The 245,119-nt window shown below is 42.9% G+C and overlaps 6 protein-coding genes, 1 long non-coding RNA gene and 2 pseudogenes across 14 annotated transcripts; 6 read left to right on the top strand and 3 right to left on the bottom strand.

Moving 5' to 3' along the window:
* The first annotated feature begins 10,256 nt into the window (after positions 1 to 10,256).
* LOC121496172 lies at positions 10,257 to 10,594 on the top strand (annotated as a pseudogene).
* A 52,389-nt stretch (positions 10,595 to 62,983) lies between these two features.
* PROP1 (PROP paired-like homeobox 1) lies at positions 62,984 to 65,603 on the bottom strand. The gene is made up of 3 exons (XM_041760606.1): positions 65,495 to 65,603; positions 64,073 to 64,305; positions 62,984 to 63,322 (listed from the first exon to the last, which is right to left on the bottom strand). Exons 1-3 carry the CDS (start codon positions 65,601 to 65,603, stop codon positions 62,984 to 62,986), a joined length of 681 nt encoding a protein of 226 aa, XP_041616540.1.
* Positions 65,604 to 77,632: 12,029 nt separating this feature from the next.
* On the top strand, positions 77,633 to 78,977 carry LOC121494324 (annotated as a pseudogene).
* Positions 78,978 to 96,556: 17,579 nt separating this feature from the next.
* Positions 96,557 to 97,600, top strand: LOC121495260 (olfactory receptor 1361-like). The gene has a single exon (XM_041762495.1). The coding sequence runs from the start codon at positions 96,662 to 96,664 to the stop codon at positions 97,598 to 97,600; it is 939 nt and encodes a 312-aa protein (XP_041618429.1). The 5' UTR covers positions 96,557 to 96,661.
* Positions 97,601 to 108,366: 10,766 nt separating this feature from the next.
* On the top strand, positions 108,367 to 126,697 carry LOC121494947 (zinc finger protein 354B). 4 transcript variants are annotated; one of them, XM_041762104.1, is made up of 5 exons: positions 108,367 to 109,639; positions 111,190 to 111,364; positions 114,104 to 114,230; positions 114,965 to 115,060; positions 124,527 to 126,697. In XM_041762104.1, the coding sequence occupies exons 3-5, from the start codon at positions 114,104 to 114,106 to the stop codon at positions 126,104 to 126,106; spliced, it is 1,803 nt and encodes a 600-aa protein (XP_041618038.1). In that variant the 5' UTR covers positions 108,367 to 109,639; positions 111,190 to 111,364; the 3' UTR covers positions 126,107 to 126,697. The 4 variants fall into 4 exon arrangements, with proteins under 4 accessions (XP_041618038.1, XP_041618039.1, XP_041618037.1 ...); XM_041762105.1 differs by having other exon boundaries at positions 111,193 to 111,364; XM_041762103.1 differs by lacking the exon at positions 111,190 to 111,364 and having other exon boundaries at positions 108,367 to 108,550; positions 109,554 to 109,639.
* LOC121494950 lies at positions 114,097 to 174,224 on the bottom strand. 2 transcript variants are annotated; one of them, XR_005988935.1, is made up of 4 exons: positions 174,058 to 174,224; positions 135,049 to 135,158; positions 134,390 to 134,684; positions 114,097 to 114,245 (listed from the first exon to the last, which is right to left on the bottom strand). It is a non-coding gene; the product is annotated as an uncharacterized LOC121494950 (long non-coding RNA). The 2 variants fall into 2 exon arrangements; XR_005988936.1 differs by lacking the exon at positions 174,058 to 174,224 and adding an exon at positions 148,983 to 149,048.
* Positions 145,749 to 199,651, top strand: ZNF454 (zinc finger protein 454). Of its 2 annotated transcripts, XM_041762109.1 has the most exons (6): positions 145,749 to 145,768; positions 147,904 to 148,000; positions 175,573 to 175,670; positions 177,953 to 178,079; positions 178,488 to 178,577; positions 195,068 to 199,651. In XM_041762109.1, the coding sequence occupies exons 3-6, from the start codon at positions 175,638 to 175,640 to the stop codon at positions 196,345 to 196,347; spliced, it is 1,530 nt and encodes a 509-aa protein (XP_041618043.1). In that variant the 5' UTR covers positions 145,749 to 145,768; positions 147,904 to 148,000; positions 175,573 to 175,637; the 3' UTR covers positions 196,348 to 199,651. The 2 variants fall into 2 exon arrangements, with proteins under 2 accessions (XP_041618043.1, XP_041618042.1); XM_041762108.1 differs by lacking the exons at positions 145,749 to 145,768; positions 147,904 to 148,000 and adding an exon at positions 174,365 to 174,598.
* Positions 145,904 to 170,108, top strand: ZFP2 (ZFP2 zinc finger protein). 3 transcript variants are annotated; one of them, XM_041762110.1, is made up of 4 exons: positions 145,904 to 145,945; positions 147,904 to 148,000; positions 155,999 to 156,128; positions 168,541 to 170,108. In XM_041762110.1, exon 4 carries the CDS (start codon positions 168,618 to 168,620, stop codon positions 170,007 to 170,009), a length of 1,392 nt encoding a protein of 463 aa, XP_041618044.1. In that variant the 5' UTR covers positions 145,904 to 145,945; positions 147,904 to 148,000; positions 155,999 to 156,128; positions 168,541 to 168,617; the 3' UTR covers positions 170,010 to 170,108. The 3 variants fall into 3 exon arrangements, with proteins under 3 accessions (XP_041618044.1, XP_041618046.1, XP_041618045.1); XM_041762112.1 differs by lacking the exon at positions 155,999 to 156,128 and having other exon boundaries at positions 145,908 to 145,945; XM_041762111.1 differs by lacking the exons at positions 145,904 to 145,945; positions 147,904 to 148,000; positions 155,999 to 156,128 and adding an exon at positions 156,441 to 156,506.
* Positions 199,652 to 205,655: 6,004 nt separating the features above from the next.
* On the bottom strand, positions 205,656 to 224,724 carry GRM6 (glutamate metabotropic receptor 6). The gene is made up of 10 exons (XM_041763105.1): positions 224,218 to 224,724; positions 221,809 to 222,025; positions 221,387 to 221,522; positions 220,538 to 220,692; positions 212,699 to 212,839; positions 212,396 to 212,596; positions 210,415 to 210,560; positions 209,690 to 210,313; positions 206,770 to 207,081; positions 205,656 to 205,853 (listed from the first exon to the last, which is right to left on the bottom strand). Exons 1-10 carry the CDS (start codon positions 224,722 to 224,724, stop codon positions 205,656 to 205,658), a joined length of 2,637 nt encoding a protein of 878 aa, XP_041619039.1.
* Positions 224,725 to 245,119: the final 20,395 nt, after the last annotated feature.

Below are 245,119 nucleotides of genomic sequence, written 5' to 3' on the forward strand. Positions count from 1 at the left end.
AATGCTTTAGAATACTGGGAGTGGGTGTGCTGTAGACTAAAAAGAAGATGGGGGAGTCCAGATTCACATGTTCAAATAACTCAGTGAAACCATTCACGATCATATTGGATAAAACAAGCACACATCTTGAAAGTGTTCTCAAAGCTTTTTTATAACCTCTTTGGCCAAATGAGTATCTTTTTTTTTTTTTTCTAATATGGATAGAAAACTCACCCATGATAGGTCACTGGAATCACTCATGCTAGACCAATCTGTGATTGTTTATAGGGACTGATCCTGTGGGCTTTGTGACCTTCTTGGGCATTGCCTGTTCTAGAAGGTTCTCCAGTAGGTGCCACCTGATTGGGGAAGTAGGGTATCACTCTGCCCATAGGGTCTGTCAGAACCCAGCTGGAATCAACTCAGTCCCAGTCAGGGCTCTGCCCTGGGATATCTCCCACACCCTGGCTGGCTTCTAGAGGAAGGTGGGGTGAGAGGGTAGTATGGACTCTAGGTCATTAAGGAACCCAGCACCATGGTGAGCCTGGGGTACTGTGGGCAGGTTCCATGCTATTACACAGTAAGAATTATCTCTGGGGTCCAGGGTCAGGTGGGGAAAAGTGCTTCAGTGACTGTCTGGATCATAAACCCCACCTCAGCATGCCCCAGGTGAACCTTGGGGATGCAGTGCCTGGATCCTCTAGTGGTGCCTGGGGCTGCTGCTTCTCTGTACAGCTTCTGCAGGAGAGTTTCGGACAGATGCCCATGTTTGGATACCTGGAGTCTATGGGCATCTGCTTTAACCCCTAATGCCCCCAAGCAGCCTGAAACCTGGTTCCCCAGGAAGCAGCCATTGAGTCTAGGCCTGGTCTCTCCACTCAGAGGAAGAAATGCTGAGCATGCTTTTTTGTCTGTAGCTAATCAGCAGGTCACCTTATCTATATGGTCTCCTATGGTATAATTTATCTTTCAAGGAACAGAAATGATGGGGAGAGGAATGGGACGAGTATGATAGACCCCAAGTTAGCTAAGCCTTAGTTCCAAGCTGTAACTTGACCTTTGTCTTTTCTGGGACCCCTTCAACTCCAGAGTCTAAGTAGAAAGAGGCAGGTTTATTTTATTCAAGTTCAAATTTTGTTTTCCCTATGCTGGGTTTGGGGATGGGGAGGAGTGGTGAGTATATAACTGTGATACTCTTTTTCTCTCTCAAGCTGAATCAAAGTCCAGTTTCAATGGTAAATTCTTGATCAAGTTCAGGCAGTAAAGGTTGTTAACGATTGTAAAGGAGACTCCATGCAGGAAGAATGATTATGACAAGGTGACAGGTACCAAGTTCCCTAGGAAACTGAGGTCCTTCTGTGTCTCTTGCCTTTCCTATTTTTAGGATTCCATCTCTGTCCCTGCTACAATCCAGAACTAGAAGATCTAGTTACATTTCACTTTTTGTCACTTTACTAGTTTTGAGGAAGAAAGCATTCATGGAAATCTTCTCAAATGGAACTGGGATCCGGGTTCTAATTTTAAGTCCAGGATCTGGATGATGGACAGAGCAGGTAAACCATACTGCTGGGGCTTGAGGGCTGCTGGGAGAAAAACAGGAAACAGACGTGGCGAGAACCATGCAGTGCTCCAGAATTGGGCACTTCCTGAGGGACCTGAGGACTCTGCACACAGAACACTTTGGAGCTCACCATGCTCTCCAAATGGAAGGTTGTTGGCCTTGTCCTAAAGCTGGTAAGTTGTGAGCTGTTGGTGGCATCTGCATGGGAGGACCAGAGGATAGAAAGGCATGTGAAAAGCTCATGAAGACACCACATGTTCTTGCTGAATTTTTGCCTAAAACCTAAGGGTGTGTCCACGCTAAACAAGTCCAGGGGGAAAGTCCTTCATGCCTAACGCTTTAATGGCTGCTTAACCTATTTTAATAAACTAAAATCTTATAAAACAAAATACTTATGCACATTTACAAAACTCTAGCAACCTTCTAGGAATTGCAGAGAAAGTGGGAACATCTCCTCATGTAGACTATTTTTGGAATTGGAACTCAAAATGAGCTTTTTGGGCTCTTCAATTCCATCAGTTTCCTTTGTCTTGATTGGATTGCTTTATTAGTCTTCCATAGGTGATCATACATGGTCTCTTTGAAGTGCCTGATTCTTAGCCCTCTAGGCATCTGGATGGCATACTGGCATGAGCCTTGGGCAAGTCCCCCCTGGCTGTTCATATAGGGGCTATATTCCCTCTAGGTATTCAATTCAGCCTCTGGGTGCTTCCTATCATCTGGTCCACTCCACTCTAATCCTTCTTGTCACTGTCCACCATGTTATCCATGGCGTCTGGTATCATGCTGCACAATCTTGCACAGGCCAAATCTCCCTTTTGGCTTCCTCAGAGAATTAGTGCCTTCTGTTGGTCCCAACCTACTTAGAACTTTTGGGTATAATCTGAAGCAGTTCTATACAGAAGGCTGGGAGAGATCAAAAAAAGGCAGACCACTCGAGAGTAAGTGACAGGTTTAACAAGACAAGCCTCATATATAGGTTCCCTTGTTTAAGTGGCCACAAGACAAATCTCCACACCTACCTAACAAATCTTGAAAATGTATAGAGAAGTCTTAACTTGGCTGAGAACTCATGCCATTTAAGCATTCCCAACACCTTTATACTCTCAAAATTATGTCCTTAGAACAGCCTCCATGGTGGGGACACTAGAGTATACATTCCAAGGACTGAGGCGGGGAGAGGTTAGGAGGCTTTGACTGCCTGAGTGCTGGTGCAGGGTCCTTCTGCTTATTGCCTCTAACCCCTTCCCAGTGAGGAGGCCCAGTGAACTTTTTTTGGGTGGATTTGTTCAACTGCCTTACAAACCATGGATCCTTGTCTATGAGCAACTTGTCCATGAAATCCCTGTCCATTTTGCTTCTTGAAGGAGCTGTACCACCTATTTCCTCTTTTCTCTCTTGGTCCAGCCCTGGTCTAGGTCTAGCTCCCTTTCCTCATCAATGTCCCATCCATTCCCAAGGCCTATTGGTTATGGAGAGCCCATCATCTTTAAGGATTTTGAAAAATCTGTCCGCCTCTGGAGGTTTCTTCTCTTTCAAATCCCCTTTACCTTTCATCTTGATTTCCACCCCCGCCTCCCACCTTCATGCTAGGATCCTGTCTCAGATAGTAAGGGATCTCTGTGAGCTTGCTGATGAGTGTCACCCATGTTCAGTGTGGGCTGGGCCTCTGAGGTGGGTCAGTCTGCTTTGCTGTGGGGGAGGTGGAGGGGATGTCTGTGTGAGCACTGCCCTCTAGGTCCATCATGTGGCCCAGTGCGACCAGCTCATTCCAGTCTTGAGTGTGGCTCCTAAAGAGTATATGGCAAACCCTGGAAATCCTTAAACTTCCACCTTCTACTCAGGATCTTCTCTCTCTCTCTCTCTCTCTCTCTCTCTCTCTCTCTCTATGCGTGTGTGTGTGTGTGTGTGTGTGTTTCCTCCTGTGGATTTTCCATCAGTTCTTCCAGTTTTTTCACTGGAAATTATAGCTCAGGCCATCTGAAGCAAAGCAAAATACAGTGTTCTTTAAAAATTGAAATCCGTCTCATTTATAGTACTTCACCACAGAACAAAACCAATATTAAAGAGCACTGAGTAATCCAAGTCCCAACAAGAAAATACCTGATGCTGACTTGTATCTAAAATCGGCAGGCATGAAACCCACTATGAGCAGACAAGGGAAATGACCGAGGGTGAAGTCAGTAGAGAAGGACTTGAGAGCATCTCTGCTAAACAGTGCTGTGGTCAAGCATGTAGGGTGAGCATGAGCACAGGAGGTAATACAAGAACAAAGCCAGGACTTAAATGGAATGCTGGATATGCCCACAGATCGGAGCCGACAGTCTCCTTAACATCAGGAACATTGCAGGACCAGCCCAGGAAGCCCTTCCAGGAGCAGCACGTAACAGCCTTTAAAAGGGTTTAGGTGGTCAGGTTTTTCTGGTTTTCTTTTTGTTTTTGTTTTTCCTTGAGCAATTGAAGAGAGCTTTATGGGAATCTTAACTCGGGGGTGAGGACTAGGGCCTGACCTAGAAACTCGAGATTGAGAATGAAATGCCTTACCAGGGCTCAGACAGGTGCCTGAGCTCAAGTCCCAGCAGATGTGCCTGCACCCATGCCAGTCACTGACCAACCTGTGGGTGAACTGCCCCCTTCATCAGTTCCTAGCAGAGTCGTTCTGCCTGGCCTTAGATACACTAAGCAGAGGGTCCTGTCCCCAAGGATGTTCTTTTGAAATGCTGCCATTCATGCTACTCTCTAGCAACTCTTTCACAGCTTAAATTCTTCATGGAAAAGTATTTTTCAAAAGGTTGTAATTCTAATTATTTTGGCTTTTTTTTTATTGGTAATAGAAGTACAATGGATCGTGTATCAATTTTTCAAGAGAAAGACTGAGATTTATGAGGGAGAAAAAGACATTCATTCTGATATGCTTCAAACAAGATAGCAGGGAGGGAAGAATGGTGGACCTCTAGGCACCAGAAATCTGAGTTCCCTCTATGTCCCTTGGCCTCTATCATTTTTGCTTGATATAATTCTGGGTCCCATCCAAGTCACTGTCACCAGGATGAAGGGGATGAGGGCCATCTTATTTAATGTCACATTTTTTCCATGACATTAGGTCATTGGGAAGGGAAAGAACCATGTGTATATGGAACTGTGATTAATGCCCTCCCCCCCCCCCCGCCACCCCCACTGTCTCAAGTGTAGAGAGGAACCACACTTAAATGGTCTCTAAATTCAAGACCTGATTCAGAGTCAGCAGAGGTCCACATCTTCTGCTGGGGCCTGAGGTTTGCCAGCAGAAGTACAAGAAATAAGTGCAGAGATGACCAGGCAGGCCTCAAAGTTCATGAAACCCTTCTTAGGACTTCAATGTCTTCAACATAGTTCACTTGTGGGGAGACCAGAATGTGGCCCTTGGGAAGGCGGATAGGCCAGACTTGGAGCTGAAGCTGGGAAGTGGGAGGTACCTGTATGCACAGGAAATTGCTAAGAGAAACAAACCTCTTTAGGCCTGGTATAAGTGGCCCAAAACCTCTCCCTGGATCACTCTAGACTTGCCTTCCATGGGTATCATGGCCACTCTGAATAGGCTGGTAGCAAAGCCCTTCAGCACCATTGCTTTGGACCTCAGTTGTTGAGGGGCAAGCTCAGCATGTTAAGTCCTGTCCAGCTTCCTGAAGACGGGACCAACAGAGGCTGGTCTCATAATTCTCTACCCTACTTAAGGCACAGTGTGGTGGTTGGGCCAACCTATGTGGGTCACTTAAGGTTGAATATAGAAGAGACCTACCTGAGGCCTGGAGTCTCCTGCAGGGCTTCTCCATAGGCATGGGCTAGGGTTTACTAGCCCTAGTAAAGGCCAACAAGTTACCTTTACAGTCCAAGGTAAAGTTTGTAAACTCATCAGCATCTGGGGACAGATGTCTTTATGGCCCCGGGCTTGGGCACAAAGCCATTGTCCTTGTCAGGACAGGATTCTTCTTCCTTGACTCAAGATGAAACTCCTTCCAAGGATTCCCCATTCTTCTAGGAAACTTTGGATTTCCTGATCCTCGCCAAGGACTGGCCTGGAAATGACAGAAATGTGGATGCATCTTGCCATGACTCCCTCTGTATATGAGTGGTTTTCAGAGACTCTCCTACACTGATAAGGCCCACACCTGCCTTTATGTCTGCTGGTGGGAGGTGAGAAATCCTTAAATGGGAAGGTCAGGAACCAGAATCACTGGGAGAAGTATTGTCCAATGACTCTACTCACAGGCATGTGGGGAAGTATCTCTGTGCTCAATAATCAGAAAACCTTCAAAACAGTTTGAAGGACTTGAAGTTATTATTGGTCTGGAAGGGCTTTTCTGGTTTAGGGAATATTATCCTCATGAGGGGCCTTGTTCACCTTTGGGTCACCAGGACTTTCTGGGCAAAGTCAGAGCTCCAAATACACACGGTCACAGACCTGTCATCCACGGAGCTGCCCTATGGGTTGGGAGGGGAACTTGGGGCTGGTGAAAACTCTGAGGCTGGGGCTGGAAACAGAAAAAGAAAAGTAGCTGTTAGTTTGTTGTAACCAGAAGGATAACCTTGTTTCTTCCCTTCTGTGTTAGGTGACTCTTGACAGAAATATAAAAATTTAAACATATTTATTACACAATCTATAATGCCTTGCCTATGGATCTGTTAAAATATAGTATTGAAAATAATAACCTTATTAATGCTAAGAACTGAGAAATGTCATTTAAAAATAAAAATGAATCAAGAATTTACTTCAAAATTCTTGCAGAGCTTCCCCTTCTGCCTATGATGGAGTAGCAAGATCCGGACTCCCTCCAACATCAAACAGGTAAAAGCCAGATGAATGACCTCATCTGGATGTCTGACACTGGACAAAAGGATGAAGGACAGTATCTAGAGGCAGGGAGCCGGTTGGGGTCCCCACACCTGCCCCAGCTCAGAGCTTGCAGAGCTTCCAGAGCTTCCAGGATGCAGTAAGGAAGGGATCCAGGCAGAGAGCGGAGATCCCCTCTGAAGTAAGGAAACAGGGATGATAACACAAGGAGGGGAAGGCAGCTGGGCATCCTAAAGCAGACTTCCAGAGAAGAGGAAAGGGTGAGAATTTCAGGGAGAAGGGGTAAAATTGAAGATGAGCTGGCAGATGGGTTATTGAATCATCTTCAGGTATAAAGGTTAGTGCAAATTGAAGAAATTTTCTGGTAAAGGGAAATAGACACTACCCTTTTTCTTTCAGAGCATTTTTGCATCTTATGCTTTCTCTGTCCTTTAGCTTTTAAAAAGATTATATATTAAAAAACCTTCTTGCCAGTTTCTCATAGTCTTTAATGCCTGGGAGCCATCTTTATGAAACTGCATTTCACACAGTGTCTAATTTTGATTATTCCATTGAGAAATTTTACAAATTAGTCACAAAATCTTTTGGATTATAATCCAGGAAGGTGAAATGCCTAGGAGGGCAGTACTCCTAGGAGAGCAGAACTCCAGTAGATACTTGGCTCTAAGATACAAACCTACCTCTTAAAATATTAGATCATTTTTTTGAAGAGAGGAAGATAATGGAGTAGGAGGATACTAGGCTTGTCTCATCCCATGAACACAACCAGATAACTATCCAATCATCCTACATACCCCAGAAATTGGCCTGAAAACTGACAGAATTCTACAACCAAATGGGGAGAAGAAACAATGTTGAAGGAGGTAGAGACTTAGACAAAATGCCAAGATGGAGGAATTTATCCCAAATGAGAGTGTAAGATAAGGCCATGGCCAGACACCTAAGCAAACCAGACAGAAGTATCATGCCTGAGGGAGAATTTATTTTTTAAAAAAGATTTTATTTATTCACAAGAGACAGAGGCAGAGGCACAGGCAGAGGAAGAAACAGGCTCCACACAGGAAGCCTGATGTGGGACTCAATCCTGGGTCTCCAGGATCATGCCTTGGGCTGAAGGTGGTGCTAAACCGGTGGCGCTAAACCACTGAGCCACCTGGGCTGCCCCTGATGGAGAATTTAAAGCAACAATCATAAGGATACTCGCTGGACTTGAGAAAAGATGTCAGTGAGACCCTTATAGAGGTAAATTCTTTAACTCCTCGATTGTATTCTCCACTTCTGATAAGAGATTGGAAACAGGCTTGATACAATGACAGGATGGAAGAGGCAGAGGAAAAAATTAGTGATATAAAACAAAATAATGGAAAACAAAGCTGAACAAGAGAAGAACTATTGAACATAAGAATAGACCTAGGGAACTCAGGGACTCCATCAAATGTAGTAACATTCATGTTATAGGAGTCCCAGAAGAGTGAGAAAATTTAGGGAAGTTTTCAGCTATTTCTTAAACTAATCTGGGGAAGGAAACCGATATCCAGATCCAGGAACCACAGAGAACTTTCAACAAAATCGGCAAAAGCAGAATAACACCAAGACCTGTTATAATTAAATTTGAAAAATATAGTGATAAAAAAAATCTTAAAGATTTTATTTGTTCATGAGAGACAGAGACAGAAAACATAGGCAGAGGGAGAAGCAGACTCCTTATGGGGAGCCCAATGTGGGACTCGATCCCAGGAACCTGGGATCATGAACTGAGCCAAAGGCAGACACTCAACCACTGAGCCACCCAGGCTCCCCTAAAGAGAAAAATCTTAAAAGCACACAAAACTCCTCAACTTAAAAGGGTAAACCCACAAGGCTAGCTTCAGATCTCACCACAGAAGCTTGGTGAGCCAGAAGGATGTGGCATGATGGATCCAATATACTGAATGGGAAAAATCTGAAGCTATCTAGCAGGGCTATGCTTCAGGATAGAAGGGGAGATAGAGTGTCTTGAACAAATTCATGACTACTAAACCAGTCCAGCAAGAAATAAAGGGGACCTCTCTCCTTTGCAAAGTGACAGACAACACTTTTTCTGGAGAGAAAATCTCCAGAAGCAACCACAAAACACACATTTATTACTAGTTTATTGCTTATCTATCAATTACTTTGAACATAAACGTACTAAATGTTCTAATGAAAAGATATAGGGTGTCAGAATGGATTTTAAAAAAAAGAAGCAAAAGACTCCCTTACATGCTGCTCATGAGAGTTTTCATCGCCTGGCTCCAGGAGCAAGAGATTCCTTCTGTCTTTGCAACCTTGTTGTGGATTGTCTGATGGGTATCACAATCTGGTTTAAAACCTACTTAATAAAAAACTTTCTACCTTCGGGGAGAGATTGGTGGTGGCAGGAGATCTTGTTTTTAACTATTTCTTCCCACAGGAAGTGGATATCCTTGTGCTAGAGGGAACCCAAGACCTTAGTAGCAGAAATCTTCCCCCTCCTTGTACAACAGCCAGGGTCCTGTGCCCAGGAAAGGAAGACCCCACCCCACCCCACCCCACCGCCCTGCTCCTGCAGTGGAGGCTCTGCTGGAGCAGGGACCATTGAACTGCAGCCTGGAGGGGCCCCATCCCCCTTCTCCCTTCATAGCTGTTCACTTCTTCCTGTGGCTCCATGGCATGGCTCTGGGATTATTAGTGTGATCTCCTTGATTCTTGTAACAAGATCCCCCTGTTTCTGCTGCCTAGAACAATAAAAACCCCACAACTCTCCATTAATGTTTATGAAGGATATAGAGAAACCAAATGAAGGAAAATGTGTATTTGTGTGTGTGTGTGTGTGTGTGAAGTCTCCTGCATATGTGTGAAGTCTCCTGCATATCTTATAATGCATATCAAAATATGAAGTTCATTTTGACCAACTAACTTACTGAAAGTATCTTAAGATTCTTTATGGAACTCAAATGCTGACAGAATGTCCTATGCTATGAATGTTTGCTAAGTTTTTGTGTGAAAATAGGTCAGTTTGACTTAATGGATGTTGGTTTCCTCTTTGTGTGTTTACTTGTGACCTTCTCCAGATCCTTCATCAAGGATTAAGACCTATGATTATGGTCCTGTCTTGCCTGTGCCGTTGAATGGGGAATGTATCAATTTATTGGTTACACCTCCTGGAGGCTCTAAGCTGCTATCACCCGTAGGAACTTGCAGAGCTTAAATAGTGCCCCAATCTGGACAGATAAAGGCAATGTGTTCCTTCCCATAACAGCTGCTGATTTGGCCCGCCTTTGGCAGCTGTAACTGGGGATGGGTTGGATTCCCCCAGGAAGCCACCTAGGGAGTTCTCCAAGGTCTGACCATCACCGTATTAGGCATCATAGATATGGAACTTAAGACAAATGTTGGGCAAAATATCAGTCTCTGTTGGTGTCTTCCACAACAAATTCTAGAACCAGAGCCCTGCCGGTAACATTTGTAAAGCTACCTGCAGGAAAAGGAGGGAGTCACCAATTTACTCCGGACTTTCATGGAACTGTTGCTTTTGTTTCAGTCTTTAATACTTTTCAGAGCAGTTTTAGGTTTACAGCAAAATTGAGTGGAAAGTATAGTGTTCCCATATGTTCTCTGACCTCACACACGCAGAGCCTCCCCCATTCCAACATCCCATACCAAAGTGGAACATTTGTTATAATAAATAAACCAACATTGACCATAACCCAAAGTCCAGTGTTTATGTTAGGTGGTCACTCTTGGTGTGACCAAGAGGACCACTCTTGGTGTGACCCACTCTTGCTGGGTTTTGATAAATATATAATGACCTGTATCCATCATTATAGTATTATAGTTCCACGGCCTTAAAAATCCTCTATGATGTCTCTCAGTCCCGCACCCAAGATGACCAAGAAAAGAAGGAATAATGGTCGTGCCTAAAAGGCCGCTGCCATGAGCAGCCTATTCACTGCACCAGCTGCACCCATTGTGTGCCCAAGGCTATTAAGTTCATTATTCGGAACATAGTGGAGGCCACCACTGTCGGGGACATTTCTGAAGTGAGTGTCTTCAATGCCTATGTGCCTCTCAGGCTGTATGTGAAACTACATTATTGCATGAATTGTGCCATTCACAGCAAGGTAGTCAGGAATCTCTCCCGTGAAGCACAGAAGGACCAAACACTCCCACCCCAATTTAGACCCGCGGGTGCTGGCCCACAACCTCCACTGAAGCCCATGTAAGGAGTTCAGTCCTTAAGGTCTGAAGAAAGTGTTCTCCAAGGGAAAAAAAATGGCGATTATACCAAAAAAAATCCACAAAAAAACAAAAAACCTCTATGCACCGCCGATTCATCTCCCCCTACTCCCAAACACTGATCTATTTACTGTCTCCATAGTTTTGCCTTTTTGAGAATGTTCTGTCATTAGAAAAATAGTTTGAGGCCTTTTCAGATTAACTTCTTTCACTTAGTAATATGCATGTAAGCTTCCTGTCTCTATTCATGGCTTGATAGCTCCTTTCTTAGCACTGAAGAATATTTCATTGTCTGGATATACCATTTATCCATTCACTTGCTGAGGGACAACTTTTATGTTTCCAAGTTTCGGCAATTATAGAGCTGCTATAAAGGCCCATGTGCAAGTGTTGATGTGGACATAAGTTTTAAATTCCTTTGGGTAAATACCAAGGTGCCCAATTGCTGGATCACACGGTAGTTATGTTTAGTCTTATAAGAAACTGTCAAACTGTCTTCCAAGGTGGCTGTACCATTTTGCATTCCCACCACCAGTGAATAAAAGTTCCTGTTACAAAATTCTGGCAAAGATGTGGAGTGTCAGTGGTCTGGATTTTGGCCATGCCAAGAGATATGTAGTGGTATCTCCTTGCTATTTTAACTTGCAATTCCCTAAAGAAATGTGGAGCATCTTTTCTTATGCCCATTTGTCATCTATCTTATTTGATAAGGTGTCTGTTCAGATCTTCTGGCAATTTTTGAATTGGGTTATTTTATTTCTGGGGCTTTATTGAGCTTTATATCCTTCATATATTCTGGATAACTGTCCTTTATCAGGTATATCTTTTGAAAATATTTTGACTTTGTGGCTGTCTTATGCTTGCAAAGTACATTGTCAAGATTAAGTTTTTAATGCAGCCCAGTGTATCAGTTATTCCCTTAATGGATTGTGCTTTGGTGTTATATCCTAAAGTTAAGACCAAACCCAAGGTCCTCTAGATTTTCTCTTATAATCTAGGAGTGTTACAGTTTTGCATTTTACAATTGGTCTATGGTCCATTTGAGTTAATCTTCATGAAGGATTTGAAGTCTGTATTTAGATTTTTTTTGCATGTTAATGTGCAGTTCTAGCATAATTTTTGGACATATCATCTTTCTTTGTATTCCATTTTAAAATATTAACTATATCAGTGTGGGCCTATTTCTGGGCTATTCTGTTACATTGATCTATTTGTCTATTCTTTGCTAATACGACCATGTCATGATAACTTTATACTAAATCTTGGAATCTCTGGTAGTGTCAGTCCTTCAACTTTTCCTTTTTTTAAAATTTATTTTTATTGAAGTTCGATTTGCCAACCTATAAACACCCAATGCTCATCCATCAAATGCCCTCCTCAGGGCCCATCACCCAGTTACCCCGACCCCCACCCCCCACCTCCCCTTCTGCAGTCCCTTGTTCGTTTCCCAGAGTTAGGAGTCTCTTAATGGTTTTTCTCCCTCTCATTTTTCCCCATTCAGTTCCCCTTCTTTCCCTTATAATCCTTTTTACCATTTTTTATATTCCCCATAGGAGTGAAACTATATGATTGTCCTCTGATTTCTTTCACTCTGCAGAATACCCTCTGGTTCCATCCACATCAAAGCAGATGGTGTGTATTTGTCCCTTCTGATGGTTGAGTAATATTCCATTTTGTGTGTGTGTGTGTGTGTGTGTGTGTGTGTGTGTGTAGAGAGAGAGAGCTACCACATCTTTATCCATTCATTTGTCAAAGGACATCATGGCTCCTTCCACAGTTTGGCTATTGTGGACATTGCTGCTCTGAACACTGGGGTGCAGGTTTCCCAACATTTCACTGCATCTGTATCTTTGAGGTAAATACCCAGGAGTACAATTGCTGGGTCATAGGGTAGCTCTATTTTTAACTTTCTGAGGAACTTCCACACAGCTTTCCCATCAGTTTGCTGTACCAGTTTGCATTCCCACCAACAGCGCAAGAGGGCTCCCCTTTCTTCACATCGTCTCCAACATTTGTTGTTTCCTGTCTTGTTAATCTTCACCATTCTCACTGGTATGAGTTTGTATCTCCTTGTAGTTTTGATTTGTAATTCCCTGATGGCAAGTGATGCGGAGCATTTTCTTCTGTGCTTGTTGGCCATGTGTATGTCGAATTTGGTGAAATTTCTGTTCATGTCTTCTGCCCACTGGGTATTGAGTTTAAGAAGTTCTTTATAGATATTGGATACTAGCCCTTTATCTGATACGTCATTTGCAAATATCTTCTCCCATTCTGTAGGTTGTCTTAGTTCTGTTGACTGTTTCTTTTGCTGTGCAGAAGCTTTTTATCTTGATGAAGTCCCAATAGTTCATTTTTGCTTTTGTTTCCCTTGCCTTCATAGATGTATCTTGCAAGAAGTTGCTGTGGCCAAGTTCAAACAGGGTGTTTCCTGTGATCTCCTCTAGGATTTTGATGGATTCTTGTCTCACATTTAGATCTTTCATCCGTTTTGAGTGTATCTTTGTGTCTGGTGTAAAAGAATGGTCCAGTTTCATTCTTCAGCACGTGGCTGTCCAATTTTCCCAACACAACTTATTTAATAGACTGTCCTTTTTCCAGTGAATATTTTTTTCTTTCTTTGTCAAATATTAGATGACTATAGTGTTGGGTGCCCATTTCTGGGTTCTCTATTCTGTTCCATTGACCTATGTCTGTTTTTGTGCCAGTACCACACGGTCTTAATGATCACAGCTTTGTAATACAGCTGGAAATCTGACATTGTGATGCCCCCAACTTTTTCTCTTAATATTGTGTTGGCTATTCTGGGTTTGTTGTCTCTCTGTGTAAACCCTTCAGAATAAGTCTGTTGACACAATTGTTTGCTAGAAATTTTATTGGAATTGTACTTAATCTATAGCCCAGGTTGGGAAGAACTGACATCTTGACACTGAGTCTTCCTTCAAGGGTTATCTTCATTTAATTCATGGATTTCTTTTGTCAGTTTTATAGTTTTCCTCATGTAGATATTAATATTTTGTTTTATACCTAAGTATTTCATTTTGGGAGGTGCTAATGCAAATGGTGTTCCTAATTTCAGAATCTACTTGTTCATTGCTGGTACATAAAAAGTAATTGATTTTTATATATTAACCTTATATCCTGTAACCTTGCCATAATTTAGTTTGGGGGGTGAATTTTCTTCATACAGTCATTTGTGAACAAAGACAGTTTTATTTCCCTTTTTTTTTTTTAGGTCTTTTTTTTTCTTTAAATAAATTTATTTTTTATTGGTGTTCAATTTACCAACATACAGAAGAACACCCAGTGCTCATCCTGTCAAGTGCCCCCCTCAGTGCCCGTCACCCATTCCCCTCCTCCCCCTCCACCACCCCTAGTTCATTTCCCAGAGTTAGGAGTCTTTATGTTCTGTCTCCCTTCCTGATATTTCCCACACATTTCTTCTCCCTTCCCTTATATTCCCTTTCACTATTGTTTATATTCCCTAAATGAATGAGAACATACACTGTTTGTCCTTCTCCGATTGACTTACTTCACTCACATAATACCCTCCAGTTCCATCCACGTTGAAGCAAATGGTGGGTATTTGTCGTTTCTAATGGCTGAGGAATATTCCATTGTATACCTAGACCACATCTTCTTTATCCATCATCTTTCGATGGACACTGAGGCTCCTTCCACAGTTTGGCCATTGTGGACATTGCTGCTAGAAACATCGGGGTGCAGGTGTCCCGGCGTTTCATTGCATCTGAATCTTTGGGGTAAATCCCCAGCAGTGCAATTGCTGGGTCGTAGGGCAGGTTTATTTTTAACTCTTTGAGGAACCTTCACACAGTTTTCCAGAGTGGCTACACCAGTTCACATTCCCACCAACAGTGTAAGAGGGTTCCCTTTTCTCCACATCCTCTCCAACATTTGTGGTTTCCTGCCTTGTTAATTTTCCCCATTCTCACTGGTGTGAGGTGGTATCTCATTGTGGTTTTGATTTGTATTTCCCTGATGGCAAGTGATGCAGAGCATTTTCTCATGTGCGTGTTGGCCATGTCTATGTCTTCCTTTGTGAGATTTCTGTTCATGTCTTTTGCCATTTCATGATTGGATTGTTTGATTCTTTGGTGTTGAGTTTAAGAAGTTCTTTATAGATTTTGGAAACTAGCCCTTTATCTGATATGTCATTTGCAAATATCTTCTCCCATTCTGTAGGTTGTTTTTGAGTTTTGTTGACTGTATCCTTTGCTGTGCAAAAACTTCTTATCTTGATGAAGTCCCAATAGTTCATTTTTGCTTTTGTTTCTTTTGCCTTCATGGATGTGTCTTGCAAGAAGTTACTGTGGCCAAGTTGAAAAAGGGTGTTGCCTGTGTTCTCCTCTAGGATTTTGATGGAATCTTTTCTCACATTTAGATCTTTCATCCATTTTGAATTTACCTTTGTGTATGGTGCAAGAGAGTGGTCTAGTTTCATTCTTCTGCATGTGGATGTCCAATTTTCCCAGCACCATCTATTGAAGAGACTGTCTTTCTTCCAGTGGATAGTCTTTCCTCCTTTATCGAATATTAGTTGACCATAAAGTTCAGGGTCCACTTCTGGGTTCTCTATTCTGTTCCATTGATCTATGTGTCTGTTTTTGTGCCAGTACCACACTGTCTTGATGACCACAGCTTTGTAGTACAACCTGAAATCCTGGCATTGTGATGCCCCCAGATAATGTGGAGTGATGAGATCTATCCTGTCTTGTTCCTGACCTTAACAGTGATAAACTAGAAGTTTTCTTAAGTATGATGTGAGATGTAGGTTTTCTTTACCCAGTTGAAGTTCCCCTCTATTCCTAGTTTGCAAAATTTACCATGAATGAATTTCAAGACCTTTTTTTTTTTTTTTTTTTTCTTTTTAAGGGCCAATCTTAGGGACAATAGCTTAGATGATTCATTTGAGTGTATAGTTATCAATCCTTCAGGACCTAGATAGGGTACTTTCTTATTTCCTTCATCCTTGAGATGTATTGGATATATCCATTTCAATTAATGTATAATTCATAAGTTTTTTTTAATCAATAGGGATTTTTAGTGATATAAATCAACTAAATAAATATATCATCATGGAATCAGAGATTCTGTGAGATGACCACATAGGGTATTACAGGAGAAGGCAAACAGCAGAGTATAATAAGAGTATAGAGTTCAGAGGATGGCATCTGAAAATAGCACCCATGGTCTTTACCTTAGATTCCATCTCTATCAAGTGCTCGATATGTGAATCCTAGCAAGTTACCTAACCTGAGTCTGTTTTCCCATTTGAAAAAAAGATGAAAATACGTATTTTTATGGGGATGTGAGAATTAATATTTGTAATGTGTTCCTAGTAATATGTAATAACACTATCATTAAACCTGATGCTGGAGAAAAGACCACATCATACTACTCGAAACACAGGTACACTAAAGTCTATCTGGTCCTCAAGACTGTCTTCTATGTATTCTTATCCATTCTCTAATTATCCTTATTGGCTTTTCTAAACACTCATCACTCTCCTCACACTCCTGTATCCTTTTCTCCTCTCACTCTCCCATGTCAACTAACCCAATTTCAGTGAACAAGTATGAGCCACTGGACAACTACTCCTTCCTTTCTTAGCCAACATCTGTGTTTCTGTATGTGCATCCTTCCTTTTCTAAGGAATGGAAGAGCCATTCCATCTACTCAGGTGCAAAGTAGCCCTTCTAGTAGGTCTTGGATGCCATTTCAAAAGTTTCTAGCTTCAGGAAACTGGCTCCATTGATTTATAATTTTCTCTGCAATAACTTCTTCCCGCTATTTCCCTTCATTATTATCAACATTATCCTCTTAGGCACTCAAATTTCTTGAAAGAATGGTTTCCCTTACCTGTCACTCTCTCCATTCTTCTCAGCTAATTAACATGAGTATTATCCCCTGAGGCCCCCTGGAGACGATATTCCTTTTTTTTCTTTCTTTCTTTTTTTTTTTTTTTTAGATTTTGAGAAAGAGCACGTAAGCTCACACAAGCAGCTGGGAGGGGCAATGTGGGGCTTGATTCTAGGTCCCTGAGATCATGACCCAAGCTGAAGGCAGATGCTTAACTGAGCCACAAAGGTGCCCTTAACTTCTATTAAATTTTTAAAATTTAAGTGGACTTACTATCCAATTCTTCAACCTGGACTTTATTAATAAATTACATCCACATATGTGCTCTTCCATTACTTGTACCTCTGTTCCTACCTTCATACTTCTGTAAAAGTAACCACTATCAGTTTTGCATGGACTTTTCTTTTTTCCCTACCTTTTGTTGTCTTAAAGTATACAAATGCATTCTTAGACAAAATATTTCTCACCTGTATTAAAAGGATATACTCATGTTATATGAATAGGGTTTTCCTCATTTAAAAAAATTTTTGAGGGATGCCTGAGTGGCTCAGAGGTTGAGTGTCTGCCTTCAGCTCAGGGTGTGATCCTGGGGTCCTGGGATTGAGTCTCATATCAGGCTCCTTGCAGGGAGCCTGCTTCTCCCTCTGCCTGTGTCTCTGCCTCTCTCTGTGTCTCTCTCATGAATAAATAAATAAAATCTTTAAAATTTTTTTTGAGATCTATTGACCTATAACAGTTTCAGGTGTACAGCATAATTTAATGTTATAGCAACCATTTCATAATATATACAAATAAGTCTGGTTAGTAGTTATCACCATACATAATTACAAATAGGTTTTTTGGGTATGTTTTGACCCCCTTCATCCATTTCACCCACCTGTAAACATCTGGCAATCACTAATCTGTCCTCTGTATCAGAATTGTTTTTCTCTTTTAAAATTCCACATATAAGTGAGATCATACAGTGTTTATCACTTTGGAAGTCTAAAACTGGATCACATTCTTATACCATACACAAGTTAACTCAGAATGGATTGAAGAATTGAATGTAATACCTGAAACCATAAACTCCTAGAGGAAAATAGGCAGTAAATTCCTTGACATTAGTCTTGGGGACTTGTTTTGTTTTTGTTTTTTGATCTGATACCAAAGCAAAGGCAATAAAAACAAAAATAAGCAAGTGGAACTACATCAAACTAAAAGACTTATGCCTAGTAAAGGAAGCCATCAGCAAAATGAAAAGGCAATCTATGGAATAGGAGAATATATTTGCAAATTATTTATTCATACCCTCCATGGGAGCTTTCTGGGTGAAATCCAAAATGGATCCCCATATGCAGAGGGTGGAGAGACTGAAGGAAGAGGCAGGACACTCTACTCCAATTTTATAGGTGGCAGCTTTCATAAGCAAAGGGACTTACAAATGAGGCTTGTCTTGGGTGACCATAAGACAAGTAGATTTCCATAGTGGCCATTAAATCTCCAAAGTTTGGTGTACCTGGGTGGCTTAGTTGGTTGAGGCTCCAATTCTTGGTTTTGGCTCAGGTCATGATCTCAGGGACCTGGGATGGAGCCTCACATTGGGCTCTGTGCTGGGCGTAAAGTCTGCCTGAAGATTCTCTATTTCCATCTCCCTCTGCCCCTACCCCAACTCATGTACCCTTTCTCTAAAATAAATCTTTAAAAAAAGAGTTTATAGAAAGAGTGGGTAGCGCAGTAGGTTAAGCATCTCTTGGCTTTGGCTCGGGCCAGGGTTTCTAAGTCATGCGATCATCTCCACATTGGGTTCCATGCTCAGTCTGGAGTCTGTTTGGGACTCTCTCTCCCTCTGCCCACCTCCCTACCCCAAAGTTTACATAGAAGACTTCACTGAATTCAGTCACTGAGACCATCCAAATAGTCTCAACACCATATCACACTCCCAAGGCTATGCCATTGGGGCAGATTCTAGGAGCAGGGAGGGTAAGCAGGATACACATTCCAAGGACAGAAAATGCAATGAGCCCCCAGTTGCCCAGTTCCAGCTTATAGACCAAAAAGTGGTCACATCATTTTGATTACCTCCTCCAATACTCCAACACTTGTGATTGGTTCTTATAATCTCACAAACATGTCTCTTTGGCAGTGTACCCTGAGTGGTCAGCAATGTGCCCTGTTCCCAATATAGGAATGCCCAGCCCAGGTGTTCAAATGTCTGTAACCTGGGGTAACTTAGGAAACCCATTCCAAATCTGGTATAACTACCATGGCTCTGATGGTAGTATTTCTAGGACCATTCTGGTCAGCAGTCTGATGGGATGCCTCTATAGTTTGACAGAAAGGATACCAATGTCTAGTGTTATTGATAGTTATGCCATAAGCCAAGTTTCTGGATCAGAATTAGTAATAGCAGATGAATTAAGAATGAAAGAGCTGGGACTAGTAATTTTAATGTACTGCTTTAGGGCCTCCAATTCCCTACCTAGAGTGGTGATACCCATCATAGCAATCTTGGGTGAGCTAGAGAAGGGCAGTTGCCTTCATAACAATCATTTGGGCTGATTTGTCAGGAGTGAGTGGGCCCACTGTAGAAAGAGATTTCTATCAGGTGCCTATCCTGTAACAGGATACAATAGGAGTAATAGAAGTCTACAGTTGCAAAGACTAGTACAATTGACTACGGAACAACACAGGTTTGAAATGCACAAGCCTGGGCCACCTGGCTTAACTTAACTTGGTTAAGTGTCTGCCTTTGGCTCACGTCATGATCCCAGAATCCTGGACTGAGCCTCATGTTGGGTTCCTTGCTCAGTGGGGAGTCTGATTCTCCACTGCCCCTCCCCCTGCTCATGCTCATTCTCACTTGCTCTCTGAAATAAAGAATCTTAAAGTACACAAGCCCACTGATATGCAGATACTTTTTTCAATAAATTGGAAAACTTTTTGGAGATTTATTACAACTTGAAAAAACTCACAGATGAACCACAGAGCCTAGAAAAACTGAAAAAACTTAGGTATACCATGAATAAGAGAAAATAGACTGTTAACATCTATCACTTACTACTATAAAATAGATTTTAACTTCTTATACATTTTTATATAACAGCACATGGTGCTATGTGCAATTGAAAGCATTAACAAAGATGCAGTGTTAAGTAAACTTCATAAAATTTACAGCAGTACAATATGTACTAAAGTTATTTTGTAGCACTTCCTATTGCTATTGCACTTGAGTGAGCTCATGTGTTGTATCTGCTTAAAACCTTGTGGTACAGGGTGAGCAATTTAACTCTCAAATAAATTATGTACAACAATAAAAAGTGATCTCTTGTGGTCCTGGCAAATTTTTCATTGTGTTTAGTGCAATCCACAAACCTTAACACCATGGGACCCACATGAAGCATTACTAGTAATGCTGAAAGTGATCCCCAGAAGTGGAGAAAAGTCATGACATCACAAGAAAAAGTTGAAATGCTTGATAAGTATCACAGATTGAGGTCTGCAACTGTGGTTGCCCACTATTTCAAAGTAAATTAATCCAGTATAAGGACCACTGTAATAAAAGGAAATTCATGACGATGCCATTGCAGCTACACCAGCAGGAACAAAACCCCTGTATTTTTTAAATAAAATATCTCTAGTCTCCTATTGAGGCTGCATAGTTTTTTATGTGGATGAGAACTGCTATAAGAAAGGCGTATGCCTAATCTATAGACTCTGATTACAGAAAAAGAAGTTATAACAACTTAAAGCAAAAGGAAGGTGAAGGATCTAAGCTGTAGAATTCAATGCTAACCAAGTGGCCACAGACAAGTTTCCAGATGCCATGAAGAAAATCATTGAGTAGGGGTACATGGCTGGTGCAGTTGGTGGAGCATGTGGTTCTTGATTTCAGGGTTGTAAGTCCAAACCCCATGTTGGGTATAGAGATTACTTAAGAAAAAAATAAGAAAAATCATTAAGATTTTATCTTATTTTATTCTGAGTAGAAAGGTTATCTTATCTGAACAGGTTCTTGAAAGAAAAGTTTTATTCATGAGACACAGAGAGGCAGAGACCTCAGTAGAAGGAGAAGCAGGCTCCTCTGGGGCAGCCTGATGTGGGACTTGATCCCAGGACTTCAGGATCATTCCTGAGCTAAAGGCAGATGCTCAACCACTGAGCCACCCAAGTGTCCCTGAACAGGTTCTTAATGCAGATTAAGGTGCCCGATGCTGGAAAATAAAAAGCCCCAGTAGATGTTAGTAAGGAAGAGAAGCAAGCACCAGGACTTAAGGCAGGAAAGGAAAGGCTAACTCTATTATTTGGTGCAAATACAATTGGATTTATGATCAGGACTAACTTGTATCTAACTCTATTATTTGGTGCAAATACAATTGGATTTATGATCAGGACTAACTTGTATCTATAAAGCTGCTGACCCCCAAGCCTTGAAAGGAAAAGATAAACACCAGCCTTTTGGTTATACACCAAAAAGGCTTAGATAATGAGAATCCTTTTCCTGGATTGATTCTATTGTGGTTTTATCCTTGGAATCAAGAAGCACCTTGACAGTAAGGGATGGCCTTTTAAAGTTCCTTTAATTATTAGACAGTGCCCCTGGCCACCCAGAACCCCATAAGTTCAACATCATAGATGTTGGAGTTGTCTCCTTGCCCCCAAATCTGCATCCCCAGTTGGGCCTCTAGATCGGGGTTGAAGGGAAGGGGGTCATAGGGACCTTTAAGGCTCTTTACCAGTAGCCTATGGAAAGGATTGTCAATGCTATGGAATAAAATCCCAATAGAGAGAACATCATGAAAGTCTGGAAGGAGTACACCATTGAAGATGCCCTCATTGTTACAGAAAAGGCTGTGAACTTTCCATCAAACTAGAAACAATAAATTCCTGCTGGAGAAAACTGTCCAGATGTTGTGCATGACTTCACAAGAGTTACCACAGAGCTGATGTAGGAAATGGTTAAAGAGATGGTTAATATAGCAAATATGAGGAGTGAAGGGTTTCAAGATATGGATGAAATTCAAGAGCTAATAGGCACATTTACTGTGCCTGTCTGCCCTCTTTCTAACTCTTCTGCCCCTACAATCCAAGGTGGCAAGACAAAGCTCTCCTCTTGCTCTTCCTCTTTAGCTTCCTCTATGTGGAAACAATGGTGACCTTCATGATGATTGATCCATTTCCATGAAAGGACTAGTAAATAATCCTCATTCTACATAGTTAACAAAGTTAGCTCTTGTATAGGTGTGTAAATATCTTTATGTGAAAATCCAACAATTGTTTAGCAAGAATTGTCTTTTTCCTTCATGAATCTGGCTAATACTTATAAACTCTTTAAAAGATTTTTATTTGAGCAGGGGTGGCAGGCGGGCGCTGGGGGGAAAGCATGAATGAACGAGTGCACAGAGGGGAAGGGGGAGAAGCAGATTCCATGTTGAGCAGGGAGCCGGATGTGGGGCTCAATCCCAAACCCTTGAGATCATGATCCAAGCCAAAGACAGATGCTTAACTGACTGAGCCACCGAGGTCCCCCAAGATTTATCAGTTTTATCTTTTCAGCTCTTACTTTCATTGATCTTCCTGAGGTGGGTTTTTGTTTTTTGTGTTTTTAAAAATTCTATTCCCTTCTTTCTAACCTTGGGCTTTGTTCTTTTCTACTTCCTTTAGATTTAAGGTGACACTGTATATTGGAGATTTTGTTTCTTGTACTGCTATAAACTTCTTTCATAGAACTACCTTTTTTGTGTCCCAAAGATTTTGGAACAGTGTTTCCATTTACATTTGTCTCAAGGTTTTTTGGTTTTCTTTACTTTCTCTTTGGTTTCTTCATTGACCCCCTTTGTTTAGTAGCGTGCTTTTTAACCTCCTGTTCGTGTCTTTCCAGGTTTTTATTCCTTTCAATTTCTAGTTTCTTAGGATTGTGGTGGGAAAAGATGCTTATAGGATTTCTATCCTCCTAAATTTAAGACTTGTTTCGTGGCCTAATGTGTTCTACAACAAAAGACTCATGGCAGTCACACTTTGTTTTGAAGGGGGAAAAACAACACTTTATGGATGTTATAAAAATCTAATAGAAACAAAGAAGAAAAGGGAAATCTGTGTATAGGTGAGGGCAACAGTAAGCAGTAAAGAATAAGACAGAATTAAATCAAATCAGGTGCTTAAAACATCCAACCTCATCAGCTGGGGAAACCCCGTGGAGACAGCCAAGCTGGAATCCCAGTGAGAGGTCTGGGTGGAGCATCCTTCCCTCAGGTGAGACTTCCAACTGACTATCCCTATAAGGGCTGTATTTATAGGGAGAATCATGGGATCTGAAGGTAAATATTTGCTTGCTTATGTGTAGTACAGAGCTAGCTGCATTCCTGTGTTATCATGTCTTTACATATTCAAGGACCCTGGACTAGATATGCTGGTCTCCTCTCCTGGATTCCATTCTGGGGGTTGGAGCAGGAGGGGATGTGAGGCAAGATTGACATCTCTTGGCGTCCAGACCAGAAGGGCCAGTTCTGACCTGGAGGCCAGATAATGTCAACTAACTAGGCTCCCAAGGTCACTTATACAGCATAAGTCTCACAAACCACATGCTTTAGTTCACATGTGTATGTGCAAGTTGGGGTGGCTGGTTATAACAGGACAATTCACAGAAACCTCATTCCATACAATATGACCTCTCTCCTGGAGAATGTCTCACACGCACTTGAAAAGAATGTGTATTCTGGTTTTAGATGGAATGTTCTTTATAGATCCGTTAGGACCATCTAGTCTAATGTGTCATTCAAAGCCATGGTTTCTTGACTTTCCCCCTCAACCTGGATGATCTATCCACTGATATGTGGGGTGTTAAAGTCCCTTATTGTTTTTGTTTTTTCTTCTCCCCCAGTTTGCAGGATGGGTGTAAGGAAAACCCACTGTCTCTGTGCCTGGGAGAACTGTGCCTATTTTCAGTCTTTTAGAAAAAATTTCAACTCCCGATTTACTGGTATGTTTACAGACATCACTTAAACATCAGCGGTGAGACCAAATGATGAAACGTTGCTTTATATGTTAGTGCTTTCCAGTTCACTGTTACCTCTACTTGTGGTGGATGATAGCTTTCCTCTCTCGTCTCTCCTAGCAAAGAGTCAAATTAAGAGCCATCTGCAGAATAGATGAGAGGACTGAAAAATGTTGTGGGGCACCTGACTATCTCGTACTGTGACTGGAATAAAGCTGCCAAGGGCTATATTTAATTTGGGGCCTTTGAAAAGTTAGTTCCAGAGAGGAGAGAGGGCTATCACATAATCCCTGTGGCCCCAAGACTCTGTGAGATGGCAAAGTAGAGGCAAGAAGGTACTTACACTGCTCTCAGTTGGGAAATAATCAGACCTCCACACTAATCTGGATATGAAGCACTATTAGTTTTAATGGCAAAATGAAACTAATTAGTTTAAATGTAAAGTTTAAAATGGTATTAAGTTTCCTATAGCCCGATTAGACATAATATCTATCATTGTAACTTACTCTGTTTCTGAGAGCTTTACTTCCCTTTCTTTATGCAATCATTTTAAAGATTGTGGCTACATTCAATTGAGGGTTGCTGTGATAATTGATGTAAGGATGGCTACCCCTGCTTTCTTCTGAGGACCATTTGAATGGTAAATGGTTCTCCAACCTTTTATTTCAGGCTGTAGGTGTCCTTCTGTCTAAAATGAGTCTCTTGTAGACAGCAAATAGATGGGTCCTGCTTTTTTATCCAGTCTGAAACCCTGCGCCTTTTGATGGGGTCATTAAGCCCGTTCACGTTCAGAGTTACTATTGACAGATATGAGTTTAGTGTCATCATGATATCTATTCAGTCCTTGTTTTTGTGGATTGTTCCACTGAACTTCTTCTTAAAGGGGAATTTTAAGAGTCCCCCTTAAAATTTCTTGCAGAGCTGGTTTGGAGGTCACATATGCTTTCAGTTCCTGCCTGTCTTGGAAGCTCTTTATCTCTCCTTCCATTCTGAATGAGAGCCTTGCTGCATAAAGTATTCTTGGTTGCATGTTCTTTTCATTTAGGACCCTGAATATATCCTGCCAGCCCTTTCTGGCCTGTCAGGTCTCTGTGGAGAGGTCTGCTGTTACCCTAATACTCCTCCCCATAAAAGTCAGGGATTTCTTGTCTCTTGCTGCTTTAAGGATCTTCTCTTTATCTTTGGAATTTGCAAGCTTCATTATTAAATGTCGAGGTGTTGAACGGTTTTTATTGATTTTAGGGGTGGGGGATCTCTCTATTTCCTGGATCTGAATGCCTGTTTCCCTTCCCAGATTAGGAAAGTTTTCAGCTATGATTTGTTCAAATACATATTCTGGCCCTCTGGCCCTTTCGGCGCCCTCGGGAACCCCAATTAAACGTACGTTTTTCTTCCTCAGGCTGTTGTTTATTTCCCTTAATCTATCTTCATGGTCTTTTAATTGTTTGTCTCAACTTGTCTTCTATGTCACTCACTCGTTCTTCTACCTCGTTAACCCTCGTCGTTAGGACTTCTAGTTTGGATTGCATCTCATTCAATTGATTTTTTAATTTCTGCCTGATTGGATCTAAATTCTGCAGTCATGAAGTCTCTTGAGTCCTTTATGCTTTTTTTCTAGAGCCACCAGTAGCTGTATAATAGTGCTTCTGAATTGACTTTCTGACATTGAATTGTAATCCAGATTTTGTAACTCTGGGGGAGAGAGGACTGTTTCTGATTCTTTCTTTTGAGGTGAGATTTTCCTTCTAGTCATTTTGCTCAGTGCAGAGTGGTCAAAATCAAATTGTATTGGGAAAAGGAGAAAGAGAGGAGAAAGAAGGAAAGAAAAGAGAAAAAAAGAAAAAAGGAAGAAAAAAAAAAGAAGAAAAAGAAAAAGGGTGGGGAAAGCAAACAAATAAAAAAAAAACACCACGGGGGTAGTATCTTCTGATTCTGTATACTTTAAGTCCCTTGACTTCCCCTGGAACTTGTCCGTCCAGCTGGTCTTCTGGGGGAGGGGCCTGTCGTGCTGATTTTCAGGTGTTAGCACTTGGGGGAGCTGCTCTGCCCCCTGCCTGGTGCAGGGCTCAGTGGGGGTTGTTCACCCCGTGAGGCCCCAGGAGGAACAACCCCAGTGGCGGGGCCAGCTCTGCAGCCCTGGAGTCAGCTCCCGCAGTAGCTCCCGAGCTCTCTGTCTGCAGGGCCTGGAGGCTCCGGGGCAGGGCCGCTGATCTGCTCAGCTCGGGGCAGGAGCGTCCTTGCTGTCCTGGGCCCTCCCGGCCTCTGCCTGTCCCGGGGGGAGGCTGGATCCTGGCTGTGTCCCCGCGCCCTGTGCTCCGGGGCCTGCGCTGTTGGATTCGCGCTCCCGCCCCGCAGCCCCCTCCGCGGAGCCGCCGCCCAAGCCCCTCCGGGTCCCGCCGAGCGCTGCAGCCCTTAGGGAGCTCGGCGCACTCTCCCGGGGCGCAGGTGCCTGTTAATGTCCCAGGGAGCCCGAGGGCATCCCCGCCCTCCTGGGTCCTGCTTTAACTCCCTGCGGGCGCCTTTCCACCCGGGAAGGTTGGTGCAGCTCCTGCTTCTCCAGGATGGGGCTCTCCTGTCCTGGGGACACTCGCCCCGGCCTCAGCCCGGCTCCTTGCGGCCCCCCGCCTTTGGAGGCCTTTTGTTTCTTTATTTCTTTTTCCCCGTCTTCCTACCTTGATGGAAGCGCGAACTCTTCTCACTGTAGCGTTCCAGCTGGTCTCTCTTTAAATCTCAGGCCGAATTCGTAGATTTTCAGGATGATTTGAAGCTTATCTAGGGAATTTAGTGGGGACAGGTGACTCGGGGACCCCACTTTTCTGCCATCTTGCCCCAGTTTCTCTGATAATTGAATCTAAATTCAAGAGGCAACAGCAATGTTAATTCCAAAGGAGTATTTTTATATTTGAAGGTGGAGGTTTGAGGGTGTTTGAATATAATGCCCCTGTTATCAAAGAGTTTATTTGTATGCCACATTGAATAGCAACAGTTCTCAAAGCTGACAACTGGAAAAGTGTTCAAACCTATTTTTCTTCAGTTAAATTGGGTGATTATCATCAATCTAGGATTGCTAAGAAGTGTTTTTGGTTTGTGTAGAATTTGAGCTCTCTTAAGAATTTGTTTTAAAGGTACATATACTTTGCATAACGATTTTCTGGGCATGTTTAACCTGGGTGAGAAAACCATGGTGCTATTTAATGTAAATAGATGGATATAAGATTGGACCAATACTTGATGTGTACAATTTTAGTATGTAGGTTTTTTGTGCTTTTTTTTAAAGTTCAATTTAAAAATAAATAAAATAAATAAATTCCAGTTAACATACACTGTAATATTAGTTTCAGGTATGTTGTCTTGTTTTGTTTACCCATTCAGCTACCCTATGTCTTTTGGACCATTTAGACCATTTACATTTAAAGTAATTATTGATAGGTACTTATTGCCAATTTGTTTTCTGGTATTTTTATTCTAGATTTTATTGGGGGGGGGGGCGGGGGTGGAGGAAGCACGTGATCCTGAATTGGCAGGGAGAGGCAGAGGGAGGAAGAAGCAGACTCCTGAGAGCCTGACATGGGGCTTGATCCCAGGCATCATGACTGGAGCCAAAGGCAGATGCTTAACTTGAACCACCTAAGCACCCCTCTGGTTGTCTTTTTTTTTTTTTAATTTTTATTTATTTATGATAGAGAGAGAGGAGAGAGAGGCAGGATCCTTGGGTGGCATAGCAGTTTAGTGCCTGCCTTTGGCCCAGGGCGCGATCCTGGAGACCTGGGATCGAATCCCACGTCGGGCTCCCCGTGCATGGAGCCTGCTCCCTCTGCCTATGTCTCTGCCTCTCTCTCTCTCTCTCTCTCTCTCTCTCTCTCTCTCTGTGTGTGTGTGTGTGTGTGTGTGTGACTATCATAAATAAATAAACAAAAAATTTAGAGGAGAGAGAGGCAGAGACATAGGCAGAGGGAGCAGGCTCCATGCACCGGGAGCCCGACGTGGGATTCGATCCCAGGTCTCCAGGATCGCGCCCTGGGCCAAAGGCAGGCACTAAACTGCTATGCCACGCAGGGATCCTCTCTGGTTGTCTTATTTAAACCAAGGCAGTTGTTTTATTTTTAGCTTTTTTTTTTTGACGTATATAATTAAAGTGTCTTTGAAATTAAGTGCTCACAAGTAGGCATAAAATGCCACAACTCCCACAACTGTGATAACTAATGCCTCTGTTGCTTTGCAGTTCATAAAACTGCTTTCCAGTTGTCTTCAAAACACACCTGATAGAGCTGGGGGTTATTCACATCTTACAGATAAGAGAACCAAAAATCTACTAGTAAGGGGCAGCACAGGACACTACCCTGTTCTTCTCACTTTTTCTATATTGTTTCCATTACACTAAATCACCTCCTAACATTTCTCTTAAGTGCACTCCTTAATCCCCAGCACTTGTTTCACCTATCCTCCCTACCCACCTCTCTGATTACCATCAGTTCTCTGTAGCTAGCTAAGAGTCTGTTTCTTATTTGTCTCTCTTCTCTTTGCTCATTTTTGTTTCTTAAATTCCACATATGAATGAAACCATATAGTCTTTCTGGTGGGGAACCAGCTGCACAGCCCACCTGAGAACTGAATCTCGTAGCACTGGGGATACGGGAGGTCTTGAGTCTGCACACTGACTCTTGACCACATTGTTCGGATACAGCTCCTCAGCTCTAGCCTCCTGGAGTCATAGCCTATTCTTTTACCTTTTGAAGTAAATATGTTTTTCTCTGCTTCGCAAATTAATCATTCCTATAGCCAATCTGTAACTCTCTCAATAAACACTGGAGGAGACAGAGCCTTGGGGGCCAGGTCTCAGTCTCCGTCCCCAAGATTAAAATTCAGTGACCCTGCGAGTCTCTGTTCATATCCTTGCATCCAGCTATCCTGGCTCTGTGGCACTTTCTCTTACTGACTTATGTCACTTAGCATAATATTTTCTTGTTGTGCCCAAAATTGCGAATCCAAGAAACCACCAAGATGCTGACACCGGTGCAAGCACACAAGGGTTTATTAGCAAGCTCGAGCTTGGGTCCAAGTATACCTGTCACAGCGGAGCAGGAACTTGGACTCTGAGGTAAGTTACAGCTGGATTTTTATGGGCTGATCTAGGGGACTTCCAGAAAGGGTGGGGTAGTTTCTTAAGGGCGTGTTCTGTGGTTTTTCCTGTAACTGAGGTAGGGTAAAGTTCAGCCCCTGGTCACAGGGACCTGAGATGGCTGCCAAAGCTAAGATGGCTGTACTTGTGCTAATGCTAAACTTGAGGTGGGATGGCCTTAACTTTCTCAGCCTCCACATTTCCCCCTCTCAGAGGAACCTAAGGAAGGACCCAATCATGGGTCCAGGCTGGTCTCAGCAACAAGGTCCAGTGGTTGGTATTGCTGTCTGAGTACCATGAGCTGAACTGTACTCACTCTGTCTTTGACAAAAGTAACTAATCTATTGATAATGCAGGGCCCAAAGGTAAGGATGAGAAGGAGGATAATGAGGGGCCTGGCTAGGGTGGACAGCAAGGTGGTTAACCATGGGGAATGATTGAACCATGATTCAAACCAACCTTGCTGCTGTTCTTGTTCCCATTTGCGTCTAGCCAAACCTTCTGACTTTTGCCATGGATTCTTGGACTATTCCTGAGTGGTCAGGTCAGTGAAGAAGCAACATTCCTTGTTTAAGGCAGCACATAACACCCCTTGTTGTAAGAAGACCTAGTCTAATCCCCTTCTGTTTTGAAGGACAACCTCAGACAAAGATGTTAGGGAGTCTTGGAGGTGGGAAATAGAGGTTTCTCTCCATTCTATGTCTAGATCGATTGCTGCTCTGAGACTGTTATAGTGGGAGTTCTGTACAGCTAGTGAAGCAATACCTGTCCCTGCACCTGCTAACCCAATTCCCAACAGCATGGCAATGGTGATAGCTGAGATGGGCTCTCTTCTATCCCATTTGTGGGTACCCGCATATCTATCACCTGCTAGGTTAGGTTAAGTGGTTGCTGGGGATTGGTTCTGGCATGAAGAGGACATAGCATAGGCAACATTAGTGGGGTAAGTGAGAACAGTGCAGTCTTAGCTTTAGGGGATTGTCCTTGTCTGGTTGGCTCTTCCATTCTGGAAAAAAGTCCTTGAGAACGGTGTGTGGGTCAGCTGGCTGGACGTGAGTGTAGTGGACCAGGGAGTAATCCCGTTGACCTTGAGAGTGGTGGGAGTGGTCAGGATCATGATGTAGGGTCCCTTCCAGCAAGGTTGAAGTGTCTGGTGTTGGTATCTCCAGACATACATCCAGTCACCTGGCTGATATCAATGGGGGTCCAGGGGTGGCCCAGTCTTGTAGAGGGCTCTCAGCTTAGGCCACACCTGTTCATGGGTTCGTTGTAACATTTGGAGGGAGAAAAGGAGTTGGTGATCATCAAACTCAGCAAGCACCTCAGGTTTTAAATTGGGGATAATAGGTGGAGGAAGACCAAACATGATCTCGTAGGGGATAAGTCCCATCTTATATGGGGAGTTTTGTACCCTATATAGGGTGAAGGGGAGAAGAGTCACCCAATCCCTGCCAGTCTCTAGGGCGAATTTAGTTAAGGTCTCCTTTAATGTTCTGTTCATCCTCTCTACCCGTCCTGAGCTTTGTGGCCTATATGCACAATGTAATTTCCAATGTGCCCCAAGTACTAGTGCCACTCCCTGTGTTACCTTAGAGATGAATCCAGGTCCGTTGTCTGATCCAATCTTAACAGGAAAACCATACCCCAGTAAGATGTCTTCCAGCAGTTTCTTGGTCATGGTCTGTGCTGTTTCATATTTGGTGGGGAAATGCCTCTGTCCATCCTGAAAAAGTATCTATGAACACTAGTAAATACCTGTATCCATATTTTCCAGGTTTTACCTCCATGAAGTCCACTTCCCAGTAGGCTCCTGGGTGGTCCCCCTGGAGCTGGGTGCCCGGGTTGGATTCATGGGTGGTGGCATTAGTTAATTGGCATGCATGGCAGCTTGCCACAATCTGCTCAATCTTTGCTCAAGAGTCTTTAATAGTGATCTTTGCATGTCGTATGAAGTCTTGCATCTTCCTTGTTCCCATATGAGTACTCCGATGCATTTTGGATAGGACTTGTCATCCTAGTTTCTCTGGCAGGATGATGCTGGAGTCTGGCCCTCCACCAGCCACACAAGCCTTGGGTCATAGGCAAGTGTTTGATCCAGTGTAAGTCTGCATCAGTATAGTTGGGGGGTGTGCGGCAGGATTGGAGCCCCCGGATCGGGTAGCGTGGTTGCTAAGACCTGGGTCACCAAAAGGGCCACCTCCTTTGCTTTTGAATTGGCTAGACGGTTTCCCCTAGCTACTTGTGTACCTGCCTTTTGGTGTCCTGGACAACGGATGATAGCTAGTGCCTTGGGCAGCCAGAGGGCCCTCAGGAGTTTAAGGATCTCTGTTTTGTTTTTAATAGTCTTTCCTTCCGCTGTCAGAAGCCCTCTCTCTCTGTAAAGAGCTCCATGGATATGAGGGCTGGCAAAGGCATACCTGCTGTAAATGTTTGTTTACCTTCTCCCATGGTTAGCGTCTTGGCCAGTGTGATCACTTCTGCCCATTGAGCCGATGTTCTGGCTGCCAATGGCTCTGCCCAGATGGTCTCTGTTTCCGTGGTTATGGCTGCCTCCACATATCTGATTCCTTCTCAGACAAAACTGCTGCCATCCGTGTACCAGGTGGTGTCTGTGTTTGGCAGTGGCTGGTCCTGGAGATCAGCTTTGATTCCATGCACCTGTGCCAAAATTTCTTGACAGTCATGTGCAGGGGCAGTGAGGGAGTAGCGTTGCTGGATTCAGGGTTGTTGGTGGCTTGAATAAAACTCTGGTGTGGTTTAGCAGTAGGCTCTGATAATGAGTGGGGTGGGCATTGATGATCCAGCGGTCTGGGGGCTGTTTGAGTACCCCTTCAATAGCATGTGGTGTGGTACCATGCAGTTCTTGCCCCATGGCCAGCTTGTCTGCGTCCTTGACCATGGTGGCCACCGCAGCAATAATTTTTAAGCATGGGGGCCACCCAGCGGCCACTGTGTCCAGCTTTTTGGATAGATAGGCTATGGGTCTCTTCCAGGGACCTATGTACTGGACAAGGACCCCTTTTGCCACCCTGTCTTTCTTGTCCACATACAGGTAGAAGGGCTTGGTTGGTCGGGCAACCCGAGAGCCAGGGCAGACAGCAAAGCCTGTTTAAGGTCATTAAAGGGTTTGTTCATGGCCTCTGTCCATTCAAAATTTTGTTGGTGCCTGGTGGCCTCATAGAGGGGTCTGGTCATCTCGGCAAAACCCGGAATTCATAATCGACAGAACCCTGCTGACCCCAGGAATTCATGTACCTGGCAGATGGTTTGTGGCTGTGGGATCCTTAGGACAGTTTCCTTCTGTGCATCCGTCAACCATCTTTTTCCATCCTTTAATTTGTACCCAAGGTAGCTCACCTCTGCATATCTGGGCTTTTTTAGCTGAGGCCCGGTATCCTAGAGCTGCTATTGTCTGGAGCAAGTCCCCGGTGCCTCGCAGGCATGTGTCCTGGTCCTCCACCACCAATAGGATATCCTCTACATATTGCAATAAGGTCATATGAGGGGGCCCAGAGTGGAACTCACCCAAGTCTTCATGTAAGGCCTCATCAAAGATTGTCAGTGAACTTTTGAATCCTTGCGATAGTCGAGTCCAGGTGAGCTGGCCACTGATGCCTTTCTCAGGGTCCGTCCATTCAAAGGCAAAGAGGTCTTGGCTCTTGGGTGCTAAAGGCAGGCTGAAAAAGGCGTCTTTTAAATCTAATACCGTATACCAAGTTTTGTCGGGAAGCAGGGTGGAGAGGAGGGTGTATGGGTTTGGGACCGTAGGGTGCATAAGTCCTGGACTGGCCTGTAATCGTTAGTGTGGTTTCCACACCAGCAGCAAGGGAGTGTTCCATGCTGATTGGCAAGGCCTCAATATGCCCAAGTCCAGTAGTCGCCGTATGTGGGATGTGATTCCTGTATGTGCTACGAGAGGCATGGGGTATTGGCGGACCCTGATAGGGTCTGCTCCTGGCTTTAGTTCTATGTATATGGCCGGTCGGTGCCGGGCCAGCCCAATTCCCCCAGTTTCTGCCCATGCTTGGGGAAATTCCTGCAGCCAACAGCCAATGTCAGTCATTGGGGCTGAGGGTGTTTGGTGGAGATGATATTTGTCCTCTAAACTCAGGACAAGCACCTGAATCAAGTGCCCCTCCTTGTTTAGGATTTTTGTCCCTTCGGGGTGGAAGCGAATTTGTGCCCCCATCTTGGTGAGCAAGTCCCACCCTAACAATGGGTAGGGACACTCAGGGATGACCATGAAGGAGTGGGATACCTGGCCCATGCCAAGATCCACAGTTCTTCGGGTAGTCCATGAGTACTGTTTGGTGCCTGTGGCCCCTTGCACCCATGAAGTCTTGCTTGCCAATTTCCCTTGGGGTTGTAATAAAACTGAGTGTTGTGCCCCAGTGTCCACTAGGAATTCAACGGGTTGCCCCTCCACTCTGGGGAAGCTTGAGGAGGGATGCCGAACCCCAAGTCCTAGTCGTCCAGGTCCTCCATCTCCAATATCTTTGCAGGGGCCTTCGATCTTTTGTTAGGGCAGTCTTTCACCCAGTGGCCCTCTTCTTTGCAATAAGCACAGTGGTTTTTGTTCAGTTTAGGGCGCCCCTGACGGGGACCAGGGCTATCCTCCTTACCTGTCCCTGAAGCCAGCTTCTTGAGGTGCCTCCGTTTTTCCTGTGGATCCTCCATTGTCGTGGCCAGCAGGATCTTGGCCAGGTTTCGGGTCTGCCGGTCACTTAGAGAAAGTCCAGAAGAGCAACAAACTAAACTATTATAAATTTTCTGCTGCTATCATGAAGTCCTGCAAGCTCTTCTCTCCTAGTCTCTCTACTCTTTGCAATTTTCTTTTGATGTCTGGAGCGGTCTGGTTAACAAAAGCCGTGATAATTGCGGCCTTTGTTTCTGGGGCTTCTGGGCTCATAGGGGTGTACTGCTTAAAAGCCTCTATGATTCTAAGAAGGCTGCTAGACTCTCATCCTTACCTTGTCTTACATCATACACCTTGGCCAGATTGGAAGGCTTGCTCACGGGAGCCTGGAGACCTGCCATTAGAGTCTGGCGGTAGACCTGGAGTCTCTCCTTCCCTTCAGCCGAGTTGTAGTCCCAGGTAGGGCTGGATAAGGGGAAGGCAGCGTTTATGAGGTCTGGGTTTTGAGTCGGCTGTCTGTCTTCTCCCGGGACAGACTTCTGGGCTTCCACCTGAATCCGTTCTCTCTTAGGTGGTGAAGAGAACCTGCAAGAGCTGTTGGCAGTCCTCCCAAGTAGGCTGGTGGGTAAAGAGAACAGTATCTAAAAGTCTAATTAGATCCCTCGGATTATCAGAATTTTGCATTCTGGGTTTTCCAATTATATAAATCACTGTTGGAGAAAGGCCAATTAACATTGGCTGCCCGCCAGTCTTGTGGGGGGGGATCCCATGGCGCAGTGGGGAAGGGCGGTGGAGTCTGGCCGGCCCGCATTAGGGGGTGGGGCTGCCCAGTGGGTCCGTCTGCGTGTCCCTGCTGCTGGCCTGTGTACAGGGACTCCCTCATCAGGGAGGGGTGGCGCCCCTTCTGCAGCCCCCCACTCCATGCCTCTGATTGGGGGGGCAGAAGGGCTAAGGGGTGGTAGGTAGAGCAGTGGGAGAATCGGGGCCTCCGTTTTGGTCTTAGAGTCAGTCTCCTTCTCAGCCTTTCGCAGGGCTAGAAGTTTGGTAGGTCCTGCTTTGGGGGGTAAAAATAGTTTTAGTCAAGGAGGGGGATTCTCAACCATGTCCTGCCAGGCCAGGATGTAGGGCACCTGGTCAGGGTGGCCGTCTGATTTATCCCTGAAGATCATGGCCTTAACCTGTAAGATGATAGGTTTGAAATTTCCCTCTCCGTATGTCTCTGCTCAGATTATGAGCTCTTTCCCTAACGTCCCAGAAGTGGGAGAGCATAAGAGACGGGGTGGTTTGTGTCTGCCCCATTATGTCTCCAGTCCACACCAAGGCACAGACAGTTATGACAGTTAACAAAGACACAGTAACACAAACGTTCCAGTGTGGCCCTGGAGACAAAAGAGAAAGTCAACTGAAGGGCTGGCTGTTCGTAAAGGCAGTCGGCCTGTGGGAGGCCCAGAAAATTAAGACCATTCCACCTTAAGTTCAGGTTAGCACAAGTACAGCCATCCCAGGCCCCTGTGAATTAGAGCTGACATTTACATTACTTCAGTTACAGGAAAAAAACAGTTACAGCTTAATGCCTTAGAAAGCCCCATATTAGAATGAGAACAGAGCCCAAGCCAGTGGCTGGAAGCCCCTATTAGAATGAGAACAGAGCTCAATGCCCTTGAAAGCCCCATATCAGAATGTAAATAGAACTTGAGGAATTGCTCCACCCCTTCTGGAGGTCCCCTAGACCAGCCCATAAAACTAAGCTGGAACCCACCTCCGGGTCCAAGTCCCTGCTCTGCTGTGTCAGGTACACTTGGACCCAAGTAAACCCTCGTGTGTTTGCATCAGTGTCGGCTCCTTGGTGGTTTCTCGGATACATAATCTTGGGCACAACACGGCCCTCCTCACAGATGAGGACTTCATCCTCCCAGTGGCGGCAAAGGACGTCTCCCAAGACCCCCAGTCAACAGCCCGCCAGCGCATCCGCCTAAGCCAATGTCGACCCAATACAGATTGGAATTCCTACAGGTAAAAATACAGTATTGAGTCCTCAGAGAATATGCGCGCAAAAAGTGGAAAAAGTTGAGTACACTCACCACACATGGTACCCTCCAGATGGGGTCCTGGGGGTCTCTCGGATCCTGGACGAACCCCCGAATATTGTGCCCAAGATTGTGAATCCGAGAAACCACCAAGGAGCCGACACCAATGCAAGCACATGAGGGTTTATTAGCAAGCTCGAGCTTGGGTCCAAGTGTACCTGACACAGCAGAGCAGGGACTTGGACCCCGAGGTGGGTTTCAGCTGGATTTTTATGGGCTGGTCTAGGGGATTTCCCAGAAGGGGTGGGGGAGTTTAAGAGTATGTTCTGCAGTTTTTCCTGTAACTGAGGTAGGGTAAAGTTCAGCCCCTGGTTACAGGGGCCTGAGATGGCTGCCGAAGCTAAGATGACTGTACTTGTGCTAACGCTATGCTTGAGGTGGGACAGCCTTAATTTTCTTGGCCTCCACACTCTAGCTTCATATATGTCCTTGCAAATGGCAAGATTTCATTCTATTTTATGGCTGAATAACATTCCATTGTAATACATACATACTACATCTTCATCAATTGGTGGACACTTGGGCTGCTTTTATAATTTGGCTATTATAAAGCTGCTATAAATATAGGTATGTGTGTATCCCTTTGAATTAGTGTTTTGGGGGTACATATCCAGTAGTACAATTGACAGATTGTGGAGTAGTTCTATTTTCAATTTTTTTGAGGAACCTCTGTACTGTTCTCCAGAGTGGCTGCACCAGTTGGCATTGGTGCGTGACTATTCCTTTCTCTACACATCCTCACCTAACACCATTTGGGTTGTTGTTTTTAGCCATTCTGACAGGTGTGAGGTGATAGCTCATTATAGTTTTATTTGCATTTCTGTGATGGTAATGATGAACCTCTGTTCATGTGTCGGCCATCCATGTTTTTTAAGAAAAATGTTTGTCTTCATGTCTTCTGCTTTTTTAAAAAAATATTTTATCTACATATTTAAAGTGAAAGCTGGGAGAGGGGCAGAGGGAGTTAGGGGAAAAAGCATCTCAAGAAAACTGCTGAGCTTGCATTAAATGTGTAAATTGCCCTGGGTAACATTGACATTTTCACAATATTAATTCTTCCAATCCATGAGCATGGAATATTTTTCCACCTCTTGTATCTTCCTCAATTTCTTTCAGAAGTGTTCTGTAGTTTTGAGGGTATAGATCCTTAACCTCTTTGGTTAGGTTTATTCCTAGGTATCTTATGCTTTTGGGTACAATTGTAAATGGGATTGACTCCTTAATTTCTCTTTCTTCAGTCTCATTGTTAGTGTATAGAAATGCCACTGACTTCTGGTCATTGATTTTGTATCCTGCCACACTGCCGAATTGCTGGATGAGTTCTAGCAATCTTGGGGTGGAGTCATTTGGGTTTTCTATGTACAGTATCATGTCATCTGCAAAGAGGGGGAGTTTGACTACTTCTTTGCCAATTTGAATGCCTTTTATTTCTTTTTGTTGCCTGATTGCTGAGGCGAGGACTTCCAGTACTATGTTGAACAGCAGTGGTGAGAGTGGACATCCCTGTCTTGTTCCTGATCTTAGGGGAAAGCCTCCCAGTGTTTCCCCATCGAGAATGATATTTGCTGTGGGCTTTCCGTAGATGGCTTTTAAGATGCTGAGGAAGGTTCCCTCTATCCCTACACTCTGAAGAGTTTTGATCAGGAATGGATGCTATATTTTGTCAAATGCTTTCTCTGCATCTATTGAGAGGATCATATGATTCTTGTTTTTTCTCTTGCTGATATGATGAATCACACTGATTGTTTTATGAGTGTTGAACCAGCCTTGTGTCCCAGGAATAAATCCTACTTGGTCATGATGAATAATTTTCTTAATGTACTCTTGGATCCTATTGGCTTGTATCTTGTTGAGAATTTTAGCATCCATGTTCATCAGGGATATTGGTCTATAATTCTCCTTTTTGGTGGGGTCTTTGTCTGGTTTTGGAATTAAGGGGATGCTGGCCTCATAGAACGAGTTTGGAAGTACTCCGTCTCTTTCTATCTTGCTGAAGAACTTTAGTAGAATAGGTATGGTTTCTTCTTTAAACGTTTGATAGAATTCCCCTGGGAAGCCATCTGGCCCTGGACTTTTGTGTCTTGGGAGGTTTTTGATGACTGCTTCAATTTCCTCCCTGGTTATTGGCCTGTTCAGGTTTTCTATTTCTTCCTGTTCCAGTTTTGGTAGTTTATAGTTTTCCAGAAATGCATCCATTTCTTCTAGATCGCCTTATTTATTGGCGTAAAGCTGCTCATAAGAAGTTTTTAAGATCATTTATATTTCCTTGGTATTGGTGGTGGTCTCTCCTTTCTCATTCATGATTTTACTAATTTGAGTATTTTCTCTCTTCTTTTTAATAAGGTGGGTTAATGGTTTATACCATGGACTTTCTTCAGAGAGTTGGAACAAATCATCTTAAGATTTGTGTAGAATCAGAAAAGACCCCGAATAGCCAGGGGAATTTTTAAAAAGAAAACATATCTGGGGGCATCACAATGCCAGATTTCAGGTTGTGCTACAAAGCTGTGGTCATCAAGACAGTGTGGTACTGGCACAAAAACAGACACATAGATCAATGGAACAGAATAGAGAATCCACAAGTGGGCCCACAACTTTATGGTCAACTAATATTCGATAAAGGAGAAAAGACTATCCACTGGAAGAAAGACAGTCTCTTCAATAAATGGTGCTGGGAAAATTGGACATCCACATGCAGAAGAATGAAACTAGACCACTCTCTTGCACCATACACAGATAAACTCAAAATGGATGAAAGATCTAAATGTGGGACAAGATTCCATCAAAATCCTAGAGGAGAACACAGGCAACACCCTTTTTGAACTTGGCCACAGTAACTTCTTGCAAGATACATCCACGAAAGCAAAAGAAACAAAAGCAAAAATGAACTATTGGGACTTCATCAAGATAAGAAGCTTTTGCACAGCAAAGGATACAGTCAACAAAACTCAAAGACAACCTACAGAATGGGAGAAGATATTTGCAAATGATGTATCAGATAATAAGCTGCTGTTTCTATGCTGCCTCTCCTCACAGACTGCTGACTCTTCAAGGACCCAGCTGTCACTCACCCTCTCAGCTCACCCAGTGCTGAGCCAGCTGACTTTTAAAGCTCCAGATTCCAAGTCCCACTTGTTACATGAACTCAGGGATTTCAGTCCCTCTGGTTTTCAAAGCCAAACATCGTGCAGATTGGTCTTTCCTGTGTGAGCTCCCTGGTGTTAGGGTCCATTTCCCTACTCTCTCTGTGGGTATAGCTCCCTCCTTCCACTCTTCTGATCTTCTTAACCATTCAGCTTCAGTTTCTTTATTTAGTTGTGGAGACTGTTCTGCTTTCTTGTCTACTGACTTGGTTGTGGATAATAACTAGTTACGAGAAGCGATAGGGTGAGCTCAGGGTCCTCCTACTCTGCAATCTTCCCAAGCTCCTATCTAATTGTAACTTTTTAAAAGAGCTTGCATGTGTATGTGTGGGCTGGGCAGGGAGAGAGAGAGAATCCCAGGGAGGCTCCTCACTCAGTACAGAACCCAATGCAGGGCTCCATCTCATGACCCGAAGATCACAACCTGAGCCAAAATCAAGTCAGATGTTTAAGAGCCACCCAAGCACCCCCAACAGTAATATGTTTAAAGGTAAATATTTTGACAATGTTAGGAATAACTTTTTTATTGTAAGAAAAACATTTGATTTATAAAACAAAATGAATAGAATCTTAATGGTAGAACTGACCTTAAAATCACAATATGAACTCCTGATTCTTTTTTTTATTTTAAAAAAGACATAACCTACTTCTTCTCTGAAAAGGCATGTAGACAATGATAATCCAGTACTAATGAGGATGCCTAGCACCTTGATTATGTCCTCTAAATATTATTCTCTACTAAAGAGAGCCAAGCGTCTTTGGAGAAAAACAATCTAACTATGGGGCAGAACACGTACAAGAAAAGGTCATACTCAAGTTCTTGGGGGATAAACTGGCATAATATCAGCAAATTTATTTTAAAATATAACAGCAATGGGGCACCTGGGTGGCTCAGTTAAGCATTCAACTCTTGATTTTGGCTTAGGTCATGATCTCAGGGTTGTGAGATAGAACCCCTCACTTGGTTCCTCACTCAGTTGGGAGTTTGCCTCTCTCCTTCTCCCCATCTCCCTGCTCTTTCTCAAATTAAAAAAAAAAATACATCAGCAAAAAGAAGAGCTAGGCAGAGATAATAGTGGCAAAATGTTAATTGCTAAACTGTGATAGGCCAATGAATTAAGACAGACATATGGAAGACATAAAATTATTTTTGCTTGATAACTTTTTAGTTTCAAAGGTAGAATTTAGTGACATCAGCTGCATATAACACCCAGTGCTCATTACATCAAGTGCCCTCCTTAATGTTCATCACCCAGTTACCCCATTCCGTACCCACCTCCCCTCCAACAACCATCAGTTTGTTTCCTAGAGTTAAGAGGCTCTAACTCTCACTTTTGTTTCCCTCTCACTTTTCATCTCATTTTTCCTTCCCTTCACCTACAGTCATCTGTTTTATTTCTTAAATTCCACATATCCATGAAATCATGTATTTGTCTTTTTTTAAAAAAAGGATTTTTATTTATTCATGAGAGACACACGGGGTGGAGGGTAGAGACACAGGCAGAGGGAGAAGCAGGCTCCACGCAGGGAGCCTGATGCAGGACTCGATCCCAGGTCCCCAGGACCAGGCCCAGGCTGAAGGCAGGCGTCAAACTGCTGAGCCACCCAGGCTGCCCTGTATTTGTCTTTCTGATTTATTTCACTTAGCATGATACCCTCTAGTTCCATCCACATTATTGCAATAGCAAGATTTCATTCTTTTTGATGACTAATATTCCTGTGTGTGTGTGTGTGTGTGTGTGTGTGTGTGTACTACATCATCTATCCATTCATCCGTTGATGGATATCTGGGCTTCTTTCATACTTTGGCTATCGTCAACATTGCTGCCATAAACATTGGTGTACAGGTGCCCCTTCAAATCATTTTATTCTTTGGGTAAATACCTAGTAGTGCAATTGCTGGGTCATAGGGTAGCTCTATATTTTTAACTTTTTTAGGCATTTCCATACTGTCTTTGAAACTTCTGTAATAAAATTTAAATTGAAAGAAATTTCTCTAAAGACTAGGAGTATCTGCAAAATCCTACTACAAACATCAAATGGTGAAATTTTGGCTCCTTTTGAAGTTCAAAATGAGACTTGGCTATTTACTATGACAATTTCTGTTAAAAATTGGGAGTAGGGATTCCACTTCATCAAGCAAGGCACAAACTTTTGGCTTTGTTGATCCTCTATTGTGTTTTTTTTTAATCTTTATTTCCTTATTTCTATTTTATTTTGAATTATTGAGTTCTTACTTTGGACATCTTACTAATACTCAACTTTTCAATTATTTAAATATCTTCAAAGTCATTTATTTCTTTTTTTTTTAATTTTTATTTATTTATGAGAGAGAGAGAGAGAGAGAGAGAGAGAGAGAGAGGCAGAGACACAGGCAGAGGGAGAAGCAGGCTCCATGCACTGGGAGCCCGATGTGGGACTCGATCCCGGGGCCCCAGGATCGCGCCCGGGACCAAAGGCAGGCGCCAAACTGCTGCGCCACCCAGGGATCCCCCAAAGTCATTTATTTCTTTTTTTTTTTTTTTTAATTTTTATTTATTTATTTATGATAGTCACACAGAGAGAGAGAGAGAGAGGCAGAGACACAGGCAGAGGGAGAAGCAGGCTCCATGCACCGGGAGCCCGATGTGGGATTTGATCCCGGGTCTCCAGGACCGCGCCCTGGGCCAAAGGCAGGCGCCAAACTGCTGCGCCACCCAGGGATCCCCAAGTCATTTATTTCTAAATGCTTTTTGTTTCCATTGATATCTTATACCCATGTGTTTATATATACATATATATATTATATATATATCGTTTTATTTTACACACATATATTTGCTTACTTTGTTTTCAGGAACTGCAGGACTGTTTATCAAAGCAGCTGTACCATTTCACACTCCTGCCAGAAATACCTGAGGGTTCCAGTTTCTTCACATCTTCACCAACAGTCTGTATGTATGTATGTATGTATTTATTTATTTATTCATTCATTCATTCATTCATTCAAAGCGATTTTTATTAGAACATGTACCAGCTGGGGGAAGGGCCGAGGGAAAAGGAGAAGCAGACTACCCGCCCGCTAAGCAGGGAGCATCATGTGGGGCTCCATCCCAAAATTCTGGGCAGATGCTTAACTGACTGAGCCACCCAGGTGTCCCTATTATCAGTCTTTTAAACTACATCCATCCTAATGGATGTGAAGGGCCTATCATCATGCTTTTTTAATCCTTTAAAACTGCTTATGGTTTATGTCTTTGACTGAGATATTGGTGCTCTGTCTTTTCTCTTGCTTCCAGTCTTTCCATAACTTCCCTCTCTGTCTTGGGTGACTCTAAGATAGGGAAATAATTGAGTCTCATTTTTAACTTTAGCTTTTTTCTTTTAATATTCATAGCCTGCCAGTTCCAAAGCTCATTTTATTGGAAGGGCCAGGTACTCTGCAAGTATATTACAGCTAATGTAATGCACTGTTCAGGCCATTTACATCAGTGAATCATACACAAGCATTGCTTCACTAAGTCACATAATATTCCTATGGATAAAATACCCTGCTTTCATTTTTCTGGATGGATAAGCTGAGACCCAGGGAAGATAATTTGCATGCCCAAAGTCTCCAAGCTCAAAATTTTTATAATTGTTTTATTTCTATTCTAAGCATCGTATAGTCAGAGAACACGGCCTGTATGGCTTTGAAATTTGTTGAATTGCTTTTTTTTTTTTTTAGCTAACTTCTACACATGTCTGAAATGGCTTTCTAAAGACTGTATTCTCTAATTGTAGAATTCTGTATGTGTTCATTTGCTCAAATGTATTAACTGTGCTGTTTAAATGTCCCGTATCTTTGGCCAAACACGCAATTATCAGCAATCAGTACCTGAGAGCAAATGTTCGAAGATGAAATATGCTAGATGATTTATCATTTTCTTGCCTAAGTTCAACTTTTGCTTTGTAAAGTCCATGAACAGGATGGTTAAAATAATTGAGGCTTTCATATCCTAATATGTAGCCACAAAAATTGAACAAGGCAACCTGTCTGAATATCAAAACTTAATACTGAACAAAAGCAGTCAGATTTATTAAATCATACCAAATGCAGTTTATAAAGATTGAAGAAATGTTACTAGATGCAAATAGGTATAGAATTTTTATTTCATAGGTTGTACACTTTTATTATACTGTAAGACCCTTAAGTATTTAAGCCTTAAAAGTCTATTTCATCTGACATCAGTATAGGTATACCAGAATTTTTGGTTGGCATCTGCCTGATGCCCTCGACCAAGTGCTCCTTTCAGACATCCAGTGCAGGTGCCAGCTCAGCCTCACCCCAAGTGTCTCCAGTGCCTCCTGTGCCCTCTCCCTGTGCTACAGCCTTGGAGCACCCATGACGCCTCAAAGAATGCTAAGTCTTGCTTCTGGTTGCCTGAAGCCTGCATTCAGAAGGAGAGATTTCACTTCTTCTGGTAGGAGGAAACTCTACTCTTCAATGCACATGTATTGAGTGTGTTTGAAGAAAAAGGATATATCTCTCAACAAGTAGAAACAAACAATCCAATCATGAAATGGACAAAAGACATGAATAGAAATCTCAGAGGAAGACATAGACATGGCCAATAATCACATGAGAAAATGCTCTGCATCACTTGCCATCAGGGAAATACAAATCCAAACCACAATGAGATACCACCTCACACCAGTGAGAATGGGGAAAATTAACAAGGCAGGAAACCACAAATGTTGGAGAGGATGTGGAGAAAAGGGAACACTCTTACACTGTTGGTGGGAATGTGAACTGGTGCAGCCACTCTGGAAAACTGTGTGGAGGTTCCTCAAAGAGTTAAAAATAGACCTGCCCTATGACCCAGCAATTGCACTGCTGGGGATTTACCCCAAAGATACAGATGCAATGAAACACCGGGACACCTGCACCCCGATGTTTCTAGCAGCAATGTCCACAAGAACCAAACTGAAAGGAGCCTCGGTGTCCATCGAAAGATGAATGGATAGGGATCCCTGGGTGGCGCAGTGGTTTAGCACCTGCCTTAGGCCCAGGGCGCGATCCTGGAGACCCAGGATTGAATCCCACGTCAGACTCCCGGTGCATGGAGCCTGCTTCTCCCTCTGCCTGTGTCTCTGCCTCTCTCTCTCTCTCTCTCTTTCTGTGTGTGACTATCATAAATAAATAAAAATTAAAAAAAAATCTTTATCCATTCATCTTTCTTTTTTTTTTTAAAGAAGATGTGGTCTATGTATACAATGGAATATTACTCAGCCATTAGAAACGACAAATACCCACCATTTGCTTCGACGTGGATGGAACTGGAGGGTATTATGCTGAGTGAAATGAGTCAATCGGAGAAGGACAAAAATGATATGTTCTCATTCATTTGGGGAATATAAATAATCGTGAAAGGGAATATAAGGGAAGGGAGAAGAAATGTGTGGGAAATATCAGAAAGGGAAACAGAACATAAAGACTCCTAACTCTGGGAAATGAACTAGGGGTGGTGGAAGGGGAGGAGGGCAGGGGGTGGGGGTGAATGGGTGACAGGCACTGAGGAGGACACTTGACGGGATGAGCACTGGGTGTTATTCTGTATGTTGGCAAATTGAACACCAATAAAAAATAAATTTATTATTAAAAAAAAAAAAGGGGTTTACCTCTCAAGAAGCAGAAATCACTGTAGCTGCATTGGTCAAGATGGTGAAGGCCAGAGAGGGTCACCAAGATGTAGCAGATCATGAGTCTTCAGCAAGTAGTTTCTCAGGTTGCTGATGTGAAATGGGATGGGATTGTTCTGTAGAAAAGTGAATTTTTGGCCTTGTAAATCAATTGTATTCACAGAAGCTGCTGGAAATGAGGACAGAAAAGCAGAGTTGCCTGCCCGGCAAGATCAGGCCCTTACCCAGAGAGACAAAAAGACAGGCGCTGAGGTTGCCCACCTCTAAACTATGTTCCAGTCTCATAAGCCTTATAATATTAATTAGCACGTCTGTATTTCAGATGCCTAACAGTAGTTACAGGGTTTTATCCCTATGGATACAATAAATATTCAAAGAGTGGAGAAAAAAGTTATTAAAAATCAGATATGGAAAAAATCACAAAAAATTCATTCCATCCTTGGAATCACAAATCCCAAGTGATTTTTCTTACAGCTCCTCTTGTCACTCCTGAGTCTCCTACACAGGGCCACGTGCTCCAGTTGTGCCATAAATGTAAGATTTAATAAAGCTCTATTCTAAGCCTTCTGTTCTTTACATTTAGCAAACAAATGTCCATATAATCTCTTGTGTTCTCAAAAAATGTCCATGACTTTAAATATGGGTTTTTTAATTAAAATTCAGAAGTTCATTGCCAACCTCACTATCTTGAATTCAAGGTCTAAAATTCTATTTGCAACTAGCTATTGGACATATGCATTATGCTATGTTGCTAATACAACAGATTTCCAAATAAAATACTAATTTTAAACCTTTAGAGAAGTCCTAGGGAAGATGAACTGATCTTCCCAGATTGCTTCCCCCACCACCTTCCATTTCTACAATACCTACCACCTCTCTGATAACCACTCAAATTCAGTGCCCAGGCTCTAGACCTCATGTGAACTCATCTAAACCACCCAGAACCCAACTGACAAGTGGCTTTGTACCCTGACCTCTCTCTCTGGTTGCATGGTTATTAGCATCTCAGATGTGATTCTCTGAAAGTATAGTCAAACTGTGTTGTCCTATAGCTTTTGAACAAAAGGCAACAGTCCCCGATTAGCATCTTCATGTGAATAGTGGGAAATCAATATTATTTTTATATCCTTAAAAACCCTGATGAAAATGCCACATTCCAGCCATCTCCCTTTCATTTTTAAAATAATTTATTCATGAAAGACACACAGAGGCAGAGACATAGGCAGAGAAGCAGGCTCCATGCAGGGAACCTGATGTGGGACTCGATCCCAGGACTTCAGGATCACGCCCTGCACTGAAGGATGGTGCTTAACCACTGAGCCACCCAGGTGTCCCTCCCTTTCATGTTCTTAACCACAGGATGATTTTTTTAACTACAAGACTGAAAGTCCCTGACTCTTCCACCCTAGAGAATTCAGGACCAAGGACAGCGACCAGATATAGGGCATTTTGTGAAAGGGCTCTTCTTCCTACAAGTGGGCTCTGATTCCAGGGCCATCATCCCTGACCCTCCATGGAGAGGATCACTCAGGTCCTGCTTCTGCGCTCAGATCAGGACTGACTTTCAGTGCCCTGAAGTGCGGAGCTCATTGACTCACAGTATCCCTCCCCCAGTCTCTCTGAGAAGGACCAGGAGGAGCTGGGATGGTTTGTGCCTTCAGCTTTGCATTCCAAGGTACTGCAAAGAGAGTTTAAAGATGGCTGTCACAGAGCACAGAGAAAATAGTGTCCTCCTGGATGCTCCTACAAGCCCTGGAAAAAGCCATTCCATCCAATAAAAACATGAGACACACACACACACTTATACAAAGTACACACAAAGTGTCTGAACAATCTCCAATCAGTGAAGCTGCTCACCTCAATAAAAGGGGGGAAAATCCCACAATCATCAGGTTTCCATCCCTGGAGAATCCAGGGCTGAATTGCTGGAAGCAGGGGAGCTTCTCCATTGCACATTCTGTGAGAGGAACCTACAGGGATCGGAGGAGCAGACAGAGCATCAGGGCAGTTCCTTCCCTTCCCAGACTCTGGGCTCTGCAGCTAGAAAAGCAGGAGAGACTGAGAGTAGCTCCAGCTGCTTCCAAGGGAAGACACTTCAAAGGTGATGGTCTCACTGGGCTGGTTCCGCAGCTCTGCAATGTTGAACACAACCAAGGAAACAGGGACTTACATCAGGCCCATGGGACTAGGGCAGTGGTCAAGGGACAGAGGGTGATTATGAGGCTTTGCTTGTGCTTAGAGAACACTTCCAGGGCACTTGCTCACAGTATTTGCTTTTGAGCCCAGCTCCCTCTCCCACCCACCATTTTAGTGTTTCTGCCTGATATAGGCAGAGTCACTCTTGGCCCTGTGATCAATCCTGCTAGGGCACTGCACCTGCATCCCCAATACATGCAGTTTCTGGGAATCTCCTTTCTCTAGCCTTTCTGCCCTCATTGGTGACCCTGGACACTGGTAGGATGCTCTATGTTCCCTCTGCTCCCCACCCCACCCAAAGGTGGAATTCCCTGACACTTGTTGTCTTCAGCTTCAATGACGTGAGAGGTTACAAGAAATACCTGTGTGGGGTGACAAAGTAAAAAAGATTTTAGGATGGCCTAGTCTGTCCCAATGAGCCCCCAGAACATGATGGACCAAAGTCCTGCCCTTGGAGGCTAAACCTATACAAGGACCCTTCCTCTTCCAAGACTAGGCACCACACAGAAACACAAATCTAGGCAGCCTCCAACCTGATGTGACCATCGTGACAGAGTCCTTTCTGAAGATTTTTCTCCTAAGAGACCCAGCTGTGTTAGCAAAAGAAAATGCAAGTTGTTTTTCCCAGCTCCATGTGTCTCTCAGATTAGCATTCTCTTTTCTTCCATCATCTGTACAGTTCCCCTAGGTGATCCTGAAGTCCCATCATTAGCCTCAGCCCTTCTGGACCACTGTGAGAAGTCTGTCATCCATTTCTGCCTAACCACAGCTCTGCAACTTGGGAGAAATTCAAGAGGACACGCCAAAAACAATGAGCCTGTTCTTATAGCAATCTGAGGTACACAAAACATCCAAAATGTTTGTCTCATTCTACCAATGGCCTTTGAAAACAGAAAATGTGCAGTCATGTTAAGCATTTTAATATTTATCAGACAAGAGTTCAGTGGAAGGTATGAGAAAAGAGTTCATGAAATGTTTTCCTGATATCAAGCACTATACTTTAGGTTTTGTGACTGCCTGGGTCTCCCCACCCCCATATGCAGCCATGCAGGAATCTCAGTCCTTTGTTTAGCATGTAGGCTCATTTTTTGGGAATTTGGGGCCAGTCTTCCAGATGTTTCACAGCAGCCATATCCTAGGGAACTCTGTGAGGATGAGCTCCCTCCCACTTGTCTTCCACTACTTGCTTTTTCCAATCTTTTTAAAAATAATAATACATTTGGGTTTTATAAATTTATTCATTAAATAATTCTAATATTCTTTAGAAATGATAAAGTAGAATATAGCTAAATGGTAGAATTAACATCAATGCTAATACAAAACACAGATACCAATTTATAAGAAAAATCTGAAATGTTAACATCATACTTAGGAGGCAAGCATTGAGTCTTCCACCATTAAGAACAGGAACAACAACAAAAAGGATATACCCTCACTGCTTCTCATTAACGTTCTACTTAAGTTTCTGGCCAGCAAAAGAAGAAGGGGGGCAAAGAGAAGGAGGGATAGCATGAGGAGAGAGAGAAAGAAAGAGAAAACAAAAAACACAAGGCATTCAAGTTAGAATGAAGAAAAACCATCTCTGTTTGCAGACAGCATAATCTTGTATATAGTAAATCAAAGGAATTTACTAAAAGACCATGGGAACAGATGGTTTCAGCAAGATTGGAAAAATACAAGAGTGTGACAGATCACTGAAACAGTATTGAGAGTCTCCAAATAGACTCTTACAGTTATGGTCAGTTAATTTTGGTGCCATAATTCAACAGGGAAAAGAATAGTCTTTTCAACAAATGGTTCTAAAATAATCAGATAGCCACATGCAAAAGAACACAGCTGAACCCCTACCTCATACCACTGGTGAAAATGAACTCAAAATAGGTCGTAGACTAGGGCCACCTGGCTAGTTCAGTTGGAAGAGTATGGAACTCTGGATCTTGGGGTTGTGAGTTCAAGCCCCACATTGGGAGTAGATATTACTTAAATAAATAAACTTAAAAAAACAGGTCACTGACTTAAATGTGAAAGCTAAAGCTCTAAACTTCTTACAAGGAAACCTAGGAGTGAATCTTTGTATCTCTGGGTTAATGGTTAATGATTTCTTAGGCGTGGCACCAATCAAGTAAAAAGAGAAATGGGGGAGGCAGAGAATGGATAAACAAAGTCTGATATATCCATATAATAGAATATTATTTAGTAATAAAAAGTGAATATATTCCATAACACAGGAAATCTTTGAAAATGTTACACTAAGTAAAAGACCATGTGTTAGAATTTGGGAGATGGTGAAATAGGAGGACCCTAAGTGTACCTCATCCCATAGATACAAGTAGGTAACATTATATTAGTGTAAATAACCCAGAAAATGACCCCAAAACTGGAAGAACAAATTCCACTACTAAAGGCAGGAAAGAGGCCACATTGAAAAAGGTAGGAAGAGCAAAGATGCAGTCTGGGAGCTAAATGGACGGTGGCTATTTCAGGTGCAGAGGGAGCCAGTGGCCCAGAGAAAGGCAGCAAACAGACTTACAGGGGAATGCACAAACAAGGAAGACGAATCTCCACAGTATTTGCTTGGAAAGTGAGTTCTTAAAACCAGCAGGACTTAAATGCTGGAATTTTAGAAACCAGCAGGCTCAGCTCTGGGATAGCCCTGACCTTTAAGGAGACAGTACAACACACAGCCCCTGGAAATATAGCTTAAAAATAGCAGTTTGAAAAATGCTAGGGCAGACAGGAGGGAGAGTGATTTGCTCAATTCAGAGTGCAGCCTGGAGAGACAGGGATGCATGGGAAGACCTCTCTAGGAACAAAACAGCTGGCAGGCACCATTTCTCTCCCCCGTTCCCCTTCCCCTCCAGCCACCCACAGAAACCAGGCAGGTGCCAGACACTTGCTACCTAACTGGTTTGCACCAAGCCCTGCACCCCTGATTCAGTGGATCCGCCCTTTTCAGTCACAACTACCTCAGTCCTGGCACTGCAAGCCCCTCCTCCAGAACTGGGCACAAGCCCTGCCAACAACACCTCCTGACCTGATTGTTTTTGCAGGACCTCAGTTCTGGCAGGGGCAGAGGCAGGTCTCATTTTATAAGCAGACCACCTCAAACCTTGCTGCACAAATAGGCAAAGAGAGCCTCTGCATACAACTGGACTGAACAAAAAAGAGGCCAGAACTCAAAAGGAGACCACATAAAACCTAAATAGGAGACATATAGGAGATATTCTCTAAAGCACCAGGCCCTGGGGAACAGCACACTACACTGCAGGGCACTATAGGACCTTTTCACAAAGCTATTATCATTAAGAACAAGAGAAGTAGCTGACTTTCCTAACAGAGAAACAGACACAAAGTCAGACAAAATGAAGGGACAGAGAAACACCTCCCAATTGAAACAACAGGACCAAACCCCAGCAAGAGACCAAAGTGAAACATATGTAAGTAATATGCCTGATAGAGAATTTAAAGTAATGATCATAAACATACTCACTGGACTTGAAAAAAGAGTGGATGACATCAGTGAGACCCTTAGAAAGAGACTGAAAAACCAATCTGAGATAACACAATAAATGAAATTTTAAAATACACTGGATGGAATAAATAGCAGGCTAGAAGAAGCAGAGAAATGAATTAGTGATTGGAAGGCAGAGTAATGGAAAGTAATCAAGCTGAGCAAATAAGAAAAATAATTATGCAAATTGAGAATAGTCTTACAGAACTTACTCCATTAAACATAATAACATTCACATTAGAGGAATCCCTGAAACAAGAAAAGGGGGCAGAAAATTTGAAGCAACAGTAGCTAAAGGCTTTCCAAATCTGGGGAAGGAAAGAGATAACTGGATCCAGGAGGCAAAGAGATCCACTGTCCCCCACTCCAGTAACTCAACCCAAGGAAGCCTACACCAAGACACACAGTAATTAAAATGGCAAAAGGTAGTGATAAAGAATTTTAAAAGCAGAAAAAGACAGTTACATACAAGATAAACCACCATAAGGCTATCACTGGATTTTTCAGCAGAACTGTGGAAAGCCAGTAGGGAGTGGCATGATATTTTCAGAGTGCTGAAAGGAAAAAATCTGCAGCCAAGAGAGCTCTGATAGCTTTGCTGGATATTCAGAATAGGAGGAGAGCTACAGAATTTCTCAAATAAAAGTTAAAGGAATTCATGATCACTAAATCAGCCCTACAAGAAACATTAAAGGGGACAATTGAGTGGAAAGGAAAGACCATAAATGAGAGTATGAAAAGTAAGTACATAAATAAAACCCCAAACCAAACAAACAAACCCCACAAAAGCAGAATAAATATTCCTACAAAAATCGGTCAAGGGATTCATAAAATAAAGTTGTAAAATATGACACCATATATCTAGAATGTAAGGGAGAGAGAATGGATTTAAAGTTAAATGACCATCAACTTAATATAGACTGCTATAAGAAGATGTTACATACAAACTTAATGGTAACCATAAATCAAAAACCAGTAACATATTCTTGGATCCTTTTCTCTTTATTCTTTGCATATCACTAAAGAAAGCCAATAAACTCTGAAGGAGAGCAAGAGAAGAAAGAATCAGAGAAAACCTATAGAAGCAACCACAAAACAAGTAACAAATGGTAATAAATACATAGCTCTCATACATATTTATTGAATGTAAATGCCCTCAACACTCAAAAGACATAGCCTTAAAAACAAGACCCATCTATATGTTGCCTACAAGAGATTCATGTCAGACCTAAAGACACCTGCAGGTTGAAAGTGAGGAGATGGAGAAATATTTATCATGCAAATGGATGTCAAAAGAAACCCAGGGAGGGGGCACCTGGGTTGCTCAGTGGTTGAGCATTTATCTGCCTTTGGCTCAGGGTGTGATCCCAGGGTCCTGGAGTTCTGCATCAGGCTCACACAGGGAGCCTGTTTCTCCCTCTACCTATGTCTCTGACTCTTCCTCTGTGTCTTTCATGAATAAATAAATAAAATATCTTTTTAAAAAAATGCAGGTAAGCAATACCAATGCCAGATAAAATACTTTTTTTAAAAAAGACTAGCAAGAGACAAAGAAGTTTATATAATAGTAAAGGGAACAATCCAACAAGAAGATATAACATTTGTAAATACATATGCACCCAACATGGGAGCACCCAAATACATAATAACAAATACAAAGAAACCTAATCGATAGTAACACAATAATAAATAGTAGGAGACTTAACACTTTATTTACATCAATGAACAGATCATCTAAACACAAAATCAACAGAAACAGTGGCTTTGAATGACACACTGGAACAGATGGATTTAACAGAAATAAAGCAGTCAGAGAAAGACAAATATATAATCTCACGCATATGTGAAATTCAAGAAACAAAGCAAATGAGCAAATGAGAGAGAGCGAGAGAGACAAACCAACAGACTCCTAACTCTAGAGAACAAACCAATGGTTACCAGAGGGGAGGTGGGTGGGGGACGAGTGAAATAAGGGATGGGGATTAAAGAATACACTTAGCATGATGAATAAAATAAAATGATAGAAATTAAACAAAACAAAAAAACCCACCAAGAATTCTGAGGACACACTGAGTGTTTGGGCTGGGGAAGGCTACTCTTGGCAGACCTAAATAGCTCTCCAGAGATCTTGAGACACTTGCTCCTGTGCTGGCCAGGCCCTTCCCAGCGAGCAGAAGTGTTAAACTACACAGCAGTCTCAGGAGGAGAAGGGTACCTGTTCCTACAGTGGTAAGGCTCTTCCTCATGGGCAGTGGTGCAAGCCACGTAAGGGTTCCTGGAGCACTAACCTTCAGAGCAGCCCACCTCACCTGTCAATGCTCATGCCATCATCTGCTAGCTGTGTTACCCAGCATCAAGGGACCCAAGCTGGCAGCTGATACCCAGCTTTGACTTGGAAGGACTGACTTCACAGAACCAACTTTTAGAAAGGTATACCTCAACTAAATTTGGACTTTATTCCTTTAATCTACCCTTTGCCTGGACAACAGTATACTAGATTATTTCTTTAATTATTAGGCTGATTAAGAGACATTCTCCTATGTCCTATTGGCTTATGAGATGTTACTATTATAAATTATAATTCCGCCAATTAACCTGTGTTAAATTATTGGCAAAGACAAAAAGACCATGTATTACATAATTTCATTTATATGAAATGCCAGTAGACAAATGTATAGAAGCAGGAAATAGACTAGTGACTACCTAGGGCTGGTGGGTGGTGGTGGTGAGTAGGATGAGAGTTTCTGTTAATTGGTATAGGGTTTCTTTCAGGGGTGTTGAAAATATTTTTAAAGTGGATTGTGGTCATAGTCAACTCTGAATATATGAAATGCCACTGAATTTTGCACTTTAGTTTATTATATGGTATATGAATTATATTTTAAAGTTTTCGAGAGTGAGAAAGTGAACAAGTGGCAGGAAAAGGCATTGATTATAGTAAGTGTTTAATAATTTTCTTTTTTCTAGGTTTACTGAGGTATAATTGACAAATTTTTAAAAAGCTGTATATTTGGGGTGTTGAACATGATGATTTAATATATGTACACACTATGGAAGGATTACTACAATCAAGTTAAATAACACACCCATTACTCACATAATTACCGTGTGTGTGTGTGTGTGTGTGTGTGTGTGTGTGTGTGTGGTGAGAGCCCTTAGGATCTACTTTCTTAAAAAGTTCCAAGTATACAATACAGTATTAAGTTCATCCTGCTAAATATTAGATACCCAGAACTTCATCTCATGTACCATGTTTACATAAACGTACATGAATTCAAATCCAACTATAATTAATTAACCATTCTCTTGAAACTTTCCATTTTTAGTGAATTACATTAAGTCTTCATGGGGCCTTTGGGAGGTGATGAAGTCACAAGGGGGAAGTTCTCATGAATGGGAGTAGTGCTTTATAAAAGAGCACCCAGAGAGGTCATGTGAAGACAGTGAGAAAACAGTCATCTGTGAGGAGGTAGGCCTTCACAGATCAAAATACTCTGGTTCCATGATCTAGGACTTCCCAGCCTTCAAAACTGTGAGAAATAAATGTTTGTAAGCAAACAAGAAAAAAAAAAGTCTTCAATGAACACACAAATTGATTTTTTTTTTTTTTTTGGTGGTTGTTATTTGACTTGCATTCTGCCTTTTATGATAGATTCAAAGGAAGTATAATTATTCCATGAAAGAATATGAATATTTGACTATTGGTACATATTGACAAGTGACATTAAAAAAAGATTATATTAATTAACATCACCAATACAGGCAGGAATAGTTTCGCAGCACCACTGTGTATGTTGCATATTGTCATTAAAGTCTATTTTGCAAAAAATTAAAATATACTACAAAAAATGACAATAGTATCTCATGGATTCCCTTGAAACTCTTTTGATTATTAGTGAACTTCAACACTTCCCTGCATGTTTTTTATCATGAATTATTTTTCATTGTGTAGGGCAATCCCATGCATGAAAAGACATTTAGTATTTCTGGCTACTAGGCAAGAGAAAACAATACCATCTCTGTGTTGGTCAATGTGACAACCAAACATCCTCTACATATTTTCACACATACTTTTATGAGATACCAACCACTGCTTGCTGATCCAGTTTAAGACCTAGGCCTATTTTTGGTCCAAGTATCTATCCCAAGCCTTCTTTTTCTTGTCTTTTACTGTGGCTCTGGTATGGCCTTCACGTGAAAGAGGAGGCCTCTTGCCAACAAAGAATTAATAACACACTTCCATGAAAAGGTGTTGTCCTTGTAACCTCCCTGACAGGTTTCTCCTCTGATACTCAGATTTTATCCTTGGTCTAGGAGCAGGGCAAGATGGCAGAGGAGTAGACGTCCTCAATTCACCTGGCCCCACCAACTTACCTAGATAACTTTCAAACCATCCTGAAAACCTATGAATTCAACCTGAGATTTTATCCTTGGTCTTTACCTGTGTTAGAACTCCTCCTGTCACAAAAATAAGCACACATATCAACAGAACAGAATAGAAAACCCAGAAATAAACCCACAATTATATGATCAATTCATCTTTGACAAAGGAGGAAAGAATATTCAATGGGAAAAAGACATTCTCTCCAATAAATGGTATTGGGAAAACTGGACAGCTACATGCAAAAGGATGAAACTGGACCACTTTCTTACACCATACACAAAAATAAACTCAACATGGATTAAAGCTCTAACTGTGAGATCTGAAACCATAAAAATCCTTGAAGAGAGCACGGGCAGTAATTTCTCTGATGTTGGTGGTAGCAACACTTTTCTAGATAGGCCTCCAGAGGCAAGGGAAACAAAACCAAAAATAAACTATTAGGACTCCATCAAAATAAAAAGCTTCTGCACAGTGAAGGAAACAGCAAAACTAAAAGGCAATCTATGGAATGGGAGAAGATATTTATAAGTGATGTATCAGATAAAGTGTTCACTATCTAAAATACATAAAGAACTTACACAATGCAATACCAAAAAAATAATTCAAAAGTGGGCAAAAGAATAGACATTTCTCCAAAGAAGACATATAGATGGCCAACAGGCACATGAACTCATCATCACTTCCCATCAGGGAAATGCAAGTCAAAACTAAAATGAGGTATTACCTTACACCTATAAGAATGGCTAAAATCAGTGACACAAGAAACTAAATATTGCCTAGGATGTTCAGAAAAAGCAACCCTTTTCCATTGATGATGGGAATGCAAATTTGTGCAAGCATTATGGAAACAGTATAGAGTTCCTCAAAAACTTAAAAGTAGAATTACCCTGTAATCCAGTAATTGTACTACTACTATATGCCCCAAAACTACAGAAACACTAATTCAAAGGGCTATATGCACTATGTTTATTGCAGCCTAATTTACAATAGCCAAATAATAAAAGCAGCCCAAGTATCCATTGATAGATGAATGGATAAGGAAGATGTGGTGTGTATATATATAGTAGAATATTATTCAATATTCTACATAATATTCTATATAACATAGAATGCAATTCTATTTAATATTAAAATGAAATCTTGCCATTTGTCACAACATGGATGAAGCTATAGAGTATAATGCTAAGCAAAATAACTAGTCAGAAAAAGACAAATATTGTAAGATCTCACTCTTATATGGAATTTAGGACACAAAACAAATGAGCAAAGAAAAATAAAAAGAGGGAGAGACAAAGAGAAAAACCAAGGAAACAGACTCTTAACTCTAGAGAACTGAAGGTTACTGAAGGGGAGGGGATTAGAGGGATGGATGAAATAGGTGATGGGAATTAAGAGTACACTTAGCACTTAGTAATGTACAGAATTCTTAAAGGAAATTTTTTTTTAATTTTTATTTATTTATGATAGTCACAGAGAGAGAGAGAGAGAGAGAGGCAGAGACATAGGCAGAGGGAGAAGCAGGCTCCATGCACCGGGAGCCTGATGTGGGATTCGATCCCGGGTCTCCAGGATCGCGCCCTGGGCCAAAGGCAAGCGCCAAACCACTGCGCCACCCAGGGATCCCAATGTACAGAATTCTTGAATCACTATCTTGTACACCTGTATGTTAAACTAACATTGTATGTTAACTCTACTGAAATTAAAGTTGAAAACAATAAAAAATGAAAAGTTTCAAAAAAGGAACTTTTTTACTTAGAGGAAGCTTTGAGCCCCCCAGCGATGACCAGGATCACCCAGAACCTGTTTCTCACTGCTGGCCAGAACATGGTATCAGAAAAAGGGATTCTAGGGGAGAAGTCAGGGAAGAATAGGCTGTGAGACAGGTGACAACCCACACTTCTGCCATTAGGCAAAGAATTGCTTACACCACTCTGATCTCCAATATGAATGTAATTCTGCTACTTCCAAACCCCATTAGAGTCTTAATTACAGTCTTTCAACATTGTACAAACCACTGTGATAATAGGCAGTAAAATTCCTTTGTTGGCTTATGCTAACATTACCCGCTGAGTAGGGAGCTCAATGCAGGGCTTGATCCCAGGACCTTGGGATCATGACCTGTGCTGAAGGCAGATGCTTAACAGGCTGAGCCACCCAGGTGCCCCTCTTGGGGACCTCAGCTACACCCTTCTCCCCCCAACCCTATCGCTGCTTACCTACACTAGCTGTATTTAGGACTCTTACATTCTTTGGGAATAGGAAAGACAGACGTGAGATTTATGTGCAGATGGATGGTTGGTTGGCTGACAGGCCCGATTACGAATGAAATAAAACATCCACAGCTCCACCAAGAATGTAGAAATAAGAAAACAAACCTACTTCCTATTCAGTAAGATTAAGATCATGTCCTCTCTTTGGAGACACTACCTCCTATAAAATTTTGTCATAATAGTGAAAAAGGTTGATAATGACCATATATATTAAATCAACAAAAACAGATTCATGAAAAGACCCAGAATGTGCGATAAAACAGAATTGATTAGGGACAGCTTGCATTTCCGAGCTAACTGTATTTTACAGTGGCCAACAAAAAACAAGACTTGACAACATAAGATATGAACATCTATAGTTCTAACCTTTACAGTTACATGCAACTTTACTAACCTCCATTATGTCACAAATCAGACTGGAGTCAATCAGGTTGCCAATTACAAGGCAATTTAGAGAATTTATTTTTAAATGAGATGGTTGAAAACCTTATTGCCCCCACTATCTCTCTTGGGGCTCCCCTGACAGCTCTGTTCTACAAGGAGGGGGCTTTAGCCCTGGTGGATACCTTAATAGCTGAAGGGAAGATACAATCTGGAGCCCCATATGGGGGGCCCTCAGCTGACTGCCTTAGAGCAGGAGGAGCCTCTACAGCACCCATCCCCCTCAGCACCTGGAGCCTGAGGTCACTAAGCCTGGTCTACCAGGGTTGGAGCAGAGGGTAAGCCTATCCTGCCCAGTCTGCAGGAGGTAGAGATCTAGGACTGAGAGAGAAAGGTGTGGTACCAGGGCTCCACCAGGAGTGGATAGCTGTGGGGAATCCGGCAACCTAGCTACTCCCTGCCTGTTTGGATCTTTATCACACTGTCTCAAGGTCCATAGAATTCTGGGGAGAGGGATGAGGTAAGGCTACAACCTGTATGCTGATCCTTACCATGCCCCACTGGGTACTAGACAGCAAAGAACAGCCAGTGGTGTTCAGTGCACCCTCAGGAGAGGTGGCCTGTTGGTGGTGATGAACACTGAGGATGCCAAGCAGTATCCTCCAAGAAGGACAGCCTGTTACAGGTGAGGAGGAAAGGCAATCAAAACTGAGGAAGGTGCCTGAGTCCCTTTCATGTGCCCTGCTCCACCTAGGCAAGTGATAGAGTAGACATACCTTAGGTGGCCTTCAGTTCCTCCCTCCCATCTGCTCCTGCACCTCAGGTCCAGAAGCAAGGAAGGGTTCCTGAGATCTGAGCACAGGAAGTAGACCCCCTACCCAAAGCCAGCTGCCTCTCTAAATAGGAGGCCACGTCCCCCATCTGGAGACTAGGAGGGCCAGTCCCAGAACAGGACAGACAGGGTGTGAGGGCACTGCCTTCCTCCCGCTGCTGCACCAGACACCCCAGGCCCAATCTTTTCCTAAGGATTCTTTTTCGTTCAAGGCATCACTCTCTACTTCCCACTGTAGCCCCAAACATCCTGCACTCAAGGACACATAGCCAACAAGGAAGCAGCAGCCAGGGAGAGGCCAACACAGACCCCCTGCTTGGGATGGGTGAGTTCAGGTTTTGCAGAGGCAGCGGAGATTGCGGGTGCCTGGGGCACCACCCAGGAGGGCAGGCAGAGGAGGTGCTGCTGTGTGGAGCTTCCCTGGAGAGTCTGCTGCTGACAGCCCCTGTCCCCTTCCCTGGGCTGCAACAAGTGGGGGAGCACCTAGCTCAGCCAGGTAGTTGTCCTGGGAAGCAGGGGCCATTAGACCCTCAGGGTCCCTGCTGCAGGAGAAGAGCCAATATACCCAAATGTTTTGGGTCCAGAGGGGCTGGGTTCCAAGGGCTTCTGTGGGTGCCTGTCTTGAACTGTTGCTGCCATGACCCCCACATTCCTTCCTCTCCTTCCCCCTTCCACACACACTGGTGGCAGTGCCTGCAGGTGCACTCAGAGTGGGAAGAGGGTCCCAGGAGTATGGGGGGGGGAGTCCCCTTTCAGTGCCTTCTTTTTTTTCTCTGTCAGAAGGTGGGCTCACATGGTCCTTCCTATCTTGGTATGTCCCAGTGTCTGGGAGGTTTTCTTGGATTCAAGAGGAATCTCCCACATCTGACACTCATCTTGGCAGTAAGGTAGGTGTCCAACAAATATTTGCACAGAATTTGTTCTAGCTGCCATATTTGAGAAGTTTAACAAAAAAGTAGAAGTGTTTATAACTGTGGAGGGGGAGGTGGTAGTGGGAGTAATGGCGACTGAGCAGATGGCTCTTCCTCATTGCTGCTACAGTGGTGGCCTGATCAGGGGTCAGTTCTGTCTTTGGGAGATGGACAAGAGAACCTCACTTGACCTTGGGTTTCTATCCCTGTGACTGAAGAACCTATACTGTATAACCTATACAGAGAGGCAGCTGTCTACACCCATGTGCCCCCTCTCCTTCACCTTCTTTACCTGGCCAAGATTAGGTCCTAGGCCTGAGTTCTTGAGGGGTCCCTGTCCCTGCTCTCCTTACCATGGGGGCACATGGGCCCATCTCACCCTAGAAAATGCCAGAATCTCCCAGATGTGTTCTGGCTACTAGTTGGGATATTCTACACCAGCTTGCCAGGTGCCATTTGCAGGTACAAAGACACCAGGGCGCAGATAAACTCAGGAATCCTGCAAATAAGTTGGTAAGGGCATGATTTGAGTACCCTAACCCCAGAGCCTTCAGTCACATGGCTTCCTGGGGCTATTCAGACAATGTAGCCCCAAACACACACACACACACACACACACACACACACACACACTCACACAGTCAATGAGTCACCCTGTGGGGCTGACCCCTGCCCTAATTCCACTTTGGGTTTCTTAGTTGGGTGCCAGAAGAGCAGTAAAGGACCCCACAGGTTAAGGGGGTAAATCTCAGGGGCAGGTGGCAGGGGATGGAGAAGAGACCTCAGGGGAGCAGGGGCAAATTCTTGGAGCCTCTCTTGTCACTGGCACTTCGGGTTCACATTTTGTACCTAGCTCAGAGAAGAGAGAGTGAGGATTTTCATTCCAGGGGTGTGGGGAAAACCTGGAAAGGAGTGAGAACTCGGATAAGCCCCTGTGGGGGAAACCCATCCAGCACAGTCTTAGAGCACTTGCAGGGCCCTCTCTGGTCATCCTCCACCTGCTGAGAAGTTCTTAGGGCCCCAGCCCCAGCCCCTTTCCCCAATTAGGTCTCATCCCCAGGTCCCTGGTACTGTGATTCCCTGCCTGGATGGCACTAATCCCCATTTATAGGGTTTGCAAGGATCTATCCCCCCCCCGCCCCCCAGTTCTATCTTTCCAAAGGCAGGCTGGGCCTGGGTCCTCAGGGAGCCAAAATGGGGGCACTGGGTGTGTGGGTGGGTGGTACAGTCTGGGTACACCCTCAAAATGGGAGAGGTCTTTCCTGATACAGAAGTGGGTAGGGGCTGGGTAGAGATGCCAGGCAAGCAGTGGGCCACAGTCTTCACTTGTCCTCTCGCCAATCTCGGGAGCCAGGCATCCCCTTCTGAAGGAAAAACTGAAAATGGGCATGGAAATCTTCTCAAGAGTTGATGTCATGGGTGATGGGGTGGCCATGTTTGGGGACTGTGACCTCTGAGCCTGGAAAGCTGCATCCTGCAGGGCAGCCAGGTATGGTTTGCACTGGCTAGACAGCCCACCGGCCAGAGATGAGCCAGAGACTCTGATTGAGAAGTGGCAAAGCATGTAGAAATGCACTGCCCTGGAACTCCTGATAAGGTGAGACTGGTGGAGTGGGAAGGGGCCCTGACCCAGAATCCTGCGGGTTCCAACCATGCCTCAATGGAATGCTCCTGGCAATCGAGGTTTCTCATGGATGCTGAATGTTTTAAAACCTCTGCTATCTTAGACCTGGTTGTTAAATTGCAATCACCACTGCCTAGGTTGCACAGAAATGCACCTGCTGCCTACAGAGCCCTCCTTGGATCACAGGCATGCACTCTCAGACTGCATCCCACAAGGGTCTCCAGGAAGTGTATCTCCCAGTCCTCTCCCAGCACCCAGTGACTGGGAGGTCCAGCCCTAATGCTGTACTTATTGTATATAACTTCTGCACAGTTAAAACTTGACATAGGGGATCCCTGGGTGGCTCAGCGGTTTAGTGCCTGCTTTTGGCCCAGGGCATGATCCTGGAGTCCCGAGATCAAGTCCCACATTGGGCTTCTTGCATGGAAGCTCCTTGCTTCTCCCTCTGCCTGTGTCTCTGCCTCTCTCTCTCTCTCTCATGAGTAAATAAATAAAATCTTAAAAAAAAACTTGCTATAAATGGTATGATATAGTGAAGGTACTTTTCTGGGGAAAAAAAGGTTTTTTTGCTTAACATAAGGTTTTTGTGAATAATCTAGGTTAATATACATAAATATACTGGCATATATGTTACATATGTAATATTTTGAAAAGACTTGTTACAAAGAGTATATATTACTTTTGTAATTTATAAAACTCCTATTAAGATTTGTTTTAGATATATGCATATATATATGCATATAGAAGTTTGTATATATATATATATAAAGAAGTATATATATATATATAAAGAAGTTTCCTGAGGGACATGAGAGAAGTCTGGAAAAAATGACAGGACACATCAGTGTTTAGATAAGATTATTTCACGTCTTAAAGATATCGATAATTCTTATATTTTGCATAATTAAAGCCCTATTGTGGTGGTGCCAGAATAGACAAGTTAATTGAGGGAGAAGAGCCACATGTCTATGACTGGCCTGTGTGTAAAGGAGAACTCAGTGTATAAAAAAGTAGGACTTTACAAATCAATATTAGATGATTAGATAAATTATACTGATAAGAATGGGCTGGCTGGTTGAGAGGAAATTACATGACTATTTTGCATGACTGCACATCCTAAAAGAAATTTCAGATGATTCAAGGCATAATATTTTGATCCAAATAGTGGAGAAAATTGGGGTGGGGGAGCCAGTCTCACCTGGGATTCTTCATCCAAACCACACAACACAGAATGAACTGGGTGAATACTCTCTCAGTTCTACTAACTCTACATAACTGGTAGCATTCCAGGTGCTGAAAAACAGAAGTTACATACAATAGATACCTACAGCATTAGGGCTTAATTCTCTCAGGAAAACCTTGTTCAGAAAGGTTAGGACACAACAAATAGTGAAAAACAGCTGTAACATCTCTGAACAGATATTTATATCCCTATTGCACAAAAGCTCTCAATCACTAATAAAAGATGACTCTACCAATACACAAATACACAAACACACCTCAAAGAAGCAATGCAAGAAAACATATAAATTGCCAATGAACATGAAACTATTTTATATCTCATTAGAAAGTGAGCAAATGAAAATTTACAAATAAGCAACAAGGAGACATCACTCTCAGTGAACAGAAATGTCAGAATGGTAAAGGTCAACAAGGATGTGCTGAGACCAACACTCGGGTACTTTTGGAGGCTGGTATAATGTTTTCGGAAGGCAGTCTGGCCCAAAGAGGTAATTATATGGGACTGCAAAGGTAACAGTACAGAGGTTGTCTATAAATAACATGAATATCCATCCCTAGGGGCTCATTTACTCATAACTTTTTCTATGGGCCTACCAATAAGTAAGGTAGGCCTATATATAAGTATGCATGTTATAAGTAAAATAAGTACATTATAAGCCACATGATGTATAAATGGTGCCATTAACTAGGACTCAGAGCAAGGTTCTTTCCTGGGGCTGACCTCTTATGAGCCTTAAGACTTAAGACTGGCATTTGGAAAAGTCACCTCTAAATCAAATAATTTCTTCTCTATCAGAAACCATGTATGTTATGACATGCGTTGATTTAAAAGTCAGGTTAAAGGTAATGTTGAAGACTCAGATGTTATTTATCTGTTTTGTATAAGACCTTGGAGAGCCATCCTGTGATAATCAGATTTGGAAGGTCCTGTTGGCAATGGGAAAGGCTGGAGCTAGGAGAACCATTGAGGAGGATGGGTTAGAAGATATGGGGCCAGAAAAGGCCAAGTGTCTGCTGGAATGGAAAAAAGAGGAAGAAATTACAGAGATATTTCTAGAGTATTAATGAACAAAAGTTAATGACTGATTTGCGTGACAGAGTGGGTGATGGGGAAAGGATGAACAGGTAGACTTTGAATCAAAAGCCTTATTGAAATCCACTAGAAACCACTGGGTAAGGATCTTCAATTGTGATCTTCGTCAATGAAGCCTGGAAAGTTTTATCATGTTCAATCATTTCCATTCTCCAGCGGCAACAACTGCTTTCATCAATACCACCCTTACACCAGTCACTACCATTGAGGCTTTTTATCTCTATTTTCTAGTAGGTTCACCTCCCTACATTCCCTCAACTAATCACCTCAGGGGGCCTTCTTCAGCATGATTTTCCATTTTTAAATTCCTAATCTCTGAGCTGCTCCTCCACAAATTTCTACTTGACCCTTAGAAAGAAGAGATGCCACCCAGCTTTCTCTGCATTTCACCAGGGCCACAGGCTCGGAGATTATCTCAGCAGCTCCTGTCCAGACCTTAGTTCCAGGACTTTGGTGGCTCAAGGCTGAGGGGAAGCATGGTTGGGGGTGGGGGACAGGGCAGATGACCAGTGGGGGTTGGGTGCAAGGTGGGGTACCAGTCTTCAGACTGGTGGGGTCGAGCAAAGGAACCACCGGTGGAGGGCTGAGAAGGAAGGGCATGGTTGTAGGGGTGAGGGAAGCAGGTCATGGGTGGAGGTGGTGTTGGGTAGGAGTAGGGGCATGCAGGGGACTCAGGCAAGAAACCAGGGAAGGTGGCAGGAGACAGATGGGCCAGTGGCTGGAGCAGCGACCGTTCTTGCTTCCTCTGCTTAGCTCTGCGGTTCTGGAACCAGACCTGAGGAAGGGGGATAAGAGCCACATCAGAGCCTCTCTCTCCAACAGGTGACCGTGTCACATCAGAGCCCCCTCCCCTCTGATGACAGAAGGTTCAGATGCTGAGCATAAGTCTCTCTTGCACTGCAGAGGAAGGAAAGCTCTTCCCAAAAGTATAGCTGAGCTGGCCTCCTACCCTCACCATCACCCCCAACTTGTGTCGAAATTTACCCTACTACAAATCTCGGGAGTAAGAAATGTCAAATTCCGGTAAGAAAGAGATAATTGTGACAAAATGGCATTTTCCCTCCACAGAGGATATGAAATGTCTAATAAATGTCCCCTTATTAGAGATTAAGACTGTAGGGGATTTTAATGGGTATAGACGGAGCTGGATTTAGGGTAGGGTTTGTACCTCAGATTAACTACCTCTATGGGTCCTGATGGAAGGAGCATCAGGCTGGCTGGGTTTCAAGGCCGTGGTTAGGGACAAGATTACACATGCATGCAAACAATTAAGATTGCATTTCTGTCAGAATTCACATCACCGTTAAGGTTGAGGGCAGGATGCTGAAATTCAAGTTAGATCAGGTTAGAGCTCAGGTTAAATTCAAGTGACATTCCCGATGTTGTGTTGACCGTTGGTGGAGGCTGTGTGCTGGGGAATGTTCAGGTTAGGGTTACAATGCCTATGAGAATTTACACCCCAGTAGTTCCCATGCAGCAAATGGGTATTTCTTCCCAGAAGAAGAGGGGGATCCTGGGGCATCACCTGGATTCTGGCCTCACTGAGGCCTGTGTCCCGGGCAAGGCCCTCTCGGGCCCAAATGTCGGGGTACTGATTCCTCCCAAAGGCTGTCTCCAGCTGTTCCAACTGCCCTGGGCTGAAGGTGGTGCGGTGGCGGCGCCGGGAGTGCAGGCGACCCCTCTGTCCTCCTTGGGGGGAAAGCCTTGGTCTCCGCACGCCTACACCAGAGAGGTTCCTGCTGGGCTGAGGGCTCACATCTGAGGATGGAGGGGAGGGCAGACATTGCACAGAGTGGATCCAGTTGTCCCTCCTGGACTATGTATGCTGGGACCCCCAACATTCTCCTCGGTACCCGCCCCCGACCCTGCTGCTCATACCCTCTGCCCCGACCAGAAACCCTTCTTCACCTCGAAGCATCCTAACCTGGGCTCTGCTCACACATACATTGTACAGACTCACTTCACACCCTGGGCACTTCTGCTGTCTGCCTCGCTTCACTGTATGCCCACACCCATGGAACATTCCTGTGCAGTGGGCACCCATTGTGTGCCTTACACCTCTCAGAACCTATGTACTACCCACCTGGGCCTCACCCCTTGGGGCTTCTTTTGCTTTGACCCACTAACAGACCGACCAGGTCTCTGAAGATCACCCCCTGTCCCCTTACTTCTTCCTGGCTCTTGAGGCTCCCATTCAACTTATACCTTCTCTCTACGGCTGCAATCCTCCCCTGCCCTCCACCTGGGAAGATGAAACATTCCTCCCTCTTCCGCTCAGACATACCCACCCCTCACATACATTTCATCTTCTCCCCTCTCCCAGCGCTGGCCCGGCCACCAGGCTGCAGGAACCTGAGCTCGTGGGAAAGCCTCGCCTCTGCTCCCCACAGGCTCACTAAGCCCCCACACTAATTAGTCTGAGAGCCAGCAGGGCAGGAGAGAATACGGGCCGAATGGAAACACCTGGAAGGCACTGACTGAGAAAAGGAGATGTCTGGAGTTGAGCACCCATCCCCATGGGGACTAAGGGTGTGGCTCCCACCTAGCGCCCACAGTCTGCCTTGGGGGCACCCCTGCTCTCCTGGGATCCAAAGCCCCGGCCTCTCCAGCTGCCCACCTCAGAGGAGGTGGTGCACAGGGCCAAACATGAGCTCCGGAATGAGAAGCCAGATTTCAGCTTTACCTCCACCACACCACGGCCCCCTCGGATGCTGTTGGGCAGCCCGTCCATGCCAAGGCTCGGGTCCTGGCTGCAAAGCAAGGGAGCTGTCCCTCCCCATGCTTTGCTTTCTAAGATGCCCAAGTTTCAGAATTCTCGAATTCTGTTGTTTATTTCCCCTCCTCTCTTTCTTCCTGGGGAACCACTGCCCCACAGGACCTACATGTGCAACTCCAGCCCCCCTCAATACCTGCTGCCTCCTCAGGACCACCCCGGAGATTCACTCACCTACTGTGGAGGTCAGGGTCCCAGCAGCAGGGTAGCTGTGAGGCCAGAGGCTGCTGCAAAGTCGCCCCTTCTTTTGCTTACCCCGCTCACTCCTCCCTTCTGCTTCCATGGCTAACAAACGCCACAGACCAGCCACTCTCTCGTGTCCAAGTCTGGGTCACTATTTCTCTGGTCCTGCAGTTCCCCTTTACACCTGTGGATCTCACTCCTCCCTCTGATTATACCTCTGGCTCTCTGTGTGGATGTAGATATAGATATATATCTTGGTTTTTCTCACTTTGTCTCCTGGTTTCTAATTTTTTTCTAGTCTCTCCTTCCTTCGCTTGAGTATCATTGCATTCTCTCTGCCTCACCTGGACCGTGTTTCCCTCTTTGGGCCTCAAACTTCCCACTGACTGCCCTGTCTCCTGTACCCTGTCTCAGAGATGTGGTCCTCTCCCTTTGCTCTCAGCTGCCTACTTTCCCAGCTTGCAATCCCACACCACTTCCTTCTCCCCCAGCCTTGGAGGAGTGACCTGCTCCTCGCCCCTGGGGGCCCATCCAATCATTGCTTCGTCACCAGAGCCCCCTTTGCCAGGGGAGGATCACAAGCCGGATGAGGGAAGGTGCTCAGTTGGAGGGTCCAGGGACTGGGGCCAAGAGCTCGTATTCCCGAGGACCAAGTTCTTTTGTCCTGTTAAATCCCCTCCTGGGAGCAGGCAGGGTAAGAAGCAAATGCATTCCTCCCAAGACCCTTCCTCAGGACCCCACCCTGGGGAGGGGGGTGCAAATGCAGGCCAGGAGCAGGGCCTGGCCTGGCATCTCAGCATGTAGGTGATATCCAAGGACCTGTTTCCAGGAAACTAAAAAACAAAAAGACACCAGTGCATTCTGGCCCCTCCTAGATACAGCTGATTCTCAGAATATACTAGATGCACCCCTGTAGGACAACCTGAACCACAGAATGAGTCTCCAGGACACCACACTTCTCAAGTACTGTCTGATTTCCTCCCCTAAATGTCACATTTTCATTGACTCAGAACCCCTGGGACTCCATGACCTCCAAAGTCACCCAGACATTCAGAAAAACCCTGATCCTCATGGGCTTCCAGGTGCATCCTGACCCCTTGGTCTTGCAGACTCTGCAGGAGACTGGGAGCCCCATGACATCCTGACATTCTGATTCTTCAAGGAAACCCCAAGGCATCCAGATCCCTGGGCAGTCAGGACACCCCGACACCCATAGTATTCTGCTTCTTGACATTACTTAGACCCAGGAAGTCCATTGTAACACCGGTAGGACATCCTGACACATTTTTACAATTTATTTATTTATTTTTTCATCCTGACACTTTAAAGACAATCTGAAACCCCAGGACTCTACACTGAAACCCAGAACATTCTCCCTCTAGTAGAAGACCACTCTGATCCTACCATGAGGTCCTAACCTCTCAGGACACACTAACCCAATAAAGACACTCTGCCCCTCTTGGGAGGGACAGTCTGGATCCCCAAGGTCATGCTAGTCTTATGCACACATCCTTTAAAAGCACCCTGATAATTTAAGACAAAAAAATCCTCTAGGATATTGAAGTTTAAATATGGCCCACAATCAGCAGCATGAGCAGCACATAAGAGCTTGTTAGAAATGTAGACTCTTGGGCCCCACCTTAGCCCTACTGAACCAGAATCTGCATTGTAACAAGATACCTCAGAGAAATGAATGTACATTTCTCTTCATCAGCTCAGGTTTCCATAACAAAGTACCCAAAGATGGGTGGCTTAAAGAGTACATGTTTATTTCTCACAGTTCTGGAAGCTGGAAAGTCCAAGGTCCAGGCGCCAGCTGACTCAGTTCCTGGTGAAAGTAGACAGCTGCCTGTGCATCTTCACATGGCAGAGAGGAACCACCTTTGGTCTTTTTTCTTCTCCTACAGATACTAATCCCATCATTGGGGCTCTCTGCTCATGATCTCATCTAACCTTAAGCACCTCTCAGAGGCCCCACCCCCAAATGTCATCACACTGGGTTAGGACTTCAACAGAGGAATGGAGGTGGGGGAGATGTGAACATTCAGTCCACAACACTATCAGCTTTGAGAAATCACTGATCCAAGACACCAAAGTTTCTCCCTCTACCCCAGCATATTCTGTGACCTCCTGGAGCCTAGGACATCCAGACTGCCCAAGACCCAGTAACATGCAGTCAACTTGGACCTATTAGCAAACACTGAATTCCAATACACTCTGTAGCCTCAAGATATCCTAAGCCTATGAAGATATTCTGACCGGCCATCCAGGACAGCCCGATTACCCCTAGGAGGCTCTGATATTACAAAGAAACCCTGACCCACTCCCCCTGCTCCTCAAGAATGCTGAGACACTGCAAGTTTGACTTGCCATTCCAAAACACAATAACCCCTCAGAGGGAAAGGCATTTGGTCTTCCAGGGCATCCTGATTCCAGTCCCCAACCCCGACCTTCAAGGAAACCTGACACCCAAGATCCTCTCATCCTCCAAGAAGGAGAATGGTATGGAGGGGGAGGAGTGTAAGTTCTGAAGCCAACTGCCCTGGGTTCAAATCCCAGCTATACCACTTGCTAAACCATATAATCCTGGGCTCATCACAAAATCTCTGTGCCTCAGCTTTGTCATCTGGGGCATATTAATATAGTTGATTCTCCTTCTTTTGAGGTAGTTGTGTTCCATAAAGTTACTATAAACACTGAGTTAGTGAATATTGAACTGCTGCTCCAAAAAATAGGTTCCTGTGAGCTCCTGGCCACAACATATTCTTTTTTCTTTTTAAAAATTGATTTATTTGAGAGAGAGTGTGAGCGAGAGAGAGAGCATGCATGCACACAGGATGGAGGGGCAGAGGGAAAAGGAGAGAGAGGTATTCAAGCAGACTCCCCACTGAGGGTGGAACCTGACACAGGGCTCTATCTCACAACCCTGAGATCAGACCTGAGCCAAAACCAAGAGTTAGATGCTTAACCTACTGAGCCACCAGGCACCCCTGGCCACAACATTTTCATCAACTGATCAATATGTAACCTTGTTGCATGTGTTTCTGCTTAAAGATATCTTAATATATATTGATAACTTATCAACATTGAGCTTGGGGCCAATGGCACTGTGGCTCCTGTCTGAACAAGAGTTATCCAACAGATGTATTTTTCTTCTCCCTAAAGCACACCACAGCCTTCCTGCACCTAGGACCACCAGATAACCCCTCAACACTACACTTGGAAACTGCTTTCAACGGTAAAATTGCCCCCCAAAGCAGAAAAATGTGAGAAACGGTGGCACTTAGGAGAACGTAAAAAGACATTTGTTCACAGTTTCTAAGTGAAAACAAGAAGGCAGAGCAGCTGCTTTGTTTGACCTCGGCCAGGAATGTGGCAACTCAAAGTTTTCATCCCACTGCACATGCGCATGGATGCAAATGGCCACCAGGCTGCCAAAGAACACTGCAATGGAGTACTGACCCTGGGGTTTCAAATAAATTATAGTGAGTAGGTGACTTCCCAAATATAGAATCCACACTTAATGAGGATCACCTGTACCTACCTGGCAAAGATGTGATTTCTGAGAGTTAATAAAAAAGAAGCATTTAGGATGTACCCTAAATGCAGTAAACACAGGCAAAAATGCTACTTTCTTATGATTCTTATTACCATTGTCCCTGGGAGACTTTAGCCCTGAGTCATTCTGACTTTTTCTGATTCCTAAATCCCTAGGGGACAGGGTTGAATTCAGTTCCTAGGACATATAAGCCCTTGGAGAAGTTTTGACTTCCATACCTTATAGTCAGCATGATAGCCTCAATTGACAGTATTCCTCTACAGCACTTTATGGCACCCAGTACGTGTACTGTGGACATGTCCAGAAAAAGGCATAATGAGATTTGGGAAGCTCTGGCCCTAGAAGGAATTCCCTGACCTGAAAGGATCCAGACACTCATGGGCATCCTGCCCCTCTGGTCCATTCAGAAACCCTGGTTGGCTCTTATCTTGCAAAGGGCATGCTGACACTGAAAAACCACTCAGTCCCAACACAGGAGATATCCTAATCACACAGGTCTGACCCACTGGACATCTGGACCAAGTAAAGACATATCCTGATCTCCTAGGCAGCCTGGCCATCCAACATCCACTGGCACTGTGGGACATCTGATGCCAGGATACTCTAACCTTCCCAGGCACTCTGACTCTCTCAGTCCTGGGCTTCTCAATAGGCACCCTGATTACTGCCACTTGCCTCTCTCTTTGATACATAGCCAGCCCACCAGGACCTCTTGAATCCACAGGGTAATAATTCTAATTCCTATAAAATCCTAGCCTCTCAAGGAAACCAGTCCCTACAAGACACTCTTACTCTACCACATTCTCTGAACTGCCCAAACATACTGATTTCCTGAATACTTTCACCCTCTGATTCCTAAGAATATTGATTGTACAAGGACACTCTCACTCCGTGACAGGTCCAATCAAGTCTATCCAAAACCTCAAGGACCACTAGATCTCCAGAAAACCTGGATCACTTCAGAATACCTGATTTTCAGACATTCAGATACCAACAGGGTATGCCAACCTACCTGAAAACCCTGACAACTTTGGACTCCCAGAGTATCCAGGACTCTCTGAATCGCCAGTCAGTCCAACCTCTAAGACACACTGACGCTTATGAAAACTGTTTGATCTTTTCAAGTTTCCTGGACTTCGTGACTTTCACCTTTCAGGCATCTGATCCTATATGACCTCTTAGAATTTTCTAAACACCCTTCTGTTCCCCTAGGGTATTCTGACCATTTAGGAGGTGTTAATCTGGTAAGACACTTAGAATCTACTTGCTTACCATCCTAAGACAAGGTGAACCCACAAGACACTACTTTCACTACACAAGGATCCTCTGAGATCCTAGATAATCAGGTCCTTATAAGGACACATCAGTTCCTCTGCATAATATAAACACCAGTTCACTCTGAGCATATAAACAACGTGCCTTCTAGGTTATTCAGTCCTAGAAGGAGATCTTAATGTCCCCAAAGACATTCTGACTTCCAGGGCATTCTAACCATCTGAAGTTACTCAGATCCTCCAGTTTATCAGATATCTCAGGAAATTCTAATCATGCATAGATACCCCGCCTATCTGTTCCACAATGACCTTGCAGAAAATGTTAATCATCCAAAATATACTGAACATCTCAGAAATTCTGTTCCTTTGGTCTGATCCTAGAAGGACACCCTGTGAGCTGGCAGAGTTCAAATTCTGAAGCTATCATGTACTTGTGTGTGACTAGGAGCAAGTTGTTTGATCAGTCTGAGCCTCACCTTCCTCACTTGTAAAATGAATACTAAAATATTCCTTCTGTGTTCCAGGCAGGCAAGAACAGCACATGTCCACGCTGCATAAGGGCCTCTTTTCAGGACACAAGATAATATAGAGAAGCAGTCCCACGGGTGGGGCCAGAAGCCAGCCTAAATTAATGTTGAGGCCTTTGAATTTGGTATCTTCATATTTATTCTTGAACACAAGATGGATTTGGGACTATGTGGGGATGGATCAAAGTAGTCATGCTTTAATAAAGCTTCTTGAAAAGAATATAGTCCAATATCCTCTTTATCTTGGGTCAGAGGTGAGATAAAAGCAAAGGCTGTTTTTTTTTCCACATGCATATCCAATTGTCTCAGTGACATTTTTAATCTGTGTCTTTTTTTAAAAGATTTTTATTTATTTATTCATGGGAGACACAGAGAGAGAAAGAGGCAGAGACACAGAGAGACAGGCAGAGACACAGGCAAAGGGAGAAGCAGGCTCCATGCAGGGAGCCTGATGTGGGACTCGATCCCAGGACTCCAGGACCATGCCCTGGGCCGAAGGCAGGCACTAAAATGCTGAGCTATCCAGGGATCCCCTGTCTCAGTGACATTTATTGAAAACATTTTCCTTTCCTTGCTACTGGGAAGTGTCACTTTTGTCTTAAGCTACATATTTGGCACACACATCTGTTTCTGAGTTTTCTATTTGGTTTCATCCTTCTTTCTGTCTGTGCTTGCACCAGACAGAAACCACCCTGTCTCAGCTACTATGACTTTGTAAGTTTTAATATCTGGTAGAGCAAGTCTTACCACTTTGCTTTTCTTTGTCAAGAGTATCTTGATTAATCCTGGCCCTCTGCATTTCCATAACATTTGTAACCATAAAAGTATGCTGGGATTATACTGAATATACTAAAAGGATAATTTAAAAAATGAAATGCTAGTTTATTGTCAAATAAGATCAGGATGAGTCTAGGGGTGTAAGAGAAAGGCCTTGTCACTAGGCAGGCTTTGACTAGCAGATTGTTCCTGAGCTCAATAGCAAAGAGTGGGATGAAAGGAGAATGTCTTTTGCCTTTATACTGAAAATTTCAATTAAATATAAAGTCTTTGAGCCACAGTTTCCTTCAGAACTGTATTTTCTGTTTTGAAATTATCTGTGGCCATCTTGATTTTTGGCCTTATAAATACCTGGCCTTTTCTGCCTCCCTGCAGATTTTTTTTCCATCTCCTCTAAAGTCCAGTAATTAGCCAGTCCAAAATTTTGCATGAGTTTTTCAATGAAATTTGACTTACAATTCCTCACATTACAGTGGGGTGAAAATACTGTCCAGATTCAAAGGCCCTTTTAAAATTAGAGTCATGAGAAAGGAAAACAATGGCAGCTGTACAAAGATAATGCATTTCCCTTCCCTCTGTCAGACTCACAAGATGACAGGAAAGAGATAAAGACACTCAGTGGTGCTTAGAGTATTTTTTTAAGTTGTTCAAGATGAAGGATTCATACTTCCTGATTTCAAAATTTACTTGAAATCTATGGTAATCATAAACAGTATGGCACTGGCATGTAATTCAGTGAAATAGAGTAGAAAGCCCAGAAATAAATCCTTAAACATAGGGTTGAATGATTTTCAACAGTGGTGCCAAGATTGTTCAATGGGAAAAAGGATGGTCTTTTCAACAAATATTTCTGGGACAACTGGATATCCACATGCAAAAGAACAAAGCTGGATCTTTACCTCATACCATATACAGAAGTTAATTGAAAAAATGGATCAAAGGCCTATATTTAAAAGTTAAAATATAAAATTTCTAGTGGAAAGTATGGGAGGAAAGCATCATGATGTGGGATTGGGCAGTGATTTGGATGTGACATCAGAATGAAAAGCTTTTGTGTGCCAAAGGATACTATCAAGAGAGTGAAAAGGCAACACACAGAATGGGAGGAAACATTGTAAATTGTATGTGGTTAAGGGTTTAATACCCATAATATATAAGAACTCCTACAACTCAACAACCGAAACACAACCCGATTTAAAAACTGAATGAAGGACAAATACCCAAGGAAGATATACAAATGGCCGATAAATATATGAAAAGGTGTTCAACATCACTAGCCACTAGAGAAATGCAAATCAAAACCACATTGAGATACCACATCATACCTATTAGGATGGCCACCACTAAGCAAACAAACACATAAATGGAAAATAACAAGTATTGGCAAGGATGTGGAGAAATAGAACCCTTGCTCACTGTGAGTAGGAATGTAAAATGGTACAGTTGTTATGGAAAATAGTATGGCAGTTCTTCAAAAAATTAAACAATTGCTACATGATCTGGCAATTCCATTTCTAGGTATGTATCTCCAAAAATCAGAAAGGGACTTGAACAGATATTTGTATAGCAATGTTCACAGCACCATCAGTCACAAATAGCCAAAAGCTGGAAATAACTCAAATGTCTGTCAACAGATAAAAGGATAAGCAAAATGTGCTCTATCCACACAATGGAATATTATTCACCCTTAAAAAGAAATAATATTCTGGCACATGTTACAGTAAGAATGGACCTTAAAAACATTATGTGTAGGGCAATAAGCCAGGCAGAAATGGAAAATACATGATTTTATTTATATGAGCTACCAAGAATGGCCAAATTCATACAGACAGAATGTACAACGGTGGTGGTTATTGGGGCCTGGGGAGGCTAGAGAAGGAAGAGTTTACTATTTAATGGATACTGAGTTTCAGTTTGGGAAGCTGGAAAAATTCTGGAGATGGACTATGGTGATAGTTTGCAATAATGTGACTCTACTCCACGCCACTGTATTGTATGCTTGAAAATGGATAAGATGGTGAATTTTAGGTTATGTATATTTTACAATTTCTAAAAATAATCCAAAGACATTAAATTATTCCTTTCATCCAAGAGAAGTTTTCCTTAGTGCTTTGGTAACATTTCCTATTCTATTTCTTACATTCTCTGCTTCAGAGATAAAGATTAGCCTCATGTTGATCTCATTGTCTTTTACCTCTTTAACTTCCCTCTGTTTTGTTTTTACCTCTTTCTATTGCATCCACTGTAGTTAACTAGAGTTTTTCTCAGTCACTAATTCTATTTTTAGCCTTGTAGTTCCTTACTCTTTTAAGGTATTAATAGTATCTAGTAAAGTTGAGGGAAAAATACATACCTTTATGATGTAATTCCTCTTCTATTAGTTTGAACCATAAGAAACTAATTTGATACAGTTAAAAAACTGGCAAACACCAGAAATCCAGAAATTTCGTATGATTCAACTTGATAGTTATATACCTTAGAAGAGTTCTCCCACCCATGTGAAAGATGTTTTCATTATACTGTCACTTCTAATAGAAAAAAAAAATCCAAATTCTATCAGTAAGGAAATAAATGAGTACGTTTTGCCATATCCATATAATACAAACAAACAATTATCTGTATGCATTAAGGATAACTCTTGAGAGTCCAGGCCACTCCCTAAACCCTCCTTGTTTGGAGAGATAAGCCAGGTTGCCCAATGACCTCATCTTGGACTCCTAGAGCTGCAGTCCCTTGCTGCAGGAATCCTGGCTTCCTATATATCCTTACTGCCCTTGAATCAGAGAGTTCTGCTTTAAGGGTAGGCAAAACAGCAATTCTTTTAAAATGATAAGGTCCTATGCAGGGCTGCCAACATGTAGTAAGTAGCTCTGCTTAAAAGCAGTGTTTCTGAGTTCCAGTGGCTCAACCCAGCCCCAGGCAGATCACCAGAGCAAAAGAAAAAAACTTACAATGATACTCTTAAATGTGGTAAGACATTCAGGACCACTGCAATAGGTGCAGGGAGCGCTACAATGGAATTTTACAAGCGGGAGATAGAGAGAGAGAGAGAGCGGGATCAATGCCAAATTCGGCATGGGCAAATGGGAAGTGCTAGCCAAGGAGCAGGGTAGAGGGCAGTGGATGGAAGATTGCTAAGAAACCTCAGGGGTCATGGGTAGGGGATTCTGGCTCAGTTGACCTAACAGGATCCTTGCTGAAAATGGACCAGGGTGAGTAGACAGTCATCTGAAAAATGATGAAGGATGAGGAATCCTATCAGATATGGAGGGTGCTAAGATATCAAGGGTGGGAAGCTCTGGTTATTTTTTTAAATTTTTATTTTTTATTTATTTATGATAGTCACAGAGAGAGGGGCAGAGACACAGGCAGAGGGAGAAGCAGGCTCCATGCACCGGGAGCCTGATGTGGGATTCGATCCCGGGTCTCCAGGATCGCGCCCTGGGCCAAAGGCAGGCGCTAAACCGCTGCGCCACCCAGGGATCCCTGGGAAGCTCTGGTTAAACGGACTTTGCAGGTTTCTTGCCGAAACAGTTTTCTAAGGAAGTCACAGGTGGGCCTCGAAGAAGGTTTGGGAGCAGCGCTAAAGTATGAGTCTGTGTTACCAGCTGCTAGTTAATGGGCTGGGTATCCAAATATCGAAGTATCTGAAATATAGGTGTGGTCCCCATCAGGACTTTGGTTTTATACTAGAAGACAGCTGGACAAAGACTCAGCAAAGATATTTCTGTGGGCAAGTTGATGGTTCACACAAAATTAAAAAGAATCTTAGAACTTCAGGTCTCAGCTTACAGATATAGAGAGCTCTAAAGACATGCATCCCACTTTTATAACAATAACAACAACAAAAGGTGGACAGGTGGAAATTAACGACTTCTTGAGAACTTGTCAGAAAAACTGAGGTCACAGCTTGATGGTGCAAATGGCTCTCTTGAAATCTGGAGAGACACAAGTACTTTGATTCAGTGAGACCCAGAACCCGAGTATTTTCTTTACCTGGGACAGAAGTTGCTGTACTCCATACAAGCCGGTCAAAACAAAGTAGAAATTTAATGAGTTGCTAGAGACCAAGTATAAGCTAGCTTGAGAATCAGAAGCTCCCAGGGGCCATAATCATGAGAGGAATTCCCATTTTCTCATAGGCCTTTCTTATAGGAACTCCATCAGGCTCTCCCAGGGAGGATAGGAAGAGTCTGGAGACAGCTCCCCTATAGTGCTGTCTTGGGAACAAAATTTGCCCAGACCAATTCCCCTATGAAAAAAAGTCTTAAGCTACAGAGGAAGGGCACTAGCTGAGGGCATTAGTTTAATCCCCTAGCAGCTAGGGAGAAAGGAACTCCACTCAGACCTAGCCACCCATCTTATCTAAGTTAACAAAGCCTCAAGGCATAAAACTGGTACATTCCTGTTACAGCTGGGGAAAGGGAATTGGGCTGCAGGAATAGCTCTAACCCTAGAGGAGCAGAAACACTGTGAGCAGATGACCCAAACATTCCAAATACTGAGACTTAATCAGAACATTAGAGAACGCCCCTGATCTTTTCCCCATGATCATGGTAACAGATCTCCAACAATAATAATTGTGGGTTATAGGAGGGAGAATTCAAGAGACTTTCCCTGGGGACCCACACAAAAGGGATCCTAAGAAGGAAGGCAAACACTAGAGGAATTTAAAGTTTCCAATTGCCCTAACAACAACTTTCAGAACTGGTAATCATTAGATAAACAAGCCTAGTACACAACCCAACTTGTGGCTCGATTAACATAAATCCTCATACAAATGTCCTATTTACCTGAGTATTGACTGCTTTATACAACACATCCAGCTTTCAACAAAAAGTTACGAAGCATCCAAAAAGTAAGAAAAAAAATCATGTGAAGAGACAAAATAATGATCAGAAAGAGACATAACACAGATATTAGAAGTATTAGAAAATTTAAAATAAATGTGATTACTAAATTAAAGGTCTAACGGAAGAGGTAGACAAAATGCAAGAACAGATGGGTAACTTTAGCAGGCAGATGGAAACTCTAAGAGTCAGATGGAAGTGCTAGAAATCAAACACATCCTAACAGAAATAGAGGATGTCTTTGTCTTATCAGTAGACTTGATACAGCTGAGGAAAGAATCAATGAATTTGAAGATAGGATGATAAAAGACTGAAAAAAGTAAGAGGCACCTGGGTGGCTCAGTGGTTGAGCGTCTGCCTTTGGCTCAGGTCATGATCCCGGGGTCCTGGGATCGAGTCCTATATCAGGCTGCCCACAGGGAGCCTGATTCTCCCTCTGCCTATGTCTCTGCCTCTGTGTGTCTCTCATGAATAAATAAATAAAATCTTTAAAGAAAAGAGAAATGAATAAGTGTCCGAGATGAATGTTAAAGCAACGTTTCAAAAAAGAAGAAATACATGATATAAGATACTTCGATCTGTGGAAAAACAGAGTGTTGGAAAAGGAGTAACTGAAGGCAAAGTAGTTTCTTCTTTCTTATTTTTAATTGCTATTAAAGATAGTCAATTGTTTAAAGGAACAATAATAATGGTACTTTAGACTGCACATTTCATAGCATGGAAAATGGTTAAATACATAAAATAGATTCTTATTATTTAAATCTCTTGGGATCCCTGGGTGGCGCAGCGGTTTGGCGCCTGCCTTTGGCCCAGGGCGCGATCCTGGAGACCCGGGATCGAATCCCACATCGGGCTCCCGGTGCATGGAGCCTGCTTCTCCCTCCGCCTGTGTCTCTGCCTCTCTCTCTCTCTATGACTATCATAAATAAATAAAAATTAAAAAAAAGAAAAGCAAAACTATACACATATAAAATCATGAATTCTACTTTATCTTAAAACTTTGTCAATCATACCTCAATAAAGTTGGACAAGAAAGAGAGAGAGAGAGGTTCTCTTACATCCACCGCCTAAGAGTCGCGCTGTAAGAAGCAACAACCTCTCCTCTTCTCTGCCATCTGCCCGGCAGCCACCAAGGAGCAACCATGTGTGAATATATCTCCATCCATGTTGGCCAGGCTGGTGTCCAGATCGGCAATGCCTGCTAGGAGCTCTATTGCCTGGAAAACGGCATTCAGCCCGATGGCCAGATGCCAAGTGACAAGACCATTGGGGGAGGAGATGACTACCTCAACACCTTCTTCAGTGAGATGGGCGCTGGCAAGCATGTGCCCAGGGCAGTGTTTGTACACCTGGAGCCCACAGTTAGTGATGAGGTTCACACTGGCACCTACCGCCAGCTCTTCCACCCTGAGCAGCTCGTCACAGGCAAGAAAGATGCTGCCAATAACTATGCCCGAGGCACCACACCATTAGCAAGGAGATCATTGACCTTGTCTTGGACCGAATTCGGAAACTGGCTGACCAGTGCACAGGTCTTCAGGGCTTCTTGGTTTTCCACAACTTTGGAGGGAGAACTGGTTCTGGGTTCATCTCCCTGCTGATGGAACATCTCTCTGTCGATTATGGCAAGAAGTCCAAGCTAGAGTTCTCCATCTACTGTGTCCACAGGTGTAGTAGAGCCCTACCACTCCATCCTCACCACCCACACCACCCTGGAGCACTCTGATTGTGCCTTCATGGTACACAATGAGGCCATCTATGACATCTGTCATAGAAACCTCAATATTGAACGCCCAACCTACACTAATCTAAATAGGTTGATAGGTCAAATTGTGTCCTCCAATCACTGCTTCCCTCAGATTTGACGGAGCCCTGAATGTGGATCTGACGGAGTTCCAGACCAACCTGGTGCCCTATACCTGCATCCACTTCCCTCTGGCCACATATGCCCCTGTCATCTCTGCTGAGAAAGCCTACCATGAACAGCTTTCTGTAGCAGAGATCACCAATGCATGCTTTGAGCCAGCCAACCAGATGGTGAAATGTGACCCTCGCCATGATAAATACATGGCTTGCTGCCTGTTGTACAGTGGCGACATGGTTCCCAAGGATGTCAATGTTGCCATTGCCACCATCAAGACCAAGCATACCATCCAGTTTGTGGACTGGTGCCCCACTGGCTTCAAAGTGGGCATTAATTACCAGTCTCCCACTGTGGTACCCAGTGGAGACCTGGCCAAAGTACAGCGAGCTGTGTGCATGCTGAGCAACACCATAGCCATTGCTGAGGCCTGGGCTCGCCTGGACCATAAGTTTGACCTGATGTATGTCAAGCATGCCTTTGTTCACTGGTATGTTGGTGAGGGCATGGAGGAAGGAGAGTCTTCTGAGGCCTGTGAGGACATGGCTGCCCTGGAGAAGGATTATGAGGAAGTTGGTGGGGATTCTGTTGAAGGAAAGGGTGAAGGAGAAGGAGAGGAATACTAAAGTTAAAAATGTCACAAAGGTGCTTCTTTTACAGGGAAGCTTATTCTGTTTGAACATTGAAAAGTTATGCTCTGATCAGTTAATTTGTATGTAGCAGTGTATACTCTCATATACAATTACTGACCTATGCTTTAAAACACAACACTTTGTTACAGACCCAAGCTGTCCATTTCTCTGATGGGTTTGAATAAAGTATTGCCTGTCTTAAATGAAAAAAAAGAAAGAAAGAGAGAGAGAGAGATGGGGGGAGACGGAAGGAGAGAGGGAGACAGGGAAGAAGAGAAAGGTCTTAATCAGTCCTTAAATCAATTTTTAAATCAATTCAACTTTTATCTTAACAAACTGGACAAATGAATGTCTAATTGCAAATGAAACCAAAGTAAGAAGAAGAAAGAACATAACAGAGATCAGACCGTTGACAAAGATTTTTTCCTTGAACAAAACTTGAGTCAACCTCCTGAACCTTTTCTTAGGCCTACTTGTATATTTCCTTGTAAACCCCAGTTTTAGCAAGAACCCTGCAAAATCAGTTTAACCGGAATCTCCCACCCTTGATATCTGGTCACCCTCTATACCTGGTAGGGTTCCTTATCATCCACCATCTCCCAAATGAGGGGTGTTCATTCTGGTCCTGTTTGGTCAGTCTAACTAGAATCCGCCACTATACCTGGTGTGCCTCTTAGCAATTTTCCATCCACTGCTCTTCACCTTGCTCCTTGGCTATAAATTCTAACTTGTTCATGCTATATTCTGAATTAAGCCTGGTTCTATACTTAGGACTCTTTCCCCCTACTGCAATAATCCTAAATAAAATCTGTTTTGCCACTTTAACTACTGCCAAATTCCGATTTTTCTTTGACGGTATAAATCAATGAAATAGAAAACAGGTATTAGTGAAAATTAATAAAACTGAAAGCTGGTTCACTAAGACAATGAGAAACACTAGAATCTCTAGCAAAGCTGATCAGGAAAAAGAGAAGACAGAAATGACTACTACAAAGAATGACAGAGGTAAATCAGTACAGATTCTACAGATATTAAAAAGATAGTAAGAAAATATTATGAACTTCATTGTAGTAAAGTTGATAAATCAATGAAAGGGACAATCTTATCAAAGCTAACTCAGCAATAAATAGATGGCCAAAGTAGCTCTGTATCTAAGTAACAACTGAATTATAGTTTTTTTTTTTTTTTACATTGAATCTATAGTTTATTTGGGGATAATTTACATCTTTATGAGTCTTCCAACCGATTAATAAGATCTTTCTTTCCATGTATCAGTCTTTAATTTTTCTGAGTAGGGGATCCCTGGGTGGCGCAGCGGTTTAGTGCCTGCCTTTGGCCCAGGGTGCGATCCTGGAGACCCGGGATCGAATCCCACGTCGGGCTCCGGGTGCATGGAGCCTGCTTCTCCCTCTGCCTCTCTCTCTCTGTGTGTGACTATCATAAATAAATTTTAAAAAAAACGAAAAAAAATAATTTTTCTGAGTATAGTTTTATAGTTTCCTATGTTGAGGTCTTGCATATCCTTCAATACCTTAAAATTTAATAAATTTTTACATTGTTGTAAATTATATCTTTTTTAAAATTCCATTTAATTTTTGTTTTTATATAAAATACAACTGAATTTTTATATTAACTTTACATTCAGCAATCTTGATTATCTAATCTATTATTCACGTAATCTACATTATTATGAATGTTCTATATTCAAAACCTGGTCATCTGCAAATACCAAGTTTCGTTTCTTCTTTTGGAATGGCACTGTTTAGCATGTCTTTTTGTTGTCTTCTTGCAATGGCTAAGAACTCTATTTTGAATAGAAATTGCAATGGCAAGCTTCATTTTCCTGTTACTAATGTCAGAGGAAAAGCTGTCAACACTTTAGTCAGAAATATATTTACTGTAGGTATTCTAGTCTTGCTTGTCTTCTATTTATTTTCTAAGAGTTTTTATTATGAATAAATTTGATACTTCTACATCTACTAAGATGATCACATGATTATTCTTTATTCCACTATTATCATAGTGACAGCAATTGAGCCTTTTGAGTGTTAAACTAATCTTGCATTTCTGAAATAAACCAGACTTGGTCATGATAACATATATGTGAAGGGGAGGGTTGGATTTAGTTTACTAATAATGTGTTTAGGATTTTTACATTTTCATGAAAAATATTCACTTGTATCTTTCCTTTTGAAAAATGTCCTTATTCAGTTTTGGTATCACGGATACTCTGGCTTCATAAAATGGAGGGGGAATTAGGTTTTTTCTATTACATGGAAGAGCTCTATCTCAAACATTTGGTAGATTCACTAATGTCAACATCTGGGTGTGGGGTATTTCTTATGAGATTTTTAATTAGGAGGCAATTATTTTAAATATTGTAGAATTATTCAAATTTTGTTTTTTTAAATAAAATTAATTTTTATTGGTGTTCAATTTACCAACATACAGAATAATACTCAGTGCTCATCCTGTCAAGTGCCCCCCTCAGTGCCCGTTACCCATTCACCCCCACCCCACGCCCTCCTCCCCTTCCACCACCCCTAGTTCGTTTCCCAGAGTTAGGAGTCTTTATGTTCTGTCTCCCTTTCTGATATTTCCCACACATTTCTTCTGCCTTCCCTTATATTCCCTTTCACTATTACTTATATTCCCCAAATGAATGAGACCATATAATGTTTGTCCTTCTCCGATTGACTTACTTCACTCAGCATAATACCCTCCAGTTCCATCCCCATTGAAGCAAATGGTGGGTATTTGTCATTTCTAATGGCTGAGTAAAATTCCATTGTATACATAAACCACATCTTCTTTATCCATTCATCTTTCGATGGACACAGAGGCTCCTTCCACAGTTTGGCCATTGTGGAGCTTGCTGCTAGAAACATCGGGGTGCAGGTGTCCTGGCGTTTCATTGCATCTGTATCTTTGGGGTAAATCCCCAACAGTGCAATTGCTGGGTCATAGGGCAGGTCTATTTTTAACTCTTTGAGGAACCTCCACACAGTTTTCCAGAGTGGCTGCACCATTTCACATTCCCACCAACAGTGTAAGAGGGTTCCCTTTTCTCTGCATCCTCTCCAACATTTGTGGCTTCCTGCCTTGTTAATTTTCCCCATTCTCACTGGTGTGAGATGGTATCTCATTGTGGTTTTGATTTGTATTTCCCTGATGGCAAGTGATGCAGAGCATTTTCTCATGTGCGTGTTGGCCATGTCCATGTCTTCCTCTGTGAGATTTCTCTTCATGTCTTTTGCCCATTTCACAATTGGATTGTTTGATTCTTTGGTGTTGAGTTTAAGAAGTTCTTTATAGATTTTGGAAACTAGCCCTTTATCTGATATGTCATTTGCAAATATCTTCTCCCATTCTGTAGGTTGTCTTTGAGTTTTGTTGACTGTATCCTTTGCTGTGCAAAAGCTTCTTATCTTGATGAAGTCCCAATAGTTCATTTTTGCTTTTGTTTCTTTTGCCTTTGTGGATGTATCTTGCAAGAAGTTACTCTGGCCAAGTTCAAAAAGGGTGTTGCCTGTGTTCTCTTCTATGATTTTGATGGACTCTTGTCTCACATTTAGATCTCTCATCCATTTTGAGTTTATCTTTGTGTATGATGAAAGAGAGTGGTCCAGTTTCATTCTTCTGCATGTGGATGTCCAATTTTCCCAACACCATTTATTGAAGAGATTGTCTTTCTTCCAATGGATAGTCTTTCCTCCTTTATCGAATATTAGTTGACCAGGGTCCACTTCTGGGTTCTCTATTCTGTTCCATTGATCTATGTGTCTGTTTTTGTGCCAGTACCACACTGTCTTGATGACCACAGCTTTGTAGTACAACCTGAAATCTGGCATTGTGATGCCCCCAGCTATGGTTTTCTTTTTTAAAATTCCCCTGGCTATTTGGGGTCTTTTCTGATTCCACACAAATCTTAAAATAATTTGTTCTAACTCTCTGAAGAAAGTCCATGGTATTTTGATAGGGATTGCATTAAACGTGTAAATTGCCCTGGGTAACATTGACATTTTCACAATATTAATTCTGCCAATCCATGAGCATGGAATATTTTTCCATCTCTTTGTGTCTTCCTCAATTTCTTTCAGAAGTGTTCTATAGTTTTTAGGGTATAGATCCTTTACCTCTTTGGTTAGGTTTATTCCTAGGTATCTTATGCTTTTGGGTGCAATTGTAAATGGGACTGACTCCTTAATTTCTCTTTCTTCAGTCTCATTGTTAGTGTATAGAAATGCCATTGATTTCTGGGCATTGATTTTGTATCCTGCCACGCTGCCAAATTGCTGTATGAGTTCTAGCAATCTTGGGGTGGAGGCTTTTGGGTTTTCTATGTACAGTATCATGTCATTGGCGAAGAGGGAGAGTTTGACTTCTTCTTTGCCAATTTGAATGCCTTTAATGTCTTTTTGTTGTCTGATTGCTGAGGCGAGGACTTCCAGTACTATGTTGAATAGCAGTGGTGAGAGTGGACATCCCTGTCTTGTTCCTGATCCTAAAGGAAAGGCTCCCACTGTTTCCCCAATTGAGAATGATATTTGCTGTGGGCTTTCCGTAGATGGCTTTTAAGATATTGAGGAATGTTCCCTCTATCCCTACACTCTGAAGAGTTTTGATCAGGGATGGATGCTGTATTTTGTCAAATGCTTTCTCTGCATCTAATGTGAGGATCATATGGTTCTTGGTTTTTCTCTTGCTGATATGATGAATTGTTTTGTGAGTGTTGAACCACCTTGTGTCCTGGGGATAAATCCTACTTGGTCATGCTGAATAATTTTCTTAATGTACTGTTGGATCCTATTGGCTAGTATCTTGTCAAGAATTTTTGCATCCATGTTCATCAGGGATATTGGTCTGTAATTCTCCTTTTTGGTGGGGTCTTTGTCTGGTTTTGGAATTAAGGTGATGCTGGCCTCATAGAACGAATTTGGAAGTACTCCATCTCTTTCTATCTTTCCAAACAGCTTTAGTAGAATAGGTATGATTTCTTCTTTAAACATTTGATAGAATTCCCCTGGGAAGCCATATGGCCCTGGAGTTTTGTGTCTTGGGAGGTTTTTGATGACTGCTTCAATTTCCTCCCTGGTTATTGGCCTGTTCAGGTTTTCTATTTTGTCCTGTTTTAGTTTTGAAAGTTTGTGACTTTCCAGGAATGCGTCATTTCTTCTAGATTGCCTAATTTATTGGCATATAGCTGTTCATAATATGTTTTTAAAATTGTTTGTATTTCCTTGGTGTTGGTAATGATCTCTCCTTTCTCATTCATGATTTTATTAATTTGAGTCTTCTCTCTCTTCTTTTTAATAAAGCTGGCTAATGGTTTATCTATCTTATTAATTCTTTCAAAGAACCAACTCCTGGTTCTGTTGATCTGTTCCACAGTTCTTCTGCTCTCAATTTTGTTGAGTTCTGCTCGAATCTTTATTAACTCTCTTCTTCTGCTGGGTGTAGGATCTATTTGCTGTTTTTTCTCTAGCGCCGTTAGGTGTAAGGTTGGCTTTTGTATTTGAGTTCTTTCCAGTTTTTGAATGGATGCTTGTATTGTGATGTATTTCCCCCTCAGGACTGCTTTGCTGCATCCCAAAGATTTTGAACAGTTGTATCTTCATTCTCATTAGTTTCCATGAATCTTTTTAATTCTTCCTCAATTTCCTGGTTGACCCTTTCATCTTTTAGCAGGATGCTCCTTAACCTCCACGTGTTTGAGGTCCTTCCAAACTTCTTTAGTGAAGTTAGTGATTTAGTTCTAATTTCACGGCATTATGGTCTGAGAATATGCAGGGGACGATCCCAATCTTTTGGTATCGGTTCAGACCCGATTTGTGACCCAGTATGTGGTCTATTCTGGAGAAAGTTCCATGTGCACTTGAGAAGAATGTGTATTCAGTTGAATTTGGATGTAAAGTTCTGTAGATATCTGTGAAATCCATCTGGTCCAGTGTATCATTTAAAGCTCTCGTTTCTTTGGAGATGTGCTTAGAAGACCTATCAAGTATAGAAAGAGCTAGATTGAAGTCACCAAGTTTAAGTGTATTATTATCTAAGTATTTCTTCACTTTGGTTATTAATTGATTTATATATTTGGCAGCTCCCACATTTGGGGCATATATATTGAGGATTGTTAAACCTCTTGTTGGGTAGATCCTTTAAGTATTATATAGTGTCCCTCTTCATCTCTCACTACAGTCTTCGGGGTAAATTTTAGTTTATCTGATATAAGGATGGCTACCCCTGCTTTCTTTTGAGGACCATTTGAATGGTAAATGGTTCTCTAACCTTTTGTTTTCAGGCTGTAGGTGTCCTTCTGTCTGAAATGAGTCTCTTGTAGACAGCAAATAGATGGGTCCTACTTTTTTTTATTTATTTTTTTTTATTTTATTTTATTTTATTTTATTTTTTTTTTGGGTCCTACTTTTTTATCCAGTCTGAAACCCTGTGCCTTTTGATGGGGTCATTAAGCCCATTCACGTTCAGAGTTACTATTGAAAGGTATAAGTTTAGGGTCATCATGATATCTATTCAGTCCTTGTTTTTGTGGATTGTTCCACTGAACTTCTTCTTAAAGGGGAATTTTAAGAGTCCCCCTTAAAATTTGTTGCAGAGCTGGTTTGGAGGTCACATATTCTTTTAGTTCCTGCCTGTCTTGGAAGCTCTTTATCTCTCCTTCCATTCTGAATGAGAGCTTTGCTGGATAAAGTATTCTTGGTTGCCTGTTCTTCTCATTTAGGACCCTGAATATATCCTGCCAGCCCTTTCTGGCCTGCCAGGTCTCTGTGGAGAGGTCTGCTGTTACCCTAATACTCCTCCCCATAAAAGTCAGGGATTTCTTGTCTCTTGCTGCTTTAAGGATCTTCTCTTTATCTTTGGAATTTACAAGCTTCACTATTAAATGTCGAGGTGTTGAACGGTTTTTATTGATTTTAGGGGTGGGGGATCTCTCTATTTCCTGGATCTGAATGCCTGTTTCCCTTCCCCGATTAGGAAAATTTTCAGGTATGATTTGATCAAATACATATTCTGGCCCTCTGTCCCTTTCAGCGCCGTCGGGAACCCCAATTAAACGTAGGTTTTTCTTCCTCAGGTTGTAGCTTATTTCCCTTAATCTGTCTTCATGGTCTTTTGTTTGTCTCTTTTTTCCTCAGTTTCCCTCTTTGCCATCAACTTGTCTTCTATGTCACTCACTCGTTCTTCCACCTCGTTAACCCTCATCATTGCATTCAATTGATTTTTAATTTCTGCCTGATTGGATCTAAATTCTGCAGTCATGAAGTCTCTTGAGTCCTTTATGCATTTTCCAGAGCCACCAGTAGCTGTATAATAGTGCTTCTGAATTGGCTTTCTGACATTGAATTGTAATCCAGATTTTGTAACTCTGTGGGAGAGAGGACTGTTTCTGATTCTTCCTTTTGAGGTGAGGTTTTCCTTCTAGTCATTTTGCTCAGTGCAGAGTGGCCAAAAACAAGTTGTATTGGGAAAAGGAGAAAAAGAGACAAGAGAAAGAAGGAAAGAAAAGAGAAAAAGAAAAAAAGAAGGAAGAAAAAAGGAAAAAAAAGAGAAGAAAAAGAGAAAGAAAAAGAAAGAAAGGAAAAAAAGGGGGGTGGGGGAAGCAAACAAATCAAAAAGCAAAAAAAAAAGAAAAACAAAAACAAAAAGAGAAGAAAACAAAACAAAAACAGAACATGGGGGAGTATCTTCTGATTCTGTATACTTTAAGCCTCTTGACTTCCCCTGGAACTTGTCCGTCCAGCTGGTCTTCTGGGGGAGGGGTCTGTCGACCTGATTTTCAGGTGTTAGCACTTGGGAGAGCTGCTCTGCCCCTGCCTGGTGCAGGGCTCAGTGGGGGTTGTTTACCCCGTAAGGCCCCAGGAGGAACAGCCCCAGTGGCGGCGGCAGCTCTGCAGCCCTGGAGTCAGCTCCCGCAGTAACTCCGGGGCTCTCCGTCTGCAGGGCCTGGAGGCTCCGGGGCGGGGCCGCTGATCTGCTCAGCTCGGGGCAGGAGCGACCTCGCTGTCCTGGGCCCCCCCGGCCTCTGCCTGTCCCGGGGGTACGCTGGATCCTGGGCTGTGTCCCGGCGCCCTGTGCTCCGGGGCCTGCGGTGTTGGATCCGCACTCCCGCCCCGCAGCCCCCTCCGCGGAGCTGCCGCCCGAGCCCCTCCGAGCTGCTCCGGGTCCCACCGAGCGCGCTGCAGCCCTTAGGGAGCTCGGCGCACTCTCCCGGGGCGCAGGTGCCTGTTATTGTCCCAGGGAGCCAGAGGGCATCCCCGTCCTCCTGGGTCCTGCTCTACCTCCCTGCGGGCCCCTTTCCGCCTGGGAAGGTTGGTGCAGCTCCTACTTCTCCCGGGACGGGGCTCTCCTGTCCTGGGGACACTCGCCCCGGCCTCAGTCCGGCTCCTCGCGGGGCCCCTCCCCCTTGGAGGCCTTTTGTTTCTTTATTTCTTTTTCCCCGTCTTCCTACCTTGATAGAAGCGCGAACTCTGGGGATCCCTGGGTGGCGCAGCGGTTTGGCGCCTGCCTTTGGCCCAGGGCGCGATCCTGGAGACCCGGTATCGAATCCCACGTCAGGCTCCCGGTGCATGGAGCCTGTTTCTCCCTCTGTCTGTGTCTCTGCCTCTCTCTCTCTCTCTCTGTGACTATCATAAAAAATAAATAAATAAATAAAAAAGCGCGAACTCTTCTCACTGTAGCATTCCAGCTTGTCTCTCTTTAAATCTCAGGCCGAATTCGTAGATTTTCAGGATCATTTGAAGGTTATCTAGGTAATTTGGTGGGGACAGGTGACTTGGTAACCCCACTCTTCTGCTGTCTTGCCCCTCCTCCTGAATTATAGTTTTAAAAAACTTCCCACAAGATCCCTGGGTGGCAGCGGTTTGGCGCCTGCCTTTGGCCCAGGGCACGATCCTGGAGACCTGGGATTGAATTCCACATCAGGCTCCCGGTGCATGGAGCCTGCTTCTTCCTCTGCCTGTGTCTCTGCCTCTCTCTCTCTCTCTCTCTCTGTGACTATCATAAATAAATAAAAATTAAAAAAAAAAAAAACCTTCCCACAAAGACTTCAGGTCCAGATGGCTACACTGGTGAATTCTATCAAACTTTTAAGAAATATATAATAAAACTATACACAAGTTCTTTCAGAAAATTGAAAAGGTGTGAGTACCTTCCCAATTAATTTTATAAAACATTATAGTACAGACTAATATTCTTTATGAATTTAGATTCATTGGGGATTCTGGATTAAACTTTAGAAAATCAGTATCTCATCATATCTAAATGTGAACCAAATGGGCTTTACCCCAGGAATGCAAAGTTGGATTAACATTAGAAATTCAATACATGCAATTCACTCTATTAACAAACTAAAAAAGGAAAACCATCCCAACAGACATAGCAAATGCAATAGACAGAATTTTGCATCTATTCATCATAAAACCAGTGAATGAAACAGTAACAGAAGATTTTCTCAACTTGATTAAAGTCACATAAGAAAAACCCACAGCTAACCTCATACTTAATGGTGCAAGGGAGATGATTTTCCCCTTAAAATTAGGAATAAGGGGTTCCTAGGTGGCTCAGTAGGTTGGCCAGTTAACCTCTGTACTCTTGATTTAGGCTCAGGTCTGAATCTCAGGGTGCTAGGATCCAAGCCCGTGTGAAGCTCTGCATTGAGCAGAGTCTACTTCCCCTCTTCCTCTCCCTTTGTCCCTCCCCCTCACTCATGCACTATCTCAAATTTCTTTTTTTTTTAAATTATTTATTTATTCACTAGAGACACAGAGAGAGGCAGAGACATAGGCAGAGGTAGGAGAAGCAGGCTCCATGCGGTTAGCCCCATATGGGGCTCAATCTCTGGACACCAGGAGCACACCCTGAGCTGAAGGCAGACACTCAACCACAGCCACCCAGGCATCCCTCAAACAATTTTTTAAAAAATTAGGAAGACAGGGTTGTATGTTCTTACCACTCCTATTCAATATTGGTCTAGAGGTTCCCGCCAGTATAAAAAGAAATAAAAATGTGATATAATTGGGCATGTATATTTAATCTTCATCTCTAGTTCCTGGGACAACAGCTTCTAAAACCCTTGGGATTTCCTGAGTGATGGGGAGAGAGAATCATATTTTGTTATGCGTAATAAGCCCCTTAGACCGGGGCACCTGGGTTGCTCAGTAGTTGAGCATCTACCTTTGGCTCAGGGCATGATCCCGGGGTCCTGGGATTGAGTCCCTTCTCCCTCTGCTTATGTCTCTGCCTCTCTGTGTCTCTCATGAATAAATAAAATCTTTAAAAAAAATAAGCCCCTTGGACCATACCTAGATGTATGCTAATGAAGTGACTCTTGGTGGGCCCTTAGATAGCTTCAGGATGGGGGCTGGTTGCCAGAGGAACCAGCAAATAAATAAACTTTAAAAGAAAAAAAAAAACTTGGCTGAACACTTAGCCCTAGCCCCCTGCCTCCAGGGAGGAGGGAGTCACTGGTGATTGAGTTAATCACCAATGGCAGAGGATTTAACTAACATGCCTATATAATGAAGTCTCCATAAAAATTCCTAAACTATAGGATTCAGAGAGCTTCAGAGAGCACCTGCAGGTTGGGAGGGTGCAGGAGCTCCTGCACTCAGGGCCATCCTTGACCTTTTCCTATGCTGCCTCTCCATCTGGTTATTTATTTGTCTTTTATAATATACTTTATAGTATACTTTATAACCAGTGATAGTAAGTCAAGTGTTTCCATGTGTTCTGTGAGCCACTTATAGCAAAATATCCAACCTGAGGAGGAGGTCATGGAAACCTCAATTTGTAGCCAAATTAGACAGATTATGGGGGGGCGGGTAACCTGGGAATCCACTACTTTAACTGGCATCTGAGGTTGGGGCAGACTTATAGGGTCTGTGCTACGTCAGGATAGTGTCAGAACTGAATTTAATTATAGGACACCCAAGTGGTATTCTGAGAGAGAACTGGTTGTCAGTGCAGAGGGAAAAGAAAAAACAAAAATCAAGGCAAAACCCATACATTTGGTATCAAAAGGGTTGTGCGCAGAAAATATCTTTATTAAAGGGCAACTGGATTAGAAAGAAAGAAGTAAAACTGCCTGTGTGTGGACAAAATACTCACCCATGTAGAATTTCTGGTGGAATTACAAGCAGTCTACTAGAGATAATTAATGAGTTTAGCAAGGTTTTAGGATTCAAAAGCAAGACTTTTAAAAAATGATGTAACAACAAACAAAAAAAATTTCAAATTAAAACCAGTATCACTTAAAATAGCATAAAAATATAAAATATTTAGTATTTAAAGCTGTCAAAAAATGTAAGCAATCTGTATACTGAAAACTAAAAATAACATTCATGAGAAATTAAAGAAAATCTTTTAAAATGAAGAAATATACTATGTTCTTAGGTCAGGGGCTAAATGTTAAGCTGTCAATTCTTTTTTTCTTTTTCTTTTCTTTTTTTTTCTTTCTTTTTTTTTTTTTAAGAGAGAGCACACATGAGGTGGGCAGAGGGGCAGAAGGGAGGGAGAAAGAGGATCCTAAGCAGGCTACACACCACCAGCGGGGAGCCAGATGAGGGGCTCAATCTCATGAGCCTGAGATCTTGACCTATGAGCCAAAATTAAGAGTCACAACCTCCACCAACTGAGCCAGGCAGGTGTCCCAAGCTACCAATTCTTAATTGATAAAATTCCATGAAATCTCATTCAAAATGTCATCAGGCTTTCCCATAGACATTAACAAACTGATATAAGAACTTATGTAAAGTAATAATGCAAAGAACCTATCTGGTTGTGGGAGGGTACTAGCTACAGAGGGAAACCAGAAAACTTTTAGGATAATGGAAACATTCTGTATCTTGATTGTGGTGATGGTTACATGACTGCATGATACTATCAAACTCATCAAAGCACCCTTAATTGGGAGATGTTTATTGTCTATCAAATATAACTCAAAACTTGGAAAGATTAATTTTGGAATAGGGGAAGAATAAAAGGCATGAAAATTAAACAAATGAAAAAAAAAAACAGGCAATGATTAATTTCAGGAACATTCAAAACTTGTACAAGAAAAGAAAAGTAAGGGATGCCTGGGTGGCTTAGTGGTTGAATGTCTGCCTTCAGCTCAGTGCGTGATCCTGGAGTCCCAGGATCGAGTTCCGCATTGGGCTCCCTGCGTGGAGCCTGCTTCTCTCTCTGCCTGTGTCTCTGCCTCTCTCTGTCTCTCATGAATAAATAAATTTAAAAAACTTAAAAAAAAAGTAAGTACACCCACAATGTATAACAGAATCAAAATGTTGCTAATAAATTAAAAAATTTTGCTTTGGAGTATGATATACAAGTCAAAACTTAGAAATACACACACAAGTTCCAAAAGCCAATAGATACCATTTGAATGGTATACACATCCGATCCCTACCCAGTCGACAGGCAAGTATATCTGGGTGGTGACTCTGGTTTCCTCTGCTGGGGATACAGTCACTATTACAGAGATTTAAATACAGATTGGAGGTTCAGTTCTTAATAATTACGTTCTTAGTATAAATGAATAAATCAAACTTTGTATTTGAGAGAAGAAAGATCCTGAGACCTTCAGGATTATACAAGAGAGTCAGTGCAGGAATGAAGTGTACAGAGCAGAGCTGCTATGAATGTATGTGGGCCAATTTTATGGGCTTCACGATTTTTCTTCAGGTCCACTTTGGGGCACAGAGCAAGAGATGAGGGATATTCCATGACATGGGCATAAGACATACTTGAGGCAGTTGGAAGCAACAAGTCTGATGCTAAACTGAGAGCCTCTCACAAGAGACAGCTGTGTCCAGAGAGCACAGAACAAAGAGCAGTTAGTATGTGCACCTCTAGTGGAGCTATGTGGAATCCACCCCAGGGACACCCAACCTTGGCAAATGTTGCTGCCCAAATCCCTGTGAAAGTCCCAATCTCCAGGGAAGGAAGATCTACTGATTTGGTCTCAAGCATCCAAGCTGGATGTGGGAGAGCCACACGGTCTAACTCTAAATGTTCTCCTCCAGCCCTAGCTGAGTCTTGAATCATCCAGGGTCAGGCAAGCAGCTGGTGGAGATGGGGGTCCCATGACTGCATCTCTGTATCTCACAGCAGCAGACAAGAGCCAGGTAAGAAAGGCTTGGTGAAGCAGGTGAGGACACAGTACCTCCCACAACAGATTCACATGGACACAAGCACACAAATGTACCTCTGGAAAAACAGGCATGAAATCCCTCTGCACCTGGGCCAGTGCGAAGGGAGGACATGGCTTGGTTTGATACCTACAAGCCTTTCTCTCTTCAGGGTTTGCTGCCCATGTGGCAGTATAGAGCAAGTACGTTTCCAAGGTGGAAATAGAAAAACAGCAGTGGGAGACTGAAGGAGATGGCTAAGGTTAGTGGTGCCAGCGTCAGTGATGGCAGGCTCCTCAAAATCCTGCCCAAGAGCCACCCTCTCTCCCCACTACAGAGACTCTTCTGTCAGTCACTCAAGACCCTCTGACGCTGTCCCCCCCCTTCTCTCCCCCCTCCTGCAGGATGCTTCCCTGGCTTTATTCATCCACTATTGTCCATGACCATGGAATCAAGGTGTCCTGTGGGGAGGCTACTTGGACGCCCAACAGAGCCCCACAGAGGGGACTTGGCTTGGGCTGGGGACCAGAAGCTAAGCAGCTCGGATTCTCAGGTCCAGGCACACAAATCCTCACTGCTGCACCTGTGTCAGATGGCTCAGAGATAGCCACACACTAACAAGACTCACCAGAGGTTAGTGTAGGAAAGCAGCCACCAGCATGGTTAAGTTCTATAAAGTAAGCATCATTCCAAGAGGGCTGGCAGGAGCACTGTCTTCCTACCAGGAAGTTGCATGGAAGACTGAATGAAAATTCAGGGGTGGGAGGTGAGTATCCATTCATAGTTGGAAGAATTTGGCATATCACCTATTCACTGTGGGATCTCAACTTGTTGAGGTTTAAACCGTGAAACAATAGATATTTTCTAATAACTGACCTTCTATGGGTAGGTCTCATAAAAGCATCCTAGCCAGATTATTTCATTTTAAGCTATTGTATATTATAAAGATCACTCTTGTGTAGTAGTCAACAACACTGTCAATCATCCATCTCTTGTGTTCCACTCTCCCACAATGTGTCCTGGCTCAGGGTACAGCAGGGGGTGGGGAATGGTGATAGACATAGTTTCAGGCACTGTATCCCCTTCACTCTTCTAGAAATAACTCTTCCTCAGTGGAGGAAGAGAGAGATGGGGGAGAGCCAGTAGGTGTGACTCTCCTTGACCACATAAGGAAGCTGCCAGTCATCTGTTGGTATTTGCACTTTTCTGGCTGGTTTGTCTGTCCGGCTTATGGGCTTATCTCTGTGGGCTGCTCACAGGGGATTTTCCAGGGATTAGCAGAGGGCCTCAGAGGTGAGAGACCCAGCTCTCATTCGACCTCTGTCACCTCCAACATTTCCACCCAAAAAGCGTTTATGCTGCGGTGTCTTACTGAAGAGCTCACCTTTCCTGGCAGGCACAACTTTCCTATTGGGTTTTGATTCGATGCCACGTGTCTTCCACAGGGGCTACCAGCACATGGGGAACTCACCCATCCTTGTCATGGAGAATAGCAAGCACACAGGTAGCTTCTATACCATCTCACTTTCCACTCTTGGTTCTACTGTCTCTAATCATTTTCTCTTCCCTGCTTGGGGGAAGTAAGGGCTAGTCAGCAAGCCCATGTGCCAAGGCAGGAAACCAATTGATGATCTGCCCAGTGTTCAAGCATCTCCAGTTTTTGGTGGGATTTTCTTGGGCCTCTCCCCTCTCAGAGTTGGGGATCAGGAAACCCACTTTCCTCTCCCAAAGACGTGTAATGAGAGGGCACAGACTTTCTTCAGAATCATTGCCCTTTTTCTTCTTATTTCTCTTACCACAGGGCTTGGGGATTGGGGGCAGTATTAATTGTGTTCCTGATGGTATTATCCCAGCAAACACTGATGGAAGTAGTTATCCCTAATGCTGGCAGATTCTCCAACATAGAGTGTGAGTTATTTAGAGCCTATTGACCTCGAGTTCCCAGACCAGGGGAAAAACCCCACTGCCATCCTGCTATATACCTCTTTCAGCTTTTACTACCATCTCCATTATGGGAACCAGCCTGCAATGAAGACCAGAATATTCACATCTGCTGTTCAGGGAACAATGAGAAAGACTGCATAAATATAGCTTTGGGTTTCTTTGATACAACCTCTGCCTTCCAACTTCTACATCCTACATTAATCATCCTTTCCCTGGAGCACCTTCTTTAAATACCTCTGGCTACAGTCTCATATTATCTTGCCACACTTTTATCCTGTGGTATGACTTATGAGAAAATGACTTCAGATCTCAGGATTTTACATTGTTTTTACTAATTTAACTCTGAAAATGCTAGGAGATTTCATTGTCATAGTACATACATCCTAAAAACAGTCTCCTTAAAGTTGTACCTGTAACATCCTCTGCTCCAGTGAGTCAAGCCACTTAACCCATGGTCTCCTCCCTTTCCTCCTTCTGTTTACCCTAGGCTAGTGTTCTTAACCAGGAATGCCATTTCCTCTTCTCTTTACTGTCAAATCACTGAATTTTTCCATGCCACATCCACAATGCTTCATCTGACTCCTCCTGCTCATATTGATTTTTTTTTCAAGATTTTATTTATTTATTCATGAGAGGCAGAGACACAGGCAGAGGGAGAAGCAGGCTCCCTGTAGGGAGCCCTATGTGGGACTCAATCCCAGGATCCCAGAATCACGACCTGAGCTGAAGACAGATGCTCAGCCACTGAGCCACCCAGGTGTCCCTGCCACTCTTGGAACAACCTTTAGGCTGTCTTTTTCATGTGGAGGAACCCCTTTGGTGTGGACATCTGCTGCCGGAAGGGGTCTCGGAGCCCCCTGCAGGAACTCTATAACCCAACTCAAAACCAAGGATCATCACAGTCTGGATCCCAGTAACTGACTGAAGAGAAGCTCCTCTTGCCCTGTGATTTTTATAGTTCCTCGCATTCAGACAACCTGTTACTGCTCTTCAGTGCATCATTCCTCAGTTTGTAGCTGAGGGAGCTGGTGTTGTCGCTTAAGGTCACCTGTGCAGGGGACCTGGGTGGCTCAGTCAGTGAAGTGTCTGCCTTTGGCTTGGGTCGTGATCCCAAGGTCCTGGGATTGAGCTCTGCATCAGACTCCCTGCTCAGTAGGGGAGCCTGCTTCTCCCTCTTCCTGCTGCTCCCCCTGCTTGTGCTTGCTCGCTTTCTCTCTCAAATAAATAGATAAATCTTTAAAAAAATAAAATAAAGTAAAAAAAATCCTGATCCCCAGGCCACAGGACATTTCTTAATGCTGGGATTATTACTTGGATATATTCCATAATTTTACTCTTTAAATTTCTTGCTCTTCAAAAACACTACTGCATGCCACATATAATGGATTTCATTTTGGCTAGCACAGGAGAGAAAATAGGTCTCTTTGCAAAATTCTGTGCATAGCAACCTCACCAGTATGTTCAGCTTTTCCAAGCCAACAGTTGTGAGCTACAGCAAGGATGTTTTGATGCTATGCAGTCACAAGGTTGAGGACAAACCACCAGCCAGATCCTTCAAAGCCTAAAGGTAGCACAATCCTGGGAAAATGTAAGACACCCAGAATGAATCTTAGGAAGTTGCATAAAGCAGCATTTTATTCAAGTAAAAGAACTTGTGACCTTAAACAAATAGTTCAATCTCCTGGCTTCACTTTTTCCTTCTTCTTGATGAAGGATGTTGTTTCTAAAACTTACAGATTTTATTTTTTTATATTTTATTTATTTACTCATGAGCCACACACACACACACACACACACACACACACACACACACACAGAGGCAGGACATAGGCAGAAGGAGAAGTAGGCTCCATGCAGGAAACCTGACGTGGGACTCAATCCCAGGACTCTGGGATCATGCCCTGAGCCAAAGGCAGATGCTCAACCTCTGAGCCACCCAGGCGTCCCTAAAGCTTACAGATTTTAATAAGGATAAGGTGAGGAAATGCATATAATGCATGAATTGGTTGTATTCTTGCTTGGTTATATATATATAAATGGAAACTAATCAAAATTGGGAGGTAAAACTAGGGAGGAATTAAAGAAAAGGGCATTTAACTGTTTAGGCCTATAAATGATTATGAGTTCTGTCATTCTAACATGCCATCACCTAATCTCTGAGTCTCAGGGCTTTTATCTCTGATTCCTTTTCTCAGGGTCTCCATTTATGTATGACTGAATTCATCATTCATAAGCTAAAAACAAGCTATCTGTGGGAAAATACTTTTGACCAGATATTCACTAAATGTTAGTGTAGTATGAAGTAAGCTGTATGTAATCAAAGATAATAAACATAAGTTAAAATTGTGGAAATTAGACAGCTATTTATTTCAATATAACTAACTCCATAGAATAATGTTAGTTAATTATCAAACAATGACAAACCAGTATTATAAAAAATTCACTCAAATGACATATTATTATCTATCTACTTTTATATTTGAAGTGATATTAAGAAATAAATTCTGGATCTGGTACTGCTAAAATAATCTCTAAAAAGTAAATGGAACTCAAACATTTTCTTTTACTTTTGACCACATTTTCTCCCCTGCAGACATGGACAGAGACAACCAGACTACAGTCACAGAATTCCTTCTTCTGGGACTCTCTGGGCAGTCAGAGCAAGAAGACATTCTCTTTGGGCTATTCTTGGGGATGTACCTGGTCACCATCATCGGGAACTTTCTCATTGTCTTGGCCATCAGCAGTGACAGTCATCTCCACACCCCCATGTACTTCTTCTTGGCTAACCTCTCCTGTGTCGACATCTGCTTTTCATCGGTCACAACCCCCAAGATGCTGGTGAATCACATCCTGGGAAGCAAGTCTATCTCGTACATGGAATGCATGATCCAGATCTACTTCTTCATCACTTTCACCAACATGGATGGGTTCTTCTTGAGTGTGATGGCCTATGATCGTTATGTAGCCATCTGTTGCCCACTCCACTACACCATGATCATGAAGCCCAAACTCTGTATGCTTCTGGTGGTGGCATCTTGGGTCATTACAAACCTGCATGCTCTCCTCCACACCCTTCTTATGGCCCAACTCGCATATTGTTTCAACAATACTGTGCATCACTTTTTCTGTGACCCCTATGCAATTCTAAAGCTGTCCTGTTCTAGTACCTTTATCAATGACCTGATGGTATTCACTGTGGGTGGACTGGTATTTCTGACACCGTTTACATGTATCATCATTTCATATGCTTATATCCTCTCCAATGTACTGAAGTTGCCATCTGCCCATGGAATAAGGAAAACATTCTCCACATGTGGGTCTCACCTCACTGTGGTCTCCCTATTCTATGGGGCAATTTTGGGGGTGTATATGCGCCCTTCATCCTCCTACTCAGTCCAAGACACAGTGGCCACTGTCATCTTCACAGTGGTGACTCCCTTGGTCAATCCCTTCATCTACAGCCTGAGAAATCATGACATGCAGAGAGCTTTGAGGAAACTAATCTCAGTTTCTAGAATTAGAAAATTTTAGAGCTTGGAAGATTCTTGGTTATCATATGTTGTTTCATTTTATAACCAGAGAACCTGAGACCCGGGCAGGTATAAATGCACCCACAACTATTTCTCTAATTAATGATATATGATTATGCAAATACTTTTAATATGAGGCTGGTAGTTGCTCAAAAGTCATAAAAGCATTAGTTTGTTATCTACAAAGAGGGCTGATTCTAAAACACTCATTTTACACATAACAAAAACTTAGGACAAGACATATTTGGATATTTTTGGATGGTTCCAGCAAGTCCATGAGATGCCCTACTCAGCATCAATGGCTTCTAGGCCTCATATTAGAAGATGTGAAAATTGTTCCCAATTTACTGAGTTACAGAAAAGTTACTATTACCAGGACTGTGAAACCAGTAATTGTTGATTATGATATGGTCCTGTCTACACCGACAGTCACTGGTCATTACTGACTTAGGTAATTGTCCCTCTAGGCCAGGCTCAAGCCAATGCCTGGACCTCTTATTGATCAGAACCCTTCCCTTACACTACTCCTTCTCCCTCACTAACCAGTCTAAATTTGTGGTGCTTTGTTGTTCAGTATGGGTATCAGGAAGCTTCAGATAGTAGCTAGACTTATTCATAGAACTCTTGCTATCTGTTCAACTTTAAATGGGCTAAAAGAAACAGGTTCCCTTGATGCTGAACTGTCCAGAGTTACTATAGCACCTTAGGGACATGAAAATAGGAATTATAGGATTTTGGTGGTGGCCCAGGACTACTGATTTGAAGTCTAGAGTTCTACTCCAGGAGGCCAAGTGTCTAGGAGTCCAAGCTTCTGCTCCTACTCTATACCTGAGGGCTAAGAACCCATAAGTCAGTTCCTACCTCTTCTTTCCTGGTATCCAGAGGGCACTCTCCTAATCTCCAGTAGCCAGTCTTCAATATCTGCCCCCATCACTGGTCTTCTTGCCTCTCACTTCTCTCCTTTCTCAATCTCCTCCAATCTTATGGCTAATCAGTATTTCTTATCCTCACCATCAGCTCCTTTCTGTTTTGGTCCCAACACTGACCATCTCTTATCTTGACCACAGCAACATGCTTATGGGGGAATCTGACTGCCTCTCACTTCTCCCTGCACTTAACTATCCTGCATACAGGATCTATTTAATCCTCCTAAATCACTGACTGTATCCTGTCAGCCAGTCCTTATATAAAATATTAAGAAGCCAGGATAAATCCAAAGATCGCCTTTGAAAATAAGACCTAACATAACTTGGCCTCAAGCTATCCCAACAATTTTGTCACCAACTCATATATTCATCTGTTCCATGACTTTTCTCTCCTAATTTTCTCTCTCTTCCCTTCATTCATTCTCTGCTGGAAGACTCCTCTGGTCTTTTAAAACTCTGATAACTGTGTGTTTCCCTTAACTTCTTTACTGATCACAGCCCATAGATATGTACTGAGTATACAATATAGTGCTTCTCATATGTAGTACATGAATTCCCTACTGTATATTGGTGCCAGTGGAAACCTGACTACATGTGATAAATCTGATATATTTCCTGAACTGTGAGTTTAATTTTAGAAGTAGTTTAGTGCAAATGTTTGAGGTAGAATAACATAGACCAATGTTGGTATTTAAGGTTATATGACTCATTATAGACTCATCATGTTCTTTGCATTACCCATATCTATCTGCATACACATCTTGCCTGATTATTACTTTACACACTTTTTCAAGAAAATGCCATAGATTGTCCATGGGCATATCCCCTAAATGCTTAGTAGAGTTTTTGTTCATCCCAAATAATCATGTGTTGACAAGTCATTGATGATGGGCTAGGCAAGTCTAATGGAAAACTGGAAGGTGAACATTCCTAGATACAAAAAATCAGAGAAGTGAAAATTTATATCTAGGGAGCTAGAATATTGACAAATTTACTCCAGAACATGGAAAGATTTCACTGAATTCTGGGACCCAAAGAGGCAGCAGGGTTGAATGGAAAGAGCCATGGTTCGGGATATAGTTTTATTCCTCAGTCCCTCTCTCCCTCAACTCTCAGACAAAGGTTGGGTATGATTGCTGGCAAATTGAATTTAAATAAAATAAAAATGTAAAAAGGTTGAGTATGAAAATGAGGATGAAGACAGAGGGAAGTTGATGAACAGTCTATATGGTGCAGAGTCAAAGGGAAAAATCATTGTTTACCCTTATGGTCCCCACCAATTTATCTCAGAGAGAAGTTATCATTCATCATACAGCAAGCTTGCCTTGAAGGGGAAAATTATTCTCTAAAACATCAGCAACATGATGTGAGCAGAAAGAGGAGATATTGCCTTCTTGCTTGGACTGGCCATGGCATGAGAAGTTCTATCTATGCAGCCAATTCTATAATAGCCTCCGGTCTTTAATCCTCCTACTTCTGGGGGTCACCTTCTAGTGAATCTTCACTGGCTCCTTGAATTACCTTTCATGGGGCAGCTACATAAAGGGACTGTATGGAAGATAGGGAAAGGAGTTTATTTCAGGGACCTGAGCAGAATCAGCCTTTGTCATGGTTTCCTGCATGTGGCACTCATGGGACATGAACTCATGGACTTCTGAACTCGTAAATTAAAGCTCAGCATCATTTGGGGCCTCTAGTGGCCTCCTCCTCGCCCCCACAGAAGCAGATGCAGGGCCAGGCTGGCAGAGTCCTCCTTGGGAGCAGCCAGGAAATCAGGACTGTGTCTGGGAAGTCACCCTCCAGGGCCTGCTTTCTGCAGCTGGGGCACCCAACAGACACCATCCCTCTTCCTCATAGGCAACTTCCAGGTAGCACTAATTAGCCACTAGGGGCCAGCTCTCTGCAAGCAGTTGAAACAACTTGCAGGGAAAAGTTTTGACTTTAGCTCAGCTAATGTTGAAAGACAGGCTCATCTCTCTTCCCAGCACATTTCCCCAGACTCTGCTCTCCCCAGGGGAGCAGGGACTGCTCCATGTCATGGCCACTGCAATGAGATGTTTTCCCGGTTCATGGAACCCTTCTCTCCCTCCAAATTGTGCTTCAAGACCCCGCCAGCCAGGGAGCCTTCCAGGGAGCTGAAGCCTTTCCCTGGGAATGGCAAGTTACTGTCCTGCCTGTAGTCTCTTGCCTCCCCGTGCTTGAGGGCAGGAGCTAAGCTTCATGTGGACTTTGTCTCTCACAATGTCAATCAGCCTTCAGCAGATGACTTTGTTCTGGCCATTAACTTTTATCACACGAATACTAAAAACTGGTTGTCTAACTAATGAACTCTGACTCCTAATAAATCTGGTTATATAGATTAACCTTTCATGTGTGAGCCACACAGAGGTAATAAGCATCTTGCCAAACCCATTTTCAAAACAGGCCATCTTTTATTTGGTAGAAACTTTAGGCATATTATGTTGATAGTCAAAAACCACTGGTTCAGGCTCATCTTGAATTTTTTTTTAAAGATTTATTTATTTTAGAGAAAGAGTGAGTGTGAACAGGGGCAATGGCAGAGGGAGAGGCAGAGAAGCAGACTCACTCCCCACTGAGCATGGAGCTGGACATGGGACTCAACCTCACAACCTTGAGATCAAGAGTCAGATGCTGAACTGACCGAGCCACCCAGGCGCCCAGCTCATCTTGCTTTTTATTTTTTATTTTTTTTATCTTGATTTTTAAATGTGAGATACAGGGGTGCCTTAATGGCTCAGTGGTTGAGTGTCTGTCTTTGGCTCAGGTCATGACCCCTGGGTCCTGGGATTGAGTCCTGCATCAGGCTTCTTCCTCTGTCTATGTCTCTACCTCTCTCTGTGTGTCTCTCATGAATAAATACATAAAATCTTTTAAAAAATAAGTAAATGTGAGATACAAGTGATATTTAGGCACATATCTGCCCCTATATTGTGGAAATATCTGCCAAGAAGGATGTAACATTATTTTTGTTCTTCCTTAGGTCTTTAAGTATGGACATACAAATTACTTTTGAGCCAGGTTATGTGAACAGACTTTCCATAACTGATGTTCATATACAATCTGCCATTTAATATTTTTCAGAATTTGGTAAAAGAGTGGTTTATTGAAATTGTCAGCAGTTATGACATGTAGTATAAGAAAGTAAGGAAAAGCTTAAAAAAAGGATGAAGGCACGACAAAGGGAAATAGCAGCCAACAAGAAAGAGCTCCTAATGGCCAAAGCTAGAACAATTCAAGCAACAAAGTACAGTAGTACTGGATTATAGTCCAAAGTATAAAATAAATATACATAAGTCTATTCTGATGAAAACAAGTGACTGAATAAACAAATAAGTGGGGGAGAAGGGATAAATTTTCTTTACAGAAAAACTCCAAGTAGGTACTTCTTCCATCCCTACCTGCCAAAAGGTGAAACTTAATCTTCTTCTCCCTCCTTCCTGGTGGCTGGATTTAGTGATCTATTTCCAAAGGCTAAATTATAGAAAAGGGAAAAAAATAACTTTAAAACAGAAATCTGGAAGATGATGCTACCTTAACCAAGTAATCAAGGTTAACATCATCAGTGAAAATCATGATGGTATCATGTGCTCCCTATATGATGTGATGAGAAGGGTCCTCCACCTCTGTGGGATTCTTCCCCCAAAGCCATGATAGATTAATCATGAGAAAAGTTATACAACCCAAAATACTCTTCAAAACTGTAAAGGTTATGAAGAACAAGGAAAGACTGAGAAACTGGTACAGATCAGAGAACAAATCAATGAAATAGAGACTAAAGAAAAAACAATGGGAATGAACAATAAAACCAAGAGCTGATTCTTTGAAAAGATAAACAAAATTGATAAATCTTTAGCCAGAATCATGAAGAAAAAAGAGGACTCAAATAAATAAAATAAGAAATGGAAAGAAGTCACAACCAACATGACAGGAATACAAGAGATTATAAGAGACTACTATAAAAAACTATATGCTAACAATTGTGTCAACCTAGAAGAAATGGATACATTTCTAGAAACATAAAACATTCCAATACCGAATCAATAGAGATCTAGCTGAGCAGACCAATTACTAATAAAATTAAACCAATAATAAAAAACCTTCCAACAAACAAAAGTATAAGACATTATTCTCTTAAACATTTAAAGAGTTAATACCTATCATTCTCAAGTTATTCCAAAAAAAATTGAAGAGGAACCAATGCTTTTGAACTCATTTTCTGAGGCCAGTATTACTCTGATATCAAAACCAAACAAAGACCACACACAAAAGAGGGGAAATTACAGGCCAACATCCCTGACGAACATAGATGCAAAAAAATCTCAACAAGATATTAGTAAACTGAATTCAACAATAAAGGGACAATACGCAAGGATCAGGTGAAATTTATTCCAAAGATGGAAGAATGGTTCAATATCCACAAATGATTCAGTAATACACCACATTAACAAAAAGAATAAAAATCATATGATCAATCTCAATAGATGCAGAAAAAGCATTTGATAAAATCCAACATCCATCTGTAATGAAAACTCTCAATAAAGTGGGTATTAAAGGAAACACATCCCAACATAATAAAGGCCATATATGACAAACTCACAACTAACACCATACTCAAAGGGGAAAAGCTAAAAGATTTTCCTCTAAAATCAGGAACAATACAAGGATGTCCACTTTTGCCACTAATTATCACTAATTATCAAGGAAATACAAATCAAAACCATGAGATACCTCCTTGTACCTGTCAGAATGGCTATTAGCAAAAAGACAAGAAATTAAAGTGTTGGTGAGGCTGTGGAGAAAAAAGAATCCTGTGCTCTGCTGATGGGAATATAAATTGGTGCCGCCACTGTGGAAAATCTAACACAGAGGTTCCTCAAAAAATTAAAAATATATATTCCATGTAATCCAGCAATTCCACTTCTGGGTATTTATTCAAAGGGGGAAAAAAACCACTAAGTCAAAAAGATATATGCACTTCTATGTTCATTTCAACATTATTTACAATAGTGAAGAAATGGAAATAAGTGTCCAATAATAGACGAATGGATAAAGAAGATGTGGTATACATATACAACAGAATATTACTCAGCCATCAAAAATTTTGTGGCAACATGGATGGATCTAGATGTTATTATGCTAAGTGAAAGAAATCAGACCACATTTATCATCATGATCACTTCCTTATATAAATACTGAATAACTATGCTGTATATATCAACTACATTTCAATTTTAAAAAAACCTATCAGCAATTATACACTCTTGGGAAAGTCTATGTATTCACAGGCATTTGCAAATCCTCAAAAAAGTCATGAAGGGGTACATCAGTGTGTACCGAATGTTTACAGCAGCATGATTTTTTTCAAAAAGTTTTTATTGTGGTAAAATACAAATATAATGAAATTTACCATCCTATTTTTAAGTGTATATTGTATTTTTAAGTGTATATTGTAAATTGTTCAGTGGTTTTAAATTCATAATGTGCAACCATCACCACCATCCATCTCTAGAACTCTTCATCCTGCAAAACTAAAACTCTATACCAGTTAAAAATTAACTCCCCTTGGGATCCCTGGGTGGCGCAGCGGTTTGGCGCCTGCCTTTGGCCCAGGGCGCGATCCTGGAGACCTGGGATTGAATCCCACATCAGGCTCCTGGTGCATGGAGCCTGCTTCTCCCTCTGCCTATGTCTCTGCCTCTCTCTCTCTCTCTCTCTCTCTCTCTCTGTGTGACTATCATAAATAAATTTAAAAAAAATTAACTCCCCTTTCCCCTGGCAGTCACCATTCTACTTTCCATAGTGTAAGTAGAATTACACACTATTTATCTTTTTCACTGGCTTATTACAGTAGCAAGTTTTCTTAAAAATTATTATTCTTATCTAAAAATGAAAAACAAAAATGAAAAATCTTGAGACAGAGTTAGTATCTAGCCTACTGTGAACCATTTTATTAATGTGAGACAAAGGATTTTTAGTTTGTTTTCAGTTTGTTTCCTCCTTCTTGTCTTCTTGTGTCTCTCTTCCAGCCTTCTCAAGGGTCACTCTAACATTTTCATAATTCCATCTTGATTTATGCTGTGTTTTAGAGTACATCTCTTTATATAGTTTTTTTTTTTTTTTTTGGTGGTTGCTCTAGATACAACAGTATACATACATGATTTAGCAGTCAGCCAAGTACAGAAACCCTACTTCCATTTAGGATCTTTTGCCTCCCCATTTTTAAAATATAATTGTCTTAAGTATTCCCACTGTGTATATGGAGAACATCAAATGGTGTTATTTTTACTTCAATTATCATGTCTGATGTAAGAAACTCTTAAGTTTATTTTATAAGGATAGTCTATAATATCCCTATTTTTCATATTCTGATGTTCTTTTCTTTCAGCAGTTTCAAGACTTTGTTGTTAACATTTACTTTTAGGGTATTTCCTTTAGTTTTCCCTTAAGGGTAGGTTTGCTGGGGCACCTGGGTGGCTCAGCCGATTAAGTGGCTGCCTTCAGCTCAGATCATGATCCTGGGGTCTTGGGATGATACCCTGTGTTTGGGCTCTCTGCTCAGTGGGGAGTCTGCTTCTCCCCCTCCTCTCACTCTTGCTCTCTCTCTGTCTCAAATAAATAAAATATTTTTAAAAGGGGAGGTAGGTTTGCTGACAATACTCTGTAGTTACCTTTTGAAATGTCTTTATTTCCCTTTTATTTGTGAATGATATGTTCACTGGATAGAGATTCATCACTGAGAGTTCCTTTAGTTCCACTTGAGAAAAATATGCAACTTCCTCTGGTTTCCATGATTCAAATGGAGGTGGAAGGGTGGTTTCTCTACTGGTGTTTGATTGAAGGTAGATGGGTATTACCAATCTGTTAGGCCACACTTTTCCAGGTTTTGAATAAGGGAAATAAGCTTAGAGCTTTTTTGGTCTGTGTCTATCAGAGGTTCCGGCATGGAAGCTTCTGGAACATATTAGCTGAAAGATAAAGGAGGTGAGAAGAAAAAAAAAGGAATTTACCACCATGTTACTCCTCAGCCCTGAAGTTCTCACAGTTTGCCTTCTCCTTTTCACATTTTGGAGTCTTCCAATGCTTGTTGATTCATGCCCAGGGTTTTTTAGTTTTAAGAGGGATGACCTAGGAGGAATAGTGGTCATCCGCTTAGGCTCAAAACCCCTGATATAGAGTTTTTCCCAACATTTTATCATGAAATATTTCAAACACAAAGTAAATTTACACAAAGTAAATTTCAAACACAAAGAATTTTATAGTCAACACTCATATACCATCACCTAGATTCTACTATTAATATGAGAATGGGTATCATATTAGGGTGAATGTTTTCACCCTAGGTGAAATGTTTTCAGGGGTATTCTCTTTATAATTATGTGTACTTACTGGATTACATGTTCTAATTGCCCTTCTGTGTATTTTGCATTTTGAAAAGTATGGAAAATATGATTCTATTTTTGTTTCAGACACACCAGTGTGTGTAAACACACACAATAACATGTATGAACAGATGTAATCAGTGTTTATGAATATTTCTTCATTCCACATAGTACGTGTAAATTTCTCATGATTTTATTTTCACACTCAGGTAAACAAAGCACTTTTCTCTTTACAAAAATAATGCATATTCAAAATGAAAAAAAATTGAACACTTCAATAAAGTACATATACAATACATGTGAGATCAAGATTACTGAGCAATATGATCAATAAATATGGTATCATATTTAATTTCACAAGTACTCAAAATTATATATAAAAATGGAGACCCGGGATCGAGTCCCATGTCAGGTTCCCTGCATGGAGCCTGCTTCTCCCTCTGCCTGTGTCTCTGCCTCTCTCTCTCTCTCTCTCTCTCTCTGTGTGTGTGTGTGTGTGTCTCTCTCATGAATAAATAAAATTTTAAAACAAAATAAAAAATTTTAAAAATTTTGCCCTATTGAATAAACAAAAGTTGTTTTTTTAAATATTTTTTTAAATATTATTTATTTATTAGAGATACAGAGAGAGAGAGAGAGAGAAGCAGGCTCCATGCTGGGAGCCCGATGTGGGACTCGATCCCGGGTCTCCAGGATCACACCCTGTGCTGAAGGTGGCGCTAAACCACTAAGCCACCGGGGCTGCCCTAAAAGACTTTATTTATTTATTCATGACACAGAGAGAGAGGCAGAGACACAGGCAGAGGGAGAAGCAGGCTCCATGCACGGAGCCCGATGTGGGACTCAATTCCGGGACTCCAGGATCACACCCTGTGCCAAAGGCTTAATGGCTGAGCCACCCAGACATCCCAAGAGTTTTTTTTTTTTTTTTTTTAAGGATTAAAAACAAAACAAAACCAAAAAAACCCAGAGTAGGCATGAGTGCTAGGCACAGCACATATTATTGCCAACTGCCTACAGAAATAAAAATTGTAAGATCTCCCAGGAAGGCAACTAGGCAATGGGCTTAGAATACCACCAGTCCTTGATCCTGTAATTCAATTCAAGAATTTTAAACTAAAAAAAAAATAATCTCCAAAGATATAGGTACAGGGGCACCTGGGTGGCTCAGTGGTTGAGCATCCACCTTTGGTTCAGGTGTGATCCTGGGGTCCTGGGATCGAGTCCCGCATCAGGCTTCCCACTGGGAGCCTGCTTTTCCCTCTGCCTGTGTCTCTGCCTCTCTGTGTCTCTCATGAATCAATAAATAATATCTTTAAAAAACAAAAAGATATAGGTACAAAAATATTAACGGAGCAAAACAAACAAACAACCTGGAAATAATATAACAGGTGTTAAATAAGCTTAGTTTTGTGAGATTCAATCTGGGATTCTGGGATCACGCCCTGAGCCCAAGAAAGAGTCCGGCCGCTGAACCGCCCAGGCCTCCCTAGTTAAATGTATTTAACTAAAAAATGTAGTTAGAATGGAATGCACTGAAGCCATTCAAAACATTACCGAGGGAGAGTATATATTGGCAAATTCAAATGTTCAAGGCACATTCATAAGTGGGGGAAAAAACTGAAATAGGTTACAATTGCTATCTGCAAGATCCCATTCTGATAGAAGGAGGTCGGCAGCGATGGAGAGTGATGTGGAGTGCAAAGGGCTGTGGAAGAGGTTCACCAAAACGCTAACCACTTTTGTGCGGTGGCGTCAGGTGGATTCTTCTTTTACTTTTTTCTATTTATAAAGCCTTCTGGAAGGGACATGCTCCCATAGGGAAAAGAAAAGAGGGCATCTGGCTTCTCCGAGCCTGCAATGGCCGTCGCCTGCTTCTCGGGGAAGGCTGCCCGGGGGCCCCGATCACCCCAATGCGCGCAGGTCCCACCACCCTGTGTTCCTTTCACTTTTCCCCATAACGCTTATCATCTAAAACATTAAATAATTATGTTCAAGCTTACTGTCTGCTCCCTACCAACTCTCCAAATAAGTTCTCGAAATCTATTACCGTTGTTCACTGACTGGTTCCCAACCGCTTAGGCAGCGCTTGCCTCAAGAAGGTTCTCGAAACACTCTGCCTAAACGACTGAAGGGTAATTGGGTTTTTCTCGGCGGCTGTCTACTTGCCTTACTATCATTCATGCAGATGCAGAGCCACAAGAAACACCGTCCTCAACGAACCTCCGTTGCCTTCGCTGGAAACCCGGAGCCACGGACTGACCTCCCAGCCCAAGGGCCGTGACCGCGTGCCCGGAAGCGGCAGGGGCCACCTGACACGCAAACCCGGCCCCGCCTCGCGCCCAAAGCAGCGGAGAACTACACTTCCCAGAAGGCCAGGGGCCTCGCCTGGACTACATTCCCCAGAGGTGTTAGCGGCCGTCCGAACTCGCCCGCTGCGCCGCCTCTTTGGACCGCCGGCTTCTGCGGACGGCGAGCGGCTCCGAGCTTCAGATCCGCTCAGGCATCGCCCGGACGGGCGCAGTCCCGGCACCAGGCTGCTGACCGCGGGGGCAGTGTCGGCGCCTCCGGCTGCGGAGCACGGCCGAGGAGGCGCAGCCCCCGGAACCCCGAGACCTGGGCGAGGTGAGCGGCGGAGTGTGGGCGGGATGCCGGACGGAGGGAGGACCGGGGCCTCGGGAGGATGCGGCGCCGGGGCGCGGGGCACAGGCCCGAGAGCCGCGCGCGGGGCCTTTGTGGGCGCGGGCGGACCGAGGGCCGGGCTCCGCCGACGTGCCCGCCTGCCCCGCTCCGGCCCCCCCGACCGCCCCCGACCGCGGCAGGTCGCGCGCTTGTCCCCACTGGCCCAGGCCCGGCCACCCTCCTGCCCCCCGCGGGCCCGAGCCCGGGGCGCTCCCTGCCGGCGCGGCCGGCGCTTGGATTTGCTACCGGCTGTCAGTGAACGAGGGACCGTGTCTCCGCCCTCCTCGGCGCCTGTCCTCCCGGGCTGCGGCCCCAGACGTGCTTTCTCCCAGAAGTGAGTTGCCGCCCTCCCCCGCGGCAGAGCTGAACTGGACGCGCGTTTTCGGGTCCAGTGCCCGCTCCTGCGGACGGCGGCCCTCTGGCCGGCGCAGGAACACTGCTGTCACCTGGAAGGAGGTTCCTTGACAGGAGGAGGAGAAGGTGGGTGGGTGGGGACAGCTTGAGCTGCGGAGAAGTTGTCCCCTGCAGGCGGTGAGGTTAGAGCAGGTGCTCCGGAGGCGCAGGTGCGGATCCCGTGCGCCGTCGCCGGCGGTGTGCGCTGGGGCCAGTGGCTCCCACTCTGCCCTCAGTTTCCTGATCTGGGAAGTAGGCGCGCCGACAAGTGCGGCGGGTGGGGGAGGTTCAGGGAGCTGCCGCTGCCGCTGCTGCTGCTGTAGCTGGAGTCCCAGGTCCGATTTCTCCGAGCCACGGGGGCAAGAGTTGGGGCCGGGACCATGGAGGGCTGGCCCTTGTCTCTGGGCTTGTCTGCCCCCAGCGCCGTCTGGCTTCCCCCTCTGAGGGCACGAGGCGTCATTCTCGGGTGGTGTAAGGATTTCAGAGCCGGTGATTCCCAGGAGTGGAAAGCAGAAGGGGCTTCTCCCTCCTGGCTCCCTTTTTCCTCTTTCAGATCTGCCTCCTGGAGACTCCACCCACCCTTGGGGAAGAGCCCAGAAAGAAGATATGGCTATTGGACAGAGAGAAGCAAGGTCTCGAGTGAGTTCATTGCCATCTCAGGTCTTAGGGATGATAGATGATAGATAGATAGATAGATAGATAGATTGACAGATTGATTGATTGACTTAGTTGCTTGCTGAACCACCCTCAAACTGAAGCTCTCTACTCAGTACAGCTTTCTTTTTTTTTTTTTTTTTATTTTTTTATTTATGATAGTCACAGAGAGAGAGAGAGAGGCAGAGACACAGGCAGAGGGAGAAGCGGGCTCCATGCACCGGGAGCCCGACGTGGGATTCGATCCCGGGTCTCCAGGATCGCGCCCTGGGCCAAAGGCAGGCGCCAAACCACTGCGCCACCCAGGGATCCCTCAGTACAGCTTTCTGCAGGATTGTTGCGCAAGGCCCTTTCCCTTGGCAGAGCTGGTCCACCTGGCGGATGGTGGATTCTGTAGGGAATGCTTGCCTCCTTCCCCACCAATCCATGTCTAGTATTTCTCCTTTCATTTCCTAACAGACGCACAAAAATGCACACCTGGCAGCTGCTTTCTGGCCCCGCTTCCTTGGCTCGCCCTGGTCTCCCTCCTACCCTTGGCTTTTCTTTAGGATACCTTCCCTAGGCTTCAACAATCCATCGTTGTTAGGTTTTTATCTTCTCTTTTTACTTTGCCTCTACACTCTCTTGGAAACTGTCCTTGACCAGCCATGTTCATCCTTATGTTGTTGGAAACGGGAGGGTCCCCGTCCCAGTGAGCCCCTGCATCAACAGGGAATAGCTGTGCTGGAGGGGACACAGTTGGAGAGATCTCCTGACTGCGGGGGCAGAGAGAAGAATCTCCAGGGAGCAGCAGGGAGGGGGTTTGTGGGATATTAGTAGTGGAGAGGCAGGGTCTCCAGTGGGTAAGAAGCAGGGCTTTGAGCCAGACTGTTGGGCTTGAACCCATTTCCTCAGTGGTTGTTTGTGGGCCTTGGACAAATAGCTCCATCTCTCTATGCCCATTCCTCACCTGGACGTTGGGAATAACAAGCATGCCCTCCCTGTAGGCTGGGTGAGAGGATCAGGTGAGTGAGTGCATGGGAAGTGTTTAATCAGGGCCGGGCACTGGCAGGCAGATGCTCCACATGTGGTTGTGGGAGCAGAATGATGTGACTAGTAATAATACCATTAGTGCTGACAGGTGGGAACTGCTGTACCGTGTCCTAGGATGTGTCCTTTCATTGCTCTTCTTCATCTAACAGTAACAGTTCCTATCATTGGGGGTCGGCCTGAGGGCTTTGCCTTTGTTCTCACTCTCACGCCAGACAGCAGTTATCATCCCCATTTTGCATATGAGCAAACCGAGGCTCAGAGACATCCGGTAACCTGAATTCAAACCCAGTGGTCTGGCCTCTGGGTCCACGCTCGTTACTGCCTAGCCATTCCCCTGGTGCCCCTTTCAGAAACGAGGGCTGACCAGCCCGGTGTCCCAGAGGTCTTCACTGTGATGTTGGGTTTGGAGCTCATGGGATGTGGCGGTGGTAGATCTTCAGGCCAGAGCCTGCCAGTGCACATCTAGGCTGCTTTTTTTCTGAAGCTTTCCTCTTCCATTCCAGCAGAGCCATGTTGCTCTCTTCTTGCCCAGAATCTTCTCCATCCCTGCAAGGGAGTGGATCCATGTGGCATTCTCTCTAACCTCACCTGCTCCTGGATGTCAATACTGCGTGGGCTGGTGTGTAAAACTCAGGGACAGGGCTTTGAAGACCAGAGAGTGAATATGCTGAGGGCCAGGTAAAAAGAAAATATTGTTGTGCTGCCTCTTCTGCTGATAAAGTATGTGGCCTGGGGTCTTGACTGCCCTGGACCTTCTGGTCCTCAACTCTAAAATGAGGATTGAACTGGGAGATGGTGTATGGTGCTGTCCAGCTACAACTTTTCTTTCTTTGATCAAATTATTTAATGCGTTTATCTTGTCTGCCAGTTGAAATGTAAATTCTTTTGGGGGCTAAGATTATTTCTTATACTCCCCCCCATGTGCCAATAAATTATAAATTTATAATTTAAATTATAAATTAAAATTTCAGAGCATAAAAAATATATACATAAAGAAGAACGTGAAATCAATATGTAGAGATAGTCACTGTCACCTCTTTGGGATATGTCCATTAGACTCATTTTCTGCTCACCATTGTTTTTTATTTATGTATCTATATGCACACATATACACATTTATTTTACCATTTTAACTTTTTTAGCTTGAGAAAATATACGTAACGTAGCATTTACTACTTTAACCTTTTGGGTGTATAACTCAATGGCATTGAGTACATTCACATTGTTGTGCACCTATCACCACTACCTATCTCCATTATATAGATGGTCTCATTTATTTCTTAACACTATGAGCTAGACATCGAGAGGCAGTTTTGCAGAGTGGTTAAGAATGGAGCTTTGGATCTCCTCTGGATTGTAATTCTACTTCCACCCCTAACCAGCTGTGATATTGTGATATATAACATGAAATAATGTATATTTGGTCTTCGGGTCTTCACCCCTCTTCCTGGAACATAGGAAATTATAAGGGTTTGGAAAACTAAGTGATTAGTAATATTTGGCTTTTGTTTTTGAAAAACTTCAGAGCGATAAAGGTGAAATGGGTGTTTTTTCTTATTCATAACAAACCATTTTGACCAAGCCAGAGTTGATAGGAATGAGGTGACTTTTGGAATGCCCCTAAGGATCTGAGCTGGTTGGCAGGGGAACCAACCTTGATTCGAGTGTTGGAACTTTCAGGCCCTCCACCCTAACCCAGGGGCTAGTCTTGCCTACACAGTGGTCAGTGATTTAATCCATTGTGTCTATGCAGTGAAGCCTCCAGAAAACCCCAAGAGGACAGGGTTCAAAGGGCTTTTGGGTTGGTAAATACTTGTAGTGGGGAAGTGGTACATCCAGAGATGACATAGAAGCCCCACCTGCCTTCCCACATACCTTGCCAAATGCATCTCTTCCATCTGGCTATTCCTGAGTTACATCCTTCTATAATAAACCAGTAATCTAGTAAGGAAATGCTTCCCTACCCTGTGGCGCTTTCCTGCATTTGCCACATGAGCAAATTAATTCAACCCAAGGAAGGAGTTGTAGAAACCTCCAGTTGGTCAGAAGCATAGGTAACAACCTGGACTTGGGATTGGCATCTGAAGTTGGGGCAGTCTTGTGGTGGGACTGAGCCCTTAGCCTGTGGGATCTGACCCTCTCTCTAGGTAGATGGCATGAGAATTAAGTCAAATTTAGGACACCTAGCTGTTGTCACACAGTTGCTTGGGTGTGAAAAATCCACATCTGGTGTCAGAAGTAAAGTAGTATGGTAGTATTGATGGTAGACACACAGGAGGAATGAGTTTTCCTCTATGCCAGCCGTTTGATGTGGACAAATTTCTCTTTGTTTTTTCTTGTATAAAATGGGGGCATAATAATACCTATTTTATAGGATCGTTGTGAAGATAAATATTTACAGTAACAGTTAATATAAATCTCTAGGAACAGTACTTGGTCTGAAAATAGCATTCAATAAATGATAGCTGTTTTAATTTTCCATTATTACTGTCCTCTGTCTTCAGTATGCCTTAAGTTAGTTGACCTAGCCTGCATCAGTGATTATTTGGGTTATGTTTTTTTGCGATCACTAACAGGATTATAAATAACCTTGGATGTGCGTTTTGGGGGCACATCCAAGGTACAAATACTGTACAAATACAGTAATTGATAAGTTAACAGATATGCACATTTTAAAGCTTTAAATAGGTATTGTCAAATTGTCATCAGAAAGATTATTCTTTTTTTTTTTTAATTTATTTATGATAGTCACACACACACACACACACACACAGAGAGAGAGAGAGAGAGAGAGAGAGAGGCAGAGGGAGAAGCAGGCTCCATGCACCGGGAGCCCGACGTGGGATTCGATCCTGGGTCTCCAGGATCGCGCCCTGGGCCAAAGGCAGGCGCCAAACCGCTGCGCCACCCAGGGATCCCCAGAAAGATTATTCTAATCAACACTCCCACCAGTAGTCTTAATTCCTCATGTCTCCTTAGAGTGGTTAACTATAGGGCCTGGTTAATACTTCATGCTGCTCAGTGTAGGTATTTGTCGCTGGCTGATGGTTCATTAAAAAAATGACCTCAAACCTTTAAAACCAGAATGACATCAGAAGCATTTCATGGGGTTGCATGGGTGGCTCAGTCAGTTAAGTGTCTGCCTTCAGCTCAGGTCATGATCTCAGAGTCCTGGGATTGAGCCACCAGGAAGGGCTCCCTGCTCAGTGGGGAGTCTGCTTCTCCCTCTCCCTCTGCCTCTCACCACCGCTCCAGCTTACTCTCTCTCTCTCTCTCTAATAAATCTTTAAAAACAAAGAAGCAGCAGCAGCAGCATTTCATGGCAGCCCACCCACCCCATCCCCCTACCCCCACTACTGCCTTCTTCAGTCTGTGTGATGGGAGGTCCTGGTGAGCTGGGATGGCTTGTCATTACAGATGTCAGTGACCTTCGAGGACGTGGCTGTGCTCTTTACGCGGGATGAGTGGAGGAAGCTGGGTCCTTCTCAGAGACACGTGTACCAGGAAGTGATGCTGGAGAACTACAGTAACCTGGTGTCATTGGGTAAGGCAATTTTCCCTGTAGATGACAAAGTCAGAAGTTAGCATAAGACAGCACCTGCTTCCCTGGGTAAAAGCCATAGGTCATCAGGAACTTGTAGCTGAATTTTGCCTTAGGATTCTACACATTATAAATTAAAAAATAAATATTTAAAACCTCTTTCCCCCTTACAGGGATCTGTCCCATCCATGGGACAGGTGACATACCTGCATGTTGGAGACTCCCTCATAGTTCAGGCAGTGCTTTCCTGCTGATTTTCCATGATTTTGTTTGCTCAGCTCACAGCAGAGGGCATCCCTCAACCATCTTCATTAACCTGCCACCAGCCCTTCCCAATTCTCTTTTCCAGCCTGACAAACATTGTAGAGTCCATCTTTGAGAGACAGTCAGATAGTGCTTTCTCGTGGTACACAGTATCTTGGTACATAGGTACCTGTCTATAAACATTTAGTCTGAACATCTAATAACATGTGCCCTCTTCTATAGAAGGCCATCAGTACTCCAGGAATCAAAGCTGCATGTTTATTGTATTTCTCTAACATACAGCTAATTATTGCACAACCACAGGTCCTACAGGTCCCTTGCCCTTCCCCTTACACACACCCCACATGTCATCGGGCACAGAGTGACCACCAACCCCTGAATTTTCCATTCAGATCTGTGGTGCCTCTTTGAGTCATAACAAAATGATGTCTTTTTTCTTTCTTTCCTTTCTTTTGCGGGGGGCCTATGAGCAGGACTCCTGTTTTCCAAACCAAAAGTGATCTCCCTGTTGCAGCGAGGTGAAGATCCCTGGAAGGTGGAGAAAGAAAGTCCTGGAGGCCCCTCCCTAGGTGAGTGGGTGGGCCTGAGGTGCCAAGAAACCGGTGTGGGCAGCAGTCTGGGTAGAAAGTGGACGGTGCAGCTTGGAGAGGTCAGTGGGGAAAGTTTCTCCAGGCCTGTCGTCAAGAGGTGGTGGAGAGGGGACGCTCAGGCCCGAGGTGCGAGCTTCCTCTGATTCTGTGGTGATCGCTGCTTCCCACATGATCTGCTCTCATTTGTTCCTGTTTTCAGAAGAGGGCTGCACATCGGGTACTCAGGCAGCAAACTGTGTTTAAGGACTGGCAGAGAATGATCCTGACTGAGGTTCAGGGTGTGTGTGAGAGGAGCTGAGAAAGGAAAGGGTGTGGAGAGGCAGCAGGACCCACGTCCCAGCGTGCTTTGATAGGAATGTTGTAGATGGGACCATCCCATGGAAATGAAGGCTTTTAAGCAGCAGACTGATGTTTTTGTTATTTTAGAAAAATTGGCTTCAATCTGAAACAATGTAAATGTCCTTCGATAAGGGCATGGCTGGGCTGGAGAAGCTGTGGCCAGTCCCTGCCCCTGCATCGAGTGCCACAGTCAGAAAGAGAGCATGCTGGTGTGGACTGTGCTGTGGGGCAGGTGGGCAAGCCCGGGCTGAGATGGCAGCGCTCATGCGGAGGGAGAGTATGTGGCTGCTTGTGTGTGACTGTGTGGAGGTGCAGACAGAAAGGGCAGGGGACACACCTCGGCTACTTCCAGTACTTCTGCTCGGAATGGGATCAAGAAGGGGCAGGATCAAAGAACGGCCTTTGGTTATGTGTAACCTTAACATTTCATAGAGAATATGTTCATGAAGGCCTGATGTAATTTGAATTTAATAGAACGGTCACTTTGGAAGCACTCTGGGGGATGCATGTAAAGTGAGGGATCCCTGATGTGGATGGAACCTTCCCAGAGACACTTGCAGTAAGGTAGGTGGGATGTTTCTAGGGTGTGCAGTGGGGTCCGGGAGGAAGCGGACAGGCCCCTGTTTACGGGTGTAGGCCGAGGGCACTGGGGGGTGACTCTCACTTGAGATGGGAGTGGCATGCTCGGGTAGAGGTGCAGGTGGGTGGCTGTACGAGGTCTGCAGGGACTCGAAGGGAGGTCAGGGAGGCATCAGGTGCACAGGTGGCATCTGACCTCAAGCTGACCAGGAGAGGGCACAGAGCAGAGGACAGGATCCCAGAAACCTCCCCATGTACGAGGTGGGTTAGGGGAGAAAAACCTGGCTGTGCCCGAGACGTCATCAGAGGAGACAGAGGAGGGACAGTGGTCCTGGGAGTTGGGGACAGAGAGCTGAGGAGGGTGAGAGGATCCGGGTCACACCTGCACCCACTGCTTTCCTGCCCCATAGTGAATGGTGCATGAGCTTCATGCTGGGCCCTGGTGGTGTGATCTTGGACAAAGGACACAGGTCCTGCCAGCCGGGGGTCATGGTGGAGTGGGGAGACGAGTGATCGTGCACGGAGCACATGCGGGGTGCAGCATGATCCCACAGGGGAGACACTGCGTGGCATAGCACTGCAGCAGGAGGGCCAGCATGGAGACCTGGGGATGCGGGCTGTCGTCCAGGCCCAGGAATAGACTGTGTGAGCCCAGGGAAAGCCTGTGCTGCTGGGAGCCAGGGGAGAGGGGCAGGGACCCTATCCCACTGAGCCAGGGATCCGGGATGCAGGATGCTGTCTGGGTCTGAGAGGCAGGCAGGGAGCCTGAGGAGTGAGAATAGCCTGGCTAAGGCTTCAGGTTCACACCCTGCTGAGATCTGCCTGTGGGGAGCTGCTGGCATGGGAGTGGGAGCCTTTCCCAGCTGCTGTCTGGTCCTGACGCGGCAGTGATGGCTGGTCATCCCATGGGCCCTACTGAGAAGCTGGGGGGTGGGCGGTCCCTAAGCACCCAGGACAGGAGAGCTTCCTTTCCACCCAACATTGAGGTTTTTGCTGTGGGAACTACCCTTGCCTGTCCATCTGTCTTTGTAACTCTGGTTTGGGAGAAAGACACGAAGCATGTGGAAGGTGGTCGAGGTCGCGGTCGCACAGGAGGCCGCACCAGGGCGCCAGCAGAGGGTCAGCAGGGGCTTCAGTCCCTTGGGGCACCTGAGTGGAGGCTGGACCAACGATGGGAGGAAGAGAGGAAGGGGTCCTTCCCTGTCCTTTGGCCCAGGGAGCCTTTGATCAATGGATGACTTTCTCTCTGAGCGAAGCAAGTGCTCTTTGGGTTTAGGGGAATGTAAAGTGTACCTGGAGTCCAAAGCTGTCTGGAGAGGTACCGGGGCCTCTGGGTGATGGGGTTAGAATCCCCAGTGAGCCTCCTCTCAGGTTTAGGGAGATGTTTGAGGGCGGCCATGGGTGGGCGTCTGAGGGAAGGAAGGTCATCACTCTGACCAGCCGTGCGTTTTTCTGGAAGCAATGTACCTCCCCTTTCCTCAGAGGTGGGGGTCACATGGGTCGCACTGGGAGTGCTGCACCCCTGTGGAGAGTCCCACTGCCTGGACTAGGGGCCTCAGAACAGCTTCTTCTCCTGAGGGCAGCTCATTCCCTGTGAGCACAGAGGGAGGGGCCAGCATGTTTTGGAAGTACTTCGGCTTCTTCCCTGGACCAGAACCGGAACCCACCCTTTGCATAGCCAGGGACAGAAAAGACTGCACTCCCTGGGCAGGGCTGGAACCTCTAGCAGCCTCCAAATGTCCTTTGAAAAAAAAAAAATCAGAACTATTCACAAATAGGAAAAACAGAGGAAAGAAAAACAAAGGGTCACCCCCGCATGTATATGTTTTGAATTGAGAGCTGGAAGGAGATGGCACAAAGGGTGTGAGTCTCCTCAGAGTCTCTTAAGAGCACAAGTGAGGTGGCCCTTTTCTTAAAGACTTGTAACAAGGTGATTAAACCAGTTTGCTCTACACTCATACGTGGAAATATTCTTGAAATCTACAAGTTAAAAATGCAAATAGCCTCAAGTGAAACTGTGTTTTTCTTTCACATCATTTTCTCCTCCTTTGTCATCTAAGTGCAAGAAGCCTGGTAGGGGGATTGTCTCTGTGCTGTGCGGTCAGCTGATGGGTCACCTGGGGGCTGCCCCCACCCCTGCACAGAGGGCGGGCTGTCTTTCTAATTAGCAGGAGGTGTTGTCCTTTGCTGCCAAGTGACCCAGCAGGTGGTGGTATTAAGAGTGAACCTTTTAGGAGGTGCTTGGTAGGCATCTCTAGTATGTTTGGGTCAGTCTTGTCCTTGTCCTCTGCCTTCCCACCACCCCCACCCAGACTCCTGCCTGGTCCTGTACCTCCCTCCTGCCACTAGCCTCTTTTCTGTAGCTGCCAGAATGCTTTATTAAAAGGGAAATCAGGTTGTCTCACTCCCCTTCACAAAACCTGGCTTCCTTCTTGATTTTTACATTTCAAAGAGATGGCTCCTAGGATCTGAAATAAAACATCCTTGGTGGGCACCTGGGTGGCTCATTTGGTTAAGGGGTTAATTATCTGACTCTTTATCTCAGCCCAGGTCTCCACCGCAGGGCTGTGAATTCCAGTGGAGCCCAGTGTGGAGCCTACTTAAACAAACACAAAAACATCCTTGGGTTACAATGTTCACAGACGCTTTGCCAGGTGTATATACATTTCATATCAAACTATCCTTCCTACAGAGAGATATCCTTCTTTCTTTCTCTCTTTGTTTCTCTTTTTCTTTCCTCCCTTCCTCCCTCCCTCCTTTCCTTCCTTACCTCAGTATAGTTCACATACAGGGTTATATTAGTTTCAGGTGTACAATATAGTGATTTAACACTTCCATACAGTACTTGGTGCTCATCATGGTAAGTGTATTTTAATTCCCATCAACTGTTTCTCTGCATCCCCCACCCACTTCCCACCTGGTAACCATTAGTTTGTTCTCTAGAGTTAAGTCTGTTTTTTCATGTGTCTTTGTTTTTGATGGATAGCAGGTTCTGTATGTATCCATTCAATCCAGTTGGTTTATTGTGTTGTTCAAGTCCCTTATTTATTCTTTATATCTGGTGGTTCTATTCCCTATTGAATAGAGTATTATAGTCTCCAAGTATTATAAGACTATTTCGGCCTTCAGTTTTGTTCATTTTTGCTTCATGAGCTTTGAGGATGTGTTATTAAGTATGTAAATGTTTATAACTGTAATGCCTTCTTACTGAATGGAAACTTTTTATGAATATACATCATCCTTCTTTGTCTCTTATAACTTGTTTTCTAAAGTTTATTTTGTCTGATACTAATATAGCCACTCCAACTATCTTTTGGTACTTCTGTTTTCATGAAGTATCTTTCCATCGTCTCACTTTCAACCTATTTGTGTCTTTGGATCTAAAGTGAATCTTATTCAAACAAAAAACAGACTCTGAAATACAGAGAACAAACTGGTGGTTACTGTGGGTGGGGAGAGGGGTGAAATAGAGAGGATCAAGAGTATACCTATTTTATGAGCAATGAGTAATGTATAGAATTGTTGACTCCTTATATTGCATACCTAAAACTAATATACATTGTATGTAAATTATACTTCAAGAAAAAGAAGAAAAGAAGTGAGTTTGTTATGGGTTATAGTTAGAAATGCTTTTTTCCCTCCATTCTGTCAATATCTGTATTTTGACTGGAGGATTAAGTTAATGTATTTATATCTGAGGTAATTACTGATAATGAGGGACTTATTTCTGCCATTTTGCTATTTGTTTTCTCTATGCCTTATGTCTTTTTGTCCCTGATTTCCTGCATTACTGTCTCCTTTTGTGTTTAGTTGATTTTTTGTAGTGAAACATTTTAATTCCTCTCCCATTTTCTTTTATATATATTATATAAGTATTTTCTTTATGGTTACCATTGGGATTATATTTAACATCCTAAACTTATTCCACTCTGATTCGAATTTATACTACCTTAAGTACAATAATGTACACAATCTCTCCTCCATCTTTATTTTTCCCCTTTTAGTTTCTGTTGTCACAAAATGCATCATTATAGGCTGTGTGCCTTAAAATACAGTCTAATGATTTTAAAATGCGTTTTTCTTTTAAATCATGTGGAAAATAAAAAGTGGAGTTACAAGCCAAAATTACAATAATACTGGTTTTTATATTGACCATACATTTACATCCTGACTGGAGGTCTTTATGTTGTATCACTTTGCTTTGCATCCTTTCATGTTAATTAGAAGGACTCCCTTTAACAATTCTTGCAAGGCAGGTCTAGTAGTAATAAACCCCCTCAGCGTGGGATTGTCTTAATTTCTTTGTCATTTTTGAAGAATGGTTTACCAGATAGAGAATTCCGACGATACCAACTCAATACTCTCTAGCCTCCAAAGTTCCTGATGAGAAATCTGATGATCTTATTGAAGATCCCTTGTATGTGATGAGTCTTATTTCTTTCTTGCGCTTTCAAAATTCTCTTTTTTTGGCTTTGGGTTGTGACAGTTTGGTGATGGTGTGTCTCAGTCTCTCTCAGTTTTCCTTTTTGGAGTTCATTATGCTTTATAAATTTGTAGATTCATTATTTCATATCAAATTTGGGAAGTTTTCAGCCATTGTCTTCAAATGGTATCACTGCCCTTTGCCCTTTTCCTTTTCCCTTTCCCTTTCAGGATTTCCATATGCTATTTTTTTTTTCCATATGCTATTTTGGTCCACCTTATGGTGTCCCACAGGTTTCTTAGGCTCTGTTCACTTTCTTCAATATTTGTTTGTTGTTGTTCTTCCTCAGGAATTTTAAGGGCCTGTCTTTGAGTTCACTGACTCTTCTGCCTGCTGAAATCTGATTTTTTAATCTCCTTAGTAAAATTTTTCAGTTATTGCCCTTTTCAACTCTAGAATTTCATTTTGGTTTCTTTTTGTGTTTCCTCTTTATTGATTTTTTTCATTTTTAAAATCATTTTCCTGACCTTTACCCATATATTTTTTGGCTTTCTGAGCATCTTGAAAAGTAGTGTTTAAAAGTTTTGGTGGAGTATGCCCACCGTCATCTCTTCCTCATAGATAGTTTTTGTCTGCTTGTTGCTTTGAATGAAATGTATCTTTTTTTTTTTTTTTTGAGTGCCTAGTGATTTTTTTTGGTTGCAAATTAGACATTTGAATTTTATAATGTCATAACTCTGGGAATTAGATTCTCCCCCTTCCCCAGAGTGACTTCCTTCATGTATATTTCCTCCTTTTAACAAGTTATTTGATAAAGCCTCTTCCAGGCCTGAATCTCTGGACTATGACTTATTGTAGTGTCTGAACACTTTTTTTTTTTAAAGATTTTATTTATTTATTCATGAGAGAGAGAGAGAGAAACATACACATAGGCAGAGGGAGAAGCAGACTCCCTGTGGGGAGCCTAATGTGAGATTCAATTCCTGAATCCCATCATGACCTGAGCTCAACCTTGGAGCCACCGAGGCATCCCATGAATACTTTCTGTCACATTAGCAAACAGCCTAGGTTTTTAGCTCCTAGAGAATCAATTGAAATATTGATCAAATTTTAGTTTTAGGGAAAAATTGGTTTGATTTCCAGCTTTATTACTATTACATATTTGAGTTTGGGCAAATCGCTTAACATCTGAGTCTAGTTTTCTCATGAAATGAAGATATTATGCTAAGTGACTGCCAAGTTTCCAGCTAGTACTAGAGTTCTGTATTTCTAACATAACAATTTTATCATGCTGTTGCTGGGGAATATGGCTAATACTACTGAAACTACTAATTTTATGTTGAGCTTTGAAGTCCCTAATTATTATCTTTGGAAAGTATTATTTGACCTATGGTATGTTCATCAATTCAATAAAATCACTTTATAACAGGGGAAAATTGTAGTTGATTTTTTTGTTGTTGTCAGGTGTCTGTGCCATGAACCAGCCCGACACAATACAGCAAAGGTTTTTTTCACGTCTTTTCTGAGTCTTTATCTTTCTCTTGGCATTTATGGCAACTTTCTAAATTTCCCACACATGCAGTTACTTTTGACTGTCCTTATCCTTATACTTAAATATGTGGTTCCCCAATGTGGGAAAAACATAAAATGTGAGTGTGAGAGGGTAGGGGGAAGACAGGTTCTGTCCCTTAAATCCCCTCACAGCTGCTTCAGCCAGTAGGGCAACAATGGAAGGTTTCCTTTGTGTCTTTACCTCCGTGACCACAAGCAATAATCCTGTCAGGACCCATATCTACAAATAATCGAAGAACAAGTTTCCTGTTGTCACCTTGGTTCCTGTAAGCTGTCCAACGAGTGTTAGTACAGCTGCCTGCCATGGCGCTGGGAGCTGGGGCATGGGTAGCTGCTACTGACTGCGATGAACTACAATTTCTCAAGCAGGCTTTCCCCTAGAAGCTGCCAGCCATCAGTTAGATTCTACAGTTTGAAAATCATTGAATAGCCAGATTCTGTCAGTTCCGTTGTTGTCTAGATGGGGAGACAGAACCTTGGAATTTCCTACTCTGCCATCTTCCTTAATGTCCACTTTTTCCTTAACTCATATTTATTTTTATAAGTTTTGGCATTTTCTTTCTTCTTTCTCAAGTAATGCTCAAGTTAACAATTTGGATAGAAGTCTCATACTTATGGAATTATTTATCATTTGGGGAAATAATTTTGATAGTTTATTTTCCACCTAGCATTGTCTTCAGTTACCCAGAAGGCTTTGATATTTCCTATTTAAATATAAGCTTTGTCATTCTGTAAGTATTCTAATTTTCTACTTAGAAAGTATTTTTTAAGTTAAAATATTTTTTTAAGTCTTTTCCTTTGTATATTGATATTTTTAAATTCATGTGCCAAAACCTTTTAAAATTGCTGGTCTATTATTAGATATGACCTTGAAGAGGAAAAAGATTAATCTATGCACTCTTAATACAAGGAGCAACAGGAAGTGGAAGAAGATTTAATTTATTTCCCTATGAAAAGTTTAAACATATATGTGTAGGTAGAGAGAATACTATAATGAATTCTTGTGTATCCATCACCCAATTTTGACAGTTATCACTTATCATGTTTATTTCATTTATACCAGTGGTTCTCTGTGTGTAGGGGGGTGATTTTGTCATTTGTTAATGTTTTGAAACATTTTGGATTGTCACAGCTTGAAGAAGGGTGGAAGTAGGGGGAAAGGCTAGGTGCTAGTGCACAGGGCAGCCCCATGACAAAGAATTACCCATGCTCAAAATCCAGCTAAAGTTAAAAAAAAAATCCTGATTTCTATATAGGATTTAAAATATCTTTACATATTTTCTTTAAAATATCTTTATAACATTGAGTTGTTCTATCCAAGAATTGGAGAGGCTGTTCTATTTGTTCAAGTGTACTTTAATGTCAATCAAGACTGTTTTGAAATCTTCCTCATAAGTTTTCTATATTTCTTATAAATCCATCTCTCTAATTTTTCGTTAGTGTCAATGAAAGTTATTGACTTCAGCATGTTACTTTTATATCCTGCTACATCACTGATAGAGTTTTATCATTGATTTTCTAGAGTTATACAGATAGGGTATTATATCACCAGCAAATAGAGGTAGTTTTATTTCTTCATTTCCACTTTACTCATCCTTGTCACTGAACAGATTAAGGCATCTTGTATAATGATGAACAGAAGGTAAAATAATGGGCATCCTTATCTTATTCATTTTTTAAAAGAGATATTTTTAAGTAATCTCTACACCTAATGTGGGGCTCAAACTCAACCCCAACATCTAGAGTCACATGCTCTACCACCTGAGCCAGCCAGGCTGCCCTTGTTCTTTATCATACTGGAAATGCCTCTAGTCTTTCTTCATTAAATAGTTTACTGGTTTTAGAACTAAAATATTTTAGCATATTTTATTTCGATAAATGATAAAGCATATGTATTTTAGCATATTGAGGGAGTATCCCTCAATTCCTATTTTCTTGGAAGTTTTTACTATCAATAGTGCTGAATTTTTTTGAAGGCTTTCTCATTGTCTCTAAATATATTTATAATTTTCCCCCCTAGGTACATACATTATAATATACTGCAGTAGGTGGTATATTAGGGTAATGGATTGTTGAAGCTGGAAGGGGTACACAGAGGAGTTAACACTGGCACTGAAATATGAAGGCCACAGAGAAACCTGGCATGTAGGAAAAGGAGGAATGACATTCAACATTAGAAATAATTACATAAATGAGAACAATGTCATGGAAATAATGTGTAAGTCTGTCATAGGCTTTGGATACCAGACTGCACTTAATTCATTCTCTTCTAATCCTGTCTCCTCATTGATTCTCCTATTACTCATACACTCTTGCCTTCTGTAAATGAGCTTCCTTTATTCTTTCAGTCATTCTAACCCTTCTGCCCTTATCCCTTATTGTTTTATATGTTACTTTCCTATTTTTCCCTCTTGCTAGTCTCTTCTAGCCAGAAAGCAAGCTCTTATTTAAATATCATTAATATTTATTCTTTCTACATGTTAAGTCTCAGCCCATCATGTGAATCATTAGTGGGTTTTTTTTTTTTTCCAGGATGTAAGAGAAGTCCTAAAACTACAAAGTCAACTCAAACCCAAGATTCATCATTTCTGGGTCTAAAAAGAAAAAGACTCAAAAGGGATGAACCCTGGAATTTCATATCAGAAAAACCCTGCATATATGAAGATGGGTTTAAAAAACAAAAAGACAAAAATGAAAGTTTACAAATAATTTCAATCACCCATACAAAAATCCTCACTGTAGAAAGAAGCCATAAAAACACTGACTTTAGCCAAAATTTCAGCCTGAAATCAGTCTTTGTTAAACAACAGAGGGTTGCTAGAGAAAAGACACCCTCAAAATATGAAATACAAAGAAACAGTTTCAAGCAGAATTCAAACTTACTTAACCAACCAAAACTCAAAACACCAGAGAAGCGGTACAAATGTAACATATGTGAAAAAGCCTTCATTCATAATTCATCCCTTCGTAAACATCAGAAAAACCACACTGGAGAAAAATTATTTAAATGTAGAGAATGTTTGAAAGCTTTCAGCCAAAGTTCAGCTCTTATTCAGCATCAAAGAACTCATACTGGAGAGAAACCCTACATCTGTAAGGAATGTGGGAAAGCCTTCAGCCATAGTGCATCCCTTTGTAAACACCTAAGAACCCACACTGTGGAGAAATCCTATAGATGCAAAGAATGCGGCAAATCCTTCAGCAGAAGGTCTGGCCTTTTTATACATCAAAAAATCCATGCTCGAGAAAACCCCCATAAATACAATCCAGGTAGGAAGGCATCCAGCACATCCCTTTCTGGGTATCAGAGAATTCATCTCAGGAAGAAGTCTTATTTATGTAACGAATGTGGCAACACCTTTAAGTCTAGCTCATCCCTCCGTTACCATCAGAGGATTCACACAGGAGAGAAGCCTTTTAAGTGTAGTGAGTGTGGGAGGGCCTTTAGTCAGAGTGCCTCTCTCATCCAGCATGAGAGGATTCACACTGGAGAGAAGCCCTATCGATGTAATGAATGTGGAAAAGGTTTTACTTCCATTTCACGACTCAACAGACACCGAATAATTCATACTGGTGAGAAACTGTATAACTGTAATGAATGTGGTAAAGCCTTAAGTTCCCACTCGACACTCATCATTCATGAAAGAATTCACACGGGGGAGAAGCCGTGTAAATGTAAAGTGTGTGGGAAAGCCTTCCGACAGAGTTCAGCTCTCATTCAGCATCAGAGGATGCATACCGGAGAAAGACCCTATAAATGCCACGAGTGTGGGAAAACCTTTCGGTGTAACTCATCCCTCAGTAATCATCAGAGAATTCACACCGGAGAGAAACCATATCGATGTTTGGAATGTGGGATATCTTTTGGCCAAAGTGCTGCTCTTATTCAGCATCAAAGGATTCACACAGGAGAGAAGCCCTTTGAATGTCATACATGTGGAAAAACTTTTCGACAGAGCTCATCACTTATTGCCCATCAGAGAATTCATACTGGAGAGAAACCATATGAATGTAATGCATGTGGGAAACTTTTCAGCCAGAGGTCATCCCTTACTAATCATTATAAAATCCACATCGAAGAGGATTCCTTGAAAGTAGATTTGCATGTGTGAAAGCCTTAAACCAAAGCTCAGCAGAGTATAGATACTCGAGATTGATTTAATAAATGTAATGAACACGAGAAAACTTTTCTATTTAAGTTTTGTTTTTGTCAGATATTAAATTCTTAAGGATAAAAAGCTTTGACTATGTATAAGTATCTGGAAATTTTTCATACCTGCCAGTCACTTTTTAAAACATCCCAAGACAAGGAAATCACAATGGCAATTTGATTGCAAAATCACAGTTTGGACCATTTGTAAGATCAAAGGGGTTTTTCTATCTATTTATGCAGCATTATACACTATATGTGATATGTAAAAATGAGAAAAATCTGGGTGTAAGAGTGCTGGGTTTCTCATTAGAAAGACACCAACTATTTAAGCCAGTAGCATTTTTATTAGAACTAACATTTTAGTAGCAAACAGAATTGATCTTAAAATATATGCATATGAAAAAATATATATATATGCATATGTAGACCAAATAATAGATTAAAAAAATCTGCAAACTACCTCAGTCTTTGGAATTTGCCTTTTGCTAAACTGTTGTCAAACTTTGTGCATGGTTTTCATTAAAAAGGAGAAATAAAATGTGTTCTCTTACTCCTCTATTCTTTTAGTTATTTCCAAACTATATCTAACAGTCTCCCAAAATGTTTTAAAACAATTAATTTTGTTTTCATAATTACTTTTCTTTGTTGCCTTGAAGTAATTTATTATTGAACTGTACTTGCTGTGTTCTCAACAGTATGTTAATTTAAGTAGAAAAATATAAATTTTTTGGCAGTCACTTCAAGGTTAAAGTTATTAATATTTTTTTTAGTTGGCTGCACAAGAAATCCTAAGAAATAATTTAAAGGACATGTCACTATGGCAAAGTCTCAAAAAGGAATCCATTTCATGAAATAAAAGCATGTATTGTGGTTTTCAAATGTTAAAAAAATTCAGACTGCAAAGGCTCTCTCCCTGTGGGTGTCTCATGAATAAATAAATAAAATCTTTTAAAAAATTATTTTTATTATTTTTTAAAGATTTTATTTATTTATTCATGAGAGACACAGAGGCAGAGACACAGGCAGAGGGAAAAACAGGCTCCATGCAGGGAGCCCAATGTGGGACTCGATCCTGGAAATCCAGGATCACGTCCTGAGCCAAACACAGAGGCTCAACCTCTGAGCCACCCAGGCGTCCCTTAAAAAATAATTTTAAAAGCTGCACTTTTATATGTTTGGCACCTGTTCCTTTTTGTTTTTTTAAGAAAAAAATTGCTCATGAATTAGAGTTTAAAAATTATTTAGGAAGGGGAAGAAAGCACTCATGCTGTAAGAGTGATAAGCCTGAGACAGGAAAGAAATGTAAGAGTTCAACAGGTGTGTGGAGGTAGATGGAAAGGCATTCACATAAGAGAAGTTCATGCAATGACAAGGAGGCATGAGAAGGCACAATGTGCTCACTATACTACTGTAAACAGAGTTTTCTAAACTTCATTTTTCAATTATTTATTACTAGTACATAGAAATACAATTGGTTTTTGTATATTGACCTTCTATCCAGTAATCTTGATAAATTCACTTTTTTTCTAATAGCTTATTTGTATATTCTTTTGGATTTTCTTCATACACAATCATCATCTGTAAACAATGGCCATCAGGTTTTTTCTTTTCTACTTGTAATATCTTTTAAATTTTGTTCTTACATTATAGTACCATATGGCATATGTCAGTGCAATGGTGAATACAAATAATAATATTCAGTATTTTACCATTTAATATGTTAGCTTTAATTTGTGGCTATGTGTTCTCACAATTAGCTTTAATTTGTGGATATCTCTAATCACAATAAGGACATTCCTGTATATTCCTAGTGTGCTGTGAATTTTTATCATAAATGGTAATATTATGTCATATTCATTTTTTGCTTTGGATCAAGATGATCATATTGTTTTTCTCTTCATACTTTAATAGAGAAGAACATTGACTGAATTTTTATGTTAACCAGTATCACAGTCCTGAACTAAATCCTACTTGGTCATAATACATCATCATGTGTGTATGTATGTGTGTGTGTGTGTGTACAAGATCAGGCTTCTTCCTTAATAAATACAAGCCTGAAGTGACCAAGACTGTATTCTAAGAACTCAGCACAGAGTTTTTATCATTCAAATCTGAAGAATGGATAGAGTCCTAACACTTAGAGAGGTGTCCTAGAGGAACAGAAGACTATTGGGAGAGTGAATACAGCACCTGTAGGAACCAGTGGGGAAACCAGCCTTGCTGGTATAGGAGAGCTCCTGATAGGCTAAGAGAAAAAAACAATATTGGATATGAAAGCTAGAAGTAGGTTATAAGAGACCTTGAGTGCTGTCTGAGACTGTTAATAGCTGGGATAAGATCCTTTAGATATTAAATCACTGTTGATGTCTGAGGAGCACATGGTCATTTTGCAGACTATGTTGTCTAATGAGACCAAAGGAAGATTTGATCATTTCTGGCTCGTGAAACTGGCTGAAAGACTGGTTCTCAGGAGTGGGGGTTGGGAGAGTCTGTGAGAAATGTTCTCAGTGAGAAGTACAAAAAAGAACAGAGGCTGGCTTTATTCTGGATGCTTGACCATTGCCCTGGTTTTTTTTGCCAAATGCCACAGATGATAAAGTTCTTAAAGCTGACCACATGATATTTTTCAAAATCAAGGTGCAATTATACTTTTGAAATTAGAAGATATAATTCAGTTAGTATTGTAGGTCAGTATGTTTCAGGTTATAAAATCAAGTGTTTCAGGAACACATTTTCTAAGAGCTATACGAAAATGTTTTTTATTTTGAGAAAACTTTCTGTGGGGATGCTGGACAAAGACTCAAGAGACCTGCATATTTTCCTGCCCCCATTCTGCTTCAAGTTACATAGTCCCTGGCCCTTTCAACTCTACAAATTCCACTTTGTTGTTTCATCTCCTGCATTATGGTTCCTAATGGTGTAGATCAACTCAAAATTTAAAATTTTCATCTTATGCATTTTTGTGTAAACATGATGAGATGAGCACAAAAAACTACAATGAAATCCTATTTTCATCAATCAAATTGTTAGTAACAATATTGACATATATTGTTAGATAAAATAAATTATACATTATGAACTAAAATTTTCAACCTAAAAGTCAAATTGTTTTAAGAACATAGAATAGACGGACATAGTTTTCCCTATTTTTCTCCACTAAGTACATCTAAAAACCCTATACATTATATATAAAACAGAAAAAGACTGAAAAGTGGAGAGGAGATAGGTCTAGGTAGGAACCTCAGGAATAAGAGGAATGATAGGGTGATTGCAGGGTTTTTTGTTTTTTTTTTTTTTTTTGGCCTCATATGCCCCAGACTCAGAGCTAAAGAAGCAGGAACTCAGAAACACCAATAGACAGAAATAAAATATTGCAAAGCCTCAACAAGAGCATGCTTTCTTTAATCAAAGGGCTAAGGAAGGGGTACCTCTAGGAAGATAAAAAAAAAAACAAAAAAAACTCCTAGACAATAACCACTCTACTCCAACCAAACAATATAGAAAAAACAAACAAACAAAAAAAACAAAACAAAACAAAAAACTGGTCCTATCACTATCCACAGCAGCAAAGACTGATTGAGGAGCTTAGACTTACTGGCTTATACGGCTGTAAAGAGGGGTCATAAAATCCTGCTGGGTGGTGTCAGAAAAGGCCAAGAGCTAGGACATGCATCCATCCTGGCTGGCAATAAACACCCCACTTTCTCAGCAATGATAGTGGAGACCATATGAAGAACCTGGACGTCCCTCACTCCCACTCAACAGTAAGAAAGCATCACCTACCCCTCCCTTGTGGGGTGGTATCAGAGGAGCCTACTGCAGACAAAAACTTTCACTACAGCCTAGCAGTAATGAGGCCACAATCCCACTTTATGGTGTTATCTAAGGCCAAACAGAGTAGCTACAAGGCACTCTAACCTCTCAGCCAGAATAATATTAGTGAAGGCCTAGTAAAGAACTAGAAATCCCACCTCTACCAAAAGGCAACCTTTATCTGCCTGGGTATTTAAAGGGGGCTAAATGGGTAAGTTGGGCTTCTTCCTTCCATGGCCATAATGAAGTAGCACTTCCTCTTCCTTTGCTAGGGCAGTATCAAAGCAAGCCAGGTGACAGAAGATTCAGATAAGATCCAGAGTTTCACAGCAATATTCAAAATGTCCAGAATTCAACAAAAGACTTTTTTTTTCAACAAAAGATTTTTATCAGACCAGGAACAAGGAAGATCACTTGAATGAAAAAAAAAGACGAGACGTAAACAAGTTGGTTACATATATTACAATAATCAAAGAAAGATTTTATTTTTAAAAAAGATTATATTTATTTATTCATGAGAGACACAGAGGGGCAGAGACAGGCAGAGGGAGAAGCAGGCTCCCTATGGGGAGCAGGATGTGGGACTAGATCCCGTGGCCCTGAGCCAAAGGCAGATGCTCAACCCCTGAGCCATCAGGTGTCCCTCTAACAAAGATTTTAAAGAAGCCATCATTAAAATACTTCAGTGAGCAATTATGCATGCAAATGCATGGAACAAAAAGCAGAGTCTTAGCTAAGAAATTTAAAGTCTCAGCAAAGGAATAGAAAAGAAATAAAGAAGAAACAAAAGGAAATTTTTAGAATTGACAACATAGTAAGTGAAAATTTTAAAGCTTGAGTACAGGCTCAAGAGCAGAACTGGGTGAAGAGAAAAGTATCTATGGACTTAAAGTAATATAAATTATTCAATCTTAAGGAAGGAGAGAAAATAGACTGAAAAAAAATATGAAGAGAGCCTCAAGTTCTGTGGGATTATAACAAAAGATCTAACATGTCATCTGAGTGTAGAAAGGAGAGGAGAAAGAAGATTCACCTGCAAAGTCTTTGAAGCATTTTTAGCTGAAAATTCCCAAGTTTATCAGGAGACATAAGTCTATGAATTCAAGAAGCTGAGTTAACCCTCCAAAAGCATAAAACCAAAGAAATCTATACCAAACACATCATAGTTAAACTTCTGGAAACTAACGTCAAAGAAAAATCTTGAAAAAGATTAGGGAGAAAAATAACACCTCGTGTATAAAGGGAAAAAAATTGAATGAAAGTAGACTTCTCATCAGAAACCTCAGAGGTACAACAAAATAAAAGAACCCTGAACCCAGAGGAATGATGTCAGCAGGCCTTCATTCTCTGACAGAGACTCTGACTAACAAAGACATGGAACAAACTGCTTTTGAGAACTCCAGAAAGCAGTTAAGATATTTCAGTACCCCAGGTGAGTGCAAAGCCAATAAGAAATGCATCTGGGTGGATGGTGAAACTGGTGACATTTTATTCACCTTAGCCACTCCCCTTGCCTGGCCTAGTAAAGCACTTTCAGGAGAAAGCTCCCAACTCTCAGCTTCTACCTCGGAGGGAAAGAGATAAGTGGACCATGAAGTCAGTGTCTTGCTTTCTGGAGGCTTGCCCAAAGGACTGGTTGTTAGTATATTCAAAAGGTATGTGCAGCCATCACCATAGGCAATTTTTTAAAAATTTCTTTTTATTGGAGTTCAATTTGCCAACATATATAGCATAACACCCAGTGCTCATCCCATCAAGCGCCCCCCTCAGTGCCCGTCACCCAGTCACCTCAACCCCCTGCCTACTTCCCTTTCCACCACCCCTTCTTCATTTCCCAGAGTTAGGAATCTCCAATGTTCTGTCACCCTCTCTGATATTTCCCACTCATTTTCTCTCCTTTCCCCTTTATTCTCTTTCACTATTTTTTATATTCCCCAAATGAATGAGACCATATGTTTGTCCTTCTCTGATTGACTTATTTCACTCAGCATAATACACCATAGGCAATTGTGGAACATTTTCATCAACAAACAAAACAAAACAAAACAATACCCCACACTCCAGCTATCACTGTCCCATTCCCTTTTATACCCCCAATCCTAAGCAACCATATATATTTAAAGATTTGTTTATTTATTTGAATCTCAAGCAGGTTCCCTGATTAGCATGGAGCCTGATGTGGGGCTGGATCCCATAACCCTGAGATCATGACCTGAGCCAAAATCAAGAGTTAGACACTTAACTGACCAAGCCACCCAGGGGCCCCGTTTTATGTCAGTTTTTGCTTAATGTTTTTAGTGCTCTGTTATTAGGTGTGTATATGTTTTTAATTACTATACCTTCTTTTCTAATTAAGGGCTTTAATGCAAAATATATAAAGAACATTCACAGACAAATAGGCCCCCTAAAAAGATCTGAATGCTTCACCTAAGAAGATACACAGATGTTAATTAACCACATAAAAAGCTATTCAAAATTAATTATTGGGGGATCCCTGGGTGGCTCAGTGGTTTAGCGCCTGCCTTTGGCCCAGGGCGCAATCCTGGGGTCCCGGGATCGAGTCCTACATTGGGCTCCTGGCATGGAGCCTGCTTTTCCCTCTGCCTGTGTCTCTGCCTCTCTCTCTCTATGTCTATCATAAATAAAAACAAAAACAAAAACAAAAACAAAATTAATTATTGGGGAAATGCAAATTATAACCACAAGACATCATCACACATCCATGTGTGCACATGCACACATATACACACATGCACCAAGAATGCCTAAAATTTAAAAGACTGACAATGCCAAGTGCAGACAAGGATATGGTACAACCAGAACAGTCATACATTACTGAGAAGAATGCAGAATGGTTTACTCCTTTAATTATATTCTATATTCTTAATGGAATGGCTTTTTCATCACTACAAAATGTCTTTCTTCATCTCTAGTAACATTCTTTTTTTGGGGGGGTGTGCAGAGGGAGAGGGAAAGAGAAACTCCTAAACAGGCTCCAAGCCTCCTGGAGAGCCTGATACCTAGCTTGATCTCGCAACCCTGAGATCCTGACTTGAGTCGAAATCAAGAGTTGGAGACTTCACTGACTGAGCCATCCAGGTATCCCAACATTTTTTGTCTTAAAGTCTATCTTGTCTTATATTGGTATAGCTACTCCAGCTTTAGTTTGATTATTCTCTGCATGAATATATTAATCCTTTTATTTTCAATCTATTTGTATCTTTGAATCTAATATATGTTTCCTGTACACAGTATATGGTTCAATCTTGTTTTGCCTTCTCTAGACTGACAATCTCACCTTTTGAATGTGTTATAATCCATTCACATTTAAGGCTTTTATTGACACAGTTTTATTTACAACTGTATTTTGCTTTTTTTTCCTATATGTTCTATATATTTTTTGTTCTTCTATTCGTTTTACAGTAAATCAAAATTCTACAAAACAACATTTCAATTTCTATTTTTTTCACTATAATTTTTTAAGTTGTTTCTTTGGTGTTTCCTCTAGGGCTTACCTTCTACATTTTAGTTTACTAAAATCAGCTTCAGATTTTTTGTAAATTAATTCCACGGAGATATATAATTATTCTTTTTCACCCCCTTTTGTGGCATTTCTGTTATGCACACTACATCTATAAATGTTACAAATCCAACAAGTACATTGTTATGGTTATTATGTAATGTTATAACTTTTGAAGAAGCTGAGAAAAGATAGGAGAATAAGCAAATATTTATAGCTTTTCTATATTAACCTCATTATTTACCATTTTTGGTTTTCTTCATTTGTTTCTGTGGATTCCAGTTACTATCTTGAGTAATTTTCTTATCCCCAAAGAGCTTTGCTTCTACCTACCTTCTTTGTGCTGTTATTGACCAATATACATTTCTAAATGTTAGACCTGACAATACATTACATGCATATTGTTTTATATTATTACTTTTAAATCAATTAAGAAAAAGATAAGAAATATACATATATACTATCTTCTATAATAACACAATTACTTTTTCCAGCATTCAGTTTTATCGTGCCAATATAAAATTTCATTTACTTTTTAAATTTTTAAAAAAGATTTTATTTATAAATTTGAGAGAGATGACCAGAGAAGGGTGAGAGGGGTAGAAGCAGACTCCCTGCTGAGCAGGAAGCCTGATGCAGGATTCAGTCCCAGGACCCTGGGATCATGATCTGAGCTGAAAGCAGATACTTAACCAACTGAGACACCCAGGCCCAGTTGCTGAGGAACAACCAGAAAAGAGAGGCAGGGACAAGCTCAGAGTGTTAAGTCCTTTCCAGTCTAATGAAAATGGGATCATGGGCAGAAGCTGGTCTCATAATTCTCCACCCTACTCAGGGCACCACGTAGTAGCTGGGTCAGTCCTTGTTGGTCACTAAAGGGCCATAAAGTAGAATTTAGAAGAGACCTACCTGAGGAGACCTTTCCTCCCAGTTCTGGCCCAGGGTCTGTTGCAGGGCTTCTCCATAAGGATGGGCCAGGGTTCATTTGTCAGCCTCCTGTATAGTCAGTCTGTTGTAAATTCTGTGAATGCATCAGCATCAGGGGACATTGTTGCTACTCTTCTTTATGGCCCTGGGCTTGGGCACAAAGTGATTATCCTTGTCAGGATGTGATTCTTCTTCCTTGACTCGATGAAACTCCTTTCCGAGGATTTCCCTATTCTTGTAGGAAACTCTGAATTTCCTGATGTTGCCAAGCACTGGCCTGGAAGGGACAGAAAATGTGGATGCACCTTGGCATGACTCACTCTGTATATTTGGGTGATTTTCAGACACTCTCCTTCTACAGTGATAAGGCCCACACATTCCTTTAGGTCTGCTGGTGAGAAGTGAGAAATCCTTAAATGGGAGATCAGGAACTAGCATCACTGGGCAAAGTAATGTCCAATCTCCATACTCAAACCTGTCAGAAAGCATCTGTGTGTCTGGATATTATTCAAGTTCATGAATGAAAAAAATATGAAAACTGACCAAACAAAGGGATTCTGACTAAGGAATTCCTGGCCTGGAGGGGCTCTTCCTTTGTTTCAGGGAATGTGATAGGTGTCCTTGTAAGGGACCTCATTTACCTTCCGCTCTGTGGGCAAAGACAGAGCTCTAGGTACCCAGAGCCAGGCCTGTCATCCATGGAGCCGCCCTGTGGGCCAGGATGGAACCTAGGGACGGTGAAGGTCCTAGGCTGGGGTGGGAGAGACAGAGAAAAAGAAAAGTGGCTGTTAGATTGTTGTCACCAGAAGGCTGCTCTTGTCCCTAAGTTTTTCTTCCATTGCCTTAAGATTTTTAATATTTCACCTAGCATCCATCCATGCTGTCACACATGGCTTGAGCTTATCCTGTTTATGGATGAGTAATAATCCATTGTGTACATATGCTGCCTTTTCCTTATCCATTCATCTATCAGTGATGGACACTTGGGCTGCTTTCATATCTTGGCTCTTGTAAATAATGCTGCAGTGACCATAGGGGTGCATGTATCTTTTCAGGGTAGTGTTTTGGTTTTCTTTGGGCAAATACCCAATAGTGGAAATATTGGATCATAAGGTATTTCTACTTTTAATTTTTGTGGAACCTCGTGCTGTTTTCCACAGTGGTTGCACCAGTTTGCATTCCCACCAACAGTGTAAGAGGGTTCCTTAAGTCAGCCATATAATTTCACTCATATGTGGCATCTAAAAAAAAACAAAAACAGGGTGCCTGAGTGGCTCAGTGATTGAGCATCTGCCTTTGGCTCAGGTCATGATCCTGAGGTCCTGGGATAGAGTCCTGCATTGGGCTCCCTGCAGGGAGTCTGCTTCTCCCTCTCCCTCTGCCTATGTCTCTGCCACTTTCTCTGTGTCTCTCATGAAGAAATAAATAAAATATTTTATTTATTTATTTATGATAGTCACACACAGGGAGAGAGAGAGGAAGAGGCACAGGCAGAGGGAGAAGCAGGCTCCATGCACCGGGAGCCAGACATGGGATTCGATCCCGGGTCTCCAGGATCGCGCCCTGGGCCAAAGGCAGGCGCTAAACCGCTGTGCCACCCAGGGATCCCAAATATTTTAAAAAAGTAAATAAAAAGGAGGCGGGGCAAGATGGCGGAAGAGTAGGGTCCCAAAGTCACCTATCTCTGCCAACTTACTTAGATAACTTTCAAATCCTCCTGAAAACCTATGAATTCGGCCTGAGATTTAAAGAGAGAACAGCTGGAACGCTACAGTGAGAAGAGTTCACGCTTCTATCAAGGTAGGAAGAAGGAAAAAAATAAAGAAATAAAAAAGCATCCAAAGGGGAGGGGCCCCCGCGAGGAGCTGGGCTAAGGCCCAACGGGGAGTGCCCCCAGGACAGGAGTGCCCAGTCCCGGAGCAGAAACTTTACCAATCTTCCCAGATGGAAAGGCGCTTGCAGGGAGCTTGAACAGGATCCCAGGAGGGGCAGGGATATCCTCAGGCTCCCAGGGATAACTAACAGAGGAACTGTGCTCCGGGGGAGAGCGCACCACACAATGCAGACCCAACTCCCTAAAGAGCTGGAGCGTGCCCCCAGTGGGGCCCTGGGAGCAGCTCAGGCGGCGGCTCCATGCAGAGGGGGCTGCGCGGCCCCAAGCATGATTCCTGTGGCGCAGGCCCTGGAGCCAAGGGTGCTGGGAGACACAGCCCAAGATTGAGCGCTCCCCCGGACAGGCAGAGGCCGGGAGGACACAGGACAGCAAGGATGCTCCTGCCGCCGGGCGCCCCTGAGCTGTGCAGATCGGCGCCCCCCTGCCCCCAGAGCATCCAGGCCCCTGCGGACTGGGAGCCCCTGAGGACTGGGAGCCGCTGCGGATTGGGAGTTGCGATAGTTACTGCAGGAGCTGACTCCAGAGCTGGAGAGCTGGCCTCCTCCACTCTTGTTCTTCCTCCTGGTGTCACCTTGTACCCGGGACTGAGCAGGGGCCTCACAGGATGAACAGCTCCCACTGAGCCGTGCACCTGGCAGGGGCTGGACAGCTCCCCCAGGTGCACACACCTGAGAATCAGCACAGCAAGCCCCTCCCCCAGAAGACCAGCTGGAAGGACGGGGGAAAAGCAAGTTATTGACCAAGCAGCCCTGGAAAGTTCCAGGGGAAGTAGAGGGATTTACACTATAATACAATCAGAGGATACTCCCCCTTGTTTTTTGTTTTGTTTGTCCCCCTTCCCTTTTTCTTTCTCTCTTTTTCTCCTCTTTCCAGTACAACTTGCTTTTGGCCACTCTGCACTGAGCAAAATGACTAGAAGGAAAAACTCACCACAAAAGAAAGAATCAGAAACACTACTCTCTTCCACAGAGTTACAAAATTTGGATTACAATTCCATGTCAGAAAGCCAATACAGAAGCACAATTATAAAGCTACTGGTGGCTCTAGAAAAAAGCATAAATGATTCAAGAGACTTCATGACTGCAGAATTTAGATCTAATCAGGCCGAAATAAAAATCAATTAAATGAGATGCAATCCAAACTGGAGGTCCTAATGACGAGGGTTAATTAGGTAGAATAACGAGTGAGTGACGTAGAAGACAAGTTGATGGCAAGGAAGGAAGCTGAGGAAAAATGAGAAAAACAATTAAAAGATCATGAGGATAGGTTAAGGGAAATAAATCACAGCCTCAGAAGGAAAAATCTACATTTAATTGGGGTTCCCGAGGGGGCCAAAAGGGACAGAGGTCCAGAAAGTGTATTTGAACAAATCATAGCTGATAACTTCCCTAACTTGGGAAGGGAAACAGGCATTCAGATCCAGGAGATAGAGAGATTTCCCCCTAAAATCAATAAAAACCGCTCAACACCTCAACACTTAATAATGAAACTTGCAAATCCAAAGATAAAGAGAAGATCCTTAAGCAGCAAGAGACAAGAGATCTCTAACCTTTATGGGGAGAAGTATTAGGTTAGGGTTAGTATTAGGGCCCTAAATGAGAAGAACATGCAGCCAAGAATACTTTATCCAGCAAGGCTCTCATTCAGAATAGAAGGAGAGATAAAGAGCTTCTAAGATAGGCCGAACCTGAAAGAATATGTGACCACCAAACCAGCTCTCCAAGAAATATTAAGGGGGACTCTGTAAAAGAAAGAAGAAGTCCAAGGAAACAATCCAAAAAAAACAGGGACTGAATAGGTATCATGATGACACTAAATTCATATCTTTCAATAGTAGCTCTGAACGTGAATGAGCTTAATGACCCCATCAAAGGTGCAGTGTTTCAGACGGGATAAAAAGGCAAGACCCATTATTTGTTGTCTACAAGGGACTCATTTTAGACCTAAGAACACCTAAAGCCTGAAAATAAAAAGTTGGAGAACCATTTACCATTCAAATGGTCCTCAAAAGAAAGCAGGGGTAGCCATCCTTATATCAGATAAATTAAAGTTTATCCCAAAGACTGTAGTAAGAGATGAAGAGGGACACTATATCATACTTAAAGGATCTATCCAACAAGAGGACCTAACAATCATGAATATTTATGCCCCGAATGTGGGAGCTGCCAAATATATCAATTAATAACCAAATTTAAGCCATACTTATATAATAATACACTTATACTTGGTGACTTGAACACAGCGCTTTCTATAATCGACAGAACTTCTAAGCACAACATCTCTGGAGAAACAAGAGCTTTAAATGATACACTGGACCAGATGGATTTCACAGATATTTATAGAACTTTACATCCAAACGCAACTGAATACACAATCTTCTCAAGTGCACATGGAACTTTCTCCAGAATAGACCACATACTGGGTCACAAATCATGTCTTAACTGATCCCAAAGGTTGGGATTGTCCCCTGCATATTTTCAGACCATAATGCTTTGAAACTAGAACTAAATCACAAGAAGTTTGGAAAGATTTCAAACACGTAGAGGTTCAGGACCATCCTGCTAAAAGATGAAAGGGTCAACCAGGAAATTAGAGAAGAATTAAAAAGAGTCATAGAAACTAATGAGAATGAAGAATACAACCATTCAAAATCTTTGGGATACAGCAAAAGGAGTCCTGAGGGAGAAATACATTACAATACAAGCATCCATCCAGAAACTGGAAAGAACTCAAATAAAAAAGCTACTCTTGCACCTAAAAGAGCTGGAGAAAAAACAGCAAATAGATCTTACACCCAGAAGAAGAGAGAATTAATAAAGTTTCAAGCAGAACTCAATGAAATAGAGACCAGAAGAACTGTGGAATAGATCAACAAAACCAGGAGTTGGTTCTTTGAAAGAATTAATAAAATAGATCAACCGTTAGCCAGCCTTATTAAAAAGAAGAGAGAAAAGACTCAAATTAATAAAATCATGAATGAGAAAGGAGAGATCATAACTAATACCAAGGAAATACAAACGATTTTAAAAACTTATTATGAGCAGCTATACGCCAATAAATTAGGCAATCTAGAAGAAATGGATGCATTTCTGGAAAACCACAAACTACCAAAACTGGAACAGGAAGAAATAGAAAACCTGAACAGGCTGATAACAATGGAGGGAATTGAAGCAGTCATCAAAAACCTCTCAAGACACAAAAGTCCAGGGCCAGATGGCTTCCCAGGGAAATTCTATCAAACGTTTAAAGAAGAAACCATACCTATTCTACTAAAGCTGTTTGGAAAGATAGAAAGAGATGGAGTACTTCCAAACTTGTTCTATCATCTTAATTCCAAAACCAAAGACCCCACCAAAAGGGAGAATTATAGACCAATATCCCTGAGAAACACGGATGCAAAAATTCTCAACAAGATACTAGCCAATAGGATCCAACAATACATTAAGAAGATTATTCACCATGACCAAGTAGGATTTATCCCCGGGATGCAAGGCTGGTTCAACACTCGTAAAGCAATCAATGTGATTCATCATATCAGCAAGAGAAAAAACAAGAACCATATGACCCTCTCAATAGATGCAGAGAAAGCATTTGACAAAATACAGCATCCATTCCTGATCAAAATTCTTCATAGTGTAGGGATAGAGGGAACATTCCTCAACATCTTAAAAGCGATCTACGAAAAGCCCACAGCAAATATCATTCTCAATAGGGAAACACTGGGAGCCTTTCCCCTAAGATCAGGAACACGACAAGGATGTCCACTCTCACCACTGCTATTCAACATAGTACTAGAAGTCCTAGCCTCAGCAATCAGGCAACAAAAAGAAATAAAGGGCATTCAAATTGGCAAAGAAGAAGTCAAACTCCCCCTCTTTGCAGATGACATGATACTGTACATAGAAAACCCAAAAGACTCCAACCCAAGATTGCTAGAACTCATCCAGCAATTCGGCAGTGTGGCAGGATACAAAATCAATGCCCAGAAGTCAGTGGCATTTCTATACACTAACAATGAGACTGAAGAAAGAGAAATTAAGGAGTCAATCCCATTTACAATTGCACCCAAAAGCATAAGATACCTAGGAATAAACCTAACCAAAGAGGTAAACGATCTATACCCTCAAAACTACAGAACACTTCTGAAAGAAATTGAGGAAGACACAAAGAGATGGAAAAATATTCCATGCTCATGGATTGGAAGAATTAATATTGTGAAAATGTCAATGTTACCCAGGGCAATTTACACATTTAATTCAATCCCTATCAAAATACCATGGACTTTCTTCAAAGAGTTGGAACAAATCATCTTAAGATTTGTGTGGAATCAGAAAAGACTCCAAATAGCCAGGGGAGTATAACAAAGAAAGCCAGAAAAAAAAAAGAAAAGAAAAGAGAAAAAAGAAAAGAAAGAAAAGAAAAGAAAAGAAGAGAAGAGAAAAGAAGAGAAAGAAAAGAAAAGAAAAGAAAAGAAAAGAAAAGAAAAGAAAAAAAAGAAAAGAAAGAAAAGAAAAGAAAAGAAAACCAGAGCTGGGGGGATCACAATGCCAGATTTCAGGTTGTACTACAAACCTGTAATCATCAAGACAGTGTGGTACTGGCACCAAAAACAGACACATAGATCAATGGAACAGAATAGAGAATCCACAAGTGGACCCTCAACTTTATGGTCAACTAATATTCAACAAAGTACGAAAGACTATCCACTGGAAGAAAGACCGTCTCTTCAATAAATGGTGCTGGGAAACTTGGACAGCCACGTGCAGAAGAATGAAAACAGACCATTCTCTTACACCAGACACAAAGATAAACTCAAAATGGATGGAAGATCTAAATGTGAGACAAGATTCCATCAAAATCCTAGAGGAGAACACAGGCAACATCCTTTTGGAACTTGGCCACAGCGACTTCTTGCAAGATACATGAAGGCAAGGGAAACCGAAGCAAAAATGCACTACTGGGACTTCATCAAGATTAGAAGCTTCTGTACAGCAAAAGAAGCCGTCAACAAAACTAAGAGACAACCTACAGAATGGGAGAAGATATTTGCAAATGACGTATCAGATAAAGGGCTAGTTTCCAAGATCTATAAAGAACTTATTAAACTCAACACCAAAGAAACAAACAATCCAATCATGAAATGGGCAAAAGACATGAAGAGAAATCTCACAGAGGAAGACATGGACATGGCCAACATGCACGTGAGAAAATGCTCTGCATCGCTGGCCTTCAGGGAAATACAAATCAAAACCACAATGAGATACCACTTCACACCAGTGAGAATGGGGAAAATTAAGAAGACGGTTAACAACAAATGTTGGAGAGGATGCGGAGAAAAGGGAACCCTCTTACACTGTTGGTGGGAATGTGAACTGGTGCAGCCACTCTGGAAAACTGTGTGGAGGTTCCTCAAAGAGTTAAAAATAGAACTGCCCTACGACCCAGCAATTGCACTGCTGGGGATTTACCACAAAGATACAGATGCAGTGAAACGCCGGGACACCTGCACCCCGATGTTTCTAGCAGCAATGTCCACAATAGCCAAACTGTGGAAGGAGCCTCGGTGTCCATCGAAAGATGAATGGATAAAGAAGATGTGGTCTATGTATACAATGGAATATTACTCAGCCATTAGAAACGACAACTACCCACCATTTGCTTCGACGTGGATGGACCTGGAGGGTATTATGCTGAGTGAAATAAGTCAATTGGAAAAGGACAAACATTATATGGTCTCATTCCTTTGGGGAATATAAGAAATAGTGAAAGGGAATAAAGGGAAAGGAGAGAAAATGAGTGAAAATAGTAGTGAGGGTGACAAAACATGAGACACCTAACTCTGGGAAATGAACAAGGGGTAGTGTTAGGGGAGTTAGGCAGGGAGTTGGGGTGACTGGGTGATGGGCACTGAGGGGGGCACTTGATGGGATGAGCACTTGGGTGTTATGCTGTATGTTGGCAATTGAACTTCAATAAAAATAATTTTTTAAAGTAAGTAAAAAAATAAACAATAACACATGAATAAGCAAATAAAAAGAATCAGACCTATAAATATAAATAGAACAAACTGATGGGTAGGGGGCAGATGAATGGGCAAAATAGGTGAAGGGGAGTGGGAGATATTGTATTCTAGTTATGGGATGAGTAAGACAGGAATAAATGGCACAGAATAAGGAATATACTCAATGATAAGATAATAGCATTATATGGTGATAGATGGTAGCTACACTTGTGAACCCAGCATAATGTAAAGACTTGTCAAATCACTATATTAATACATGAGACTAATGTAACATTGTGTCAACTCTACTCAAGTTGGAGAAAAAATATTGAAAAAATAAAAATTAAAAAAATAAAAGATACTTTTAATGTGTGGCAACCTATTAATGTCTTACCTGGGAATCTGTTAAAATATGGGAAATTGCAATAATGAAAATAATCTAATGTTCCAGAATATAAGCTAGAATCATGTCATTTTAAGGTAATAAAGAATGTCAAGTTTCTCCATATGCCTGTGATGAAAGCACAGGATCCAGACTTCCAGCACCAGATGAGTAAAAAGCCAGATGAACTCCATGTGACTTAATAACAGGAGTAAAGCACAGTGTCTGGAGGCAGGAACTGAGAACAGGAGCCCCGTGGATGCCCCAAATCAGAGCTGTGGAGCTCCCAGGATGCAGTGAGGAGGGGGATACAGGCAGAGAACAGGGTGTCCCCTTGAGTTAAGGAAACAGGGATGAGAATTCAAGGAGGGAAGGGCAGTCTCGGGTCCAAGTATCAAGGAGGTACTTGCTGCAATGAGGGGCAGTTGAACAAAATCAGAGGAGTCTGATCAGAGTTTGGTAAAAGAATCTGTTAGCACAATTGGCCCAATCTCTAAATATTCCTTTATCTAAATTTTTAAAGAAGTTTCTGGTCTTTTAAAAAATGTGTAATTGAGGGGGTGCCTGGGTGGCTCAGTTAAGTCACCACCTCTTGATTTTGGCTCAGGTCATGGGATCCAGCCAGGTTCTGCATGCTCAGCAGGGAGTTGGAGCCCGCTTGAGGTTCTCTTCCTCTCCTTCTGCTACTCCCCCTGCTTGTGTTCTCTTTCTCTAAAACAAATAAATCTTTTAAAACAATGTCTAATTGGCATTGTTGTGAAATTATGTGGTTTTTATGATACCAATTCTTTGAAATGTTTGAGACTACTTCATAGCTTAGCATTAGGTCATTTTTTTAAAAACCGTGATTCAAAGTGTTTTCATTGACTTTTGAATGTAGAATTCTATATATTTATTAAGGTAAACACATTAATTGTGCTATCAAAAATTCCATATTTTAGTGCCATGGGGGGTGGGTAGCTTTTCTACCAGTTACTGATAATGACAGGTTAAAAATACATCTGTAATGGATTTGTCAATTCTTCTGTCAATTTTTGCTTTATATATTTTGAAGCTATATTGTTATAGCTTCAAAACTATGAGTTCATTTTCTCTTGGTAAAATAACTTTTTATTGTTATGTAATTACCTTCCCTTCCTCTTTTTTTTTTTTTTTTTTTTTTTTACTTATTTATTCATGAGAGACACACAGAGAGAGAGAGAGAGAGAGAGAGGCAGAGACGCAAGCAGAGGGAGAAGCAGGCTCCATGCAGGCAGCCTGATGTGGGATTCGATCCTGGGTCTCTAGGATCAGGCCCTGGGCTAAAGGCAGGCGCTAAACCGTTGAGCCACCCAGGCTGCCCACCTTCCCTACTTCTAGTAATATTTTTTTAACATGTTATTTCTTATAGAACTAAATGCAGCCACATGAATTTACTTTGGCCAATATTTGTCAGGTGTACCGTTTTCCAACATTCTACTTTTAAGATGTGTGTATCCTTGTTTTATCATATAGCTATGTTTTAAAAAATCTAGTTTTATAGTTTGGAAAGTTCAGTCCATGTGCATATCTAGTGACTACTGATAGACTTGGATTTATCGCTGCCATCTCCTTATGTACATTTGTCCAAATTTTTGTTCGTTTTTGTGTGTGTATGTGGTTTACTTTATTTGTCCTCCCTCTCCCCTCTATACCTCTGCATACTTATTTGTAAATTGCACACTACATATTGTGAGTTTTATCAAGGACAGTTTCTCTATAGCAGCACAACTATGATGAATATCTTCATGTAGTTTCTAATTTAAGAATGACCTGTAGTGGTGGAGAAACTGGTTCAAGGTTTTTGTATTATTGTAGTGATAGATTTTTACTTGGTTTGGTGCTGGGTTACTTTAGCTTGATTGAAGGAATCATGAAGATTTTCATATTTTTCTGGGTTACTTTAGCTTGATTAAAGGAATGGGTTACTTTAGCTTGATGAAAGGAATCATGAAGATTTTCAAATTTTTCAGTATTTTGCAATAGTTCAGACAGCTCTCAAAAGGGAATAAAGTTAGTTAAATAAAGAAAGGTATCAATTAAAAGTAGTAAAGAAATACTTTATTCCGTACTACTCCAACAGAGGAGAGCGGCTTCAGTAAAATTGAATTCAACTCCCAATACAGCAAGGAGAGTTGCGGATGGACAGAAGCAACAAGCAGAGTAAAGGGGTTAGTGGATGGAAAAATACCAAAAGGAGACTGCAAAATTGGGGGATTCCTGCGAACCTGTCTCAATAGGATTTTTGGTAAAGGCAGCCCAAGGACGTAGACATCAAAAGTAGGGGATAAGGCATTTGATCAGATACCAAGAATGGGGCATCTTCCTAAACTGACTTAGCCGGATGCTCGGTAAAACGAAGGCTCCGCAGGCTAGAGACTGGGCCCAATAGGGCCTAGTAGAACGAGAACTCAGAGGGAACTGTCTGAAGTTTGGTCAAATCTCTGTCACAGCAATAGAAAGGCAGAAGAAATCAGCGGTTACCTTTATAAAACCAAGCATTACAATCTACGCTACCATATGTGGCCCAAATGTCATCTATTTCTCCAAGTTCCAGCGACAGATCCAGCTGAAGGGACTCTGGCCATATTTTTAACTGGAAACTTTCGCTGCATTGTACGCGTGCTAGTGGTGAGCACCCAGCGTGGCGCCTGACACTGAGCCCGGGTGGGGTACAGTGATCACTGTTCACGGAGGGCCCACTCTGTGTACGGTTACTGCCTTCTGACAGCTGTGCAAGGGACTCGTTATTTCCAAGAGGAAAGCGAGGCTTAGTTAAGGCTCTAACGAGGGGCGACTTCGGGGTAACCGGACAAGGTCGTCACGCAGTCCTCTTCCAGCTTCCAGAGACGAAAAACCACCACCGCCAAGAAGCCAAGCTGGAAGCCAGCCGGAAGCCATTAGGGTCCTTCCCCTGGAATGTCTCACCCTTCCGCGGGCTGCGCCTGCGCGCTCCAACGGCCGCGCCGCACCCCTGCCGCCTTGTGGGAAATGTAGTCTGGCGCCCTGGACGCAGGCGCCGCAGGGCTGCGTTCGCACTGGTGGCTCCCGCTCCGCCGCGAGAGGGTGAGTGTGGGGCCACGGTGAGACGCACCATATTGGGGTGGCGCCGGGCGGAGGACCAGGCAGGAGGCCGGGAGGACCAGGACGGCTGGGCGAGGCCCCGGAGGGGCGGGGCCGGCGGCGGATGGGCCGGGGGCCGCGTCCTCTCTTCCCTGCGCCGCGCTGGGACGCTCACTCCAGGTGCGCGCTCTCTCGCCCCGGGATCCGGGCCGGGTAGGAACACCCAGAGCGGAGGGCCGCCACCTGTCGGGAGCGGCGAGGGCGGGGGACCTGGTGCGACCGTCCCAGGCCCGAGGGCCCCACCCTGCCGCGGGCTTTCCCCGGGCCCGGCTAAGGAAGTCTCGGGCGGTGCTGCACCCGGTGCGCGGTCTCAGGGCTGCAGCACCTGCCCTTTGTGTCCGCCTCCTCTGGCGGACGCGCCCTCTGTGATCACCGATCCCAGCGGCGCTGGCGCCCGCTCCCCTTCACTGTCTCCTGAGAATGGGGAGGCCCACCCGTGCAGATTTCTATTTCAGGGAATCCTTTAATTTCTTTTTTTAAAGCAATTTTTTCTCCGCCCCTCCCACCCCCCAAAAGAAAGTTCCCTATAGGAAAATAGAAAATTCAGAGGAGCATAAAGAAAAAAATTATATGAAAACTCAAAATCTGCATGTTGGCATATAAACATAGAAAGGCTTTGTTTTTACACAAAGATGTGGACATTGGTGTCCTTTTCTCTATTTACTTTTAAAACTGCGATTTGAAATACATTTGGAAAGGTTTTAAGGTGCACAAATATTAAGTTCCACGATTTTTTACAAATGTTTTTATCTACGTAAATACCAGTTGGACCAGGTGGAGAATAAACTTTTTAAAAAACAGTATTTTGAAAACATCGAGTTTTACCAGTTTTTAAAAACAACTGTCATTTTAAAGAGTGTGAAAAAACTATGTCTGTGCCATATTCAATCCTCCCTTTAAGGCCTTTATATTCTTTCTCAGGTTTTTTTTACCCCCCTCATGTTAAAAACAATATAGGCCATCTGGCTGCATACATCTTTGCATTCCAGTCTCATTCTTTAAATCTCTTTGGATGAAACTTCAGAGTCATACTGTAAGGCTTTTGATACCCTCTGTCTTACTCCAGAAAAGCAGTAGTTTATGAACATTTGCAATGTAAAGGGTGCCTGATGGACCCACAAGTCTGGGTGTTCCTATTCAACTTTCTGAGAGGTGCAAACTATAGGGTTGTTTAAGTTTGTTTTCAACACTAATGAATATTTTGATGCAATTTTGAGTTTTGTTTTTAAATTCTGTATTTGATATACAGTGTTTTACTAGGCAGAAATGTTGCATTTCATAAGGTTACAAACAAAAACCTTCCCTTCAAGTTTGGGTCTTTGACATCATTGTTAGGGGGCCTTCTCTCCCATTATCACAAAATTGTTCATCTGCCTTTCTTCTGGTACTTTAGTTTGATTTTATGTACAATTTCTATTCATTTCCAAATGATAAGCCCTTGTTCCAAGTTATGACTAATTATTTTTTTTCACTGAATTCTTATATATAAAATTTTTTCTGAACTCTTTGTGTTGGTAGGATTTTAATTGAGGGTTCAGAGAACTTGTTTATTTGTTTTATTTAGGCTGTAATTTACCATCCCCTCAGCATGGTGCCTGGTACACAGTAGGTGGTCAACACTATCTGGTGAATGAATGACTCAGCCTGTTCCAGAACACTGTGTTCTAATTATTATAGCTTTAGGATATCTGGCAGGCAGATTCTCCCTCACCACTCTTCCCTTTCACATGTTTCCTGGCTGTCAAATGACACAATTAATTTAAAAAAATCTTTTCCATAATTATCTTAAAAATACTATTACTTAGGTATAACTTGGTTAGGAACATGTTAAGTTTATAAGGTAATTTCAAGGAAGTGATAATTTAGATATGGTGACAGCCTATCCAGGAATACAGTATGTCTCTCTGTTCATCCTTCTTTATATATCTACGTAAGCTTAGCAAAATAAACTTCATAAATAAAAATTATAGTTTTCCTTAAGTAGGTGCTATACATTTCTTATTTGGTCGATCTGTAGGTATTTAATTTGTGGTTGTTGCAGGAGTCTCATTTCTCATGGCTTCTTTTCCTTCCTTCAGCTCTCCCTCCTCTGGATCCTGCCTATCTCCTAGGAAGGACGGCACTGGAAGGAAAGAGAAGGCAATGGCTGTTGGGCCTCTGCCATCTGCAGCTCAGGTGAGCTCATCTTTCCTCTCTGAACCCTCTCCCTTACTCCTTACCACTTACTTAATCCTGTGCTGTGTGGGGGCATCACTGCAGAGGATGGGGCTGCTGAGGTCTCCAAATGCTGGATATTTCCCACACTGCCTGTTAGTGTCCCTCAGCTCTGTCCTCAGTGGCCACCTCCTTATTTAACTGGAAGCCCTGGCCTCCTGAGCTTTTGGTGCCATCAGGCATCATCAATGGAACAAAAGTCATGAAAGATGATCTGGGTGCTTATAGGGAACATAAAAGAGGTCATATCTCTACAAGATACAGTCAGGATGATTATACGTGAACGTGATAGTAAGTATGACCAGTTACCCAGATTGTCAGTGTTCCAAGATTTGTGGCAACCAGGAGAAGTAGGGTGGGATGGATATAACTGGACAAGATTTGCTATCCTGGAGTTAAAGTGTCCCAAGTTTAAATCCTGACTCTACCATCAATGGCTGCATTGTCTTGGGTAAGTAACCTGAATTTCCTGAAGTTCCCTCATGGTGATGACGGACACCTACTTGATATTACTAAGCATTTCATGTGGCTTATTTCATTTAGTAATAACGTACCTCATAGGTTTGTTGAACGTTCAAGGGAAATAATGTAAGTAAAAAGTGCTCAGCATGGTTACTGTAATGTTAGAGGGTACTTGGTAAGGCATTCTTAGCATTATTTTAGCTTGGCATTTTAGTTTTGGAGGTGGAGCAAATGGAGCAGTGACTGGTAATGAGGGAATCAAATACAAAGTTTGGGGTCAAGTATTAGGAAGGGGGAGTTTGTGTGTCTGGCAGGGTGATAGGCATGGGGGTGGAAGAGGAAGAATTTTGATAAGGGAGTCAGCATGTTCCTAGCTTTTCTAGGAAGAAGCTAAAGGAAATCAGGTGGTGAAAAAGTAGTGAGGAGCCCAGGGCTTTTTGTCCTGAGAGATCACTTTGAAAATGGAACCTGCTAGGGGTACCTGGGTGGCTCAATTGGTGAAGTGTCTGCCTTCAGCTCAGGTCATGATCCTGGTCCTGTATTGGCCTCCTTGCTCAGCAGGGAGCCTGGGTCTCCCTCTCCCTCTGCTGCTCCCCCCTGCAAATAAATAAATAAATAAATAAGTAAGTAAGTAAGTAAGTAAATAAGTTTTAAAAAATAGAAAGAATATGGAACCTGCTAGTTTTTACTAGAACCTTAAGTTGTTGCTTCTCTGGAAAAAGAAGGAGAAATCAAGGGGACTTGGCCCCAGGAGACCTTCAATTTTTTTGTTTGCTTTAAGGTTAGGCTTACTTAACTTTGCAATCCCACAGGACTCGTGGTGTTCTCTCTATTCATAAGATCATGTATTAGAGTTCTCTCAGATATGTCACTTGTGTATTTATCAAAAGAAACAGTTTAAAGAAGGCTTCATGGAGACAAGTACTAACTGTTGTGATTTCCTTTTGTACTACTTTCTCTCCTTAGTATTATCAAGCTCAGTTATAAAAGGCAATATAACTCAAAAAATAAGCAGAAGAAAGAGGGAGTTTCTGGAAAAGAAGGTTTGGGAGGGAGTGTTCAGAAGATTTTGGTTGATGAAGGTTGTCTTTTGATTGTCAGGAGCCTTGATTTTACTTTATTTAGTTAAAATAGGGTTAATTGAGTTTTTAAATTAGCTTTTTTTTCCAGGTGTAATTTTACATAAAATAATCCATTTTAAGCATATTAAATTCATCGAGTTTTGACAAATTTATGCACTAACATAATCACCACCCCAATCAAGCTATGGAACGTTTTCATTACTCCAGAAAGTGTCATCACCCCCTTCCGTCCACATCCCCGGCCTCAGGCAATCACTGGTTTGATTTCTGAATACCTTAGTATGTGTTTCCTAAAAACAAGCTTTTCATTTTATTTCACCAGAATACAATTAACAAGTGAGGACACTGCCATGGACACAGTTAGCTAATCTACAAACCTTAACACATATTTTGACACAAATGTCCTTTATCTGGTCCAGGACCCAATCCAGATCATAACTGGCATTGAGCTGTCACATTTCCTTAGCCTCCCTTAACCTGGAACAGCTCCCCAGTCTTTGTCTTGGATGATCTAGACAGTTACACGTGGGACGTATCAGCGAAGCATTTGAACTGTTCTACTTTTTCCATCTTTCCTTTGTAGGCTGATGATGTGACTATGAATCCCCCAAGTATGACTTGTATTTGCTTTTAAGCTTTTCTTTTTCTGAATATACATACTAGGCCTGTTACAACTATAATATATACTTGCAGGTCTCAAACCCTCAAAAATAAGCATGGACATACATTCTTCAGGCCTTTTAAATATGTTTATATCCTTGCCCAGTTTTATACTGGGTGGTTTGTATATAAAAGAAGCCTTTTGTGCAGGATTTGATACTAATCCTTTGCCATAAATTGTCAATATTATTTATTCCCTGTCATTTCTTTTAAATTTGTTTATAACATCTGCTACAAATAAGTTTTGAAGTTTTATGCAGTTACCTTTCCTCCCCTTTGTTTGGCTTTGGAATCATGCTATGAAAGGCTTTCTGTATCTAACATTATATAAATATTTTTCTACGTTTTCTATTAGTTTTATCATTTTAAATTGACATATTTTAAATTCTCTGAGCTATCTGGAATTTATTGTATATAATGTGAGGTTGGAATTTAACTTCATTAACAATGTGGTATAGCATTTCATCATCCATCCATTTGCTAAATAGGGAGTAAGCACCTGCCTACCACGCATTAGGCAGTATTCTGGACGTTGGGAAAATGGCAGTGAGACAGACTAGGTCCCTTTCTCCTAGATCCTGCCTTACAGAAAGGGGAGGCAGGAGAGAAGAAGGAATAATTACTGAGGACATTGTTAGGTGCTGTGATAGCCACACAGCAGGGCAGCACGGTGGAGTTTAATGTCTGTTTTAGCTGGGCAGAGCCAGAGTGACACTCTTGAGGAGATGGAATTCCAACTGATGTAATATCCTGAATAATCTGCTGCTTCTCCATAGATTGGAAATGCTGCCTTTAATGTATACTATATTTATATATATATTACACAAGTTTTTCTGGATTCTGCTCAATTCCTGCTGCTATTCCTGCTATATAATACACTATTTTGTTTTAGAATTTGTGATTTCATAAAGCAAATCTCCCCTTTTCAAATTTTTAATTCCTGTATTGCTCTTTTACATTTATCCTTATAGTTAAATTTTATTAACTATTACCAAGTTCTAATAGTAAGTTAAAAAGTATGCAATTCTTGGGACACCTGGGTGGCTCAGCAGTTGAGCGTGTGCCTTCAAGCTCAAGGCGTGATCCCGGGATTTGGGATCAAATGCCACATCAGGCTCCTTGCAGGGAGCCTGCTTCTACCTCTGCCTATGTCTCTGCCTCTCAATCTGTGTCTCTCATAAATAAATAAAATCTTTTTTAAAAAAAGTATGCAATTCTGATTTGAATTCCATTAAATCTATATCAATTTGAAGAAGACAACCATCTTTTACAAAGTTTACTCTTCCTATTGAATAAGAAAAAACTACCCTTCATTTTATTCAGATCCTTCATTATGGCTTTTAAGTCTGATCACAAGAATCTTGCATATTCCTATTAAGTGTATTCTGAGGTTTCATTTTTTGTTGCTATTGTGATTGCGGTTTTTTTTTTTTTTAAACTGGATTGATGGGGCACCTGGGGGGCTCATTTGTTTAAGCCTCTGACTCTTGGTTTTGGTGCAGCTATGATCTTAGGGTCATGGATTAAGCCCCACATTGGGCTCTGCACTCTGCAAGGAGTCCACTTGAGATTCTCTCCCTCTGATTCTGCAGCACCCCCAACCCACAGGCTCATGTGCACATGTGTTGTCTCTCAAATAAATAAATAAATCTTAAATAAAAATCAGATTGCTGAGAATTATATCTGAGACATTTATTGCTGTAGTGCATCAAATTTCATCACTGTCATTACTTTTTTATAAATTATACTTTGATCATTTAAAATATTCCCATTTATCCCATTTGATCCTCAGTCTTTTCAAAGATAACAATAACAAAAAGTCTGTATCTTTAGGCTCAAGGAAACCTTTTACACGAATGAGACCATGAAGCTGCTTATTTCAAACACCATGAGTTACTTTACCCTGTGCTTTTTTTAAAAAAAATTTTTTAAAAGACTTTATTTATTTATTCATGATAAGAGAGAGAGAGAGAGAGGCAGAGACAAAGGCAGAGGGAGAAGCAGGCTCCATGCTGGGAGTCTGACGTGGGACTCGATCCTGGGACTCCAGGATCATGCCCCCGGCCAAAGGCAGGCGCCAAACCGCTGAGCCACCCAGGGATCCCTACCCTGTGCTTTTAATGTAGAGCTGGAGAGAAAAGTGGAAAGGAGAAAGGAGAGACTTCTGAAGGGAGTTACACAACAAATACACTTTATGAACATCATTAAGTCTTACGTTAGCCTTTTATTTTTTTTTTAAGATTTTATTTATTTATTCATAGAGACCCAGAGAGAGAGAGAGGCAGAGACACAGGCAGAGGGAGAAGCAGGCTCCATGCAGGGAGCCTGAAGTGGGACTCGATCCCAGGTCTCCACGATCACACCCCCGGCTGCAGGTGGCGCCAAACCGCTGCGCCACCGGGGCTGCCCACCTTAGCCTTTTAAAATGCTCTTACTTCCCTAAATCATTCAGGAGCCGTCTACAGCTCAGAAGTCCACAGGATATTTCATGAGAGAGCAGCTCTGGGAAACTCTTGGGAGCTTTGCACTAAAGCCAATGGGAATCCAGGGAAGGGGGGAAGACAGCCCATAGCAGTCAGAATCTGGGCTTTTAATTTTGCCCCATATATTCAGCTAATGAGGCAATTTTTGAAAACAACAAAAAAAGGTACATTAATTTTTGGAAAGAGAATATCCTATTTCTGATGTTACCTTTTTTCTCAAAGAAGGGGCTTATAAAGCATAAGCCCCTTGTATGTTTCCACATACATTCTGTTTTATCTGATTTTCATATGTTCTCAGCCCAGTTTCTTTTTTCTTTTTTTCTTGCATTTTTTATTTGCACTGGCCTGCTGTATCTTGTCTCTGCCCACCCCCTACACACACACACACACGCACACACACACACACACACACACACACACTTTTTAACTTTCTGGTGCTTTAGGTATGTCTCTTGTATGTCCTAGATTTGAAACCAATTTTAGTGTTTTTGTCTTTTTTTAATATTTTTTTTATTTTTTAAAGATTTTATTTATTTATCAGAGACACAGAGAGAGAGAGAGAGAGAGAGGCAGAGACACAGGCAGAGGGAGAAGCAGGCTCCATGCTGGGAGCCCGATGTGGGACTCCATCCCGGTCTCCAGGATCACGCCCTGGGCTGAAGGCAGTGCTAAACCGCTGAGCCACCCGGGCTCCCCGTGTTTTTGTCTCTTAATAGAGAAAGTCAACTCATTCATGTATGTTGTTATACAAGTATCTTTTTCTGATTATCTATTTATTTTTATTATGGTTTCCTGTTTCCTTTTACATTTGTTAAACTGATGCTTTTTCTTGGTTCCTTTCATAAAATGGAAATTCTGCTGTGTAATGTCCTACAAGTAGCTACCTCTACATCTCTTTACAATATTTGTAAGTGACTTTTAACATTTTATCTTGATATAGTTGATTAAATATTAGGAGAAAATAATGAGGTAGAAAGAGAATGAACTCTGTTTCAGTGCTGAACTTTTTCTAGAAGTTCACAGCAAGCAGGATGTAAAATACACACATTTCTTAGACGTGGGCTATGTCCCGTCTCTGGCATCCAGGCCTTTTCTCCCCTTTCCCCATTTACATGGTACAGCGCTCTCTGTCCTTAGTTGAAAGCCTCCCCATGGCTTTATCCCTGTTCCCTAGTCCTTACTTCTTTCCATACTCTCCTCTCCCATCTTTTCCACGGAAGTCTGAAGTAATTCCATCTAGCTGCTTCTGACTCCTTATCTTCCACTGTAAGCTAACTTCTGCCTTCAGCACTCTGCTGAAATTAGCTCATTTTCCAACTGGCAACTCTCTTTCAGTTTGGCCTACTCCCTCCTCCCGGACCTGCAGTCCTGAATCTCCTTTCTGTCCCTCCCCCCAGCCCACATTCTCACTTGCTCTGATGGAGGTTGGCAAGGGTTCTTTTCTTGGCCTTCTCCTCTCACAACACAAGGAGAGAGGTGACCTTGGGTTTGAGTCCCAGCTGTGAGATTGTGGAAAAGTTATTTAAGTATTTTGATCTTCAGATTCCTCATCTGGAAAATAACTTTGGTGCTAAAAATCTAATGGGTTGTCATATTGATTAAATGAGGTGAGGTGTGTGAGTCTCCTATTAGTGCAAAACTCAGTACAAATGTGAAACTCGGGTTAGTGCTCCCTCCTGGTACTAGTCAGGCTTCTTCCAAGAAACATAACCATAGGCTGAAGAGTCCCCATGATCTGCACTCTGTGGTCTGGAGGCCAGGAAAGTCAGGGTGTAGTTCTACTCCCAACCTGGAGGCCTGAGATCAGGACTGAGGGTGTAAGTGCTGGTCCAAGTCTGAAGGCGCAAGAGCTAAGAGACCATCTGAGGGAGGGAGCTGGTGGCTGTCAAAGCTCAAGCAGAGCCAGCAATTAGTCCTTCCTCAGCCTTTTTGTTCTGTTTGGCACTGGATGTGCCCTCTCACACTGCTGAGAGCTGATCTTGATTCAGTCTACTGATTCACTGGGAGCACCCTCACAGAAACATCTAGAAATAATGCTTTACTAGCTCTCTGGGCATACCTTAGCCTATCAAGCGGACACATAAAATTAACCATCACACTCATTAAACAGATACTGAACGCCTATTATGTTTTACTTCCTAGTCTGAGGGCTAGAGAACAAGGCTGAAATGGGCTTATGAATTCAAAATGCCACTTTCAAGTCAAGCTGGGTGTTTTCTTGGTCCTTTCAACCATATTCTACAAGTATCCTGTTTGTACATGCTTTCCCTCCAGGAACTGGGATTCCACCTATTTAGCAAAGCCTGAAATTCCATGTGCAGCCTTGACAACACTGAGCCTTGTGGGGCTCCGAAGACCCGGCTCTGAGTTCTCCTGGTCTCCTTGCCCCAGCCCAGCAGGAAAGGCACCCTTCCCAGCTAGCTGTACTGTCAGCCAAACCAGGTGTACTCCTCCCAGTCCAGTCCTCAACCTGATGGGTTTCACTTCTCTGGAATGGCCCAGGAAATTGTTCAAACAAGCTGGCTGCATCTTCCCACAGCAACCCTGCATCTTCACCTCACTCTCCTGTCATTACAAAGCCCCTCTGGGTCACGAGTGCAGCCCCTTGGTGGCCCTGCATACCGAGGAATTCCTCCTTCCCTGGGCTGATAAACTGCTCAGTGCCTTCTGTCTGGTGCTGGGTGTCATGTGTTCAGTCATCTTGTACCCTGCAAGGCGGGGATCCCTCCTTCACCAATGGGGTAAATGGGAGGCCATGAAAACAGCACCTATCCTTCTCCAGTGGAAATCTAGAGCAGCCTCAGTGCCTTTCCTATTACTCCCTAGTACCTCCTCTTCCTGTCTTTACATGCCAAAGCACTTTTCTTTTTATTTCTTTGAGAGAGAGAGCGCACGATGGGTGGAGGTAGGGACAGAGGGAGAAGGAGAGAAGGAATCTTAAGTAGGCTCCATGCCCAGCATGCAGCATGGCACAGGATTCAGTCTCACGACCCTGAGATCATGACCTGAGCTGAAATCAGGAGTCAGATGCTCAATTGACTGAGCCACCCAGGCGACCCCAAGCACTTCTGGTATTACATTTATCCATGATATTGTACATTATTTCATGATAATGTACATTTTTTGTACATTTTTTGTTTAGTTTCTTTTGGCAGGTAACACATTTTTCTCACACAGATCTCTTTGTCCTGTCTCTTCTAATGCTGCTTTTTTTCCCCCCCACTTCCCTCAGGGGGTTTTATTGGCATAATCCTTTGAGCAGGAATTTATAGTTTCAGGAGTCAGTGACATTCCGGAATGTGTCTGTGAATTGCACTTGGGAGGAGTGGATTCGTCTGGATTCTGCTCAAAGGAACTTGTATGAGACAGTGATGCTGGAGGACAGGGACTTGGCTTCACTAGGTAAGGATCTCTCGTTGTAACTCAAAACCTCCCTACTGACATTGTGCCCCACCTACTGACACTTGTGTAACCGCTGAAATTGAGGAATTTGCAGTTGCAATCCAAACAGTGACAGGTCATTGTTTGAGGATAGTTGCTCAAACATTGTTTGAGGATAGTCCTCTTTGAACATAGAATGGAAAATGGAAGCTTCAGAAGGCCTGAAGGGGAAGGGACAGGACAGGTACTGAAAGTGGTTTTTATACTTAGTTCAGAAGCCAAATTTAGTGCCTCTCCTCCTGAGCAGGGCATCAGCTTTCCAAATCAAATGAGATTTCTCAGCTGGAACTGGAAGAATGAGCTGGATGACAAAAGAACTTTCAGCGTGCCTCTCTCCAGGTACGGATCAGGCTGTAGGGACTTGTCACTAGGTGTGTCCCCGTGGGAGAAATCACTGCAGAGCTTCATGGGTCTCCTGGGGAGACCTGCACCCCTGAACTGTCTTCTCTCAAAGGCCTCTATGTTACTAACACCACTCATCCTCCTTCGGTCTTACAAAAGTCCTCACTATGGAAGGAGGTGATACTGTAGAGGTTTAAATGAGTTACTACATTTTAGCACTTATTATAATTGCCTTGAACATCCGTAAATGTGACCAATTATTATTGCCTCTCTGTATTCATCTGTACTTTGAATCTCCCTCTTTCTTCCTCCACTTAATATTCTCTTTCCTGTTTCATGAGTCTTTCTTCTCAGCCATTACCTATATCCATGGCTTTCTTTCCCTTCTTCATTTAAATCCTTGTCAGTTTTCTTAAAGGAAACTAATGTTTTTATCCCTGAGTTGCAAACTTGTATACATGTTTTATTGTCTGCATTTAAAAATAAAGATGACTTTAGCCTTATTTTCACCAGTAACTTCATATTTTATACATTTCCTTTCTCATTCCTAAATTTTCAATCTGCATCCCATTCTCTGCTAAGCATTTAATGCCTCTCAGTGTTTGTTAACTGGTTTCTAATCCCCCTCACAAATGAAGTTTCTGTTAGAGGTTATTGCTGACTTTTCTCTGAAAAAATACATTTTACAGCCTTATATTCTCTATTCAATATGAAAGTATTGATCACCATTTCTTCTTATGCATTTTCTAAAGAGACAGGCACTTTTTTTTTTTAAAACTCTAGATAGTGTATGGCTACCTAAGTATAAAGCAATAAAAGAGATCAGTAAAAGAACACACCAACAGGAACAAAGAATCTTATGAACATGGCTACTAGTTTCCAGGAAGCTTTTTAAAGAACAGGATTTTACTATAATCACTTGCTACACATTGCACAACTTTGGATATTTTATGCCTTTTAATGCTAATTTATTACGTATAAAATGATCCCTTAAGATAGCTTTAATTGCCTTTACTATAGACTTTTGTGGATTTGATTACTGTTGCTATTTATATTTATATTTATTCTTACGTAATAACCTATTTATTCAGCAAACATTTTGTGAACATTAGGCCCTGCTCCTAGCACTGTGGATATAGCAATAAATAAGACAGGTGGTTTCCCCATGGATCTTAAACTCTAGTAGAGGAGACCATAGTAAAGAAAGCAAGCACGGAGGGGGAAGGAAAGGACAGGAATGAAAAGCGTAAAGTCCTAGTGCTCTGTGGAAAAAGCAATAAGCATAAGGGAACTAGATCAGTTAACAGCAGCTTATTTCAGAGGGAGTGATCAGAGAGGGCCTCTCCTTAAAGATGGCTGTTGAACACATAACTCACAAAGTGATGGGCCATGTGGCAGACTATGCTGGGCCCAAGGAACAGCAGGTGCAAAGACCCTGTGGTTGACTATTGACTACATGGCCTTGTTTGAAGGGAAAAGTACCAGGAGATATGAAGATTTCCTTAAACTTACTCTTTCCATTCTTCTTTGAAAAAAAATTCCTATTATATTCTTAAATTTCTGTGAAACTTCTCATTCTGAGTGTTCCTTTTTCCTTTATAGCAATCTTTTTTTAAAGATTTTATTCATTTATTCATGAGAGATGGGGGGGGGGGCAGGGACACAGGCAGAGGGAGAAGCAGGCTCCATGCAAGGAGCCCGATGTGGGACTTGATCTGGGACTCCAGGATCACGCCCTGGGCCAAAGGCATGCACCAAACCACTGAGCCACCCAGGGATCTCCAATAGCAATCTTTTTTTAATGCATTTCTCATCTGTATGAGAATATTTAGGTTATTTTTTGTTTTTGGTATATGTATGCAGCATTTTCCCCTTGTTCTCTAGATTATGTTGGTGGGTTTAATATGCCTTTTTCAGTATCCCACTGTCATTTTGGTGGGTTTCCTGGAGGCAGCAGAGGCAAACACATGTATTTTTGATTCTGGATTTTTCTCTCCTTTACTGGTCTTCCAACTTCCCCATTGGGCTAAATCCTAAAGACTCTTCCTTTGTTTATGATTGTATTTCATACTACATTTGCCTTGTCTCTCTGAATCTCTGTCTAGTCACAAGTATGCAGGCTTACTGAGCTGTCATGGTTGAGCGTACTTTGCCTTATATCCCCTGCCTGGCATGTTGCCTGCCAGAGTAGGTATTTAATATATGTATGTTAAGTGAATATTGAATGACATGAAGTAAAATTTTTAGAAATTAGATGAAAATGCAGATTTGAAAGCTATCATCCTATCTGTGACATTCATTTCAATGAGTATTATTATCAGGGAGAGGGAATGAGAAGGGTTGCCCCAGCAAGCATGGGTCCCTTAAGGACAAGAAGATTGACTTGACACCAAAGATGCCCCAGTGAAGGGCAAAGAAAGAGTAGTCATGGAGGAGGGAATTTAGAGAGGAGAGCCAAGGGAAGAGAAGCAGTGGGAGTACAGCATGCCAACTAAGAATTAGAAGGTGCTGTTAGCCTTAGCCAGAAGGACGCTTAGGACATGGCTGGGCAAGAGCACTCTTGGTGTAGAGGGAAATGTGCTGGGGTAGATGAGGAAAGGAGCAAACACATAAAGACCTAACAGATGGTCATTTCAATAGAGAGGAAATGGAGAAAGGGTGAGAGCTGAGAGAAGTCAGAGGTCAAGTGCCTCTAGTTTGTTTACCAGCAAATAGACACGAGTGTATTTAGTGGAGCAAAGAGGAGAAACTGAAGACCCAGAAACATGGAGCAAGAGGACAAAGCCCAGAAAATGGGTGATGTGCTAATAACTCCAAGTCTTGATTTTCCAGATTTTCTTCAATATTACTGCCAGATTAAGCTACCATTTAGTCTCCTTCTATCCAAAACCAAGACAAGAAAACAATGGAGGACTGAGTGCTATGCTCAGCTCTTCCCCAGCCATCATGACTCACTCCTCATAGTCATCCTGTGGGGTGGACTCCCAGCCTCTCTCTCAGAGGGGGAATGACACACCAGAAGTTGAACACGGATTTGTTTTATTTCTCCCTTAGGGTTTAATTCTAATTTTGGAACAAAAAGGTTATAACTTTATTTCCCTGCCTTCCTGTGACTTATTTCCAAGTACATCTAGCAAAGAATAGAACCTCTATGTCCTGGTCTAATTTTTCATTCATTCATTCATTCATTCATTCATTCATTCATTCATTTAATGATAAATTTATTTTTTATTGGTGTCCAATTTGCCAACATAGAGAATAACACCCAGTGCTTATCCTATCAAGTGCCCCGCTCAGTGCCCGTCACCCATTCAGCCCCACCCCCCGCCCTCCTCCCCTTCTACCACTAGTGGGAGGGGAGAAGAAATGGTTGGGAAATATCAGAAAGGGAGACAGAACATAAAGACTCCTAACTCTGGGAAACGAACTAGGGGTGGTGGAAGGGGAGGAGGGCGTGGGGTGGGGGGGGATGGGTGACGGGGACTGAGGGGGGCACTTGACGGGATGAGCACTGGGTGTTATTCTGTATGTTGGTAAATTGAACACCAATAAAAAATAAATTTATTTAAAAAATTAAAAAAATAAAAAATAAAATGAGTCTCTTGTAGACAGCAAATAGATGGGTCCTGCTTTTTTATCCAGTCTGAAACCCTGCGCCTTTTGATGGGGTCATTAAGCCTGTTCACGTTCAGAGTTACTATTGAATGGTATGAGTTTAGTGTCATCATGATATCTATTCAGTCCTTGTTTTTGTGGATTGTTCCACTGAACTTCTTCTTAAAGGGGAATTTTAAGATTACCCCTTAAAATTTCTTGCAGAGCTGGTTTGGAGGTCACATATTCTTTCAGTTCCTGCCTGTCTTGGAAGCTTTTTATCTCTCCTTCCATTCTGAATGAGAGCCTTGCTGCATAAAGTATTCTTGGTTGCATGTTGTTCTCATTTTGGACCCTGAATATATCCTGCCAGCCCTTTCTGGCCTGCCAGGTCTCTGTGGAGAGGTCTGCTGTTACCCTAATACGCCTCCCCATAAAAGTCAGGGATTTCTTGTTTCTTGCTGCTTTAAGGATCTTCTCTTTATCTTTGGAATTTGCAAGCTTAACTATTAAATGTCGAGGTGTTGAACGGTTTTTATTGATTTTGCGGGGGGGGGGGGGGGGGAATCTCTCTATTTCCTAGATCTGAATGCCTGTTTCCCTTCCCAGATTAGGAAAGTTTTCAGCTATTATTTGTTCAAATACATATTCTGGTCCTCTGGCCCTTTTGGCTCCCTCAGGAACCCCAATTAAACGTAGGTTTTTCTTCCTCAGGCTGTCATTTATTTCCCGTAATCTATTCTCATGGTCTTTTAATTGTCTCTTTTTTCCTCAGTTTCCCTCTTTGCCATCAACTTGTCTTCTATGTCACTCACTCATTCTTCCACCCCGTTAACCCTCGTTGTTAGGACTTCTAGTTTGGAATGCATCTCATTCAATTGATTTTTAATTTCTGCCTGATCTAAATTCTGCAGTCATGAAGTCTCTTGAGTCCTTTATGGTTTTTTTCTAGAGCCACCAGTAGCTGTATAATAGTGCTTCTGAATTGGCTTTCTGACATTGAATTGTAATACAGATTTTGTAACTCTGTGGGAGAGAGGACTGTTTCTGATTCTTCCTTTTGAGGTGAGGTTTTCCTTCTAGTCATTTTGCTCAGTGCAGAGTGGCCAAAAACAAGTTGTGTTGGGAAAAGGAGAAAAAGAGAGGAGAGAAAGAAGGAAAGAAAAGAGAAAAAGAAAAAATAAAAAAGGAAGAAAAAAAAAGAGAAGAAAAAGAGAAAGAAAAAGAAACAAAAAAGGGTGGGGAAAGCAAACAAATAAAAAAAAAACAGAAACAAAAAAAACACGGGGGAGTATCTTCTGATTCTGTATACTTTAAGCCTCTTGACTTCCCCTGGAACTGGACCGTCTAGCTGGGCTTCTGGGGAGGGGCCTGTTGTGCTGATTTTCAAGTATTAGAACTTGGGGGGAGCCCCTCTGCTCCCTGCCTGGTGCAGGGCTCATGGGGGTTGTTTACCCTGTGAGGCCCCAAGAGGAACAACCACAGTGGCGGTGGCCGGCTCTGGAGCCCTGGAGTCAGCTCCTGCAGTAGCTCTGGAACTCTCCGTCTGCAGGGCCTGGAGTCTCCAGGGCGGGCCGCTGATCTGCTCAGCTCGGGGCAGGAGCGTCCTTGGTGTCCTGGGCTTCCTGGCCTCTGCCTGTCCCGGGGGAGGCCGGATCCTGGGCTGTGTCCGGGCGCCCTGTACTTCGGCGCCTGCGCTGTTGGAGTCGCGCTCCTAGCCAGGGAGCCGCCTCCGCGGAGCTGCCACCTGAGCCCCTCCAAGCTGCTCCTGGGGCCACGCAGCCCCCTCCACATGGAGCCTCTTCCTCTGTTGCAGCCGCCTCCAAGCTGCTCCTGGGGCCACGCAGTCCCCTCTCCGCAGAGCCGCTGCCCGTGCCCTCCGACCTGCTCCCGGGCCCAGCCTGCGGGAGCTGCAGCCCTTCAGGGAGCTCGGCGCACTCTCCCTGGGGCGCAGGTGTCGGTTAGTGTCCCAGGGAGCCCGAGGGCACCCCCGCCCTCCTGGGTCCTGCTCTAACTCCCTGCGAGCCCCTTTCCGACCCGGGGAAGATTGGTGAAGCTCCTGCTTCTCCGGGACGGGGCTCTCCTGTCCGGGCAACCCTCTCCCCGGCAACACTCGCCCCGGCCTTAGCCCAGCTCCTCGAGGGGGCCCCTCCCCCTTGGATGCCTTTTGTTTATTTCTTTTTTCCCCCGTCTTCATACCTTGATTGAAGCGTGAACTCTTCTCACTGTAGCATTCCAGCTGGTCTCTCTTTAAATCTCAGGCCGAATTCGTAGATTTTCAGGATGATTTGAAGGTTATCTAGGTAATTTGGTGGGGACAGGTGACTCGGGGACCCTACTCTTCTGCCATCTTGCCCCTCCTCCTGTCTCTTACTTATTTATTTTTAAAGATTTTATTTATTTATTCATAAGACAGAGAGAGAAGCAGAGACCTAGGCAGAGGGAGAAGCAGACTACCTGAAGGAAGCCTGATGTAGGACTCGATCCCTGGATCCCGGGATCCCAACCTAAGCCAAAGGCAGACACTCAACCACTGAACCACCCAGGCGTCCCCCAATTTTTCTTTTAGATGTTTCTTTCTTTTTTTTTTTTTTTTTAGAGAGGGAGTGTGTGAGCTGGGCAGGGGGGGTAAAGGAAGGAGCAACGGGGACAAAGAGAGAGAGAGGGCTCAGCATGGAGCCCACCATAGGGCTCAATCTTAGGACCCTGAGATCATGACCTGAGCCAAAGTGACAAGTCAGATGCTCAGCCAACTGAGCCACTCAGGCACCCTGGATGATTGTTTTCTTTTTCTGTATTAAGGTTTTCTTGTGTACAGTTCTTGAATGCTTCATTAGATTTTGCCTCTATTTTATAAAGACTGAGTAGAATTTTTATTACCAAAGATTATGTCTATAATATAAGAGTTAGGGATTCTCTAACATTTTAAGCTCTCCAGGAAGCTACCCTTCACTACCCCTAAATGTAGAAACCTATTATTTGTGTTTTATATATGACTTTGTATCATTCTCAGACATGTCCTGGGTGACAACCTGTGTGTATGTGTGTGTTAACGTATATGTACACATACACACAGAATTTATATTCTATTACGGAGTCTCTATTTACCTTCCTGCTAACCTCAGTCTCCCTCTTGTTTAGTACAGACACATGTCTTTGCCTCTAGGAAAAGACCATAGGAAAGACCATAATAGTAGGAAAGACCATAATAAATGGAGAAGTATCCATAGATTATTGATCCTTTCAAAGGTCAGATCCACACCTGCCTCAGGACCTCAGCACTGGTGGTTTCTTCTGTGTGGGATGCTCTCCCCTCAAGAAGGGGGTCCCTTCTTAGCCCCTAATGTCTTGGCTTCAATATCACCATTTCACTGTGGCCTTTCCTGAAGACTCTATGTAAAATTACTATATTTTACTCTATGTAAAACTATTCCCCTTACCTGTCATCTTCCCTATTTCCATCTTATTGCTTTTATTTTTTTCTGTAAGGTATGCCACTTAATTTCTAAGTATTTTACTTACTTATTATGTTGGTTGCCCTTCTTCTCACGGAAATATAAGTTCCCTAAGGGCAGAAGTGTGTTTTGTTCATTGTTAGCACCCTTTCAGCTCCTGGCTCAGTAGACATTTCTTGAAGAGATATTTCATGTTCAGAGGATCAATCTGGCTGCTATACAGAGAATGCACTGTACAGTAGCAAGAGTATTAAGTAGGAAGCCCACTCAGGTGAATATTAAAATAGTCTGGTGGAGTAGAAGGAGTAGTTCATCTACTACACAGGGTATTGAAGAAAGACAAAAAGAAATAAATTGACTTGCCCTAGGAAGAGCAGGACTTGCTGCCTAACTACTGTACCCACCCCAATTCTCTGCAGGCTCCTCACCTCTACTATGACCCATGTCAGCCATAAAGCCTGAAGGATCTGTGTTTTCCCAGACCCCTTGGTCCTGGGGGCTCTTGTTCATGTCCTGATGAGCACCAAAATTATACAGACCCCATTACGAGACATTCTAAGACAATAAGAGAGCATGGGCTTATCACTCAAAAAGTCCTGTTTAGGAAAAAAGGAAGAGAGGGCTGTAATCGTTTGACATAAAATAATAATAGTAATGATAACAGCTAACAATCAATAATCTTTATCCTGGCTCAGCATATTGCTGTGCACATAACAGGTCCTGCTTTAATAACATAGCAAAATAGCAAGCATCAGAAAATCTCATCCAGTTCTGGAAGAGCCAGTTACTGATCCTTAGTGCTCCAGTCCCAACCCCTCAATACTTCACTAATTCTGAGAGCAGCTACCGTGACACTTTTATGTTGTCCAGGGAGACAGTCTGATCTGGGAAAAATAAAATTTCCTCCCCTCTAAGTTGTCAAATGTATTGGTCACACTTGGGAAACAATATTAAATAGTAAGCATCCTTTCCTTGATTCTGTTGTTGGTGTGGATTCTTGTATTTTACATGGCTTATAATTTTGTTTTTGAATCAGGATCCAAGTATCCCATTATTTAGATATTATCAAATACTTTCGAAGCATCCATCAGGTTGGTCATATGTCCTTTTTCCCATGCCCTGTTAACATATTAATAGATTCCTAATACTAAGCATTCTGGACCTCCTGGATAAATCTTTTGTTCAAACTGAGTAAATAGTATTTCAGGGATAGTGTAGGAGTGCTTAATTACTAAATCTCTCATATTTAAGAATGAGTCTTGGTTTTCTCTACATATGTATAGAGTACTGGCTATGTGCAATTCTTGAGTCATATTAGTCTTTTCTCAGTCCCTTGCAGATATGGCTTCACTGTCTTTGGCGTCCCATGTTTCTGGAACAAACACTTCAGTCTGTTTTTTTAAAAAAATTGTTAACTCATTTTTCTTTTTTTGCAGCAAATCTCCAGACTTAACTTTTAAATTAGATCTCCAAATTCCACAAAGATAATACTGAGTTTTACAATTAAGTATTCTGCAGTACACTGTGATGTTTCAACTTAAAATTATTAATATTTTCCAAAATAGCAAATATTTTTTCAGAATAGCAAATATTTTGTTCTCATTTTAGAAATGTTATATATACAGAATATATAAAATACATGAACTATTTAGCAAAAATCTACATATTCCTCTAAGCTCTTAATATAATATTAACCAGTTTTTGTTCTAATATAAATACTGTGCAATAGGTGCCATTTAACAGATGAGGAATCAGAAGCACAAACAGGTTAAGTAACCTGCCCAAGGTCACACAGCTAAGTGGAGCCAGGTAGGCTAGCTGTAAAGTTGTCTTAACCATTTTGCCATACTACTTCTCTTTACAGTTCATGATAATAAAGATGAATGAAAATAAGGAAAGCAAACACTCAGGCACTAGAACCCAGATTTAAAATAGAACATTGCTAGTATCTTAGAAATGCTTTGTGTGAGCATCTTCATTCACATCCTCTTACCTCTACCCAAGACATAACCACTCTTCTCACATTTGTGATCATTCCCTTTCCCTGCTTTTCTTTATAGTATTGCCATCCATAAAGGAATCATTTAGTTTTAAAACATTTAGTGTTAGCCTGTTTTTTAGACTTTATCTAAATGAACTCTTAATGTATATTTTTTGTGTGACTTTCCTTATTTATTCATTCTGATTATTCTGTGCTGCTTTAGTTGGTTAAATGTGCTCTGTCGGTTCAGGCTGCTATAACAGAACACCCAAACTTAGTGGCATAGACATAAGACATCGATTTCTCATAGTTCCTAGAGGCTGGAAGTCTGAGATCAGGGTGGGAGGGGTGCATCACGGTTGGGTTCCTGGTGAGGGCCCTCCTCCTGGTTCATAGGCTGCTGCCTTCACACTGCATCCTCACATGATAGCAGAGAGAGGAAGCATGCTCTGTTGTGTGTGTCACTTATAAGGGCTTTACCTTCATGACTTAATGACTTCCAAAGGCCTAATGACTTCCAAAGGCCTTCCCCTTCCTAAAGTTATCTTATTGGAGATTAGGCTTCAACACATGAATTTTGAGGAGACAGAAACATGACATCCTTAACATGCATTGTTTTCAATTATTCTATTGAAATAGAATAGAAATCTATTATTTCTTTCTATTCTATTAAATATTTCACAATTTATCCATTATCCATTCTGTTGGTGGCATTTGGCTTGTTTATCCATTCTGTTGGTGTTATCCATTCTGTTTGTGGCATTTGGGTTGTTTCCAGTTTTTTGCTCTTATGTACAATGTTACCTTAAAAATTATGAATTGTGTGCCTTTGCAAAGCAGATTCCTTAAGAGCATGCACCAACTAGTGGGTTTGCTAAATCATAGTCTGTGTGCCTGTTGTATATTACTAGATCATGTTAAACCTTTTCAAACACCTGAACCAGATTACATTCCCACCAGTAGTATGTCAAAATTCCCATTATAGCACAGCTTTCTCTTTTTTAAAAGATTTTATTATTTATTCATGAGAGACACACAGAGAGAGAGAGGCAGAGACACAGAGATGTAGGCTTCCTACAGGGAACCTGATGTGGGACTCAGTCCTGGACCCAGGGATCACGCCCTGAGCCAAAGTCAGATGCTCAGCCACTGAGCCACTCAGGCATCCCTAGAGCACTGCTTTCTTCATTGGGGAAGCTATCTGCACTTTTCAATTTTGTTACTCAGGTGGAAGTGGTAATAGATTCTAACTGGAGCTTTAATTTGCCCTCCCCTGCTTACTGTTGAGATTGGTTATCTTTGCTTGTTTACTCACCACTAAGGTGTCCTTTTTAAAGTGCCTATTTAAGTCTTTTGCCCATTTTTCTGGTGGACTTAGTGTTCCACAGACATTGTTTTCCAGATTATGGAAAAGATTCTAGTCCTGTATTGTGTGGACCATGTATTGCAAAGATCTCCTTCCAATGACACTGTTTTTGTTTGCTTTCAATCAAAAGGCATCAAAAAGGAAATATTTCATTATTTTTCCAGTGTTTATTTTCCAGTGTTTTTTTTATGTTTTTCCTCATTCTCATTTTTACTATTTTAAAATTTTATTTCTTAAACCTCTACATAGTTTCCAAATTTGATATTTTCTATGTGTTATCTTTGAATAGGGGAAGTTCTTGTATTTGTCTAATAGTGTGAATGGATCCTTTGGCCTTTATGTTGTTTATTGGGTACAGTTTTAGTTGGACAGTTGGATATGATAGAGTGATGGGGCAGGAGGCAGTTTCCAGTTCATTTGTTGAGTGTTGATACTAACATTTGGTTGAATAGGTCCTTTCTGCAGTTACCTGGTGGTGTGTGTGTTTTAGAAGTGGAGATTGCGAGGCTTGCCACTTCTTCTCTTTCTTTATATAAGTAGGCCAGGTTGCAAGGAGGTCCAGTTAATGCATACCTCATGCTTCGTAGTAAAGCCTCCTGCCCACAGGCCTTTGGTTTGTTGGTTCAGTATTGATCTTGGCTCTGGTAATTTTGATCAAGCTGACAGCTGATTTTCAGATTTTAGTTTTCTGTCCTCTGCCTCCCATTGTTGCCAAGCCATTTTGTCTAGGATAAGAAGTGGATCTGAGAAAATAAAATCTGAGGGGCCACAGAGTCCTTCAGCCCTATTTCAAGCAGCTCAACAGATCCTACTTTGCCTTTGCCTGCCACCAGCTCACATCTCTAATGAATGGATATTTTGGACAGGGTAGGGCCTTGTAGGACTCTCTTACCTGAAAAGAATGAGAAACTTATAATCTGTTGGAAGTTGTTGGTGGGGGAGGGGGGAACTTTAGATGATGTCATCCTCCCTTAAGTTTCAAGTAGGTTGTGGTTTCTTATGTTCCAAACAAGCATATTCCCTAAGGGTAGTTTATGTGTATTATCTTACTTAATCCTCATCAGATTATTTTTATCATATTTTATATGTGAAAACTCAAGCCCAGAGAAACAATTAGTTGAGAGGGTAAGTTAACAGCCAGGGTTTAAACCCAAGCATATCTGATTCCAGAGCCAACATCTTTCACAGTATCACACTGTTGTACAATGATTCAGTGTCAGAATTAGCGGCAGCACCGCAGGGGGAAAGAAACTGCTGATGGGAATACCAGGTACAATGTGGCAGGGCTTTCTGATCTGCCTCCCCTGATCCCAGCTTGTCTGTAGATTTTCTCTTGACTGCATCTTCGTTATTCAGCCCTGTCAAGTGGTCAGTGATTTCAGTGTCCATTCCTCTTGTATACATAGGCTTACTCTTTTCTTTGCTTAACACCTCCTCTAGCTCTCCTGTTATTTATGGACGAGTTCACTGTTCTTTCCCTCCCTTCTGTTTTTCTTCCTAATTATAGGGACATTTTTGAAAGCTCTCACACGTGTCCTATAGTCAGTCTGTTTCTTTCTCTCATTCCCACCTTGTGTAGTTTTCTGTCTCCCAGCACAGAAACCAATGTATGTTTGAATTTCTTATTTTTTTCAGACTAGGACACAAGACTTGAAACCAGAGAATCAACTACAAAGCTCAGCATTACTGAAGATTTATCCTATGGGGTAATAATGGAAAGGGAAGGTCTCTGGCCTTCTTTAGGGAAAGCCTGGGAACCTGATAATTGGTTAGATGGGCAACAGAAAAATCAGGAGAGACATCTGCACCAAGTGGCCATTACTCATAAGGAAACCCTCCCTGAGAGGAGGACATGTGGAGATCATGAATTTGACAGGTGTTCTAGTCAGGGGTCAGTCCTAGATATACAACAAAGTACTCCTGTGGGACAAAGGTTCCATAATCAGAATTCACATGAAGAGGACACTAAACAGAATTCTGAATTAATTAAAACTCAAAGTATGTTTGTAGGAAAGAAAATCTATGAATGTAATGAATGCGGGAAAACCTTCAGCCAGAGCTCATCTCTTCTTAAGCACCAGAGGATTCATACTGGGGAGAAACCTTTTAAGTGTAATGTATGTGGGAAGCACTTCATTGAACGCTCCTCCCTTACTGTACATCAAAGAATTCATACTGGAGAGAAACCTTACAAATGTAATGAATGTGGGAAAACCTTCAGCCAGAGCATGAACCTTACTGTTCATCAAAGAACTCACACTGGAGAGAAACCCTATCAGTGTAAAGAGTGTGGAAAAGCTTTCCGTAAGAATTCATCCCTTATTCAACATGAAAGGATTCATACTGGAGAGAAACCATACAAATGTAATGAATGTGGGAAAGCTTTTACCCAAAGCATGAATCTTACAGTGCATCAGAGAACTCACACAGGAGAAAAACCCTATGAATGCAACGAATGTGGGAAAGCCTTCAGTCAGAGCATGCACCTTATTGTACATCAGAGAAGTCATACTGGAGAAAAACCCTATGAGTGCAGTGAATGTGGAAAAGCCTTTAGTAAGAGCTCTACCCTTACTCTACATCAACGAAATCATACTGGAGAAAAACCCTACAAATGTAACAAATGTGGGAAATCCTTTAGCCAAAGTACATACCTTATAGAACACCAGAGACTTCACTCTGGAGTAAAACCTTTTGAATGTAATCAGTGTGGAAAGGCTTTCAGTAAGAATTCATCTCTTACTCAACATCGGAGAATTCATACTGGAGAGAAACCTTATGAATGTATGGTATGTGGGAAACATTTCACTGGGAGATCTTCCCTTACTGTACATCAGGTTATTCATACTGGAGAGAAACCTTATGAATGCAATGAATGTGGAAAAGCCTTTAGCCAGAGTGCATACCTTATTGAACATCAAAGAATTCATACTGGTGAGAAACCCTATGAATGTGATCAGTGTGGAAAAGCCTTCATTAAAAATTCATCCCTCATAGTGCATCAGAGAACTCATACAGGAGAGAAGCCCTATCAATGTAATGAATGTGGAAAAGCCTTCAGTAGGAGTACAAACCTTACACGACATCAGAGGACTCATACATGAGTTAAGTTTTCATTGGACCCTTCACCAGGATTAACTCTTCAGTAATAATCATATAAGTCATGTAACACAGAAACCTAATAAATGTAATAATTTTAGGAATCTTCTGGTTGAAGTATAAATTACTATATCAAATAATACCACTGCAAAGAAACCATATAGAGAAATCTTAATTCAGAATGCAAAACACTCCTTTACACCAGAAGGTTTAAATAACCTAATGTTCTAATGGATGAGGATTTGTGCTGAAGATAAGTTCTATTGTGTCATAACATATCAGAGACTTCACACTGGAGAGAAAATGTGAGAGTGCTAACTGGACAGCCCAAAGACCTGGTATGTAGTCCAGACCTGACACTTGGACAAGTCACCTACTCTCACCAAATCACAATGTCCTTATTTGGTAAATGAGGGATTTTGAATTTAAAAGGTCTCCAGGATCTCTCTTAGTTCTATAATACTATAAATATAACCAATATTGGGAAATCCTCGATCTTTTACCATGTATATATGTTATCTAGATGTCCCTATTCCACAATCTGGTTTCTCTGGATGTTTTGAGTCAAAATTCTTTACCTCTTCCAAATCCTATTATTAGCCCTCCATGTCCTTCCCCCTCCCCCTGCACTGTTATTTTCTCTCCTAAAACATTAGGCTGGTTGCTACCCAAGTGATGAAATAATTGTACAGATCTTAAAGCAACAGCATGCTGCTTTAAGTTCTCAATTAACAGTCATTAAACTGTTAAATAAGCGAATTATTTAGAAAACAGTCTCTAAGTACATAGGATTCAAATACACATCTTTGTACCATACTCTGTATCAAAGTGGCAAGGAGAAAAGACTAAACACTAATAGACATGAAGATGTGACATATTAGCAAAATCTTTGCAACTCAAGACAATGGTAGGTTTTAAAGATCTCTAGTGATGACAGTGTCAAGATAATTTCATTTATTTCATACTCTTAATAAAGTGCTAAATATGTGATAGACATGATCAGAAAATCAAAATAGGTAAGACATATTCTTTGCTTTTCAAGGGCTATGCTAAGACACTGGCCATGAAGTGGGAAAGAAAGAATTCAAGCAATAATGAGGCACAGAATCTAGATAATGTGGTAATTGGTTAAATGTGGGAACCTAATTTGGTTGGATGGAATACTATAATGAAGAACACATAAAGCTGACCAATTCTGGGGGCATTTTAATGAGTCTGTGGATATCCAAGTGAAGATTCCTGATAGACATTAAAATAACTGGCAGGACATCACTGAATGAGTGTACATGGAGAAAGTGTAACTAGTAGGAGCTGAGAGGAAACATTTAAAGGAAAATGAGCAATGGAAGGAAAAATTAGAAAATGGTGGCACAAAAGTAAAAGAATTTCATGTAAGGTAAGAATAGTTAATATTTTCAAATGCTGTGGAGGGTTACAGTAAGATAATACAAAATGGCCTCTGGTTCTGGTTACTGATGACCTCTGTTAAGTATTAATGGGTTGAAGAGTGAGGTAAAGGTTGAAAAATGGATTCAGTAGCTTACCTGGGAAAGGAGACACAGAAAGATAACTGGAGGGAGACTGGCATTGAGAGTAGGTGTATCAGAGGAGCTTCACAGCTACAAATCCTGGAAAGCCCAGTTAACACAAGCAAACAGGGATTCCCCCTCCCAACCCCCCCCCCCCACAAACACATAACAAATCTAGAGTTGGGTGGCATTGTTTAGACAAAATTAATTCTATATCTTTAGTTTCATGGCTTTTCCATCATGGTCATGTGATGGGTGCTCTGCTTCAGGTAAAGTATCTGCACTCAGGGCAGGAAGAAAGGGGATGGGAAGCACCAGAAACATCTGTGCCTTTTATCAGAAAATTTTTCCCAGAAACCCCTCAGCAGACTTCTGCTTACATCTTACTGACCATAGCTATGTTGTGTGGAGGCCAGTAACAAAAGAGGCTGAGAAAATACTCTTCCAGCCTCTAAAGTGGAAGTCGGCAAAAAAAAAAGTAGGTTTGAGAAGGGTGTTGATCTGGCCAACAGTCTGTGGAGAGTGAGTTTACCACTGAAAAGAAGAGGTGTGGGAGAATGGAAGTTGCAGGATGGAGGGAACCGGCTCAAAGTGGGAAAAAAGGTTTGGAGCAGAGGTAGAAGCTATAGGAATGTCTTTCAAACTTTTTCAAAGAAAGGAAACTTTTCACTGGGAGAGGTGGGAATCAACAAGTACAGCAGATGTTTGTGGGTGGCAATTGAAGAGGCTCCCTATGACATGGGGTCATAATAGGCAGGCCAGTCTCTTTGGGCTCTATGATCTCTAAGTTCTAACTCTTGGAGTAGGAACAAAGGCAGAGGGGGGAATGAAACACTGAATTAACTGTATCCTCAGAAACCTAGATCTTTATTTAATATTTGTCCCTTACACCTAGTTTCCTCTTTTCCCTTCACATATTTTTCTCTGGAAGATGCAGAGAGAAGAGATGGATACAAAGTAGATAAAAATGATAAAGAGCAGCAAAATAAAGGGTCAGAAGGAAGGCAAGGGACAAGTGGGAGAGGAAGGATGAAATACCTAGAAGCCTAGGACGGGTGCAATAGCTCAAAACTTGGTTGAATATTAACCTTTAGAGGAAGCAGATGAAGAAATAGGTCAGATAGAGGTTGCACTACTTTGTCAGGAGTTTTGGAAGCTGTGGCACTTGTACTTCATTTCCCAATCATTCTGGGCAATAAGTGAGGACAGTTTGTGCACCTCTCTGTCACTAGGGCTAGGACTGTCTTGGTTCTGCTTCCTAGACATGATGATCTCCATCTAGGTGCTTCATTTTTTTCTTGTTAGCAGTGTAAACCACACAGCTCCAGATTACAGTGGATACCCACATAAAGTGCTTACATATTGCTAAATAAGTATATTATTATCATCCTCATAGATCTGAAAACAAAATAACATTCACACTCCTTAGCATGGCACCCAGAAAATCACCTTCCAATCATTAGTCTCTCAAAACAAATGCCTTGTTAAAAAGGTTATTATTGACTGTGGGAGATTGTCCCTCCCCAGGACTGTTGTTAACAGCCTCCTACCTGGTTTTCCTGTATGGCCCCTGGCCCCACCACAGTGCCTTCTCCCCCCAGGCCCATGAGGGAGTCTGTCAAAGTGCGCTCAGCCACATCACTCTTGCACACAGACTCCTTCAGTGGTTTCCCATCACACTCGGGCCAAGTCCAAAGGTCTTGGTATGGCCTTCAAGGCCTCCTGCCCAACTCTCCCTTGTTCGCTGTGCCCTCTCCAGTCCCCCTAGCCTTGCAAAGCCTCAGGCTCACCAAGCGCACTTTGGTCTCTGGACATTGCTACCCCCCCCCCCCCCCCCGCCGCGGTTCTTCCCCAGGTATTCTTTGCAGGGTTTTATCCCGGGCTGCAGTCAAATCTCTGCTCACATGTTACCTCCTCAAAGAGAACTTCCCATAATACCACTTCAAATCACTCCCTCCCACCTCACACCCACCGTCACAGGTTGGCTGATAACTACCCTCTGTGCTTTACTGGCCCTCTAGAATCCGCCCTGTGTTACGGGCAGGTGTCACAGAAGTCGCTGACACCGCTTCCTAAAAGGTGGCCAACAGCTCCCCGACTGACCAACCTCAAGGTCACTTTTTTTTTTTTTAATTCACTACCGACAAAGTCAAGACCTCTCTTCTTCCCGAGCTCCGCGGAAACGTGTCCTCAAAGGCAACTTCGCATCCCCAACGGGATTTTTCCAGCTGTCACCCCATCCCTCCCCTCCGCCCGGAATGGGTATCACCGGCGTCCGGCACCGCCTCCCCCCTCCGCTCCTCGGGCTCCGGGCTCTTCCCCGCTCCCTCTCCTCCCCGACCTCCGGGTCGCTCGACCTCCGCCGCGCTTCTCCCAGGGCTCTGCGGGCGCCACCCCGGCCCCTGCCACACCCCGTGCCCCTGCCCGGCACCCTCACCCCCCGCCCCGGGCCACACAGCAAAACGGGCCCGCGTCCGCGCCGTCCTCCTTCAGCAAGTCGCCTCTGCGGCTTCTCACTTCTTACCCCGTCTCCTGGGAGCGCCCCAGATCCGCTCCCCACGGCGACCGTCCGACTTCATTCCGCCTTCAACTTCTAGCGGGTCTCGCCTTCCCGGGCATTACCACAGGGCTGAGGCGGACTCGGATCCGACGAGAACAGAACCGAAGCCGCACGTGCCGTTCGGCGCACGGAGGAGCTGCACTACGGGGGAGGCGCGACGACCTGCGCGGGCCCCTGGGAAATGTAGTTTCAGCGCGCCGCCACCAGGCATCCCGAGGGAAGGGCGAGGCCCTGTCTGCGCAGGCGCGCGATATCACTTTCTCTGCCCGGCGCAGGAGCTGGCGCTCGCCGCCGCTTGGCCCTCTGGGAAGCGGAGTCGGGGAAACCGAGGGGTTGCCCCCCTCCGACTCGCGGGTATTCGGCTCCCCGGCTCCCCGGGCAACGCGCAAGCGCAGTTCCGACCCGGGCTGCCGACTCCAGCTCATTGTGTTTCGCCTGCGATGTGGCGGCTGCGGTTCCTCGCTACAGGCAGAGGCTCCTCGAAGGGCAATCCGGTGGTGACCAGGCACGGTGGCCCAAGCCGCGTTGGGAGCGCGGGAGCGTCCGTGGGGTGGTCGGGCCCGGGGGCGGCGTGGGGGAAGGGCGGAGGGAGGGAAGGCCGGGTGGGCACGGGTCGTACGGTCGGTCCTGGAGGACGCCGATCTGATGCCGCAAACTTCCCGGAACGTACGGTTGCGGTTTGATTCGAAAGAGAAAAAGGCGAGGATGGCCAGGTGCGGGCTGTTGGTGTTAGGGTCCGAGTCTGCAAGTGCATGTGGAGGAGGATGCGTCCGGGCCTCTGCGTGTCTCGGAGCAGCGGGGAAGCGGGTGCTCGCTCCGGAGGTGGATGCCCCGGGCTGTGTCTGAGCCCTGTCTGTAGACCAGGCCGAGTCCGGGCGGCAGCAGCTCCCGCGGGGACCCAGCCGGGGGCCGAAGGGTGGGTGGGATGAATGAGACCCCTGACCCCTCCCCACCACCCAGCTACTCTAATGCAAGGCCTCTTTGGCTCTTTGTCACCCAGACTAGGCCCCTGAGCGGGGAGAGGCCTTGACAAGCGAAGGGCCAGCGTTCTTAGCTTGACTTTGGAGGAGGAAGAAGACCATCCCTTCCTCTCCACTTCTTCCACTCCGCTAACAGGCAGGAGAGAAACTTCTGTTGAGACCTGTCAGGGTAATATAAGGACAAAGGTCGGAGGGCAGCTAGAAAGCCTGAGATCTGGGCTGAAGGGTGCTTTCTGCAAGGAAAAGCCACCCTATGTAAGATACAGAAGGAAAGATGTGGAGGATTTGACGCAGACCCTGGGGGAAGATGTGGGGGCCCAGAATGGCTGCATAGGAAGGGAATCCCTTTGCAGGGGAGGCCTGCACACTCTCCTTAGAAGCTCCTAGGGACTAAGACTCAGCTTCTTCCCAGTAGTGGAGGACCTCCAGGATGTGAATGCTCGCAGCCTCACTGTGGACTGCTCTGGGATCTGTTTTAACTCATTTGTCCTTATAACAGGTGTGTAGAGGTTTCTAGCCCAAGTCCTGCTCTGCTAGACCTGGAAAGGGCTTATCAGAAAAGAAATGGCTGTCCAGCAACTGCCAACCATGGTCCAGGTGAGTGGGGAGTTGCTGCGGGGTCCCCCCCACCACCCAAATTGCCTTAAAAGTTTTGAATGTAGAGGTTTGAAGAGTGGTTTTGTTGTTGTTGTTGTTGTTGTTGTTGTTTTTACCCTGATCAAGAGTTTTTCTCTCAATCCAGGCTCAGTTGGAGGCCTGACCCCGTTACTCCTTTCTCTCTGGCCACCATGATGGGCTCATCCTCATGGGTGAGGGAGCTAAGTAATGTGCCCAAGGTCACATAAATAACACCCCTGGAACCCACATTGATCCGAAATGGTAACCTACACACTTTCCACTACCAAGTAACAGTAGGGGTTCAGAGTAGTAAAGGTAATACCTATACCTAACACGGGAGTTGAGAGAAGAGAGAAATTGGAAGACTTTCTTGGGGAGCTGGGACTTACTAGACTCTTCTTTTTTAATGACGTGTGGTTTTTCATAAAAGCATTCAAAAGATACATTTTCAATTTCAGTAAATTACTAAAAGCACTTTGAGCAGTGCCAGCCTTTTTAGAATAAGGATATGGACTCCACGTTGAAGGAGATAGCCTTCACTTGAATGTATACATTCTGATGAATTGGGTAAAATTATTCTAATACCTTCACATGTCAGCCTGTCCAAGGCAGGAAACTGTGGCAGAAAATACTAGAAGAGATGAGCAGATGGTGGAAGGTGCCATGTTCCAGGCCAGGCATTGTATACCAGATGCTCCCCCACCTCCTTCTGGTTTAACTTCTCCCTCGACGCCTGTCTCTGACACCACTGTTTCTCAAAGCCTGACTCCGCAGTGCCAATCCACTGTCATATTTCTCATCCCTGACTTACTTCAATTCATTGTTGGTGTCACACAATTTATTTCATGTTTACAGGCTGTTTTAATTTGGTTGTCATTCAGCAGACCTGTACTAGGAATGTAAAGTGTGTAGGGTATTATGATATGCTGATGATAAAAAGGGAAACAGTGGTCCCTGAAAAATTGATTCATGGGTTCAATCCAACAAGTGTTTCTTGGTTGCCTACTTTGTGCAAAGCTCTGGGTACAGGTATCAAAAACCTAACTCGGACTACCTTAAGCAAAGCAGGCCTTTATTGGAAGGATAATTGGGGGTGCCTGGGGTGCTCAGTCTGTTAAGTGTCTGCCTTCGGCTCAGGTCACAATCCCAGGGTCCTGGGATTGAGCCCTGAGTTGGGCTCCCTGCTCAGTGGAGAGCCTGCTTCTCCCTCTGCCTCTTCCCCTCCACACCCCTCCACTCATGCTCTCTCTCTAACTCTGCTCTTTTCTATCAAATAAATAATTTTTTTAAAAAAAGGATAATTGGGCTTTCTCCCAAATATTTCTGCTAAGGCAAAGAGGCAAGGACTTTGGATAGGGAGGTGGGGTGGGTGGTCTGTCTGTCTCTCTGTCTCTACATATATATATAAAATCTAAAAGTCCTTTCTTTTGGACCTTTGGCTTTCTTCTCTGAGCTTCTGCTTCATTCATTCTCAGGGCACACCAGCTCTCTTGGCTTCTCAGCCAAGAGTTTCCAAGGAAGGCACTAGTTGTGATCAGAGGTGACAAGGTCATATTGTCCAGAGTGACTATTTCTGTGGGAACCATGTATGTGTTGAGAGTGGGCAGGTGAGCAGCTGAAGATATGCAGGAGTTGCTAAGCAACAAGCAGTAGGTGCTAGTATGTGGGCCATGTTCTCCAAAACATGTGGGGAAGACAAGAGATGTGGAAATACTCCATAGCTTCTTAGAGTTAACAGTCCTGTGGGGGAACCCAAAAGTAAATGAGAACTCACAATAAAGTGGGGCCATACTTGGTTGAGCCTGAGAAAGGAGTTGAGGCAGGCTGTGCCCAGGAGATAAGGTGGAGGCTGAAGCCTAGGTAGGATTCATGAGGTGGGGTGGGAGTGGAGGCAGGAGATAAGGTGGAGGCTGAAGCCTAGGTAGGATTCATGGGGTAGGGTGGGAGTGGAGGCAGGGCTGGGCAGAACAATGGGAGAAAATGTGCAGGGCACAATGAACAGCAAGTTTGAAGTCTCAGTGCTGAGGAAGCATATCTTCTCCATAATACGTGTTTATTCAAAGGAAGAAGCAAAGTCTGATAAAAACTTGGCCCCTAGGACCCCCTGGGATTTGCTTATGTTGTCATGGAACACCAGCCTGCTCTGTGCTAACAGTCCCGCACATCTCCCCCGGCTCCTGAGGACTGCCAGGCTCAGCAGTTCCTGGAGAGCCGTGGGAGTGGATGGCCGCAGGTCACCAGGGACTGGTTTGCTGTTACAGGAATCCGTGACCTTCAAGGACGTTGTGGTGCTCTTCACCCGGGACGAGTGGGCACAGCTGAACCCCATTCAGCGGGCCCTTTACAGAGATGTGATGCTGGAGAACTACAGCAACCTAGTCTCCCTGGGTAAGTTGGGGAGGGACCCCCAAAGGCTTATCTTCCCATTTGGAGATCTTTTTGGGACCCTTATAAACTCTTAAACTGGTCCCATGCAGCACACTGGGCTGGGGATGGCCTGATCGAGGATGTTATCATCTGGGCTCCTGCATGCCTACCCCTGGTGTCCTGAGTACGTGACCCCTTTGGAGTCTATGTGCAGATGCTCTGAAGGTGACTAGGTTCAGTCCTTTCTCCGTTTCAGCAGGTAGAAGGACATGCAAACAGATTGTCTTTCTTCCTCCTGGGAACTCATCTGGCCCCTGGCCTTCCTATCAGGTCACTTTTTCCAGGAGGTCCTGAGGCCCAGGTCTCCTGTTTGCAATGATTTTATTGCTGGTATGAACAGACATGGTCCATTTTTCCCCTCAAAAACAGGACTCTTAGGACCCCAACCAGATGCATTTTCCCAGCTGGGAAAAGAAGAAGAATGGATGCTGGAGGACAGATCAGGAGGCTTCTGTGTTGGTAAGAGCCCCATGTGTGGGAGTCATTGGGAGGAGCTCCACAAATGCTCCAGGCCTTAGACTGAGAAACAAGATCTTTTCACTCTTCGTTCACCCCAAAATCTAGTTGCCACATTTGGCCCCGTGTGCATGTGGGCTTTCCTCTCCATGAATTTTCTTCCTCCTCCTTCAGCATAGACTAATGTCTCCACTATAATCTGGGCAGCTCCCACCATGCCATGTTCGCATGTCCTTTTGTCTCATTGAGCATCTAACAGTGCAGTCTCTGCTCATTGTCTTCCCATGAGGAGGACCTGTGCCAGGTTACACACAACAGGTACATGTACTTTCTTTTTTTTTTTTTTTTTAAGATTTTATTTATTTATTCATGAGAGACAGAGAGGCAGAGACACAGGCAGAGGGAGAAGCAGGCTTCATGCAGGGAGCCCAATGTGGGACTCGATTCCGGGACTCCAAGATCACACCCTGAGCCGAAAGCAGGTGCCAAACCGCTGAGCCACCCAGGGATCCCCTGGTTACACACAACAGGATGTGATGGGCCCGCTAACCATCTGCCTTCTGAGGCATTCCTTCCAGCTTAACATTACACACTTCTTTACTTGCCTTCATTTTTGCTCATTCATGTGATCCATTTAATTATTTTCTGACTGTTCTCAGTACCACACTGTGCTGGAAGCACCATGAGAGTGCAGCCAGGTTTATACTTTCCCGAATCGCTTATCTGGTACCTAGTAAGTGGCCTACACTTGGAGCCAGAGGATACAGGGAACATACAGTTTAGTGGTTGTAACTTGTCTCGAGGAGCCCTTTGGGTGTCTGGTAGCTTAAGAGCGGGAGCAGGGGTGCCTCTCCCCTTGGTCCTGAATATTCTAGAGAGCATATTGCCTTAACCAAGACATGACATTTCACTTTGAGCTAGCATTTTGTAAGCTGGAAAATTTTTTCTTTTAAAGGTTTTATTTATTTGAGAGAGAGAGCACAGCAGGGGGAGTGGCAAGCAAAGGGAGAGGGGAGGGAGACATAGACTCTCTGAGCAGGGAGCCCGACACAGGGCTCGATCCCAAGACCCCGAGATCATGACCCGAGCTGATGCAGATGCTTAACCGACTGAGCGACCCAGACACCCCTGGAAAATATATTTTGAAAACCTTTTGGTACTCATTTTTCATCCAGGTAAAACAGGCAGGGATTCATATCCTATGATAAATAACTCTATACCCAGAATGTCTAGGACCCAGTCTGTTATAGAATTTGAATGTCTTAACTCTAAAAAACTCAGTTATCCCAAAAAAAAAAAAAAAAAAAAAAAAAATCTTCTAACTTTCCCCAATAGCATTCAGAATTTTTATGTTCTGTGATAACCAAGCTAAGGCATTTTGAGTATTTCATTCTGTGTTATAAAAGCAGTGTTCTAACAAAAGCAGGGGAGGAGGAATTAAACAAAAGAAATTCATCCACTGTCCTGCCACTCTTCCATAACATCATCATCCATTCCTCCATTGCTCATCATCATTCCTACTAGTTCTTTATTGCCCGTGGGTGGAGGGAATATGAAGATGAAGAAGGAGCTTTATACCTGGAAGCAATTTGATAGGTGTGGGTAATGACCTGAATGCCCAGGTGGTCATGGTTCAGGCCCTCCCAGGTGCCTTTCCCAGCCCTCAGCGTCTAGCACCTTGCATTCCTGAGTTGCCTGGACACCCCAAACCTTGAGTCGATTCTTGAGGGTGATCAGTAGTTATAATATACTTACCAATAAAGTTTTATAGCTGTTTCTCTCATCTGTTGAAGATCTATTTTTACTTTGGAATAGAGCCATCTACTTTTTTGTTCTTTAGTCAGAAATTACTGCTGTAGAGAAATGGTAGTTATTTCCAAATATTTTTGCCCTCTTCTCACTTTCCAGTGATCATTATGCCTAAAGCATTTGTTAGATCCTTTTTAGTTTTGGTTTTTATCTTATTTCTGTTTCATTTCTTAATAACTGACAAGGACTTCAAAAAAACATCTCTAGAACTCCTCTGCAATTGCACCCAGTGACCCTCGGTTTAGAATAGACACTTACTTTCAGACATAGAAAGAAAAAGTCCTTCTGATAGGTTTTCTCTTCTCTGGATCATGTGCTAGCAGAGGGAGAAGGGAGTTGGCTGGCTGTTCAGCGTCTGAGGACCATCACCGTGCTGAGTGTTTTCTGAGGAAATTTATGTGAACTGCCCCATTCAGCTCTTAAAACCTGTGAGGCAAGTCACATCAACCCCAAATAAGGAAAACCTGGCCTCCGCATGGTTAGCTCATTTGGACAGATTTAATGTTGCTATCTCCTGGCAAGTCAGGATTGGGGTATAGCCAGCAATGAAACTCCTCTGACCCTCAAAATTCATTTTCTCTCCTCCTCCAAAATAGCTTCAATCACCTAGAAAATCGTTTACTCAGTAAACCTACAGAAAACCACCTGGTCTCTTAATTTGAGTCATGTGCTAATAACTTTTTACATTTCATCCGTATTTATTAATCTGCTGAGGTTTCTTTCTGTTACATCGGTTATACATTTTACCAATTAGCTTTAAACTGTTGGATTTTGGGTTTGGCTTTTTGGTTTTTGGTTTTTGTTTTTTTGCCATGAAGTGTATTCATTTGCAACTGGGCATAGCATTCATCTACAGTTTTAACACTTTATATTGTGTTCTCTTGCTCATTTCCAATTGTATCTGCTTTTTTGTCTCCCTCTTAAATTGGTTGGGAATTTTTTTCAGAGAACCAGCTCTCATTTACTATTACAGGTTGTAATTTTATTTCTACACTTGTAGTCGTTTCCTTGTACTTTTTTTTTTTTTAAAGATTTTATTTATCTATTCATGAGAGACACAGGAAGAGAAGCAGAGACATAGACAGAGGGAGAAGTAGGCTCCCTTCAGGGAGCCTGATGTGGAATTCAATCCCACAACACTGGGATCACAACCTGAGCTGAAGGCAGATGTTCAACCACAGAGCCACCCAGGTGTCCATCCTTGTTTTACTTTAAACATATATTGATGCCTCTATGTTCTGTATACAGAAGAGAATATATGGTATTTTCTGATGGTTTGCAGAGTTAAGGAAACAGCACCCATACCCCACTGTCCAGCTGAAGAAACAAAACATAGGGACACCTGTGGAGTCCATTGCACCCCACTTCACTGTCCCTGCCTCCTTTCAATGCCAGCCAAAACCACCAGCTTAAATTTTACACCAGCAGCCCCACAATGTTCTACATGGTTTTACCACATCCATAGCTCTGAGCAATCATGTTCAGTTTTGCACACTTCAAAGTCTGATATATGTATTGTACAGTAGATGCCTTTCCACAAGTTGTATGTTTTAAACCCTCATTAAGAAGCGTAGCTCTGCAGTTTGACACTTCCTTGGTGGTGATACCTTACTGTATCTGTTCTATTGCTGGTAGATCTGTAGGATGTTTCCAGACTTTGCTGTTTCGAATAACTCTGACTTAATATTCTTACACACGTTTCCTCACATACATGGACCTTCTTTAGAAGTATTTTTGAGTGTATTCATAGGCATAGGGTATATGCTGTGTCAGCTCCACTGGATTTTCCCAGATTACCAATTAATTGTTCCAAATTATACCAATAGTCAATGCAGGTTCTTGTTACTTTACATTCTTGCCCAAATTGGGAACTCTTAGACTTTTAAAAATTCTCCCAGTCCCATTTCTGTGAAATGGTATCTCACTGTGGTTTTAATTTATATTTCCTTGTTAGTAATGAACTTGAATATCTTCTCGTGTATTGATAATTTGTGTTCTGGGACTTTCGTGTTCATATTCATTGCACACTTTTGTATTACAGTTTATCTTTCTCTTATTCCTTTATAAAGAGTCCTATGTATCCAGGAATCAAGTATTTTATCAGGTAATATATGTGTCACCCCCAAGTTTATCTTCTCTCTTTCTTTACTAATGGAAGTTCTTTTTTTTTTTTTTTTAAGATTTTATTTATTTATTCATGAGAGACACAGAAAGAGAGAGGCAGAGACATAGGCAGAGGGAGAAGCAGGCCCCTTGCAGGGAGCCCTATGTGGGACTCAATCCTGGCACTCTGGGATCACGACCTGAGCTGAAGGCAGATACTCAACCGATGAGCCACCCAGGCGTCCCACTAATGGAAGTTCTTAATTAATGAAATAAAATCTATCAGTCTTTTGCTTTTATGATTTTTATCTTCATGCTGTGTCATGTTGAAATGATCCTTTCTACCCTTTGATCCGTGAGGGAAGGACTTGGTACTCCTTGTCCTGTATCCTCAGCACTCTGGGACCCAACATGTATTTATTGAATAGAAGCGTGAATTTCTAATAGTTAACTTTTGTCTTTTTTTTTTTTTTTCTGTAAAACTTTATCAGGGGTTTGGTCGTTTTGTTTTTTTTTTTTTTAAGATTTTATTTATTTATAAAAGAGAGAGCACAGAGGGAGAGGGAGAAGCAGACTCCCTGCTGAGCAGATAGCTCTGCCATTGGGCTTGATCCCAGGATCCTGAGATCATGACCCGAGCCAAAGGTAGATGCTTAACTGACAGCCATCTAGGCATCCCAGCCATCTATGCTATTGAAAAGCATTTGCTTTTCAATAGACTTTCTTTTTAAGTAGCCTAACAAGGGACTTGAACTCATAACCCTGAGATAAAAGAGTTGGCTACTTAACTCCAGGTACCCCTTTAATAGACTTTTTAATGAATATTTGACTCTGCTGATCCTTTTTATTTTATCTTAATCTAGTTCATTGACTTTTTTTTTTTTTTTTACACTTCATTTCTTTCCTTTGATGGTTTTGGAGTTTATTCTGTTCTTTTTATTGAGTATTAAGTTTTACCACAGTGATACATGCATTTCGTGAAACTACTTTGTTTATTACAAAAAAAAAAAAAAAGAGAGAGAGTGGCCTCATTGTCCTCCCTTTTCCCTGTTCTCCCTTCTGGAGAGGTAGCCACTTTTCTTTTCACTGACTATTTGATGTATTCGCTTACAAATAATGATGTTTCTGTTATCCCTAACCTAAGAATTCCCTTAGACCTCTTTGTAGTCAGTCCCTGGCCCCACCCCTAGCACCAGGCAACCCAGATTTTATAGGAACAGAACCACACAGCACATACCTTTCTGTGACTGACTTCTATCACTTGGCACAGCATCTTTGAGACGCCTCCTTGCCATTTCACGTGTCAGAAGTTTTTTGTTACTGCCAAATTAGCATCCTGCCCTATGGAGATAGCCCTATTTGTTCAACCATCTTTATGGAGCACTTGGGCTATTTTCAGGTTTTGGCTAAAGCTACTATGAACATTCTGGTACAAGGCATCGTGTGGATATATTTTAGTTCAGATGCTCTTTGTGAACCTATGTTTTCACTAAGGCATGTGCCCAAAAAGCAGAAATCCCAGGTTGTATTCTAGTTGTGTGTTTAAACCAGGAAAGTGTTTGCAGAGAACGTGAGGTCCAGGTGTTGCTTACCGGCCAGGGTAGGACTCTGGCACCATGCAGCTGAGCATCAGAGCAGCAGCTGTGGGAGGGCCTGTCCCTCTTTGCTCCCAGTACTAGGGGCAATGCTGCCTGTCTTTCACAATCCAGTATGTCGGGCATGGATTACTTTGTAGATGCCCTTCATCAGTAACTTTACACATCTGATGAGGGATTTATTGTGACTGGATGTTGCAGTTTTCTCAAGTGCTTTTCCAAATCCTTAAGGTGCTGCAGTGGTTGATCAATTACATTGATTGGTTTTAAAATATCAAGTCAAATTTGCACTTCTGGAAAAAACCCAACTTAGTTTTGATTTACTGTTTCTAGAATATTCCTGGATTAGATTTGCTAACATTTTGTTGAGAATTATTCCATCTGTGTACATGAGGGCTATGTTAGTCTGATCTGTTCCTCGTAATATCTTTGGTTTTGGTATCAGAGTAATGTTAGCCTCAAAAGATGAATTTGGACAGTTCCCCTTCTCATTTTTGGGAAAATTTGTATAGAATTAGTATTATTTCTTCATTAAGTGCTTGGTCAACCCAGTGACAGTTTCTGGGCCAAGAATTTTCCTTATGGGAAGGTATTAAACTGCAAATTCAGCTTCACAGCTTTTCTTCAGTGGTCCACAAATTATAGCTGCCTCAGCCTTCCCAAACCCTGAGTCCTGTCAACCTCAATTCACGGAGCCTCCTGGGCTCTGTTGGTCCTTGTGCTGTGACCTGGACACGGTCCCTAGGGGCTGAATCCCTTGTCTGTTTGCTTTCCTCCAGGGATCTCCCATCTTTCCCTGTCATTTGTCGGTTACCCAGAAAGTTGTTGCTTTCTCTCTTTTTTTTCCCTAATTTTCTAAATGTTTTACAGTGGGAATTCTCAGAGGAATTCTCAGAGTTTTCAAATTCTGCCATCATTTTTAATTTCCAAGGACTCTTGTTCCTCAGGATATTGCTTTATTTATAAGTTCTTATTCACATTTTATAGTTAAGGTTTTTACCTTGAAAGAGAAATGACTTACAAAAACATTTTTCTTCTCCCTTTGAAAGCTCTGTGGTCTCAAATTTTCTTTTTGATTCTGTTGGTATCTCTTTCCAGTTAGAAGCTTTCCTCAGCTATCTGGTAGTCCCCAATTGTCTGCCCAGATAAACAGTAGGAGGACCATGGTCCTCCTTTTTCTTTCCAAAAGAAACTCTATGTGGATAAGTGGGGCTTGAGTCTTTAACACGGCTCTCCTGCTGCCCACTGCCCTGGTGTCTTCTTCGGTCTGGAGCACCTTTGATTTACTCTCTCTGAGAGGGAGAGAGGAAGAGGGAAATCCCTGAGCTCCTCCGAGTTGGGGAAGGGTCGTGGAGGCCTAAAAGCTTTGCAAACTGACCAATGCTCCATCATCCATTCCCCACTTCCTGATGTATCTGATGATGCCAGTTTCTGAAACTTCTTGTGATTTGGAAGTTAAACCCGATTATTTCTGGTCCCTCCCCAAGGATGACCTTTTGAGTACATTGTAAAGGGGGCTTGGATCATACTGCTTGCATGTCTTGTATGAAACCCTGGAGTTTTATAGGTTAAAACCATACTTTGTTTTTTTTAACGTGAGACAATGCAGCCAGGGGTATTACTTCTTAATTCAGCCCACCCTGAAGAGACCTGGGCCCTGGCAAGAGCAGATGCTGCATGCTCAGATCTTCAGTGGGGGTCCAGTCATTCCCAACCTCAGTTCATCTTCAATGTGGGAAAACCTGCATTTGACTCCCCTCTTGATTGGATGAGTGTTCTCTTATAACACTAAACATTAAGAAGACAGATATTCTCTTTAATGTAGATAATGTGTTTTTATTATCACAATCAAGAAAAGGCTTTAATAGAATTATCCAGCAGCTGCTAGAAAAGAAAGCCAACAATTGGTTATTTTCATTGAGCCACAGTATCATTTTTGAAAGCTATCGGCCAGATTTTTTTAAGTAAAAATGTTTTGTAGTACTACTAGCCCAGAAAAACACACAAATTAGAAGTGTAAAACTCAACAAAGTTTTGCAGTGTAAATACCATATAACTGGCACCTATAACAAGAAATAGAATGTTACCAGCGTGTCAGAAACCTCCCATCCCTCTATTTCTTTGGTTCTAAAGATAACTATTACCCTGAATGTAGCTTTGTTCTTGCCTATTTTTGAAGTTTATGTAAATGGAATCCTACAGTATTCTTCTGTGTCTGGCTTCTTTCCTTCAATGGTATGTTTGAGATTCATCCATGTATAGCAAGAGTTGGTTCATTCTCACTGATATATTTCACTCTGTAAACCTACTGCCATTTCTACTTTCTTTTTTTTAAAAAAAGATTTTATTTATTTATTTATTCATGAGAGACACACAGAGAGAGAGAGGGAGTCAGAGACACAGGCAGAGGGAGAAGCAGGCTTCATGCAGGGAGCCCAATGCGGGACTTGATCCCAGGACTCCAGGATCATGTCCTGGGCTGACGGTAATGCTAAACCGCTAAGCCACCAGAGCTGCTCCCATTTCTACTTTGTACTGTTGCTAGACATTAGATTCATTTCTAGCTTGGAGCTTTTATGATGAAGTGTACTGATTTGAACATTCCTTTACATCTTTTAGAGAATGTACGTGTACATTTGTCTTGGGTACATGGCTAGGAGTACTGTGTTCATGAGTAGGCAAGCTTTAGTCGAGACTGCGAAGTAGTTTATCAAAGTGGGTATACCAGTCCATTCATCAACCAGCAGTATGTGAGAGTTTCATATCCTCCTGTAGACCTACTGTTACCATTTAAAATTTTTTTCTACTACTTTAGAGGATTTATGGAATATCTGATTGTATTTCAACTTATGACTGATGAAATTGATCATCTTTGTTTTTAATCTTTACTATCCTCTTTTTTTTTTAAGATTTATTTATTTAGGGATCCCTGGGTGGCGCAGCGGTTTAGCGCCTGCCTTTGGCCCAGGGCGTGATCCTGGAGACCCGGGATCGAATCCCACATCAGGCTCCCGGTGCATGGAGCCTGCTTCTCTCTCTGCCTGTCTCTCTCTCTCTCTCTCTCTCTCTCTGTGTGTGTGTGTGTGTGACTATCATAAATAAAAAATAAAAAATAAAAAAAATTAAAAAAATTTAAAAAAAAGATTTATTTATTTATTTATTTTAGAGAGAGTACAAGCGGGAAGGGCAAAGGGAGAAGGGGAGAGAATCTCAAGATAACTCTGTGCTGAGTGTGTGGCCTGACTCGGTGCTTAATCTCAAAACCCTGAGATCATGACCTGAGCCAAACCAAATGTCAGAGGCTAACCAACTGCACCACCTGGGCACCCCTAATATCCTCTTTTGTAAAGCACCTATAAGTCTTTCTCTTATTTTCTATATAGTTGTCTATTCTTTTCTTATTGATTTTTTTTTCTTATTGATTGATAGGGTTGCATATTTATGATTTGAATCCTCAAATGTCGTGTGTGTGTATGTGTGTGTGTTGCATATGTTGTTTCCCACTTTGAATAATAATTTGATAAACAAGTTCTACATTTTTAAGATAGTCCAATTAATCAGGGTGTGGGTTTTTGTGGTTTTGTGTTTGCTCCTGTGGTTAATGCTTCTTGTGTCCTTTAAGGCTTTGGAGATCTTTGTTTACCTGTAGCAGCTTTATTCTTTTGTCTTTCATACTTCAGTCTGAAATCAACATGGAGGGGAATCCCTGGGTGGCGCAGCAGTTTGGCGCCTGCCTTTGGCCCAGGGCGCAATCCTGGAGACCCGGGATCGAATCCCACGTTGGCTCCCGGAGCCTGCTTCTCCCCCTGCCTATGTCTCTGCCTCTCTCTCTCTCTCTGTGTGTGTGTGACTATCATAAATAAATTTTTTTTTAAAATTGAAATCAACATGGAAAATATATTGTTCATTGTTTTTTATATGGATATCCAGATGACCCAGGATGGTTTACTGAAAAGACTGTCTTTCTCCCCTAGTATTGCACTATCTCCTTTGCCATACATATGGCGACTACATGTGCATGAATCTGATCCTGGATTCTATAATCTCTTGCATTGGTCTATTGGTATATAGGTCTGTTTCTAGACTCTATGCTGTCTCATTCTTTTTGTCTAATACAGTACTGTTTTAATTACTCTAACATAATGATGTAAGTCCTCCAGCTTTGTTTTTTTCTTTGCTTTTAGAATTTTTGAATTGACTTTTCAGTTTCCACAAAATTCCTGCTGGGATTTTAATAAGAATTGGTCTGAGTCTGTAGCTTAAGTGGGGAGAATTGGTAATATTCCATTCTGTGAACATGTTCTATCCCTATATTTATTTAGGTTTTCTTTATGATTTCTCTTAAATTTTTTGTCGTTTTACATACATAGTTCTTACACATCTTTCATTGTATTTATTTCTGAGTATTTTTTGCTTTTGATTACAATTATAAATGTCTTTTGAAAGTTTTATTTTCCAATTATTTGTTACTGGTATACAGATAGACTGTTGGTTTTTATATATTGATCTTATGTCCAGCAGCTTTACTAAATTTCCTTATAAATGCCAACCATATTGTATAATATTTTGTTGTTTTATACAAATATAATCGTATTATCTGAGAATAATATTTTTATTCTTTCTTTACCTTGTACTGATTAAGACTTCCAGTACAACAATACATATGAATTGTAATAACGGGGTGCCTGGCTGCTTCAGTCAAATAATATGTGTCTCTTGATCTCAGGGTCATGTATTTGAGCTCCACATTAGGTGTAGAGATTACTTACATGAATTTTTAAAAAAATGAAAACAAATTGTGATAACAGACTTTTTCTCATTGCAGTCTCAGGGGAATGTTTTCAATATTTTACAATTAACTGTGATGTTTTGTGTAGGTTTTTTGTCGGTACTCTGGCAGATTAAGGACATTATGTACTACTCCTACTTTATGAGTTTGTATCATGACTAGGTATTGAATTGGGTCATGTGCCTTTTCAGCATCTATTGAAAGAATGATGTTATTTTTCCCCTGTATTTTGTTAAATGTAGTGAATGACATTGAGTGATTGAAATGTGAAAATAGTGTTGAATTTCAACTTATTTTTGATCCATTATCCTTTTTTTATTCACTTTTTTATATTCCTTTTGCTGAATATTTCTTTTAGGAACTTTACATCTGTGTTTATGAGAAAGAATGGCCTGTGATTTTTTTTTTTTTAATTATCCTCATCAGATTTCTGGCAGGTTATACTAACTTCATAAAACCAATTAAAAATGTTTGTTCTCTTCAGTTCTCTGAAAGAGCTTGTGTAATATTGGTGTTATTTTTTTTCCTAAATGTTTAGACAGATTTACTAGTGAAGCCATCTCTGGCTGGCAATTTCATTGTGAGAAGGTTTTATTTTTATTTTTTTAAGATTTATATATTTATTTATTTGAGAGAGAGTATGTGCATGAGTGCAGGTGTAGGGAGTAAGAGGGGGAGAGAGAGAGAAAATCCTCAAGCAGACTCCCCACTGAGCAAAGAGCCCAATGTAGGGCTCGATCCCATGACCCAAAGATCATGACCTGAGCCAAAATCAAGTCTGCTACTTACCCTACTGAGCCTCTAGGTGCCCCTATGAGAAAGTTTTATTTTATTTTTTATTTTTTATTTTTTCCTATGAGAAGGTTTTAAATTGAAGATTCAATTTATTTACTAGCTGTAGGACCATTCAATTTTTTTTTTTTTTTTTTTACCTTTCTAGGAATTTGCGCCATTTGTCTAAATGGCCAAACTTATTAGCATAGAGTTTCCGCATTTCATTATTGTTTTATAAGTCTCTGGAATCTATCCTGATGTCATCTTTATCATTATTGATATTAGTGATATATGCATTCTCTCTGTTCTTGATTAGTCTGGCTAGAAGTCTGTCAATTTTTATTGAGTTATTATAATAAGAAAGGTTCTTTCTTTCCTTTGTGTTTCATTTACTATTTTTCTAATTTCTTAAGATACACATTTCCTTCTACAAATGGCTGTACCTGCATCCTATCAGTTTCATTTCATATTTTTATCATTTAAATTATTTCTAATTTTTGTTGTGATTTCTTTCATCTATCAGTTATTTAGAAATGTGTTGTTTAATTTAGAAATATCTGTGGATTTTTTCAGTATCTTTTTGGTATTTTGGTGTTCATTTCTAGCTTAATTCCACTGAGTTCAGAGAACATATTCTGAATGCTTGGAGTCATGTGAAATGTATCGTTTACAGCTCAATATGACATCAGTTTAGGTAAATGTTTTGTATGCACTAATAATATGTACTTTGTCATTGTTGAGTATGCAGTTTTCAAGCCTATTTATTGAGTCAGATTTGTTTATCAGATTGTTAAGATCATCCCTGTTCTTTAAGATTTCATTTCTGAGTTACTGAGTTATCTTACTAGGATTGTTAAGATTTCTCTGTTTTTGCTCTTCATTTTCTCAGCTTCTACTTTATACATTGTGAAGTTATGTGCAAATGTAGATTTGTTATATGTTCCTAGAGAAATATCCCTTCTGTCAATATGAAATATCTGAAAGTCTATTTTTCTTATATTGTAAAGTTTGTCTGATACATACACCAGCTTTCTTGTGGTTAGTGCTTGAATGATAAATCCTTTTCTATGTTTCTATGTCTATATTTTGATATTTCTCTTCTGATAAACATTTAGTTGGATTTTAAAAAATCTAGTCTTACAATCTTAGTTTTTTTTTTTAAAGATTTTATTTATTTATTCATGAGAGGCACAGAGGGAGAGGCAGAGACACAGGCAGAGGGAGAAGCAGGCTCCCCACCGAGCAAGGGGCCTGATGTGGGACTTAATCCCGGGATCCCGGGATCATGCCCTGAGCCAAAGATAGATGTTCAACCGCTGAGCCACCCAGGCACTCCCAATCTTAGTTTTTAATCAGATATTTAAACCAGTTACTAATATATATGCGATTGGATGTCTGTTATCTTAGTATTTATTTTCTGTTTTACTCACCTACTTTAAATTATCTTTTGTCTTACATTTTTCCTTCTCTTGCTTTATTTTCATCCTTTATTGCTTGTTAATATATCTTCTGTAACTATTAGACTTTATTACTAGTACCTTAAAATATTAACTCCATTTTCTTATACCTTTCATGTTATGTTTTCTATGTATTTCATTACATAAATATTTCAACCTCCCAAGACCTAATTATTGTGTGCAATAAAACTTAAATGTATTCACATATTTTCTTTTCCTTTTGTTTTTCATTCCTTCTTACATTTCCATGTTTCCACCTGGGATTTTCTTATACCTAGACCATTCTTATCATTGTTTTTTTCTTTTTAAATATAGGTCTGTTGGTGACACAGTTTCTATTTGTATAGAACTGCCAATTTCATATTCACTTTTTAAGGATATTTTCTTTCTTTGAATTCTATTTGGCAATTACATTCTTTTCAACACTTTCAATGTTATTTTGTTGTCCTCTGGTTTCCATTGTTTTTGTTGAAAAGACAGCTGTCATTAAAAAAAAAATAAAAAGACAGCTGTCAGTCTTTAAAAGTAATGCATTTTTTTCCTCTCAAGCAGCTGTCAAGATAAACTTAGGTTTTCAGTAGTTTTGTGCTTAGATGGATTTTCTTTGTATTTCTCCTGCTTGAAATCTCTAGTGCTTCTCAAATTCATTTTTCAGCCTTTATTTTTTTCAAATAGCATTTTTGTCTTATTTGTTTCCTTCCTCCATTCCAGAACTCATCACACATATGTTCAGTCTCTTCATCATGTCTTCTATGTCTCCTTTTTAATTTTTTTCAGCAAGTCTTACCAGGTGTTTTCTGCTTATGTGTTTTTCCAGGGCACTATTGCTCCCTTCTGCCATGTCCAATATACTATTAAATCTATCTGTTCAGTTCTTAATTTCAATTAGTATATTCTTTATATATTCTTCATTATATTCTTTCTAGAATTTTCATTTGATTCATTGGTTCCAATAATCTGTTGAAATTCTCATTTTTATTTGTTTTATTGAACATACTAATCACACTTATCTTAAAATCCATGTCTGATAACTTTGGTATCTGAGTTCTGTGGGTCTTTGTCTATTTTCTGTTTTTCCTCTTAATTTCTTAGTACTCTTGGTACATTTTGATTAAATCCCTGATACTGTATTTAAAGAAGTGAAGAAGCTCTGGGTGATGTTATATTCCTCCAGAGAAGATTTGCCTTTTCTTCTGGCGGATAGCTAGAATGCAAGGGAACCACCTTAATCTAGCCAAGGAAATGTTAGCGGGAGATAGGGTTATGGTGTTTATAAAGCTTTGCCTATCTCTTGTTTGTCCATGGTAGTAGGTTGTAGCCATCCAGGAATGCCTACTGAGAGCTTTACATGTTTACTAAGATGACTACCTCCTTCTTTGGAAGATCCTGATCTCAGTTTTTAGCTCCATATTTTCTTAAGACTAGAAAATTTTGAAATTTGCTTTGCTTTGGTCTCTTGCCCTGCGAAGTTTTAGAATTCAGCAAATTCTATAAGGAAATAAAAAACAGTAAGTATTGGGATTACCTTTTTCTATTTCCCTTCTCTCTCAAATATTACATTATCAGGTTGGCTTCAAGTGACACCTGATTCTTTAGACAGAATTTTTGTTTATCAATTAAGATTTTCCAGTTGTTTTCTGCAGGAATGTCAGCCAGAGCCTACTTTATCAGGTCCAGAAGTGACAGTCAGCCTTAAGGTGTTAAGATTTGGCAATCCTGGTGTTTAACTGACCATTCTTTGTTTTGAGCAACATTATTTGAGTTCACCAGGATTTTACCCTTAAAGTGCACCTGTTTAACTTTCTTTTCCAGATAAGTAAAGAGGTTTGTTAGTTTAGTTTTATTGATTATAGTTCTTTGTATTTTTTCTGGAGTGTATAGGGGGAAAAACGTTATGAGGGAGGCTTGTTCTTGATAGGATTTTCCAGTAATCTTTGCATCATTGCAAAGTGGTATCTAGCTCTTATTTCATTTCTTAATACAAGGCCTTAAATAGACTTAATGTAAAAGGCAGGCATTCACAAATATGTAGGAAAAACTAGTATACAGTCTAGAACTCTGCTTGTTAATACTGACATACTTCATTCCGTTGTGCTATGTGCAGATATGCATTTTTTACAAACTGATTGTGGCAACCTTGCATCAAGCAAGTCTGTTGGTGCCATTTTTCTGACAGTGTTGGCTCACTTTGTGTCTCTGTGTCACATTTTGGTAATTCTGGCAATAAAGTTGAAAACCTCTGGAAAGGATTCACTATTCTAGATGCCATTAAGAACATTCATAATTTATGGTCAGAGATCAAAATACCAATTTTAATAGGATTTTGGAAGTTGATTCCAACCCCATCAATGACTTGGAGAGGGGTTCAAGACTTCAGTGGAGGAAATCACTGCAGATGTGGTAGAAAGAGCAAGAGAACTAGCATTAGAAGTGGACCCTTAAGACATGACCAAATTGCTGCAAGCTTATGAGACAACTGGAACAAATGAGTTGCTTCTTACAGATGAGCAAAGACTGGTTTCTTGAGATGGAATCTACTCCTGGTGAGGATGCTGTGAAGGTTGTTGACACAACAACATAGGATTTAGAATATGACATAAAGTTAGTTGATAAAGCTGTGTCAGAGTTTGAGAGATTGACTCTAATTTTGAAAGAAGTTCTACTGTGGGTAAAATCCTGTCAAACAGAATCACATGCTACAGAGAAATCATGCATGAAAGGGAAATGTCTATCAATACAGTAAACTTCATTGTTATCTTATTTTAAGAAATTGTCACAGTCACCCCAACCTTCAGCAACCATCATTCAGCAGCCATCAACACTGAGGCAAGACCCTCCACCAGCCAAAAGGTTTCACTGAAAGCTTAGAGGCTGGTTAGCATCTTTTAGCAATAAAGTACTTTTTAATTGTGATATATACACTGTTTTTCTAGACATAATGCTATGCTACTTAATAGACTACAGTAATGTATAAACATTACTTTTACATGCTCTGGGAAATCCAAAAAATAATTTGACTCACTTTGTTGCAATATTCACTTTATTGCAGCAGTCTGGAACTAAACCTGCAGTATCTCTGAGGTATGCCTGTACCGTGAAACCAAATGAAACAATTGTTGAGAAAGTACAGAATGTGTCTATGGGAAGAGAAAGTATTCTGTCAGGTAACACACGGGACCATGGCTCTTAGCCCAGTTGCAGAGTCCCATGTCTGGTGACTGGTATACAGCCCGGGGCCAGGACCTCACCCTCTAAGATATACTGGGTATATCCAGGCAGATTGGCTGCTACGTTTCTCATTTTCCGCCTTCACATACACATCCTTGAGGTGCGTTTTCCTCATATAGATGTTACATTATTCAAAGACGTTTAAAGACTTTACTTCCTTACCAGTAGTAGGAGATCCTCATTTTATTAGTAGATATGAGTGTTTTATGCATCCTTCATAGTGGCTTTTTTACTACCCATCTGAATGCTAAAATGAGTCTATAGAACATAAAAATGTTGCTTTTAGTAGTTATGGGAGTTGAATTACTTTTCTACCAAGTGCTAACCACTAGTTTCCCTGGTTTCTTAAGGACACATCTAGGTTATTTTAAAGACCATACCACTAAAATAGACAAGGTACCTTTTTTCTAATCTATTAGTATAGTAGGGTCTGTGTAGGCTTTGGAGGCTTAGAAAGTCAGGCAACTTCTCTGTAATCACAAAGAAAATATTGTACTCAGGATTCCAACCCAGGCCTGTGGCTTCTTTACTCAAGCTCCCAAGCTATCCTGCTGCATACATTTTACATTAAGTCAACCCCTTCCTGCCACGTTCTTTGTTCACCTCTCTTCCCTTTCCTTTCTGATCATCACTTCAGGAAGCCTTCAAAACCGTAGCCTCTTTGGTAGCATTATACACAGGCTCATCTTCTTACCCCAACTAGATAAAACAGATATGTTTATGTTTGTTGTCTTTCAGACTGGATGACAACACTTGTGAGTAAGAAATCTACTCCCAAGGTGGATATTCCTGACCAAGACGATAGTCACTGGAAATGTGATGGCCTATTGAAATGGCAGTATGGAGGCCAGGTGGCACTTGCTCACCAGAAAACCCCCTCTGTCTTCAGCGCCCAGGCAGGAGATGAACCTGGGAAGCACTACACTGTGGGCTCATCTTTTGTTCAGAGTCAGAGATTTCAATATAGCAAAAAAGCCTTTGAGTGTAGTGAGTGTGGAAAAGTCTTCACTAAGAGTTCAACCCTTAATAAACATCAGAAAGTCCATACTGAAAAACTTAATGCAAATCGGAAAACTGTTATTAAAGAGAAACGATATGAATGTAGAGAGTGTGGGAAAGCCTTTCATCAGAGTACACACCTCATCCATCACCAAAGAATTCACACTGGCGAGAAACCATATGAATGTAAGGAATGTGGCAAGGCCTTCTCCGTGAGTTCCTCACTTACTTACCACCAGAAAATTCACACCGGAGAGAAACCTTTTGAATGCAACTTATGTGGAAAAGCTTTTATCCGAAACATACACCTTGCCCACCATCATAGAATACACACTGGAGAGAAGCCTTTTAAATGTAACATATGTGACAAAGCCTTTGTGTGCAGGGCACATCTTACCAAACACCAGAATATTCATAGTGGAGAGAAGCCCTATAAATGTAACGAATGTGGGAAAGCCTTTAATCAGAGCACAAGTTTTCTTCAGCATCAAAGAATTCACACTGGAGAGAAGCCCTTTGAATGTAACGAATGTGGGAAGGCCTTCAGGGTGAACTCTTCTCTTACTGAACATCAGAGAATTCATACTGGAGAGAAACCTTATAAGTGTAGTGAATGTGGGAAAGCTTTCAGGGATAATTCATCCTTTGCTCGACATCGGAAAATTCACACTGGAGAGAAACCGTACAGATGTGGTTTGTGTGAGAAAGCCTTTAGGGACCAATCAGCCCTAGCCCAACATCAGAGAATTCATACTGGGGAGAAACCTTATACATGTAATATATGTGAGAAAGCCTTCAGTGACCATTCAGCCCTCACTCAACATAAGAGAATCCACACTAGAGAAAAACCTTATAAATGTAAAATCTGTGGCAAAGCCTTTATTCGAAGCACACACCTTACTCAACATCAGAGGATTCACACAGGAGAGAAGCCCTATAAATGTAATAAATGTGGGAAAGCTTTCAACCAGACTGCAAACCTCATTCAGCATCAGAGACATCACATTGGAGAAAAGTGATAGGATTATAGTTTATATGGCAGAGCTTTGAGACTAAGTATGTTCATTATTGAATGTAAGAGTGTTCGTTCCAGAAAATAGCCATGAAAGCTTACCTGAAGATGGTCTTTTTATTTACAGAAAATCAACCTTCACAGTATTATGGGTTTGAGAATTTAAGAATGGCATGCATTCCTCCTAGTTCAGAACTGCCTCAATTTAATAGCAGTAATATTTAATTAGCCTAAATTATCAAGCATCATGACCAAAATGAAGCTTCATTAGCAAGATAGAAATAAGTTGATCAAATTTGCATTTTGACTCTTAAGAGAGATTGTAAAATTGTGAAAGATCAGATCAAGAAGCAAAGGAAGAAAAAAAGAAATTGGTCTATAAGCATTCATTCACTTCTCTTATATGAGGGTTTCTACTTTTAATGGAACCCTTTGTTCTCGCCCCACCCACTTTCCCAGCAAAAGGAAAGTGCAGTCACGCATGCACTGGCCCCAGAGTTAAATTATGTTTCCCACCTTCTGTTTCAAACCATCTTGTCAGATCTCTCCGACTTACATGTCCACTGGCTGCTTACCTGTATTCTTCTGGGACAGCTCATTTGAATAGTGGGTCTCTTGATTTAGCACCTCCTAACCGGTGACCTCGTGTCACTTATTATCACCCCATTTTCCATCGGGGAATGTGGTGACCTAGCTTCGTACACAGTCCGTGATTCTGGATGTAGCACCCAGACCCAACTTTCAGAACTCGAGACCCCCACCCCCACCCCGGGAGGCATGGGTCAATCAAGCTTCTTGAGTTACACAATTCCTCTGGGCCTCACCTCAACTCTGACACTGGGATGGTACCTTCAGGTAGGGGCTTAGTTTGTGTAGACATTACCTCCAATTATTCTGCTGTACTTCCCCACACACAGTGGTCAGGCCTGATCAGCTTCAGACATGACAGTGCAACCACCTAGTGGTGTTCTAGGCCACCTCCACTTCTGTGACTTGCCATTTCCTAATGTGCAACTGACACAAGAAGTTAGAGCCCCAAAGCCAGTTCTCAGAAACCCTGGCCCATTCTGTTTCCCTTGGGTGACTGTCCTCTGTGCCTATTGCACTAGAGTATATATTTGTTACCCCCCGGAATATGAACTGCTGTATCCTAGTCCCTGCCCTTTTGTGTCCAATTTCCTGAAAGTATCAACTGTGTTCACAGAAAAACAGCTTTGAATTTCTGCTTTTGCATTTAAAAGTAGGGATTTCCCCTCGTCCTTCTGTGTTACCCCACTATTTAAAGACTGCCATTTTGAGAGTGGTAAGCTATCTGTGGGGTCATTCCATGGGTCAGGAGGTGGTCAAAAGCATGATGTTCTCTGGCAGGGCACTGTCCATGCTCAAAAGTTTCAGTAATACTCTGTTCCTGCAGGTATAGTTCCTTTTCCATCTTGGGTCCTTCATTGCTCTCAGAAATCAGAGATAAAACAACGTGTGTGCCTTCACACACACCACCTCTTCTAGCACTGTCCCCTTTCCCACCACAAAGAATGGGGAGCCTGCAGTACTGCAAACCGGAACATACCACATCATGAAAATGGCAGAACAAGTTCAGCCACTGCTCTGGGAAACGGAGTGGCAGGTCCTTGGTCTGTGGAGGTGTCCAAGTTGGGCAGCCCACTGGCCCCCCAGATACTGCACCTCAACTTCAAGTTACAGAAGAGGACAGTCTATCCTGGTGGCATCAGCGGACTCCAGGTTGAACACAGAGTTGGAAGCTTCCAGAAGCTCTGAAGCCTAAGTTCTCTAAATTCGGCTTCCATCAAATAAAGGCCACCAATGTGGGCAGGCATCTCCTGTGAGGTGATCAGCAGGTCATACTTTCTTCCCTATGAAGCTGCAGGAGGAGCAGCATTTTGGGGGGTGACTGGGAGCCCTTTGTAGCCTGGGCCAACACATGCTCACCTACAGCCTCACAGGCCTAGCAGCCCCAGATGCCACAATATACTTCAAGATCTGCTCACTGCTACAGATCGCTGCCTTCAGAACTAACCCTATGGCCTGCCTGGTCCTAATAATCACCCTTAACTTGAATCCCTGTGGAACCCTGCTTGGCTGAGTTTATTGTTAACTAGTTTTTCTTGGGCACCTGCAGCTGAGCCATGGCCAAGACCTGCTGCCCTCTGAGAGCCTCCTTCATCCCAGTGATGGCCCCAGCAGCTGTTCCTGCATCAGGAGCAGTGCAGCTGAAAGGCCCTCAATCTGGGACTCCTCCCTGCCCTGTCATTGCACAGGGTTTCCAGCACCCTCATGACTCATGACTACACCATATCAAGATAATGAATGAGCCAGTCTCCCCACCCCCTCATAGGGACCGAAGAGAGAGGAGCCAAAGGAGCAGACCTAGACCCCATCTCCCACATCAGAGCTCCCCTGGCCTCCTGTGGAATCAAACAGCCTGTGGGCAAACTCAGGGCAAGGGTTGGAGAAGAGGATTAGCACTTAGACTTTGTTAAATTCCTCACTGTGGACTCCTGTGCACACCCCTGAAACCACCAGGTCTTGGGGAAAAATAATTGCCCCCAGTTTCCCCTTACACATTCCTCTAATGCTCTCTTATCAGGTCTTCCCGTCTCCAACTGATAGATTTGGCACCTGGGTTCTCCCTCGCCACCTGAGTTAGCCTAGCTCTGACAGCAGTGTCTACCCAAGACCATCCCTTCCTCCATATTCAGCAACAGCTTTTAGAATGGCACCTTGGCCCCCAGCAGACTGGGGCTTCACAGTTATTGTGCCTCAGCCCGAGTTTCAAAACAAGACAGTCCGAAACTGCATGCATCTTTGGTTGAGAAAACAATTTAATTCCCTTAAACATAAATTTCCTCTAAGTGCATCCCCTCCAGCTGTCTTCTTTCCTACCCCCTCTGCACTTTGCCCTCCCCTTCCTTCTAGCCAGCAAGGCGATGTGGACCATAAAACCCTCCTGCCCTACTCTAGCCTGCAGTGGGAGGGGTCCCAGCTTCTGGCCCCACCTCCACTTCTGCTAAATATATTTTTGGTGATATTTTTACTTTTAGTATTTTTATACCAGTTTGTGAAGGGAAAAGAAAAAATACAAGGTTTGATTGTTTCCTGTCACTCATGAACTTCTCTTGGTGTGCTAATGACCACTCTCTGCTTGGGCCAGGATTTGGTCAGTTGGGCATATTCCTCCTCATTCTGTGTGTTACCCTGTCTACCACTCATCACTATTCTTAAAATATTGTTGCCATAGAATAATCCATCAGTGTGTCTTTCTGAAAATAAATGAGAAACGTTCAGTGCCCTCAGAGGTACAGGCTGCATTTGTGTTACCCGGTTATCTGTTAAGACGTGGCCAAAAGTAGTGTTTCCAAGTGTTTTTGTCTTTATATGGCCCTAGCTGCCCACAATGAGCATCCAAACCTACCTGGCTCCAGAAACCGTAGTTCAGGCTGTGGAATATAAAGAGTTGTATCCCCAGTCGCTGGGGAAAGCAGTTAATATTTGAGGACATCCTTCAGGCCAGGTTCTGTTGTAAGCATGTATTAACTCAGTCCTCACAATTACATGAGACTGTCCCATCCCCACTTGAAAGTTGAACACAGAGGTTTAAAAACATTTCAGAAGTTGCACAGCTGGTAACATGCATGATTGGAGGACTTGACCCAAGCAGTGTAGCCCTAAGGCACACATGCCTACCTGCTGCACTCAGTTCCCTCCTTCGTGGACACATTCTAGTTCACCCTGCAGGACTGCTTGACTCCAGATGTTGGAGTGGGGCTGAACTGGCTATTGATGGATGGGAGGCTATTGCAGCAAGTCTCCAGTTGCATGGTTTTCCATACTCACTTCTTCCACAAAAAGACATTTCCTCTGCCCTGGGTTGGCAAGGTGTAAAGGGTCTGGGTGCTCCTCTAACCTGAGAGTATAAGAACTGTGGGTTCACAAACAACAGTCAGTCCTGGATAACTCGTGGGAACAGCCTGATAACCCATGGTGGGTCCTGGATGCAGGCCAAATGAGAGTAATTACTAGGAGCACACTTCTGGAGGTATTCGAAAAGCAGAAAGCCAAAGCTAGCAGCTAGAGAGCAATAGCCGTCAATAGTTTCTGCCAAGCATAGTACATACACAGAGAGTATGCACACATCTAGATACTGCTTTTATGGAACTTAAATATGGAAGGCAAGTATTGCAAAATGAAACCATTAATTAGCAAAATAATTTTATTTTGTGGGATGAGGACACAGGTGGGGTACCACAAAAGAGAGCTATATAGATCATGTGGTTGCATCAGGCTTCACTAGAATTAATCAACAACAATCACAAAGCACAGTTGACTGAGACCGGGAAAGAGATTTGGACACAGGCAGGAACTAGCTGGGGCTGGTTAAGTGCCTTTATTATTTTTTTAAGATTTTGTTTGAGACAGAGAGAGAGCATGAGCAGGGGAAGCGACAGGCAGAAAGAGAAGCAGACTCACCACTGAGCAGGGAGCCCGATGTGGGGCTCCATTTCAGGACCCTGGGATTGCAACCTGAGCTGAAGGCAGGCGCTTAACAGACTGAGCCCCTGGTTAAGTGCCTTTAAAGAGGTGTGGGTGGAGCCCAGAATCAGGGCTTACATTAGCAAGCCTAATGGTGTTCTATGAGAAAAGGCAGGACCATAACCCCAGCAGCCATGGAGGTAAGCTTTGCTGGCACTCTAAACAAGCTATTGCTAGGCATCAGGTTTTGTGCTTCAAACTTCTAAGCTACACATGATTGCTATTGATATATAAATTTCACCAGAGCATAATAAATATTGGAAATTATCCAATTAGCTTGGTATTTCCCAATTTCCCTCACAGTGAACAAGAAGTTCCAACATTGGAAAAGTTTAAATGCAGAAACTTAAAAACTTAACCATGTAAGGTTCAATTGCTAATTTATTTTGGCAATATACTTCAACCAAGGTACATCATTGCTCACTGTTGCCTAATGTTATCATTTCTAGCCATTGTGATAGGGGGAAAATGGAATTATAAATATTTGCAGGTGAGGATATACCAGATTTCTCTTAGTGCTTTGCCTCAGGTTCCTCACCAATGTTTCTGGTCCCCTCCAGGCCACTTCCCACCCCAGCCACCAGTGACTTTGTCCACTCCACAGATCCATCCATGGCACTTATGTAAACCCTTTCAATGGCCTTCCTTGGCCAACCATGGGAAGCAAAGCCTTCAAAACCCTTCACAGCCAAACTGGTGTGAAGAAATATGAATAGAATTCATATTTTTATGAGGGAAATTCAGCACAGATTTATCTAGAGAGCAGTTTTGAAGAAGGAATGCTATTTGGGGGTTCTGAGATGGGGTTTTAGGATGGGTCAGCTGAGGGGTTTGCATAATGAGTGGGGTCTGCGTGGCAGTGACTGGTAGGACTGGGAGGGTGGGTGTAGGGAAATGAGGTCAATGATTTGGGCATCTCTTCAGGGATCAAGGAGACTCTGGCTGTCAGCAATGGTGGGAGAGGGTAATCATCTTGTCTGACATCACTTAACTAACATGGCAGAGCTGGCATTGATCTCAAGAAGTCTTAACCTTGACTCTGTACAATTTCTAGACACAAAAGCCGACTGAAAGAAGTCTTCAGTATCAGGAGCAAGAAAAAGTCTGTGGCCCCTGGAAATTTTCCTATCTGCCAGATCAGGATGCGGGGGTGGGGGGGAACCCTCAGAAGTTGATAGTATGGATAAGTTCAACATTCTAGAGCCCTGATAGAATAAACTAAAAAATACTTCATCAGCCAGATTATATCAGTGAACAGCATGTGGGGCCGGACCCATGTGCCCTTCCTGCTATTTCTGATTCTGCAAGCAAGAATGAATCGCAGTCAGATACAGGTACTGGAAGAGGGCAGGGCCCATAGCAGTGTCCCTAAAAGTGTGGGGAGCTGGTGCCTCAGAATGATGATCTTGATATTGGTGTGTGGGATGAGGGGAAAGACACAGGAAGCAGATACTAGTTAGTATCCCAGTACAGTAATCCACGAATGAAGCAATGAGGCTCACAGTGCCCAAACCCGGTCCCTCCACACCCTTGGCTGACTTTCATCCAAGCCTCCCTTCAGTGTCTCTACTTTCAGAGCTGCACCCCATCTTGGTTCCTACCCTTTGCTCCACAGGCTGAAAGGTCATCTCTGAAACTGCCAGCCTTCTATAGCTGTCAATATTCTGTCCATTACTGCAGGAGGCTTCCTTACTCAAAGTCCAAGAGACAAGAGATATTTACACTTGGGAATTTTTCATATTTAGGGGAAAAAAGGTGGCAATATAATGGAGTATTTCTGAAGAGGTTTTATTCTATAAGATGATAGTGGAAAGATTCACCTGGAATTGTGCACTTTATTCCAGTTTGGAAGGAGTCTTCCAAATTGGTAATTACATGAAAAAGCAGCAGAAAACCCAAATCAAACTTCTGGGAAAAGTTACATTTATTCGACAAGAATTCATTGAGTGAGAGACAACAAAAGTAATGAATTTTGAGGAAATTTCTAAAGAGCACACAAGGTAATGGTTTTTTTAAAATTATTTATTTATGATAGTCATACAGAGAGAGAGAGAGAGAGGCAGAGACATAGGCAGAGGGAGAAGCAGGCTCCATGCACCGGGAGCCTGATGTGGGACTCGATCCCGGGTCTCCAGGATTGCGCCCTGGGCCAAAGGCAGGCGCCAAACCGCTGCGCCACCCAGGGATCCCCAAGAGCACACAATGTAATAAATGTGACAAAGCTACAGTAAATGTAATAGATGTGTTAGAAAAAATTCACACTCGTGAAAAGACATAAGCATATAGTTAATGTAAGAGAAGCCCTCCTTATACAAGTCTCCACACATTGAACACAGATGATACCTTTATGGATAGGTGAATAAAAGTTTATACCAAAACGTAATCTTCTGCTTTAGAGAATTCATATTGGAGAGAACATTGTGATTGTAATGTGGGAAAGCCTCCAATCCAGAGCACCATTGTCACGGGAACATGTAAGTCATACTGGGAAGAAATTATTCAGGGGCAATGGATGTGAGAAAGTTCACAAGCACAGCCCAGTTCTTATTCAGCATAAAAGAAGCACACAGGAAGAATGACTTATAAATTCTACAAATTTGAAAAAAACACCTTTATTCAGGGTTTCAAATTGATTGAACCTCACAGAAGGCAAAACTATGCATGTAAATAGCATGGGAAGACCTTTAGGAAGTTGTCAAACCCTTGCTGGACATCAAATGATCAAATCGGTACACACTGATTGTAGAAAAGCCTTCTTCTGGGATTCCAGACTTTGTATACATTAGAGAACTCCTAAAGGAGAGAAACCTCACAAGTATGCTACATATGATAACACCTTTAGTAATAGAGGGTTCCTCACTGCACACAAAATGGAAATCATCTACAACTGGACTGGATATGAGATGCCCTAAGAAGGAGCCAGAACCTGCTGTGTGACAAAGCATTCACATCAGAGAGCCCAGTATGAACAAACATGGGGGAATGTGGGAAAGCCTTCAGTAGAAAGCCAAGACTCTAAGGCAGAAACCTCACACTAGGGAGAAAACCTCTAAATGTAGAAAAGTTCCTCTAAGAAATCATCCAAACTCTAAGTTACAGAGTTTAAAGTGGGGAAAACCACAAATATGTAAAAAAAAAATGTGGTGAAGTTTTCAACTAGAAGTCACCATTTTTTGTACATCGGGGACTTCATACTGGGAGAAACATCAAGAGGGAAAAAAAAGACTACAAGAACACCTTCCTAAAAAAAAAAAAAAAAAAAAAAAAAAAAAAAAAAAAAAAAAAAAAAAAAGAACACCTTCCTTTGGATATCAGAGCTCACTGGAAGAGAGTTCATATAGGAGAAAAACCCTATAAAAGCACTCTCAGCAAGAAACAAATCTCATCACATTACACATCAGAAAATCCACACAGGAAAGAAGCCCTATGAAATAATGAATTCTGGAAAGCACTGAGCGATAAATAAAACTTCATAATTCACACTGTGGAGAAACCATACAAAATGCAAAAATGTGAGGAAGAAGAATCCATACACCAAAAATGTTATTCTGAGGAGAAGCTCTGTTGATTTAAGGAACACAGAAACACCTGGTCCCAGGATCAAAATTTATTTCTGCAACAGAGATTCTGTGTAGGCAAGAGCCTTTATGTTGTATGAAGTATGGTGACCTTTGGAATCAGTTCCAGACATTAGATACTAGAGAATTCAAAATGATAGAGTCAATTTAACTAATGTAAATTGTACCATGGGGAAATATAATCCCATAATTGAAACCAAGCCTTTTTAAAAGAAAAAATAAATGTCCATGCATCTGAAGTCTATCTTCCTCCCTGTGCCTCATGCTCATCTTTCAAAGGGGACCTCTCAGTACATATTGAGAAAGTTTTGGTATTCATCCTAAGATGTCTACTTGGAATTGATTGTCACCATAGATACAACTCTGTCACTGACCCCAACCTGAAACTCCTGACCATAATCCCTCACAGGCATCAGAAGAGGGCAAACACCACCCTGTTGCTTTATTCTCACACTACTAACACCACACAAGTGTTTGGGGGTCATTTAAGGGAGTAGGCATGGAAAGGCAAAAAGCTATGGTTTAAGTGTGATCCCATGGATGATGGTCCTGAGAAAAAGACCTCAACACAAGTAATGCCATGGAGGTACATCCCAGTTCCTCTGCTCACTCCCACGTCCTGTCCCAGGTCCATCCTCACTCACAGGGCTCTCTCACCGAAGGTCCAATCCCTCTGTGTCAAGCCTGAGTCACTCAGCAGAAAACAGGTCCCCAGATCTTGTGGACACTGACCCTCCCCAAATCCAGCCCTGTATTTCTAGAGTGAGATCTACACATTTTTGCATGCTGCCCAGTCCCCAGGTTCTGGTGGCTATTCAGGTGGAAATCTCACACACACTGGGCCAAGCCCAGGCTTCATCATGCTCTCTGGACTCAGACCAGGGAGTGTAAGTTCAGTTCTTCCCTAGAGTAGGATCCTCTTGGTGGCTGATTCCTACCACGAGCAGAAAGTCTGGTCTGCAGCAAGTATGCATGATGCCAACAGTCACAGAAAAGCAGGGATGAGGTGTGGTATGTGTGGGTCCAGGTCTTTCTAGAGAACAGCCCCATACTGGTGGGTGTGGGCTTCATAGACTCCCTGCTTCTGAATGCTCACTGCAGACCTGGACCTTCCACAGCTTCCGTCATGAAGCAAGGGAAAGAAAAGAACAGAAGAGAGGGAGAAACATCCCCACTCATCCCGCACTTGCTACTTGGGGGCCTCTGTGTCCTCGCCCTTGGGTGGGGCTGCCACTGTAGAGGTCGCCTTGAGGCTTCGCTTCCGCTTCTGCACATTCTGCTCCGGGTGGAACAAGATGACGTAGGTTTTGGGCACATAGAGCATGCCGAGGGACACAGAAGCACTCAGGCTCAAGGACACAGTCAGCGTGGTGGTTTGGATGTAGATCTGAGCCATGGAGGAAGAAACTGGCTGGGATTCAGCCCTGTTTTCTCCCACCACCTCCCCCAGCCCCACATGAGTCTGTGTTCATCGGGTGAATGGAAAGGCAACCATATAAGCCCTATGGCATGAAGAAGTGATAGTCATGCTGTGGCTCTGATGTAGGCAGGAAGGAGGATGAATGACACAGGACCAAGCAGACGACAAGTGACCAGGGGAAGCAAAGGATCCATTCACAGCGAGTGACACTTGGGGAAATGGTCCATATGCCTAAAAGGGGCTAGAGCATGTTACCGAATGGATGAATATGTTTTCAAATGTACAAATGAGTGTACAAATAAAAGAGCAAGTGGTTAAACATGAACAACAGGGATGAATTAACACATGGTCTACCATACACACAAATAAATGATGGAGTAATGATCAGCAAATGGACTGACAGATTAATGGATTGAGGGGCATGAAGTATATAAAGAAGTAACTGAATAAAAATAAGTTAATGGTGGGGTGCCTGGGAGACTCAGTTGGTTAAGCATCTGGCTCTTGGTTTCAGCTCAGTTGTGATCTCAGGGTCAGGATCAATCCCCACATTGGGCTCTGCACTCAGCACAGAGTCTGCTTGAGATTCTCCCTCTGCCCCTCCCCCCACTCATGCTCTTTCTCTCTTATGAATAAATAAATAAATAAATAAATAAATAAATAAATAAATAACCCAGGTTAATGGATGGTTAGAAGCACGGATGAATAAATGAATGAACAAAGGGATACTGACAAATAAATGAATGAATATTTAACTACATGAATGAATTAACCAACAAACAATCATTCATGGGGGCAGCCCAGCTCTTGGGACAATTGAGCCCTTGTGTGAACAGACAGGAAACAAAGGAGGCCGTAAATCCAATTGGCGACCCCAGATTACCTTTTCAGCCGACTGGGCGGTGCCAAAGAAGATGGGCACAAAAGCCAGCCAGATGATGCATGTGGTGTACATGGTGAAACCGATGGGCTTGGCCTCATTGAAGGTCTCAGGCACACCACGGGCTTTGATGGCGTACACCGTGCACGTGACCATGAGCAGGAGGCTGTAGCCCAGGCAGCCGATGAGGGACAGGTCCGACATGTCGCACTTGAGCACCCCTCTGGCCTGCTCTGGGTCCACTGTCCGTTGCTCTTCATAGTCAATCACGCTGTGTGGGGGCTGGGCCCCTAGCCACGCCATCACTCCTACCACCTGCAGGAGCCAACACCATATCAGGGACACACCCAGCCTGGCCACTCACCAATGTCTCTGGCAGGTTAGGGTCACCTTGAGGCTCCTGGCCTACTGAGTGGGATGCTCAGGCCTGAGACGGAAGAGCTATCCAGAAGGGGACTGCCCATACAAAGGCCAGTGAGCAGAAGGCACTACAGCATAGGTATGTGCTGGCAATGTCAGGGCTGGGTGGGTAATGGGCCCCAGGATGTCCTCTTCCTGCATTACAACCATCACCAAGCCCTGCAGGATACAGTGACTGCAGGCAGAGGCCATGGAATTGTGACCCTATCCACAGCTTCTCCACACCAGCTTGGGGGAGGAGATGGTTCATGCCCTACTGATTAAGGGCCAGACCCAGCAGATTCTCTTTTTTCACACCTCCCATGCAGTAGGCAGTACCATCTCCATCCTGTAGATGTGAAAACACTAACTTGATCACATCTAGCAACAGGGCAAACCTAGTTCCTGAGGACTCCTTCCTTCTCCAGATCCAGAGAACTGTTGAACACAATGTAATGAAATCATGTGCAAATGCATAGTGAAGCTCAGAATGAGGCACTAAATAGAGAGCAGTAAGGATGTGAGCTGATGCCATGTGGCCCAGGAAATTATCAAAGTCAACTCCTTCTATTAACTAGGAGGAGGTGGAAGAGCAGTTCCCTGTGAGGGTTAGAGACATGACCTTAAGCCAAGGGAAACTGGAGAGTAGGAACTAAGACACCTGCATAAAGGCAGGACCCTGAAAGTGCTGCCTTGCTTGTTTGTGCAGATTGTTCACTGCACAAGACTGCATGGTTTCTGTGTATGTGTGTGTGTGTGTGTGTGTGTGTGTGTGTGTGTGTCTGTGTTGTGGAGCTGAAATCTAGCCAACACTCTAGTGCCATGCCAAGTACCTAGAGAGGGGCTGTGTAATCTGAGAGTAAGGGAGGCTTTTTAATAATTTATACACCCAGGAGAACCTTTTTGTGATTCTCCAAAAGGCAGTAGCTCCATGGACAAGGTGCAAATAACACCCCACCCACTCTCCAGAAAAGCAGTGTGGAGGCTCCTCTTAGAACAAGGTTCTAAGGAGGGAAAAATGTTGCATATGAGAAACTATTAGCCAAGGCCTGAGATACAGAGGAATAGCAACCAAAATGGATCCTACAAGTTTTGCAACCCATGTAATTTATAATTAGCATCCAGCATATTAAAACACACACACACACACACACACACACACACACACACACACAAATCCACAACTCCTACAAAATAATAGAAAATGAGCAAAGCATAGGAGCAGGAACAACATAGAAGAGGAACCTTCAAAGGCCAGCTACACTAGTAATTTAGTAGATACAAATTAAAACAAAGAGATACTATTTCATGTCTACCGTATTGACACATAACCCAGTAAAACTGCAGGTGTGCTTTGAAAGGGTGTGGGAAGGACGTCTGGCTCAGTGGTTGAGCATCTACCTTCGTCTCAGGGCATGATCCCTGGGCCCTGGGATTGAGCCTGCATCGGGCTTCCTGCATGGAGCCTGCTTCTCCCTCTGCCTATGTCTCTGCCACTCTCTGTGTGTCTGTCTCATGAATAAACATATAAAGTCTTTTTAAAAAATAAAGAAAAGAAAGGGTGTGGGATTTCTGGAAAGAAGGGTATAACATAGGGAGTCCACAGATGAGCCAGGAAGTACTGACTGCAGTCTATCCTGTATCTCTGTCCTGGGGGCAGGGGCACCACAGGGGTTTCAGCCAGGGAAGTCAGGATGCTCTGGGCATTGGTGTTCTGGTGTTCACAGGAGAAGCTCTGACCCTGTTATCTGCACAAGGATGGCAATACCTTTCAGTTGTGAAGAATTGCATGGACCAAGGCCTGTGGGTGGCAATGAACACTTGTCTGGAGTGCAGAGTGTGCTGTGTCCAAAGCAGGCTGAGCACAGGCCCTCCCTGTAGCCCTATGAGCTGGCCTGGCTTTATAATGTCACAATGTCATCCACACCTGTCTACTAGCACCCTGTGCACAGAAAATATCCAGTGCTTTCCAGATCGTGAGAATAATTTCCAATGCTCTAGTGAACCCCTTGAGGGAACTTTGCTTTTGGTGCACATACGTTATGAAATCCTGGCCATTTATGGAGCTGGAGGCTCCATTCAACAGTAACACTGCTGGAACCTGTGCCTCTCATCCATGTTACCCCAGTGACTGGGCAGCAGGAACTCCTTTATGGAAACAGATGTTTTTTTCTCCTTGAGAAAATCATCAGATAGCTCTTTGCCTTATTTTTTGTGGGAGCGAAATGGTGGAAGAGCCTGTTCTGTTTAGGAAAATAATTTCATTGTTTTTACAGACACAGAGCTGGATGCTGGCACTCCGCAGCTTACTGACCCAGTTCCCTCACGGACGGAGCAGGCGGAGGGAGGGGGGCCCGGTCTCCTGCAGCCCCCCCCCCCCCCGCCCTTCCTTGTTTAAACATAGGAGCCAAAATAGAAGAGTGCTTATCTTGACTTTGGGAGTGGAGGCCACCCCCCAGCCCAGTGGTGATCTGCCGCTCCCCCTTCCCCGTCCACCTACTGGCCCTGGGAGCCCACGGCCCACCTGCACCGAGGTGAGGCTGAAGGTGATGGCGAGCTGCGACGTGGGGCTAATGAAGGGCGGTGGCGTGACGGAGCGCTTCCCTTGCTCGAAGATGCGGTAGATGCGGTTGGTCTTGGTGAGCAGGGCTGAGTAACTGAGCGTGGTGCCCAGGCCCAGGAACAGCCGGCGGGCGGCGCACACGGCCGCCCCGGGCTCGGCCACCATCAGGAAGGTGATGGCATAGATGAGGAAGATGCCGGTGAGAAGCACGTAGCTGAGCTCGCGGCCCGAGGCCCGCACGATCGGCGTGTTGTTGTGGCGCACGAAGGTGGCCACCACCGTGGTCGTGGCCATGCTGCCCAGCACGGCCAGCAGGAGCGGCGGCGCGGCCCAGGGCGAGGACCAGGTGAGGCGCACCACGGGAGTGGGGCGGCAGCCCGTGTGGTTGCGCGTGGGCCGCATGTCCCCGGGGCAGGCCTCGCACGTGAACTCATCCACCTGGAAGCGGTAGCCGTCGCAGGGCTCGCAGTGCCAGCAGCAGGGGACGCCCTTCACCATCTTTTTCCGCTCACCCGGCCCACAGGGGAGGCTGCACTGGGATGGGGGCACCTCGGGGACCTCTCCGGACCACAGCAGGGCTTCCACCTGCGGCGGAGGGGACGGAGGGGACGCGGGCCTGGGACCTCCGGATCTGGGGACGGTGGGCCCGCGCCCGGCCGCTCCCCGCCACTCCCCAGCGCACTCACATCTAGCCTGAGGGTCTCTGCCCACTGGCCCACGGCCTGGTAGCCGCCACTGCCCGCACTGCCGTTCGCCGCCTGGTACTGGAAGATGTCGTAGCGCCCGGGCGCGTCCCCGTTCTCGTTGAACATCACGGGGGTCCCCGCGCTGCCTGCAGGAGAGCCCGGCATCCTCAGCTGGTTCTCCAGCCCCTCCCGGAAAGGCCCAGTGCCCAGCCAGGATAAAGAGCCAGCGAGCCACAGTAACAAACCCGTGCAAAGATGCTCCCTGTCATCAAGTAAGTGCAACTCCAAACCACAGTGGCCACTGTTAGCATTCCAGGAAATAAGCTTCCGTGAGCATGTAGAGAGACTGGAACCCTGGCGCACTGCTGGTGGGGATGTAAAATGGTGCTGTCACTGTAGAAAACAGAGTGGCAGCTCCTCCAAAAACTAAACGTAGAATTACTACATGACTCCGCTGCCAGGTATATGTCCCCCAAAGGGGAAACAGGGACTCAGAGATACACACCCACGTTCACAGCAGCATCATTTGCAGCAGCCAAAAGGTGGATGCAACCTAAACGTTTGTTCACTGGGAGTTGGACAGATAAACAAAACGTTGCCTATTTGTGCTAGGATATTCTTCAGCCTTTAAAAGGAAAGACATTCTGACACAGGCTACAACATGGATGAACGCTGAGGATGTTATGCCAAGTGAAATGAGCTAGTCACAGAAGGACAAATACTGCATGATCCCTCTCATAGGATGAACATAGAGTAGGCAAAATCATAGGGACAGAAAGTAGGATGGAAGTTGCCAGAAGCTTCAGGAGGGGGAATGGGGAGTTAGTGTTTAATCGGGACAGAATTTCAGTCGGGTAAGATAAAAAAGTTCTGGAGAATCGGCACAACAGTGTACATGACTAGACTGTACACTTAAAAATGGTTAAGACGGGCGGCACCTGGGTGGCTCAGGTGGTTAAACATCTGCTTTTGGCTCAGGTCATGATCCCAGGCTCCTGGGATGGAGCCCCACATGGGGGGTGGGGAGCAATCTCCTCTCCACGGGGCATCTGCTTCTCCCTCTCCCTTTGCCCCTCCCCCTGATGAAGTGCTCTCTCTCTCTCTCTCTCAAATAAATAAAACCCTTAAAAACAATTGTTAAGATTGTACATTTTATGCTACGCGTATGTTACCACACTTTAAAAAGAAAAAAGAGCGAGCGTACCTGACCAGGCAGGATGGTGGGTTCAGACTTGGACGAAGGTCTGAGTGTGTGTGTGAGATTTGTATCTATTTGAACGATCAACACTATTTCTGTTGGAGGCTTGTCCTACCACCTTTAGAGCTGGTCTGGGGTGATATTAAGCTGTACTATTCAGCTGAGAGGTTAACAGAGAGAGGGTGCTCAGAATGCGGTGGAAGAACAATTTTTAATTTTATAGTGATGGTAACTAAACAAGACGTGTATCCCTCTGCACAAACCACGAGTGAGGCCTCAGTCCACGTGGGCCTTTTCAGGGACTTTATTCTGAGACCTGCCTATGTGCTGGACCCTCTGCTGGTAGCCAGGACACATGAGACTTGTACCACGAGCTCCAGTGGCACGGTCTTTGGAAGCCCGAGACTCAGAGTGGGCAGCATGTCCACGTTGTGGGCAGTGCCTCTGCCCAGTGTGCACTGTGCCCCTTGCAGGCCGAGTTTAGGTGCACCCAGCTCTGTGAACAGCTGTGAGAGTTGCATGGGAGTGGCTGAGGGTTCCAGGCAGAGGGCTCCCCAACGCCTGAATTTTGCAACTTGGGGCAAAGGAGTGCTGAAGCCTGGTGGACGAGTGTTAAGAACTGGTTCCAGAATTGGGCTCAAGCTTCCAGCTCTCAGTACCAGGTGCCCCCACTATAGCATTCCACCTCTCCCACCCCTTTGATCTAAGTCAGCCCGGGTCCAGCAGAGAAGTCCATCCCAGGGGCTTCCCTTTCCTGCCATGGAGGATCTGGCTCCCGCTCACCATTGAATCGGACGGCTCGAATGTACTGCAGCAGCACCCGCCCATCGGTGGTCTCCATCGCTGGGCACAGGCCGGTGAGCCCAGGGCAGAGCGCCTGGTGCATGCTGTGGAGGGCGTGGGCAATGGCATACACAGCATCGATCACAAACTGCACCTTCCCCTCCTGCTCGTAGGTCGAGTCCCTGCCGATGCGTTCCTCGCCTGTCCTAGGGATGCACAGAGGAAGTGTGCCCAGCCCCCAAGTGCCCTGCCTCGCCTCCCGCCTTCCCCTTCACCTCCCTTGCCACTCTGGGTAGCTCTCACCTGTGCATTTGCGGGTGGAGTCATCTGACTGGGTACCTGAGCTGGTCAGTTTGCAGTTAAAATTCTCCTCCCAGAACTCAGCAAACCAGATGTTCCGGCGGTTGTTCTCCAGGGAGCGGGTCATAAAGTACTGATCAAATCCTGAGGGAGGAGAGAGGATGGCAATCATCTGAACCAGGCATGATTCTGTTGTGTCCCTTCACCATCTGCTCACTTTGCGGCTAGGACTGGCCATGTGAACAACTTCTGGCCAGTGATTTCAAAGCCTTCTGGGGGCTTTGGGGTAGAATTTGCATCCTGTTGTAAACTCAGAGCCTCACCATATCAAAGACTTTTATGCTGTTATTTCCTTTTTTGGTTAGGATGCTGCTGTGAAGATGTAATAGGTAGAGCTTCAGCAGCCACATTGTGCATAAGACGCCTCAGTCACAAAGACAAGTTGCAACCAGAGAGAATGGTGGAACAGAAGCAGGGACAGAGCTCAGGACTTTGAGAACATCATTAACTCACTCTCCCAAACCTGAAGTGGCCTACTTTTAGGTCTTATCTTGCAATGGAATGACTTTATTGCCGAAACCACTCTCATTCTACTCCACTCTGCATTTGTCAAATGCAACCAAATGTACTCTAAGGGAAAGAAAGGGTGTGGGGTGGGAGCCCCTGAAAGTCAGGGTTCTGTGCTTCATAAAAAAGTCCTGAAGCACTTCATCAAGGCAGCTTCAGTTCAGGCTTTGGGAAAATGATCAATCCTATTGTCATGTGACAATGTCTCTGCTGGATCCTTCCAGATATTCAGGATGGTGGAGGATGGGAAGGGAGGCAGGCTTCATCATTTGATCAACAGGATAATATGTCCCCATCCTCAGTTTTGGTCCCTCTCCTCTCCACCCTCAAATTAGTATGTCTTTTGCAGAACCAGCAATACCAGAAATATAGGCATTGGATGAAAACAAAAGCAAAAACAAAACTAATTCTTGACCCTGTACAGTGGAGTGGGATTTTCCTCCTTTGCCAATTCAAAAACACTGCTTGGAGGGATGTATTCACAAAGTCTTAGGATCCTAGAATTTGGGAATCCTAGAAGGGGTGTTGAGCGAGATACACGATAAAATTTTACAGATGGAGGAGGAGGCGCAAGATGGCAGAAGAGTGGGGTCCCCGAGTCACCTGTCCCCACCAAATTACCTAGATAACCTCCAAATCATCCTGAAAACCTACGAATTCGGCCTGAGATTTAAAGAGACCAGCTGAAACACTACAGTGAGAAGAGTTCGCGCTTCTATCAGGCAGGAAGACGGGGAAAATGAAATAAAGAAACAAAAGGCCTCCAAGGGGGAGGGGCCCGCGAGGAGCCGGGCTGAGGCCGGGGCGAGTGTCCCCAGGACAGGAGAGCCCCGTCCCGGAGGAGCAGGAGCTGCACCAACCTTCCCGGGCGGAAAGGGGCCTGCAGGGGGTTAGAGCAGGACCCAGGAAGGCGGGGATGCCCTCCGGCTCCCTGGGACACTAACAGGCACCTGCGCCCCGGGAGAGTGCGCCGAGCTCCCTAAGGGCTGCAGCGCGCTCGGCGGGACCCGGAGCAGCTCGGAGGGGCTCGGGCGGCGGCTCCGCGGAGGGGGCTGCGGGGCGGGAGCGCGAATCCAACAGCGCAGGCCCCGGAGCACAGGGCGCCGGGACACAGCCCAGGATCCGGCCTCCCCCGGGACAGGCAGAGGCCGGGAGGGCCCAGGACAGCAAGGATGCTCCTGCCCCAAGCCGAGCAGATCAGCGGCCCCGCCCCGGAGCCTCCAGGCCCTGAAGATGGAGAGCCCCGGAGCTACTGCGGGAGCTGACTCCAGGGCTGCAGAGCTGGCCCCGCCACTGGGGTTGTTCCTCCAGGGGCCTCACGGGGTAAACTACCCCCACTGAGCTCTGCACCAGGCAGGGGCAGAGCAGCTCCCCCAAGTGCTAACACCTGAAAATCAGGTCGACAGGCCCCTCCCCCAGAAGACCAGCTGGACGGACAAGTTCCAGGGGAAGTCAAGGGGTTTAAAGTATACAGAATCAGAAGATACTCCCCCGTGGTTGGTTTTTGTTTTTTGTTTGTTTGTTTGTTTGTTTGTTTGTTTGTTTTTTGCTTTTTGATTTCTGTTCGCTTCCCCAACCCCCCATTTTTCCTTTCATTCTTTTTCTTTCTCTTTTTATTCTTTTTCTTCCTTTTATCTTTTTTCTTTTCCTCTTTTCTTTCCTTCTTTCTCTCCTCTCTTTTTCTCCTTTTCCCAATACAACTAGTTTTTGGCCACTCTTCACTGAGCAAAATGACTAGAAGGAAAACCTCACCTCAAAAGAAAGAATCAGAAACAGTCCTCTCTCCCACAGAGTTACAAAATCTGTATTACAATTCAATGTCAGAAAGCCAATTCAGAAGCACTATTATACAGCTACTGGTGGCTCTGGAAAAAACCATAAAGGACTCAAGAGACTTCATGACTGCAGAATTTAGATCCAATCAGGCAGAAATTAAAAATCAATTGAATGAGATGCAATCCAAACTAGAAGTCCTAACGATGAGGGTTAACGAGGTGGAAGAACAAGTGAGTGACATAGAAGACAAGTGGATGGCAAAGAGGGAAACTGAGGAAAAAAGAGACAAACAATTAAAAGACCATGAAGATAGATTAAGGGAAATAAACGACAGCCTGAGGAAGAAAAACCTACGTTTAATTGGGGTTCCCGAGGGCGCCGAAAGGGACAGAGGGCCAGAATATGTATTTGAACAAATCATAGCTGAAAACTTTCCTAATCTGGGAAGGGAAACAGGCATTCAGATCCAGGAAATAGAGAGATTCCCCCCCTAAAATCAATAAAAACCGTCCAACACCTCGACATTTAATAGTTAAGCTTGCAAATTCCAAAGATAAAGAGAAGATCCTTAAAGCAGCAAGAGACAAGAAATCCCTGACTTTTATGGGGAGGAGTATTAGGGTAACAGCAGACCTCTCCACAGAGACCTGGCAGGCCAGAAAGGGCTGGCAGGATATATTCAGGGTCCAAAATGAGAAGAACATGCAACCAAGAATACTTTATGCAGCAAGGCTCTCATTCAGAATGGAAGGAGAGATAAAGAGCTTCCAAGACAGGCAGGAACTGAAAGAATATGTGAGCTCCAAACCAGCTCTGCAAGAAATTTTAAGGGGGACTCTTAAAATTCCCCTTTAAGAAGAAGTTCAGTGGAACAATCCACAAAAACAAGGACTGAATAGATATCATGATGACCCTAAACTCATATCTTTCGATAGTAACTCTGAACGTGAACGGGCTTAATGACCCCATCAAAAGGCACAGGGTTTCAGACTGGATAAAAAAGCAGGACCCATCTATTTGCTGTCTACAAGAGACTCATTTTAGACAGAAGGACACCTACAGCCTGAAAATAAAAGGTTGGAGAACCATTTACCATTCAAATGGTCCTCAAAAGAAAGCAGGGGTAGCCATCCTCATATCAGATAAACTAAAATTTACCCCGAAGACTGTAGTGAGAGATGAAGAGGGACACTATATCATACTTAAAGGATCTACCCAACAAGAGGACTTAACAATCCTCAATATATATGTCCCAAATGTGGGAGCTGCCAAATATATAAATCAATTAATAACCAAAGTGAAGAAATACTTAGATAATAATACACTTACACTTGGTGACTTCAATCTAGCTCTTTCTACCCTGGATAGGTCTTCTAAGCACAACATCTCCAAAGAAACGAGAGCTTTAAATGATACACTGGACCAGATGGATTTCACAGATATCTACAGAACTTTACATCCAAACTCAACTGAATACACATTCTTCTCAAGTGCACATGGAACTTTCTCCAGAATAGACCACATACTGGGTCACAAATCGGGTCTGAACCGATACCAAAAGATCGGGATCGTCCCCTGCATATTCTCAGACCATAATGCCTTGAAATTAGAACTAAATCACAACAAGAAGTTTGGAAGGACCTCAAACACGTGGAGGTTAAGGAGCATCCTGCTAAAAGATGAAAGGGTCAGCCAGGAAATTGAGGAAGAATTAAAAAGATTCATGGAAACTAATGAGAATGAAGATACAACTGTTCAAAATCTTTGGGATGCAGCAAAAGCAGTCCTGAGGGGGAAATACATCACAATACAAGCATCCATTCAAAAACTAGAAAGAACTCAAATACACAAGCTCACCTTACACATAAAGGAGCTAGAGAAAAAACAGCAAATAGATCCTACACCCAGCAGAAGAAGAGAGTTAATAAAGATTTGAGTAGAACTCAACGAAATCGAGACCAGAAGAACTGTGGAACAGATCAACAGAACCAGGAGTTGCTTCTTTGAACGAATTAATAAGATAGATAAACCATTAGCCAGCCTTATTAAAAAGAAGAGAGAGAAGACTCAAATTAATAAAATCATGAATGAATTGGAAAGAATTCCAATTCATTTTCAATGAATTGAAAGGAGAGATTACTACCAACACCACGGAAATACTAACAATTTAAAACACATATTATGAACAGCTATACGCCAATAAATTAGGCAATCTAGAAGAAATGGACGCATTCCTGGAAAGTCACAAACTACCAAAACTGGAACAGGATGAAATAGAAAAACTGAACAGGCCAATAACCAGGGAGGAAATTGAAGCAGTCATCAAAAACCTCCCAAGACACCAAAGTCCAGGGCCAGATGGCTTCCCAGGGGAATTCTATCAAACATTTAAAGAAGAAACCATACCTATTCTACTAAAGCTGTTTGGAAAGATAGAAAGAGATGGAGTACTTCCAAATTCGTTCTATGAGGCCAGCATCACCTTAATTCCAAAACCAGACAAAGACCCCACCGAAACGGAGAATTACAGGCCAAAATCCTGATGAACATGGATGCAAAAATTCTCAACAAGATACTAGCCAATAGGATCCAATACATTAAGAAAATTATTCACCATGACCAAGTAGGATTTATCCCTGGGACGCAAGGCTGGTTCAACACTCGTAAAACAATCAATATGATTCATCATATCAGCAAGAGAAAAACCAAGAACCATATGATCCTCTCATTAGATGCAGAGAAAGCATTTGACAAAATACAGCATCCATTCCTGATCAAACTCTTCATAGTGTAGGGATAGAGGGAACATTCCTCAACATCTTAAAAGCCATCTATGAAAAGCCCACAGTAAATATCATTCTTAATGGGGAAGCACTGGGAGCCTTTCCCCTAAGATCAGGAACAAGACAGGGATGTCCACTCTCACCACTGGTATTCAACATAGTACTGGAAGTCCTAGCCTCAGCAATCAGACAACAAAAAGAAATAAAAGGCATTCAAATTGGCAAAGAAGAAGTCAAACTCTCCCTCTTCGCTGGTGACATGATACTGTACATAGAAAACCCAAAAGCCTCCACCCCAAGATTGCTAGAACTCATACAGCAATTTGGTAGCGTGGCAGGATACAAAATCAATGCCCAGAAATCAGTGGCATTTCTATACACTAACAATGAGACTGAAGAAAGAGAAATTAAGGAGTCAATCCCATTTACAATTGCACCCAAAAGCATAAGATACCTAGGAATAAACCTAACCAAAGAGGTGAAGGATCTATACCCTCAAAACTATAGAACACTTCTGAAAGAAATTGAGGAAGACACAAAGAGATGGAAAAATATTCCATGCTCATGGATTGGCAGAATTAATATTGTGAAAATGTCAATGTTACCCAGGGCAATTTACACGTTTAATGCAATCCCTATCAAAATACCATGGACTTTCTTCAGAGAGTTGGAACAAATTATTTTAAGATCTGTGTGGAATCAGAAAAGATCGCGAATAACTAGGGGAATTTTTAAAAAGAAAACCATATCTGGGGGCATCACAATGCCAGATTTCAGGTTGTACTACAAAGCTGTGGTCATCAAGACAGTGTGGTACTGGCACAAAAACAGACACATAGATCAATGGAACAGAATAGAGAACCCAGAAGTGGACCCTGAACTTTATGGTCAACTAATATTGGATAAAGGAGGAAAGACTATCCACTGGAAGAAAGACAGTCTCTTCAATAAATGGTGCTGGGAAAATTGGACATCCACATGCAGAAGAATGAAACTAGATCACTCTCTTTCACCATACACAAAGATAAACTCAAAATGGATGAAAGATCTAAATGTGAGAAAGGATCCCATCAAGATCCTAGAGGACAACACAGGCAACACCCTTTTTTTTTTTTTTTTTTTATGATAGTCATACAGAGAGAAAGAGAGAGAGGCAGAGACACAGGCAGAGGGAGAAGCAGGCTCCATGCACCGGGAGCCTGATGTGGGATTCGATCCCGGGTCTCCAGGATCGCGCCCTGGGCCAAAGGCAGGCGCCAAACCACTGCGCCACCCAGGGATCCCGGCAACACCCTTTTTGAACTTGGCCACAGTAACTTCTTCCAAGATACATCCACGAAAGCAAAAGAAACAAAAGGAAAAATGAACTATTGGGACTTCATCAAGATAAGAAGCTTTTGCACAGCAAAGGATACAGTCAACAAAACTCAAAGACAACCTACAGAATGGGAGAAGATATTTGCAAATGACCTTTCAGATAAAGGGCTAGTTTCCAAGATCTATAAAGAACTTATTAAACTCAACACCAAAGAAACAAACAATCCAATCATGAAATGGGCAAAAGACATGAACAGAAATCTCACAGACGAAGACATAGACATGGCCAACATGCAGATGAGAAAATGCTCTGCATCACTTGCCATCGGGGAAATACAAATCAAAACCACAATGAGATACCACCTCACACCAGTGAGAATGGGGAAAATTAACAAGGCAGGAAACCACAAATGTTGGAGAGGACGTGGAGAATAGGGAGCCCTCTTGCACTGATGGTGGGAATGTGAACTGGTGCAGCCACTCTGGAAAACTGTGTGAAGGTTCCTCAAAGAGTTGAAAATAGACCTGCCCTTGGACCCAGCAAGTGCACTGCTGGGGATTTACCCCAAAGATACAGATGCAATGAAACGCCGGGACACCTGCACCCCGATGTTTCTAGCAGCAATGTCCACAATAAGCCAAACTGTGGAAGGAGCCTCGGTGTCCATCGAAAGATGAATGGATAAAGAAGATGTGGTTTATGTATACAATGGAATATTACTCAGCCATTAGAAACGACAAATACCCACCATTTGCTTCAATGTGGATGGAACTGGAGGGTATTATGCTGAGTGAAATGAGTCAATCGGAGAAGGACAAACATTATATGTTCTCATTCATTTGGGGAATATAAATAATAGTGAAAGGGAATATAAGGTAAGGGAGAAGAAATGGGTGGGAAATATCAGAAAGGGAGACAGAACATAAAGACTCCTAACTCTGGGAATTGAACTAGGGGTGGTGGAAGGAGAGGAGGGCGGGGGGTGGGGGTGATTCCCTGACGGGCACTGAGGGGGACACTTGACGGGATGAGCACTGGGTGTTATTCTGTATGTTGGTAAATTGAACACCAATAAAAAATAAAGTTATTTAAAAAAAAGGAATCAGAGGGCTGCTGGAGGGGAGGTATGTAGGGGGATGAGGTAACTGGATGATCGGCATTAAGGAGGGCACGTGATGGAATGAGCACTGGGTTTTATATGCAGCTGGTGAATCACTACATTCTACCCCTGAAACTACTAATACACTACATGTTAACTAAATTGAATTTTAATAAAAATATTTTAAATGAAAAAAAAATTTTTACAGATGGAGAAAATGAGCGCCCCCAAGAGGAAATCGTGGGGAAGGGCAAGCAAGACCAGGGGACGTGGTGGGGGAGGGGCATCCCTGCACTCACCATCAATGGAAGCTCTTTTGGGCAGGATGGTGATGGCCCCCACGGCCACGTCCTCCAGGTTCAGGATGGGAGAGGTCTTGGCTCCCCAGCTGTCTGAGCCAACCCATAAGAAGTGACCTGTCAGGTTGGCCTGGCGTGCAGCCTCCAGGACCCTCCTGGTAGGAACAGGAGGAGGAGTGAGAGGGCCTGAGACCCTCCTCTGACTTGCTTCTGACCACTTCCTGTTCTTCTCTCTCTCCTTCTATCCCATTCCAAACCACGCATCAGACCCTCGATTTTTTCAGGAAAAATGAGATGTGGGGAGTTGTTCTGGGCTTCTTAGGTAGTAAAGGTTCCAGCCAGGCTCTGCCCCTCGGGCAGCCCTCTTGATCTCTGCACTGCAGCCCTCTTCACACTGCCTGGAAGAAGGGCCTCCCTTCTCTTGCAGAGCCTCCTGCTTGCTCTGAGTCACATAGGCCCTAGGCCAAGATCCATGGCCACCTGCTGATACCCCCTGAACTGCCTGCCATCAGGGCTCCTTCCCTGACAGCTCATTTTCTGCACTTAGATCTGCCCACGGGTCTCTCCCTCACTGTGAATTAGAAGAGCAGACAGGAATTCCTGTGTGTTTCCATTGGCTAGTCCTGGAGCATCTCCACCCAGGCCAGGCCTGGTTCTTTTCTGGGTGCACCAGACAGAGAGATGGCAGCAGGAAGACTGTGTGAGAGCAGGAGGGTGAAGGGGGATCAAGAAGAGGGAAGAGGAGAAAGGGAGGATATATGTGGCCAGGGGACATGTAAGAAGAGGAGGCAGGACGTTCTAGGAGCACCTCTGATAAACAAGATGATTGAGTGTGCCAGCTGCTCCCACCTGATGTCATCCTCATTGGCAAAGATGATGATGCCCCGGGCGTTGGGTGTCTCCATGAGTCTCTTGATCACCTTGTTGAATTCTCCTGGCTTTGGTTCCCTGGGAATCTTGATGGACTGGGCAATGCAGACCCCCCCTGGGTCCCGGGGGTGCCAGAGTCACCTCTTGTTCCACCCAGCCACCCACCCACCTACTGGGGCCGCCACTGGCAGGGGCTGAGTGCTTCAAAGGAAAGAGGTGCCCACCCACAGGGGCACCACCCAGGGCCCCATCTCATGGCTTCGGCCCTGTCTGATGGCCATGGATTCAGGGCCTTATCATGGATCCAGGGCCCCATATCATGGTTTCGGCCCTGTCTGATGGCCCCTGGATTACCCCTATGTAGGCTCATTGTTGCCTTGGAACCCCTGCTCCCAGCTCACCAGCTTCCCGCGAGATCTGCACAAATGCCTCAACCCCACTCTCGCCATAGTTGCCCTCCGAGGCCAGTGTGGACACGTAGTTCCATCCCAGTGCCCTCACGATGTCCACCATGGCCTGGGCCTGGTAGGAGTCAGGTGGCACAACTCGGGAGAAGAAGTCGTATCGTGTGGAGTCGCTGAGCTCAGGGGCTGTGGAGGCGTAGCTGATCTGAGGTATCTGGAGTAGGGAAGAACACTTGTGCTAGGGCTGGAGACTCAGTGACCCCGTGGGGAGGGAGGGCAGTGAGGATCCAGGATGCAGGTCAGGGCATGGAAGTCTGGGATTAGGGTGCCAGGGGCCAGTGTGGGACAGCAGCATGGAGAGGCCCAAGGGTGTGGGGAAAGCTTTTGAGACGTGGTCTGATGGAATACAGGAGGTACAAAGGTCTAGGTGAGAGGGCAGGGCACTGTATACAGTGGTGCCAGGCATGTGTCCAGGCAAAAGGTTAGTGGGGGCTCAAGTCCAGCCTGCAGCCAAGTGTAGGCTGCACCTGCAAGGGGAGTTAGACTCCTTGTCAGCCCCAGGAGACAACATATTTTCCTAATTCACACAAAGGGGCCATGTATGTAGGGGAGTGGCAGCCCCAGGAAGGGTCAGAGCAAGCAGGTAGGGGAACTGGGAAGGGGTTATTTGATTCAAAGGTATGTCTGGCCTACTGGAGGGGCCTGCTTGGAACTGGGTGCATTAGAGTGATTGACAGCTGGGATTATGGGCTGAGCATGCTGAGGCAGTGGGGGGCAGTAAATGTGAAAGGAGAGTGGAGAGACTAGTAGCAGAAGGCTGAAGAAGTCAGGAAAAGAGAGTGAGTAGAGAAGATGGGTGAGGCAGCAGCTGATGTGAAGGGTGGAAGAGAGGAAAGGTTCTGGAAGGAGTAAGCTCAGCTGGTCTAGGGGAGACAGGGATGACTGAAGCAAGACAGGAAGAAAGCATGGAGTGTGAAGACAGGATAGGAAGGGCAAGAAGGAAGGAGGAAGGGGGGGGGGAGAGAGACAGACAGACAGACACATGGAGAGACAGAAAAAACAAGAACCACAAAGGAGGGAAGGTCAGAGAAAGGTCCAGCACAGGTAACGGATGTTGTAGACATTCCAGAAAATAAAGCTTGATCTTCAGAACAACCTTCCTGTAGAGGTGGAACCCCTCAGGGAGGTTAATCTAAAACACCTGTGATCACAGTGATGCATGAATGGAGATGAACTTGGAACCCACAGCTTTGCTCCTAGACCAGGAATTGCAGAATGGCTCCAGGGAGCCAAATCCGGTCCCTGGTTGCATGTCATCATTTAAAAATTTTTGAGAGACAGAACATAAAGACTCCTAACTCTGGGATACGAAGTAGGCGTGATGGAAGGGGAGGAGGTTGGGGGGGTGGGGGTGAATGGGCGACGGGCACTGAGGGGGGCACTTGACGGGATGAGCACTGGGTGTTATTCTGTATGTTGGTAACTTGAACACCAACAACAGGTGAGTGAGATGGAGACTCTCTGGCATCCCCTGACACTGGACAGCCACATAAGGTCCCTTTGTGCCAGCTAGAAAGTGTGACTATAGGACAAGCTGCCATCCAGTGGGAATGGGGTGGTGGGGAGTGAAGATGATGGAGGGGTGCCCAGATAAAACTACCACCCAGCATGGTAGAAACAGAGGCCATGACTGGGAGAAGCAGAAGTGCCCTCCCTTAGCCAGATGGAAGCAAAGCCTTCCTCTCTTCACAGAAAGCTGAAGGACAGAGACGCCCCCTCCCTCCACGGAACCCCAGTGAATGACCACTACTGAAAACCCCCAAACTCTAAGGTCGAAGGCCCCTTAGTCCCTGATTCCTATGCTCCTCCCCCAGTCACTGCCCCCACCCCCCGCAGGATACAAGAAAGGGGCTGCCTCGGATTCTTTAAGACAGTTCCCTAAAGATGAGGGAACTACCTCCCCCCACGCCAGAAGTCGGGGGTAGGTCTTAGTCGCCCCACCAGAAGGAGGGCCCTGGCTCCAGGAAAAGCTTGCGCCTCATTACCCAGATGCGGTGGTGGCAAGAGCACCACACAGGGGTGCGCAGGGGGCACCCAGGCAAGCCATCAAGGGCGCTACACCAGAGGCCGCGCCCCCAGGGGAAGGCTGCCGCCGCCTCGGGGAGGGGGCCGCCTTCACCGCCCGCAGGTCGGTCCCTTCACCGTCACGAAGGGCAGGGCGGTGTGTGCAGGTGGCAGCGCTGGCAGGGCGGCGGCGCCGACAAGGGCGGGAGGACCGGCTGGGCTGGGCTGGCCCACAGGGCAGGTTTCTCAGAAGCTGCGGCTGATGTCTGAATTTGAGGATTTCTGCCCGGAGACCAGCCATCAGCCACCCCCCGAGGGCGAGGAAGGAGCGGGTGCCCTCACCGCAAACAGGCGCAGCACGTTGGCGACCATGATGGAGACGGAGCTGGCCGAGGCGCCCACCACGGCCACCACGCGCTCGGGGGGCGCGCTGCGCAGCGGGGGGCCGCCTCCAGGGCAGCGCACGGCCCCCTCGTCGCCGTCGCCGCGGCGGCGGATCAGCGCCTGCACGAAGCTCAGCGCCTGCTCCAGCGCGTACGTGTCCCGCGAGCAGGTGTCGAGCAGCCGCGCGCCCAGGCGCACGCCGGGCAGCAGCTCCGGGTCGGCGTTCACGCGGTCCAGCGCGTAGAGCATGGCCTCCAGCCGGTGCACGCCCTGCTCCTTCTTCAGCGGCCCGCACGCTCTGCCCGCCGCGCCCCGCGCGTGCACCGGGAACAGGCCGCCCAGCGTGAGGCCGCCCGCCAGGCGCACCGAGCCCGCCGCGCCCGCCGCGCCCGCCTGCGCCAGCACCAGGAGCCACTGCAGCAGAGCCAGGAGCCTCGGCTCCCCGGCGCTCCCGGGCCCGGCCATCCGCGGTCCCGCTGCGGGGGAAGACAGGGCCGGGAGGGGAACAGAACGCGGGAGGCTCTGAGCGCAGCGCAGGGAGAAGCCGGGCTTGCGGGGAAGGGGACGTGCGCGCAGCCAAGGCTGAGGGGAAGAGATGGGATATCCACTCGCCCTGCCCTGCCAGGCCGGCACCGCGCTCTCACACCCTCTGAACCGTGTCACACGCCCCCCCCGCGCCCGCCCGACCACTGTCTCCACCGCGCCAGCCTGTCCCTCCCCGACAGCCGGCCCTCTCCTGTCCTCAGGGACCCATCCCTAGAGCACAACCTGCCCACACTCACCTGCGCCAGCCCCTGTGAGTCAAGGTACGGCTGTGACAGATGCGCAGGGCCCAGAGCGCCAGAGGATTTAAGGATTCTGAGGAAGGGAGGAGAGGCCACTCCGAGGGTGGTGACCCCTCCTGAACATGAGGTGCGTGCAGCACTGGCTCTCTCTACATCTCCTTCCCCTCCCCTTTAGGAGAGGAGGGAGCCCTGCTCCCCTGGGGATGTTTCTTTCCTGTCTTTGCATGTGTGTCTGACCCCAACTGTCTCTGGCTGTCTCTGACACATGCTGTCCTTCTCTGTCTCTGCCCCCTACCCATCTCTGACTCTCTTATCTTTCTGCCTCTGTCAATCTCTCTTTCTCTCTCAGTCCTTGTCTTCTTTTTCCTAGCCACAGGTGCTTTAGTTCCAGCTGCGAAGGCACTCCCCAACTTTCTCCTTGCAAAACCCTGCAGTACCTCTGGAAATGGAGGGACAAAGGAGCTCAGGTTAAATGAGCCGAATACACCTAAACAGCAGGACAGAGAACAGGGCTGTGCAGGAAGGAAGCACCAGCAAGTAGACCTTTAATATTAGCAAGGACTCTGCTTACTACACACACAACAGCCCTACAAAGAGGAGGCATTTACCATGAGCCTCGTTTTGCAGATGGGAAAATAGAGACCTCAAGGAATTAAGCAACTCATCTAAGGTCAAATAGCTGGCATGGGTCAGCATCAGGATTTGCACTCAGTTTGGTGTGAAACCACCAGCCCATCCTGCCTTTCATGGAAAGGACAGGAGGGACAGGGCCAGCCCACCTTGCAGTTTCTGCCAACCTCCTGCATCTGATGATAGAACCCTAAAGAACTGTTCTGGTCATATATAAAGCCTTCCTAGGCTCTGGAGTCTGAAGCAGTGACTTCCACAGTGTGAGGCTCCGTACCTGAGTTTCCCCCATCAGTTGGGGGCCACAGTGAGGGGGCTTTAGCCACAATATGCTTTGACCATCATCCCTGTCTGAGGCCCTGGATTTGGTTCTCTGATATCAGCAGAGAGAGAGCGAGAGCAAAGGGCATCCAGGAGACAGGTGGTGAGCTCCCAGCCCCAGGGATTTGTGGGCTCATCCCACAGGGGCTTGAGCCGGCTTGGGCTCCATTAGGGTGGATTAGGGTGGCCGCAGGGATTTAGGTAAAGCCGGCAGAGGGAACAAGCAGAAACCATGTCACCCTACTCTCTTCCCCCACCACATCCAAGGGCTCCCACCAGTCTTGTTCCCAGAGCTGTACAGGCACCTCTCCCTGGCAGAGGCTGGGAGTCAGGAGAACTGGATCCAGGTCTGCCTTAAACCATTTTACAGCTTGGGAAGGATGGAACACTTAGGTGGTGCCAGGCCCCAAGCCTGACAATGCAAAGGTGCATACAGACTCGATGTTTGAGGTGGATGGGCTGGGTTCACACAGCCCCTCACAGACCTCCCTTGCTCAGGACAGATCAGAGGAGGCCATAGCCAATGCCACAAAGCAGATTCCAGAATCACAGGGTCAGAGCATCCCAGTGGCTCCTGAGCACAAGACAGACCATCAGCAGCTGGGACAGAGTGCCTCACAAAAGGAGGCAAGAGAGTCTGTGACCAGGCTGCTGGGGAGGGATGTGGGTGGGTTCCAGGCATAGGGAAGAACTGGCTCTGAGGGTGAGGAAGAGGAAAGTGTCATGGCTGGGGCATCTGGAAGGAGGAGGCAGCATTCCTTGAGAGTGTCAGGACCAGGACCAGTATCAGGGCAGAGCGGGTCTGCGGAGGGCAGAAACCAAGAGTTCAATTTGGGACATAGGAAAGCTGATAATCTCATTCAATTGGTTGGATTCATGAATCTGGAACTGAGGGAAGAGGCCAGGGTGGGAGATAAAGCTGGAATGGCATCAGCAAGTGTGTGGTATACAAAGCCATGGATGGATGAACTCATCTTGGCAGAGGATGTGGACGGGAGGGTGAGGACTGAGCCCCAGGTCTCCCAACAATAGGATGTAAAATAGAAGAGAGGAGGTTGGGAGGGGATGACCAAGGGGGTGAGGAGGGATGGGAGAATGGGCAGCAGAGAGGCCAAGAAATAAGGATTGATGAAGAAAGGCATAATTATAATTCAGCCCCGTGCAGTGGCATAGGGGTCACTGTTCACCTGAAATACACATCTGAGCCAAGGAAGTACAGTGACTCCCCTAAGTCCACACAGCACAGAAGACTAGCAGCTGCTCACACACCCATGGTAAAAGCTCAACAACTTTTACTTCTGAGTCCATAATTTCAGCTTCAGCTATTTCAATTAAAAAGATTGAATGAAATTTAAGGCTTAGAATGTTTTCACATTCCTAACCCCAAAGCTGGAAGGTTAAACATGTATGTATTTTTTAGACTAGCCTCCCAACTTACCAACCAGATGATTTTTGTTACAAAAGTCATTTAGAACTCTATGTTCTCAGGTTCACTTAATGGTTAGCTTCAGAGCTTCCAATCCCTGGATTGTATCTGCTATAAATATTCCACCTTTTTGGTTGTTGAAAGAGAGTGGGGGACATGGTTTGTGAGAGAAGTCACATGATCTCTGGCACAAAGATGTTGAAATGCCTCGTTATCTGCACCTGAGTACATCCCCCTGAGTCCCCCCTGAAAGTCCTGTGTGGACAAATGTGAGGCATGTGTGCCTTCAGAAGCCTCCCATTCTCTTGCTGCCCTGCTAGGCATGACTCTCCCCACCTGACTCCCTCACGAATCCTACACAGTTGGCATTATACATAATAGACAAAAGTTAGAAACAACCCAAGTATCTGTCAATGGACAACAGAATTAAAAAAACAAGATATGCTCGTGCAATGGAATATTGTTCAGTCATAAAATGAATGAAGTACTGATGCAGGCTACAATGTGGATAAACTTCAAAGACATTATCTAAATGAAAGGAACTAGCCACAAAAGTGACATACTACGTAACCGCATTTACATGAACTATCCAAGATAGGTAAATCCAGAGAAACAGAAAGCAGATCTGTGGTTGCCAGAGCTGGGTGGGGGGAATAATGGAGGAATAATTGCTTGATAGACACAGAGTTTTCTCTGGGGATGAGTCAGATGTTTTGAGACTATGTGGAGGTGACAGTTACCCAACACTGTGAGTGACCTGTGGACTATCATCAATGCAAAACAACCCAATCCAGACAAGACTGCTAATGGTCTAGACCCTTGAAGGTCACTGGATTAACAGCAGCAGAGGTGCTTGCTGAGTGAGGGCAAAGGGAATATAAAATGGGTAGTGGAAGACAGTAGTTATAAATACCAGCTATGACCATGTGACATACAAGACAAACAAGGATCGTAATTATCATGAGCTAATTTTTTGTGATATGAACATGTTTGTTTATATAGCTTTGTTTTCCTTCTTCTCTTACTCCCTTATGTAACAGAAGATTTGTTGACTTTATATCATAATATTTAAGTATTTTTTACTTTATGTCATTGTACTGAAGTTATAGATATTAAGAAGAGTGAACATCACTTTACCTCCTCTTCTGGGAGAGAGATTAGCACATTTTTGGTTTTATGTGGGATAGTTGTGTCATGTTATTATCTTCAGTTAAGATTAAGTATGGTTTAAGGAGACCCAAATGGGTGCCAAGCTGACTAGGGGTGGATTTGTGATGGTTGATTTTATATGTCACTTGGCAGGGCCAAACATTGTTCTAGATGTTTCTGTGAGGGTATTTTCTGGATAAGATTCAAACTGGTGGACTTTCAGTAAAGTCCTCCATAATGTGGGTGGCCCTCATCCAATCAACTGAAGTCTTGAACAGAACAAAAGGCTGGCTTCACCCAAGCAAGAGATAATTTTACTACCAGACAGTTTTCACATTTGACCTCCAGCCTGCTGAGCCACTCTACAAATTTTGGTCCTGGTAGTCTGCATAATCATAATCACGTGAGCCATTCCTTAAGGTGAATCTTTCTCAATCTCTCTCTCTCTCTCTCCACACACACAGTACTTTTTTTTTTTTAGATTTTATTTGTCAGACACACACACACACACACAGAGAGAGAGAGAGGTAGAGGAAGAGAGAGAGAGAGAGAGAGAGAGACAGGTAGAGGAAGAAGCAGGCTCCATGCAGTGGGACTCGATCCCGGGTCTCCAGGATCACGCTCCGGGGCGGAAGGCGGTGCTAAACCGCTAAGCCACAGGGGCTGCCCAAGAGTACTAGTTTTTGTAGAGAACCCTAAGACTGTATGTTTTCAATTTTCTTGGACATATACCTAAGACTTGAACTGTTAGATCATGTGATTATTACATATTTAACTTTTCAAGTATAAAAATGTTTTCCATAGTGGCTGAGCCATTTCATGATCCCATCACACCCACAGTGCACAAAGATTTCAATTTCTCCACATCTTCACCAACACTTGTTATTTTTCTCATATTTTATTACTTTCCTAGTATATGTGAAGTGATATTGTGTTTTTTGTTTGCATTTCCCTGGTAACTAATGATCTTGAGCATCCTTTCATGGACTTTTTGTTTGTAGATCTTCTTTAGAGAAATAGTTATTTAAATACTTTGACACTTTTGTATTAGGTTTTTTATCTTTTTGTAGTTGTAAGAGTCATAAGAGTTCTTTTCTTTTAAAATATTTTATTTATTCATGAGAGATACAGAGAGAGGCAGAGACACAGGCAGAAGGAGAAGCAGGCTCCATGCAGGGAGCCTGATGCGGGACTCGATCCCGGGACTCCAGGATCGCGCCCTGAGCCAAAGGCAGGCGATAAACCGCTGAGCCACCCAGGGATCCCCCAAGAGTTCTTTATATATTCTGGCTACCACATACTTATTAGAGATAGGATTTGCAAGTATTTTGTTCCATTCACTATGTTGTCTTTCACTTTCTTGATGGTATCTTTTGGTACACAAAAGTTTTCAATTTTGATGAAGCCCAAATAAAATATATGTTTAATTGCTCATGTTTTTGGTGTTCTAAGAATCCATTGCCAAATTTGAGACATGAAGATTTATACCTAGGTTTTCATTGTAAGATTTTAATAGTTTTAGTTCTCACATTTAGGACTTTGATCCACATGAGAGTGAATTTTTGTACATGCTATGTATGTGGGGGGGGGGTGCATCGCTTTGCACATGTATCCAGTTGGATACATACAAGTCCTCTATGGTAGGTCACACTTGGGGAGAGACCTGAACCTGAATGAAGGGTGTGAGAAAGCAATGTTGTCATCTCCCAGGCAGAGGGAAGAGCCATTGGTGACTCCAGATTCAGTCAAGTGGCACAAATGAATCAAGAATACATGCAGATGTTTCTGCTGGAGCATGACGTATGTATTTCTGAAAACTTTTGTGTTGCATAAAAATGCCAACAAAAGATGACTAGAGATATTGTGAGAAGAATGGGATTGGAACAAGCATTCACATCATAAGCAGGTTTAGAACCAGAACACTAACAAAAACCACAGTCTTAATAAAAACTGATAAAAAGATGTAAGTTATTAGATACGTAAGTGCATGCACGAGAGAAGAGAGAATGTGTGCTCACATGCATGCTTCACTTACAAGAAAGGTGAAAGGACCCGGAAAAACTGAATATGATGGAAAATTCGTGTCACTGAGTTATGAAGACCACACAAAAGTGTTTCAGATTGAAAGCAAGTGGCCACACTGAGCCAAAAGAGACAGCGGTATCAGGAACAGTCCTGTTCTCTCCAGTTGTACTGCTCTCAGCTGGATTGGCTTACCTGCATTCAGATCCTGTAACCTGAAGTATAAAATATTAATGTTCTGGGAGAAAATCTCATATGAACCAAAAAACCTTCTATTTAACACTGCATTAATCCATAATACAGAAACATAAAACACATTTCTTCACAAAAAATTTTCAGAGTAGAAAAAAGAAAACACTCTAGTGTTCATTTTATGAAGCCAAACCATAGCTAAAACAAGACATAAAATTTTTCAGCCAAACTAAGCAGTGTAGAGACCAAAATCCTAGTCAAAACATTTGCAAACTGAAATACTTAAAAATCTCATAAGTAAGTCTGGTTTGTCCCAGAAATGCACGATAGCAGATTAAAGACTTAAAATTTATTAACATAATTCACTGCATTAACAGATTAAAGAAAAAGAAACATGATTATCTAAATGGATGTAGGGAAAGCATTTGCTAACATACAATATTCATTCATGATTTTAAAAACTTAGCAATCTAGGGATCTTCTTTAGCCTGATGAAGTTAGCTACCAAAAGCCTACAGAAAATATTGTACTCAGCTATGAGTCATTTTCAGGTATTTATTTCCTTTAAAATCAGAATAAGACAATAATTCCAATTATCACTCCTTCCCGGGGGCACTAGTTGGTGCAAGAAAAAATAAGCATGACTGAATTAAAGATACACATTCTTATCATTTGCAGGTATGATTACTGTATTATTCAGTATCTTCCAGAGAAACAAGGGATATACATATATTCTGCCATATATATGAATACACAAACACACACACGCAAACACACACACATTCAGTTACAGGCCTCAGAACCAGGACAGCCATGGTGTAAGTTGCAGACAGAAGGTCAAGGGGCTTGAGATCCTAAAAGCTGGTGTTGCAGTGGGAGTCCAACAGCAGAAGACCAATGTACCAGCTCAAGGAAGTCAGAAGTTTCCTCCTGACTTTTTTTCTGTTTTGGACTTCAGTTGATTGGATGAGGCCCACCTGCACTGTGGAGGGCAATCTGCTTTACTCAGTCCACCAGTCAAATGTAAATCTCATCTGGAAATACTTTCCCAGACATACCCGGAATAGTGTTTGATATCTAGGCACCCAGTGCCCTTGTCAAGTGGACATGTAAAATTAAATTATCTCACAACATCACCCCTTATCTACTTGGCATCCATATATATTTCCTTAAGCCAGACTTAAGCTCTATACAAAGGCAGTAACAAGGTCATATTCCACTTAACGTGATACAACTATCCTGCATACAACCAAAAACTAACGCCTTCCCCAGGAGAGGAGATAATGTTTTTGAGCAATGTCTGTGCTTCTCCTTGATATCCTGTAACAAAAATACTATAAGCCATTAGTAGTCCTGCCTGGGCTGGGTGGTCAACTCTTCCATTGACCTTAATCACAGGGCATGGTGATACTAAAGATATCCAAAGGGATCTCCTATCCTGCAGACATACACCTTCCTCTTCTCCACTGTGGAGTGGCTTGTCTACTTTCCCCTTGGTGATACTCAGGATCAATCATCTTGGCCAGCACAGTAACACCCTTCTTTGCCTGTTGATTTTGGGGCAGGAGGAGTCCAATTGGAAGTCCACTAATTTCCAATTCAGTGTCAGTAGTGCTATATCTCCAGATGGAGGCATTCCACCCTCTGGAACTCAGGCCACTGGGCCAGGAGAACATGAGGTTGTGGGAACAGGAGGCAAAAATTTTGCTAGTGGGCCTCGAGGGATAATACTGAGTGGTACCTCTATTTCTTCTACCTCTTGATTCCTGGGCCCTCTAATTCTGGCTACGGAGGCAACAGCATCATTTGTTGGAATGAGTTAGGTTAACGTGAGGTCACCCACCAACCTCAAGAAAACTTCCATGCAACAAGGTATGTTGTAAAATACCACACAATTCTCTTAGATATCAGCTTGACTCTGAGAAACCCAAAGGCATAGCCAAAGAAATGGGATCCTTAAAATTCTAAAGAGTTCAGTGTGCCAACTTCCAGCACACCTATTTAAGAACTACGCTCCCAGGGATCCCTGGGTGGCACAGTGGTTTGGCGCCTGCCTTTGGCCCAGGGCGCGATCCTGGAGACTCTGGATCGAATCCCATGTCGGGCTCCCGGTGCATGGAGCCTGCTTCTCCCTCTGCCTATATCTCTGCCTCTCTCTCTCTCTCTCTCTCTCTCTCTCTGACTATCATAAATAAAAAAAATTATTATTAAAAAAAAAAAAAAGAACTACGCTCCCAGAATGGCTGCACCAGTTCACATTCCCACCAACAGTGTAAGAGGGTTCCCTTTTCTCCACATCCTCTCCAACATTTGTGGTTTCCTGCCTTGTTAATTTTCCCCATTCTCACTGGTGTGAGGTAGTATCTCACTGTGGTTTTGATTTGTATTTCCCTGATGGCCAGTGATGTGGAGCATGTTCTCATGTGCTCATTGGCCATGTCTTTATCTTCCTCTATGAGATTTCTGTTCATGTCTTTTGCCTACTTCATGATTGGATTGTTTGTTTCTTTGCTGTTGAGTTTCATAAGTTCTTTATAGATCTTGGATACTAGCCCTTTATCTGATATGTCATTTGCAAATATCTTCTCCCATTCTGTAGGTTGTCTTTTAGTTTTGTTGACTGTTTCTTTTGCTGTGCAAAAGTTTCTTATCTTGATGAAGTCCCAATAATTCATTTTTGCTTTTGTTTCTCTTGCCTTCATGGATGTATCTTGCAAGAAGTTACTGTGGCCAAGTTCAAAAAGGGTGTTGCCTGTGTTCTCCTCTAGGATCTTGATGGGATCTTGTCTAACATTTAGATCTTTCATCCATTTTGAGTTTATCTTTGTGTATGGTGTAAGAGAATGGTCTAGTTTCATTCTTCTGCATGTGGATGTCCAATTTTCCCAGCACCATTTATTGAAGAGACTTTTTTCCAGTGGATAGTCTTTCCTGCTTTGTCGAGTATTAGTTGACCATAAAGTTCAGGGTCCACTTCTGGGTTCTCTATTCTGTTCCATTGATCTATGTGTCTGTTTTTGTGCCAGTACCACACTGTCTTGATGACCACAGCTTTGTAGTACAACCTGAAATCTGGCATTGTGATGCCCCCAGATATGGTTTTCTTTTTTAATATTCCCCTGGCTATTTGGGGTCTTTTCTGATTCCACACAAATCTTAAGATGAAAGAAAGAAGAAAGTCCATGGTATTTTGATAGGGATTGCATTAAACGTGTAAATTGCCCTGGGTAACTGACATTTTCACAATATTAATTCTTCCAATCCATGAGCATGGAATATTTTTCCATCTCTTTTTGTCTTCCTCAATTTCTTTCAGAAGTGTTCTGTGTGGAGGTTCCTCAAAGAGTTAAATATAGATCTGCCCTATGACTCAGCAATTGCACTGCTGGGGATTTACCCCAAAGATACAGATGCAGTGAAACGCTGGGACACGTGCACCCTGATGTTTATAGCAGCAATGTCCATAATAGCCAAACTGTGGAAGGAGCCTCGGTGTCCATTGAAAGATGGATGGATAAAGAAGATGTGGTCTAGGTATACAATGGAATATTACTCAGTCATTAGAAACAACAAATACCCACCATTTGCTTCAACGTGGATGGAACTGGAGGGTATTATGCTGAGTGAAATAAATCAATCAGAGAAAGACAAACATTATATGGTCTCATTCATTTGGGGAATATAAAAAACAGTGAAAGGGAATCACGGGGAAAGGAGAGAAAATGAGTGGGGAAATATCAGAGAGGGAGACAGAACATGAGAGGCTCCTAACTGGGAAACAAACAAGGGGTGGTGGAAAGGGAGGTAGGCGGGGGGTGGGGGTAACTGGGTGATGGGCACTGAGGGGGGCACTTGATGGGATGAGCACTGGGTGTTATGCTATATGTTGGCAAATTGAACTCCAATAATAATAATAATAATAAAACACACCACAATGAGAGGTGCACCTGGCTGGCTCAGTTGGAAGAGCATGCTACTCTTGATCTCAAGGTTGTGAGTTCAAGCCACACATTGGGTATAGAGATTACTAAAAAATAATTATAACAAACTTGAAAAAAAAAGAAATGAGGGGCATCTGGGTGGTGCAATCAGTTAAATATCTGCCTTGGGCTCAGGTCATGATCCCAGGGTCCTGGGATGGAGCCCCATGTCAGGCTCCCTGCTCAGCAGAGAGTCTGCTTCTCCCCCTCCCTCTGTCCATCCCCCTGCTTGTGTTCTCTCTGTCAAATAAGTAAATAAAATCATTTAAAAAAGAGCTATGATCCCAGAAGCTATAAATATCTATAAATGTGGCCAAAATCTTACTAAAGAAAACTTAGAATTTTGTGTCCCAAGAACTTGGCTTGGTAACTGTCAGAGTGGGAGACCCCAAAATGTGGCTGGACATAAATGTGGGTTGCACCCCCGTTATAGCCAGACATGACTAGACAGAAATGTGGGGTGAATTCGATTTGTGGCTAAGGGCTACCAAGCTGCTTGCTTCCTCAGGGAAGATTACAACAGCTGTTTTGGGGAATGCTCCAATCAGATCAGATCATTTAGGGACCCTTGAAGGCAAGGGTCCCCAAATCAACAGACAGAATGGGATAACTATTTTAATTGGCATGCAGAAGCCTCCAAAGGGCTTTGAAATTACTAAGTAGCTTCATTGGAAGATTTGTTGCAAAAGGGTAATGAAAAACTGAAGACATAGCGGTACCTAAAACCAAAGACTGTAAGCCTCACATCCCTCCTACTGCTCCCCTTCACCCTCCTTTATTTGAATACTCAGATCTAGTAATTCTTGGTCTGAATTGCCTCTACGAGACTGTAAACCAAAGTCCACCAAGTCAGTGGCCTAATGGACGCCCCCACATATATCCCCAGTGGAGAGCTCCTGTGCGAGTCCCTCTCAGAATTGACAGGACTCGGAGATTCTTCTGGGAAACTTCTATGCTCTGCCCTTAAACAGCCAAAGAAAAAATATAATTAAATAATAATTCATTAATAAATTAATGGAATACTCTGCTGAATTCTGGTAAATAGCAGAGTTACATCCTCTTCTTTAAACCCCATTCAGTGGGCAGCCCAGGTGGCTCTATGGTTTAGCGCTGCCTTCAGCCCAGGGCATGATCCTGGAGATCCGGAATACAGTCCACATTGGGCTCCCTGCAAGGAGCCTGCTTCTCCCTCTGCCTGTGTCTCTTGCTTCTCTCTCTCTGTGTCCCTAATGAATAAATAAATAAAAATAATTTAAAAAAAAACACCATTTGGAGCCTGCAGATGGGGTCCTGGGGGAAACTGGCAGCAGCCAGCTAACAGTGAGAATCTGGACCAGAATCAGCTCTCCTGGATCTCTGTCTGCAGTACCTTGTAGGGAGAGACAAAATTTCACATTGTCCTTTACCTTTCCAAATCAAGGGCACTGGCTATTGATCTTTGGGAGTGGTTCCATATCTTGTGAAGATAATAGCCCTCACATCTTTGAGTGTGCCTCCCGAGGCTACAGGGCTGTTAAATGCTGCCTGAAATATTTACTGCTTGTCCACGCTGAAACCCGGCAAGGTATTTAAAAGGTGTAATGACTCTATGATCAGAAATTTGGCTCAATTGAGAGCTGATATTCAGAGCCTGATAAGAAAATTTTTTAGGCCTTCCCTCTCTAAGGAAATAGAAGATAACACAGTTGGCTGGGAGAATCAACTTCCAATGTCATTTAGACTATGGCACAATTCTTTCAGGAAAGGACAGCATCTGTCTTTACCACACAAATCCTTGCAAAGCTAGAGGTGCAGCTCCAGACGCAGCTCAAAGCTCACCTATTCCTTTTCACCCATCCCTGAACTACCCTTATTTATCCTAAAAGGCTTATAACTCTCAGTCTTTCCCTCTTCCTTGGGAGGCAAAGTTTAAAACACAAACATTGGGAAGGTAATTCTTATCACAAGAAAAATAAATGGGGGAAAACTAATTTGAGACGAAGCTTTAGCCACTAAGCAGGTGGCTTTAACTTACTCCATCTGCCAGAAAAATAACTGAGATCCAACTTCTTTTAAAAATAAAATGGAAGCTATAAAATCCGTTTATTCTGTCTGCATGCTTATGTGTGTCCCTATATGTGTGTTGTGGATGTATGGTATTTCCTACCTCCAGATGGTATTACTAAAGTTAATTTGCATCAGACTTCTCTTGTTGGTTTAAACAAATAAGCACTTATATAAACTTCATAAAAATTCTCAAAAATATAGTAGAAACTAACCCAAGTGAATTTCAGGTTCACGTAATCTGGGGAAAGGATTTGGTATTTTTTTTTTTTTAAGGATTTGGTATTATAGCTAGTTTAAGTTGGTTTATTCAAAACAGGTATGTCTTTTGGGTTATCAAGATTCAACATAAAATTTTTATTCCACCTGAGTTTACTAGCCAAGTAATTTCATGTTATCTCTCTTTTTTTAAAAAAATATTTTATTTATTCATCACACACACACACACACACATATACACACACACACACACACACACACACAGAGGCAAAGGCAGAAGGAGAAGCAGACTCCATGCAGAAAGCCCAATACAGGACTCGATCCCAGGACCACAGGATCACGCCCCAAGCTGCAGGCTAGGCTAACGCTGGACTGCTGAGCCACCCAGGTGCCCCCAGTTCATGTCATCTCTTACAAGATATGCCAGCAAGAAAAATAGCTTGTGGGTAATGGCTAACTTTGTCTAATGTTTAATGAGGTTTTTGTAGGTACTCAAACATAATTGTTGAAACAAGTGATTTAAAGAAATATAAGTGCATCACTTGCCATCAGGGAAATACAAATCAAAACCACAATGAGATACCACCTCACACCAGTGGGAATGGGGAAAATTAACAAGACAGGAAACCACAAATGTTGGAGAGGATGCGGAGAAAAGGGAACCCTCTTACACTGTCGGTGGGACTGTGAAATGGTGCAGCCACTCTGGAAAACTGTGTGGAGGTTCCTCAAAGAGTTAAAAATAGACTTGCCCTACGACCCAGCAATTGCACTGCTGGGGATTTACCCCAAAGATTCAGATGCAATGAAACGCCAGGACACCTGCACCCCGATGTTTCTGGCAGCAATGTCCACAATAGCCAAACTGTGGCAGGAGCCTCGGTGTCCATCGAAAGATGAATGGATAAAGAAGATGTGGTTTATGTATACAATGGAATATTACTCAGCCATTAGAAACGACAAATACCCACCATTTGCTTCAACGTGGATGGAACTGGAGGGTATTATGCTGAGTGAAGTAAGTCAATCAGAGAAGGACAAACAGTGTGTGTTCTCATTCATTTGGGGGAATATAAATAATAGTGAAAGGGAATAGAAGGGAGGGGAGAAGAAATGTGTGGGAAATATCAGAAAGGGAGACAGAGCATAGAGACTCCTAACTCTGGGAGGTGAACTAGGGGTGGTGGAAGGGGAGGAGGGCGGGGGGTGGGGATGAATGGGTGATGGGCACTGGGGGGGGGCACTTGACTAGATGAGCACTGGGTGTTATTCTGTATGTTGGTAAATTGAACACCAATAAAAATAAATTTAATAAAAAATAAAGAAAGAAATATGAGTGGGATAAAAGTTTTTAGGTGAACTTTTTAGTTTCCCTGAAAATTTTGGTTACCTAGAACCTTAAAGTTTTGTTAAGTTAAATTAAATGATGAAGTCATTAAATATCTGGATCATTTCCAAATAAGGTAAGATACTGAAACATTTATGCTGAATTTATGTTTAATTACTTCTGGCTTCTTGTTACAGAGGAACTGAAAATAAATTTGGGCCTTTTAGGAAACATATCGTACACCCCATTGAAACATTAACTGTATGGGCACCTGGGAGTCTCAATGGTTGAATGTCTGCCTTTGGCTCAGGTCATGATCCTGGGGCTCTGGGGTATAGTCCCCTGTGGGGAGCCTGCTTCTCTCTCTGTGTGTCTTTCATGAATAAATAAATAAAATCTTTATTAAAAAAAACATTTATTATAAAAAAGCATATGTTGCCAGAAATTATGAAATTAACACATTTGCAAAAACACAGAATGCTAATATAAAAGACAGTTCATAATTATTTATTTAATTTCACTAAAACCTAATGTTTGTAAAGGATAAAAATTCTAATATATGTAATTAAAACTACTATAAATGCTAAGGGAAAGGAATTTTATATGTAGTCTGGATTAGATAAGATTGGAACAAATTTAAGTGAATGAGTTTCATATTAAAATTAAGCTGGAGCAAAGTTAGAATTTGACTTTCTCTTAGTTAAATGAACAAAATTTTCTTGGACTATTGGTCTGCTTTTGATAATAAGGTATTATGAAAGGTTGCTTATTTATTTACCTTTTAAATAATCTGCCAAGAAAAAACAAAGATTTTGTGTCTTGTCAAAAATAATCACCTACATTAAACCTGTACTCTACATTGAAAGAGCTAAGTCTTGCTTAGGACTTTGTAAGCTTTTATATTTGCCTGTGAAATCTTTGTGACTATGGTTAAATGGATAAGTACTGTTTCTATCATAATCCTAGTTATTATCTTAAAATGTTGTATGTCACAAAAAATAACCACATTTTCTTGTCAACTGCATTGTAATGAACTCTAATCAGATCTCTAACCATGCTATTTTTAAGTCTTTGTCATTTACAGGGTTATTTTACCCTGATGTTTTTGCAAAAGTGCTTCATCTTTGGAGAGACTCATAGAAAGGACTTTGCTGGTAATTTTAAGATCATAAAACTGAACCAAGTATGAATTTTCATAACTAATGATCAAACTGACCTGTTCAAAGTGACCTGCTAAACCCTGGACTAGAAAGCTGATTAGATCAGGAACTCACTGCAAAGAGAGTGGAGTTCAGAACAGAGAAGGGATCTACTTATATGGCCCTTGGAAACCATGAGAAATACTAAAGTCAAAAGGTTTATGGGGTACCGCATCTATGTTTCTGGTTATCCCTGAAGGCATCAGAAGCTGCCTTTGGTCCCACCACTGCCACCAAATGTTAAACAATAAAAATGCAACCAAGTAAGTCTGAAGATCTAGTTGGCCTTATTAATTCATGATTCGGGCAGTATCCAATCTAACAAATACAGAGGAGCTCCAAAAAGCTCCTTTGGGGGTAATGGCAGAAAAGGAAAGGTTTGTAAAGGCAGATAGAAAAAAGGAAATTATTAACAGAGAATGACTGCATTGTCCCTGGACCTCCTAACTTGTGCTGACCAGGTAATTTCAGATTAACTGATTAAAGTTTACATTCCTGGAGGGCTGAAACTAATCGGATTAGGTATCAAGTCTTGGATTAAGTTTGCTGATGTGGGGTTTAGCACAAGTGACTCCATTCTAGGCCTGCTATCTTCTTTTTAATACTACAAAACACTACAAAGAAGTTATAACTCCCAAACATTACATCAAGTATTTTTTATTTTAAAAAAGTAATAAATGCTTTTACACAGCCAACTATCCACAAATGAACAGAACATACTGAATAGGAGAAAATATTATAAATCATATATCTGATAAGGGATTAATATCCAAAATAAAGAACTCATATAACTCAATAGCAAAAACAAAAACAACCCCAAACCATCTGATTAAAAATTGGGCAGAGGACCTGAATAGACAGTTTTCCAAAGAAGACCTACAGATGACCAGCATGTATATGACAAAGTGCTCAACATCACTCATAGTCAGGGAAATGCAAATCAAAACCACAATGAGGGGGCACCTGAGTGGCTCAGTGGTTGAGTGTTTGCTTTTGGCTTAGGGTGTGATCCTGAAGTCTCGGGATCAAGTCTCACATCAGGCTTCCTGCATGGAGTCTGCTTTTCCCTCTACCTATGTCTCTGCCTCTCTCTTTCTCTGTGTCTCTCATGAATAAATAAATAAATATAATCTTTAAAAAACACACAATGAGATATTACTTCAGACCTGTTAGAATGGCTCTTATCAAAAAGACAAGAAACAAGTGTTGGCTAGGATGTGGGAAAAGGGAATCCTTGTGCATTTTTAATGGGAATGAAAACTGGCACAGCCACTGTGGAAAACAGTGGAGTTCTCTCAAAAAATTAAAAATAGAACTGCCATATAATAGGGGAGGAAAAAATTTCCTATACCCTTCTATATTCTTTTAGGTGGTCTAAAAATTAAATTGACCATGGGGTGCCTCAGTGGCACAGTCAGTTGGGCATCTGACTCTTGGTTTCAGCTCAGGTCATGATCTCATGGGTTGTGAGTTTGATCCCTCTATTAGGCGCTGAGCGAGGAGTCTGCTTAGAGTCTCCCTCTACCTCCCCACCTCCTGCTCTCTCTCTCTAAAATAAATAAACCTTAAAACAAATTTAAAAAATTAAATTGACATAAGACAGATTAATTTGTATGTACAAGTACTCACAAAAATATATGACTCAGAAAAGTGACCAAAGCAGGCAGCTTTTAGACAAAGCAACAATTTATGAAAAATGGATAAGACAAAAAAGTTTGGCTTAGGGTATTGAATTAGTAAAGAATAAGGTTTGTTTATACTGCCTCTTCATCCCAGAATTCCCTCTCTTGTGCTCCTTTACAGTCAATCCCTTCTGCCCATTATCCCCAGCATGAGGGAACCACTGATTTGACTCCTTTCCCTTTAGTCCTGCCTTTTCTTGTATATTATCTATAAAGGAGCACACAATATGTAATCTTTTGTGTTCAGCTTCTCTCACTTAGCATAATGCTTTTAAGATTAATCTATGTTAAAAAAAGATTAATCTATGTTGACATATGTCAGCAATTTCTTTTTATTGCATGAATGTATCAATATCTGTTGATCTGTTTACTAATGGGTAGACATTTCAGTTTCTAGGCATTGGTTATTATGAATAAAGCTGCCATAAAGATTTTCCTACAGGTTTTTGTGTGGACGTATGTTTTCATTATCCCTGAGTAGATACCTAGAAGTGAGATTGCTGGGTCACGTGGGAAATTCATGTTTAACTTTATAAGAAACTGACAAAAAAATGTTTTCCAAAATGTGAAAGTTCTGGTCTTTTCACATTTTCACCAGCATTTTGTATTATCTTTTTAAAAATTATTAAATCGGGACACCTGGGTGGCTCAGTGGTTGAGCACCTGCCTTCTGGCCAGGGCATGATCCTGGAGTCCTGGGATAGAGTCCCACATCGGGCTCCCTGCATGGAGCCTGCCTCTCTCTCCGCCTGTGTGTCTCTCTCTCTCTCATGAATAAATAAATAAAATCTTTTAAAAATTATTAAATCATTTTAGTAGGTGTGTTAGCTTCCTATTGCTGCTATAACAAACTGCCACAGATTCAGTGGCATTTACGTTTATTCTCTTGCAATTCTGGAGGCCAGAAGTCCAAAATCAATTTCACCAAGCCCAAGTCAATGTGACAGCATGCCTGCTTCCTCCTGAAGCTCTAGGGAAGAATCCATTTCCTTGCCTTTTCCAGCTTGTGGTAGCTACCTGTATTCCTTGGCTTATAGCCTCTTTCTTCCATCTTCAAAGGCAGCAGTGTGGTATCTTCAATTCTTTCTTTCTGTCCCTGTTTCTATCATCATATAACCTTTGTTCTGATTCCCTATCCCCCTTTTGTATGGACCAATATAATTATGTCAAGCATATCTAGATAATCCAGGATAATTGCCCCATTTCAGTTCAGGATCCTTAACTTAATCACATGGGCATGGTCCTTTCTGCCATATAAAGTAATAGTCACACATTCTGGGGATTAAGATGCAGACATATTTGAGGAGTCATGGTCCCTTCTACCGGTATGTAGTGGTATCTCCCTAGTCTGAATTTGCATTTCCCTAGTAACTAATGATGTTGTGCAACATTTTCTGAGTTTAATTGCCATTCTTATATCTTTTTAGTGAAGTATCTGATCAAATCTTTTGCCCATTTAAAAAAATAGTGTTTGGTATAGTACAACAGAACTTTTTGAAAGTTCTTTATCTATTCTGGATACAAATCCTTTATCAGATATACACTTTTCACATTTTTCTTCCTGTGTCTTTTCACACTCCTAAAACTGTCACTTGATGAGTGGAAGTTTTTCATTTTGATGAAGTCCGAGTTAAACATTTCTTTTACAGACAGTGCTTTTGGTGTCGTATTTAAGAAATCTTTGTATAACCCAAGGCTTCAAAGATTTTCTCATATGCTTTCTTCAGAAGGTTCAATGCTTAAGCTTTTACATTTAGTTCTATGGTCCATTTTAAGTTTTTTTTTTTTTTTTTTAATAAGGTGAGGTATGACTCAAAGTCCAAATTATTTTGCACGTGGCTAGCCAATTATTCCAGTACTATATGTTGGGAGAGGTTCATCCTTTGTCCATCGAATTGTCTTTGCATCTATGTTCAAAATAAGTTGTCTATATACATGGGTGGGTCTCTTCCACCCATCTCTTTCTTCTTTTATTATTTTTATTTTTTCTTTCTTCTTTTATTGAAGTATAATTGATATGCAATGTTACATTAGTTTCAAGTATAAAAAAAATATTGATTTGGCAATTCTATGCATTACTCAATGCTCACACCATGGTTAAGTATAGGCACCATCTGTCATCATAAAGCATTATTACGTTATTATTGCCTGTATGCCCTATGCTGTACATTTCATCTTTGTGACTTACTTTATAACCAAAAGTTTGTACTCTTAATCCCCGTTATCTATCTTGCCCCCCACCTTGATCTATTTCTTTCTTGATGCCAATACTACACTGTCTTGATTGTTGTGGATTTATAAATATAAGTCTTGAAATCAGGTAATGTGAGTTCTCCAACTTTGTTCTTTTTCAAAGAAATTCTGGTTATTCATATTTTCATATGAATTCTAGAATGAGTTGTCAAATTGTAAAGTCAAGCTGACCATGATATTTAGAGATTGCGTTGAGCCTATACATCAATATGGTGAGAATTAACATCCTAAACAATATTGAGTCTTAACATTTACTCGTAAAAAATGTTTATACTTCCATTTACTTAGAGCTTTTAAAATTACTTTCAGGGATCCCTGGGTGGCGCAGCGGTTCGGCGCCTGCCTTTGGCCCAGGGCGCGATCCTGGAGACCCGGCATCGAGTCCCACGTTGGGCTCCCGGTGCATGGAGCCTGCTTCTCCCTCTGCCTGTGTCTCTGCCTCTCTCTCTCTCTCTGTGACTATCATAAAAAAAAAAATAAATAAATAAATAAAATAAAAAAAATAAAAAATAAAATTACTTTCAGCAATACTTTGTAGTTTGCAGTGAACAACTCCTGCATATTTTTGTCAGATTTATCCTTAAGTATTAATATTTTTGATGCTATTAGAAATGGTTTTGCTTTTTAAATTTCAATTTCTGATTATTCATTGCTACTAAGAAGTACAACTGACTTTTGGATCTTGCATCCTGCAGCCCTGCTCAGCTTTTTGGTTTTAAAAATCTTTTTGTAGATTCCATTGAATTTCCCTATACAGGAGTGCCTGGCAGGCTCAGTCAGTAAAGCATGAGACTCTTGATCTGGGGGTTGTAATTTCAAGCCCTATGCTGGGTATAGTAAAGATATAAAGATTACAAATAAAATCTTAAAAAAAAAAAAAAAAAAAGATTTGCCAGGGACATCTGGATGGCTCAGTGGTTGAGTGTCTGCTTTCAGCTCAGGGAGTGATCCTGGGTCCTGGGATCAAGTCCCACAACGGACTCCCCGCAGGGAGTAGGCTTCTCCCTCTGCCTATGTCTCTGCCCCTCTGTGTCTCTGATGAATAAATAAAACCTTTAAAAAATTGTCTATATAGAAGATTGTGTTTGCTGCAAATAAAAGTGGCTGTACTTCTTCCTTACCAATCTAGATGTTTTTCTTTTGCTTGCCTTATACCATTGATTTGTTTTTTTTAAAATAGATTATATGTATGACTAATTCCATCAGAGATGTTTAGGGATTACGCTCTATGCAAATACTTTCATCTTCCAAATGCCTTTGCTTCACTCAAAATTAAATGCTAGATTAAAGGGTTATAGAATTACAATTCTAGTTCATTTTACTTTAGAAATCTGAGGATATTGCTCCACACTATCTTCTAGAATCCAGTGCTGTTGCTGAGAGGCAACAGATGTCAGCCTTACCCTCCTTGTTTTCCCTGGAATAGTGGGCATTCCTGATTACGCAACATCCACTCAACTCCATTTTGCAACAGAACCTTGATTTTGTGTCCATGTCCATATTGCACCCAACTCCTAAGTAGCAGAGAGAAGGAAGACATTTTTTTTTTTTAATGAAGTCACTGAACTACTCATTCTGCTGGAGCTAGAGTCTGACCCAATAATTTGTTATGCCTTTATCATTTAAGACCATTGA

This window comes from Vulpes lagopus, chromosome 7, assembly GCF_018345385.1.
Source record: "Vulpes lagopus strain Blue_001 chromosome 7, ASM1834538v1, whole genome shotgun sequence".
Lineage (NCBI taxonomy): Eukaryota > Metazoa > Chordata > Mammalia > Carnivora > Canidae > Vulpes > Vulpes lagopus.

What these genes read in the sequence shown, in the direction of transcription:
- PROP1 (XM_041760606.1), bottom strand. Translation starts at nt 65,603, where the DNA reads ATGGAAGCAGAAGGGAGGAGTGAGCGGGGTAAGCAAAAGAAGGGGCGA. An exon ending in GACCCTGACCTCCACAGTAG is followed by an intron (nt 64,306 to 65,494) that starts GTGAGTGAATCT and finishes CTCCATCCTCAG; the next exon opens with ATGTGAGCCCTCAGCCCAGC. An exon ending in TCAGTGAGGCCAGAATCCAG is followed by an intron (nt 63,323 to 64,072) that starts GTGATGCCCCAG and finishes CCCCTTCCTCAG; the next exon opens with GTCTGGTTCCAGAACCGCAG.
- LOC121495260 (XM_041762495.1), top strand. Translation starts at nt 96,662, where the DNA reads ATGGACAGAGACAACCAGACTACAGTCACAGAATTCCTTCTTCTGGGA.
- LOC121494947 (XM_041762103.1), top strand. Translation starts at nt 109,607, where the DNA reads ATGGCTATTGGACAGAGAGAAGCAAGGTCTCGA. An exon ending in CAGTAACCTGGTGTCATTGG is followed by an intron (nt 114,231 to 114,964) that starts GTAAGGCAATTT and finishes GCCTATGAGCAG; the next exon opens with GACTCCTGTTTTCCAAACCA. An exon ending in TCCTGGAGGCCCCTCCCTAG is followed by an intron (nt 115,061 to 124,526) that starts GTGAGTGGGTGG and finishes TTTTTTTTCCAG; the next exon opens with GATGTAAGAGAAGTCCTAAA.
- ZFP2 (XM_041762110.1), top strand. Translation starts at nt 168,618, where the DNA reads ATGGAAAGGGAAGGTCTCTGGCCTTCTTTAGGGAAAGCCTGGGAACCT.
- ZNF454 (XM_041762109.1), top strand. Translation starts at nt 175,638, where the DNA reads ATGGCTGTCCAGCAACTGCCAACCATGGTCCAG. An exon ending in AACTGCCAACCATGGTCCAG is followed by an intron (nt 175,671 to 177,952) that starts GTGAGTGGGGAG and finishes TTGCTGTTACAG; the next exon opens with GAATCCGTGACCTTCAAGGA. An exon ending in ATCAGGAGGCTTCTGTGTTG is followed by an intron (nt 178,578 to 195,067) that starts GTAAGAGCCCCA and finishes GTTGTCTTTCAG; the next exon opens with ACTGGATGACAACACTTGTG.
- GRM6 (XM_041763105.1), bottom strand. Translation starts at nt 224,724, where the DNA reads ATGGCCGGGCCCGGGAGCGCCGGGGAGCCGAGGCTCCTGGCTCTGCTG. An exon ending in CTCCACCCGCAAATGCACAG is followed by an intron (nt 212,597 to 212,698) that starts GTGAGAGCTACC and finishes TCCCTAGGACAG; the next exon opens with GCGAGGAACGCATCGGCAGG. An exon ending in TCAGCCTCACCTCGGTGCAG is followed by an intron (nt 207,082 to 209,689) that starts GTGGGCCGTGGG and finishes TGGCTCCTGCAG; the next exon opens with GTGGTAGGAGTGATGGCGTG.